At 38.0% G+C, this 288,358-nt stretch overlaps 1 protein-coding gene and 1 pseudogene across 3 annotated transcripts; both read right to left on the bottom strand.

Annotated features, from left to right (window-relative positions):
- Window positions 1–21,200: 21,200 nt before the first annotated feature.
- On the bottom strand, window positions 21,201–191,471 carry TBL1XR1 (TBL1X receptor 1). 3 transcript variants are annotated; one of them, XM_044251816.1, is made up of 16 exons: window positions 181,822–181,874; window positions 106,936–107,004; window positions 61,855–61,957; window positions 50,511–50,656; window positions 48,693–48,915; window positions 47,840–47,972; window positions 47,129–47,270; window positions 44,540–44,603; window positions 44,351–44,448; window positions 42,888–42,948; window positions 34,796–34,917; window positions 34,584–34,658; window positions 30,909–31,036; window positions 30,150–30,315; window positions 26,890–26,991; window positions 21,201–26,057 (listed from the first exon to the last, which is right to left on the bottom strand). In XM_044251816.1, exons 3-16 carry the CDS (start codon window positions 61,910–61,912, stop codon window positions 26,031–26,033), a joined length of 1,545 nt encoding a protein of 514 aa, XP_044107751.1. In that variant the 5' UTR covers window positions 61,913–61,957; window positions 106,936–107,004; window positions 181,822–181,874; the 3' UTR covers window positions 21,201–26,030. The 3 variants fall into 3 exon arrangements, with proteins under 3 accessions (XP_044107751.1, XP_044107753.1, XP_044107752.1); XM_044251818.1 differs by lacking the exons at window positions 61,855–61,957; window positions 181,822–181,874 and adding an exon at window positions 191,398–191,471; XM_044251817.1 differs by lacking the exons at window positions 106,936–107,004; window positions 181,822–181,874 and adding an exon at window positions 91,287–91,402.
- LOC122910855 lies at window positions 163,623–163,777 on the bottom strand (annotated as a pseudogene).
- Window positions 191,472–288,358: the final 96,887 nt, after the last annotated feature.

Below are 288,358 nucleotides of genomic sequence, written 5' to 3' on the forward strand. Positions count from 1 at the left end.
TTAGTAATATGCTAAGGGCTCTAATGGATAAAATAGTTAGCATGCAAAAATATATGGACAATGTAAGCAGAGACTATGGAAATTCTAAAAAAGAGCTAAAAAGAAATGCTGGAGATCAAAACAACTGTAACAGAAATGAGGAATGTTTTTGAGGGGTCTATTGGTAGACTAGACATAGCTAAGGAAAGAATTTCTGAGCTTGAGAATATCTCAGTAGAAACCACCAAAACTAAAAAGTGAAGAGAACAAAGACTGAAAAAAATCAAAACAGTGTATACAAGGACAACTACAAAACGTATAACATATGTTTAATAAAAGGGACAGAAGAAATATCTGAAAGAATATGTACTGAGATTCCCTCCAAATTAATGTCAGACAACAAACCTTCTCCAAGAAGCTCAGAGAATACTGGGAAAGATAAATGCCAAAATAAACAAACAAAAATAAAACAAAAAAACCTCAAACAAGAGCAAAAAAACAAAACAAATAAACCAAGGCCTATCATTTTCAAACAGCAGAATCACAAAGATTTTTTTAAAACGGAATAAGTCAGGTGCCTGGGTGGCTCAGTGGGTTAAAGCCTCTGCCTTCGGCTCAGGTCATGATCTCAGGGTCCTGGGATCGAGTCCCACATCGGGCTCTCCTCCTCTCTCTCTCTGCCTGCCTCTCTGCCTACCTGCAATCTCTATCTGTCAAATAAATAAATAAAATCTTTAAAAAAAAATGGAATAAGTCAGAGGGAAATAAAACACTTTATCAATGAACCAAAAAATTATATACAACTTCTCAGAAACCATGCAAGTAAGAAAAGAGTGGAGCTAAGTATTTAAACTGTTGAGAAAGAAAAAACAAGCAACTCAGTATTCTGTATCCTGTGAAATAATCCTTCAAAAGTGAAGTAGGAATAAAGGCTTTGCCAGACAAAAATGAAAGACTTTGTTGTCAATAGACTGCCTTGTACTTAATGTTAAGAGAAATTATTTAGACGGAAGGAAAATGATCTAGGTCAGAAAATAAAATCTACATGAAGAAAGGAAGAGCATCAGAGAAGGAATGAGTGAAGGTAAAATAAAAACTTACATTTTGAGAGAGGAAGCAAGATAGCAGAGTAGTAGGAGACTGAAATAGCATTAGGTGCCAGGAGTTCAGCAAGATAGTTATCAAATCATTCCAAACACCTACAAACTCAACAGGAGATAGAAGAGAAGAAGAGCAGCAATTCTAGGAACAGAAAATCAACCACTTTTGGGAAGGTAGGACTTTTGGAGAAGTAAACCCGAAGCAAATCCGTGGGGGCAAGGGGGCAGCTCCCAGCAAGAAGTGGAGCAACGGAGCACAAAATCAAAACTTTCAGAAGTCTGCTCCACTGAGGGACATCACTCCAGAGGCTAAGTGGGGGTGGAGACCTCACAGGGACAGTGTGGTCTTAGGGCCCACGGGGTCCCAGAAAGACCAAGGTGCCTGAGTGTGGCAGAGCTCCCAGGTATCAGACTAGGGAAGCTGGCTACAGAGATAGAACCAAGGAGTGAGCTCTCAGATCGGGGTTACCTTATACTGTGATTCAAGGCACAGTTGGGGCCTCTGCTCTTCAAACAGGGACCCCACAAGTGGAAGATCCAGGGAGACCCCCTCCTTCCTCCTCAGGGAGGAACAGCGCAGGAGTTTCAGGAAATCTGCTGGGTTTGGAGACTCCAAATGCGGCTGTGTGCCAGAGATAGATAGAAATGCTGGGTCACAGGTTGGATGAGCAAGGACTGTGGCCAGAGACCAGGGAGACAGGAGAGATTGACTGCTTTTCTCTGAGGGTGCACTGAGGAATGGGGCCCCCAGCTTTCAGCACCTCCAGGACAGATATTGGGAGGCCACCATTTTCATACCCATCTTCCAAAGCTCAATGGAAAGTGTTCAGGGAACAAAAGCTACCAAGAGCAAACCCAAGAAGATTACTTAGCCTGGCCCCTGGCAAGGGCAGTGCAATTCCACCTCGAGCAAAGACATTTAAGAATCACTGCAACAGGCCCCTCCCCAAGAAGATCAGCAAGAATATCCAGCCAAGACCAAGTTCACTGATCAACGAGAACTGTGGAACTACGGAGCTAGAGGAAAGCAACACATGGAATTCATGGCTTTCTCCCCATGATCTTTTAGTCTTGCAAAGTTAAATTTTTTTTCTTATTCTATTTTTTTAAATTTCCTCTTTCCTCCTTTAACGATTTTAACTATTTTATCTTATCAATAACTTTTAGAAACTCTTTTTAAATTTTCATTGTTATACTCATATTTTATCCCTTCGTTGTATTTTCCCTTTTTTTTGTATACATATAGGTTTTTTTCCTTAAAATTTTTGGATAATTTCTTCTAATAGATCAAAATATACCCTAAAACTAGCTCCAGCCTGATCACATTCTCTCCTTTTTTTTTCTTTTTCTAACCAACTTATCAATTCCTTTTTTAGAATCTTTTTAAATTCTCATCTTTACAGTCATATTTCATCCTTTCATTGTATTTACCCTTTAAACTTTAAACTTTTGGGAGGTAGTTTCTTCTAAGAGACCAGAATACACCCAAAATCAAGTAGGTGGCTTTGTTCTTTTCACCAATCTAAGATATATATATATACATATATATATGTATATATATATATGATATATACATTAAAGTTGTTTATCAACTGACCTTAAAATAGAAATTACCTTGGATTATTCAAGTGGAGATTTATATATATATATATATATATATATATATATACACACACACACACACACACACACACACACACATATATAATTTTTGTATTTTCTTTTTCCACTTTCTTCTCTCCCAAGTCTTGGGTCTCTTCTGATTTGGTTAGTATATATTTCTCTGAGGTCTTTGCCACCCTTCTAGTATTTTGCTCTCTCATTCATATATTCTTATCTGCATGAAATGACAAGACGGAAAGATGCACCACAAAAAAAAAAAAGAACAAGAGGCAGTACTGATGGCTAGGGACCTAATCAATATAGACATTGGTAATATGTCAGAACTAAAGTTCAGACTGACGATTATCAAGGTGCTAGCTGGGCTTGAAATAGGTGTGGAAGATATTAGAGAATTTCTTTCTGAAGAAATAAAATCCCTTTCTGGAGAAATAAAAGAACTAAAATCTAACCAAGTTGAAATAAAATAAGCTACTAGTGAGGTGCAATAAAAATTGGAGGCTCTTACTGCTAGGATAAATGAGGCAGAAGAGAGAATTAGTGATATAGAAGACCAAATGATGGAGAATAAAGAAGCTGAGCAAAAGAGAGATAAACAACTACTAGACCACAAGGGGAGAATTTGAGAGATAAGTGACACCATTAAGAAAAAACAATATTAGAATAATTGGGATCCCAGAAGAAGAAGAAAGAGAGAGGGGGGTAGAAGGTTTATTGGAGCAAATTATAATAGAGAATTTCCCTAATATGGCAAAGGGAGAAAGCATCAGAATCCAGGAGACACAGAGAACTCCTCTCAAAATCAATAAAAATAGGTCTATATCCCATCATCTAATAGTAAAACTTACAAGTCTCAGTGACAAAGAGAAAATCCTGAAAACAGCTCAAGACAAGAGGTCTGTAACATACAGTGGTAGACATATTAGACTGATAGCAGACTTATCCACAGAGACCTAGTAGGCTAGAAAGGACTGGCATGATATATTCAGAGCACTAAATAAGAAAAATATGCAGCCAAGAATATTATATCCATCTAGGCTGTCATTGAAAATAGAAGGAGAGATAAAAAGCTTCCAGGACAAACAAAAACTAAAAGAATTTGTAAACACCGAACCAGCCATACAGGAAATATTGAAAGGGGTCCTCTAAGCAAAGAGAGACCCTAAAAGTAATAGACCACAAAGGAACAGAGATAATATACAGTAACAGTCACCTTATAGGCAATACAATGGCACTAAGTTCATATCTTTCAATAGTTACCCTAAATGTAAATGGGCTAAATGCCCTAATCAAAAGATACAAGGTATCAGAATGGATAAAAAACAAGACCCATCAATATGCTGTTTACAAGAAACTCATTTTAGACCCAAAGACACCTCCAGTTTGAAAGTAAGGAGATGGAAAACAATATGCCATGCTAATGGACATTAAAAGAAAGCTAGGGTGGCAATCCTTATATCAGATTAATTAGATTTTAAGCCAAAAACTATAATAAGAGATGAGGAAGGACACTATATCATACTTCAAGGGTCTCTACAACAAGAAAATCTAACAATTTTAAATATCTATGCCCCTAACATGGGAACAGCCAGTTATATAAACCAATTAATAACAAAATCAAAGAAACACATTGACAATAATACAATAATAGTAGGCGACTTTAGCACTCCCCTCACTGAAATGGACAGATCATCCAAGCAAAAGATTAACAAGGAAATATAGGCTTTAAATAACACATTGGACCAGATGGAAGTCACAGATATATTCAGAACATTCCATCCCAAAGCAAGAGAATACACATTCTTCTCTAGTGCACATGGAACATTCTCCAGAATAGATCACATCCTGGGTCACAAATCAGGTCTCAACCGGTACCAAAAGATTGGGATCATTCTCTGCATATTTTCAGACCACAATGCTCTGAAGTTAGAACTCAATCACAAGATGAAAGTTGGAAAGAACTCAAGTACATGGAGGCTAAAGAGCATCTTACTAAAGAATGAATGAGTCAACCAGGAAATTAAAGAAGAATTGAAAAAATTCATGGAAACAAGTGAAAATGAAAACACAACTGTTCAAAATCTATGGGACACAGCAAAGGCGGTCCTGAGAGGAAAGTATATAGTGATACAAGCCTTTCTCAAGAAACAAGAAAGGTCTCAAGTACACAGCCTAACCCTACACCTAATGGAGCTGGAAAAAGAACAGCAAAAGAAGCCTCAACCCAGCAGGAGAAGATAAATCATAAAGATCAGAGCAGAAATCAATGAAATAGAAACCAACAGTAGAACAGATCAACAAAACTAGGAGCTGGTTCTTTGAAAGAATTAATACAATTGATAAACCCCTGGCCAGACTTATCAAAAAGAAAAGGGAAAGGACCCAAATTAACAACATCATGAATGAAAGAGGAGAGATCACAACCAACACCCAAAGAAATGCAAACATTTATAAGAACATATTATGAGCAACTCTATGCCAGCAGATTTGACAATCTGGAAGAAATAGATACATTCCTAGAGACAGATAAACTACCAAAACTGAACCAGGAAGAAATAGAAAATCTGAACAGACGGTAACCAGTAAGGAGATTGAAGCAGTCATCAAAAATCTCCCAACAAATAAGAACTCAGGGCCAGATGGCTTTCCTGGAGAATTCTACCAAACATTTTTTTTAAAAAAAGATTTTATTTATTTATTTCAGAGTGAGCACAGGCAGACAGAGTGGCAGGCAGAGGAAGAGGGAGAAGCAGGCTCCTGCTAAGCAAGGAGCCCTATGTGGGACTCAATCCCAAGACGCTGGGATCATGACCTGAGGTGAAGGCAGAGGCTTAACCAACTGAGCCACCCAGGTGTCCCTCTACCAAACATTTAAAGAAGAATTAATACCTATTCTCCTGAAACTGTTCCAAAAAATAGAAATGAAAGGAAAATTTCCAAACTCATTTTATGAGGCCAGCATTGATCCCAAAACCAGACAAAGACCCCATCAAAAAGTAGAATTATAGATCATTATCCCTGATGAACACAGATGCAAAAATTTTCACCATAAATACAAGTCAATAGGATCCAACAGAACATTAAAAGGATTATTCACCATAACCAAGTAGGATTTAATCCTGGGCTGCAAGGATGGTTCAACACCTGCCTATCAGTGTGATACAATACATTAATAAAAGAAAGAACAGGAAACATATGATACTCTCCATAGATGCTGAAAAAGCATTTGAGAAAGTACAACATCCTTTCTTGATCAAAACTCTTTATTTTATTTTTTTTTTTCAAAACTCTTTAAAGTGTAGGGATAGAGGGTATATACCTCAATATCATCAAAGCCATCTATGAAAAACCCACACAGAATATCATTCTCAATGGGGAAAACCTGAGAGCTTTTCCCCTAAGGTCAGGAACATGGCTAGGATGTCCACAATCACCACTGCTATTTGACATAGTACTAGAAGTCCTAGCCTCAGCAATCAGACAACAAATAGAAATAAAAGGCATCCGAATGGACAAAGAAGTCAAACTCCCACTCTTTGCAGATGATATCATACTTTATGTGCAAACCCTAGAGACTCCACTCCAAAACTGTCAGCACTCATACAGGAATTCACTAAAGTTTCAGGATACAAAATCAATGCTCAGAAATCAGTTGCATTTCTATACACTAACAGCAAGACAGAAGAAGGGGAAATTAAGGAGTCGATCCCATTTACAATTGCACCCAAAACCATAAGATACCAGGCATAAACCTAATCAAAGAGGCAAAAAATCTGTACTCAGAAAACTATATTCATGAAATTGAGGAAGACACAAAGAAATGGAAAAAATGGTCCATGCTCCTGGACTGGAAGAACAAATATTGTGAAAATGTCTATGCTACCTAAAGCAATCTACACATTTAATGCAATCCCTATCAAAATACCATCAATTTTTTTTCAAAGAAATGGAACAAATAATCCTAAAATTTATATGGAACCAGAAAAAGATCCCAAATAGCCAGAAGCATGTTGAAAAAGAATGCCAAAGTTGGTGGCATCACAATTCCAGACTTCAAACTCTATTACAAAGCTGTAGTCATCAAAACAGTATGGTACTGACACAAAAACAGACAAATAGATCAATGGAACAGAATAGACAGCCCAGAAATAGACCCTCAACTCTATGATCAGGTAATCTTCAACAAAGCAGGAAAGAATATCTAATGGAAAAAGACAGTCTCTTCAACAAATGGTGTTGGGTACATTGGACAGCCACATGCAGAAAAATGAAACTGGACCATTTCCTTACACCACACACGAAAATAGACTCAAAATGGATGAAGAACCTCAATGTAAGAAAGGAAACCATCAAAATCCTTGAGGAGAACACAGGCAGCAACCTCTTCAACCTCAGCCACAGCAACTTCTTCCTAGGAACATTGCCAAAGGCAAAGAAAGCAAGGGCAAAATGAACTATTCGGACTTCTTCAAGGTATAAAGCTTTTGCTTTTATTGCTCCCCATCACTCAGCATCAGGGAAATACAAATCAAGTACAAATACAAATCAAAACCACAGTGAGAGACCACCTCACACCAGTCAGAACGGCTAAAATTAACAAGGAAATGACAGATGTTGGTGAGGATGCAGAGAAAGGGGAACCCTCCCACACTGTTGGTGGGAATGTATGCGCATGCAGCCACTCTGGAAAACAGTATGGAGTTTCTTCAAAAAGTTGAAAATTGAGCTACCTTACAACCTAGCAACCACACTACTGGGTATTTATCCTAGATACAAATGTAGTGATCTGAAGGGGCACGTGCACCTGAATGTCTATAGCAGCAATGTTCCAATAGCCAAACTATGGGAAGAATCTAGATGCCCATCAACAGACGAATGGATAAAGAAGATGTGGTGTATATACATATACAGTGGAATACTATGCAGCCATCCAAATAAAAGTGAAATTGTGCCATTTGTAATGACATGGATGAACTAGAGGGTATTATGCTAAGCAAAATATCAGTCAGAGAAAGACAATTATCATATGATCTCCCTGATATGAGGAATTTGCGAGGGAAGGCAGGGGCTGTGAGGAGTAGGAAGGGTAAAAAATGGAACAAGATGCAACCACGGAGGGAAACAAACCATAAGAGACTCTTAATCTCAGGAAATAAACTGAGGGTTGTTGAGGGGTGGGGGGAAGCGATAGGGGTGGTTGGGTTATGGCAATTGGGAAGGTATGTGCTATGGTGAGTGCTGTGATTGTGTAAGTCTGATGCTTTACAGACCTGCACCCCTAAAGCAAATAATACATTATATGTTAATAAAAATAATCTTTTAAAAAAGAAAGAAACAGATGTTTCCATGTTCAGGTTCATGAAATGGTTCCATATTTCCAATGTTAATACGCATTTACTTTACACCTATATGTGTACATTTAAAGTGGATTTCCTGCATACGACATATGCATATTGCTCAAAAAAATGATACACTGGACTTTATCAAAATTAAAAACTTCTGCTTTAGGAAGACACTGTTCAAATTTTAAAAGTATCTAATGAAAGACTCCTATCCACAACATGAAAAACTACCAAAACTCAATTAAAAAGGAAACAAGCATCTTAGTTGAAAAATGAGCAAAAGTTTTGAACAGACCCTGCCATGGAAGACATATGGCTGGCAAATAAGCACATGAAAAGACACCCAGCTTCATTGGTCATTAGGGGAATGCAAATTACAACCACTGAGACACCACCACGCAGTTATTAGAATGGTGTTTAAAAAGCCTGACAGTTGGGGCCCCTGGGGGGGCTCAGTCAGTTGTGTCTGACCCTTGGTTTTGGCTCAGGTCATGCTCTCAGAGTCATGAGATCTGGCTTCATGCTAAACACAGAATCTGCTTGAGACTCTCTCTCCCTCTGCCCCTCCCCACCATGTGCTCTCTCTCTCTCTCTCATAAATAAATAAATCTTTTTAAAAAAGCGATAATTACAGATGGATGTGGAACAGGAACTCTCATTCCACTTGTGGTGATAACAAAAAAATGACACAACTGCTTTGCAAAACAAGTCTTCTTCCCACTCCTATTCTTTTACTCAAATGAACTGAAACTTTCTGTTCAGATAAAAACCTGTACAGCAGTGTTTATAGTAGCTTTATATATAATCGCCAAAAACTGAAAACAACCAAAATGCTTTTCAACAGTCAAGATAGATAAAAAGCTATGGTACATCTACACAATGGAATAGTAATTGGCAATAAAAAGGAACAAACTACTGATTGACCTAACAAAATGGATGAATCATAACTGCTTTTAAAAAGCTGAAAGAAGGAGGACTTCAAAGCCTACATCTATTATTTCCTTTAGATGACATCCCAGAAAAGGCAAAACTATAGGAATAGAAAACGGATCAGTGAGTGAGTGTGGAAGGAAGGGGAGGATTTGAGTACAAAGCAGCTGTACCTGGGAATTTTGAGGGTAATGGAACAGTTTCTTTGTGGCATTTGATGCCTGATATACAAATGACTCGGCATTTGTCAAATGCATATATTTTACACTACAAAGAGTGAGTTTTACTGCATGCAAATTAAAAAATAATTCAACTAGGGTGTCAGGATGAAATACAGGCTGACATTAAATCCATTATATTACAGATGAGTGACATAACATCACCAAAGGAGTTGGGGGTGGCGTGGGGAGGTGGTGGCGAAGGAACTTACCCAAGTAGCTATGGAACAGAAACCGTGGCTCTCACTGGCCCCTTCCACTGGAAGCGGGTTCCAGCAGCTCTCCCGTGATTTGGTGGACTTCTAGAGCTGGGTCTTTTATATTCCAGCTGCTCTTTTCACTATAAGTTTGTCCCATGACCTGGGTTAGGTGGAGGGTTGGGAGGGGGGTTTTGGGGCAGCTCCGGATCCTGAGAAGCAGTAGAGCGCCCCCCTCCCACCTCCCCCGCAGGGCCGTGCTCCCAATGGTTGGTTGTCATTGTTATGGCAAAGGGAACAGAAACCCTGCTCACCCCAGCCCTCCAGCCCAGATAGAGTCCCAGTGGCTACCCTCTCTTCACAGCCTGGCTGGGTTCCTTTTTATTCTAGTTGCCCTTAAACTGAGGCTTTTCTTCTGTACCCTAGAGCCCTTAGTCCTGGCCCCCATGGCAGTTCCCAGGCTGGATAGTGGGGTTCCCCTCCTGATGCCCATCGCCTGCACCGCACCTGCCCTTCTCTCCATCTTCTGTGGTGTAGGAGCTCTTCAGTCAGTCCTCTGCCCTTCTTCAGGAGGAGCTTCTCTATAAATAGGTATAAAACAGGTATAAAGTCAATAAGTGTAAATTTGGTGTGTCCCTGGAGGTGAGTTCAGGGTCTTTCAGGGCATCCTCTTGGAGGGAAAGCTGTACATAATGCTGGGAAACACTGCTCTGACTAGATTCTGTAAGGGTAAGGAACTGTACAAAAAGCCACTGTTTTATAGTCGATACATTTTGTTTTATATAGGGACACAGGTTAGTAATTGTGCAATTACTTTACATGTATACTAAGATGGAACAAGTAAGTAAATAAATTCTAGATAACCAGAGCTACATTACAAGAGAGAAGTAACATGTAGACAAGGGGGGAAGGCTAGAATGAGCCAAAGTGGTGCTGGATTAAAGTCAGAGATATCAGTGTGAACTCATGTTTATTTTAATATATATAAAGAAAGATAAAGATGTAAGCATACGTGGGTTAATACACATACATATATTTGTATGCGAACTCTAGCCAGTAAAGGGACCTAGAAGCAATGAACATACCTAAAGCCCAGGTCTTGTTTTCTAAATGCCATTTTCTCCAATAAAAGGAAACACAGCTCTTTGAAGAAACAGCTTTCTCTATAGCTGGGTCAGGGAAAATACTAGATATACTTGAAGTATCTTGAAGTGTCAAAAAGTGGCAAAGTGCTTTTTTAGGAGAAGGCGTGTTGAAAGTGCACAGAAGCAGAGATAAAAGACACCTCAATGGCCAAGTAAGGAATATGTGAGCAACAAAATAATGATAGCATTGGATTCTAACCCAAAGAACAGAATAAATATCTACAATTTGATAACAATTTCTCAGTAAAGGATTAATCTTGCCTGAGGAGAGCTTTGGTCTTTGCCACCAACTCCTGGAAGATAACTTCTAAGCCCTTGGGGGTCCTGCCTGATAAAAATGTCTGTTTACTGGGAGGCCTTGGGCCATGCTAGATAATCTATGCTAACAAAGTGATGGGACGGGTGTGGGGGGGGGTTGGGGTGGCTTTGGGCCAGACAGTATCAGCGCAGTCTTCGGAGGGGCTGGAAACTACAGTCAAAGACACGGGTAATCAACTCTCTATATGTGACCCAATGCCATGAAAACTGGACACCAAAGTTTGGGCAAATTTCCCCAGTTGGCAATACTCTGTCAGTGTTGCCACACGTCATTGCTGGGAGAAGAAAATGTTGTTGGCATGACTCTACTGGGAGAGTATAACTGGAAATTCTGCACTTGGTGTCTCCTGGACCCTGTCCTATGCTCCTCTTCTCCGTGGCTGATTTTAATTTGCTCTTGTAAACAATCGTGAGGGGGCATCTGGGTGGCCCGCTTTTGATTCCAGCTCAGGTCATGATCCAGGGTCCTGGGATAGAGTCCAGGAATAGCTCCACACTCAGTGCAGAGTCTGCTTGTCCCTTCCCCACCCCCTCTCTCCCACCCCACTCTGGCTCCTTCTCTCAAATAAATAAAATCTTTAAAAAATAAATTTAAAAAACCAACTGTGAGTATAATGGCTTTGCTGAACTCTGGAGCCCCTTTAGTGACTTATTGAGCCTGAAGTGTGTCTTGAGGACCCCCAAGCTTGCAGCTGATATCAAAAGTGAGGGTGGTCTTAAGGGATTACCACATTTTGCACTAATACAAATAAGTTATTAAACAAAGCAAACAACAAAGTATGAGAGAAGGGACAAATCTTCCTTGCAGAATTCCAAATAAAAATATGTAAGGGGAATGAGAACAGAAAAATCACTGCTAAAACACTACAGTAAGGAATGGATGCAGGCAAGATCTACCAATGAGTGTGAAAAGGAGGTAGCAACACTTAGAGAAGCAGGATACTTGCAAAACATCCTTCCAAATGGGTACTAGATACTGTAGTGGTTTCAGCTTATGTCCATAGATTATTTGATACTCTTCCCTCCAAGATGTGGGCTTAATTTCTCTCCTCCTTGAGCATGAACTGGAATTAGTAGTAATTCATTTCTAATGAATAGAATATGAGAATGAAAAGTAGTAACCAACCTTATAATGGAGAAAATTGGCAGACATTATCTTTACCAAATCATCGAAATTCGTATCACCATAGATCATGTTGATATGGTGTATCCCTTGCAATGATGTGATGATGAGATTAAAATTTTGCTGTATTCTCTCCCAAAAATAAATAATGCTACTCTGGTCATGAGAAAACACCAAATAAACCCAGCTTGAGAGGCACCCTATGTGGGACTTGACTAGAGTTCTTCATAAATGGCAAGGACAGGAAACAGGGAGACTGACAGGGCGTCACAGATTGGAGGAGACTGTTGTGAGTGGTGTGCTGGGCGGGATCCTGGAACCAAAAAAGGACATTGGTGGAAAAGCTGGTGAAATCTGAATAAATTCCAGTTTTGTTCAAGTATGATGCCAATGTTAATTTCTCAGTTTTGATAAGTGCAGCAAGTGTACTACTCCCTGGGGAAGCTCACTCATTGTACTATCTTCGTAACTCTTCTGTAAATTTAAAATTATCCAAAAGACAATTTTTTTTTTAAAGACTGACCATATCAAGTGGGTAAAGACGTGGAATAACTAGAACTCTCACACCTTGCTGGTTGAAATGTTTAAACAGTAAATAATATACCCGATTTTAAAAAGTTTGGCAGTTTCTTAGGAAAATAAACATACACATAACAGTATGTCTCGGCCATTGCATTCCTAGGCATTTACCAAAGGGAAATGAAAGAATCAGCCTTATACACAAATAAGTCTTCTATATGAATATTCATAGCAACATTATCAGTCATAATCAAAATGTGGAAACAACACAGACATTCAGGAAATTATTGGTTAAATAATTTATGGTATATCCCTACAATAGAATACTACTTAGCAATAAAAAAGAATGAAATATGGATATAAAATAATAATGCTGAGTGAAAAAAGCTAGGCTATCCCCACCCCTAAGAAGAATACATAATGACTCCATTTTTATAAAATACTAGAAAATGTAAACCAATGACCAGTGACAGAAAACAATTCAGTGATAGTCTGAGTGGTAGGGGCAGGACAGGGAGGGCTAAGAGCAAGGGACTTCTGAGAGGCAAGAGAGTGACAGGTAGGTTCATTTTGTAAGGTAATTGTTTCACAGGTGTGTACATAGGTCAGAACACATATGCTTGTCTAATTTAAATACATACTTTGTCAAGTAGAGCTCAAAAAAGCTGTTTTTAACAAGAATGACATGAAAAGATGTTTTAATATATTAACCGAAATCAAATCAAATCGCGTAAAAACAAGTGCTGTATAATCCCCTTTGAAACAGAACTTATTGATTTAGGTTCCAAATGCATAATCAAGTGACTAAAATACTGTGTAATTAACAGACACTGCTCTAAGAGAAAATGCCCAGGTGAGTCAGAGGAAGGGGAAAAAAGTGAGTATGCTACCCTAAAAACTCCACAATCTTAGGGACTTGATACAACATTTTCTCTTTCCTGTTCATGCTCCATACTCCATGTTGGTTGGCAGGACGTCCTCCCTGTTCCTAAACGAAGCGGCTTAAAGAATGACACTTAGCAGTACTTAGGAATACTGCTCCAAGCTAGATAAAGTTTACACCTCTGGTATTCTCTTTATTTACACCGCTCCCCCCACCCCCAGCATTTTGTACTTTAACATTTTCTAAAATGAGCATGTATTACTACCACAAGGGGAAACAAAATTACACAGAACAAAAGGTCTGTGTATGAAAGACAAATGTGACCAAACACTGAAAAGCAGAGTGCTCTTTTGACCTTGATTAATGTTTCAAAATTGAAGTCTAGTGAGATAATTGAAATAGAAGCCAAAAGAAAGTGAAATGCGAAATGCGAGGTCTTTAGAAACTCGGTTCTTAATATTGATGCGCTTTCTGATGTTTCTCTATAAATAATAGATCACAAAATGGATGTTTGGCACAGAGTTGCTTTTAAAAGTGCATTTTCCAATTCTTGACAATGCAAAAAAAAAAAAAAAGGATAATGTAGAAGAGACTAAGGACAAGACATAAACAAATGCTGATAAAGTAACACAGGGAGCTGATCACAGACAAGCACGTCACCATTATCATCCAACTGGCTTTCACGCAAAAAACAATGACATATTTTAATATATTCCATCCTAACAAAATACAATTGTGAATAAGTTTGTTCAATAAACCACTTCCACGTACATGTCTGTAATAGTAGTGCTTTGTAAATCTAATTACAACTGACTATTTTCAACAAATTATCCTTCAGACAATTTTTTTTTGGTGGGGGGAGGGGAGTCTGGCATGTTTGTAACAGAAAAAATAGTGATAGTAATAATCATGCCAGGTACAAAAGCCTAACTTAGACCAGTCACTGTGCTATGGATTTATAGGAATGCTAATCCTTAGAACCATCTTGAAAGCAAGGTATCTTATATGGATGTTGCTTACAGATAACAAAATTGGTGTTCAGATGTGAAGTAACTTGGTCAAGGTCACCAATCCACAGGAAGAATGTGGCGTGTTTCTCACTCTGGTATGTGGCCTTCTCTTGTTTCATAATGTACTCACCCGGAGGGACTTCCCACTCTTGTCAATGCCTTGAACCAAAAAGCTACTATTTTCCAGGCACTGTTCTAGACTCTGGATATGCAGAGAGAAGTCTAGTAGCTAGATTTGACTTTCAGGAACCCAACATAAGCAGCAGCACAGGAAGCAAGTGTCTAACCAGAGCTGTGGAGAGAACACTGAGAAAAGTGGAAGGGACAGCTGAGCCCCTGGGAGTGGAGGCAGGGGCAGAAGTGAGTCGGCACTGAGCAGGTGGGAGGCATGTCTTCCTGGAAGTCCTTGGCTTGGTGGAATCTAAAAATGATAATTAGACAAACGAGGAAGGAGAGAAGGGATTCCAGGAAGAGGCAGTTTATGTGAGTCAAGGGGAGACAAAAGTTTACAGGAGGTACCTGCCTTTGTTTCAAGCGTGGCCAGACTTGAATGATTGAATTCAAGTGATTGAATGCAGGTACATGCCTCCTGTGACTGAATGCAGGAGACAGAGCCTCCTCAGCCCCTTAAAGTCACAAGTGCTAATCAGAACATGGCTGTGTGCCAGACTTGAGCCAGGATTCCACAGCCCGCCTCCCCTGGGCACTGCCACACATTCTCACCAACAACTCGGAGTAACTGTAACGCTGTGACCTGTTCGGCAGGTCCTCTCATTGCAGCAGAGCTGCTCTCTCCCTGGAAGCCTCTGTGCCAGGCAGACACTCACTCCAGCTATCCTTGCCTTTAAGGTGGGCCACAATGGTTTCTTCCAGAAACATGGAAATCTTCCAGATACCGGAAACCAAGACTTCCTTACAAGCGTCACCCACACCCGTCCCAGGACTGTCCTGACTACAGGGCCCCATGTTCTCTAAGTCCTCGGGAGTGCTGATCCCCTAGGTAAATGTGCACCCTTCAGAGCTCCTTGGTGCTGTCTGTCTGGTCATCTCCTAAGACATCCACCTTCCCTGGGCCTACTGAGAATAGCAGAGAAGAGTCACAGGATGGCCCAACTGGTGCCGCTGGGGAGTCATGGTTACCGATTGCAGCTGAGCAAGGCTCCACAAAATATGAGCAAGAGACATATTCAAAATTATAGTAAGCTTCTTTTAAAGTCAAGGAAAATGTGAATGTGTGCCTACTGTGCTTACTAGGGTTTGCGATGTTCTAGGGCAGAGTCGGAAGTGACTAATACCTAGGCATATCACGACAAGTTACTGAGTTCAAGGGCAAAGAATCCTTGGAAATCCAGGTGTAAAAACATTACCTCTAAGGAGGCAAATCCATGATGGCCTTGGGCTTCAGCACGGTAGTGGTGACTGCTGGAAAATGGTGGGGCACCACCACAGTGGTTCTGTACTTTTAGTGGAAATTAGAAGCTTCTGGAGAGCACTGTGGACCCTCACTCCATATGCGTTCTGATTTAGTACACCTTGGGTGGACTACCATTTGTTCTGCTGGGAGATCTGGACTTACACTTTTAAGGCTGATCAATAGAGAGAGGAGAGAATGTGGTACAAGAACAATGTATCCAGTATTCGTTTTGTGTGTGTAAGACAGCACAAGTCTCAAACACACAAGGCTTCAAGAGAGAACTTGCTAGCCATAGGTGTGGATGAAGTCCATCCAACTAAAGGACAGGTCCAGATGTACTCAGCAGTGAAGAACCCCGGTCTCAAACGAAGAACTGAACTTACTGCAGAATGAAACTGAGCATAAATGGCTGTGGTTATAGAAGACAACAGAAAGTGAAAATCTCAGCATGAGGTTGGGGGATGGGGACTTCCACTCCTTCCATCATCCCAGCGTCCTCCAGCTGCATCACCACCAGGAAACAAAAATGGTTTTACTTTACCTCATGCCTTACTATCTGCTAAGCACGGTGTTAAAAACTATGCATCATCTCATTTCTTATAACCTGGGGCAGGTAATTGTTATTCCAACTTCAACAGAAGGGCACAGAGAGTGGGTACCTTTGCCATGCTCACCCAGTTGATTGTCAGAGCCCGAGATACTGTGACATCAAGATTGGCAGGATTACTGTTTTATGAGAACCCTTTAATAACGTAGCATTTTACTACTATTGCTTTAATCAGTAAGCTGTGTCTTGGTCTCTCCTGGGGACCTCTTCCTCCTTTCCTCTAACCCTACTACAACCAGCAAGTATACTTCGTTCAAAGAATTCAGGAGGGATGTGGGGGAGAAGTGGTACAAAATCTTGGACCCTAAAGTACTTTTTCTCAAACTTTGTGTGTACAGTTTACCTGGGGGGGATCCTGTTAAATTGCAGCTTCCGATTCATTAGGACCTTGTGTGGAACTTGAAATGACTTCCAAGTTTCCAGGTGAGATTGTGGGGCCATTTTGAGTAGCAAAGCCCTACACCACAACTCCAAACCAGCTTCTCTTTGACACCTAACTGGTTGGTAGGTGTAGCTCCTGCAGCTATTAATGAAGAGGTGCTTTGCTTCACATAGCTTCACATAGTTTCTTGTGTAAACACCTTTGAAAACCTGGCAGGGATGAGGTTTGAGAGACACACACAGGGACTGACACGAGTTTCAATTTGAGTTCCTGTAATTAACAGAAGTAACGTCTACCATTAAAAAGGGAAAATCATAACAAACCTCTTGCAGTGAGGAGGGATCAAGTGTTTTTATTTCTCTGCCTTTCATGGTAAGGATAGACAATGTTTAAAGTAATAAGTGGAGGTGAAAATACAGACTATTTAAAATTATAATTGCAATCATTACGAGTGACCTATAACAAGTAATTACAGGTGCAAAGTGGATCACAGGGAGGGCCATACTGGGTGTCCCAGGACAATACTGTAGGGGGCAACAGTCCGAACTATGAGGTACTCCCTGCCACTAAAAACACACTACCTTGAGGGGTGCCTGGATGGCTCAGTTGGTTGGGCATCTGCCTTCGACTGGGGTCATGATCCCAGGGTTCTGGGATCCAGTCCCACATCAGGCTCCCTGCTCAGCGGGAAGCCTGCTTTTTCCTCTGCTTGAAATCTGTCAAATAAAATCTTAAAACAAACAAACAAACAAAAAAAACCCACACACACGACCTTGAATAGCAGCAAGTTCAGGTGCTTCTTCAAACTAATTCCCTAATACTTCACAAGAGCAGAACCCATTTTTCTCTTGCTCACTGTTGTATAGCCAGTGGTCAACACACTTCCTGGGACATACTCTAGATATTCAACAAATATACAGATATGCTGAAGACTCAAGAGGGTAAAATGTATAAAAATGGCATTTTACGAAGTCCTAGAAACAAATAAATGTCTGCTATTCTGGCACATGGACTAGGAATTTGGCTCCCAAATATTAATATACACTGGTAGATGCCATTAAATACTGATAGATCCATGAAATCTATAATTGGATTTAATTTATGTATTTTGCTCTATGGCAGAAATGTTCCATTTTTAACAAAATCTTGGTCATACCTCTAGTAGTCAATAGCTAGTGAGATGGGTTTAAAAGATTAGTTTTCTGCTAACTCCAGTCACGTGAATGTTGTTTATGGGTCTCAATTATTCTCTTGAGCTCCTGTAGGCACACTGAGTAAATAGACAAACGACTTAAGGACCTTTCCCAAGAAATCTCCCTTGTTCCCTAGCGATTCCTTTTGAAAAAAAGACTCGGCAAATGCAGAAAATGGGTGGATGGTGAGTTTTAGAGTCTGTGTAAGTGCCTAGTAACCAGTGTGTGTCCATCAGAATCAACTGTTGAATCTTACAAATACATAATATTGGTTTAATGCACTGCTGTTTATAATAGGAAACAGTGAAGAAGTAAATCTACATTATAGGGGCCTAAATTATGGTGTATAATATAATGCAACCATTAAAAATCAAAATAATGGCATCCCATAGTGCACTTGCTACAACCAGGCACGATTCTCTAAGGGCTTGGGTGTGGTAAATTCATCTTTATAACCAATTTATCACATTTCACAGAAGGGAAGAGGAGTAAAATAGCTCCTTAGGTCAAACAGTTGCACAGTGGAGTTGGGATTCAGCCAAGGCCGTCTGGCAGAATTCATGCTCATAGAACCTCTGTGGTATACCCTACTTCTGCAGCATAGGGAAGGACCTACACGACAAAAGTCTCTGACGATTTCAGTGAAAAAGTTTTTGAAATCAGCAAAAAAATACAATTTCACTTGATTTTTTTTTTTTTTTTGAGTATTAAAAACGTTTGCAAGGACACAATATAAGTGGTTTCCACTGAGGAACCGGCTGGGAGCATAGAAATGGGAATTTATTATTTTTCAATGTCCTTACAAGCATGTGTTTTGTAATAAATATACAATATGCCAGTTACCCAACTCCTTTCTTCCCTAGCCTCCCCCTCTCCCCCATCATCTATGGCATACAAATAAGCACAAAAAATGCACACATCCCTATGTTACCATATTAGCCAGTAGGTTCAGGGCAGAGCCAAACACTTTATTTTAAAGAGTTTTAATGGACTCCTGGTTAATAATGCTGTAAAAAGTTTACTTACCTCTAATTTACTCTGGATTTATCATTAAGACATCATTTCCTTCAACACCACATCTGCACAACTTCATACTTCAGCTTATTTCCATACACTAAATTATTTCAACCACTTAAATTGAAATATTTTTAAAATATACTACATAGCTACAATTTTATGTGCTATTAAACTTCATTTGAATTATTTGATGACTCTAGGCTTTTATGATGGTATGTGTGCTAACTGTGCTATTCCTCATCCTCTACTGAGGTATGTTCTCCTCAGGTACCCACGCTGGAAAATCAGATAATTTGCATACACTACTTGACTGGGTTAATTGAGTCAAAAAGAGCTTATGTGGAAAAGGACCTGACAATGTGTAGATTTTTCTAAATCCTTTCATTTGAATGTATGAGATTCTGACACCTGATGTTTTTAATGTCTCAGACTAAATTCAGTGTGACTGGATTTTTAAAGCAAGAGTTTGACTACTTGAGGTATTCCCTCAGTCCTTGAATTTCTCTACAGTAGTCGGGCCCAGTGGCCCTCCAATTTTAGTATATATGTGCTGCCGAAGCAAGCACCCCGGTGGCCCTCCAAACTCTGTTTTTGATATTTCTGGTAGTGCAGCATCTCTTAAAGCAGCCCATTCTGGCACTGGATTAGTACAAACTTTAAAAAAAAGAAAAGAATTGTTATTATCTTTTTCTGCGTAGATTCCATCCCACTGGTCCTAGTTCTTAAAGTGTGAATTGTTTGCATAAGTGATCATACAAACCCAACAACCAAGAAACATTAATAATTGTCTTCTGTACTTTACTAAACACTTTGTGTTTAATATATTTTAAATTATAAATAAATTACAAGGAACTCCTAAAAAATTTAATACAAAAATATTACAAGTTAGGACAAATAAGCATTGAGATATGACATTTAAGAAGAAACATGCAGAAAAAGTAGCATAGGGTTAACATTTCATTGTTGACAGAGAGCTTTGGTACAGCAGAGAAAAGCACCATAAATCTACTGTCCATAGTGTCTTTTCCTCCACTGCATTTTGCAAATGAATATATTGGGTGAACAGTAAACTTTCATCTGCTACTATGTATAATAGGTGAGAAATTTGATCTATTTCAAAGTGTGAGAACTATGAAATTAAAAATAACCCCTTCTATGACTACTGAAACTGATTTGGTTTTACCTTAAATTTAGATGGATTATAATCCTTAGTAGTCCAACACTTTCTGAAAGTGTGAAATGCAGAGTATTATTCATCTATGCCATGCAATAAAAGTTAACCCTTTGAAAATGAAAGACTGGCAGCTCTAGCAACTGTAAAAACTTATCACTTAATAAAACATGACAAGTCTTTGCCTGTGTTAGTTTCTGCTTAAGGAAATGAAAGGGAAAGGCAGAAGACCTGAAGAATAAAAGTTTCTTAAAAAAAAAAAGGGGGGGGCTCAATGATTCTTTTAAAAAGTCTCTAACTCTCAAGAGCTGGGATTAATTAAAACCGGAAGGTGACTAGTATCGTTCTTCAAAGATACAAGGTTTGTTAGCAACATAAGCAACTAGCTAAGAAGAAAATTATTAAATTAGAATTGATTTATATGAAGAAAAAAATGTCACTAAGGAAGTTGAAAATCCTGCCCTAAAATCTTCAGCAACATATATACACACGGTTTTGTGCTTAACTTGCACACTAAGCAAATGAATCTGAGGTCTCTTTTAGTTTATGTGAAATGATGTCCTTTAAATACAGCATTATTTTCCAAAATAATTCCAAAGCGATTGTTACTTCTTAGCTGATTAAATGCTCTATTATTAATAAAAATAGTAAATAATCCCTTCATTTAAAAAATCTCATCTGTGAGAAGTAATAAAATAGTAAAATTTGTAATTTCATCTATGGGCTTCCTTTAAAGTATCTATCTTAGAAAACAACACACTTACGGAAAACAGTGGGTTTGGGTTCTGATGGCAGTTGTTGTAACTGATTCAACACCAATGTGGTAGAGAACAGACATGTTGTTATGTCATGAAGGCTAACTCAGAACAAAAAAAGTTTATTCTACAATAAACATTGGAGAAGTAAATGCAATTAAAATGTAAACAAGAAATTGTAAACAAGAAATAGCATCCCTCTCTCTTTACTTGACTAGTAAATAATCTATACAAACCACATAGATATCAAAGGTTTCATATATGTACACAGCCAACATAATATCAAAATATATTTTATTCTGGACCTCTTTCAGATCTGATTCAAATTACAGTTGTCAAAGCAATACAATGCAAAGGGAAACCGCAACAACAACAACAACAACAAAAATGTGCCTAGAAAGGATAAAAGGGTCATTGGGGACAAATCATTGTGATGTGGAACCAAAGTACATCATGAGTGTAATTAACATGGTCCAGGACAGCAGAGAACATCTGGATCAGTCTTCCTTGCACAAGAATCATGAAAACTGAACAAGAACGTTCTTTAACACGTACAAAAAACTGTCATGGGCTGGTTTACACTTTTACAACAGTTTTAAAGTTAACTGGATAACTAAAGAAATGGTGCAGACATTTTAATCCAGTGCTATAGGTAGGCTCACAGAATTAGACCCAAAGGATTTGCCAAAATCAAAATAAGAACATCATAGCTACAATGTCAAAGTCAGTTAAGAAGAAAATTGCTTCTGTATTTAGGGGTCACAGAGCCACAAAACGCAGTCTGTGTTTGCTTTTAATGAGATGGATAAGTAAGTACATTGGACTTAGATACAACATGCAGAATGTTTTCTTGAACTTATGCAGAAACTCCAAGAAAACATCGTAAAACAGCTTACTAGGAAAGAAAAAGATGCCCTAGTTATTCACCCTGCTTCAACACTGTCAACAGAAAGGCAGAAATAAAGAATGCTATTAATACTTGAGAACTACTGATATTAGACATCAAATTTCTAAATCAGTGTATTAAAAAAAGTGAACACTTCCTCATTTTTCTCTCATCTACATTTAACTAGAATCATGTTAAAAAAATTGATATTGAATGTGACACTTCAGAGCTACTACCGGAAGGAGTAATTCTTAACTTCCCTACTCTCCTTCCATCCCTGCTGATTCAGAAGGAAAAACAAAAACAAACAAACAAAAAACCAACCAGGGTCTCTTGTAGATTTGCTGCTATTCCCCAAAATGTTGGCATTTGCTGCCATGCCACAATGTTGGTCCACTGAAAGAGAATTTCCGTGGAAACAGTCAACAGTAATTCACCAAACGCAAGCACCACCCCTTAGCATGTGAGAGTAAATGCAGGTTCTATAGAAATGTACAATGTGCTTAAGATGAAAACGGTTTTGAAAAGAGTAAACAGCACTGCATTTTAGATTTATTTTTCCGCTTACCTAGTAAAATCTAACATTTTTGCTCACATAAGGACAATCATTTGTGAATCACAGGTGATTCCTTCAAACAGCAAAAATGCATACTCCTCTTCAGGCCTCTAAGCAATAATAGTTTACATTACTCTTAACAAAATCATTCTACATAAACAGATAGCTCCTTAAAAATAGTACTCTCTCATTAAATCTAATTTGACAGAAAGAAGTCTAAGGAAAAAAGGAGTGCTTTATAAGTGAAAAAGTACAAATCTTTGGCCTTTCTCTTGACATTTTTATATGTCAAAAAGCAAAAAACCTTCATGTAATTCAATCTAGTAATTACTTTTTGCACCATAATTTGTTTTTACACCACAAAAGGAGGCACTTTCAGTATCTGTAAAAGGTGTTTAATCCTAAAACATACTTACCTAGAGAATTATTAATTAAAACAGAATTCAATATACTCTAAAATCTATTAGGAAATTAAAAGTTACCACTTCTAAAAGTCGTTTGAAAGTCAATGATGGTACCTGATCAATGACAGAAATGGGGATTGGAACAGATACAAGAATGTATGCGATTCCTACATGGAGAAAAAAAAGAAGATATTCCTTTATGGAGTTTAAGAGTGACAGCTGCTCTTTCTTTATTCTACTTTAATCAATGAGTACTCTATTCATTCAAGTTTTCCTTTCTAATTTTCCTTTTAAGTTTCTTACAGTAGCTTGTACAACGATATACAATGAATACCATAAAACATCTACTGGAATCAGTTGATCTTTAGGAATAAGTTCTCAGGAAAAAAAGGAAGGAAAAACGAGCCAAGAACCTCAAATACAGAATTGTGCAGGCCGTGAAACTTGGTCTCTTACAATCAAGTTACTGCTCAAATTAGAGGCAATCTTACTTTTGTCTACTGGAGCAGCATCGTGGCACATCAGCAGGCAATGATGATGTTGAGAACAGCAGCAAAAACAAACGACTGTATGCTCATGAAGAACCCAAGCCTACAAAATGGATACCTTTCCAATAAGTTTATACTTAAAAGACCCAAGATTTTAGGATAATAAAGCTCTGTATTTATAATCTTTTATATGTCCTATTGTGGCTATTATGCTTAAGTAAAACAGCTAAAGATTAAAAAAAGAAAGAAAGAAAGAAAAGGTGACAATACCATCAAAAGGTAGCTGTCTACTCTGGCAGCTATACTGCAGAACTTCTTGACTATCTTTTAATCAGCTGGGGGGAAAACGTCAATAACTGTATGCAAATGAATAAATTGTCCATATCAAAATACAAAAGTACTATCAATAATCACCTCTGACTTTCAGATTTAAATTCAGTGCAATTGACAGATGCATCACTAAAGGAAAATGCAGCTTAACCTACTCAAAACATTTGTGTCTATTCCTGGGAGCACATTTAAAAATTATTGCACAGATTTTTAAATTTTTATTTATTTTTTTTAAACAATAACAGAGGTCAACCACAGGTATGGACCTCTAGCAATAAAAGCAGGATTTCAAGTGCCAGATACTCAGCATATTAGGTTTCCTACATAGGTCACAGGGTAATAGTTCTAAATATCTATAATGTGATCCAAAACCCTAAAAACAGCTGGCACAAAACCATCATGAATGACTGCCTCTCTGGATGGAAATTTTAAAAAATATTATTACAGTATCATAGTCCCCACTAACAACAACTGGGGTACATATAACAATGTATTGTGAAATTAAGTGTATTTACTCTCTTTACCAATAGCAAATGCTATCCTACCTTAGTAAAACCAAGACTTGCTTCAATCAATGCTGTTTTGTAAAAACAGCAAAACGACAAATGCTGAAAATCAAAGCTGCGTTTACTTGGGTTAAATCGGTTTCTATTTCAACTTAAAACACAGGTTAAAATTTTAGTAGTAAAGGCCTCAAAATAATTAGTGACAGAAATAGTGTTATAAATTTGCTAAGCTTAGTAATAACTCCTTAATTAAAATCTTTGAGATAAAAATTTGACAACCATTCTCTTCAAAATGGACACTTGTGGATACTTCCATTAATCATGACAAACCTGTTAGTCATACATATAAACACAGCCCCGTGGTGCTATCTATCATTTGCACATTCTGTGTATTTTAGCTTTTAGTTGCATGAACACAAGAAGAGGTTTGCTCTGATACCTTATCTTTCAGAAAATACTTGACATTATAAACAGAGTAAAAGACATGATATAGTAGTGATTACTAAGAAAAAAAAATAGCAGCTTAAATCTATCCATATTTGAAAAAAATGTAGTCACAAGTACCACGAACGCAGAATCAGAGCAGCAGGGAGCTTAGTGCAATTATACCTTTTTTTTTTTTTTTTTTAAATTCTGAATCACTGCTATTTAAAAACACCTTGAAGCAAGTCTTTTGTTTTAAAGATTGTTTTTAAACTAAGGTAGCAAACATTTTGCCATGTAATGGCAGTGTTATATGCCGTTATCTTGCTTTGTATAAAGAAAAACAACATGAGAGATTTTTAATACTGGAGTTTGGTTACATTACATATTTAAGCTTCTACATAGAATGATGGACACTTTGAGAAGCTAATCCTTATCCAGAAACATTTTAATCTCTTAAAAAACAAAGCAAAACAAACAAACAAACACAACAACAACAAAAAAAAACCCCAAACCTACTTTGCTCCTTTTCACAATAGTGCACATTTTAACCATAATTTAGTTATGGCTACAAAACATCAGAAGATTTTTTTTATGCATCTTCTCTATGGTATTAAAAAAAAATTGTGCCCTTCTAGTCTTTAATTGGCAGAAATATGTCCCAAAAAGAAACTATAGCATTTAAGCCACATCACCAAAAAAGAACAAAAAAACAAAAACAAAACAACAAAACAAAACAAACAAACAAAAAAAAAAAACAAAAAAAACAGAGCATAATATCCTTTCACTGATGTGTCTTACAGATTGACATGACCAAAAGTCATCTATTTTCATTCAACTTCCAATTCCCCCTTCCACAACATGCACCAATTGAATATATGCTCTGGGAGCCATAAAATGTACCAAACATCTATCTCTTCAAAAGAATGCATTAAAATATTTTTAAGAATTTTTTGTTTAAAAGGTGAAAAAAATATAAACAAGAAACTGATTCACTCCCTTACTTCATGCATCCATAAACTAAACCAAAAACAAAGTTTAAAAGCAAGAACAAACTACTGCTGCAAGTTTTTGTTAAGTCCATTTTCTCTGTACATACAAACTGCTCAACTACTGAAGGGAAAAAAGAATATAATCCATGGTGTCTTCTGATTCAAAGGGGAGAAACAAGGCTGTCATTAGTATCCAAAAACTGGTACACATATGGGCTGCTTTTATAACGCATATTTCTCTCTCTCTTCTGTTTTTCATATCCAAAACTTCTAAATGCTATTTTAGGGGCACAGCAGATTAGATTCCAGCACTTGGTGAACAGAATTCACAAGCTGTGACAAAATTCTGTCATCTTCAGGGTGCAATTTTGTTTATATACACTGTATGTATATATTTCTTTTAGATTTGGCTGTAGTGGACTGGCCATGGTTCAAGTGGGACTATAGCAGTACATGGGTCAGGGACAGTCATTTTGGCTATGTACACATTCATAGTCGGTCCATGGCTTCCAACTAGTAGCGCTATTTCCGAAGGTCTAATACACAAACCTGTAAGAAATTAAAATAATCAAAAGTGTGTTAAGAATTTCATTGTACATTTTTAGTGTAATGTTTACCTCCTAGTTCATGAATCTGGTAAAGCAACATTAATCACGGGACTGGGCACTTAACGAACAGAAATCAGACAAATTGTCTAAGAGGTGGAGAAAACAACTACAGGCTAACACTATAGAGAAAGAACCATGGCTAAAATTTTGAAGATCTACTCTCTGTTAATTAAAAAACAGAAAAGAATATGCTCAAGATAGACCATTTCCTATCTTTTGGGCCTAAGTGAAAGAGATCTCAGATTATATTAAGCTATACCTTCAAAAAACAGCTAATGGCTAATAGCCTCTTCATTTTCCCTTTGCTTTCAGAGCTTTGAAAGCCAAAACTATTATTTCTGTTAAGAGCTGGCCAACGTCATCCTGAAAGTCCTTCAGTATCACACGTTCCTCAGTGCAGGACTCAACTGCCTCTACGCGCCCCGCCCTGGGCCACCAACACTCTTCCACAAGGAAGACAAGGTAGAAATAGGCATTAAAAATTCAAATCTCTCTCAGAGCGGTATTCTTCTACATTCAATTTCATCAACAAAGGTTTCCATTAAAAATAACCATCCATTTCTTGGTTATGAAGATACGCTTTTGGCAAACCCAGCCTATATTTTATTCATATTATTTGAGTGAAATAAACAAAAATATACAACCTCCAGTAAAAAAGATCAGTGCCATAAAATGTATTTTGAAAAGAAGACTTGTAGTCACGACCATAATAAGCCACATTTATTTACTATGCTTACACACCCACCCCCTTGGAAACACTTCATTATACTTACTGAACCATCTGATGCACTGGCTCCAACTTTGTCTCCTGCTGCATTCCAGCAAACTTCAAAAATTCCACCTGTTCCCCTATAGCTGTGAACTAGAGCACCTGTCTAAAAAAATGAAAAACACATTCTTAAAAATGAGAACATATATTATTATAAATCCAAATTATTGAGGTAAAAATACTATTATGGCATTATTTCAAGCAATCAGATAGACTTTAGCTTTGACTCCAAAATAAATTTAAAGTTTTGAAATACTAGAAATGTGATGATCCTTCTATAAAATGATAACACTTGCCTGCTCTCAACAGATCACACACACACGCGCGCTCTCTCTCTCTCTCTCTGTTTCTCCAGTAGTGATAACCATTCTTAGCTATCTTTGGCCTCCTTGAGATACAGTTAACCATTGAGTAAACATTCAATGTATGACTTATCATAAATAAACTGTTGTTGCTGAAGGGTGGTACATAAGTACAGCTAACATGTAGAGACACAAAATGAAGTTTGAATTTCTTTGATAAAACATCCTAAAGAGAAAGTATAATAAACTAGTAAAGACAATTCCAGTGTTAAGTCTGTTAAATTACTGTATGTATATTTACTGAGAACCCCCTAAGATAGAGGTGATTAAAAAAAAGGGGGGGGGGCGCCTCAGTGGCTCAGTGGGTTAAAGCCTTTGCCTTCGGCTCAGGTCATGATCCCAGGGTCCTGGGATCGAGTCCCGCATCAGGCTCTCTGCTCAGCAGGGAGCCTGTTTCCCCCACTCTGTCTGCCTGCCTCTCTGCCTACTTGTGATCTCTGTCTGTCAAATAAATAAGTAAAATCTTTAATAAATAAATAAATAAAGGAAACCAAAATTATTCAGCCACCCACTGAATAATTAAACTTAGCAAAACAAACAAACAAACAAACAAAAAAACCAAACCATATTTTCCTAGGAAACCAGTCATTCAACAGGGCAAAGATCAGAGACTCTGCTGTGAGAATCTGGGAAACAAAAAATATGCTTCCAGTTTTCTGTCCAGCAGAAGTATGTCTCAGCTTTATGAAAACCTAAAAAAGTAAAACTAGAGGTAGCAGATCTACCTAAAAACAACATGGCAGCAAGTCATGTACCTGTAAATACCAGCCAATCCTAATTTAATTACTTAGCCAGAAGTCTCTTTTCCCTTGCTTTCCTCTTCTAGAAACCACAGGTGCATTGCTACAGCTGATCACATCAGAAAGGTTCAACTGTTTTCTTCCCCCTACCTAAATTTTTTTGCAATTTAAAAGATTAATGAAAGTGTGAGTCTAGTAGGTATTGAGTATATTTCCATGGTTAATCAGGAGAAAGGAGTGGCACCAACAAAATCTAAAATCAATGTATAGGAATTAAAATCTACAGGACAGTAAGCTTTGGTGCTTAAAAAAACCAACTTTCTTTACAAAGCACTTAGCAATTTCTAAGCTCAGAGTAGGATATAATTGAACTAAATATCATAGTCAACAAACTAGAGCTATAACATTAACGGAGACCAATGGATTAATACAACTGACCTGTGAAATGTATGGGTAACATATTATATGAGTGACAATCCAAATGAGGAAAGAAAAAAACTTGATTTATATTTGACAAAAAGACAGTGAGTGCACTAAAAATTCACTAGATATAAGTTTACTATTTTCAAACTTAAAAAAGTAAAATGATACTTTTTTTAAATAAATAAAATCTTAAAAAAACCCTATGCTAACAATGCAGGTATATACAAATGTCTATCAATGCAGTATAAGAGAATTTATTAAAAAAAAAACCACAGTAAGAACATGGTATATGAAAGAAGTGGCATTATGAGACAGCAAAGGGGTAAACAGTGTTTAGATAACTGGCTAGCCATTAGAAATGTAAAAATTAGATCTCTACCTCAAATCATACATGTAAAAATCAATACCAAGGGGATTAAAAATATAAATTAAAAAATAAAACAGTGAGAGCATAAAAGTGACAGAATCTTAATACCTTTATTCACAAAAAATGTCAGGAAGTATGGAAGAGAAGTTAATAAAAATAGTTACTTGCAGGGGATCAGGAAGAAAATGGGAGCTCTAAGACTTCCCAGTGTATACCTTTTTAGTGTTTAGGTGAGACCATCTGAATGTGTAACTTAATTAAAAATGATATCTGATGGGACGCCTGGGTGGCGCAGTTGGTTGGACGACTGCCTCCGGCTCAGGGCGTGATCCTGGAGTCCCGGGATCGAGTCCCACATCAGGCTCCCAGCTCCATGGGGAGTCTGCTTCGCTCTCTGACCTTCTCCTCGCTCATTCTCTCTCTCACTGTCTCTCTCTCTCAAATAAATAAAATAAAAAAAAAAAAAAAAATGATATCTGAGGGGCACCTGGGTGGCTCAGTGGGTTAAGCCGCTGCCTTCGGCTTGGGTCATGATCTCAGGGTCCTAGGATCGAGTCCCATTTCAGGCTCTCTGCTCAGTGGGGAGCCTGCTTCCCTCTCTCTCTCTGCCTGCCTCTCTACCTACTTGTGATGTCTCTCTATCAAATAAATAAATAAAATCTTAAAAAAAAAATGGTATCTGAAAATGATGACTTATGCACAACAGTCTGACCAAATATGATGATCAGCCACACAAAGAGAAAGATCTAGCTCACGGCAGTTGCATGCGGGTGTACTATGACCACCTAGGAAGTGGTCACTGATGAAGGAGTCAAGCGACTGCTATTAAAGAAAACAGTACGTGGAGCATAAACACTAAAAAGTTGAGAAAATGAAATACAGTAACTGGCTGTTTTCCCCATTTTTAGGAAAGGCTCTCTCTACACAATTGTTCCTACAAAGATAGTATAGTTTTAAGTCTATTCCTGATAAATCACTATTCAGCCATAAAATCTTGTCCTTTAGTACATTTTATGAACTGCTTGCTCATTTATAGCTCCTTTAAAGACAAGGTTTTTTTAAAAATAAAGAAACTACATCATTTATCTAAATATGTATCTTAAACTCTCACATTTCAGGTCAGCAAACTTAAAAAAAAACAAAACAAAACAAGAACCTAAATTTATTTCTAAATTCTGGTCTACATTAGGAAAATATAACTTCAATTGGCTTCAGTCTTTATTTGGCTGTAAATTCAAAAAAAGTACTCACTCAAAAACTAAGGATTGAGTGATGTCATGAAAGAAATGACAAAAGAAAAAAAAGAATTTGTACAGGCAAGTGCTTCTTGTAACTACGAAAGCAGGTGATGATTAAAATAACTGAGACATACCTGTGTGTTCCAGATGTGTACACATTTGTCAAAAGAACCACTTGCCAGGTACCTGCCATCAGGACTAAAAGCCACACTGTACACAGGCTCTTGGTGTTTTGTCAAAGTATGGATGCAAATTCCTCGGTCTACGTCCCATAATCTAACAGTAGAATCGAAGGATGCACTGACCAAGGAGGAAACAAAATGACTTTATAAGTAATGGAATATTCCCAAGCCCCACCCCCAATCAATAATATTCAGCCATTTCTAGTAGCTAGCTACAAGTTCCTTATGAGATGCAGATTGGGCTGTTAGGAAACAAGTGTTCTAGAAGCAAAACTATAGAGGAGATAAGGCAACTTAAGGGCATCTCCAAGCCTCCAAATTGAAAAAACAAAATGAGCCAATTTCACTATATTCCTTAGCTCTTTTAATTCTTCTGTATTGACTGATCCATGGTTTTGAATAATGTACTGACTACATTTTTAATTTTATTTTAATGCTTAAGAAACTTTATTATACTATGCCTCAATTACTTCAGTTTAAATCAATATTTGATAGAAGTAAATATTTGATAACTCGATATAAAAATCCATATGCCCTGAAATAAGAATAAAACTCCCAAGTTTAAATGCTCCCATCCAAAAAAATAATAATAATAATTTTTTTTTTGAAGGATACACTCCCATTTCATGGAATCTTTCCTAACTCTGTCATATTTATTAGAAGCTTTTTATGTGGAAGATTCATAAAAGGAGAGTAAAACATAAATATTACCTTGCTAACATAAGGTTGGCATTTGGATTATTTGTCCCTGGCCCTGTGGGACTCCATTTGATAGTATAAATTTCTTTATTATGTGCTTGCAAATCATGGACACAATTGTCTTGTTTCATACTCCATATCTGTGCAAAAAAGAAAAATGTACGCAATTGTATTTTCCCATACAAAAGATACATTTAAAATACTATTGTGCCAATATAAAATATAAACAGTACAACCAGAATGATGATTAGAGATCAAGGGACTATTTGCAAAGAAATTAAAATGTAGAACATGTTTAATATTTATCTCTCTTTTAATAAATGACAAATTAGCTCTAAGTCCTTTCCAAATGTTCACTATTCTGAGGCTTCAAGATTGAATTAGCTGTAGTTCTAAGATTGGCTTTGAGAGCCTAAGATGGTGCAAACTTCAACATTTATTAAGTCCCTTAGGTAATGATCCAAAATATTTAACGCATTAGTTTTAACACTGTCCCTTAAGTAACAGATATAGATTATAAATTCCTCTTAGGATTCAGAATCAGAAAGTATTTTGTAACAGAGAAGGGCAAATAGATGAGCAACTTGCAAATAATATATTCCTGTAAGAACACTAAAGCACAGGCAACAAAACCAAAACCAAAAAGGCAAATGGACTATATAAAATTAAAAAAGCTTCTGCACAGCAAAGGGACAATAAAGAGGCAACTTACAGAATGGGAGAAAACATATGCAAACCATGTATCTATAAATAAAGGGTTAATTCTGAAAATGTATGAGGAACTCTTATAATTCAACAGTAAAACCCCTAATAAACCAATTTGAAAACGGGCAAATGACTTGAACAGACCTTTCTTTCAAGAAGATATACAAATGGCCAGTAGGTATATGAAAAGACATTCAATGTCACTAGACATGAGGTAAAGGCAAATCAAAACTACAATGAGGTATCATTTCACATCTATTAGGATGGCCATTATAACATAAAAAAGACAATAAATGTTGAGAAGGACGTGGATAAATTAGAGCGCTTATACACTACTGGGGAAGCAAAATGATAGCTGCTATGAAAAACAGTATGGAGGATATTCAAAAAAATAAAAACAGAACTACCATATTATCCAGCAATCCCACCTCTGTGTATTTATCCAAAAGAACTGAAATCAGGGTCTTAACATATATTTGCACTCCCCATTCACTGCAGCATTAGTCACAAAAGATATGGAAACAACCCAAGTGTCCATCAATGGATGAATGAATAAAGAAAATACAGTATTACATATAATGGAGTATTTATCATTCAGCCTTAAAAAAAGGAATTCCTAACTATGCAACAACACGGATGAATTTTAAGGACAAATACTGCATGGTTCCATTTATATGAGGTATCCAGAAGAGTCAAGCTCACAGAAGCCAAGGGAAGACTGGCAGCTGCCAGAGGCTGAGGGGAAGAGGATCGGGGGACCAGCTAATCCACGTGTGTGAAATTTCAGCTCTATAGTCTATAATATCATGCCCATAGATAACAATACTGTGCTGTACACTTAAAAAATCGGATAAAAAGGTGTTTTCTTGGGCGCCTGGGTGGCTCAGTGGGTTAAGCCGCTGCCTTCGGCTCAGGTCATGATCTCAGGGTCCTGGGATCAAGTCCTGCATCGGGCTCTCTGCTCAGCAGGGAGCCTGCTTCCCTCTCTCTCTCTGCCTGCCTCTCCGTCTACTTGTGATTTCTCTCTGTCAAATAAATAAATAAATTCTTTTTTTTTTTTTAAAAAAAAAGTGTTTTCTTACCATAATAAAAGTTTAGAAAATGACTCACAAAGAACAAACTATGAAAAATAACAAAGCAATAATTAAAGTTAAAATGATGAGTACAGAATAATTAGCCTTGCTTGAGCTGAAAACATATGTGTATAGAGGTTTAAAATTCGTATTATTACTGAGCAAAAATTAAGAGAAACCAACTCTGGGGTATCTGCAGCAAAATCATTCAATAAAGATAAATCTTGCCAAACACAAACACACATCAAACCCAACTGACAACAACCAAAAAAAACCCCACAAAAATTAGGTGTGTTTCACATGTCTGCCTGTAATGTATCTAATAAGACATAATGAAACAAACCCATAATGTTTTGGGATCCTATACATTACTCCATGTAAGTAAGTCCCCAAAATATGTTTCAAAACTCATTTCATTTGACCTTTCGACAGTTATCACCTCCCTTGAAACATTCTTCTCTAAACACTCTCTTTCCATTGGTCATTCCTTCTCAGTTTCCTTTTGGAAGCTCGTTCTTCTTGAGCTGGTAACTGTTGGACGTTTCTTAAGATTTTCTATTTCTAAGGTTCCCTTCTTTTCTTGCTCTGTCCTCTCTCCCTATACAGCTTCATCTAAGTCCATGGCTTTGAATGACCACTCACCTGTCGAGAAGTCCCAAATGTTTACGCCAAGGGTAGAGTTCTTCTTGGAGCATCAGGCTCACCTAGCACCTCCATCTGCATTGTTCATTTTTTGCAAGACCTTCCGACTCATGCTCCATGTGCTCAGAACTGCTCCACTACACTATCTTATCGACCCATCTCGCTTCTGCTTTAAAATTCTGACCTTTGATTATTTTTAGGACAAAAAGCTAACACTTTCTAGCTCAAACTTAACCTAACTGCAAGTCAGTAGACTCTCCAGCCACGGACCTTCTTTCATTTCCACATATGTGCCATACTGTTTCAAAAGGTTTTCATTTTATGACTGTAATGCACTTGCATGCAAAGAAAACTCAGGAACAACAGCAATAAGTAAAGTCCTTTTACTAGCAGTGCTTGCAAGGGAGCCCAGGCTTCAGAAAACTATATAACTAAGAACACAGCAGGTATTTAAGGAAAAAACGCCACCAGGTTACCAAGGTTTTATTTCTGTTCACAGGAGGAAAAGCCGTTTTCCCTCATGATTCCTCCATCTGTAAGGGTCAGCACATCTGCAGCCGCTGGCATTGCAGAGTCAAGAATAAAATTATTTTCAGGAGAGTTACTATGTTGCAGGAAAGGGCTCAAAGCATCATTAATATTGGAGATTAGCATTAGGTTGTTCTTTATCTCAAAAATGCTTTTTTTTTTCTCTAAGTGTGATGTGCACAGGTGCAAGGTGTTAGTTTTGCTTTTAGTCACACTGACAAGAAAAACATAAATCCATGCTGAGTTGCTGCTGCTGGCATGTCAACGAGGCTCACTCACCAACTAAGCAATTCTCTGCTATAGATCAGGTTCTAGCAAGGATGATATCCATTCACACCACAAAATCAAATTTATACAATTCACAGAATTTCAGCAAAATCCACAAATGTTATAAAGACCTGTTACTTATTAGTCAAATTTTTACATGTGCAAATAAACTTTAATTGCACCAGTATATGATCTTCTAGAAGACAACTTACGACAGCAGGTTTCTTAGCACAATTCCTATCAAACAGTCTTATTTTTAAGTAAAATTTATTTGCGTTTTTTAAACATTTGAAATACTTCACAAAATAAAATTTTAAAAAATGATTAACTATTAAAAAGTATTAAAAAGTAAATCCTGACCCCCAGGGTTTAAGTGTTCAATGAACTCTAAGACAGACACTCTAAACAATCTAAAAATGGCCAGAGCAGCCATTCTTCGTGACACTGCTGGTCTCCCCACTATTCGAATTACCTTCAAAGTCATGTCATCAGAACAGGAGGCCAGAAGATTGCCAGTTGGGTCCCATTTGATAGCATTCACTTCATTCTAAAAATAACAGGAAATATTCACATTTTCATTTTTAGACCTGATTACTCTTTGGATATTAAACACACACACTTCAAAACCACTCTGTAATATTACTTATTCATCATCATCACTTTGGAGGGGGGGAGGCTACTCACCGTGTGTCCCTGGAATGTTTTAATAGGTCTGTCTTGTCCCAATTTACAGACATGAATGCACATATCTGTACTACAAGAAGCAAAGGTATTGTTGCTCTGCCAATCAACATCCAGTGCTGGTGCTGAAAAGGAGAAAGGGCCAGGTTTGTGTTCATTCCACATGTACTGGAATCTAGGAGCTTTAGTTTTGAACCATGCTTGGACATTAAGTATGCTAATAGGAATTTAAGCATTTTAGTTTATAATTTTTAAGTCAGTAATAGAACTTTGAAAAATGAACATATCTAAATCCCACAATATTAAATTTCAGTTTAGTTGTCTCTATATGAGACACAGCCTAACAGAAAGTAACACAGGAGATTAGGGTTTCTAGAGCTTGCTCTGTAAGTTACTAGCACTGCATTCTTGGTATTGCATTTATAAACCTTTAAAAGTGATGTCATACTTCCTTTTGTTTCTAAAATTCTCTTGACTGTTCCATGGACAAGGGGGCTTGGATCTACCACCCCTAACCGTGGGGCCCAAGCAAGTCATTTAACTTCTCATGCTATTTTCCTCATCTAAAAAAGGGGATAAAACTCTTGAGCTTAATACACAAGTATACTGTGAAGATCAAGTGAGATGATGTGTGTGAAACAGACTTTGTAAATTACAAGTTAGACAAATATTATGTTGAATAATTTCCAATCCACCCAACTTGATAATATTGCATATGATCGCAAATACATTTTCTTCTAACTGATTCTTGTCAAATACCTCTTAAAATCTGTATCATTGAATTTAAAAAGACATTCAAAAGCTGGCTGATTATTAATAGTTATTTTAGCTCCGATATGATTGGAGATTCTTTTCATTTCCCCCTGCTGCAAGGTACAAAAGTTCTCTATAATTAGTAATGCAGATTAACATAATGATAGCAAGTAACAGGGTTAAGCTATAGGAGCACACAAAAAAACCAAGGGATTTAGGGCAGTATGGACACTATGGCCCAATACCCAAGAGAAGTTTTTACATTTCATTTGGCTGGGGGTAAGGATCAAAAGATACATGATCAAAAGAAGACCTATGAATGTGAACCTCATATAAAACTCAGATTTTACTGTCCTTATAATAAGGTTTTATTAAAACCTAGACAAGTTCATTTGGTTACATATTATCATGGCTGCCTTGCACTACAAGGGCAGAGCACACTGGCTCCAACAGAGATTCTACAGCTTAGAAAGCCTAAAAATGTTATGTTCTGCCCTTTACAGAACAAGTTTACCATTCAGAGCAAACACAGACAAGGAGAAAAACAGGAAGTTATAGTGAAGCTCTATATTCCCATTAGAGATACAAAGCATTTAATAAAGTAGGTCAGAACTTGTGTCTACGGGAAAGAGAAAAGAAACACACTTCCTGACTGTTACATATCTATGCATAATAGTAACTGCTATTTTTACTTTGAGCATTATTACAAATAGGTATTCTGAGCACCATTAGACAAGTAAGCCAAGCAAGCAGAGTGAAGAGCAGGTTGTGTTCTACTACCATCTAAGGCAGTATGACTTCAGAGGTGTCTGTGCTCTCCCTCCTTTGCAGACCCGGTCTACCTGTGCTGTGTCCGAGTCCCAGTTTCTGAGTGTTTGGCGCTAACGGGCTCCCATGGTAAACTTCTTCAGAAATGCCTTGTTCTGCTGCCTCCAACAGTCCCCTGCCCACCCCCCCAAACGATGGCTAGTACCCAATGTCTGGTGGTATGTAGTTGGGTTTGGGAGGGAAAAGGGGGAGACTCAAAAAACCTAGCATGTGGTTCAAGATGAGAAAAACTTCGAGGTGTACTAAACACTCTGAAGCCCTGCCTGGATGAGGCCGAGCGGGGCCCTCTTCCCCATCCTGATCCCTACAGTTTCTCTTTTGTTTCTCCTGAGAGTGCTTCCTTAACAAATCATGTCACTCAAATGCTTGACTCAAGGTCTGCTTCTGGGAGAATCCAACTTAAACCAGCCAGTAAACAAAAACGCAGGCGGACTCTGATAAGCACTACATATAACTGCACTGCTGTCTGCGCACATCACATCATCTCAGATGCACATTTGTGGCTGTCCTGTTCATGGTCTGCTTGCCCTCAGGGCCGTTCTTGACCACACTCTGCTCTGGTGTGCTCTACACACAGTGGGTGGACTCTTGCAAATTACATATCCCAGGCTCCTGTGCCTACTGGTTTTCAGATGGATCCAGACAGTGGGAGACACTGTCAAGAGCCCAAGGTCAAAAGAAACAGAGAAGACAGGCAATTTTGCTCTCCTCTCTCTTTCAAGGCTGGGTGCCTGGCAACGGCTCCTCCAAATGCCTGTTCCTGCCAGGCAGTCTTGTTTCTCCAGTTCTAATTCCCACTGGGTAGCTGGATCCTGCCTTCTCTATAGTCTTAGGTTTTCTGCAGTTGTTACACTCTGGGTTACCTCATAGTCCTCTGGTTTTCACTCTTCTAACACCTCTGCAACTATTTCCTTGTACTAAATTCCCCTTCCTGGGGACGCCTGGGTGGCGCAGTTGGTTGGACGACTGCCTTCGGCTCAGGGCGTGATCCTGGAGTCCCGGGATCGAGTCCCACATCAGGCTCCCAGCTCCATGGGGAGTCTGCTTCGCTCTCTGACCTTCTCCTCGCTCATGCTCTCTCTCACTGTCTCTCTCAAATAAATAAATAAAATCTTTAAAAAAAAAAAAAAAATTCCCCTTCTTGGATTAGATTCTGTTTTCGTGACTGGAATCTGACTCAATGACTCAATACCTACTATATTTTCATTTTGACATTAAATACTGTTACATAAGATATCATTTCAAAAATAATTTTAACAAAATGTTTCTTTGATAAATAATTGGTTCTAGTCTTAAGTGGTGCTGGTGGGGAAGCCTGAAAAATCTAATAAACTTAGAAAACAGAAGTATAATAAAATGCTACGAAGAATGCCAAGAATCTGTCACAATGTATCAGGATATTAATTTGACGCAGAGCTGTCTGCAAAAATATGAGATGGGAGGCTAAGAAAGTGGCACTTAAACAAATACACCATTAGGTTCCAAATCAAACAAAAACTGTATGAGCACATAAAGCTAACTGGGGGAAGATGGGGAATGCTGCAACATGAGTTGTAGGATTTATGCTTTGTGATACACCTGGCTCATAAAATACAGTGGTTACAAAACTGGTGCAATCTAAGAACACCTACCTCCTTTTTGTTTACTCCTAAAATAAAAGGAGTCTAGGTGATGCAAATTCTTTAGAAAAGGAATACATCTCTATGGGATGCCTGGTTGGCTCAGAACAAGACTTTTTTTTTTTTTAAAGATTTTATTTATTTTGACAGAGAGAGAAATCACAAGTAGGGAGAGAGGCAGGCAGAGAGAGAAAGGAGGAAGCAGGCTCCCCAAGGAGCAGAGAGCCCGACGTGGGGCTTGATCCCAGGATCCTGGGACCACGACCTGAGCCAAAGGCACAGGCTTTAACCCACTGAGCCACCCAGGCGCCCCAGAACAAGACTCTTGATCTTGGGGTTCAAGTCCCATGATGGATACAGAGATTACTTAAAAAACTTTAAAAAAAGAAAGTAATGCATCTCACAACAAAATGCACTTTTATGTAAGTGGTATGTGAGAGGTGTGTTCGCTATTACTGATCTCATTTTATACATGATAAAAGAGACTAGGAAAAGTTAATTTGCCTAGGGCTACACGATCTTTTAAAATCTTGGAGCTAAGATCAAAATTTTTGTGTCCTGCAATTTTTGACGTATTTCTGTTACCTCCTCCATCCTTCATAGTTTAAAAAGGTAACAAGTGAACCGACCCTATGTAGTAAGGAGAGAAAGACATTTATTACTCATCTGCATTTTTTAAGAAACAGCTTTATTAAAATATAAATATATTATAAATATAATATAAAATTCATCCATTTAAAGTATATAATTCAATGGGCTTGGGCATATTTTATTATAAATTTTTAAATATTGTGGTCATATATAACCTAAAATGTCATTTTATTAAGTGTATGATCAGTGGTACTATGTTCACAAGGTTGTGCAACCATCACTATTTTCCCACTTGTTCATCACCCCAAGCAGAAACTCTGTAGCCATTAAGCAATAATGCCCCGTTTCCCCCTTCCCCCACTCCTGAGACCCTCTAACCTTTACTTTGTCTCTACAAATGTGTCTGTTCTAGATAATAAGTAAAATCGTACTATTCGTCTCTTTGTGTCTGCTTTATTTCCCTCAGCATAATGTGTCTAAAGGACATTTGCACAGACATTTCACTTAGCATAATGTGTATAATGCGCATAAATGTTGCAGCATATGTCAGAATTTCATTCCTCTTCATGGCTGAATAATCACTGTACGTGTAGACTACCTTTGGTTTATCCATCTGTCTGCTGATGGACATTGGGCTGTTTCCCCCTTTTGGCTACTGTGAATAATGTTCCTATGAACAATGACAAAGAATCTGTTCAAGTCCCTGCTTTCAAATCTTTTGGATATATACCTAGGTGTAGAATTGCTGGATGATGATATGGTAATTCTATGTTTAGCTTTTTGAGGAACTGTCCTGTTTCCCACAGTGAGTGAGTGCACCAGTACAAACCTACTAGCGAAGTATGAGGGGCCTAATTTCTCCAAATTCTTATGAACGTTATTAGTTCTTCTAGGCATACTAATGGGTATGAAATGGCCACTTACTGTAACTCAGCTGCAATCACGATTTATGCTTTATGCAAGAGAGTATATAGGAGACAATGTAGCACAGTAATTAAAATATGGTAATTTTTAAAGAGCATGACAGACTTCCATTTCTGGTCAAGATGGAGTAACAGGAACCAAATTTTCCTCCTGCCCAAACAACCAGAAAACTTACAAAATATATGAGAAACAGTTTAAGACAGTAGACACCAGGCAATAAAAGACAGAGGTTCCTGAGAAAATGGGAACCAACCATCAGTGTGCACCTTCTAACTACCCAAGCTTACTATCTGGGGGAAAAAAGTCCAGGTCTTGGCATAGGGAAGAAGAAACTCTCTAGGCAGAGTTCAATGAATTTTCTGAAGAGACAAAGCTGAGAATCTACAGAGACCTAGGCAGCTGGAATTATTAGGACACATTACTGGAAAAGAGAGTGTTACACAACAGAGATGTCACTTAGTAGTAATCAGAAGTAAATTTATAGCACTAAATATCCATATTATAGAAAAGCAGAAAGGTTTAAATCAGTGACCTCAACTTTCACATCAAGCAAATAGAAAAAAAAGAGCAAATTAGATTGACACTGAAAGCATGATACATAAAAGAACAAATAAATAATTTACAGAACTAATCAACAGTAATAGAACTCCTGATCTTTGAGGGAAACTATTGCTTTTTCTTTTCTTTGAAATAGAGTTGACACAGAGGGATGCTGTTAAAACAATGCAAAGGTGAGCCAGAGACTGTAAGACAGCATTCGTAAATACCTGATAAACTTGTATCCAGAATACAAGAACAACTCCCAACACTCAGTAGAAGAAAACAATAAATTAAAGATCCAAAGATCTAATCAGATACTTCACCAAGTAAGATCTATATATGGTAAATAGCACATGACAGGATGCTCAACATCGCTGAGTCATTAGGAAATGCAAATTAAACCACAATGGGATACCAATATCCACTTATTAGAGTGGCTCCAATTAATGACACTGACCGCTTATCAAGTGCTGGCAAGGATATGGAGGGACTAAAATATCCATTGCTGGTGAAAATGTAGGCTTTGGAAAAACAGTTCAGCAGTTTATTAACGTTAAACATATTATTTCCCATACAATGTAGGTATTCTATTCTTAGACATGTGCAGAGGACAAATGAAAGCACAAGTCTACACAAAGACTTGTACATGAACACAGACAGCAGTTTTATTTATAATAGCCCCCCCAAACTGGAAACAACCCAAATTTCCTTCAACAGGTGAATGGATAAACAAACTGGTATATCAACACGACAAATAACTATTTATCAATTAAAGCAAATGCAAAACAATTTTTCAGAGTGCAAGAAGCCAGACCAAAAAAAGGATGATTCCATTCACATGATGTAAACTAATTCCTAGTGTGGAAAGACCATGGGTAGTTGTCTAGGGAAGAAGGGGGAGATCACGAAGGGGCAGGAGGAAACTTCTGAAGTTCACAGGTATATTCATCGTCTGAAGTGTGGTGACAGTTTCCATGGTATGTACATGTCAAAATATATCAACTTGTACAATTTAAGTATATATAGCCTATTTTATGATAATTAGACCTCAATAAAGCTGTTTAAAAAAAAAAAAAACAAAAAGCATGGCAATAAAGAATATCCTGGGTAAAAAGCTTATTTACTTATAAAATGACTTTAATACCACTGACCTCATCAAGTTGCAGTCAGGACTAAATGGGATCCTGTATACAAAAAGCACCATCTCTAACACAAAGGTGGTTTACGTTTTATATTCGTCAGTAACAGTACCAGATGCTTAATTTATTTCAAATTTGCATTACTCCTAACAGTTAGGAGAAATTTTTGGATAGAAGAGCCAGTGGCCTAAGAGGACTAGAAACAAAGGTGGAAGTAAAACAGGTAAACAAAAACTGATGTGTAAACACCTGTTATTGTGATAGGCTTTAATGAAGCTGAACTGTTTAACATGATGGTTGCACACTTATGTTACCCAAACAATGCATAGTGGTCACTTCGTACCTTATCTGGCTTGTTTAGTCACACTATACAGAAAAAAGACAAAAAGCCAGAATGTCAGAAGCTGTTTCAGTTTTAAAGGTGGCGATGTGCCAATGGCTATGTGTGAAAAGGATGTTACCAATAATGTGAAAATAACCAGTTAAATTTCATCAGCCTTGTTATCAACTCTTTCCAACTATAACGAAACCTTTAAAGCAGCAGTGAACTCAGGCAGTCCTACTGCTCTAACTTAGCTGACTCCTGAGTGGCACAGGGGTTCAGGCCCTTCCACATGCAGCCAAAATTCCGCAGTGAATTGTTTATTCCCCCAAAACTTAACTACTAATAGCTTATTGTTGACTGGAAGCCTTACCATGAACAGAAACAGTCAATTAACATATATTTTGTATGTTATATGAATTTTATACTGTACTCATATAATAAAGCGATAGAAAATAATAAAAACGAAAATAAATTTATGGTATTACAGTTGTATTGATTGGAAAAAATTAAGCCACATATGTAAGTGGACCCACACAGTTCTAACCTGTGTTGTTCAAGGGTCAATTGTAGTTATTAGGCACCTTGTTCTAGTTTAATAATGATCATCAGGAAAACTTCCTGAGAACAGCATGAAGAGAGCAGGTACTAAAATCCAGCTGTCCCTACTCATCAGGTTGTATACCCTGGCGCATGCATGGTTCTATACCAAGAAGCACACTATTGGGAGGTGGGCTGAATTTTTGTATTTAAGTATCAAATTATCTTTTAAAAGAGAAACCCATTTAAGGCACCAAAGTTCCAACAATGCTGGGCAAGTCTAATTTTTAATTTCAGGTACATAGGAGGACTGACTTAGAAACATGAGTCCAAAATGAGAAACACCACCACCTAAACTCGTATGAGTTTATAAAGTTTATATAGTATTTCCATATATACATTATTTAGTTTTATCCTCATAACAAATAGGCATAATTATTATAACAAATAGGCATAATTATTATCCTTCATTTATAGATAGAGGAAATGAGGCTCAGAGAGGTTAAATGACTTGCTCCGTCTAAAAGGTTGCTAAGTGGGATGGAATTGCTATTCAAACTTAGACCTCCTGATTCAGAGATCTACGTTCTTACCATTAGATAATACCAACCTAATTGCACTAGGCTGCAAATGATTTTTTAATGGTACATTTCACAGAAAACGTTTGATGAGCCTCTGACAATTAACAATCTGAAAGTCATGGAACATCAACTCCTCAAAGGACTAGTAACAAGACTGATATTTGATATTTCAAGATTTTATATGAATTATGGCTTTTAAAAGTTTAATTAGAAAAACAGAAGAAAGCCCCCATTCTCATGTAAATTGTGAAGATTTACCTGAATGAAAGGGAAACTGTTGCTTGGCTTCACCAGTATGTGCATCCCAAATAATTGTAGTCTGAGATTGAAAAGAAAAACATATTAAGAGGTTAAAAGAAGCTCATCATAGGTGCATAAATTAGATGCCTAACTATGCTAAAGCAATAGGAAATGTCAGGGTGAATTTAACTTTAAACATTTACTCTATCCCCAATAGTACAACGAGGTTATATTCCATTCTTAGGAAAATGACTATTAAGTAGTTGCTTTTTTTCCCCTGGTGATTTTTCATCAGTCAACTTCCTTCAACTTCCTTCAACAACTATTATTAGTTGTCTATGGAACACCAGACATATTACACTGCTTAAGAAACTCAACTGCAGAGGTGCCTGGGAGGCTCAGTGGGTTAAGCTTCTACCTTCGACTCAGGTCATGATCTCAGGGTTCTGGGGATCCTGCTTCCCCCTCTCTCTCTGCCTGGCTACTTGTGATCTCTGTCAAATAAATAAATAAAATCTTTAAAAAAAAAAAAAAAGAAAGAAACTCAATTGCAATAATGTATTTAATGCAATTTTTTTTAAAGCTTTTTAACTATTAGGAGGCAAATTCTTGGATAATAAAGTCATCAGCCAATTTTCAATACTAAAGATTTTTAAAGCTCACATTTACATATATCGGCAGCTTGAATTTTGACAGTATTTAAATTAATGTCTTGTATATTATATCCAAGTATGACCCATAAATCTGCATGGATATATTCACAATTCCTTTAAACACTCCCACCACTAGTTTTGTAATTTTGGGGATGTAAAGTATTATACAGTGACAGTGGTTATTAATAGGACTTTTCCCTCCTATTCCTGGACTCCTTTATTTTTCTTCCCTTTTCTTCCTCTCCGATTTCATTTTTGAAAACTCACTCAGTTAACAAGCACACAAGCATACACTTTTCTGGATTAAAATTGTCTTATACCTGTATTCATTTTGGGAGCTAAGACAGAGGGGATGACCTAAGAAAACGAAAAAGCAAGAAGGCCTTATTTTCAATCTACCCCTATTTCCAGGTCTAGTTGGGTAGAAAAAACTGCAATGACCCTGCATTTTTCACATTTTCAATTAAGCAGCAGGAGTTCGGCTAACTGACCAGCTCTAAGATTTCTCAAGGAATCACTCCAGAGCCATTTCCAACGCTGAGATAAACTAGAAGCTAGGGAAAGGAAGCAGAATATGGGAGGTATGACATCCATTATTTGAGCAAAGAAGAGTGGTCACAAAGATAAAAGATAAATGGCATTGTGATGAGTAAACTGAAGAGGTAGCTGACAGAAAATCTAAGAGTATTTCTATTATCATCATGAATTCATACCTGAATTTCCCATATACGAATGTTTTCTTGCTTATATGAGCCGCAGAAGAAAACATTACTTTCAGTTATACTCTAACACACTAACCTTTATAAACTCAGTTTAAAGTTCTTTTACCTTGTCTACTCCAGCACTTAGGATGAAATTTCCTTTCTTATTCCACTTCAATGCGAATATAGGGCCTTTATGCTGCCCCAAGGTGCTAGCAAGGTTACCTAATATTCAAAAAGAAAAACATTAAAAATTCTTCAAGCTTTATAACTTCAATCAACAAAAAACATATAAAAAGAAAAATGCTTTACTTACCATCTTTAGTCCATATTCTGGCAAATCCATCGTATGAACCAGTGGCTAGAAGTGTACCTTCACTCTGTCAGAGAAACACACTTCCTTCAATTATATAATCCAGAAAGGGCATTTCATTGTTATTTGACTATTTCATGTTTAAACCCTAAGAAGAGTAGATCTTGACATTCTCTGCTTCAAAATCTGGGAATGGTATCAAAGACCTACAAAACACCCTTCCCTGCTATGAAGCTAAAATTTAATCAGCATCTAGTCAGTGTGGGAGCCTTATATCCAAGTCTCAAAAATGGCAGGAACTACTTTGGAGCAGGACAACCACCACCTTACACACATGCAAAGGTCTACGGTATTCTCACAGATGCACATGACTCAAGATGGGAGTAGGGGGGTCAACTAGGAAGCACACCCAAATCATAATCTTATAATGACTGAAAAGAATAAAAAGCAAAACTGGCTAAAACATTTTGTTATGATTAGACAATTTTATATGGTCCTCCCTTTAAATCTTTTACTGTCTCAATGAAGCTCATGTGTGAGCCAAATAATATTGCCGTTTCAGATGATCAGATATTTAAATATCACTGAATGTTTCTTTCCTTGGTTAATTCTTTCTCAATATGAAATCCATACCAATTAAAAAAAAAAAAAAAGCCATAAAAGAGTGTAGGCTGACTTTATAGTTAATGAAGTGAGTACAACTGCCCGGAACTACTTTACTGCTAGGAGAAATCCATACCAATTTCTCTAATCTTATATTCCCTTACTGTGTCTGGCCTGGATGAATGGTACAACAGAAGGACAGATCTATGGAAGTGCAAGTTACAGAATGTGTTAAAGAGACTACTGCTAGGATTAGTAAACACTACTGAAGACACAGAAAAAAATCCCGCCTTAGTGCTTTTTGTGATGCTCTTTGGAAAGGGAACTGAAAACAAGACTGCCCCCTTTCAAACCTCTCAAGCCATTTAGCTGTGCAGGTAAATGAAAAACAGATGCTGGTACAAGGGGTTATAGACTCAGTCCTGACAGAATCTGGTTCTATCTGAGGAAGAAGGAGCCACGCTGAAACCAACAACAAAAGATAATTTCCAGACGCAGCACAATGGGAAGATTCCTTTAAACTACTGGACCCCAAATGTCTTACTTCATGGACCACCACAGTAGGAAAAGAATACTTTAAAGATCAGATATCTCGTAGGCTCTTGCTTTGGTCATGGAAAAGAATCATTAATCAAGGATAATGTTTTCCCTTTTTAGTGGAAGATTCAAGTTCATAGTGAATAATGTATGTTTAAAAAGTCCACACTTCTAAAGACTGTAACTTGTAGTTGAGAATCACCAAGCTCAACAAACAAACATTTGTAAACATCCTTTTCAGTGTAACCTGTAAATCTCATTAAGTTAATATATGGTCTCTCAACCAAACAGCATATCAAGGTGATAATGCCTTAGACTTAAAAATTTAATAAGGTCCCATTAAGAAGATAATTCTTAGTCCTAACCCTACAACCAAACAATAAATATTGTGGGTGTGCGAAACCTCTTTCTCATTTTTGTAATTGTTATTTTCATTGGAGGGAAAGAGTGAATACACTGCTGGAAATTTTGTGAGGGGAACACTAAAAAAAAAAAAACAAACCCTATTTGTTTAAGAAGAAATTTCATAGACACTGAGAAATTCAGCTAGACATATCATTTTTAAAGACAGATCTCATTCACTGGAAAGAGACTTGGAAGATCCTTTGGAAAGCTGCACAGAAGTTATTGAAAAGAGGCCAGAGGAGGAAAGAGTGTTCACTTGCTGAGGAAAGAATGGTGAACCCCATGAAATGCTTGGGAATGCTGAAATCGTCTAAGATGCTTCTTAAACTTCACAAAGAGCAGGTAAAAAATGGATACAAAGTCACAAGGAAGGAAAAAGGCAACATGGAATAAAGGAAAAGATATGAGACCTTTAAAAATGCTAATTTTCCACATATTAATCATGGGAATGGAAACAAACTAAGCTGCTTATCACGTACTTGAAACTGAAAAGGTGAAGCTTTATAAAGAACAAGGAGCTCAAACCTGGTAAGTAAGAACAGTTAAGTTATCTCTGGAAGATGTGGAATGACAAAGAGAATGAGAGAAGTATGAGATTCCTATGGCTAGAACAGAGCTTGGAAGTAACCTAGACTAATGATCCCTAAAAGGTAGTCAGCGGTGAAGTTCTCATCAGTCCATACAAGATAAGAAAAACAAGAACATGCTTTTATTATGGAGATTTCTCCTACCCACCCCATCAAAGGACTTAGTATGTGCCTTTCATCTATTACCTCATTTATGCAAGTACCATTATAACACCTGTACTTTACATTGCAGACAAAGCAGAGAGTGGGCAACCACCAGATGGACAAAGGTTCAAATGCTAGAGGGCCAGTCTTTGCTTTTAACACCACATTTGAGAATGGCCAGTCCTAGTTCGTTGTTCTTATTAGTGAAACTCAAAAGCAGCTCAACAAATGGACAAACCCTCCTATCAGTCTGAGGTTCAGAGAAGTGACGCAGATTAGGAACTACATTCACCATGGACAATATAGTGATACTCACATTCCAATCTAGGGATGTCACATCCTTGTTGCTGGGGACATCTTGCCCTCCTTCTCGTATACAATGTCTAAGTACTAACTGTGTGGAGCCACTAGTGCTATTTTCACTAAGATTCCATATTCTTGCTGTTGAGTCTCCAGACCTACAAAGTATACAACATATTTTAAATCCTCACGATATTCTCAAGTATTCCAGAATCAAAGTGACATATTACATACTATTATTAATAAGGCAAATAAAAACTAGACTCTCAGAGAACTCCATTTCCAGTATTTTCCTTAGTCTCCATTATGGGGGCCCTAGGCGCTTCTGAAGAAGTAAGTTTACTTAAACCTTCTAAGATTACGGGGGCACCTACGTGGCGCAGTCAGTTAAGCGACTGACTCTTGGTTTCAGCTCAGGTCACCATCTCATGGGTCATGAGATCAAGCCCTGTGTTGGATCTATGCTCAGCACTGCGTCTGTGTGAGATTCTCCCCACTCTCTCTCTGCCCCTCCCTCTCCCACTTGTGCTCGCTCTGTGTCTAAAATAAATAAATCTTAAAAAAATAACTTCTAAGATTGTGTTATGAAGAATAAAGATCTGCAGAGGAAAAAGGACCACAAAGCAGCAAAAACCTGAAATGTAAGTAATGCTTTCATAAAATGTGTAATAGTTCAGTATGATATTTTTATAAAAAATACATTCTAGTTTCACTTTGAGAAACATACCCCGATGCCAAGAGATCACTAACGGGGTTCCAGGCACAGATGAAAACTTCAGATTCATGGCCCCGTAACACAACTGCTTTATTAGGAGGGATTTCAACATCCCCATCCACTTCCATCATATCAGTATGATTATCTGTGTCATGAGAAACAAGTAGAAAATGCCAGTTAGGTAATATTACAACATCTGGGGGTGTGGGGCGGGGGAAATTCTTAATCCGCACATACCTCCTTTATAATATACAGTGCAACTTTTTTTTTTTTTAAACTATGTCAGGTAATGGTGAAAATAACTGTACATGAGAAATAAATTCCCATCTTTAGTTTAATATGACCCTACTATTTTTAAAAGATGTACCTGAGTATGTGTTTGGGTGGTGGGAGGCAGTGAGAAAGACTGCAAAAAGGTTAGAGCCAAACAAGGCTAAACTGATAAAATGATCTGAATCAAATATAATCCATGTCAACACTGTTCTGACTTTCTGCCAGTAGGGGTTGCTGATATCATTCATATAACATGAGAGTTGCCTTTATATCTCCATGTCAGAGTTTTACTGTGTTAATGACTAGTATTACAAATTTTCCTTAGAAATCAAATACAAACAATAAAACTTATCTAACAGTAGAAAATGTTTCTAAAAATGTAAAGAAAATAAAATCCATGAAAGTAAGACTAGCTTTTTTTTGGTGGGGGGGGAGCTTCAGGAATAAAAATCTGAATTGTGATACAAGTTAGGGAAACAAGTTGGCATAAATGAAACAGATGATGTTACTTCAATCTGGAAGAGGAGACATCCACATAAAGAAAAATACTTTTTCTGCAAAGGCATTTTTAGAAATTCTTATTTCAGCTCACTTGCTATAGTATGTGCTCCATTCTCCTCCCCATTTGCTGTGTTTTCTCCATTTTTTGCAGACCCCTGCTGGTTTGTGGCAGCTGTGGAGGTGGCGGCAGCTGCCGCTTGCTGCTGTGCGAGCTTATCCCTGTAAGCTTGCTGTCTTGTCTGTACTACATCAGGCATTACGGCGTCTATCAGGGACAGAGACTCTATTGGCCGACCATCAAACAAGGTACCATCCTGGATGTGGAAAATTTGGAGAAAAGAACCATGAAAGAGAACACATTTAGAATGAAGCAACTGTGAAGAGCTGTTTCAATTTTCCTCCTCCTCACCTAGGTCATACTGTGAAATATTGCACAGAGAAAGTTAAAATATTGTAAGTAGTAATAAAATGTAGGCCCAGGTTATAAAAAGTTTATTAATTAGATTCCACAATTCTTCCAGGGAAAAGCAATGACCAATATGAAAGAGTTCATACAATGGTAGGAGGCTTGGTGCCACATTAGAATAAATACCTCTTTACAGCTAAAAACTTTTAAAACAGCTTTGTTGGACTCAAAAGTTTGTGATTTCATTCAAATACTGAAACAAGAAACAGACTTCAGATATCCTGCCATACAATCATCTCATTTTACTAATGCTGAGACAGAAGCACAATCAGGTGTAAAGACTTGCAGAAGTCACACAGCCCCAGTCAATGGCAATGAGGATCTCCTAACTGACGCTATTCCTAGCGTGACCTGAGGACCGAAAGCACTGCCATCACAGCCTGTAGCTTGTTGTAAATGGACAGTCAAACCTACGGAATGGAAATCTCGGAAGGGCTCAAGAATCCGTGTTTTAACAAGCTCTCCAGGGTAGTCGTATGCACACTACACTTAAGAAGTACCATCGTAACTCTGAGACTGGTGCGCTTTAATTTTATGGGGTAGATGTAATTTTCCAAAGCTCCTCTCATTGGTATTAGGAAGCTCACAATTAATAAAAAGTTCTCCAGGAGGCACAAGGAGACAGAACAAGTCAGAAATAGAAACTGGATAAATGAGCTAGGAATAAGCATTTGTAAGGCCTGATTCATGATAAACTGGTGGACAACCTACAGTGGGGTGATGGGGTGCTCTGAATTACAAAACCTGGCACATCTCTCTGAGCTCCACGTGTTATAAATCCTGACCATATATGAAAATTTTTAGCTAGACCAGGGTTTGCAAATTTTTCTGTGAAAGGCCAAACAGTAAATATCTTAGGTTTTGCAGAGCATAAGGTCTCTATCACAATTATTCAACTCTGCCACTGCAGCACCCAAGAAGCCAAAACAATTCATGTAAGTGAATGAGCGTGGCTGTATTCCAATGTAAAAACAGGCAAGCAGGCAGGATTTGGCTCATGGGTCATAGTTGGCGGACACCTGAATTTATCTATACATGGATCTTATTAGATAGGCAAAAATATCAAGAGTTGGCTTTAATTATAAACTGCCTTCCAAAATCAGGTCTAACAAAATAATCTGAGGTTTTGTAATTTTTCAGACTATCAATTATGTTCTCAGTATTGTTGTCTTAAAGAAACACAAAGCACAATGTTATTGTTTTATAGAAAATTATTTCTTATTATTTACTTATAAAACCCTAGAAAGGGAAATAAACTAGAACTAATGGTTCTTACAGTTCGAAGCCAACAGGCCTTGCCCGTTCAACCTGATTGTGACATAAGGAACACCAGTCTTTGATTCTGTTAACCTAGTGAAGCTGAAGTCAGATAATGAATGAACAAACAAGAGAGCAGATTTAAGGACAAATTTAAGAGTTTGTATTGAAATAAATTTTCCTTACCTCATTAATACTAACTTCTGCCTCTACATACTGTAGACCTTTCTGGATGATAGAAATCAATGCAGCAGGTGGGACAAGGGCACCATTTATGTTAGACTGACTGATATGGCTTTCTATACCAAAGGTAAACGCTGAATGAGAAAATCCTAAAAGCAAAGAAAAGGTATAAGAATTTATTTTCCTAGTGACAACATGTTATAGGACACAAATGAAGGACCTCTGAAATCTTTCAAATCACAATCCATCTAAAATCCCAGACTGTTAACTAAGGTCAAATATGTTTAAAAAACAAACAAACAAACAAACAAACAAACAAAAATACCCAAATCCAAGCATATTAACTTTTACATATTTTCCTTTTCACTTTAATTACACAAAATATCATATAAAGTCTCTAGTACATACAAAATTTAGCCATGGCACATCATTTTCCTCAAAGAATAGCATCAAACTTTAAAGCTGGGGGTTTGGAAATCATGTGAATCCATTGCTTCACTGAAGATAATTTAGGCCAAGTTAAATTAAGGTGACATTTATTATTCTGTACTGTATTTGAAGTTCTACATAAAAATTATCAAACACAGTATAAATCCAGTATTTTGCAGAATTTTTTAACTTAGGAAATAAAAAGCAAACTAAAGTTTATTTATAAAACAAAAATAATTTTTATGCTTAAATCTCACTGTATGTATGAGTTAAATGCAAAAAATTACTAATTTTTTGCCATAATTTTTTGCAACTTAGTAATAACCCATCTAAATGAAAGCTTTAGAAAACAAAAGGTAGCAAGTAAATACTGAAGTAGTTTCTATCAGCAATTCTTTATTTTAATTTGAAATACTTAAACCCAAAACACATAATAAAAATCTCTTTATGTCGGTCTTACTTTTTATGAAAGTTAAGTTCAAATTCAAAGGTAAAATTCTAGTAAAATGATAGATCCGTGTGTATTCTCTTTACTAAAACATCCATCAGAGGTTATCATTACACAGTACCTGTCGTTAATGTATTTTAAACAATTCAATCACATTATACATAGAATATGGAATGTTAAGAAATTTCCATACTAAGTAAACAGAATGAATATGGGCTTACTTGTGTCTTAAATGGATTAACCCAGGTAATAACTGTTACCTAGCCTATCCTAGTTTTTTAGTGCTAACTCTGTTTCTTGCTGCATTTTGTGCTTCCAGTTTCAGCCTTCTTGTGACACTTATGAACAGCCTAGAATAAAATACTATGGACTCACACAAAGCATGTGGCTAGGAAAGATTTTAATTGGTCAGTAGACAAAGTCCACCTAAGTTGGTTTTCCTCATGGCTCCTTCCCTCTTGGAAACACCTGGCCATTCTACTCCTGCAACCCATAGTGAGAAGTAAAAGGACGTTACTTTTAAGACTTAGATTGTAACTCATGATTTTGCCTACAGGCACGATAATTATTGAACATATTTATGGTTTTCAGCCCGCAGAGATGGCCAAAAGACATAGCAATGAAACTAAGAAATATACCAACGAAAAGGAGCATCATTCTGCATCATTGTCCCTATTCAACTACTTGAATTATGAGTAAATTCCAGATTGCCAGGGTAGAAGGCTAAGACTAAAGGTTAGGAAGGATGTGGAGAGATGGTAAAAGACAAAGCAGTGAAATCCATAAGCAGTGAGGCTGCAGAGTCCCATTTTCAATTATATGCCCTTCCCTAAATAAATCGATCATAAATGGCAGTCGATCATAAATGGGAAGAAAAGCTAAACAGCCAAGTGGCTCAGAGATTTACAGAGACTTCAAGAGAGACAGTACCATTTACGGAGGGTCTCCACTATGCACACATACATAGTTCTATTGTTTTATAATATGAGCTAACAGATGGGAAAACTGCCACTAATAGGATAAGGATTTATATTTTAAGTTTTTGTTTAAATTCCAGTTAGTTAACATACAGTGTAATATTAATTTCAGGTGTACAGTTTAGTGATTCAACATCATACAACACCTAGTGCTCATTAAAAATTCCCTCCTTCAGGGCGCCTGGGTGGCTCAGTGGGTTAAGCCGCTGCCTTCGGCTCGGGTCGTGATCTCAGGGTCCTGGGATCGAGTCCCGCATCGGGCTCTCTGCTCGGCGGGGAGCCTGCTTCCTCCTCTCTCTCTCTCTCTCTCTGCCTGCCTCTCTGCCTACTTGTGATCTCTCTCTGTCAAATAAATAAATACAATCTTTAAAAAACAAAAAAACAAAAACAAAAACAAAATTCCCTCCTTAATACCCATAACCAGTTTAATCCAGCCCCCCACCCACCCCTGCCTCCAGTAATCCTCAGTTTGTTCTCTACAGGTAAGAGTCTGTTCTTGGTTTGTCTCTTTCCCCCTATGTTCATCTGTTTTGTTTCTTCAATTTCACATATGAGTGAAATCATATGGTATTTGTCTTTCACTGACTTATTTCTCTCCATCCATGGTATTGCAAATGGCAAGATTTCATTTTTTTATGGCTGAGTAATATTCCTTTGTGTATATACACCACATTATCTTTAAGAGGATAAGGATTTAAATTCATTCAGAGACCATGGAGTTAACCACTACATTTCATTTCTCCTACTGAACAATTAAGTTGATATACGGTCAAGGATAAAGTGAAGACAGAGTAAGCTCCTATTTACTAACAGAAAACAAAGGATTACATCATTGTTCTATTTCAACTCAGGCTGTTAGGAAGTGGTGTCAATAGTGCATGAAACATTAAGACATCTTATTAGCAATGTTTTTCAGGTGTTTTGACTTTCATAAGCCTTACAAATTTTAGCAAAGTCCAGGACTTCTGAACCTTCTAATTCATGAATATAATTTAAATAATCAAAATTCATCACATTTAGAACCTGTTTAAATTAGACAGAGTTCAAGCTTATGTTCAAGAATATCCTAAGAGGGCGCCTGGGTGGCTCAGTGGGTTAAGCCGCTGCCTTCGGCTCAGGTCATGATCTCAGGGTCCTGGGATCGAGGCCCGCATCGGGCTCTCTGCTCAGCAGGGAGCCTGCTTCCTCCTCTCTCTCTGCCTGCCTCTCTGCCTGCTTGTGATCTCTGTCAAATAAATAAATAAAATCTTTAAAAAAAAAAAAAAGAATATCCTAAGAGTAGCAGGTGCAACAACATTGACTGGGGGCTAGCACGTTGTGTATCCTGAATTTTTCTATCAGACCAGGAGAGAAGCTATCCCAGGTGCTTATATCCATCTCCAGTTATCACAGATGTGCTTACAATGCTCTCAAATAGTAAGAAAACAACACTGAAAGGGTTATTAGCATTGTTTGGACACTTCACATTTAATGTCTACTCTAAAAAAGGTCCACAATTAAAAACACTCTGCCTTAGTAAATGTTGAATTCAACTGTAATTTTGCAATTTATAGTCCTAGCATTACATGGCAGCTTAAAATTATATTCAAAACTACTTTTCTTACTCCCCTCCCTAAAACTTCATTTTCCTTAGAAATCTGACCGCCTTCATTATACCTGAAAGTCATCCTAACTTTCAACCTGGCTCCTGGTACTTCACCAGTCACCAAATCATAATAATACTAGTTTAGCTTTCCTGTTCTGCTAGTGCTGGAATCTGGAGTCCAGTCCCCATCATCTGTTGTCTACAGTTACTACCCTAAGTTCCTCTTACCCCAGCCCAGTCCATTTGCCACACTACAGCCAGGGAATTATCTGTGAAACAAAACCAAACACATCACTCCTTACTTGGGCACTTTCACTGATCCCCGATCCCTTTGGCACCTCCTAATAAAGGCCATACTTCTAAGTACAATACACAGTTACCTTTGTAATCTGACCCTACTTATCTCTCCATATGCATCTCCCTACTCTTCTTCCCATTACACATTAAATTTAAGTGATTCTCAATTACATGTAGTACTTTAGTACTGTGAATATGCTATGCTATCTCACACTTTTATAGCTAATGTGTTCCTAAGTTCTTTCCTCCTATCTGAATGGAGGGGAAGTCCTTTTTTCACAACCCCAGAGGATGATCTTTCTCTGCTATGTTAATCCTACCGTTTGTTACATGTATGGTATTTACCACACTGAATGGTTATCTTGTATGTGTATGACGCTAGACTGGGCTACTTGAAGAAAGAGTTGATGTCTTTTCATTCTGGAAACCTAGAATGTTACCTAATTTAACTAATTCTCAAATATTTGTTAAATCAGGACGCAATTCTACTATAATATATTCTGGCACACCAGAAAACCTATGAATCAAATCAAACAAACAAACAAACAACATATGACTTAAATCTTCCTTCTAAAACTTGAACCAGGTTATGCCAAAGAATATCTCCATTTATCTGTAAATACATGTGCAGGAAACACTTTTTTAGGGACGCTTTTGATTCACATAGTACAGAAAGCAAAAAAGAGATTCACCTATAACATCTATGAGATGTTAAAGACTGGCTTGATTGCTTAAAATAGCATCCCTTTCTTCCAGGAATAAGAGCAAATCTGATGTAATAATACCTCCATAATCAAGTACTCTACAAATTTGCTAGTGTGATTAAGATTTGGGAGGTGGAAAAGAGATTCCGAAAGAAAGGCTAAAAACCATGAAGTTCAGTATACAGTAACTCAGGAATAAAGACAAGCAGTGGCAAGAGAGGTGTGGTGACTCGGGAGCCCATGAGACTACGCATGTTTCCCAAATAAAAAACATGGTCACAAAACCACTGCCTTCTGCACACTGCTTGTTTCAGGGAAGGCATTCCCTTGGGATGACAGCGACTGTGTTCTCAAAAAGGTTTTGGTTGTCCAGAGCAACCCAACTCACCTTTCCGACAGACTACAGGAATATGCAAATGGACCTACAGGGAGACTCAACAACACCAACAACACACAAAGCTGAACTATTATCATGACACAGTCCAGAAGGAAAATCTAATAACCCAAGATCCTACTGAAGCTTCAGGTAAAAAACAAAAACAAAAACCAACCCAGAAAATTACATCCCTGCTCCCATCACGACAAAACCTCCTTGTCCCCAAAATCCATTTGCAACTGTGTCCTGCAGACCCAGATTTTGGTTTATTCTGAAAAGTTCATACTTAACATGCTTAAAAGATTCTAGACAATGTGAAAAGGAGGAGGAGCAAAAAGTCCCACAGGGGATTTTGCATGTTGGGAGATTTAGACCCAGTACTTATTAAAAAAAAATAATGGACAACATGGAGAAGTAAAAACATTACAATACCAAACCCAAGTGTAATTGTTAATATTTTTATATTTCCTTTTTTTCTATATACACAGTTTTCCTCCATCACAATATAACACACAATATAACACATCACAATACAACACAATATAACACACAAGGGATGCTATCTTCTGTGCCCTAATTTTGTCCTTAAAAATATATATAACCATGAACATTCTACATGAATTATATTATCAAATATATATACTTTTATTATCATACTATTTGGCCAATGAATGCACTCAACTAGTAAATTACTCATCTCATCTATGGATAGCTTAGATTTTCTCAGTGTTTACTATTTAGGAATGTTACCTCAAATACCTACATGTATAGGCTTTTAACAGGTACTTATTTTTCTCTCCTTAGGATGGATTCCCTCAAAAGTTTGGGGGGGCACAGGCATTTTAAACGAAGTTTTTATAACTGCACAACTGCATTGCCCCCAAATTATACAAATCTATAGTGCCATCAGCAATTTATGTTTCCCTACACCCTTATTATGCTGGCTATCCTTGAACAAAATTAGCAAGAAGATTACTAGTAAGACTGAACAAGTTCTCTATTTGGTAATTACTAAACGACATCTATCTTTTAACAAGCATGTCAGCAGTAATGTGTAAATAGGAATTTTCCTTTATCAGCAAAAAAAAAAAAAATCATTCAGCTTATAAAAGAGAAAAACTGATTTGGAAGTATAAAATTTACTATGATTTTTGACAAATACTTGCTGTTTATTGTTAATTAGTCGTGTGTACAACAACTATATGTGACAAATCCATGTTACTGCGTATTTTATTTGATTATAAATCAAAATGTATATATACTTAACCTGCATTTCTGTAGCTGACCAATTACTCATAAAAATGTAAAGAAATACTAGATGTGGACATACACAATCCTGAACTCTCCTCAGTCCAGGGCTTCAGGGCTAGTGGCACTGAGACCCAGTTTAATCTGACTCCATTCAGTTCATTGTTCAAGTGTGTTTGTAAGTGGCACCAGCAGAAAGACACGGAGGAAGGAATGTTTATCTGGCCCCGTTACCTTTATCTCAATCAAGAGAAACTACACTGTCATCTGATTGCTGACATTTTCTTAGCCACTGTAGGTAGGGGTTAATACCAAATCATTAAATGAAAAAAATAAAAACAAAACAAAACACAACAAATAGGCTCCATGGTGTTACAGATCAGAATCTTATGTTATACATAAACATTCAGGTTAGTCTGTGCCTACTACAATTATGTGTAGATTTCTAAATTAAGTGTGTATGCTCTCATAAATAACAACATCTGAAGGAAGCACCGTCTCAGAAAAAGTGGGGTGATGCAAGGCCTACATTCAGAGAGACTGAATATCCATCCGCTGGAAACAGTTTGTGAACAGTGGAGAGAGCTGGGGATGGGAGACACAAGATGATCTTTCATGAACCAAATACTTTTAAGCTCACGTACATCATCACTTTTTCATAAACTGAGACTGGATGGCAAGATGAACATTAGTTCTAAAAACATGAGGATTTAAAAAAATGATGGCATTCAGAATCAAAATCTAGAAGACAGTTCAGTCATAAGGACGTACTGTTCCTGCATTTTCCAGTTAGTCTTCAACCATAAAATGCAACTGTTTCACAGCGTCCAATATTAAGTACACTATTCAACGAAATGCTACTGAGCTCTTATACATGTCAGAGATGATAGTTTTAGACAGAAAGGAGAATTCTCCCCCAAACCAAATACACAATTTAAAGCAAAATAAAATTACATCTTACACAAAGCAACAAGAAATAAGGTGGCACAAATTCACAAATAACTGCCAGTACAATTTCTCTAGAAAAAAATACTCAATAACTAAGAGAAGACTCAAAGGTGATGTAAGGGGTGGGGGAGGGAGGGAAATTTAAAACCACCTTACCTCTTTTAAAATTAACACTGTATCAAGTTCTGCTCCATACAACTTAGCAGTAACCCCTTAGTGCTTATTCTGCATATGGTTGCTAGATGTGAGTTATTAGGGCAATCAAATTATTAATGCCCTTGGGCAAATGCTAATTAAATGGAGCATACTGAATAATCAAGTCAATCATTACTTACAGTACTACACTGTCAAATACACTCACTCGATTTTCAAGTCATCTCAAAAGAGAAAAAAATTTTCTTTCCTAGAAAATTTTTGTTGCCTATGAAAGCCTACATCTATTTCAATGAAGTACAAAATGGTGATGACTAAAGTAACTGGCTAGAGACAAAATGGAGAAAAATTAAGTTACAACATTTAATAAGGACATCTTACAATAAATATACTTTCCTCTTAATTAGTTTTAATGAGTAGGGGAGGATGACTTATTTCAAACAGACCTATAAAAACATTTAAGGCTGAATATCATAATGTAACCCCTTTTGAACAAGCAACAACTTTTATGGATGAAGAAAAAAATCAAAAGTTCTGTTATTTGGCGAGAGGGACAGACTTCTAATAGATAATATCTTCTAGTGCTGATAATAGTCGTAACAGGATGGTCATCACATGGTATACAAGTATTTAAAACAATTTAAGGAGTTTTATTCTCTCTGGAGACAGATACCATAGTCCAGTCAAGTTAAACAGTATTTATAGGAACAAATATTAGAAGTTCTTGTTGGAAAACATTATTTCTAAATTATATATTTATCAAAAAAAAGAACAAACTTTCATAAGGTATTTTTTGGACTTTCTATCTGAGGGCTTTTAGAAAATGAGACAAGCAAGAAAAAATTTTACTTTCCTTAGAAGTGGCAGTCTTTAAAAACCAGTCTTGTGGGGGGCATCTGGGTGGCTCAGTGGGTTAAGCCTCTGCCTTTGGCTCAGGTCATGATCTCAGGGTCCTGGGATCAAGCCACACATCCGCTCTCGGCTCATCAGGGAGTTTGCTTCCCACTCTCTCTTCGGGGCGCCTATGTGGCTCAGTGGGTTAAAGCCTCTGCCTTTAGCTCAGGTCATGATCCCAGGGTCCTGGGATCAAGTCCCGCATAGGGCTCTCTGCTCAGCAGGGAGCCTGCTTCTCTGTCTCTCTCTCTGCCTACTTGTGATCTCTGTCTGTCAAATAAATAAATAAAATCTTTAAATTAAAAAAAAAAAAAAAGTCTTGTGAAGGTCTTTTCACAGGTATTTTCTTTGTCATGAGTACTTCTTTTCTTCCTATCTCCTAATCTAATTAAGTACTCCAAAATACACCACAATACACCCAGAAAAGGAATTACTCTATTCCAAAATCAAGTTACTTGCAAAATGGCCAATTTTATATATAATTAGAGATCAGAATCAAGAAGGAATAAGTCACCAAGTGCTGAGATGGCCAGATTCTGAGCTCTATCTGAAACCTGGTCTGAGCTGGCAGAACTATCAATTTCCTAAACTCTTTCCCATCTCCTACTTCTGGAAGTAACTTCAAATGAATGTCTCATGGTATCCTTTATGATATAAACATGCCCCATCATTCCTATAAAATCCTGCCTATAAATACAAATACACCACTTTTAGTGGCACCTCCCTAATCTTAGTAGGAGATATGCTCACACCCCAATCTCAATTTGTACACTTCATGCTTCCTACTTTATCTCAAATAGCTACCAAATATAATTTTTCTTTCAACATCCTGTGAACATGCTATATACCTGATGTCAACTTTCTTACCAAGTTCTAATTGTCCTAGAACTAATATGGACCAGTGGCTTTCAAACTTTTCAAACTTTATATACCCAAGAAACACCTGGGACATTTGTAAAATGCAGATTCCTGAACCACACTCGCCATTCTCTAAGTGATTCTGATGCAGGTAGTCAGAGGATCAACTAGAACTCTGGTATACACGGTTCTTAAAATTTATGGCAAGTTGCATTCCTAGAAAAACTAACATAAGTCAAATGTCATTAGTTGAACCTGATTTTCCCCCATGTAAATAGTAACGTAAATAGCAAGTTACACATTTAATAAAGGGACTGATGTTCACATTTTCAGAGATGTGGCTTAACATCGCACTTCATGATGGGTACACTATAAAATATAAACCTTTCTAAATACACAAAGCACAACTAAGAATACAGTAAAAAATTAAGGATTTACTATGTAAGTAAAAAATAAAGGACTTATTATGATAAGCAGCAGTGTACCACACAGTTTTTTTAAAAAATATAATTCTTGCTTTATTTTTATTTACTACAACATAGAACACTTTAAAACGTGGAATTTCAAAGGATTTTCTCTGAGAACATTAGTAACTTCAAGAAGACTTCTGATAATATTTAACCACTGGACAGTCTTACAAAAATTACTCCAGGGTATTATTTTACTGCCTCTTCTACTTGCTGTATTTTCTTTTCTTTTTTTCTTTTCTTTTCTTTTTTTTTTTTTGGTGGCAACATCACACAACAATTTATAGGCTTCTGTTTGCTAACAAAATCTGAGCATTTCTACCTTCACCTTGTCTCATTTCATCTCAGCATAGGCTGAACTACAGGATGCTGCTGAGTTATTCCAACTGTTTCCAGAAACAACAGTTTCTTGTGATTCAACCTAAGCAGTTGCCTTTACAATACACCTACAAGCAATTACATACATTTCTCATCTACTCTACTGGCCCTTCACAGCATGGTCTACTTTTGTGTCCGAGGTCTCAAAGCTCTGGCTCAAATGGCAGTCAGATTCAAAGGCAGAAAAAGCAGGAGTTCCTTTTAACCTAACAATTCTTTCAATTTTGGCCAAAGTTACCAAGTAACAATACTAAGGCATGTGCATCTGTCTTATATATGTTAATAATCACTAGGTCAGATCACTACTTTTTCCACTTTATTAATCATTTTAATCTTGCTCAAAATATTCAATGGATATCATTTTAGGATCTGCCTTCAATACCAGCTGACCAGCTGAAAAAGAAAAAAGAAAAACAAAACAAAACAAGATGCACTCATTTCAAAGCTTCAGAATAAATTATTCTGCCTTAGTTGGCTGCTTTTAGTTTCTCCTTTTCTGCCCTCATTAGCCATCATTTTCTCAGCTCTTTCAGGCCAGAGAGAAGCAGCGATGGTGCCTGCGACTAGGAAACCCCAGGGGACAGCAAAGCTCAGAACTGGAGCACAGCTGGCAAAAGCTCAGCAAACAGGGGCGTGTGCACTCCCTGCGTAGGAAAGGATAATGACTAAGCCCTATCAGAAGAATAACTATCATTTCAAAGTCAAAACTGAGGGCTCAGTTCCTACTTCCAGCTTTCTGACCTCCCTCAAATGAGCCAAACACAGTTACCCTTTTACACAAACACTATGCCTCAACTTACTACTACAACATTCCAACTTGTATGATTTCTAAAATTCAACCTCTCCAGCTTATTTTCAACTTCCAAGTGGTAAGAAGTCCTGCTAACAATCTGCGTGCACCAGTGCAGTCAATGTTCCCCAGGTCCTGTATCCCATCCACCCCACGTTTTCCCTCTTCTATTTTTACATTTTCTTGCTTAATCCATCCCACATTTTCCCTTGTAGTCTTCCTTCTGTTTTAAGATGTCTCTTCATCTGTTTAAAAATGAACAGATTTACTTAATATTTATTACAAATGACCTCCAATGATTTAATATATTGGTCACCCACCAATAAACACATCAGTAAGAATTCGGGTCAAGAATAAACTAAATCAATAGGGATAATGATTAAGAAAACATTCTGAAAAAATATGGTTAATTTAGTTATTGAAATGCTAACTGCAATTAGGATCAGTAACATTTAGCTGAGGATTCTGAACATACATTATCAAATTGATGCTATCTGAAAGTTTATATGTTCCTACTGACCGTGTGCAATCTCATAACAACTTATAAAAATGGTCTTTGAACACTGAAAGCCAAACCATTTGTTAACAAATATTTGCCTGAGATGATTCCAACATATTTGAAAGAGTCAGAGAGTTAAACCATGCAGTAACACATAGCTTTAAAATGGCAGTCCAGACATTAAGGAAACATACAAAGTTCAACAGTTTGGACTGATACAAATTTCAAATGCATAAAAGGTTATTTTGAGAATATTAAAATAATTTGAGGCCTATTTACTTTATGAAAGTACTCACCTGACTCTTGCAAGTATCTATATACCAAGAAGTTGACCTCATCACTGCTTATACTCATCTTTATTCCCACTTAAACCATGAGGTCACAACACAGGATATAACCCTAAAAATAAAACAAAGTTAATTAAGTATTTTCTCAATAAAATATTTTTAGACAAAACGTAAACAATGTTTTAAAAACCATTTGATTTTATTAAATGATGTAAAATGAAGGTTCTATATTGCCTAATAATAAACCCTAACAAATAAAGTTATTCCAATAGTTAGTAATAGATTATACAACCAAAACATGGCTGGTCTATTTTTCTGCAAGGTAACATATTTGCAAAAAGGATTCAAAATTTAGAAAAGGGCTTTAGCACTGTATTTTATATGACTGTATCAAATAGCATTAAAAAGTTGTTTCCCCTTTCTCCTTAACTGGAAAAAAAGAAAAAGAAAAAAAGAACAGCACATTTTAGGAATCAGAATATTATATATTTAGGAAAAGAATGATTTTAGACCACTGGGTAAGGGATGAGCCATCTACATTGGTTTTGTCTACATCATTTGAGAGGATTTGAGGTCTCTGTTCTCTCAACATCTAACCTGCAATGTTCAAGTTTCAGAAGGATCTGGCTACATTGTAAAGCAGAGAGGTAGGAATACAGTTTTCAAAACTTAAATGATATTCTCTTAACGGACATACTTAAATCTTGAATTCAGAGAGAGGAAAAAAGGAAACGGAGACCTAACTTAAATATGTTCTCATTATACTTATCTGTTCTCATGTCACAGAAATTATTTAAAAAAGAAGTCAGCAAACATCTTTTGTACAGAGTCCGACAGTAAATATGTTAGGCTTTGCCTCCCATACACAGTTTCTATTAAAACCACTCAACTCTACAGTTGTAGCACAAAAGCAGCAACAAACAAAATGTAGACAAATGAGTCAGGCCATGTTCCAATCAAATTTTATTTATGGATGCTGAAATCTAGATTTCATATGATAAAGTTGGACCATAAAATATTTCTCTTCAGACTTCTTTTCAAGCACTTAAAACAACAACAACAAAGCCACCTTTCTTAGCTTGTGGTCCTTATAAAAGACTAGTGGGCCAGATCTGACCCACAGACTGTGTACTTTTTTGGTCCCGTATTTTAAAAGGATAGACTGACATCTATTCAGTAAAGGGCTATCTAACACTACATCATCAGTCTCTTTATGATGCAGAGTTCACAGGATATTCTGAAGTCATAAATTAACAAACACCTGAGTAGGCTACTGTGTGAGGGAAACTGCTGCTGCCCTAAGTTGTGGAAATAGTAGTGACTAAGCACAACAAGCTTCTGTCACAGGAAAGAAGACCAACAAGAAAGTAATAACAATTTTCCAATGACACACACAGAGGAATTCCTGACCAAATTTAGTAGCCAGGAAATACATCTTGAAGAAAGTGTCACTGGTGTTTAGACCCGGAAGGATGGACTAGGAGAGGGAGGACATAAATACTTGTGGGAAGAAGGCAGGGAAGGGAAGGAATCCAGTGAGCAGTAATAGTTAGTGAAAAGGTTGGATGAAGAAAGAGAAAACAAAACATGAAAGTAAGCCTAACACAAACAAAACCCTGTTCTGCCGGGCCTTGACACCATTACTTAGAGAAAATATACTGACAGGTTTTAAGCAGGTGGCAGAATCACCAGATCGACACTGTATAAAGATCATCCTGGCTCTGACATGCAGAAGAGACTGGAAGGAAGATGGACTGGAGTAAAAGCTGAGGTAGTAGGAGGTTGCAGGGACCTAATTAATAAATGAAACCTGGGCTGTGGCACTGAAGCCAGGAAGAAGTTCAGGGGTTCCAAAGTGTGACCAGCTGGACAAATGAGGTGAAAGGAAGAACAAAAGGTTCTTTGAGGAAATCTGGATTCACAGTACTTCCACAGAAGAAGAGAAACCACAGACAAAGAGTCACAATTATCTTCATAGAAAGAAAAAGGTACTCTTCCAGAAAATTAACTCAGGAGGTACAATTAATAACCTGAATGTTTTGAATAACAAAAGTAAATACTCCTTTGATGATTTTGGCTCAGGACATCTTGTCTAGATGCTACTATGGTACATTAAGTGACTCGTGCCCTGGAGGGTGTCTTCCTCAGTTTTATCCTGATGCACAGTAATATGTAGCAATGTATCCGGCATTCAGAGTATATATTAAATAGTCAATTTCGAAAGCCTGTTAAACTGAATAATTTAAAAAAAAAAAAAAAAACTAGAGTGGCTCAGTTGCTTAAGGACTGACTCTTGATTTTGGCTCAGGTAATGATCTCAGGATCATGAGACTGAGCCGCACACATGTAGTTCCGCACTGGGCATGGAGCGTGCCTGGGATTCTCCCCCACCCCTGCACCCCATCGCTCTTGCATGTACATGTGCTTTCTCTCAAAAAACAAAACAAATCCAATCCCACACCGTTACAGAATTCTAAGAAATTAAATAATTTGACCCATCATGGATATCTGTTTGTAAGGGAAACAATTTAATAATAATAAATAATAATAATATAATATAATAATAAATAATAATAATAATAATAAATAATAAACAATCATTATTTCATTAACAGGATTTCCCAAAATGAGATGTGCTAGGGGGAATCCAAGAGAAACAAACTGATAAAAAAAAAAAACAAAAAACAAAAAACAAAAAAACCAGGGTATTATTTTCCTCTAATATATCATTCACTTCAACATTCAAACACTGGTGCTGAAGTACCTAAGATTCATGGGTTTTCAATAAAGCTTGGTTCTAATAAGCTAAGGTCATCAATGTCTCAACTTAAAGCGGTGATCAGTGATGCTTCAGCATTACCGAATATATTCCAGGGCAAAGAAAAATACAAACCAAAATGATATGTTATTGTCTATAAATGTTCCTATAATAACTACATGATGCTGGTAGATTTTAAAAGATCATCACAAAAAAATGCCCAAGAAGTAGAGCAGAAAAGTTCCTATCTGTTCAAACTGCTATCTATTTTTTTTTATTCCATTCACAGTGCTATAGTATAACTATTTCTGGAATCAAGAGTAGTATTTTTTAAGGGAAAGGGGTAAACTGTTCAAATTTAAAAGTATTGTTCCACCGGTAGTTCTACTTCAGCTAGCTCTTATATTCCTAGAAAGAACCTTATTGCTCCTTATGTGTGTTGTTAGGGCAGACAAATCTCTATGCTAAGAGTAGAAATAGACAGATAAAATAAAGTTCACCCAAGCCTTGCAGAGTTCAGTTAGTGAAGAGAAACTAAAAAAAAAAAAAAAAAAAAAAAATACCTGTAAGTTTAATGCAATCTGTACTAGAGGTTTTGGTCCCAATTGCAATAAAACTACACAGAGTCTACAAAGACTTGAGTTTATCCATTTTCAAAAACACTTAATTCTAGAGTATGGTTTGTATTAAACTAACCCTTTTAAAATTATAAGTTCAAAAAGACACCTGAAAAGAACAGGAGATTGGACTACAAAAAGAAAACATTAAGACACATTCTTGATACCAGCTATCACTCGCTTTCATAGTGTATACAAGAAGCCTTACCAACGCATCTCCTCCATTGTGTACAACTATCTTTAAACAAGATCACAGAACAGCAGCGAGACATTCATCATGCCTCTATCCTATACCATCTGGGTGTCAGGTCTGCAGAGATACAAATAAGACCTGGGGAGCCTGGGTGGCTCAGTGGATTAAGCCGCTGCCTTCGGCTCAGGTCATGATCTCGGGGTCCTGGGATCAAGCCCCACATCAGGCTTTCTGCTCAGCAGGGAGTCTGCTTCCCTTCCTCTCTCTCTGTCTGCCTCTCTGCCTACTTGTGATCTCTGTCAAATAAATAAATAAAATCTTAAAAAAATAAATAAATAAGTCCTGCCCTCAAGGAACTGATGGACTATTAAATGACCAAGACATTCGAAATGAATAATACTTCCAAAAGTCACAAAGTGACTTGGGATGGGGGGAGCAGAGGGAGAGAAAGAAATCTTAAGGAGGCTACATGCTCAGCAAGATGCCTGACGAATTCATGACCTGAGCCAAAACCAAGAGCTGGGTGCTTAACTGAGCCACCCACATGACCCCCTGACCCAAAGCAATTTTTTGGTATATTCTGCCTCATCATACTTATTTATCCTTAAATAGTAAATGAATTGAGTTCTAAAAATGGAAAAAAAAGTAAATGACTTTGTAGTTCTCCATCCTAACTCTCGAACAGCCTATAAACTCTTAAGAGCTTTTATCCACAACGCCTATCAGTTACAGGCAATTAATTAAGTCAGATCCATAGCTATAATTAGCCAAAAGTAAATATAAAAATTAGTCTTAACTAATATTTAGCCAAGTGTTTATATTAATAGTACACTCAATATTTTCAATGTTCACTATGAAATATTTTACTTCAAGACATTATAGACAGTAATTTAACACCTGTTACAAGAACAGGACTCTGAGACAATTTAGTTAGGATTCATTCAACTGAGAATGTACACACTTTCAGCATCACAAAACTGAGCTCAGCAAACACACACTGAACAGTAAGTGCTCACAAATTTAATCATCTCCCAGGACATAGACATACATTCTTTTCTGAGTCCACTGCTGGAGTAAGCCAGCACCCAACTATAAACCTGTATCACTTCATTTTAATTAAAAAGAATCAAAGGACAGGGAAAGTTATGGATAGAAATTAAACCAGAAAGATTTTAAGTGCCCTGCCTACCACACATTATTAAGAAGATCTGGAAACCCTCTGCATGATCCAAAATCAAACGTTTAATTGAAATTATTTTACCTTACACAATATGTAGTGGTGATGTATTATCTTATAACAGACATATTAGTCTAATTTTTGAGTTGCTCAACTATTTGGATGATCCTAAACCTTCATTCCTCTAAGACTGCCATCAGGATCTTTAACCTTAAAGTTACTTATTTCTTCTTGGTAGGTGTGCTTTAATTAAAACTCTCAGAATCAGGAAAAGTCTCTACAAGTAAGTAACTGGACGAAAGAGAATAAATAATTGGTTGTTTCTTTTAAACGGAAGTGTTGCTAACATGTCATGTTAGTTTCCAGTGCACAGCATGGTGCACAATCTACTATGCTCCCCACAAGTGCGGCTACCGTCTGTCACCATACGAAGCTACTCAACTCTGCTGTCTACACTCCTTATGCTGAACCCTCCTACCTCCCGACTTACTAATTCCATCAATGGAAGCCTGTGCTCCCCACTCTCCTTCACCTATTTTTCTGTCCCTCTTAACCCTCCTCCCATGGCTATTCTAATACTTACTGAATACCAACAGACTGGGCCCACTCAAGAGAACAAACCAATTTATGGCCCCTCTAGCTGAAACATTAGGAAAACATTCAATTTCACCAACAATAAACACAAGAACATTCTGACTATAACATAAATAAAGATTTTAAAATATTCAACATCACCAAAATTGTGACAAAACAAAAAATACATCTGTAAATACATCTACAAATATCTGCCACAGTTGTTTATTCAAGATGAAAAAGATCAACAATATTAAAAGCTACTAAAAGAACTTTGATGTTGAAAATAAGAATTGTTTTGGGACCTCTAAGTAGCTCAGTCGGTTAAGCATCTGATTCCTGGTTTCCGCTCAGGTCATGATCTCATGAGTCATGAGATGGAGACCCACAGTGGGCTCCATGCTCAGTGGGCAGTCTACTTTGAGACGTCCCTCCTCCAACACAGACACACACACACACGCTCCCTTTCTTACATAAATAAATATTTTTTTTAAAGAATTGTTTTAATTTGGCAAGTAACTGTCAATGCTACCTTGGGACACTCCGGATTACCTCTAAAAATAAATATGAATGACCCACAAATGTTCAAGGTAATTGTTATACTGGGGATGGTATGGTGCTGTTAGATCATCTAGAAAGAAGGATACCTTAGGCTTCTCTGGAACTCAGCAGGTGAGAACTGCTGAGTGACTATAACCAGCAAGATGGTGAAAACTGCAGCTTGCCTCTTGCAACGGTGTCCACTGCCACAGTCTGACAAAAGACACCAGTATTCCTGCTTTCCATCTGGAAGACTACTCCATTCATTCCCAGCCCTGTGGTTTAAATGACATGGACCTCCTGGTCCAAAGGAAGGCACTTACTTAATCACTTAGGTCAATCAGCATATTTTATATCTTCAGTTTAGGGCTGACACCCCACGCCCACATATACACATCACCTCCCTCTACCCCACCTCAATCACACCTGGTAAATGAAATGTAAAAGACTTTTGCTGGTTCTAGGAAAGACAACCTTCTCCTTTCAGAAAGGAGGGGGCAGATAACAAGGACACTATGTACATCACTGAGGCTAGAGCAGAGATGAGAGAAAAACAGAGGACACCAGGGAAGATAGACAAGAGAAACTATGTTACTAATGACATCAAATTATTAAGCAATTGCATTAAGTACTATCAGAAACCAATTATCATTCTAATTCAATTAAAGAAGTCAAAAATTAATTTTATTGTCTAACCCAATTTGAGACTTCTCAGTTGCAACAAAAAAAGGCAGATAAATAGAGGGAATTATCCAAGAGATTTTTTTAAAACAAGAAAATGACTAAAATTAGTGATAGATTATATTTGAGGAAATAAGAAAATGGGGGAGGGGTCACATTTTTTCAAATTGTTTCCAGACTAGAAAGTATGAAGAATTATCCATAGAAGTGGGGTGCCTAGAAAGCACAGCCCTCTGGGGAGTCACACTTTGTATGTGTTAAACTAGAGAAAAAACAGAGGACATTCTTGCAGAAATGCTCTGGAGTAGTTAAAATATTATAGCTCATCTTCTATGGAAAGTGGTACCTCTGATCCTGCTCCCCTATAGGAATGGATTTCTCCTAAGTTACTTCAATTATTTAGGGTGATAAACCAGTCCAAACAAACGTAGATGAGATACAGTTGTGGCAGTGGGGTAGTGAAAAGTGGAAAGTAACCACTACAGTAGTCATGCAGTTTTAACAAAACCTGAAAGGGGACAAATGCACTAAAGCACTACTCAGTCAAAACTGGAACACTTCCAATGCACCAGGCACCATAACAGGGGCTGGAGATGTGGCTAAACAAAGCTAAACCAAGTAGACCAGGGCCAGACCTGGCAACTTCACAGGTTGCCGTGAAGAAAACAATACTAGCTTGGGTAAGAAAAAAAAAAAAAAAAAAAATCATGAAAGTATGAACCTTAAGACTGAGAGAATAGGTAAGCAAAAGATGTAAAATGCAAGTGGCTTACAGGTTTCTTTCCGTAATAGGCACAGTGTTGGAAGAGTATTTTCCTTTAAATTCAAATGTCTAAAGTGTACCAAGTCCCCTCTGCTCCTGTGTATGTGCACACTCCTTCTCATTCGAGTGTTAAAGAAAATGAAGCAGAAGAATATTTGTGATTACTGAGGAATTCCTACATGCTATGTATGGGATGAAGCATTCTACACTTTATTTCATTTCCTCTTCAGTATTAACTTCCTCATTTTAATGTCATACAAGAATAGCATTTCTATATATAGGCATATGTATTTAGAAATGTTATTAAAATACTAAAATTTCCTCAGTACAAAAAAAAATAAATGGAAAATAGGATAGAATATATAATGTAAAATAATTTAATGACTACAAAGAATGAAAATTCTCAGCACTAGAAGGTCCTATGCAGGTGCTAACTTCAAGACGTAACATATATTGGCAAAGCCCCATGTACAGTGCGGGCTGTTGGCACTCAGCTTAAATCGATTACCAGCCACCCACAGAAGTTCCAGATGATGACAGTACGCCGCTCAACAACAGTCTCTAAACTCACACAGAATCATATATCAAAATTACTTTGGGTGTGAGTTCTCAATCTGCTATGGAGCAACGTAGATAGTTTATTTCAGTAAAGTAAAATCTTGCTGCCGTTATCACCGACTGAGTTACCTGAGGAAACTCTGGTCAAACTCTGGTCAAACCAAAACACACTGCAAAAATACATTATTATAAATAAAAGACAAAAACAAAAAACAAAGTGTGTGGGGGGTAAGGAAAGGAGACAGAGGGGAGAAATTAAATCAATCTACTTATTAGCAAAGTCATGGTGCTTTACTATCATCTTATGAGATGAAATGTCCGTACAATTCATATGTTGAAGACCTAACCCCTCTAATGTCTCAGAATGTGACTTTGTCTGGAGATTTGGTCTTTAAAGAGGTAAAATGAGGCCATTAGGGTGGACCCTAACCCAATAATGACAAGTGTCCTTAGATGAGGAGGGAGAACACCAAGGATGCATGTGCACAGAGGAAAGATCATGTGAGGTCGTAGTGAGAGAGAAGGTAGCTATCTGCAAGCCAAGGAGAGAGGCCTCGTAAAGTAATTTATCCTGCTGACACCTTGAGCTTTGACTTCCAACATCCAGAACTATGGGAAAATAAATGCCTGTCGTTTAAGTCACCAGTGGATTTTGTTATGGCAGACCTAGCAAACATATATATCCATCATCGCCAATTCTTATAAACTCTGATCATTCATCCGAAGCCTTTAAAATCATAGATGTTATAAAATTCACAGTTGCTAGGATCTGCCTTTTTTGAAAATTTGCCTCTATTTTCAGGAAACCATCCTGTTCAAAGACAATGAAATTAAAAGGATACATTAACATTTTATAATCATCTGCCCCGCAATGTCCCTTCTCCTTGAACTGGCCCCACCTTTGCACCATGAAACACTCTCAGGAATAGCACTGAAAAACGCATTACACTTAATTTCCTGCCTCATTAAAAATAATTACAACCTACAAGTGTTAGGCAATAACACTGTTGTATGTATAAAATACGGTAGAATGAGGGAAGATAACTTAAGATTTAGGTCATTGGTAATATAGCTTAAAATATGTATAAAATACATTCTCAACTTTTGCCTTGCTAAATTTTATCAGGTTTCACAAAATTTCATTAAACTAAATGAAGTCATGTTTACCAAATTACTTTTGTAAACTATAAAGTGCAACATTAAGATTTAGAAATAGATAATCTCAAGAAAAAAACACAAAGCTCTAAATGAAACACTTCAGCTTATGTTAATATTAACCAAACTAAAACAAAAACAAAACCCAGTACAACAAAATCAAATTATCTGGCTGATTTCTTAAGTATCAACAACAAACAACAGCATATACACGTGTTTCTATATTAACCATGAACTACAACTATGGCTTAATTGTCAAACACTCTAAGGATATCTTTCTAAAGCTTCCTGTGATATTAAGTCCAAAGAAGTATGTTTCCAAAGAACAAACAAAAATTCTACCACTGTTCACATTAAAATAAATGGTAAGTTTAAACTGTATTTTTAAAGACCCAATCTCGTGAGATAATTTTTATTCACACTATTAAAAAGGAGACAACACCCTTTTATAAACTTAAGTATAATCAACATACAGTGTTATGTTAGTTTCAGGTATACAATACAACTCAACAATTCTGAACATTACTCAGTGCTCATCCCCACAATTGTACTCTTAATCCTCTTCACCTATTTTACCCAACCGCCCCTCACCTCCCATCTGATAACCATCAGTTTGTTCTCTCTGTATTTAAGAATCTGTTTTGGGGGGCACCTGGGTGGCTCAGTCAGTTAAGCATCCTATTCCTGATTTCTGTTCAGGTCATGGTTTCAGGGTCATGAGATCAAGCCCCATGACTGAACTCCCACACAGTGGGGAGTCTCTCTGAGATTTCCTCCCCCTGCCCCTTCCTCTGCTTGTTTGTACTCTGTCTTTAAAATAAATAAATCTTCCCCCCCAAAAAATCTGTCTTTGTTTGCTCATTCGTTATGTTCTTAAATTCTACATATGAATGGAATCAGACATTGTCTTTCTCTGACCTATTTCACTTAGCATTATACCCTCTAGGTCCACCCATGTGGTTGCAAACAGCAAGGTCTCATTTGTTTAAGGCTGAGTAATAGTCTACCACCTCCTCTTCTTTATCCATTCATCTGTCAATGAACACTTGGACTGCTTCCATATCTTGGCTATTGTAAATAATGCTGCTATAACATAGGGGTGCATATATCTTTTCAAATTAGTGTTTCTGTTTGCCTTGAGCAAAACACCCATACTGGAATTACTGGATTATAAGATATTTCTTTTCTTTTTTTTTTGGAAGAAGGTTTACACTATTTTCCACAGTAGCTGCACCAATTTGCATTCCCACCAAAAAGGAGAAAACAACTTTTAAAAATAAGCTCTGTATTTCATTTGATTTATCTAAGGTGTTTTTTTGGGGGGGGATAGATATTTTTAGTAATTTGAATATAAAATGTCCATAAAAAATCTATGGCATCTTCAAGAGAAACAAGTGTAGTTTATATTTTTTAAAAAGGTGAACAAGATTGTTTGTGAAGAGAAATTAGCAGGCGATGGCATTTTACCTTCTAATTTTGGCACATAAGCATCTTCCAGTAATTTTTCTAAGAGTGTAAAGGCTAATTTCTTCTTCTTTTAATAGTTACAGGAAATATTTGTGCTGTGAACATTTTCTTTTTTCTTTTTGGTTCTTGTTGCTTCCTTTTATCATCAAATTAATGGTTACTGAAGTTCCAAAGCTGAAAAGTCTTAAGAAATTAAAGTATGGGGGCGCCTGGGTGGCTCAGGGGGTTAAAACCTCTGCCTTCAGTTCAGGTCATGATCTCAGTGTACTGGGATCAAGCCCTGCAGCGCACTGGGCTCTCGCTCAGCAGGGAGCCTGCTAGAGATCCTGCTTCCTCCTCTATCTCTGCCTGCCTCTCTGCCTACTTGTGATCTCTGTCTGTCAAATAAATAAATAAAATCTTAAAAAAAATTAGAGTATGGTGATAATAACTTAGAAGAGATAAACTAAATTACCTTTTTTTTTCTTTCTTGGTTTCACTGGAATCCAGAGCTCTCAGATAAAAAGATAATATGACCAAAAAATAAGATATTAGATACCTTATATAATTTTGGATAATAGATTTGAATCTTCTGGGATTCTGTTTCCTCATCTATAAAATGAGGAAACATTAGATGGTCTCTTTCACTTCTAAACTTCAATGTTTAAAGTCTGTCCAAGTACATAATACCCTATGCAGAGAGTTACCAGATCACACAGTGATTTTTAATAAAGCATTTTTAACAAATTTTAAAGACTGTCAGATCTCAGACAGACATCTCCAGAATTTGGGAAAGAGAAAACAAATTCATTTAAAAAACAGTTAAGTATTATGCATGATGCTTATTAGGATCAACTATCTTTTGTAACACTGACATATGTAAAGACTTGGGCAAATGGTGTACCAAACCAATTTCATTAGTAACTGAGATTTCTAACGTCAATCATTTATTCCAACTGCGATTTACACCAGGGGTCTAAAAACTATTGCTTGTGTGTCAAATCCAACCCATCACCCATTTTTGTACAACCCACAACATCTTGTGGTTTTTACAAAACACAGAATGGTTTTTACAGAACATTCTTTTTTAACAGAACATTTGCCATTGATTTGACAACAGGGAACACTAATTTTGAATCCCAATTAAGCAATATTAAGTCTAGGCAAAGCTCTCTAGACAGAGAATAGTAAAAAAGCATCTATTATGTGATGAGTCAACCCTGATTTAAGTTACACAGTCATTAAACAGGCCCATTTCTTTTTATACCTGAAAGGCCTCTGAAGAACGGCCTCAGAGTCCATCAGTGTGGACTTCAACTTGCCACACATATAAAAGAGAAGTGGTTTACACTGATGTCTTCTAACAACCCTTTAAAATACAAAATTACGTGCCTCCAAGATGGACTCAATAAACGTGTTTAATGATTAAATAAATTATAGCTAAGGTATACCGACACAGAAATGAAAAGGATAAAAAATTAAAACACTAAGTAACAGAAGATAGGCCATATATATTTTTTAAATTTTATTTTTAAGTAATCTCTACACCCGACATGGGTCTCAAACTCAAAACTCTAAGATCAAGAGTTGCACACTTTACCAACTGATCTAGCCAGGTGCCCTGACAGGCCTTATTTTTGGTACATCCTTTTCAGTTGTTGAACAGTAAATCAGTCATAGGACTTAAGGTAAACCATTATCAGTCTGGGAAAGAAGAGTCAGGTATGGAAATGAAAATCAAAAAGCCAGTCCCCTCTGACTAGCAAGAAAAGCTCTGAGTTTGTTTGAATGGAAACCAGTATAGGAAAGGTAATAAAATTTTCTCAATTGAAACAAACTGACTTACTATTCCAACTCTGGAACAGACATGCAATGAGAATATCAAAGACTGGAACATAGCTAAGGTTTAAAAGGACAACCACAAGAATGAATGCAAACTTTGCTTAAAACTGAGATATTATATAGGCAAATAAAGAGAAGAAGGTACTAGGTATAATGAATTCAGAATTAGAAATAAATACTACTTTTAATAGTATTTATGAAATAGTTTACCAAGAAGGACTAACCTTTGATTTTTAAAAGATGGGGGTGGGGGGTGAGGCGCCTGAGTGGCTCTGTGGGTTAAGCCTCTGCTTTCGGCTCTGTTCATGATCTCAGGGTCCTGGGATGGAGCCCCACATCGGGCTCTCTGCTCAGCAGGGAGCCTGCTTCCCCCTCTTTCTCTGCCTGCCTGTTTGCCTACTTGTGACCACTTTCTCTGTCAAATAAATAAATAAAATATTAAAAAAAAAAAAGATGGGGGGTGGACTAAGTAAATAAAACTAAGATCACTAAGTCCTAGGTGAATCAAAACAAGTGTTCATGGACAGACTGTATTTGGTAAATTATTTGGAAGAGCAAAAGTAAAAAATGTGCAGAAGATTGGTCTCTTAGCAAAAATTTATGAATAATATACATCAAATGTCCAAGTATGCGGAGGGGGTACAAGATGAGGTCAACACCCATCCTAACAGGCAATAAACGCTTGTTCAAATCAAGTGAAGACAACGGAAACCAAGTTTAATACTCAGATAACAAGCTGGTACACACCTGTACCAATACCACCCCCCCGCCCCCGCCATAGGCCGGCTACCAGTAAACCTACGAAGACAAAACGCAAAAGAAAATGGGAGTAGAAACTGATGACAAAAATGAATTGAGATAGGCTTTGAAGTTTTATTGAAAACTGGGGGAAATCCACCATGAAAATGTTTGAGGTCAATTTCACAGGGTGAAAGAAAACAGTTGGCAGTACTGTCCTGTAAGATTTTTTTTTTCCCAAAAACCAACAAACAAAAAAGCCCACATAGGAACAAATCAAGTGCATCACTCCATAACCACACTGAGGCCCTGCAGTGCCCATCCTTTGTTAAGTACTCGACCCAGTCAGGCTACAGACAAACTGCAAAGGCAGACTTTTAGTACCATCTTATTAAAAATATTTCTTTCCATTTCACTGTAAATGTACTTCAATGCTAATGCTGTTCAAAGTGCTCAAAACTAAAAATCAGATTTGCTATCTTTATCCTGCCCATAGAAAGATTGATTGGCTTTTTATTTAGTATACAAATTAAGTTCCAAAGTGTGGGGGCATCTAGGTGGCTCCGTCCTTAGGCATCTGTGTCCGGCTCAGGTCATGATCCTGTCATCCTGGGATGGAGCCCCACACTGGGCTCCCTGCTGGGCGGGAAGCCTGCTTCTCCCTCTCCCGCTCCCCCTGCTTGTGTTGCCTCTCACGCTGTGTCAAGTACATAAATAAAATCTTAAAAAAAAAAAAAAAAGTTTCAAAGTGAGGTAGGTAGATCCTCAGGGTTCCCAAGATTTTTTTAAGGGGTCCACAGGTCAAAATGATTTTTATAGTACTAAGACATTACCTGCCTTTTTCACAGAATTGACTTCCACCCTGATGTTATTACAAAGCAGTAGTGGGTAAACTGCTCATAGCCTAATGCAAAACCCACACAAATACACAAATCTTTCACTGAAGAATTTCATGAAAGCACCAAAAACACTTAAGTTTATTAAAATCTTAGCCCTCACATATACATCTGTTTAATATCGTGTAACAAAACATTAAGTACAAATAAAGCGCTTCTGCATACTAAAACGATGGTTGTCTCCAAGAAAAGCACTGTGCAATTAGTGAATTGCAAGCTGAACTAGCTACTTTTTTTTCATGGAACACCATTTTTACTTCAAAGAACAACTGACAAAGTATGGCTTTTCAGACTGAGAATTTGGCAGACATTTTCTTGCAAATAAACAAAGTGAAACTGTCACTTTAAAGAAAACAACTAGCAATATTTGCTGGCAAGAATAAAACCTAAGATTTTAGGAGAAAAATTAGGATTTGGAAAATTTATCAGCCACCATGAACTTAAGATTAAGAGCACCCCAATACTCAAAAACTTGTCTGATAAGATCAAGTTATTATATAGATCATGATGTTCAATAACTGTTTCTACTGCATAATGAACATATGTTAAGTATACACAACTCAGTAAACAAATATTTTCCCAAACACCAATACAAAATTATGCATGAGGAAATGAACTATTCTAAGTTCAAAACAGACCAATGGATTTTAATGTAATAATACAAAAAGTTCACGGATACAACTTCAGAACTTGCATTGCAACTAATCATTAAACTACCCACTTGAGACTTGGCAGTATCAAAGAAAATATTCAAATTCATTTGAAAAATAAATTTTATTTTCATTTGAAAAAGTACCAATTACACATCTTTATAAGGCCAGATTTTATTTTTCCTAGACTTTGCTTATAACATACCTCAACATGAATGCAGAAGCATATGTGAGAACATAGCTATAGTCTAGTAAACCAGGGATTAATAAAAATTTGCAAATATATAAATCAATGTGATCCTTCTCATGAATTCTTTGGAAGTTCTTGGAAAATACTTATTTTTCAGTAAATATATTCTTAGTGTTAACATGTTATAGATAGGTTTGTTATGTTAAAATGCACTGACAACATAAAATTTCATAGTTTTAATTTCTAATGCAGCAAATATTGACAGCTATAACACACATAAATAAAAGCTCTTTGGCATCATTAATGTAACAAGAACATAAATGAAGAATATATATCTGCTAGTACAAAAACTGATTCCTTCTTGGGAATATTACCACTAATCTTTTGGGGAAAAGACCTCTTAAGCCATGAGCATTTTTCAGATTTTAACAGGATATAAACCTTGTTTGAATTGTTATGTTCATGCTGGAATACACATAGCTATCTAGTAAATTCATACCTAATAAACAAAAAATATACTTAAAGAAGCCAGGAACAACCTCATGCAAAAGTTCTACTTTTGAGAAAACATGTGGAATCTACTAAATAAAATATGGAGGAATAAAAATGACCCATCTGAGACTACACCTCTGTAACAAAGCTGGTCTCTGTTTTGTAGCCTTTATTTCCCAAAAGGAATACATTCAAGACTAGGTAATGGCAGCTCCTCTATACCATATATATGAAATCAAATCATGTAAAACTTTGGCACTAAATTGTTCCAATCATATACTCAATCTATTGGCAACACGAGAAATAAAGAGGTGGCAAGCTGAGCAACAAGTCTGAAATTCTTTTTGGTCAGATTTCAGGTTATACCTGGTACAATTTCCACACCTGTTCCTCTGCATTCTGAGGACACAAAAGAAAAAACAGGAAATGCAGAGAACAGAGGAAATCTAGGGAGTAGAGACACATCTGTGTTTAATCATGGTAAATTAAGTATTCCACACACTATTACTCCTAACTAGATCAGGAACTGCTGTGAATACATTAAAAGAAATTCAAAGCATAATAGGGCTTCAGTTCTTTTTGAAGTCCTTGTAACACATGCCACTGTCACCCTTTTGGCAGGTAAAGAAGCTGAGGCCTAGGCAGAAGTGCTGCATAAAAACAGCTCTCTCTAAAATCTCCTATCATCCCTTTCCCTGGGACAAGTAACACTACACTCAGCACACCCAAACTTACCACTATTCTACCAATGAAACTCTGCTTTGACAACATCTTCCACCTTCCCCTGAACCCCATCTCTGACCCTTACATTCTAAAACCAACTGAGCTCACTGCTCTCCTCAAACAGAGCTTGTATTCTAGGTTTTCTACATGAATTACTCAATTCTCACCAACAAACACATTTCATCACTTCTAACCAGGTAGATGATACGCTTTCATTAACAACAGGTTAATGAATAATAATGATTTAATGTCTATTTCCCAAGGAACTTATATACAGCAAAGGCATAAATACATCTCCTTAAATTTCTCCAATTTGAATAATATACCAAGTGTCTTCGAAAAGAAAAAAAAATTTACTTATCAGTTCCAAAGTGTTTGATGTCTAATGTAAACTACAGAATTAAAATAAACACAAATAGTTTTACTTTGTTACAAAGTGGACATGCAGATGATCTAAAATGGGCTGTCCCCCCTTATCCTTGGGGAATGTATTCTAAGACGGCTAGCAGGTGCCTGAAACAGCAGAGGAATCCCATAGATACTATGTTTTCCCCTATGTATGCATACTTATGAGAGAGTCTGATTTATAAATTAGGCACAGTAAGGCATGCTTACTAACAATATGCTATACTAGGAGTTATGTATATGTGGTCTCTCTCTCCAAATATCTTATTGCAGTGTAATCACCCTTCTTCCAGCCATGATTGTGAGACGATCAAATGCCTCTGTGATGAGATGAAGTGAAGCGACTGACAGAGGCATTGTGACATAGTATGAGGCCTAGTACTAGAGAGTTTCTGACAACACTCAGAAGGATCATGTGCAGAAGGATCATGTGCTTGCTGGACTGCGGCTGACAGCAGGTAACTGAAATCATGGAAAGAGAAACTATAGAAATCTAGAAATAAGGACTAGCACATGGCCAAACAAAAAACAAAAAATATTCACAACTTAAAACTTTCCATGAAGAAATTATTAACCCAGAACACATCCACAGATATTGACTGTCATTTACTTTGTGAACTAAGAGTGTGAAAAAAAGTGATATAAAAGTGGGAGATCTGAAAAATAAAAAGCAGTGTTTGGGGAAGTGAATGTTTCCATGTCCTTCAATTTATCATTCCCAATACAATCTTGCAGGAGAATGGCCAATAATAACTTAAATAATTATACTACTTGTATACTTAATGAAATGCACGTCTACCTGAATACAGATGTAATTTTTCATTTACTTGCACTTAGGTAATACAAATATAGTTCAACTTCCAAATGCAGATGTGCACGACTTAGAAATTTCTAAAATTTGGTTTTAATACAAATGGACATCTTATAGCAACTTCATAAACAATCTTTTATATATGAAGATGAACATAATCACATGTCTAGCCAGGCTGGCAAGAACAAAGAATAAAACACAGCAATTTTTTAAAAATCATAAAAGACCAAGGCACAAATGAGTTTACAAAAAGGGATGGGAGGTAAAGGGCTAATAAAAGCTAAATGAACACAAATTTGTATGTCTGGAGGGGTGGGAGAATATCTAAACTAGACGGTTCCCCAGAGGTTCTTCAAAATGCAGCACGTTACATCCTCTGGGAAGCTTTTAAAAATCTTGAAGCCATGTCACATCACATGCTAATTACACCAGAATTTCAGGTGGTGGGAGTCAGACACAAGTTTTTTTTTTTTTTTTTAAAAGATTCTCAGGGAAATACAATGCACAGCAAAGTTTGGGAATCTTTCGTTTACCCAACTGAAAGCATTCTAATAATATGCAAAATATGATCACAAAGTACTTCTCAAAATCCTTATGTCCTTAATTTCCTAGAGCTGCCATTACAAAGCACCACAAATGTGGGTGCTTTACAACAGAAAAGCATTGTCTCATTTCTGGAGGCTAAAGTCTGAAATCAAGCTGTTGGCAGGGCCACGCTCCCACCAAAGCCTTGGTGGGGGAAGATCCTTCCTTGTCTCCTCCAGCTTCTGGTACCTCCTAGTGTTCTCTGGTTTGTGGCAACCTAACACAGTCTCTGCCTCCATCTCCACATGGCTATCTTCCCTCCGTGTTTGTGTCCAGGTCCAAATTTCCTTCTTATAAGGACACCAGTCACAATGGAATAGGGCCTACCCTAATGACCTTATCTTAGCTACATCTGCAAAGACCTTATTTCCAAATAAAGTCACAGTCACACAGGAACCAAGGGTTACAATTTCAACGTATCTTTTGGGGAACATAATTCAATCCGTAACACCTAACTTTTAAAACGAGAAAACTGACTGTTGTATGATTTAATGCAGAATTCCAGCTTTGAGAGAACAAACTCATAAATGCTACACCTTTTCAGAGTTTAAAAGGACAACAGATGTGACAGTACTCTAAACAGAGGATCCATCTTCTTATATCCCTTCAGGAGCTAGACTACTCCATTATTAAACAATAAGATTACAAAAATAAACTACCCTCATGCTAGTTTCTTCTTGCCCTGGCTGCCAAACTGCTATTTCAAGATACTATTTCAGCAAAGTCCAAAATTCTTTAGCCTGGCAATGAAGTCCCTTCCAAGACAGCGACCTACAGTTAGAGCTTCTACTCCTTCCCACTCTTACAACCAAGCCGGGCTGCACTGTGAAACTGTCACGCTTTCAATATTGCAATTTACAAGAAAAAATACATACATGTGGTCATTCAAATGACCAAATGTGTATTTCTCATACGTATTTGGTTTTAGTCCCACATTCCTGACTCAAGAGTTCCCCAAATCCTTGGAACTTCACAGGTGTTGAGAGTGGCAAAGGTGTCTCTTGGCATGCTGATGAGGTGACTTTGGGACCACACCTAAGGATGGGGGCTGGTTGCCAGGAGAACCAACCCTGTGATTAGAGGATTGGGATTTTTCAGTTCCACACCTACCAAGTTTTAGGGAAGGGGGAGGGCCTGGAGCTTGAATCAATCACCAATGACTTGATCAAGTCTGTGTGATGAAGCCTCCATAAGAACCCAAAACGACAGGGATCAGAGAACTTCCAGGTTGGTGACCACACGGAGACTGGGGGGTGGGGGGAGGGGGGTGGGGGGGTGGGGGCGGCATGCCTAGAGGACATGGAAGCACCACAGCCTTTCCCCTCACGTTGCCCTGATGCATCTCTTCCATCTGGCCGTTCCTGAGTTGTAATCTTTCATAATAAACCAATAATCTAAAATAATAATGTAAAATGTTTGGAGTTCTATGAGCTGCTCTAGCAAATTAACTGACCCCAAAGAGGAGGCCATGGGAATCTCTGATTTATCGCTGGTTGGTCAGAAGCACAGGTGACAACCTGGGCTTGTAAGTGGCATCCTGAGGGGGAGAGGACAAATCTTTCAAGACTGAACCTCTGGCAGATAGTGTCAACACTGAGCTGACTTCTCAGATAAGAGTAGGGGGGCAACCTATTCGTCACTGAGGACTGTTTGTTGGTGGGGTGGGAAACACCACCCTGCATTAAAAACTGAGTCTCAGAACATCAACAAAAGAGCCTTCCATAACAAAGTACCACAAACTGGGTGGCTTACAACAAAATGTATAGCCTCATAGTTCTGGAAGTCAGAGGTGCAAAATCAAGGTGTTGGCAGGGCAATGCTCCTGAAGGTGCTAAGGAAGGGTCTGTTGCAGGCCGTCCTCCTACTTCCCTGACTTATGGATGCATTACTGCAGCCACCTCACTAAGTCTCTCCAGGACTCTTCACATTCTTTCCCCCTGTGTCTGTATCCAAATTTCTGTTTTATATACTGGATTAGACCCTACCTAATGACCTCATTTAACTTAAAGAGACTGCACTTTAACCTTACAGAGAACTTATCTCTGTAAGTACCTATTTCCAAGTAGGCTTATATTCTGAGGTATTGGGAGTTTGGACTTCAGTTTATGAATTGTGGATGATACAATTCAACCCATAACAAATAAGCTGATAAAGCCCAGGATTAGTAAATACAGATGCCACCATCTGTACTTCAAAAGTGTAGATGACAGGTATAGATAAAGGTTAGAGGACAGGTACAGATAAAGGTTAACAAAAGCCTTTTCTCCCTGACCTTCAGTTATCTCCTCAGCATGCCCATAAGATAGATAAATCCTTTAGAACACAATTAAAATAGTAATTATGGTGACTATGAAGGCATCAACATGCAGGGATCAATTTAAGTGACATTATGTGGGTGAACATATTACTGTCCAGAATTCAAATCACTCTACTCTTTTCCTACAAGTGAGTTATTCATTCCGAGTGTGTCATGCTTTGGCCAATGGAAATTGAGCAGATGTGATACACCACACCACATCCAATCACAATTTTAAAGGTATTACAAGTATCTGCCAGTGCTCTTGCTCTCTTCTCCTGCCACAAGAATGAGCATGTCCTATATACTGGACCTGCTCTAAAAGCCTGGATCCCCAAGTGAGAAGACAGAGAACAAAGACACAGTCAACCAACATTATCCACATTTAAGATACACAGAAAATAAACACTTTTTAAAACTAGCAAAGTTATTTGTAGTCATAAAGAAAGCTAATATACTTTAAAGCAAAATTCTGACTACATGTAATCCCTACAGACAAATAAGAATTGCAAACAAACTTTAAACGGCTTTCAATAATCTTCAAACCAGCATTTTCAGAAAGGAAAAATAGACACAAATAGAGAAGCAGTAAAACCTGTTTTGTCTTCTTTCCACGATGAAGTGCTATAGAAGCTGGCTACATCTGGAGGACGTAGAACAATACACTAGGGAGGTAAGAAGTGAGAAGCTCAATGTGTCAAACTGTCCTAGAGAACAGTGTGTCTTGATGGCAAAAACATTATGATCATTTTACTTTTATTATGAAACTCGTATTTGATGGAACTGAATACAAAAAATTAAAATTAATATTTATAACACACTGATAAATATTCATTTTTTAAAAAGATTTTTTTATTTTATGACAGAGAGAGCAAAAGAGGGAACACAAGCAGGGGGAGCTGGAGAGGGAGAAGTAGACTCCTGCTGAGCAGGGAGCCCCATATAAGGCTTGATTTCAGGACCCCTGGGATCATGAACTAAGCCAAAGGCAGACAGACGCTTAATAACTGAGCCACCCAGGAGCCTAATACACATGTTTTCAGTAAAATTCACACAATACAATCAAGCTTTGAAACCCTATAATCATATGTATGATTAAAATATAACTAGAAACTCGTGATTTGTCTTTCTCTTACTAAAAATACACACTTCCTAGGCCTAAAACGACCTACAAGGAGTTAATAGCATCCTCCTAGTAAAAAGCATTCTACACTTGGATTACAGTCTTTATTTTTTTTTTTAAGATTTTATTTATTTATTTGACAGAGAGAAATCACAAGTAAACGGAGAGGCAGGCAGAGAGAGAGAGAGAAGGAAGCAGGCTCCCTGCTGAGCAGAGAGCCCGATGCGGGGCTCGATCCCAGGACCCTGAGATCATGACCTGAGCCGAAGGCAGCGGCTTAACCCACTGAGCCACCCAGGCGCCCCGGATTACAGTCTTTAAACACTCTCCACTAAAAGAAGTCAGAATTCCCTACAGGAATGGCCAATTGCAGGGCTAAAGCAGGAAGCTTAGAATATCTTGTCATGCAAGAAAGCAAGAAGACTACTACCAAAGACCACTCCTGTTAGGTCAAAAGGAGACAGAAATAAAGTAAATTAAACCACCTCAAAAATAAATTATAAAAAATAAAAATAAAATCCACATCACTGGTCACCTTGAGAGGTTACTAGAGTACCACCAATTCAGTATTCTGAAAATTGGTAACTAAAACATTCAGGTACATACTCTGCCTTTCTTGTGCAAGTTCTATTTCAGAATATCACAATACTTGATCAGGAGGAGTCCTTTACAGAATTCCAGCCAGTCAATGCAATAAATAAATAAATAAATAGATAGATAAATAAATAAATAAAAATAAAAATAGTAATATATATAGTTAGAAAATAGTCATTTCTATTCCTAAGAAAATAATGAATCTAAGCAACAATTTATTAACGATGCTAAACCCACTAGGGAAAAATCTGGTGCGCAACTGTGTCAAGGGTGGATTAGGCTAACAACTGAATCAACTAATCAATATCACCATCACTGAAAGTGACACAACCAGATGCTCTATGCCCCGTGCAGTGTCATGCAAATGGTCATGATCAAAGAACGCCAAGTGAATTTAATCCGGTCAACTATCACTTTACAGACATACAGGACAACAGTGAAATATGTTAGCAATATAAAGATGCAAAGACAAATTCAGAATATAGGAAATTCAACAAATGAATCACTTTCTCATACCAATAAGTGGAAGGGGCTTAAATGTAGCAAACCAAAAGCAGTATGTAGACTTTATTTGAATTCTGACAAAACTAACCATCTGAAAAGGTCAATTGGGAGACAAAAGAAAAAAAATTTAATTCTCTTTACCTCTTTCAGTTTCTCATAAGACTTGTATCTTTTGTGGACCACTGTAATACATGAAGCCTAACCTTTTCTCCATATTAATCAGAAGGATGGGGAAACTGTAACAATGAGGGCAGTGAGTACAGAGAAAATATAATGATTGTTATTTCAAACTCAGCATGTATCCTAGTAGTCTTCTAAGCCTTACTTTGTTTAAAGATTAAGATCCTCATTTCAATATAATATCTTGGGCTTGACTCTGTTCTGGAAAGCAGCTCCAGAGCCTATGCTCTCTAAGTTCATCTAGACGTATCAACAGTTTTCATCAGATCAATTCAGTGTTTCTCAAGTACAGGTCTTAAATAGCCTTCTTCCTTCAACATAAATGTATCCAAGGTGCTCAAGTAAGTAGTTTTAAAGAAACAAAATTCTAAGGCCATGCAATGGGTGTTTTTCTTCTCTGCTCTCAACCTCACTGTTTCTTAGAGAAGGAAAGCATGTAGAGGCAAAAGAGAAAACTATCTACACCTGTAGACAGCAACTTCAGAATCTGTTTCATTTACTACAAAAATATTAAGAAATAAGTAGTAAAGCTTTCTTATTAGAACAGCGAAACCCCTTGATTACCACATGGTAATCAGATATTTAACCTTTGTTTATTTATCAATTAATTATGTAACTAACCTCTTTTCCCCCACACAATTTTCTTGCACAGTTCTCTAAAACAAATGAAAGGAAAAAGAGATATTCTTTCAAAAATATATGAAGTTCTGCTTGGGCCAGGTGATCTCAAGAACACCTGACCTCAATTAAAATACCTAATGTTATAACTAGAATTATGGAGTATTAGAATATTACCTACTATTAATTTTATATTACTATATAATAATACTAGAATGTTAGAATTAGAATTGTTATAGTGAAAATGAATACATATTAAATTAGAAATAAGCATCTGAATCACTAAGCAGTACAAATGAAACTAATATAACATGTGTGCCAACTATAAAATTAAAAAAAAAAGGGCATTTGACGCGAGTTATATACATTTTTAAGACTAAAACTATTCCCACAAATCACACCTATTTTCACTCTACTACAAGATGTCTTGGCATTTTATAGATGCTCTACTTACCTAAAAGCTCAAAATATAAATTATAATAAGTATAACACATATCAGGAGGAAAAGTATTATTTTGGGGGGTCTGCTGATAAAAAATTAACTGCTAACTGATAACCTATAAAGAATTACAGGCTTTAGAGCTGAATGGAACAAGAGAATTTTTCCCTTCCTGTAACAGGTTGCCCAGATTGATGAAAAATCTCACAGCAATTACATGTATATAATCACTTTCTTTGAAAACAAAACAAAACAAAACTGATTTAAAAGACTGAAAGTGATGGCTATAGCATTGTATGAACATTATGGAAAACTGAACCCACTGAAATAGTGCCTTTGCAAAACAGAGATGAATACAAAACATCTGCTATCATTTCTAAAACTTCTATAGAGATTTGGATTAGGAGAGGAAGGGGGAGAAGATGAAATGAAGACCTCCACCCGTCTAGTCTGTGTCTGGTTTATCACCTGTCACTGGATTATCTTAAAAAAATTTTAATCTATTCATGGCCAGCAGGCAGGAGTATGAAATTATTTCCCTTTCATCTGGTTCTGTATTTAAAAAGCATAATGTGTTGAAATCCAAAACTGCTAGAAACTAAAAGAATGCTCCTTTTTTCCATTACGTGGTAGAAATGGGTTCACCTTTTTCTTGTCCCTGCTTATATTATTAGTGGTAAAAGAAACTGAGGTCAATACCTAAACAACAAGAGGGAAGTGGTCAGAGCTAACAGTAACAATGAGAGCATTCATTTCAAAATTCAGTTTTTTGTTGATATAGATCACTACTCTAAAGAAAAAATAAGCACTGGATCATACAATGTGCGGCATAGGCGAGATTTTTTCAAACAGTGGTGACTCAGAAGTACTCTAATGAATGACAACTTATGCTCATTAAAAAAAAATGCAAGGTACATGACAGCAGATACTTGATCCTTGTTATTCACTACTATACTTGTGCCTGGAATATAGCCCGATTCACAAAAAGACACTCAATTATTATTTGTTGCAAACAGTAAATAAAGCTCTTTCTTTCTACTTAGTCAATAGTGTTTTAAAAGACAAGAAAGACAATCTTCAATGGCATTCAATGTTCCTTCTCATCCATTCCCAATTTGATCTCCATTCCCTGCGCAATTTTAATAGCTTGTATCTCCATTTCTTTTTGGGCAAACTCTGAATATGAAAAAAGAAAAAGGCCCACCACACTCATTTCTAGCCCACCAGTGGTCCTTGCTTAGTATGGCATACCAAATTTACCCATGGCAGCCTTTTCAAAGTAATGTCATAAAGTTCTTGACAACCCTGAAAAGTCTTAAGTTTCAGAAAGCCAGAGGTACAGCCCAGCCATACATATTTTGACAAGTTTCTCAGGTCACACAAACCATGACTGTGGATCACATCACAAAATTCAAAGCTTCACTATCTTTGAATCCTGTAACTGCTAACACACACAGACCCCTCTCTTTTACTTTCACCTACTCCGTTTTTCTAACGGAACAGGAATTCGTGGCCATCTCAAATTACTCCTACTTCTCAGCATCCTTCAATCCATCATCATATTTCCTGGGCCAGATCTATTTTCCCTCCACTTTGATGCAAGTCTACTGATCTGACATACGAACAACAAATGCTGTGATCCTGACACTCACTTCAAATAGCCTTACCATTCCCATGCAAGCCCTGTCACTTATGTAAACCCCAAATTATAATGGTATCTAACATCATTCTGCCCTCCTTCTGAGCCATTTGGTAATCATTTTATTATGCCTTTAACACCCTGTTAAATTTTCCATCATGGATTTAAAAAAAAAAATTCAACTTTCCTCAAAGAACCCATCTCACCAAAAGCCTCTCAATCTCAGGTTGAGATCACTTCTCTGATAAAAAGTTATTAGTACTTCCTTGACTTTTTGTTTACCTCAAAATCTTTATTTATCCTATTGTTCTGTGCTGACTTTCTGAAGAAGTTAAAAAAAAAAAAAAAAGCTACAAACAAGAAAAGAAATTGTACCACAGAATTTGTTGGGTCTCCTGTGATATACTACCATATCATTAGCAAAAATTACTAGCCTTTCTTTGGGAATTTAATACAGAGGCTAACAGAAACAAGAGCTTTTTCTATGCCCCAATAATAAGCACCTTTAAATCCTTTAAATAGACAAAGTAATAAATATTCCATTTAAAAGAGCAAAAAAGCCTATTAAATATTTACCAAATTTATATGACTAAACAGTATTCTATTGAAAGACACAAAGATTGAGCAAAGGAAAAGAATGGATTGGTATGGTATTGTATTGCAACATGTGACTATCCATCTGAAAAGTGGGCACACATGTTTTACACAGACAAAAATAAATTCCAGATATATTTAATATTTGGATATTTTAAATAAATGTGTGTGTCCATGTACCTAACACATACATACTTCACATATACGCCTTAACAAAACATTGAGGCTACATGTCCAATATAGAGAACAGAAAAAGTCCTTTTTTTTTTTTCTTAAGATTTTATTTATTTATTTGACAGAGATCGATCACAAGTAGGCAGAGAGGCAGGCAGAGACAGAGAGAGAGAGGAGGAAGCAGGCTCCCTGCTGAGCAGAGAGCCCGATGCGGGACTCGATCCCAGGACCCTGAGATCATGACCTGAGCCGAAGGCAGCGGCTTAATCCACTGAGCCACCCAGGCACCCAGAAAAAGTCCTTTTTTAACCAAGACTAGAAACTCAAAAAACTATGCAAGAAAAGACAGCTATATCTGAGTACATAAAGATTTACTAGTTTATCAAAGAAATACGTATCAAAGTGACAATGAGTAAAATTACACACTGTAAAATTGGTAAATATTTAAAAGATCTAGAATGCCTATTTCAGACAGAAATGTGGGGAAGGCTATTTCCCTATATTTCAAGTGAAGATATGAAAAAGCCCTTTGGAAAACAATCTGTCAACCTCTGTTACAAGTGAAAATATTAGACTAAAGCATAAGAATTTGTTATTTTGTTGTTAAAATGGTCAGTCAACAAATATACATCCCTACAACCTAGAGAAATAAAATATAAGTTCCTAAGGACACTTGTTTTAGAAACATTGTTTTTTTAGTGGAAAAAAAGGGGAAACAAAGAAATAAAGTAAATGTTCATTAAAAGAGGAGTACCAAAATAAGACTATAGTATATTCATAATATTCATGTACTACACAATCATTAAAAGTAATAAACTGTTGGGGGAACAAAGGGAAAGAGTTTCCTTTTATGTATAAAATGTAAATAATCATATTTATGTATTTAAATACAATGTATAAAGGAAAATGTATTTTTGTAAAATTATTTTTGTTATTGCTAAAGTTCTACTTTTGACTTTTTGAATTTAAAACACTTTATTATCAATCACCGCCAAATCCGATGGGTTTTCATACTCCTTAATCTCCACTCCTGGCCATTTTCAGCATTTAAGAAAATCACAACTGTCTTTGAACTTTCCACAGCTGGCTTCCTGACTCGTCCTCTTTCCTCTCTTGAACCCATTTTTCTTCCTGCCCTAACATATGTACAGCCTTTTTAGCCTTCTGATCTTCTGTCTACTGTCCCAACTAAGGGTCTCAAACACTCTAAAGAATCAGAAAATACCTCTCCTATTATGTGCCACTCCACACATCCTGATCTCTCCCACTCAAGGAATTTAGTTTTAGCTGACCAATGCACACATCTATTTATATGCCTTCTTGGAATCTCGTAATTCAGTATTATCTGAGGCAACTTCTATCCTATACTCCCAAATCTGTTTCTCCTCTTGCCCATAATTATCACTGATTCTACCACTCACAACACCTGAAACTTTAGTATCCTGTTGGATGTAATTCTTAACCTCAGTTTTTACCTGGAACTTTATAGAATCCATCTCCTATTACTGTAAAGCACCACTTTCAGCCAGGCCTTTCTTTCTATAGTACCTGCCACCTGTATTACTACATTAGCCTCAGAGTCTCCTAGGTCTCTTCCTATTATCTTCTGACACCAAGGCATAAACCATAACGATTGATTATATATTTATTTACTGCTACTTAATAACTTCCATATTTCACTCCAAAGAGATTGGCCAGGCACTTAAGCTCCCCCTCTGTGATCTCAAGCATCTAGCCGTAGGACTTGAATCCACCCTACTCCTCATGAGCATATATTCAGGTGTAGCATTCTAAAACCCCTGCTTTTTCTTTAGCTCTTCGTTCCAACTGTAGGTGCTCAAATTCTTCTATTCTTCAAATGTCACCTCCTTATGCAGCCTATTCAAATACCAACATCACAGTTGGGTGTTTTGTTTTATTTTTCTGAAAACTTGGCAGTAGCAAAAGAGTATCAGACTAGAAATTAGAATGTTGATGGCTTCTTTCAAATGCTACTGCTTTTGACATCTGGACAACAAACCAAGTTCCAGAGTCCCCGTTTCTTGTTCTGTAAAATAGGAATAAAATTAACCTACACACCTCACAGGTAGGTAGGAATGTAAGGAAGATCAATTATAAGTGTTAATGCTGTCATTGTATCACCTTTTATTATGCATACTTGTTTTTCCACCACAAATTATAAATATTTTAAAAAACAGTCTACACTTTGTATCTAGCACCCATCACATAGTAGCTATTCAAATGTATTTTTTTTAATTTTATGTCATAAAACACAGCACTCCCATTCCAGCATGAGAAATACAATCCATGCACAATTTATATATACTCATGCACTGATTAAAAAAAAAAAATCCACATGGCATTTCTGGACCTCTGATTTAGTTCACCTGAAACCCAATTAGTTATCTGATGGGTGGGGACCCTTTAAAATGGCTGATAAATAACTAAATAATCAAAGAACCCCCCAAATTTTACAATATATAATATGTAAGTAATACAAAGTACCCGTGTGAGGTGACTGGTCATGGTGGTATACTATCCAATCCAACAAATTTATCCAGCATTCATAGTTGAGCATTAGTGTTTTAGTTTACCTTAGAATTGTAAATATTGACATCATGGCTATTTCAGTGACACAAGACAACAGATAAAAAAATGAATATACAAGAGAAACATAATAATTCATTAAGCTGAAAGATTCTGTTTTTTCCTCCTTATACAAAAGCAAAATTAATGATGGGCAGTGTTCATCAAAATTCAAAATAAAATGGAAAGGAGAAGGGAAACAACACTACAGAAATATGTAAATCATATACTACAAGAACTTGAAGTCCTTGAGTTACCCCTGAAAACCATGTTGTATCTTAAACCATGTAACATCTTACACCAGAAAACACAAAAGCTACCTAAAATTAGTAGGGTCTTGTCTGAAGGCCATAAGAACCAACGAGAACAGGCACTCCCTAGCGAAAAATTGAAGAATCTGAACATCAATACAAAAAATTATTAAAAATCTAAAACGCAAATATACTTATTTAAATCCATGAGTTCACAGGTTATATAACATGAATGGCTAGTATTTCTTGGCATTTTATTATTTCACAAAAAAACTCTTGTATCTAGTATCACATCTGCTCTTATATGTCATATCCACACTCTTGCACACACCTGTAATTCATTTTTAAATCTAAACTTACAAACTCTGTAAAAATCATCCAGTCATAAACTTTAAACTACTCTTGCTATAGTACCTGGTAAAGCTTCAATGGTAACTGATAAAAAACCTTACTAAGAGTCAGACTCTTAAAATAATAGCTGAATGCCAAGAACAAGTAGCACCAAAATAAGGTCACAAGTAACTGGGCCATATTATGGATTAAGACGGATATGGGTAAAAAAGGAAAGAATGAGTTAGACAGGAATGATGAACAGCAGTTGATGAGAAGCAAATTACTGTGTGTGTTCATTTAAAAAAAAAAAAGCTCACCCTGTATGTGATGTTGCTGAGTCCCATAAACAAACATCAGGCAGCATGATGTAATAGAAAGAGTCCTGGACTGAGCGAGGGGACCTCTGTTCTAGTCCAAGGCCTCAGTTCCTCATCTGTAAAATGAGGGTGCTGAATTAGAGATCTGAGAGGGCTCCTCTAGCTTCAACATTGAGGGAGTCTATGGACAAACTCAAGAAGCAGCAATAAAATGTAGGACTTTTGTTAACAGTGAAGTTTAACTGTTAACATTGGAAACAGTGAGTGGGAACAGAGATGAAAACAATGTTCATAAAATTTTGAACTTCAAACGGCAATTACTTAATAATTTTTAACTGCTAGAAAGGTTTTTACAATATACCAGCCTTAGCAGCATTATCATCTAAACGAGTGACCAAATTCTGACCTGAAAAACCCTATTCACCTTTGGTCTGCCAGACAGCCCAAGTAAACCTAGAAAACAGTGCAGAAAACACCTTTTGTCTAATAATTATGTTAAGTGATAAAGTGCCTCACAAGGGTCTCCAATTAACTAACTGAACAAAAAATAAAATGACAAGAAAAAATGATTAGAGTAAATTAAACAATTATTTAATTTTAATATGCAATAAAATAATTATGCTTGTGATATCCTTCTTTGTTAATGAGCATATATTCCCTATGCATAATAATTTTTTTTTTTTTGGTTAACTGGTAATTCTTTTCCCAATGACACTTAGAAACATTTAAAAAGTGTTAAGTTCTCTACAATGAAAGAAATCAAGCTTCTACCAGTAAATAATAAAAAGACTCTGGTGTCTCAAAAAATTGGTTGTTGTCTAACTGCAATTACCTAAATAACATTAATTACCTGGTCTGAGTAAATACTTCAGGGTCTAATAAACTGAATATTGAATCTAATAAACTGAATACTATGTTTTTAAGTTCATACATCAGCTGACATTCTACTATTTATTTATTTATTGCTTACAAGAATGCTATGGTTCTTACCTGGCAGACTTAAAACTCCAAAGATCTAAGAACTGATAAACCTATCTCCACAACCAACGTCTGTCACAAACCTACTCTTTTTAAGAATGTAATCTGTACCTTTTAAAGGCTAAAAATATACAACGAAACATTCAGTGAAAAAAAAAACTTAAAAAAAAAAACAACTTGTTTTTTAAAGCCTGTTTTATGCAAACTACCTAAAGTGATTATAAAATAACTTGGCATACAGGCAATTCTATTAATTATTCATTTGAGCATTTCACCTTGGCAATATATTGCCTAGTAAGTTATTCAGAATCACTAATAAAATTCTCTCTGGTTGGCAGAAACAAAGGCAAAAATAAAGCAGTCTTGATGGCAATGAAATTTGTTCTTGGTTAGTCTTAAAATGGTTGTGATATCTATGTATCTTTGAGATAAAAGAAAAATCTGTGGAACAAACTTTTTCTTTAAAATGAATTTATTTTCCATTTTAATTTAGGTATTTTGATTTATAATCCTAATGAGCTGATTAAAATAACCTTACACTTAATGGCAAACAACAGAAATCAGGATGGATATGCAAAGTATATTTAGGGTTCTATTTTAAGCATGAGCTGTTTCCAGAAATTTTTTCCATCTACCTAACCACCCCCATGACTTTTTTCAGAGAGACTTAAACACTTAGCTTATTTACTGACAAAAATACTACAAATAATAAAATTCTGTAAGCCATATTATTTTTAGCCAGTATTATACAGATGTAAAAACCAGCTCCTGCAAAATTTCAGGACCGAACTACTGACTTGGGTAAATTTTTCCTCTAGGAAGGGTTGGCACCAAGATCAGCAGGAGCTAAAGGAGAATTTGAAATTTAAATAACTAGTTGGTACATCACATGAAGCCCACTAGATTGTTCCTAACTAAATTTCTATTTGTAGAACATCAACACATTTGTAATTCTTTCCACCACTTATGTAAGTCATCACATGGTATAATCTGCTCGAAGACCAAAATACCTCATTCAGTTATCAATAATATAGAATTCTTGGAACACTATAAATGGCTAGAGCTGGGCACAACATAGCAGCACAAATGCTTTGAAAAAGTTATAATATCTAGAAATGGTAATTCTTTTTATTACTGCAATACAACTGGAGAGGAAAAAAAAAAAACAAAAGGCTAAAAATAAGTCCAACTCAGACTATTTTGGTTACTAAGAAAACATGAAGCCTTTATAACATCATGCAATTTCATATAACTTTTTATTTTCTAAAATACATTTAATAACTGCTTAGTTTTGTTGGAAATTCTTCTTTCAGGACTGGGGAAGAAAAAAGCTATCAATAAGAGAGAAACTGAGTTGATCAAATGAATGGCTAAAAACCTCACATCTCATTATTACAATTTGTAATTAATAATTTGTAATTATTAATACTGTTTTACTTTTCTCTCATCCTCACCTACTTAAAATTTATTCTGATATATACATTTTAAAAGTCTAGCCTATCAGAATAGATTTCCTAAGGGTATATAAGGATAAGAAATGAATTAGTATTTTATAAATGTTATAGTTAATATTGGGTATTATATTTTAATGGCACTACACCTATCTTTCCAAGTGTTTTAAAGAACCACAAAATTCTGGAACAATGATCATTTGCCTTTTAACCAAACAACTCATTAACATACTATGACCACATTCCTAAAATACAGGTTTTTAAAAACAAATTCTAAATAATACATTATATGTTAATAAAAATAATTTCAAAAACCAAATTCTAATTTAACCTGGCTAACAATTCTAGCATAAAAATTATGTAGCATTCTTCTTTTGATAAATGAATACAACATACTTAGAAAAAATGCATCCTAAGCCAAAATTCATAAATGACAACTGGTCAATTTAAAAAATGGAAAGAGATTCTAATACTTGTCTCTAATACTATTTTCAAAAACTTGTTCAAAATAAGCAACCCAAGGGATTCCATCTCTCATTAATCATACTTGACTCTAAGCATACTCTAATTATGTATCCATCCCCTCAGAATTTATGTATTATAAATGATCTTAATGAGCCTTTGCTATATCACTTTGAAGGAATCAAATTATTTGTGTGGGTATTGTCTTCTCACTTTTATTGTTCATTTTCATTTCTGTATCCTTCTGTATCCTAAGAAGTTCAGAGCTCAGTATACAGGCACAAAAATGACAGTCATAAACTTAATTTTTAGTATTTTCAAATAAAAAATATCAATTTTCATTAGATTACTAACAACCTATTAACAAATAGGAAATTGATTAAGGAAAATACTACCTACTATTATTTTTATAACATTTTATTGTGAAAAATTTTATACATGCAGAAAACACTTAAAAAACTGTACAGAAGTATTCACATGGCCACCACTAGGATTCAGAATTAACATTTCCTTTTGTCTTACCATTCTCTCAATTGATCTAACTACTGAAGCATTTCAAAGTAAGTTGCAGATCTGTATACTTTCCCTATATAAACTTCAGCTTCTCTTAACTATTTACAGTAAAGCACTTAATACAGTGTTTGTTTCAAAGGAAAAATTTACATAATATACAATGGATAGATATTAGGGTTACCATTCAAAGATATTCTCGAGTAACGCAAATCCCTAACAGGACACAGGGTATTACCATCACCCTAGAAAGTTCTCATATGCCCATTCCTGCTTAAACCCTGTCTCCAACACCCATGCATCCATTTTTCTTAGCCCAGCCAACTACTTTTTTTAAAAACATTAATTTTGCCTGCCCCACTCTAACACACAATAGGTAAATTTGCCTGCTTTTAGGACATGATAGAAATGGTATTATCATTATGCCCTAATTTTACATAAGGCTATGTTTACTCAGCATTCTGTTTCAGGAATTATTCCCAAGTTGCTGCCAGTACCAAGACTCCGTTCCTCTCTATTGCTCAGCAGTGTTGGGTTGTATGTACACAGCAGTTTATCTATTTTCTTGTTGACAGACATCTGAAATGTTTCCAGTGTAGGGGTCAGCCACATATTTGGCACAGTTTCTATACAGAATCTGGTATTCCACCATTGTGGTTCTTTCTTTTGCAGGATTTCCTCTCTTGTCCTCCTGCTGGACTCCCATCACTCTACAGCTGCTGTGGTATTTCTGAATTTGTTATGATTCCTCAAGCCAGTAAAGACAGCAAACAAGCCAGGAGAAGCCTGCCTGAAGCAAAACACCAGCAAAATGAGTGAAACTCACCCAAGGGCCATTCCTTCTTCTTCTTTTGTTGTTGTTGTTGTTGTTGTTGTTAAAGGAACTGCTTCAAGTCCAGTTCCTACTTTTGTTTGCTCTACAGTGTCCACATGTTTTTTCACATACTGTCCAAAGGCTGTATTCACAATCAGTGGGAGGATTTGTCCAGGAGGAGCCACTACTTCATTTTTAAAATTATAACTCCCTATTTTTCCACTTCAGAAAAACTATTCTTTCTTTCTTTTCCTCAAGGGCTTGACTAATCTAGTCCCTTTCAATCCAGAGACAAACTAAACCCAGAAAAGGTTTCTGGGAGTGGGAGATGTTGAGAGCTGGAGGAGGGAATACTGTGATTCTGCCCATGAACCAATGCAAGTTCCAAAGGCAACCGAAGACATGTATGTAGAACACACCCAAAGAAGCTAAGGTTTTGAGACCCTTGACATAAGCCACTCTTCAGATCCCACACTAACCCTGAGTGGTACATGCAAGGAGTAGGCCCATAGCAGCACAGCAAAACCTCTGAACACTGAACTGACATTGGAGACTGACACTGCCATGCCACACACAAGGAGAGCTAACCACGTGGATCACCTGCTTTACTTAAAAAACAAAACCCGCAACATTCATAAGATACAATCCAAAATTATTTAACATACACAGGATCAGGAAAATCTGACCAACTCACAAAAAAAAAAAAAAAAAAAAAAGACCAGAATGCGACACCAATCTTGAGATTATTCAGATGTGAGAATTAGCAAACAAAACGTTAAGGCAGCTATTTTAATCCATCCTCCACAAGGTAAAAGTATATTAACAGAAAAGACAGAAGCTCTCAGAAGTATAAAAAGAACCAAATGGAAACTTTACAAGTGGGAAAAATCTAGGGAAAAAAATGATTTGACAAGTACAAGCACAAAGGAACACCAACACTGAATAACTGATTTCCGAAGAAAGAAAATAACACAAACAGATAAGAAAAATATCTAATTTTAATAAAAGAAGAATTTCCCAAAAATCTGCATCTTTAGCACCAAACAGTAAACAAAACACAAAACCTAGACTAAAATGTTTTAAGTCTCATTATTCTATCTTCTCCTGAGATCCTGTGCAAGCTCTCATGATTCACCTCTGAAAAACATTCTGATTCTGTATGATTTGTAGGATACAGAATTTTAAAGAATGCTGGACCACCTGAAGTTCATTTGGTTCAAGTGTTGGTTCTGTAACTATAACAAATGATGAAATGGCATCAATTCTCTGAGCTCTAATTCCTTCTTTGTAAAATTTGGACCTACTTAGTGAGGACAACTTACTTAGCTTTATAATGCAGACCCGCTGTTAGAGAAGGCAGGTAGTTAGGCCCTAACAGAATACCTGGAGGTCAGCAGCGAGGGAGTCACAGCCAGCTGTGGGGAACATCAGACGCCTGCCTGGCCACACTCCACATGAAACCTGATCAAACCAGACAGGCCCACGATGGCGGATGCCACCACGGGGAAACCACTGACCCAATGACGAAGAAAATTCACAAAACCCTCCTCCCCACTCCAAGTAATGGATATTCTAACCCCTAGTTAACAACCTTCAATAAAGACAGAAACCCAACCCCACCCCGCCCGCCCCTGCCCTGGCCCCAGGGCATGCAGCCCACAAGCTCCAGCTTCCTCCCATCCCAGCTCTCAAATCTCCAGAGTGAGTTACTTTCACTTTTAATAAACTTTGTTTGTGTCATTCACCCCCTGTGTTGTGTTTCTGTCGCTGAATTCTTTCCTGTGACAAGACCAAGAACCTTTGGTGAGGGAACCTTAGGAACACAGGCTGGGTCCCCCCTCCTTCACCTGGCAACACCATGATCTAATTCTAGGAATGCTCTAAAGGTCATTCCTGTTTCCCCAGGCCTTAGCATTAGCCAAGTTCTTCACTGCTCTGATTACTTGTTTCTGGCAGATAAGGAGAACCCACAGGTCAGGAAGCTATGACTACCAAAGTCTAGGGCAACACTGTCAACACACATACAATGTAAGCCAATGCAAACTACATTATATAATCCTAAATTTCTAGTAGTCACATGAAAAATTTAAAGAGAAACAGGGGGCAATTATTCTAAGAATATATTTTACTTAACCCAGTATACAACCCAATAAAATACATATTTATATATATATATATGTATACATATTTAACCCAAATGGAATTTCTTATAATTAATATTTCAAAATCAAGATTATACCTTGTCTTCGAAATCTAGTATGTATTTTATATTTACAGCACACCTCAGCTATGACTAGTCGTATTTCAAGTATTCGATACCACACATCGCTAGTGGCTACACTATATACTGCAGGTCCAGCTATGGAGGTGGAAGGACAAGGGGAAAGGGACACAATGGCAAACAAGGGCCATGGTGTCTGGATGAGTCACAGAACACACACGCACACACACAACTACAGACTGATGGTGATAAAAAGGATAGTCCTACATGGCAAGAAGATCACAGAAAGTTTGTTTTTTGAAACAAATTTACATCTCTACGAGGAGCAGAGCCCACTTTAAGGGGGGAAAAAAGATCCATAAATGACTTCCATATCATTTCAAACTACCTGAATTTAAAGTATTTCTTTTTATGAAAGGTACTGTCTACTTCATCCTATACACAACTGTGGGGAAGAAATATCATGTAGGGAATATATTAAAAGGCATTATAAAACAAAATACTTCTCAATTAAATGATTTTAAAGATTTAGGGAAGGAAATATACATCAAAAGAAGACAATATTAACATCAAAGGTTTTATTGTGACTTAGTTTCTGAAATTTCGGCCAAAATATCAAATCCCTGCTTTGAATGAAAGCAACAAAAAGTCTTAAGTAAATTTACAAATACCGAAACCTCTCTATATTTTTAAAACAGATATAACTTCTTTTGTTTTGGACAGTATAACGATTTTATTCCTTAACTGTTTCTCATGCAAAAAAAAGGTGATCTTTGTGAGAACCTAGGCTCCCACCCTAGTTTCATCTTGCCACAGTTTCAATCTTCTCAGAATTGCAGACATACTCAGGAAAGGACTGTGGAAACAAGACCTGGTTCAGAGTGGACTTTACAATTTATTATCTATGTGATTATGAACAGGAATAATGGATTCCTCATCTATAAAACAGAGATATTAACAATCTCGCAAGGTTACAGAGAGATTTAAGCAAGATATTTACTAACACAGAACATTCACTACACCTTCTATTTCTGGTCTGACTTTTATGTACTTTATCATTTATCAAAAAACTTTTAAATCAATCAAAATGTTTTTCAGTGTCTCCTACACATTTAAATTATTTCTGTGTAATGTGTTCTAAATTCGCAAACCCTTATGTTCCTAAGTCATTTTTTAAAAATATCAGATTATAGGGGCGCCTGGGTGGTCAGTCTGGTAAGTGTCCGACTCCTGTTTTTGGCTCAGGTCAGGACCTCAGGGTCATTAGTTCAAGCCCTGCACCACTGGGCTCTGCACTGGGCTCGGCGCTGTTCGTGGAGTCTGTTTAAGAGTCCCTCTCTTCTGCAGTCTCCCTCTGCCTCTTCTCCACACTCTCTCACTCTTAAAGTATCAGATTATAATGAACTCAAAATGATCCCATTAAACATCTGAATAAAAATAAACATCAAATCAGACTGTCTTTTATATAATATAGTGAAATAAGAACTTTAGCATCTTTTTCTTTTTTAAAAAAAGATCTTCCTTAAAAAAAAAAAAAAAATCTTCCTTACAGGAGGAAAACAGCAATCAGAGGTTGGAAGAGAAAATAGTCAATGAGAAGGATCTCTATTCCAATGAACCAAGGGAAAACAATCCAAAGATATGACTGAAAGCATAAAAAGGGCCAACAAGGAGAAGAGAACAAACAGTACACCTATTAAAACCAAAAATTCCTGTCTTTTACATACCAAACTTTACTAAATTAATTTCTTTTGGGAGCAAAAAATTAAAAATTAAGAAACAACAACAACAAAACACATTACTATGCACTAGAAAGATACATGGATTGATGAAAGAAAGGAGCAGTGGAAATAAAAAGAGACTCCTAACGGTTTCAATACACCCAAGAAACTTGCAATGGCCTGTAGGCTTCAAATTTTATGGCTATCTTGCTAATATGAAAGCATGTGGCCCAACCGTGAATATGTTAGAACCTAGTAAGACTGAATTTAACATAGTCTGGGTAGTTTGAGAAGTTGGAAATACTTAGAAATAAGGACAAAAAACAATCAGAAATAGGACACTTTTTGTTTTAATGTTATTCCATCAACCACCCATCCTTCTACCTCTATGTGGGTTTTAAATTCTTGCTCTCACTCTATTCTGAGTCCCTTGAGGTAAGAAGAGAGCTAGGTTTTGTTTCTGACTGCAAGGTGCCTATATTAAGAATCTATGGAACTGACACCAAAATTATGTGAAGCATGAAGATAAATTTTTAAATAACAAAAACAACCCACCATAAAAAGTTCTACTACAACATTTAATATAAGACTTAAATCCACTTTCTTTGACTTTCAGATGATAGATAACCACAATCTTTCAGGTCCCATTTTAGTTATAGAAGCCTCAACATTATGTAACATCACCCAATGGTAAAAATACAGGAGATCAATTAAATATAACTCCAACATGTATATGCTCTCCTTTTCTGAGTTTATCTTTTTTTGTTGTTTTTAATAGAAGATAAACTAGACATTCTCAAAGAGACAACTGCTCAGACATATACAAAGGCATAAGCCCTTCTGAAAGAAATTGAGCCTGTGCGTATTTTCAGCTTCATCCATTAAGGGGGGGAAAAATACCCTAGAGACTAAGAGTTTTTCAATATATCCATTTTACTACTGATTTGAAAATTAGTTCTCTAGAGGCATAAATTCTCAACCAAAAGAAAGTACTTCACACAATGCCATCTATATGGTAATGCCATTCGTTCTTCACATTTAATAACGCCACTTCAAAATTACAGGACAGTGAGATGATAAATAACGACAATAAACTTCTCTACAACAAAAAGAACAAATGAATTTATAGATAATTTGATTAAAAAGTAGAAAGTAAAAGAGGGGCGCCTGGGGGGCTCAGTTGGTTAAGCATCTGCCTTTGGCTCAGGTCATGATCCCAGGGTCCTGGGATCGAGTCCCACACTGGGCTCCCTGCTCAGTGGGGAGTCTGCTTCTCCCTCTGCCTACTGCTTTCCCCCTGCTTGTACACTCTCTCTCACAAGTAACTAAACAAAATCTTTTAAATACAGAAAAAAATTTTTTTAAAAAAAGTAGACAGTAAAAGGGAACAGAGATCACTGCTTCTTGGGAGCTACTTGGGAGGGTCACAACACTTTGGGGCCTTATCTTCAATCTAGCAAGCCACAACTCTTATCACTTCTCAAGTTCTGGTTTTATCAGATAATCAAGTTCTGGGTGAACAGATGTTAACAAAACACACTAGAGCAACGTGAGAACAAGAAGAATGATCTACTGATTCACACTGAGAAACACAACTGCAGCCCGGAGTATTCACTAATGCACACGTGTTGGTGGCACCCGGTCCACATCTCGCCACTCAATTTCCTTAGGAACTAAGCAGGTTCTTTCCACAAACACCTGAGGGTCAGCTCTGGCCACAGGTTAGGTCAGGCAGGAGTCGCCAAGGAGCTGACGCCCTCCCCACCCCACAGCATAACTCCACCAACAGGGAATGAGAGTTTATAGACAAACCACTACAGCTTCATTGGCCCTGGAGTGCAACAACTCAGAGGCATTGTTCTATTCCATCTCCCAAGGTATACGATGCAAGCCCCAAAAGTCCACAACAGTAACCTACTCTTTAAGGCAGCTGTCCTGGCCTCTTTGTCTCTTACTTTCCCACCACTCCCCACTCCCACAGGAACTTTCTAGGTTCACTTTTCAAGTAAAACAGTTCTTTCAAGGGTCTCATTCCACTGAAATCAAATCTAAGACAATTGGTCAGCATGGTTATTTTTTCTTAGTAGGAAAATCTTACTGTTAAGCCAAATTAATTTTATGAAGTTGTGGGATAACTACAAAATCACAAAAAGAGAAAATAGGAGATCTAAAGAACTGGTCAAAAAAAAGACATTTTTTTGAAAATAAGGATATATCTTTCGAATAGTTCAAAGTAGAAGATACACAAACAGCTGTAAAACATATAAACTGATGCAAATTAGAACTACAGTGAGATACCATTTCTCACCTATCAGATTAAATACACACAGACACACACACACCCCCCCCAGAAAGTTCTGACTATACACTGTTTGCAAGTGAGTAAACAGGCAACCTCACACACTGCTGGAAGGAATTTAAGATGCCATAATGTCTAAGGGAATTTGGCAAATTGCCTTAAAAAAATGCGTATTTATGATCACACCTAAAACTCCCATTCTTGAAACAGATACGGTACATCCATGTAAAAGACGATCACACAACCATGAAAAGGAATGAGGACTGACTCCATACAGTACTATAAGATGATCTCCAATATGAGTATATACGTGGGTTTGCTAATTTTTTGAAACTAGCAATTACAGATAAAAATCAGTTACCTAGAAGGGGAGTAAGAAAATAAAAATGTACCTTATTATGAAGTAGCATAAATGTTTTATATATAGTTACAAAACAAAACTATCAAAATATTTAAATTCTAAATACTAAAAATAAAATGAAATAAAAGGACCTTACTATATAACATGAAATATTAAATTTCATATTTCAAATATGTTGTTTCATTTCATCTTATGAAATAAATGAACCTGACTATATAATAAGATGGCAGAAAAACTGTGGATTTTTCTTCCAAGTGGACTTACTCCAAGTACTATAAAAGTAACACTTTGACTGTAAACTTTCAGTGGGACTGTAAACTACAGGCCAAAATTTAGGAATCATATTAGTGCTACTGGTTTAAATATAGAAATACATATTAAGATAAAAATCAGTATTATATATAACTGTTCAATATGCATTTTATATATTTTAACTCACAGGTTTCACTTAGTCTGTATTTTATACTTTAATAATATACGCTATTTTCTATTACATTTATATTTAGTAATACATAATATTATAAATATATAGAAGAAAAAAGTTTATGTAAAAGTCAGCTTAAAAAGGCTCCTTGGCCACGACCATTTGAGCATCATAGTAAGAATAAACACTGCAATGCAATACATATAAAATATTTTAATCCACAGGCCCAATGATACTTAAAAAAAAAAAAAAAAAAAAAAGTCCTCATTGGTCTGCTTTCCCAAGACTCCTAGTAGGAAACAACTCAATAATTTGAAAAGTGGTAAATAAAGAAAAGAATCAAGTATTTTGTATGCCTTTCCTGTGCAAACTGTGCCACAGAGTAACCAAGTATCTGATGAGGAAAGTTTCTCTCTACAGAGATATTACAGGTCATAAATAATGCCTTGATATAATTAGGATATCAATATCTTGCATGTTGTCATTGAAATAAGAAATATGAACAGTGAGCAACAATGACCTAATATCACAGAGACAACTAAATACGTACATCTTCATGGAGTACTTAAGGACCTTCTTATGAAATATTCTGTCACCCTGACACCACAAAATAAAGAAAAACCTGAATTAGATTAAGCTCTTAAATATGACTGCTGATTTGCAAAAAAGCACAAGGGAAAGAGAGGCTTTTTACTACAGGGATGCAATTAACAAAACACAAAATGAGGCACTTCACATGGTAAATAAATTAAAAGGGAAAAAATGCAGTAAGTAGACAGAAGAGGAAGATGTACATACCAACCAAATGTAATTATATGGATTTTGTTGTGATTCTGTAGAAACAACTATTTATGAACAAATGAGGAGAACAAACTAAACGGCTATTTAGTAACATTAAGAAATTATTAGATATGATCTCATATCCATTAGAATGTTCACTGTCCAGAAAGAAAGGAAGGAGGGAAGGAAAGGGAGGGGAAGGGAAGGGGGGAAAGAAAGAAAGAAAAGGAACGCCACCGAAAATAGTAAGTGTTGGAAAGAATGTAGAGAAAAGAAAAATCAGAACTCTTGTGTACTTTTGGTGGGAATGGAGAATGGTACAGCCACTCTTGAAAACTGTTTGGAGGTCCCCATATGATCCAAGAGTTTCGTTTCTGGGTATATACCCAAAAGAAGTAAAAGAATCTTGAAGAGATATATGCACACACATGTTCACTACAGCATTATTCACAAAAGCCAAAGAGGGAAGCAACCTAAATGTTCAATAACGAATGAATAAAGAAAATACGGTATATGTATATAATGGAATATTCAGCCTTTAAAGAGAAGGAAATCCTGTCACATGCTGCATGCTACAAAACTCATGAACCTAGAGGATATTATGCTAAGTAAGCCAGTCACAAAAGACAAATACTGTGATTCCACTTATACTGTATAAAATAGTTAACATCAAACTCAAAACCAAAAATTAAATAAAATGGTTGTTGCCACCTACTGCCAAGAAGGGGAAATGGGAGGTTTTTGTTCAATGGGTATCAGTTTTGTAAGATGAAAAAATTCTAAAGAACTGCTGTACAATGAGAATATAGTTAACACTACACTTAAGTATACTAACTGCACACTTAAAAATACTTAAGATAACAACTTTTGTTTTTTACTACAATTTTTCCAAAGTACATTTGAATCCCTTTTCAAATAAAAAATAAATTATTGTCAATTTTTAAAGTGTGAAAATGGTATTGTGGTATATATTTTTAAGTAGTCCGTATCTTACATAGATACATATTAAAATATTTATGAATGAAATGTGGTACATGTATTGGCTCCAAAACAACTGGGGGAAGGCGGGGAACGGGTGAAAAGAGACATGGAACAACGGGGTTAAAGATGAAACAAACCTGGTGATTACTGCAGCTGGGTGAGAGTTCATTATGCTATTCTGTCTTCTTCAGTGTATATTTGAAAATGCGTTCAATAAAAAGTTAAAATACTAATACACACTTATTGGCCAATGGCTTCTATTAATCAATGAGATATTTACTGAAAAGAGTATGCAACATTTATTTAGGAAAGTAGCTGTAAATCATAAAGAAGTAAGGTGCAATTAGAGTTAAAATAGCTTGTGCCTAGGCAAGTGAAGAGTAAGCAAAAAAGAGTTATTATGAATCCCCCCATCCTTATTTGTATCACAAACAAAGTTGAGGTTGGGGGTGGTAGACAGAAGTTATACATTCCCACAAAACATTGCTTGATGGCATTTTCAGGGGAAAAAAATATAGGATACTATGTAGCACATGTTTCACTAAAAACCTGGGCAACTCTCAGGTTCATGAGAAAACTACCACCAAGAATCAATACCTATGATGTATTTGCACATCATGCAAATGTGTACAAATGGCTGTGGTGTCCTCAGACCACAAGCAAGTTTTTTTTGTAATCTTGGCCTTCTTCATCTCTAATGCTGACACTAATTTAGAACCAACATAAATGAACATAAATGTCTGTGATCATGACTTAAAAATTATTTCAGGACTTTTCAACAAAATTGGCAAAGGAGTTGGAAATAATCTGATTTGAAATACAAAGAGCTGTTGAAATACTAAGAGCTGTTCCAGAAAACATCACAATGTATAGTTTCTGTGAGGGGCACACTGAAAAATTCACTTGAAGATAAGCACTAAGAAGACAGAGCCCCGGGGAGCCTGGGTGGCTCAGTGGGTTAAGCCTCTGCCTTTTGGCTCAGGTCATGATCTCAGGGTCCTGCGATGGAGCCCCACCTCAGGCTCTCTGCTCAGCGGGGAGTCTGCTTCCCCCCCCCCCCGCCTGTCTGTCTACCTACTTGTGATCTCAAAGAAATAAAAAGTCTTTAAAAAAAAAAAAAAAGAGCCCCTTGCACACAGCACTAGAACCTCAGATACCCAATAGGCCTGCTTAATGGATTCTCAAGGGGGACATGCCATAAATTGTTAAGGCTCCAACAATCAAGAAAACCAACAGATTTCAAATGTGAACTTCAAACATAAAGCCAAGGGCAGGTAATACAAATGATGCCGCTGATTTACCACAGAGCTGCTTCTTGCATGAGAAACTGTAATGCTCCAAAGGAAACAGCAGATTTAACATTGGTTACTGAGTGACCCAAGCACCTTAAAGAACCCAGCAAGTGTCTCATAAATTAACGAAGAACCACAGATCCTTCATGCTAGGTAAGGCCGTACAAAAAAATTCTTATTTTCTTCAACATCTGCTATTAACTGCTGAGAGAGAGAAGCAACAGGGAGAGGAAATCTTCCTTTTAAGAACATACTAACAAGTTCATCTTTAAAATGAATCAGTTCCTAGGAATATGTCCACAGATAACTCATCTCATTCACTTATCCTGGTTCTAGTTAATTTTTAGCAGCTTTTATTTCAGACTGATGCATCTACTATTTCCCACCAAATTCTATGAACCTTTATCAGTTTCTATAGCTACCTGATTTAATGTTTACAATAAAAGTCCGATTAAGTAAAATAATTTAAAATTTTAGTAATGTACTATAGAAAATATTTTGAAATAGATCATTAATTCTAAAAAACCCAGAAAGTAAAAATTCATTCTTCTACATTTACTGAACTCTAAAATACATACCAATACCATTTAGATAAGGAATTACTTTTTGTATGGGAGAATCATTCTGATTTTACTTACCAGTAATGACATCACTTAATCGACAGTGAGAATAATCTTTAGAAATCTAGCCCGATTTTATCATCTCATTTTATAAGTTTCTGCCAAAATCCCAGACATACACAGAAAAGAAAGCAAATCTCAACTCCTACAGAATGGCTTTTCTGCTGTATAATATAGTTCACAGATTTTTATTACACAGAGAAAAAGGTTTCTAAAATGATGTTTTTAAATAGTAACAACGGCTCTCCTGAAAATCATTCACTCACTAAAAACAGGTAGACCTTTAGCCATTTAACTGCCCATTATCTCTAAATATCAAGATAAATACAACACGCACAAAGACTATTTTGTAAGATGATTGACAAAACACAAAGAGCTATTACTGATGCTATAACCTCAACATGAAAATTCTGTTCACAAAATATAGCCCACTTGTTAAAACAGTATCATTGCTATATAATACTTTTCATCCTGGCAACCATAGCCAAGAGGCTATAAAATCTACGGATAATGTAAATCTCCAAACTAAGAATTCACCCTTTTCTTTTTTAATTAAATAATAAAAATTACTTTAAGTCATTACACACATTTTTAAACCATTTCTTTACTCCAGAACATAGATGTATTTTGTCAAACTGTGAGAAACTTTAAAAATTCTTAATAGATGCTGACAAATAAGAGAATAATAAAAAGACTAATTAAAATACTAGCATTTGGAGTGGGAGGGATTCTTACCATTGGCAGTGCATTGATGTGGGGATGTGCAATTGAATATCCGGTACCGCCAATCACAAGTTTCTGATGCTGAGAAAAAGGAGAGTAAAATATTCAGTGTGCCCTAAAACAAGTTCAGCTTAAGAAATTTCACATACCAAATATTCATGTATCAAATTCTATTTATGTCTGTAAGGTCCCCATCACCAGTGATTATCCTTCTCTCCCTCCACAACTGTTATCAGGAGCAACAGCAGCAACTTTTGAGTAGTATGTGGCAGGCCCAGAATCTTTACAACATTCCTAGAAGGCTGACACAATGCACAAAATGAGAGTGGAAGAGATGAAACTGCACAAAGTGCAATTTTGTACACTTCACCCTGATTCAACTTAACTTGTGCAAATATTACTGCAATAGGGCCCAGGACAGTGTGTTCATAATCTATGATCATGAGTCATGAAGACTGGTATCGACTGGTCTACATATTCTGTTTAATAAAGACAAACGCATGGTTGGTTTCAAGTTCAGTCTCTTCAAAGTTTACGTTTGACAGACTTGACGCAGTCCCCTGAATTGCTAAGCCACAGCCTTCTGTGTCAACATACAAGCTGTTGTTCGCATACCCTGCCGAAGTGGCAGCTCTCAGGCGAACACGGACCACGGCAGATGCCACCATATGCTGGGCCCGAGCACAGCTTCATGCGAGAGGGCAAGCGGACTGTCACAGAAAGGACAGCAGGAGCTTTACCGCCAGTACCTCACTGGTGAATTAAGTCAGCAAACACTACAAAGATAACTAACCAAATACACGGAATAAATGGAGAAAGAATTTAATCCCTTGACATCTGCTCCTCTCTGATCTGATCTTTCACTGACTAGAACTCTAATCTGTGCTCGCTGCCAACTCCATGGCCATACTGAACTAGTGCACTGCTACTACAGAACTTCCAGGAAGTTATAATTTTAGGAATTAAAATAGTATTTATTAAACATGGCACAAACACACTGAAATTATAGATAGCTACGTGAACACACAATATCCTACCAGTCACCAGTGCTTCAGAACACTGTAGTGATGAGCACCAGGGTGTTTTGGCATGAGGCGCTGGAGAATTAGTCGGCACCCCCAGAGAGACATCATGATGGAGTCCAAACAAAAACTCAATTAGAGCTACCACTAGGCTCTGTCTACCTCTGGGTTATCTGTTATAAATACCAGTTGTTTTATCATAAAGATTTCATGAATTTTTGAGTTATAAGCTATATATGGCTACTTGTTATCTAAAAACTGGCAGGCTACAACATATCAGAGAAAAGTTTTGCATATATTCGTTCTATTTATTTATAAATAATTAACATGTGCTCCTAAATTACATACATCTTAAAACACAGAAAACAAAAGTTAAAAAGAAAAGATGTGTGCTCGTATGTCAAATATCCTTCTTGATAATCTCTTGTGATTTTAACCATCTTCTAAAAATGATTAGATAGTGGAAGGTGAAAAGCTCATTCTAGTAGTTTAAAGGACCAATGCTATCATTACATTGTTTCCTATTCACATTTCTTATATTCAGGTTTTTATGTATAAATCTTTAAATTATTAGTCTGTTTTGGGAGGTCTGGTAGAAACTAGATAATATAAGCCATAAATCAACATGATCAAACATAAGTAAACTTATAGAAGTAAGCTCAGACACATGGCAAATTCCCAGAAAAGGGGTGAAGAAGGGCTGGGAGGGTCCCTGCTACTCGGTGGAGCTCCCACTCTTCCCCCTCAGATAGGACTTTCTGACATCAGACTGAATAAAAGGTACAAATCTGAACCTCTGTGTTAAATATTAATAACATTTAATTTTTTTTAATTTAAAAATACAAAAAGAGACTAATAGAGCCCTGTACTCCAAAGGATACTTATTTTCACTACGAGGGTGTCTATACATACCACACAGAAACTCACACCTATCTATCTACCTTTGGAAAATCCTAAACTAGGTCATTCCAGTTGCTAGTCTTTCTTGTTCCTCCTCTGCTTGATTCTCTTAGTTTTCTCTTACTTTTCTGTGATTAAGGAGTCTTTCTGTCATCACTCTTGCAGAGGTCTCTAATTATCCTTTCTCTACTTTTATTTTCTTCATTGATTCATTTAGCTTTTCCTCTCCGACTATATCCCCTTAAGGGAGAGGGTCATAACAGCAATTTAATAAACATTTAAGTAGTTAAATAAATATCTGATTCTAAGATTTGAAGGGTAAATAAATTGATGGAAAAAAATATGTCAACCGGTACACCCATTTGCACATACAACACAATCTGAAAAACTAAGGAATTTCCTTTTTTAAAAAAAAACCTTATTTCTTTACTCCACAGAAAGACTGATTTTGTGAGTAGGAGGAGAGACAGAAGGAGAGAATCTCCAGCAGACTCCCTACTGGGCATGGAGCTGGACATGAGGATCAACCTCAAGACCAAGATCATGACCTGAGCTGAAACCAAGAGTCAGACACTTAACCAACTGAGCCTCCCAGGTGCCCCAAAACAGAGGGATTTCAAAAATATAGATATATGATATAATATGGTCTGATATTTCCTGGGCCATATTTTGGTCTCTACATTAGCTGTTTTCCTAGTCAACTCATTTAGCCAAGCCCTGGCCATTTTGTGCATTTATAAAGCATATCACACAATTCTTCAGCTTGTAAAATGAATTGTTTGAATTTTAAAAGATAGAATTATATATCCTACAAAAAGATTACAAAAATATAAGGTGTTTTTTAAGATAATCTGACAGAATATATATATTGAAACTATTTGTACTAAAGTAATTCAAGTTGTCCAAAAAAACCAAAATGTGTATCCATTACACTTGCCTTTATAATCACACTTGCCACACATCTCCTACTCTTCACCATAGAATGTCACCAATCTCTCCATTTTCTGCCACTTTGGCTGCCATGACGTAACTCATTCATAGCAGAAATTACCTTCTACTATCATTCTGGCCACAAACCTAGTCCATCTCTTTTGAGGCTCAGCCCAAATCCGCTTTCTCCCTTGATTATTCACCCCACTACCCCCTGAGACACATATGTGCCTCCTTTATTACACCTGTGTAGTGCCTCCCCTACCAGACCTCTTGAGACCAGGGACTTACTTGTTCATCCTGCTGTACCACAAAAGACCTAAGAATAGTGAACAGAAAATACACAGTTCTTAAGATCCATAAGTTGACTAAGTATTGTATTATTCATAATATAACATAGGAATAGGTACGAATGTATTTGAAAATAAAACACAACAGAAACTATTACAGCACAAATTAATTATATTGGTAAGGGACAACTTACAGTGGATTTTTGTTTTAAAAATGTTTAGGAAAGCCTGGCTATTACCAGTAATTTTAGTACCACTTCTAGGAAGTAGCAAATAAAGGCTGATATTTAGCCATTAAAAGAAAACTCAAAGAGCATGTGACCAGTCACATTATAAAATTAGTGTTAAAATCAGCAACTACTTTGTGTACTACATAAACTAAACCCATTTGCTTTACTTCTTGTAATGCAATAAATGTTTGTAGGCTTTGGTTTTGTATCCAAATACAAAGCTTTGCTCTTACAATCTATACTTCAGGACATTTTACCTGAAGTAGATGGAAGTATTAATTTCAGAATAGAATTTCAGCACAGAAATAGACACTAACTCAGCAGACATCTAAAATCTACCCCCTACACATAATTAGGAGAATTTTTTTTTAAGATGCAAAAATCTTTTTTAAAACAGCACAACAGTATATTCTGACTGATCTTCAAAATTATTACGCTTGAGGGGTGCCTGGGTGGCTCAGTGGGTTAAAGCCTCTGCCTTAGGCTCAGGTCATGATCCCAGCATCCTGGGATGGAGCCCCACATCAGGCTCTGTGCTCAGCAGGGAGCCTGCTTCTCCCTCTCTCTCTGCCTGCCTCTCTGCCTACTTGGGATCTCTGTCACATAAATAAATAAAATCATAAAAAATATTATTACGCTTGAGAAGTTAATGGATTATGGGTTCTTTCCCCAAGGAAAGGTACAAACAAAACAAAAATGTGCTTATAATTTAGTGTAGCAACATAATCTAATCTAGAACCTAGTAGCCAGAAACAAATTCAAGAAATTGTACCTCGTATCCTTAACAAATAGAAATTACAAGTGAATTTAAATTTGTGGAGAATTTGGGGAATCATTCCAGGAATTAAGAGAAAAACATAAGAATCCTAGCATAATTAATCTGCTAAGAAAATGATTATTAAATGAATTTCTTGGCAAAAGAAATGTCACAGATAAAGCCCAAATTAAATTGCTTAGCACATGACTGAAAACACAACAAAAAGTAATTACCTGCAACTGGAACAATAAAAATATATATATATTTGTAAAACAAAAACTTTCAACTGTATCTTCTCAATTCCACTAATCTGTTTCACTAAAGACTTTATTAGCTATTTTCCTCCATATGGCAATTTCTAGTAACATACTAAGCATTCATTCATCAAGGCCACTAAGCATCTGGATGTCTGCGCTCTCCTCTCCCCATTTTTATCTCCCACCCAATCATGTACACTGATAATATTCTGGGAATCCAGATGATGAAGCTAGTGGAAAGGGGGAAAGAGCCGTAACAGAAGAATATCTTAAGGAAACCAACCCTGAGGTCAGAATGAAAGGCAGAATGGTACAGATCAAACCAGCTCTGCCATCACTGGCTATGATTTTCCACTTCCTTTTGTTATTTAGGTGACTCAGGAAAAATGGATTCAAAAGCTATATATTATGATCCCATTTTCCTAAAAATTAGATATGCTCAATACCACAAAATCATATCAAAAACAACTTAAACATGCACTAGTGTCTAATCGTCCTATTATTACTTACGTCAGTTGGGTTAGTTTCATTGGTTGCATCATATGCAGCTGAATTCTGTATTAAATTTACATTTAAAAAATTACTGTGCAAGAATAAGACAGCTATCGGGGCACCTGGGTGGCTCAGTGGGTTAAACCGCTGCCTTCAGCTCAGGTCATGATCTCAGGGTCCTGGGATCGAGTCTCGCATCAGGCTCTCTGCTCAGCAGGGAGCCTGCTTCCCCCCCCTCTCTCTGCCTGCCTCTCTGTCTACTGTGATCTCTCTCTGTCAAATAAATAAATAAAATCTTTAAAAAAAAAAAAAAAAAAAAGAATAAGACAGCTATCAAGTACCCTGAAATCTGCCTGTCAGAGAGTAAGCAATCCAGTTAAAGACAATAAAAACACAAATTCAATTAGAGAAAGCCACAAAGTTTTTAAAATTAAAGTTTAGTTTGGGCAGTTTCAAGTGTTACTGAAAGTCCAATTTATTTTTCAGGCACGACCTCTACCCATCAAAAGCTTCCAGTTCACTAACTTTCAAAACGTGAAGAGAATGTGAACATGTGAAAAGGCTTAGATTCAAACTTGAGTTGTGATACTAGAAAGGTGATATAAAACATACGGATAAATACACACTATTGTTACTTGCTTTAAAAAGTGGACATATCAACAAAGAAACTATAATTTCCTTTTCCAAAAAAACTGCTACTAAATTAATTGTGCAACTTCTAATTTATGATGCCTTAAAAACATGACAGACCTGACACTGTTTTCTTCTTAACACAAAGCTGGTAACAGCTCAACTTTTTATTTTTTAAGTTTCAGAGAAAGAAACAAGTAGGGGGTGACAAAAGGCAATAGGAATAGTTCAGGATCTAAGAAGTAACAGAATGCATAAGAAAAATCAAACTTTGCCTGTGACCACATAGGTAGGTAGGTAAGTACCTCAGCACCTGGCGAGTTAGAAGAAAAAACTGATACAATTCTTACATCTTATTCGGTTTCTCACTCTTCCCAAAGGTTGAATATTTGATTCAAGATACCAAGAATCTGAACAGCTAAATCAGGACAACACAAAAATGATTCTGCTGAACAATACATTCCCAGCAGCAATGAAACAGTTCTGCCAGGGATGTTGGGTCTTTGATTAACAGAAAGATTGTTCCAGAATCTAACATAATTGTGACACAGCAGGTCCCTCACTGATATAACTGGCCTAGAGTAAAATCTGCACATCAGGTACATGAAAAGCTCCCCAGGTGATCCTAGATGGGGTTAAAAATCACTGGACTGGGAGCCTGGGTAGCTCAGTGGGTTAAGTCTCTGCTCAGGTCAGGATCTCAAGGCCCTGGGATCAAGGTTCGCATCGGGCTCTCTGCTCAGCAGGGAGCCTAATTCTCCCTCTCTCTGCCTACCTGTGATGTCTGTCAAAAAATAAATAAAATCTTAAAAAAAAAAAAAAAACACTGGACTTTGTGGCAAGAAAGGGCAGAATGGGGTTTTACTAGTCAGATTCTAGTAATCTATGGGTGGGATGAGGAGGTGGGGTAGAATGGAAGGATCAATTCTTTCAAATATTAGCACTGCAAAGTGACTACTTCTCAAAACTAGGGTGGGAACCATACTGTAATTTGATTTTAAGGTTAACAATAAGAAACAAAAAATAAATTCAACCTCTCTCCCTAAAAATGAATTAGGAAAGAAAGGACAATAGTGAAGACATCTTAGAAAGAGACCCAGAAAAAAGACTACAAGACAGAGAAGTTATCATTTAAAAAGCACAAAAGGAGCAATGCTGATACTTAAATTTAGATAAAGAGTTTCCAGAGTGAGACTCTTTATGTGACAGTACTGTAAGTAGTAGGTAGGAATTATAGAAAGTTAATTTTTTTCTGCTCAATATGAAGGAAAACTGTCACACAAATCAATTGAAATGTTCGAACAAAACCTATATATATCACTCAGCATGAACGTTACTACAGTGCCACATGGTAAGGGGTCACACATGTGCCCTGTCCAATTCCTTCCCACTAGGCTTTCAAGTGTATTATTAGGCCCATCAGTAGCTTCTGTAGCCACCTCTGTGCAAGTTAGACTCCAGGAGGACAAATTAAGAAGCGGGGGGGGGGGGGGGGAGGCTATACTACAGTAGAGGGGGTTAAAGAGCCTGTGCTGTGGAGCCACACAGATTGGGCTAGACTTTCAGGCTCAGAAATGCAGCATACTAGCCCATCAAAGGCAAGTTACTTAACCTCCTGGTACCTCAGTTTTCACATATGGAAAATAAATTGTTTTAAGAGTTGAATAACTTAATATTTGTAAAGTGCTAAACAGTGCCTGTTTTAAGATTCACATGCAATCATTTTTTAAATAATATATGTAAGTAAAGGGGTGCCTGGGTGGCTCAGTGTAGATTAAGCCTCTGCCTTCAGCTCAGGTCATGATCCCAGGGTCCTGGGATCAAGACCTGCATCAGGCTTTCTGCTCAGCAGGGAGCCTGCTTCCCAACCTCGCCCTGCCGCTCTGCCTACTTGTCATCTGTCAAATAAATAAATAAAATCTTAAAAAAAAAATACACACACACACACACACACACGTAAGAGGAGCCCCTCCCTCTGAAGTGACATAGTGCCACACCAGAGAAACATCGTAGCTGACATTGGTGGCCCAGATGTGAGCACCCACTTGCTCCCTTGGCTGCACACTTCTATGCGGGGTACAAACTGCCCATTCATAATCTGCTGTGCTATGTACTACTGTGACTGGAAAGTCCTGTTAATACATTAGATCTTTCAGGAGTTCATTTATAACGCATTACTCCTCAAAAAAAAAAAAAAAAAAGAAACAAACAAACAAATAAACAAACAAACATTGATAAAACATTTAGGTTAGAACAGATCTGGAGTGTGCCCAAACACGGCAGTTGTCCTGTGTGACCACAAAGTGACAATGAGCACACCTTACTAGTGTGATAACACCCAGTGACAAAATGAATACACCTGACCCTCTGTCTGAGTGAAACAGAGCCTCTCAATCACACCTGAAAACTTAATCTTCAGCTTCCACTTTGTAATAAAAAAGGATTTTTTTTTTAATTAAAAATATGCCAGCAGATAATTACTTAAATGAAAGCTGTCATTGTGAGGTGGCTGGGTGGCTCAGTCAGTTAAGCGTCTGACTCTAGACTGTGGGCTCAGCGCATGATCTCAGGGCCATGGGATAGAGCTCCACGTGGGCTCCTGTTGGGCTTGGAGCCTGCTGGAGATTCTCTCTCCTCTCCATCTGCCCCTCCCCCCTTCTCTCCCCCTCCAAAATAAATAAATAAAATGATATTGTCATTCTGAAGTCTTTTGAGCACAGAGAAAATAAATGTATGTACATTATATTAAACTAGCTATTAGGTTGAGAATTTTTAAATGTTGTTATTTCTATTTACTACTGAAGGATGTAAAAGTCAGTCTTATTTGTCTTTACTAAAAGTATTTCCTTACAGATTTTCACATTAAAAAAAACATAGAAACTGGCTGCTCTGAGCTTGTATTTCAAAGATTGTTATAATCTAGACAGTACCAATAAGTGTTTTGCCTTCAGTAAATCAAAACAAGCTCATTTAATTACAATGTTTCTATCAAAAAAAAAGTATCAGGAATACCATCCTTAAAGAAATCAGGGCTGGCTATCCTTTCTCTTAATGTAATTTACTCTAAACATATGACAAATGATCTATTTATAATTCTAAAATATGTTAAACTGTTATCTGATGTTGGTTTGCCAAACTGGTTTCCATTTAACTGTTTTCACCAAATTTAAAATGAAACATTTAAATAAGCAAATACAAGCCATGTTGTCTGCCTGATCCACTCAGGACACACAAATACAGAGAAAGGAATACAGATACACACACACACACACACACCCCTCTCTAGGGGTCATGAAAAGAAAGAAGACCACTTTTCTTAAGTAATTTCAATTTATTTATTTCAATACAGAACACAACTCTCCTCTCACTGCCCACCACTCAAGTTAAAATAAAGTACAGACTGCAACTAAATGAATACTGCAACGCTTAATCTAACTTTTTAGCCCTTCCTCAGCAATGGTCTAGAGGCTGGCAAACTTGGCCAGAAAGTTAAGTATTTTTGGTTTAGCAAGCCACATCGTCTCTGTCACAACTACTCAACTCCGCTATTATAATGCAAAAGCAGCCACAGAGGATACATGAAGGAATGGGTATCACTTTTTCCAGTGAAACTATTCATACACATAACACGCACAGGGCAACAAGCAATATACTATGTTGGCTACTGAAATAATTCCGAAAACTGTCCAAAAGTCTACCGATCCAGGATGAATCATAAATCTACTAGGTTAAATGACCTAAAGATATATTAAAAAAAAAAAAAAATCACACTAACCGACAAAGTAAAAAACAAATTATTCAAGCATTCTCTGCTCATACCATATAACCATTCTATGGGAAAGAAATTTCCTAAAGCATTCAAATATCTATGTGACACCATACAGGAACAATGAAGTTCAATTAAAAAAAGTATTAAAACTTGAGTAGTTCTCTGTGATCAATCTTCAGACACTTAAAGGACAGTAGAAGTAGAATGGAAGGAACAGCTACTCTTTCTATTTAAAAGTTCAGTTCTTTCATATCATATTCATATAACCATAAGCGTACCCTCATCTGTAAAATGAGGCTATTATATAAAACTATACAGAGACAGTGTATTTGATATCCTGACCAGTATGAACAGAGTTCAGTTTATTATAAAACAATGACAACTATGATTTAAAAATAAAAGTGCACCAACCCTATCAAGTCCCTAAAGATGTTTTCACAAATAATACTAATAAATACCAGCTAATTATAAATGCTTAGTTTAAAAGGACATGAAAGGGTTATGAATACTATAGTATTGAAAGAAAAAATTCAGGTTCTAAGCAAAAACAAACAAACAAAAAAACCCGTGTATGACTTACCAGGAGATCATAAAAATGGGAAGTATTTTTAAAAAGCAAACAAAGAAAGAAAACAATGAAGTCACAGAGTAACAGACTAATCCTGGAAATAAACCCTCTTCACTAGAGCAAATGGAAGCAGGAAAACATGTTGGCCGTAAGTTTTGCCCAAACCAGCTGATGTTCATCAAGGAGTAGGTGAGAAGAACTGAGAGCTATTATGCATATTTATAAATTGAGAGAAAATGAGCTTGTTATTTTAGTTTTTTGACATACTTTAGTGACAACTGGACACCAAAAATCACTTCTGTAATGTGAGCTACAATGTTATTGCAAAGATTTTTTTTTACATTTTTTAACAACTCTGTCATAATATAATTAATACGGGAAAGAAACAAACTGTATATTTGTAATTATTTTTTAAATCAACTTCATAAAACTACCTGTAGACAGAACTGCATTTATTTAATTCTTTTTAAGATTTTATTTATTTATTTGATGGAGGAGATCACCAGCAGGCAGAGAGGCAGGCAGAGAGAGAGGGGAAGGGAAGCAGGCTCCCTATTGAGCAGAGAGCCCGACTCGGCACTGGATCCCAGGACCCTGGGATCACGACCTGAGCCCAAGGCAGAGGTTTTAGCCCACTGAGCCACCCAGGTGCCCTAGACAGAACTGCATTTAAAACAAAATGTCAATTTTCTTATCTTTCCCCAGTTCTTTAACATGGAAGCAACTAAAGATTCCATCAACAAACGACCTACATACTAGAAATGAACTCTCTCCATTAGTGATGCTTTAGTTACTCAAGAAAACAAATCAAAAAGCCAAATTCTTCATCAGGAGATTAGAAAGCAACATAACTTAAAGCCTATGTTTTATCTCTCAGCCAAGTTTGATGGCACAACTGTCACTGTTGCTGTTGCTTTTACTGTTAAAAAGTTATCCCGCTATCGACCATAGAACCATAGTGGGAAGAAAGAGGAAATGAGAGGGTAGGAAAAGTTTTATCAACCTTTCTACTAGACTGTTAATTTTTAAAGTTAGCCCTTTACTAACAACAGAAGAAAACTTACTAGAATACATCAATAAATAATGATCTTTGCGCTAGCAGAATTTGAATTCCAGCATAATTTAGAATTAAGTGTTATGTAGAAGTTGACAAGCTATGAAAAAAGAACAAGTCCAAGTAGAGTAAGGGATTCAGGAGTTTTTTCATGAGGAGGAGGAGGTGGTGCCCCCAGGTTGTAGGAGTAAGTAGGATGCTCAGAACCAGTCTGCATATCAAGTGAGAGCTGTGAGATGCTCAAGAAGCTACGGTACGTTCTACATTCTGCATGCAGGCAGTCATGTATGAAGATGTGTCTTACCTTACTGTTGTCATATTACTGTCATTTTCCTGTTTGTTGGAAGCCATACCTGAAACATCTATATTTACCAAGTAAGTCATTTACGTTTCAATTACTCTAATTTTTTCTCTGAACTGTCCATTCTTGCCACGACCTCCTGTATATAACAGAGCTATAATTCTAGGATAAATATCAGGCATCATAAATGACAGGTTTATCTAAATACTTAGCATTATAGGGGCGCCTGGCTGGCCCAGTCAGTAGACCATGAGACTCCTGATCCTGGGGTCATGGGTCTGAGGCCTATGCTGGGCATGGAGATTACTTGGGAAAAAAAATCGTTAAATAAAAATAAAAAAATTAAAAATAAATCTTTAGCACTATAATAATATGGTGGTCATAAATGCTTTCAAATGAGAAAGAAGATATGCTAAATTTAAAAAACTTTTGTAGGGACACCTAGGTGGTTCAGTTGGTTAAGTGTCTACCTTTGTTCTGGATCAGATCATGATCTCAAGATCTTGGGATCGAGTCCCACGTCTGGCTCCCTGCTCAGAGGGGAGCCCGCCTCTCTCCCAGCTTGTGTGCACACACGCACACTAGCTCTCTGACAAGTAAAAAAAATAGTATCTTAAAAAAAAACAAAACACCACACGCAAAACTTTTATAATTGTTTAGACCAATTATTTTTCATACAAGCATTCTTGCCCAGTTAACATCAAAAAGCTTTGGACTTTTTCAAGACACAGGATACAAAAACAAAAACATATAGAAAAAAATGCCACTGAAATGAAAGTCTGGTCACTTAAGTTCTACTGCAGTTTAGACACAGGCTCAATTTTTAAATATCCAGCAAATATTTACATTGTGCCTGGTACTGTCTGTATTTATCTGCCATCACTACCTTAAAATGCCAAACTAAGTAAATGTAGCAAAACACAAATGTGGATACAGACCAAGACTTCCTCAAACTGGTCTCCCCCCAAACCCTGTGTTTAATATTCTTGAGTAGAACAAAAATAGACAGTGAGATTAATTTATGAAAATGCACAAAGCAAGACTATAAAGGTTAACTGAATTTGTTTCAATACCTTGTGTATTGTATTCACTGTAAATTCCTAGAAAAAGATTATCTCTGTAACTGTGCCTAACTGTGCCTCTTATCACACCTAAAACATAATTCTGGATTCCAACAAGTATTAAATGAGAAGTGGGTGGTGACTATCTGTGGAGACAGGAGAAGGGCAACAAAATCTTAACCTCTTCTTTTTAAGGAGGAATGTAAGCCAGAAACTGTTTCAAGGATACTATGAGGAGGACCACTTGGGTGGCTCTGTGGATTGAGTGACTGCCTTCAGGTCAGGTCATGATCTCAGGGTCTTGTGATCAAGACCCGCATCAGGCTCCCTGCTCAGTGGGAGCCTGCTTCTCCCTCTCCTTTACTCTTCTCCCTCCCCCTACTCATGTTCTCTCTCCCAAATAAAAAATAAAATAAAATCTTGGAAGAAAGAAAGAAGGAAAGAATGAACGAACGAACACTATGAGGAAAATACCTTTCCCACAAAGAGGATGAAAACCTGTTGTGACTATTGACTGGCCTCTTGATCTCAAATCGGGGCTAATGATAAAAAGAACTCTGATGACTTAGACTGGATTAGACAAACTCACAAAACCTAACGCCACTGAATTTACTCAGAAATGCAAGGATACAGGACAGGAAAAGACTATCCTGTAGCATGAGGCCAGACGTGTAGGCAGAATGTGAAATCCGGGAGCTACTGTCTCTGCACCTCTTCCTCCTACCACCTCTTCCCTACTCAGGTAGGAAGGGGCAAGGACTCAAAAAGTACATGGAAGCTACCTCTGCTTAAAATCTCCAAGCTCCACAGAGGGACCAATACCATTTTGAGTTTCATGGGCATAACTTCCTAGGGACCCAGCCCATCATAGGACATGCTCCACTGTAAGAATGCATCACACCTTCCCTCCACACAGGTACTCCCAGTCCAGATGCAGCTCACCAGTCAGCAGCCACACTGCCATAGCCCCATGTTGGCCTGGAATACTTCTGGACATTCCACTTTTAAGTGAACCACCGCTAAAAACTGAACCACAGTTATTTATCCACAAGAGAAAACATCTGGTGAACCCTTTCCTCACAACACACCTGGCTGTCAGTGGTCCTGGGCCTGTAACTTAGTTTCTGTGAGACTGATTCACCTCCTGTAAGTAATGACTGGGTTTGACTGAACTGAACTGAGAAATACGGCAACACAGACATAAAACCAAACTAACATACTACAAAAAAACTTACAAATAGCACAGAAAATCTCGTTTGATATTAAAACTAAACAAAGCTAAAGAAAAGCAGTTGAGTTCAAAAGGAAACTGAGGCCCAGAGGTTAAGAATTCTTCCCCAAAAATAACGAAATATGAAACTCTGCACTGCTTGCACACTTAGTATCATTTATATCTTATAACAACTGTATTGTGTCTGTTTTAAAAACTAGTTAACTATAAGGCTCAATGCAGTTTCTAAACCACAATCAACAATTAATAAGGGGTCAAGTAGGGACGCCTGGGTGGCTCAGTTGGTTAAGCAGCTGCCTTCGGCTCAGGTCATGATCTCAGCGTCTTGGGATCGAGTCCCACATCGGGCTCCTTGCTTGGCAGGGAGCCTGCTTCTCCCTCTGCCTCTGCCTGCCTCTCTGTCTGCCTGTGCTCGCTCTCTCTCCCTCTCTCTCTGACAAATAAATAAATAAAATCTTTAAAAAAAAAAAAAAATAAGGGGTCAAGTAAGTAGACATCAGATGCCAGGTTAAGTTCTTAACCACTCTCCTCTAAGCCTCCTGAGTCTCTTTTCAAAGCTTTTGCTTCCCAAAAGTTTCCTTGATTCCAACATGACAAAGATTTTTTTCATGGAAGCTATCATTTTATTAGGAGAAAGAGATGTAGCTGCATATTCTCTTACTGCCACTGGTAGGGTAAAATCAGTTCAGCAAGGATCATAGACACCCACCAGAAGACAGCTTAAGTCCGCCAACCAATAAATAATACATTTTGTCACCCATCCTTACCCAGCCCCCAAATACTCTGGACTTAGAATATTACATACAGGGGCGCCTGGGTGGCTCAGTGGGTTAAAGCCTCTGCCTTCGGCTCAGGTCATGATCCCAGGGTCCTGGGATCGAGTCCCGTGTCGGGCTCTCTGTTTCTCAGAGAGCCTGATTTCTCCTCTCTCTCTGCCTGCCTCTGCCTACTTGTGATCTCTGTCTGTCGAATAAATAAATAAAACCTTAAAAAAAAAAAAAGAATATTACATACAACTAACTAGGTACTTGAAATACCATGTGGATTTAATTGTTTAAAAACAGATACATGCAGGGGTGCCTGGGTGGCTCAGTCATTAAGTGTCTGCCACCTGCTCAGGTCATGGATCCAGGATCCTGGGATCCAGCCCAGCAATCTGGCTCCCTACTCTGCGGGGAGTATGCTACTCCCTTCTCCCACTCCCCCTGCTTGTGTTCCCTCTCTCCCTGTATCTGTCAAATAAATGAATCAATTTTTTTTTAAAAAGGCAGATATATACAGAAATCAGTAACTTCATCTGATTTGAGTTTGATTAAATTTATTTAAATTACCTATCAGTACTCATAAGAAAGCATGGAACTTTAAAATGCATAACATCCCTACTTTGGAAGTTAATCAAAAAGTCTTAGAAGATATAAAGCACCAAAGCTACTTCTGCAGCAAATACTGTGTTGCTTCTGGCTTAACATCACCCAAATCAAAAGCCTGAATGTCATCCTAGACTCTTCCCTCTATCTCCTTTTTGAGCCCTATCAATCATTAAATTTGCTCAATTCTTTTTCCTAAATCTCTCTACAATGCCTACTGGTTCCTTGAATCCCATCACCTGCAGTCCTCAATCTCCTCCCCTACAACTTTGATGAAATCTAAAGCTGAAGTATTTTAATAGGCATACACCTATTTTAATGCCTATTTTAATGCCATATTTTAATAGGCATACACTAATAGGATACACCCGAAATTTATAATGCAACAGCACTTGATTATCTGAAAATTCAGTTGTTGTTTTTTAAATTCTGAAGTGAAAGAGGCAATAGTGGGTCTCTTTGCTGTTTAATTATCTATTTATTTACATAACAACTATTTAGTGGCCTTCAGCTTCTCCACTAACATAATGGCAATTTTGTTCAAAGCACCAACATATCCACATCAACACCTTCTCAGCCTTTCTAGTGACTAGAGGTAGCCATGTCAAACAGTCCAGAGGGCAGTACTGCATGGAGCACTGGGTGCAGTGCATAAACAATTAATTTTGGAAAACTGAAAAAAAAATTAATAAAAAAAAAAGATCTAAACAGAAATAGGGGTGGGGACAGGGACTCCCAGCCATCCCAGCACAGGAGGCAGCAAGGAAAGCTTTTATTTTCCTGAGAACAGGTAATGGGTGCAGCACTTCTTCCCATTTAAACCTGATGCCTCCTGAAACAGCAGTCATTTTTCAACCAAGGCAATGGCAACCAAGGCCTGATTGAATTCTTCACACTAAAAACAAGAGGGGGTGGGGGGGACCACCCTGTAACTTCCTACCTCTGGATTTGTTTAAATTAGTATCTTCAGTTACTTGAATCCAACTGGACATTATTTTCCCCAGAGAGATCTCCAAAGTATTTCAAAGTTACTATGCATACACTTAATATACCTCCCACCCCAAACTGGTTCGTCTTCCTATATTCCTATATTCCTAATATATTCCTATATTCTCTACATCCTGGGCATGTAGATGTAGGCTCCATCCAGGGCTCCAACCTCCCAGCCACCCAAACTAGAAATATGGCCCTTTCTCCTCCCTTATATCCTAGGAACAGCTATAGCTAATCAATCATCAAACACCATTACCTTCTATCTCTAGACTGTTACTTCACAAGTACATGTTTAGTTCCCTGTGCCTTCATGACTTTGGATATACTACAACATCTGGCTAAATTTTAGATCCCCTATATCCCACCTAAGCTCTATCACCACTATAGATATTCATTTTATACATCCAACCCCCTTCACTAGAAGGTACAGATCTTCAAAGATGCCTTATTCAGCTTTACAACTCTAGATGCCTAGAAAAAAAGCATACATACATGATATAAATGTACCCCTCTCACAAAAGGGCTAGTGGTTAAAATGAAGACCTTATTTGTACAGTACTACAGAAATCAATGACAATAAAATTGTTCTATTGTTCTTCACTCCCTCACAAAATAATTTCAAGAAGAACGAAGTCAAATGTTAGTCTGACGCAAACCATATCTGAAATTCAGGATACTGGGAGAATAATTTTTGTTCCAAAGGTAAAGAATAAGAACTATGGCCAATTATTTAACAAGCACTCAGCTCTGAAATATTTTATAACCTAAACACATTATTGTAATGATCACATCTTGGTGAAACATTTTAATGCTGTACTACTGTTTACAATGCACAGTCAAATTTAAAAACAACAGTTACGCTTAAAAGACCTAAGTTTTGCTTTTTTAGGGTACACAGTTTGATTTTGACCCCACTATTTACTTTAGGCCAGAGGAAAGTGGGAAGGCAAAGGAGAACTGAATGAAGAGGAAGAAGTATCAGCAACTGAAGTTCACTGAGAAAGGCTTCAAGATTGCTATTTCTCGGGGCACCTGGGTGGCTCAGTGGGTTAAAGCCTCTGCTTTCGGCTCAGGTCATGGTCCCAGGGTTCTGGGATTGAGCCCCACATTGGGCTCTCTGCTCAGCAGGGAGCCTGCTTCCCTTCCTCTCTCTGCTTGCCTCTCTGCCTACTTGTGATCTATCTGTCAAATAAATAAATAAAATCTTTAAAAAAAATAAAAAGATTGCTATTTCTCCTTCACTGTTCTATAGACAAAAACTGGAAAGACTACTTCAAGAAATCAGCTTACAGTAAGCAGGGAGGATGCCTTTCATTATCAGATTCTGACCCTAGTCCTAGGAAGAAGGACAAGAAAGATAAATTTGCTCTACTGGTATTCTAACACGGGGTAAAATAACATCTGAAAGAATACAGATGTATGTCCCTTACACATTTACACGAGTTCTTCTGCATTTTCAGATCTTCTAGATTTACTGGTGGCTACTGTAAAATTACATCCCTACCTCATGCCTCCTCCTACTTTTACTTTTTGCTTCCCCCTCTCCAACAACCTGAATATTTCATACTCTTGCTCTCCTCTAACCATACCAAATATTCTACTCTTTCCCACATGCATTTAATAATGCTATGCCAGGACATTCATCTCCAAACTTAACAAAATGCAAAAGTCATACACAAATATCTAGTTTTTAACAATTACTCAACTACATTAGTGCATTTGCTTATTCAGTAAGTATTTACCTTGCTTTCCATTCCACAGCTTTATCCATTATTTACCAAATTCTAGAATTAAGGTGGAAGAAACCACACAAAGAACTACAACAGAACCAAATCCAAGAGTACTGACTTCACCACTTAACAAGCACCAGACATGAGGCTGCGTATTTAATCTCTCTTAACCTGTTTTCTCATCTGTAAAATGAGGATTTTAACACAATCTACTCAGAGGAATATTGTTATGAGAACTAAAGAAAATAATGCATATCAAGCATGTAATTGTACCTGAAATATAAGAAGCACTTAATTAATGGCAGTCATCATTTTACCAGATTTTGAGTATTATGGGACACAATGAGCTGCCCTTTAATAGAACCACAGACTTGATTAAATCAACTATCAATCGGTACATCCAATCTAAATGTCTAGAATGCTTTACTTTGTTTTCATGAATGTTAATTAACAGTTTATTTCATAAAATAAAAATGTGACTTTGTTTTTAAACAGACTGCTACCAGCAGTATGATATATCCAGTCTTGATTAAATACTAGATATAAAATAAGAAAAAAAGAGAATTACTGAATGGACACAAAAGCAAGAGTGGGTGAAGATTTTGGCCTCTAAAAAATAATACTCATTTTTTTTAAGATTTTTTTTTTTTAATGTATTTATTTGACAGAGAGAAATCACAAGTAGATGGAGAGGCAGGCAGAGAGAGAGAGAGAGCCCTGCTGAGCAGAGAGCCCAATGCAGGACTCGATCCCAGGACCCTGAGATCATGACCTGAGCCGAAGGCAGCGGCTTAACCCACTGAGTCACCCAGGCGCCCCAAAAATAATACTCATTTTTAAAGTTAACATCACAACCAATCATCTATAATGGGTATTGAATAATCAAATGTCTATGTTTTAAAAGAAGTATCAGTTTATTAATCCTGTACCCTGGCTTCCAAGTAGTAGCTGAGAAGCTATAAAACTACTGCCTAAACAGCAACACTGAATTCCTGGGAAGGATACTTTCGGTGACAGCAAATAATGAATGGGTAAATTTAATAAGGCTTTCATTAAGCTTTTTCCGTAATTACACCACATTTAAAAATAGTACCTTTATTTTGGTTTTGAATGTCATATAAATTAATGAATATCTGTGTAGCCTAAAATTATTTTCCTTCTAGATAGAATATCAAAAAAAATGTTTTAAAAGTAATAGGAAATAACTTGCAGTTTCCCATTTCAGGAAATTCCTTATAGGCAATGTAAGCTCTCAGTTCTCCCTAATGTTTGCTACCCTGGATAATTTAACATGCTCTATAAATCCTATTAATATTTATCTTCTCTAGTGTAGTAATAAAGATGTTAAGAATTTGAATCTGTCTAACTTCAAATTCCATAGGACAGTGACTAATTTTCTCATCTGAAAGAAGTCAGCAAGTCCCACCTGGAGCTTTAATAAATTCTACTTAATTTCCATGTTATTGATTGGGAGAAATATATAGCAAAACTAGTTATTTCATTCAAAGGGCAGAGAACCAGTATTGAAGAGTAGAATGGGTTCAGCATAAGATGAATTATCAACCAAGACCACTGAACATTCTAACCCCATCAATTTGCTATTTTTCATAGTGTGCAAAGTATAAGCGATCAGAAACTAGAAGGCTAAGGCCAATGAACTCTTACACATTTCCTACTATATAGTATATAAATTTTTAACCCCTCCCCCCCCACACTTATTTTATCCATATTCTCAGGCAGAAATTCAGGACATTCTTGTAGAACATTCAAGTGAGGACTACTGTTACACCACATTCTAAGAAACTGGTTCCATCCCAGGCAACATAGAAGGCCTGTTCTTTCAAAACTATTCAATCTTTTTACTCTCAAGTGTTCTTGAACATTCACCCATCCAGAGCCTATTTAAGGACCACAGCTTTTACACTATAAAGAGGAAAAGAACAGTGTAGTTAGAACCATACTATACACGCAAAAATAAACTTCTAGAATAACTTCAAATTCCAAGTACCCAAAGAATTCTCTGAGCGGAGAATGACTTGGCAGAGGCTAAATCTCCTTGAAGTCTAACTCTAGTCAGAGATGTATACCTAGACTGAAGTTAAGTCTGTAAGGAGGACACAGAGAAATACTAGACTTCTGGCAAAGAGATTCCAAAGCTTTTAATTTCCTAGTAAGAGCACTAGGGATGTCTTTGTTCCAATATTTGGTCTTTGACCCAGGTTTCTGACACAACACTCCAAAATGCTTTGGAATTTGCTGGAGAATTGGTTAAGAGTGACTTTTGTTATAAAGAAGTAACTTTTGGTGGGATCCTGTACACTTTGGGATGAGGGTTGATCACCAAAAAGACCAAGCCATGATTTAAAGCTCAGGAACTGTGAGCCCCACCCACCATCCTTCAGGAAGGGGAAGATTGGAGACTGAGTTCATGACTGATCATCCCCTATGTGATGAATCCTCCATAAAACTCTCAAAAGTATGGAATTTAGAGAGCTTCCGGACTGCTGAACGCATGGAGATACTGTGAGGGTAGAAGTGGCAGCTAGAGCAAGGGAGTACTGTGCTTCTTCCCCCATAACTTGCCCCAAGCACCCCTTCCACCTGAATGTTCATTCATTCATCGTACTATTTTACTATGAATTGGTAAATGTAGGTGGTTTCCGAGTTCTCGCAAATTATCAAATTATCAGGAGGGTGTCATGGGAACTCCAACTCATAGCCAGTCACTCAGAAGCCAACAGCCTGGGACTTGCAACTGGCATCTGAAGTAGAGCCCCTATGGGACTGAGCCCCTACCCTATGGGATCGGAGGCTAACTCATTGTAGAGTGTGTCAGAACTGAGTTGAATTGTAGGACTGGTGCTGTGGAGAACTGGTTGGTGGGAAAATTATTACCACACATGTGGTGATCAGAAGTGTCAGAAGTATTATGTGTGTGAATAAAGGAAAACACAGGAATGTTTTTCCTGACAGTTCCCAGTATTTCTCCTGCCCATTGAACCTCTTATTGCACTCTCATGTTTTATGCCAATCTAAACAATTTTCTCTCCCCGGGCATTACTTAAAGAATACATATTTCACTAAAACATTATCAAGGACACTTCATTTTTAAAGCTGAAGAGAAATAATAAATTGTGCCTAAAGCTAATAGATGAAGACATAATGTATAATGACAACCACCAAAAGAACCAAAACACAGGTATCTTAAGCACTGCTATCTCCTGAGAGTAGGACTAGTAAAGAAGCCCAATTTTTTTCTCATTTTATTATATGAATTCATTACTTCTGTGGTATTAAAAAAAAGTATTGAATTTTCTGATTTTCTAGGTCACCCAGGGCCAGGAAAAAAACTTCCTTTACGCGGATAACAAATTTTACCTTTTGCACATCGCCATCAATGGGTTTACCTTTGATAAGTTAGTAAAATTTACTATATCTTAAATCATGGGATTTAAGATTTAAATGGTTAAGCAGTTGTCTTCAGCTCAGGTCATAATCCCAGAGTCCTGGGATCGAGCCCCGCATCAAGCTCCCTGCTCAGTGGAAAGCCTGCTTCTCCCTCTCCCTCTGCCTGCCACTCTGCCTACTTGTGCGCACGCGCTCTCTCTCTCTCTGTGTCAAATAAATAAAATCTTTTTTTAAAAAATTGCTGGCTTTAGTCTTTATTTAAATTTTTAGTATTTTATTTATTTTTAGGAATTTATTTGAGAGAGAGCGAGTGCATGCACAAGCAGGGAGAGGGGCAAAGGGAGAAGCAGGCTCCCTATTGAGCAAGGACCCTGATGTAGGACTCAATCCCAGGACCCTGGGATCATGACCTGAGCCAAAGGCAGACGCTTAACCAACTGAGCCACCCAGGCACCCCTGGCGCTGTCATCCAAAGGCATGACTAAGACTCCTAGACAAAATTAAAATATAGCTTCTCATACTCACCCTCTCACTGACTGAAACAAAGCCCATCAACAAAAGGAGAAAAGGTTTAAGAATAAAAACTTCAGAAAAACTTTAAAGGACTTCATCTATAAATTCTCTTACTTAATAGGCCTACTTACATTTTATGCTTTGAAATACCATTACCTCTTCATTCAATACGATTACTATTTATTGAGTGCCTACCATATGCCAGGTATCATTACAAATGCTAAGGACAGAACAGTAAAGAAATCCCCTGAGGTTTATTAATCTAGTGGGGTAGGAGAGAAAAACAAAATGAGCACATTAAAATAAATGGGAACTGTCCTATCCCAATTTCTTGTTATAAAACCAAGAGATACTTATGTTTACCACTAAGAACAAGACTTCAAAAGCATTAGTTCAGAAAAACCTGGATTGCCAGGTTTTGGATGGGGGTGGGGGGGAAGCAGTTCTGTGGATCAAGAATATAACTACTCAGGGTGCCTAGGTGGCTCAGTGGGTTAAAACCTCTGCCTTCGGCTCAGGTCATGATCCCAGGGTCCTGGGATGGAGCCCTGCATCGGGCTCTCTGCTCAGCAGGAAGTGAGCTTCCTCCTCTCTCTCTGCCTGCCTCTCTGTCTACCTTGATCTCTCTGTCAAATAAATAAATAAAATCTTTTAAAAAAAATTAAAAAAAAAAAAGAATATAACTACTCTACCCAATTTAGTTTATTCCCAGAACCTGTTTCAAATATGGTCTCAACCCTGCTTATTTCTCCAAGGAATAGCTGGATTCATATGTAATCAGGACTTCCATGGATTTTATTTATACATAGGTAAATAAATATGGATCACTGACAGAAGTTATTAATCATGAGGCAGAGAGATGTACAGAGAACAGTTATTCATTTACTGTCTTTCTTTACTGCCACATGATAGGACTGTTGAAATTTACTCTGAATAAAAAGTGGTCATTTACCACATGGTGATACACAACTGGCCACCAATTTTGCCAATTGTTTTATTTATACTTCAACTTTCTTCCAAGATCAACTGCCATATTTGAGCGAGTGCGTCTATAGAAGCTCCAGAATCAACTAACAGGCAGAAACATTCCAAAGGTTCTTTCGGCCTATATACCCAATAATAGGCCTAACTGGCCTACTCGTCAACCTCACCCATTTTTCTTCAAGGTAATTTGATTACAGTCCTGTAACGGCCCTTTTTTCCCACTAAGTTTTGGTATTTCTTACATTAAATTTCTGGGAGAAGTCATTTTGAGGTAACTTTATCTCCAACAGAAAGCCCTTAAGCTCTCTACGAAACTAAGCAAAAACCATCACCCTCCCCCACCCCCAAAATTTTTGCACCAAGTGAATCTAGTTATATTCCAATATGTGTCTCACCAAACTTTATTACTGAAATAACTAAGAGGGTCATTTTTCTACTCCAACTCTAAATGCCACACATAATTATAAAGACCTTACTTAACAGAGCTCAGAGTGGAAAACCTTAATTTCTCATTACTCTCCAACATGTATCATTCCTTAACCTCTGATACCATAGGCTTAGTTCTTCTTTAATTTAGTATGCTTATCTAATGGTTTTCCCTTTCCTTCTCCTCCTATCAAGAGCCTACCCATTTTTCAAGACCCATCTCAGCTCCCTGCTGAAAGCCTTCCCTTACTACTCCCAACCTATCAGGGATGTCTCTCCTCTCTGAAAATTGCTGGTCATATGCCAAATACAGTCCAGACAGAAGAAACAAGGTACCCCATGTCATACAACTAGCCAACGGAAAAGGCTAGACTTTTTTTTTTATAATCCAGACCTTCCAACTCCAAAATTTTTGTTTTTACCAATCCCCCGCTCTTAACATTATTTCCTACACTAATCTGACTATATCCCCTCATACTCCAGAACTTCCACCGGATTCTTCATACCTACATGGTTTATCCAAAGTGAACCCATCTTTCAAATCACAGGTAAAGTGCAATCCTCTCCACTAAAAATTTTTTGACAGTTCTAACTCATACTGATTTTCCTCTTTTCTAAATTTACTATACTAAATAACACACAGTGTAGCATCCTTTTACTTGGCATACATTACCTCATTTACTTCTCCAACTTGAAATGTATTAGCCATATTTTACAAATGACAAGATGCTAAGTAATTTGCTCACCTTTATACAATCAGAATTCAGCTAAAATTTAAAACTACCTCCCCACCTTCAAAGTCCAAGTCCAAAGTCTTTAAATACAGCATACTCTAATTCTCTTTGTTTTTGTTTTTAACATACACAATGTAAACTATGTGGGAGATAACAGACAAGCAATTATTTTCCTATAACTAGAATTCAGACCTCACTCTTGATACTTGGCCCAAAATTATTTGAATTCTAACCTATAGCTTTTCCTTGTTATGTGACTCCATACCTTTCATTCCTTTAAAACCAGTTAACATAACCTAATTCTGCTCTGAGGAAACAAACTCAAACTGAAAAACATTTTTTAAAACTGTCAGTGTAGGGGCACCTGGGTGGCTCAGTGGGTTAAAGCCTCTGCCTTCGGCTCAGGTCCTGATGCCAAGGTCCTGGGATCAAGCCCCACGTCTGGCTCAGCTCTCTGCTCAGCAGGGAGCCCGCTTCACCACCACTTGCCTGCCTCTCTGCCTACTTGTGATCTCTGTCAAATAAACAAATAAAATCTTTAAAAAAAAAAAAAAAAGCTGTCAATGTAAAAGTAATAAAACACAAAGAAAGGCTAAGGAACTATGGCAAATTAAAGATTATTTAATGTGTGATCTTGGCTAGGATCCTGGATTAGGGCAAAACAACTACTAACAAGATCAATAGGACAACTAGCAAAATCTGAATATAGAATATATTAAATAATATGTTGTATTACTATTGTTATCAGTGGTTAAATGTCCCCTGAATTTGATCACTGCACTATTACATACAAGAATATCCTTGTTCTTAAGAGATATACACAAGTATTTAGAGGTAAATGATCATAATGTGTAAAACTTGTTCTTAAATGGCTCAACTAAAGTAATTACAAGATAAAAATAATGAGATGATTAATAATACAAAGCAGAATGCAAAAATATCAAAAATTGGCAAATCTATGTTAAAGGTATATGAGAGTTCAAATTTACAGAAAAGGTAAAAAATTATATATTGCTGAGAGGAATGGGTAGGCATATAGATCCGAGACTGGCAAACATTTTCTGTAAAGGGCCAAGAAGTAAATATTTTAGGCTATGGGGGCCATACAGTCTGTCTCTTCTACTCAATGTTGCCGTTGGAGAACAAAGACATTCTAGAAACAGTAATTCAATGAATGGGCTTGGTATGCTCCAAAACACTCTATTTACCAAAACCATTATCTTAGTTTGTGACTCTTGAGACAGATGAAAAAGACTGACAATTGATCATGATCTGATAAAATAAACCCTTTGCTGAAAAATCTTCCTATATGTCAGTCTTTCGTCTCTTCCAGGAAAAAAGTCCTAATTTGATTTTACACATCTTTCTTCTTTCAATCATTATTCTTTACTTCCAAACAATGTGCCCTTTTTTTCAACCAGACTAAATTCCTGTAGACTGCAGGCTACTGTGCTCTAACTTTCTCTTTAAACACTTAACTCCCTGAGGTAAGGGTTTTATCCGGTGATTAACATAAATTTGGTGTCCTAAGAGGACTGATTAGGCACTATCTTTCTTCACTAGCTCTGAATTCAAGTCTCTCTTTGACACTTGGCATAGAGGAAATGAACAAAATCCCTAAATTCCTACAACCCCTTACAAGACATAAGGAGGGCAAGCCCATTTTTCATAAAACTGCCATCACATCAGAATCACCTTTAAATTTTACAGGATTTTTTGTAAGTAAACAAGCAAAATCTATGGAAGTTGCAAGTAAGGAAGAGTCATAGCTCACCAGAAACCTAGAATGAGACAGTGATTAAAAGAATTACAAAAACCACCTCAGCGCCAATCCCCAGATGAAGAAATGAGGGTAATCCCAACATTCCAATTAATCTATGTAAAGTCAAAATTGTGAAGTATGCTGGAAACTAAAGCATTATTAATATGCTAAGTTTTATTCTATTAATAGAAGAGATACTTAAATTACAATACATCTGTGTCAACAAATTCACCAAAATTCTGTTTCTGGGTACAACTGTCAAGTTTATATATTCCATAATACCATGCCTAAGTGAAATATGACCTATTAGGTGCTACAGGGTACAATTGAAGTATTTCCTCCTCCTCCTCTAAAATAAGACATATAAAGACCCAGAACTGATATACAAGACCAATGTGATGAACACTGTAAGACTGTGTCAAAGCATCTAAAAATGCATGAAAAGAATGTTACTCCAGGCTGGATTAACAGAAGAGGCAAGATGACAGAACAGAGAAAACAGCATCAAAAAGTTCAGCACATCCCCTGAAAATCACCAAGTATTGACCCAAAGTCCTTAATATTGTGATGACATCTGTCTCTAACACAAATGTCAAATCTGGCTCTATACATGCTAAATGAACTCTTGTGCACTTGAAGAAAACAAGATCTCTGACCTAAGAGGTTAGAACCCAAATTAGAACCCAAAATACTGCAAGTTTATCAACAGGGAAGGTGGAAAGAGACCTTATAAACGTTAGCAGTCTTTAGGTGTTACATTAAAAAACAGGCAAAGGCAAAGGAAAAGGAAACCTGGATAGTAAGCTTTAATTTTTTTTTTTAAATGCATAGTAACTTCAGGGGAAAATTCATATACACTAAAAACAGTATTTTCACATTCTTAAGCACAAAAGAATACACAAATTAACATACTTTTCAAATTAAAGTCTTAAAAAGCCGCGATTATAGAAGACAACTTCATTTTAATAGATTTGTACCAATTGCTCATTAAGGCATACCTGTACCAACAACACAATAAGAAAAAAGCTTTTGTTTGAAGCCAAGCATTCCCAACCAAGATTCCAGGGTATGCCCAAAGTGAGATTTTGGAATAATCTTTAAAATAATAGGGTGCTTGCCTGGCTCAGTCAGTAGAGCATGTAACTCTTCATCTTAGGGTTGTGAGTTCAAGCTCCATGTTGCTCATGGAGCCTACTTAAAAAAGAAAAAAAAACAAAGAAAGAAAAAAGAAAAGGGAGGTAAAACCTCTGAAGTTGGGCAAACAAGATAAATGTTTAAAACATGGAACACATGAAGTTCAACTCTAAAGCTCATTCCAAAATCTCACTTCAAAGAAAGTGATTTTCTTTCATCTGATTTTTTCACATTCCCAATTCTGTTTTGAGCATATAATGTGAATCTTATCACTAAAAGGTCCTTAAATTATTTTGCCTAAAGGCCAGGTATTTAAATTATTTTGCCTCAATCGGCTTATATAATAATCAGGTTTCTTCCAAACCTTAGGACATATGCTTTAAATACACTTGTCATAAAATTATAAATACACACTAGCACACTTTCTCCTTTTAACAATATGTACTCTTCTAAGAGATCATTTACAAAGAACATTAACTCCTTGAATCAGGAAGGATAACTTACAGATCTTTCTGGAAAAATAAAAAGAAAGAAAGAAATCCCATTTATACTGTCACAATTTACAATGTCCTGCATCTATGAAAGCTTTCTTCATTCCACAATCTACAAATCACAACCAGGCCTAAAGTTAGTGTTAGACTAATACTCTTGCTACAGTGCCTCATCCCCACTGTTCATTATGTTTCCCAACAAGGTTGGAGATGTGTGCCCACACACAGATACACAAAAATACACCCTGCTCATGCATTAAGACTGATTTTCAGGATAATCCATGATAATGTTAGCTAACCAAAAACTGGAGTATCATTTAATCTTTTAATCCTTCTAGACAATAATCTATTTTCACTTACCCTCATTCTCCTACTTGACAGAAGTCTGGAAGAGGATGAACCCTTCACAACTGTGAAAGCAAACTACAACAGGAAAATAGAAAACCTTCAACAAACTTCATTCTACACAGAAATCCATTCTGTAATTTTAATGACAAAATGACCCATCATCATTCAACCTCTGCTTGAGCTCCTCTGATGTTGAGTGCTTCTAAGGATGCTAATTTTGCTAAATTATTAGACAGCTCTAATTGTTTCAAAGTTCACCTCTAGGATTCAAATGTGTTTACCTGAATGCATACTCAGAGCTTCTGGAGCTATATACCAAACCAGTCTGACTCTACTTTAAATGAAAATCTTTAGCTACTGGAAGGAGTTTCTCCTAGTCTCTCACCTCCAAGTGTTCTAGTTCCCATTTTTTAAAAAAAAAAAAATTGTGATGTAACAATTGCAAAAACCTGCTCCAGTTTGTGTCCATCTAACAATACGGCTCCTAAAACAGAACACAGTGCTTTATTCACAGCATCTTTTCAATAGTTAGTAAATTTATTCCTTTTTGGACAATGGGGTGGGATTAGTCAGTAATAATCTCTTCAAGTGCAAAAAAAATCTAGAAAGTATAGATAAAAATTCACAAAAAGCTATCACTATAAGAAATGGGTATTGTAACAACTGGATATCCACATGCAAAAGAATGAAAGTAGAACCCTACTTCATACCATACAAAAAAATTACCTCAAAATGGATCAAAGACCTAACTAAGTGACTCTGGACTAGGCAATGGTTGACAGAGCACCTAAAGCACAAGCAACAAAATTTAAAACCTTTTCACTCCAAAGAATAAAGAAAGTGAAAGCCCACAGAAGAAAATTTTTGTAAAACTTAATAATGGACCTGTGTTGAGAATATATGAAGAAATAGTACAGCTCAGTAATTAGAAGGCAAACAACCTAACTTTAAAATGGACCAAGATTCTGAATGGATATTCCACCAAAAACAATATACAAACGCCCAATAAGCACATGATAACACCTTCAATATCACTCGCCATCAGGAAACACAAATCAAAATCACAATAAGATACCACCTTCACCGGGTGCCTGGGTGGCTCAGTGGGTTAAAGCCTCTGCCTTCAGCTCAGGTCATGATCCCAGGGTCCTGGGATGGAGCCCCACATTGGGATCTCTGCTAAGCGGGGAGCCTCCTTCCTCCTCTCTCTCTGCCTGCCCTTCTGCCTACTTGCGACCTGTCTGTCAAATAAATAAATTAAAAATCTTTAATAAAAAAAAAAAAAGATACCACCTTCACATCCACTAAAAAGACTACTAAAACAGGAGGACAATAATAATGGTGGTTGAGGGGGTCTGACTCTTGATTCCAGCTCAGATCATGATCTCAGGGTCGGGGGATCAAGCCCCATGTTGGGTTCTGCACTCAGGAAGGAGTCTGCTTGTCGCTCTCCCTCTACTCCTTCTCATGCTCTAGCTCTCTAAAATAAATACATAAAATTTTAAAATAATAGTAATAATGATGATTGAGGATGTGGACAAACTGAAACCCTCAAACACTGCTGGTCAAAATGTAAAATGCAGCCACTTTGGGAAAGTCTGGCAGTTCTCAATTACTAGATTTTAAGTAGAAATCATGAATTTTTACAATTTCAGAACAGATTAGTATAAAACAGACAGGTGTCATTAAAAATTTCCATAAAAATAAAAAATTGTATCAGGACATGTCTCCTTCCTATATAGCCAATGACCACAATACCTCAGTTTTTATTAAATTCTGGGTGACAATAAAACAGCAAGTGTCCTTTATGTGCCAAGGAGATTTACTGGCAATTTGCTTCATAATCATCACTGACAATTAAAATAGCCCCCTAAATAATTTCCAGATTTTTTCAAGTAGAAAAATTACTCTTCAAACTGACAAAAATGTTATAATCAAAGTAAAGTAAGTTGGAGAGTATGGACTTTAAATCAAAATCACAAAAAGAGGAATTAACCATTAGTCGCTTCTAGAGAAAGATCACATACAAAAAAGTAAGCTCTACCGAATAAAGTAGATAGATTTTTTTCAAAAGGTAATAATGGGACTTTATAAACAAAACAAGGTTAGGCTTGCTAACGCAGATTGCTGGGTTCTTTTGGATCCAACTGTCAGGCCTGGGGTGGAGCCAAGGATCTGCACTTCTAACACGGTACAAAGAGCCGTTGATGCTGCCAGAGACCACACTCTGAGACCTACTCCACTGTACAATTCTGAGCCATACAGCAACATTCCTTTGAGAACAAAGCTGGTAACATTAATACTCCAAAAGTCAACTGTCCAACATCATTAAACAAAATGGGTTATGTAATACAATGAAGACATATCAGAGATGCTTCTTTACCTTTAGGACTTCCCTAGCATTGTCTGCTCCAATTGGTACATGCTACTGTTAACATGCCTGTAAGCTATCTTTCAAGCTCTTGATCTCTACTGCATCCATGAATCCTGCTTGCATTCTCCTGGCTGGAAACTACTGCTTACTCCTTTGAACTTAAGTCCTCACTTATACCTCCCAAAAGATGATGACTGTCAGCTATATTATTTGTTCGGCCATCTGTATCCAGACTTATCTCACCTATTAAAGTTTCCTGGTAGCCAACAATCATTTTTATATCCCTCAGAGCACTTAGCACAGGCTCTCCAAAAATTCTGAATAAAATTGTGTTCAGTAAATAATTAGAACCAACTTTCATTTCATCCCCCCCAAAAATGAAGAGGCAATAACCAAGCTTTTACAGAGAAATGAAGTCAAAATCAAATCCTTTGTAAATAACTATTCATGATGTTAAGTTATAATATATAACAATTTAGGTTCAGGTTTTTTAGGCATAAGAACACTGGATTGGGAGGTTGAAAACCTAGAGTCAATGGTAACTTACAATATAAGCCCTGAGTTCATCGATTAACTTAATTACTCTGCTCATAAAAAGCATTAATAATCCAAAATTAGGCTTTGTGTTTTAAACATCAATCTGCCAGGGGGACGCCTGGGTGGCGCAGTTGGTTGGACGACTGCCTTCGGCTCAGGGCGTGATCCTGGAGTCCCGGGATCGAGTCCCACATCAGGCTCCCAGCTCCATGGGGAGTCTGCTTCGCTCTCTGACCTTCTCCTCGCTCATGCTCTCTCTCACTGTCTCTCTCAAATAAATAAATAAAATCTTTAAAAAAAAAAAAAAAAACATCAATCTGCCATAGATTACAATCAGCATGGGACCTGCTGCCCAAGTATAATTATTTCTGTAACGTATTATTTACATTAAAATATGTGTTTCATGGCCTGTATTAAGCATGCTGCCACCTGACATATATAAAGATGTTCAATTTGTGTACACAGTTCTTACGAAATTCCTTGAAAACAACATGGCATCATTACCAAAGAATACAATCAAAGAATTCAGCAACATTGTAAAAATGCCTTAAATTTTTCAGCATCATGAGCTTTAATACTTCTATGGTATTTCTAAACAATTTCCACTGTATCAGCTTTCATCTGTGTGCACATCCTTTACACCATGTCTAGTACATAATAAATAGGTTCTAAAGAAATACACAAAACCATTCTTGTCCTTCATGATTTTGCACAGTCCACTTTGTGACACTCATGAAACTATTAAGATGCACATTTGGCAATTTGGGGAAGAAATGAGATCCAGAGCAGCAACAAGAACTCAAGTCCTAAGTACATGAAACACACCATTTCTGCAGTTCTACTTAATCAATGATGGGCTCCAAGGTCAGAACGGACAATAAAGAGATCATTTTCTGAAACATACCAAGTCCCTCTAAGGAGCTGGGGGGTTGGTTGTCTGCTTAAACATATACTGTCAATCCTCATTTTGTATGGTAATGTGGTTATAGAAATGACTATGTGAGATTAAAGCAAGTAAAATGGACTTAATCAGTGGGACCCATTCTGTGACCTTTAAAATTACCAAGACATTAAAAACTGTTACGTAAGAAATGTAGTTAAAATATACTTTATATTATATAAAATTATATATTTATATTATATAAAATTATATTTTAAAAAATATTTAGTATAATTTTAAAATTAAAACCACTATAATTTAAAGTGCTTTATCACTTTGTAAATAACTTATCAAGTAGTTTGACATTTGTCTTCTCTCACGGTGTAACTTCTAATACAGGGCACCTTCTATATTTTATACATATTAGGGAATTGTCATACTCCCTTCTGAGTTGGGACCAGCTTCTAACATTTTAGTCCTTGCCTTTCAAAGGTCATGAATATCTCTGAAAGAGTCCCATTAGAATGAGTTTTTGCCAGCATCACTTCCTCTGGAACATTATCCTCTTCATTACAAACCAGTTTCATCATTTGCCCATTAAGTTTGTTAAGTTCCTCTGACCGCATATCTAGAGTCTTTTGACCAGTGGTAATATTTTCTTCTTCTACCCCATTTATATTTGACTCAAATTTCACTGTCCGCATTATCATTTTTCATTTCTTCCTTACACTTGCATCTTCATTGACATTAAAGTGTGATTTAACAAAAGTTATTGGATGATCAGAAAACAGTAGGCTTACTGAGGAAAACAATATAATGGGAGAAAAAAATTTAATGGCCATAAAAAAAATATATATAGCTTTTAAAATCTTCATGTAGGGCACCTGGGTGGCTCAGCAGGTTAAGCATCTGCCTTCGGGTCAGGTCATGATCCCAGGGTCCTGGGATGGAGCCCCACATCAGGTTCCCTGCTCAATGGGGAGTCTGCTTCTACCTCTGCCTGCCACTCCCTCTGCTTGTGCGCTCTCTCTCTCAAATAAATAAGTAAAATTTTAAAAAATAAATTAAATAAATAAAAATCTTCATGTAGGAACCATTGTATGCCAACTCATGCCTTCAGAAAATAGGTACAACTCCCATCCAATGTAAAGGGTTAAATTCCTTTATATTACGAGACCCATAAGAAAATGATCATTCACCCTGTATAAATACAAAAAACAGATTACAGAAAATAAAATTTTCAAAACTTGAAACATGAAACATGATTCTCTCATAAGAGAAGTGCAAATTAAGATTTAACTGAGAACTTCTGATACAACTTGGATACAACGCTACGGGGCTCCTGGGTGGCTCAGTCTTTGGTTCAGGTCATAATCTCAGGGTCCTGGGTCCAGCCCAGGGAGCAGGGATCGGCAGAGAGACTGTTTCTTCCCCTACTCATGCTCGCTCTGTCAAATAAATGAATAAAATCTTTAAAAAATAAAAAGATACAATGCTAAGCAAAGAAGCCATACTTGTATGATTTCCAGGAAGTATGAAAATAATTGATGGTGTGAAGTCAGCATAACGGTTATCTTCTGAGAAGCTGGGAACAGAGTAATAACTGGGGTAGTAGTTATAGGTGTGTTTAATTTGTAAAATTCATCCAGCTGTATTTATACCTTTTTATGTATTATGTCCACTATCTTAAAAATACAAGATAGCATTTTTCATTTACCAGTTTGGTAAAGATAAAAAGTGCTTAAAAAATAAATAAATAAAAGTGCTAAAACATCTTGTGGTGTTATACTTAAAATACTGCTGCTACCCGAGTGTCCATTACTACTACCTCCATGGAGACAATCTGGCAGCCAAATGTTAAAATGCACATATCCTTTGATCCTAAAATCTCACTGTGGGGAATTTATTATTCGAAACATGCTTGCATACATACAAAATAACTTACGTATAATTACTCTTGCAGCATTCACAAAATTAGGGTTATAGTGATATATTATCCAGTCTCTTCAGGCACTGACATAGGGCATGATAACCATGATATACTGTTGGGCTAAAAGGAGAAGGGCGGGGGAGGCAGAAAACTACGTAGAATATGTAATATGGGGGGGTGCTGAAAGAAAATAGATTAGATTATAAATGTTTGTATGTAATAACATATCTCCGGAAGGATACACAAGACAATGTTAACACTGAATGCTCCAAGGAGAATAACCAAGTGGCCAGGGGGGCAGATAAGAGATTTTTCAATGTATATACTTTTGTAACATTTTAAACTTTGAGCTATGTAAGATGTTCAAGGGTTCAACATAAGAAGTTAAAAAATAATTACCTGAATGGGAAGCAAAACTAGAGATGTATAAAGAGATGAGTGGAACCTAGATTTATAAAAATGCTTACCATCTCTCAAAGAAGGACATTCTAGAAATGTTTTAAAAGGCTAAAATATTTGGGATTCAGATACACACTGCAAAATGAATTAAATTACTGTAGCTTATTGTTAGGTCAGAAACACAGGAGCAACAGAAAACTATGTTTCAGATGATATAAGAGCACAACATATCTGGCACATCAGTGCCATCATTTCAAGATATCTATTTGACTGACAAGAATTCAATAAAAGAGATAAGAAAGTTTTAAATATTTAAGTATAAAAGGAAACAGAGAAGACAAAGGACCAGAAGTTATGGTTAACATGGAATCAGCAAGTGGTAAAGGGCAAAACTTTGATTTTTTTTCTCATCTGTACTTCTACCGTATGTTGAAAAGTTTTATCTCCCTAGCATTCACTGTAAGGTACTTGCCATGTTCTCTTCCTATTATGTGGTATAATGAGAAAACTCTGGTTTTGGAGCTCTAAAAACCTAGGTCCACATCCACCTGTTCCATGTTATTACTGAGAACAGTCTTGAGCATACAGAGCCCTGAGGCTTGGCTTTTGACCCTCACATTATATTTCTTTAAAACAGGGATATTACTGTCTATCTTGTGTCCTCATAAGGATTACAAATGATGTATGTAAAAAACAAACAAAAACAACAACTTAGCGGTGCCTGGGTGGCTCAGTGGGTTAAGCATCCAACTCTTGATTTCAGCTGAGGTATCTTAGGGCAGTGAGCTCAAGCTCCACATCAGGATCCATGCTGGGCATGGAACCTGCTTAAGATTCTCTCTCTGCCCCTGCCCCTCTCCTGCCATGCATGAACCTGTGCCTTTTCTCCCTCTCTCAAAAAACAAAAACTTAGCACAGTGTTTGGTGAATCAAAAAAGGTAGCTTTAATTGCCTTACCTGCTTATAAAAATACTATAATTTTTTTTAATGGGAAACAGTTCAGAGAGAGAAAATTTTTTGTATGTATGTCCAACTCTCAAAGACACATGACACGGACACCTGGGTGGCTCAGTCTCAGTTAAGCATCTGCCTCCTGCTCAGATCATGATCTCAGGGTCCTAGGATGGAGCCCTGTATCAGGCTTCCTGCTCAGTAGGGAGCTTGCTTTTCCTTTTCCGTCTCCCTCTGCCCTACACTGCTGCCCATGTTCTCTCTCTCTCTCTCTCTCAAATAAAGAAATAAATAAAATCATACTTTAAAAAAAAAAAAGACACATGGCATAATACAAAAAAAAAAAATAAAAGGTAAACTATCTTAGCTGCCTAATCATAAAGATCCTTACAAGATACTCAAGAAATGAAGAAGGAATAGCAAGAAAGGGAACAGTCACTGTGTCCTGGCCTCAACACCACATAAAGTACCTGGCCCCTCCAAACCTAAAAGTTGAAAGAAAGAAAGAAAAAGAAAAGGAAGAAGACCTAAAACAGAAAAATACTTTGACATTCAGAATATCCATTGTTGAACCTTACACACATTAACAAAATCAGTGATATCTTCCAACACAGACAAGACCCCACTCTATTGGCATTTACATTCTAGTGGAAGAGAAAGAAACAAACACATAAACAAAAAGCACTCAGTAAACTCCAGCAGGCCTAGATCTGGCCCAGGAAACCACTGAAATAAAAGGAGTACCTTCATGACACCGACACCTAATCAAAGCACAATACATGCTGATTAATAATGATGCTTTGAAACCATGGGTCCAGTGAGTTTGGGGCTGTTTGTACCTGCTTGTCTGCACTGTTCGTTGTTAACAGTGAGACCGGGCTTGCACCCGGTTTTGCTGAGACACCCCCCCACACACACAGCCCACCCAGAGGACTATGTCAAAAGCCTATGTGACCAGCAGGACACAGGAAGTCCCAGGTGAGACTCCACTGTCAGCTCCTTGGTTTCATGGTGCTTCTTGCACATATCAATGATCCTGGTCTGCAAGAGAAAACACGGACAGTATGACTCTCCAGAGGGGAGACAAGCTGGAGTCCACACTTAACATCTCAGGTCCACACTAGGAGGTAACCTTTGGTTATGATGTGTCACCTTACATCAAGGCACTTGCTGTACCACACATCCTTTTTCAGCAATAAATTAGTCAGATATGCACTGTGTTTTAGGGTCCTGTGAGTCTCCTTTAGCAACCAAACCCTACCTCCCTGCTGCTGTTACCAGAATAAGTTTAAAAAAAAAAAAAAAAAACCCACAAAACTAAAGTAAGTAAATGCTATGGAAAAAATAAAACAGAATAATCTGATAGTGAAAAAATATACAGGCAATGGGATTAGAAAAGAGAGCCAAGAAAGAAGGAAGGTACATTATAAGCCGAGGTACAAATGAGAAGGATCCAAGCAAATGCCAACCAAAGATAAGAGAATTCCAAGCAAATATACAGGCTCTGAGGCCCAAACAAGTCTGACTGGATTAAAAGATAAAGTTTGGCTAGAGAGGAGTAAGCAAGGGACAAATAGCAAAAATTAAATCCGAGAAGTAGCTGGGACGATCAGAGAGGGCCTTAAAAATACAGACTTCAACTAATCTGATAGCTTTCCAACTGTCCTTGCTGCCTCTATCTCCTCACATAGCCATTCACCCTAACTCCAACCTTTATAATGCCTCTAAACATTCTAGAAGATAAAGTCATGTAATTTCACAGTTTAAATGAATCAAAAATCCCTGGGATGGCATCATCTTTAGTATCTCTCTCTTCTCACAACACATGATTACAAAATATGTGCCCTAAGCCCTAGTCTTATACTGTTCCGAAGTTCTGTTCACTTTTTTAAACCAGATGTGGGTCCCCTAATACACACTATGCAAGTTAATGATGAAGAACCAGACACACTGTCTTTCTGGAGTTTGACTAAAATGCAAACAGCCCTCCACAAATACAACATGCATTTACACCATACTGGGCATATGCTGGTTCTGGCTGCCAGTACCCAGCCTCCCTTCTGGAGCAGAACTCTAATTCTAGGAACCACATAGCTTCTATCACAGAGTTTTGGTTGAAATTTAAATCAGAGTGTCTTCTCCTCCTCTCGCCAAAGGACAGAAACATAACTCAAGCTAGACAAATCAGACTCCCTCCCAGATATCTGAATATAAAGAGAAAAACCATAAAGGAAAATAATTTGAACCGATTATTAACAACTGCCAAGTCAGCCCACTGATTCCTATGTCCTAGATGTCTTACTCACTTTTGTTTCGCTTCCTCTTTTTAGTTTCAGTATCTAGAGTCTGCTTCTGTTGCTTACAACCAAAAAACGAGGAGTCAAGAAACCAAGAGTGTGACAGAGGTCAGCAGACACTCCAGCAGAGGTCATAAAGCAAAGAAGAGTAGAACGTGACCGAGTGAGAGAGGGAAATGAGTTCTAGTAACAGAATACACTGGACTTGGAGACCTGGTCTTACTGCTCCTGCAGCAAACACAAGAGAATTCTGTCATATTTTATAAGATGTGCCAATTATCCATGAAGTCAGAAAATGAAATCAATTATGGTCAAAACAGAATGGTACTTCTCTGAAACACCTATCTCTGCAGCTTTAAATAACTCCTATTTTTCCTTATCTCCTTTAGGTATCCTTAAGGTAAAACCCATACAGCTAGAGGTAATTTGAGGGACTCTGTTCCCTGAAACTTCAAAAATAAAGGCATACCTGTACTTGCCCAACTCTAGTTTCCTCCATTAGATTACTATGCCTCTTACACACTCTATTAACATCCTTCTCACCAGTCAGGCAGTTATGTCTACATGTCTCCATATTAATAAAATGTTATCTACCTCCCTAAAGGCAAGAACATTTGAATTTCAGTGCATACTCAACAGGACAGGTGGTATATATAGTAAAACTAACAAAGATAATAAAAACCTTCTGATTTTTAAATATCTACTATTATCCCTAGCACTGCTAAGCACTTTGCATTTATTTTTAAACCTCATAATCAAGCTAACTAGATATTATTATTCCCATTTTACACTTCCAAAAACAGACTCCAAGAAGGAAATTATCCAAGACCATAAAGCTAGAACCACCTAGGTCTCCTGAATCCAAATCTCTCCATTTTCCCACTATTCTAACAGATGAGGATCTAAATCAGGGGTTTTTAAACTGCAGGTCACAACCTATGAGTGGATTATGAGATAAAGTTAGTGGACCATACCCTTCTTGCTAATGAAATAGGCAATGCAAGTGCATCACATGCACGGCAAACACTGTTCCATGAAACTCTTACCCCAGTACATACACGCATGTATAAGGCTGCAATGCAAATGCACACCTTACTGTGGACTACAGATCAAAAAAGTCTGAGAGCCACAGACAGAAGCACTGTCTTGATTACGGTTGTATGCACTAACCTATCTTCTCAATTTTTCATTAAAAGCCTAATGTTTAAAAGCATTTAAGCAGTAAAACCCTTCACCTAATACCCTCAAGACATTACAAAAGCAAAACACAACAAAAAGCAAGTAAGGTTTACAAGGTGGTAAGTGAAAGGGTATTTGGGACTAAGTACCATGCTTCTCCCCCTCCAGCAAAGTTTATGCTAAAAACTGCACTATACATCTATGTAAGATGGCAAAAAACAAAAATGAGTTAACTGTTCTTTCACTCTCTTCCCTCAGGCTTTTATTAAATCATTTTCAAAAATGTTTCTCAGCTTTGCTATGCTTCACTAGAGGTAACAACCCAATTTTATCATTTTCTGACCATTTTCATGAGTGACTGAATAAATATTATCCAATATATATTGTCTCCTAAAAAAAAGATGACTTCACTCACACATACAACCTTATGTAAAACAAACAAATCAACCTCTCAGAAGGTGATGACTTTGTTTCTTTAAGATTTTGTTTATTTATTTGACACAGAGAGATCAGAAGTAGGCAGAGAGGCAGGCAGGGATGGGGTGGGGAAGCAGGTTCCCCGCTGAGCAGAGAGCCCATGAGGAGCTCCATCCCAGGACCCTGAGACCATGACCTGAGCTGAAGGCAGAGGCTTAATCCTCTGAGCCACCCAGGCACCCCTGCATGCTTTCTTCTACAAGAAGCCATATGCCCAGAGAACAGCAGTGAGCATTATGGCGTAGACTAAAAATTAAAATGTTTTTTGCTACTGGGGCAAAAAAGATGACTTAATAATTCTTCTAAGGCACCAAAGAAGAAAAATGTGTTTGAGAACTAATCTACTTTTTTAAAGTCAGTCACAAATTAGTCAATTATAGCTCAAGGTAACAGACTGAATAAATCTTTCTCTCCTCCTTCCCAAGGTCCCCCCTGAAAGGGCAGGAAAAGATTTACATTAAAATGAAATGATAGCACTGTGGCAAAACAAGAAAAGGTATCACTGAACAATCATAAATTTTAAGGAAATCCGGGCAGATAGAAAGTAGGAAAGATGGATTAACAGGGGGGAAAAAAAAGGAGGAAATCATACAGGTAAGGACTACAAAATCTTTTCAAGGACACGTCAGAGAAGTTTCAAGTTACAATCAAACTCATCACAGCTACAAGGAGGAAACAACTGTGGTGCTTCATAAGGATGCTGCATTACTTTACTGTGGATAAATGACCCCTCTTCCTCTGACTTGTGATCAGACACATGGTGGTGGCAGCTTCTATCTTTAGAATAAAGCCGAAGAATTGATCTCTCTGATGTAGGCACTTCCACCTAGGTTAGTCTTACTGTTTAGAGTAGTCAGGCATGAGAGAAAAGCAGAGCAGCAAGACGGCAGGCACACCAGACCTCCAACACAAAAAGGGAAATGAAGGGAGTCAGGGAAGTAGGTGAAGAAAGAGGGAGAAAGAGATCAATTTCTTAATACCAGCCAAGTGAAATCTATCAAAGCACTCCCCACCTGCAGAGCTAAGGACACCATTATTATCCAAGCGACGCCTCACACCCCCACTCCTGGAAGGAGGCCTGGTCTGCTGGTCCACACCTAGTCCCAACATGACTGAACCTACCACACCAAAACTACCATTCAAGATAGAGGCCTGGAGAACTAAAGACTACAGCAGACACACCCAACTCCCAACACTAACCAAGATCTACTAAACATGTGGAGAAACCTCACAGCATGAAATGGAACAAAATAAACAGAACTGTTAACAGAGGAAACAGAAATCCAGGAGAAAATGGGCATGATTAAACACCACATTATTTATAATATAAGGTTGAAGCTATTTACCTTCCTTCCAAAGTAAAGCAAAGCAGAAACAAAACAGAAAAAAAAAGACAAGACAAAATCCCTACAAAAACAAAAAGGTAAAAGCTGTAAGAAAAAATTAAATATAAATTAAGATCTAGGGCATCCAAGATCCACTTACACAAAGCACCCAAAAGTGGAGAGGTGGAAGGAAATTAAATTTCAAAGGGGGGTGTTGGGTTGGTGGAAACGTGGTAAACCTTCCAAGAGATAAAGATTCAGTCATCAAAGTGAAAAGATTCGGGTGCCTGGGTAGGTCAGTGGGTTAAGCCTCTGCCTTCCCCTCAGGTCATGGTCTCAAAGTCCCAAGATCCAGCCTTGCATCAGGCTCTCTGCTCAGCGGGGAGCCTGCTTTCCCCCCTCTCTCTGCCTGCCTCTCTGCCTACTTGTTAGCTCTGTCAAATAAATAAATTAAATCTTCAAAAAAAAAAAAAAAGGTGAAAAGATTCAACAAAACAAAAACAACAAATGAAAAACGACCCATGACTAGACAGACTCGTGCTAGTGAAATTCCAGAATACCAAGAAAGCTGCCGAAGAGAAACAAGAAACATTCATCTTCTCATCAGAAATACTGGGTACTAGGAGACAGCAGAGCAGTGTCCTCCAAGTTCCAGGAAAAAAATTTTATTGAAACTAGGTTCCTATAACCCAGAGCTTCCCCACTATGTATGCTACAAATAAAGGGGTTACCAGAGACCTCTGCTGCAAGCAGCTTCACCCCACAAATAGTATCAATTTCTATACACATAACATAAAGGAAAAGCAAAGCACTGCTCTCACTAGTCAGATTTGCCATTGAGTCAAAATACTTCTTAGACACTGAAAAATTTAAATTTTACTTATATGAGAAAACAAGAGGACACTCTTCTCACTGACAGTGGGAGATCCTCCTTGAACAGAAGTGTAGTAACAGTATTATATTCTTTTCTCATTAATATCATACAGTAAATAACCACAAAAATTATAAATTCTGGGGCGCCTGGGTGGCTCAGTGGGTTAAGCCTCTGCCTTCGGCTCGGGTCATGATCCCAGGGTCCTGGGATCGAGCCCCGCATCAGGCTCTCTGCTTGGCAGGGGGCCTGCTTCCTCCTCTCTCTCTGCCTGCCTCTCTGCCTACCTGTGATCTCTGTCTGTCAAATAAATAAATAAAATCTTAAAAAAAAAAATTATAAATTCTTTTTCAGTTTCTAAGAACAACCTATAGCAAAAAAGGAGATACAGAATTAAGTAGTTGCAAAGTCTAATCTGTACTCTGTAGTAATACTTAAAAGGCTGTAAAGAGGAAGTATAAGGAAGAGTAAATGCACCAATTTCCTCAAAACTTTCATATTAGATGTGCCTCGTGGTTAACATATCAAGAAATAATACTCTAGTACGCTTTTTTTTTTTTAAGTTTTATTTATTTATTTGACAGAGATCACAAGTAGGCAGAGAAGCAGGCAGAGAGAGAAGGGGGAGAAGCAGGCTCCCTGCTGAGCAGAGAACCTGATGGGAGGACTGGATTCCAGAACCCTGAGATCATGACCTGAGGGGAAGGCAGAGGCTTTATCCCACTGAGCCACAAAGGCACCTAATACAATTTATTATTTAAAGTTACTACAGCAAACAACGTCTGCCACCAGGAAATAAGGATGGGAAGGAATAGGAAAATTAAAGGTAGAAAAGATATTCTTAGTTTTCTTCACATTATTCTGTACCGTTTTGGAGGTTTTCTACCATATGTATGCATTACTTTTAAATTTAAAATCTGATTTCTAAGGGCACCTAGGTGGCTCAGTGGGTTAAGCCTCTGCTTTTGGCTCAGGTCATGATCCCAGGATCCTGGGACGAGCCCTGCATTGGGCTCTCTGCTCAGCAGGGAGCATGCTTTCCCCTCTCTCTCTCTGCCTGCCTCTCTGCCTACTTCTAATCTGTCTATCAAATAAATAAATAAAATCTTTGAAAAAAGAAAAAAATAAATAAAATCTGATTTCTAAAAAGTATGGTAAAACAAATTAGAGTACTAGACAGTACTTAAGATATATATATATTTATGTAAAAAAGCTACAATATATAGAACAGTATGCACAGGATCCCAACTACTACTAAACTGTAAATGTAAATAAGTCGTATTAAATAGTTTTTACAGATTTTACGTGTACATCTTAACTGTGTACATATGAAAGAACCTATAAATAACAGTGGTCTCTGGTGAATGAGAGGAAGTCAAACTGAGAGCTGCTTTTTTTTTTTTGGAGAGAGAGAAAGAGAGAGGTAGAGAGAGTGAAAGTGTAGGGGAGGGAGAGAGGGAATCTTAAGCAGGCTTCACACCTAGCAGGAGCCAGGCACAGGCTCCATCTCCCAGCCCTGACACCATGAGCTGAGCTGCAATCAGGAGCCGGATGCTTAACCAACTGAGCCACCCGGACACCTCAAACTGACAATTCTAACCTGTTGCTTCACAATATACATCTGTTCTAGTTATTAGCACATTTATTTTTGCAATATATATGACATATAAAAGATAAAACAGTGTTGGAAAAAAAGCAGGGTCCCCAAGAGGTATTTGCACACTTGTGTCCACAGCAGCACTGTTCACAACAGCCAAATGGTGGAAGCAACCCAGATGTCCATTAAGGGATGAACAGATAAACAAACTGTGGTCTATATCTATAATGGAATATTATTTAGCCTTAGAAAGGAAACAGACACATGCTACAACACAGATAAACTGGCAGAATATAATGTTAAGTGAATGAAGCTAGTCAAGACAAATACTGTAAGGCCACTTATATGAGGTATCTAGAGTACTCCAAGTCACAGAAAGTAGAATAGTAGTTGCCAGGAACGAAGGGAGAGGGAAACAGGGAGTTGTTTAATGAATACAAAGATAAAGAGTTTTGGAGACGGGTTGTACAACCATATGAATATAGTTAACACAACTAAACTATTAGGTTAATATGTATTTTAACACAATTTAAAAAGAAGTTTTAAAAGTGAAAAATTTTAAATATAAATAAAGGATGAATTAAAATGAAAAACTGTGGCATCTAGGTGCACCTGGGTGGCTCAGTGGGTTAAGCCTCTGCCTTCTGCTCAGGTCATGATTCCAGGGTCCTGGGATGGAGCCCCACATCAGGGTCTCTGCTCAGCAGGGAGCCTGTTTCTTCCCCCACCCCTGCCCCACCTGCCTCTCTGCCTACTTGTGATCTCTGTCAAATATATAAATAAAATCTTAAAAAAAAAAAAAACACCTGTGGCATCTGGGGAGATAGTGTCAATCCTCATTACTCATTGATCTCACATATTTGTGAAATCTGCCTACTTGCTACAATTTATATGTGACCACAAAATTAGTATTTGTAGTGCCTTTGCAATCTTCAGACTTGTACAGAACAGCAAATAACTGGAGTTGCTTATTGTGTACATACCCAGCAAATAACATGGCATTCTGCTTTCTTGTTTCAGCTCTCATTCTATAACAAATGTCCTTTGTGTGGTACGTGTAGAGCCAAATTTCTATATTTTGTGTGTTTTTTGCTGGTGATTTTACTATTTACCATTTTTCAGCACCAAACATAGTGCTAAAGTTCTGTAGTGTCCCTGGCTATGTGACATACCTAATGGAGAAAATATGTGATGGATGGACTCCATTCATGTAGAAGTTATAATGCTGTTGGCCATTAAGGCAACATTAATGAATCAAAATACATATAAAATAAGAGGTCTGTGAGCAGAAACACACAAAACAAGGTTATTACTGACAAGCTGTTGAAAATGTTATGACCAGAAGCTCACAGGAACCTCATCCTGCATTTCCCTTAGGAACAATGGTTCATTATGTACTAAGTCAGTGTACACAACAACTTTATAAACCTAACTACCACAAATGAGAATCTACTATATTTATCTACAAACTTTTTGAAAAGGAGAAATATTATATACAAAAATATACTAATTTATGTCACTTCCAATTTACCCTTAATGTGATTTTTAAAATTTTAATGACCAATGAAGTTTTTTGGTTTTTTATAGTACATGAAGTGTAGGGGTAGGGGTATTTATTTCTAAGTGAAAAAATAAATGGCAGCCAATCTTTTGTGAATACTTATGATGTGGCAGACACTATACTAAGCACTTATCTGTAAGAAGTGCTTTAGCTCAGTGCATGCACACAGTAAAAGTTGAATAAAATATTGGCTAATATTATTTATACCATTAAATTCTGAAATCAAGTTCTGAAATCACTGAGGTGATGAGCAAACCTTCAAGGTAATGGGAATCTGAGAATGCTATGTAATCTAGTTGGGTTAGAAGGCAATAAGGAAACAATCATGTAAGATGGGACTCTGATAGTTTGTTCAGACTATGGTAAAATTAAATTACCAACTACAGTCATCTGTAATAAAGTGCCTTTAAAACAAAGCTTTGGGGACCAAGTGGAGACATCAGTAGAAAGCTATGAAAGACATGAGGTGGATACACAAGGACAGTGAAGTAGGGCATTGCTTCTAATTGGAGAGTTCAAAAACAGAAAGCAACATATTCACAGCATAAACTGTTGAGTCAAGGCACTGACAGACAACAAGGCAGTTACTGAGTGTGAAACAAAAGAATTTTTCTATCTCAGAGTAGGGATCAGCAAACTTTTTTCTATAAGGGGCCAGATCGGACATTAGGTTAAGGTCGTAATAAGATCTCTGTCTCAACTACCCAACTCTGTTACTGCTAAGTGAGAGCAACCATAAACTATCAGTAAACAAGCTAATGTGGCTGTGCTCCAGTAAATCCTCACACAGTATATGAAAACTTGAATTTCATATAATTTTCACTTATAGAACATTATCATCCTTTATATTTTATCAATCAATTAAAAATGTGAAAAATATTTTCAGCTTGTTGGTCAACAAAAACAAATGCAGGCCACATTTGGCCTGTAGGTTGTAGCTTGCCAACCCTGCTCTTCAGCTGTCCTGACCAAAATGCATTGTCTAATTTTGCTGATCGCTTAATTATAATATCAAGTGGTATCAAACAAGGTTAAAGAAACAGGAACCCAGTGGTTATCAAACTGGTTTGCAAGAATCGCAGAAAGTCCCTAAAATCATAATATTAGGACATCCCACCATTATCCTGTAAGATCTGTACTAGAGGTAGAAAAACTACAACCCGCACCCCTAATATGACCCACATGTTTTTGAAAATAAAGTTTTATGCAAACACAGACACGCCCACTTATGTATTCTCTATGGTTGCTTTAGCACTTCAATGGCTGTGTTGGGACAGTTTTTTCAGAGACTATAGCACACAAACTCTAAAACATTTCATATGCGGGCACCCATTGAAAAAGTTTGCTGATCCCCAACCTACACAAATAAACAACTCGAGGTATGGCACACGGAAGCTGACAGGCACATAAACCATCAAAACAGAAAATCACAGCCTCTCAAAGTTCCTAGACCCAGACCCTCTAGAATGAAGGTAAGGCAAAGTACTCTTCAAACACAAGTACTATTATTTTCCTCTTGGCTTTCCACAAAAGAGCAACAGCCACTTATCAGGGTACCCATGCACTTGGGAAAGGGAAATACTGTGACCTTTTGGGGACTATAAAATCTAATTCTTAAACTAATCCCTGAAGCCCTCTTAGCACCACTGTGATGTATGTGTCAGAATAAGGGATTATAGTATTCAAATAATATTATCAAGCCCATTTATCAGAGAGATCAATCCCCTCATCTTATTTCTCCAGGTGCTGAAAATGTAACTGAAGACAGTAGTTCCAGCTGACTACCAACTGACAAAACCCCACAATGATGCCATGACAGGTGGAATAGTGGGATAATACTGAATCAGGAAAGTTCAGACATAAACCCCTGGAGCACTCCTTCCAAACAAAATATTGCATTCCTGGAGAATTATCAAAGAATTACAAGAGGCAAGGGTTGCAATCCCTGCCAGATATTCATTTAATACAACTATTTGGCTAACAAAGGCCATACAACTGTTCATACAGAATAATTGTATTCTAAATGTAATGACTACGCGCACAGCTGGTAATTCAAATTTGATCTTGAGCACAGTAGCTGATACGCAGCCATAGTTCTGACAAATGGCTCCTCTATCTCTACAAAGAGAACTTCAGAAGCAATTTCCTTTCACTTGGGTGGGACAGCAGTACATATTCCCTACAAGGCCTGAAGGAAAGTTTCTAGTTTTTGTATGACCTTGTTTTACCACCCCACTACACATCACAGTGGTCCACTACCCTGATAAAATTAAGTCAGTAAGACCCTGAGAAATAGCAATACTCTAGATGTCTTAATAAGACATATATGCCAAAAAAACAATAAAAAAGCCCCGAGAAAAAATAGGGTCCTGCCACCACTACTTAGTTCTGGGAGCCAACAGAGTGTGGCAAGTCAGAATACTCCCTCCAAAATAAAAATTCTATACTTCCTGCAACAAAGAAAGTAGCAGAAAGCTCAGTGGAAACAACATATACCAATATACATGTATGTCTCTATTTTATGAGTGATCTGAAATCCAGCAGTTTTAAATATGGCCCAGAGGTAAAGAAAAATTCCCTAGCCAATCTAGGATGCAAAAACAAATAGCTCTGCCACATGACATAATGAACTGACTCCAAAGGTGCACCAAATGTCAAAAGATCAGTGCCACAAGGTGTTATTAGCAAACCCCTCCAGGACTACCAGAGCAGAAACCACTAAGAGTTTCTACGGCAAAACCGTACTTCTTCATCAAACCAAGATTGTCTTTTAAAAATAATTCTTGTACTTTTTATACTGGTAGACAATGAACATCGAGTCACAGGTAACTGTGAAACTTGAGCTGTCAGAAATAATTATCATCTGATCGACAAAGCCAAAAAGCTGACATGACAGAAATATTCCAACACGAAGTGGCTGTAGTGTATACAGAACAAGATTCAGGATGCTTGTGAAGCATAAGCAGATGATTCACATTCTCAGTGTGCCTACTCCTCATGATTTCTCCTTCAAACAAGGCCTACCTACTACACAGAGAGATGCTCTATGATTAGCTAATTCAGAGAGGAAAAAATATGAGCCTATGTTACACATGACTCTGCATTACATGCTGACTATCACCCAGAAATGCACATTTTCAATTACACTCCTGCCTCATCTGAAGGAGGTTTTAAGGAAAGTTTAAAAAAAGAAGAAGGAAGAAGAAGGAGAAGAAGAAAGAAGAAGAAGAAATCATCCTCCCACTAGGTAATAGATCTGATGGTCCACATTATCAAGAAAAGGAAACACCATAAGATTCATACGAATTCTTAAATGGGGAGTATTGATATGGCTAGATTTTCAGGTCAGGTCCTTACACAAAACAGGTGTGCAGAATAATTTAAGGAAGAGAAGTATGGATGCATGGACTGACCAAGTGTAAAATAGTTCTGTCCCATGTGAAGGCTCCCTGTTGTAAAGGAGACTTCCATAATCATGTGGAATCACACAAGACACAATAATCCATTTTTTGGAAGTCAGTCAAAATCTTTCCCCAGCAACCTCAATGCCTAATTAATGACCTCACAAAAAGTAAGTCAAATCACAGAACAGTCAATAAATAGTACCAGCTTGTATTTCTCAAGAAGACTGATGACTTAACTTACTGCCAATGTACTATCTCTAAGCTATGATGTAACATACAGTCCCTAAAAATCCTAATCATTTACAACAACAGTTTTTAAACGTTTGGGGCTTATAAGCCCTTTATACTCTTAAAAGAGTGAGGATCTCTGGACGCCTGGGTGGCTCAGTAGGTTAAGCTACTGCCTTCAGCTCAGGTCATGATCCCAGGATCCTGGGATCAAGTCCCACATCGGGCTCCTTCCTCAGTAGGGAGCCTGCTTCTCTCTCTGCCTCTGCCAGACACTCTGCCTGCTTGTGCGTGCGCACCTGCTCTCTCCCTCTCGCTCTCTCTGATAAATAAATAAATAAAATCTTTTTAAAAATTGAGTATCTCAAAAAACTGTGGTTTATATGAATTACAGCTTCATATACTATTTTAGAAATTAAAACAAAGAATCTTGTATTTATTAATTCATTTTAAAAAAATAAACCAATTACATATTAATGTAAATTTTTTATTTTAAAATCAACTATATTTTCCCAAAAAATAAAGTAATAGAATTCTAAAAGAAGCATATGGTTTTACAAATCTCTTTAAGGTCTGCCTTAAGAGAAGATATTGGATCATCCTACTTGCTTCTGCACCCAATCAGCCGCAATGTGTCATTTTGATTGAACTGTATGAAGGAAATCCAACCTCACTCTCAAAAGATATGCAACTGAAAAAGGAAGGAATATTTCATGGCTTTTTCAAGCAGTTATGAATAGTATCTGATTTTATACCAAAACTCAACAAGTGATAGTATCTTGAAAATTCACGGAGATGTGGAATCTTAAACCCCATCAATGAACTTTTCATATTTGTTACATTAAAATCCAATAGTTTGGCAATATGAATGAATTTTTTACTCATGCATAATTCTGTAATATCATTCATCAATCATAAATATTGGTCCACTGAGTTAGATAGATACATCTCCCAAATGCTGGCATTTTATTATATAGCACCAAGATTTTTTTTTAATTACATTCACAACTATTATTACCAAGCTCATCAGAAAAAGCCTAACTACCTGGAAACTGTCAAGCTTACATTACCTGGTAATTTTCCAAAATTCTGCTTTTCACTTGAAATTTCAGATTTTATTACTAGCAAGAGAAACTGCCAGTTCTTTTCCTTGATGTAAAGGGCTTGCTTTGTTCACTTGAGAAAACATCTGTCAAATGCTCATGTCAGAATTACATTAATGAATCACTGTTTCAAGTGAAAATGATATTCCATCACTTCAGTCCATAACTCAAATAACTGCACAAGTACTTTTCTCTGTGACAATCATCATACTTCAGCATACAGAAGGGCTTCTTGAAAAAAAAAAAAAAAAACAACTCGGGATCAAGATTTTTCTCAGTGACTTTTACTGCTTCATCAAAGACCGTAAATAAAACTTTTTTGTTTACTATAAAAATGTGGTGATAAAGAATACAGTTTGAAGCAACTGCGCTGATTTTTCCTAAGGCACCAGCAGTTTTCCCCACTATTACTTAACCATAATGCAAGATCAAGACAGTAAAAAAGGCACCTATTATTACTAAAATAGTTTTAACCCTTAACAGGTCTTGGGTTCAACAGCACTTTTACAACTGTTTTTCCAAGAACAAAAACATATTTCTCATTTTTGTTCTGTTGGCTTTGGGCTGGCTATAGAGATCTTCTCTACTCTGGGATCCTGGCAAAAGAATGAGCCTTTATCCGGCACCTATTTTTCTTGCAGCACAGGAAAATAAACAAAAATCAATTCACAAAACGTCTCCTAAAGCTTCTGCTTAGACATAACATATATCACTTCTCATCTTCCATTAACCAAAGCAAGTCCCATGGCGAAGCCTGGAGTCAGTGGGAAGAAGTACTCCTCCCACAGGTAGGAACTCTGCAAGAGAAGCCCACTAAGACAAGAAGCAAAATTTTTAGATAATACAATCTACCATAAGCAGTAACTGAGTCCCTCTCACCTCCACACCAAGAAGTACATTATTTCACAGTGGACAAAAGCCACCTACCTAGTAGCAGCAAGAGGGTAACACTTGGGATGCTCCCATCATGAAAGAACATATCTCCATGAAATAGACACTGGTTTACGTAAACAATCTCTTACTAGCTACACTGGAAACACATCCATTATTTATAACGTCCTGGTTTTGAGAGGAGAATAGGTTTTAGGCTCTAAATAACCAACTCACACACCAACTCAGGAAACAAACCTTTCATAAGTTATAGTTTTTAGGAAAGAGCATGTTATAGTTGTCTGAAGTTTAAGTACAACTGGAGGTACACATGCTAATGGAGGATAATTACCTGTCTACTGTTGTGGACAACCATCATATTCATCACTACTGAAAATTTGAACACACTTTTAATTGTGAATATTTCCATATTTTATGGTCTACCACTTAATGAATTAATGTAATTTCTAAATTACTAATACCATTTCTCATGTAAAAATTAGAATTTAAAATCCCCAAAAGACATAGTATATTAATCTATTTCTAAAATACATACCTCCAAGAAACTCTGACACAGAGGTAAGCAATGAGTCCATTGTTGCTCATGACCAAAGCAACAGACATACTGGGTTTCTGATGGTGGCAGCAGCAAACCAAGCATTTCCAACTGGTTACAACTTAAGAGCTGCTATCACTGGGAAAGCACCAGAGCCAACAGTAATAGCACCTGTAATCAAGCTGAGTATCTAGCATTTACTGCTCAGCATCAGCGACTTCCTAAAACCTAGCTCCATTGTACGTCTTTAGAAAGGTTCCCAGAAGTTCGGACTCAAGTCTGTATTTCTAGCATTCCCCCCCCCCGCCATGACTCTGGAAGCTACCTGATAATCTTTAAAAATTCCCTACTCTGCTTATAATAGCCAGGGTGGATTGTTGTTTATAATAAAGAAGTATAATCTGCAATACTTGTATTATTCTAATCTTATGTATAAGAAATCTAAGGCCTAAATGGCTACGTAATATGCTGATGACAAGTTTCTTAGATCTCAAAGCTTATGTTGCTAACTTCATATTCTACTAATTTTATAATTAATTACTGAAACAGCATAAAACAGCAATTGAAACAAACTTGTCATTCTTCTAAAAACTATGGCCCATGGGCCAAATCCAACCCCTTTTTTGTACAATCCACAAGCTAAAAATAATGTTTACATTTCTTAAATGGTTATGGAGGGAGGAGAATGAAAAAAATCACATGAACTTCAAATTTCGGTGTCTGGTGTCAGTAAAACGATATTGTCCATTTGCTTACATATTGTCTATGGTACCACAAATAAGCTGACTTGAGTGGTTACCTAAAATATTTACTACCTGACCCTTTACAGAATGAACAGTATGCCATCTTCTGCTCTAAAATTATTCTGAACAACTGAGGAAATGCCAATGTAGGCATATCTTCAAGCAGAAATACATGTACTTCTGTCGTCTCGGATTACCTACTTTGAGAACATGAGACCTGTAACAGTGCACAATTTACCACATAATTAAGGTTAAACCAGAAAGTCCCATTTTTTCCCTCTCACCTACCTCTACTATTGCAAGGGTAAACATCAGACTAGAAGTCAGTGTCACAAGGCTACTTTCAGGACAATCAGAATGCATGTAACCAAGAGTCAAATGTGCCTGACTATTCATCTCCTTAGAAAATGGAAAAAATTATAGAAATTTCTAATTTCTAAATTAGAAATTAATTAAATTCTTAATTAACAAACGCAGCAAAGCAGGTTTTTTTTTTTTAAAACTGAATTTTCTTTTTGAGGGGAGGGGGTTGAGAGAACATGGTTCAAGAATTCAGAAGAGGAAAAAATAGTCCAGTGTCAGGGTATAGTCCTCAAAGCAAAATGAGTCAAAAGAAGAGACCCACAGACAAATGACTGGATCATGCAGCTGTTAAGAAATGTTCATAGCAGGGTGCCTGCTCTGCTTACCAAAATTCAGGGCTTAAAGATCACTAAAATTGAAAACTGACCAGTCCCTGATTCTTTCTTCCTTTTTCAGCAACTACAGTTACCTAGCAAAAAGAAAATAATTTGACCCTTCAAAGTACTCAGATTCTGACACTTTTTCTCCTATCTAGTTCAATGTTTTTTGGGGTGGGGGGAATTCCTCTTTACTGGTAGTATTCCCAGCTCTATCTGATTATCTGCAACCTCCACAAGGCCTGGCTCTGTGTGGAAAAATATAGGTCATATAGGTCAAGTGCCATGAGGAAAGCAACCAAAAAGTAACTGTGTAGGGATTTTTCGACACAATCCCAGTTACAGTAGGCTGACAGTGGAATAGAGAAAGGTATTAATTAATGAGAAACAAAGTTTTACATTACCTTCACTTAAAAATTAGGATACAACATTGAAAGAACTTGTGAGAACCTCGATTTGATCTCCCCATGTAATACAAGTCCACCACCTATGAAAGACTCACTGATGTGAGTTGATTGAGCAGAACTTAACTCATTCTATTCTAGAAATAAGGTTACACATAATGTACTTGTTTCTAAGGTAGCTCAGAAAAAAAAAAAAAAACAGTAATAAAACAGGATCACAGAATCAGATGTGATGCTGATTTAAAGATGCTGTTCAACTCCCTTATTTTACAGATAATGCAGCTCTGGTGAAGAGAAAATTGGGTCACCTGCCCTATTTAATATCAATGCAGTGGGGCACCTGGGTGGCTCAACCAGTTAAGCATCCAACTCGTGATTTCTGCTAGGTTCTTGATCTTAGGGTCATGAGTTCAAGCCCTGCGTTGGGCTCCATGCTGGCATGGAGACTACTTAAAAAATAAATAAAAATAAGTAAAACCAAAGCAGGAAAGAGAGCCAGATCTTTGACGCTTAAAACCCTGTATTTTCAGACTACACCACCACCACTTATGAAATATTTTTATGTATGTATCTCAATATAGCTTAATTTTATCAGTGTGTCTTAAAAACCAGTCGTATCACATTCTCTCAGTTGGTGATGAAACCATCATAAATCACACATAAAGTAGTAAATAGGCTGAGTGTGAAACGAGGTCTACTCCAGAACACCTGTGATATATTCCCTGTATCAGGTATGGTGAAATCTCAGAGTAATTTTTCACCTCCTAAAGGTAAAAGGAATTTTCCCATTAGATACAATACTTTTTTGTCCCAAATGCTGCTAACTACAATTTGTTCAAAGTTGATTCAAATGGATAACAATATGAGGAAATTTCAGGATAAAATTACGATTACAGCAAATTAAAAGTTTATTTAGATTGCTCAATTAAATTGGCCTGGCTGTGTTGCAAAATTTCTTCCAAAAATGCTCCCAACAATCATCCTTCTTTTTCAGTCTACAAGACTTTTAAGTTGCTATACTCACAGATGATACAACTTAGTTCTCACTCCTAGACCACTATCCCTTCCCTCTTTGGTTTCTCCAGAGCCAAATGATTGACTACTTTGGCCCCATTCTACTCTAAGCTTTTGCAGAAAACTTAGAAGGCTTATCCGTATTTAATTTCCCTCACCTACTCAGGCAATGTTGATCCTGGTTCTGCATATTTCCATATTTTCCATGGCAATCTCTGTAGCCATCATTTACACAGAGAGCCTCTTCTGCATCTGACATCCCATCCCATTTACTTTCCTCTTGATTAGCCCTAATCAAACTATTATTGCTTCCATCTCCCTCTGTTCTTTTTCAGTTTTCCACACATCTTTCCTAGAAGTCTTTCCAGGTCCTGCTCTTTACAATTCCCAGTCTCACATTCCTATTCAGCTGATGCTACCCTGAAGAACCACAGTCCTTTAAGACTTGGTTTGCAACCAAATTATGTATCATTATTGTCTTTTATGGACCCGGAAAAAAAAGTAAACTGACCTGCCCAGTGCCTCTTATTTGGTTAATGGCAAATTCAACATATAATACAGTAAATTCATTCTCCACCAGCCAAAAATACATCTTACCTAGAATTAAACCAGCATGGTTTCAAAATTAATTTAGAGAATTATAAAAAAAAGAATAATTATTAAAAAAAGAAAAAACATTAATAAAAATTTAAAACTAATACATAATACAAATAAAAGCAGAAAAGTAAATGGAAATAGGAATGCAGCTGATGAACAAAAACATCTGTTTAAATCTTATGCTTTCTCAAAAGAGATACAAAAATGGCCAATAAGCACATGAAAAGATGCTCAATGTCATTAGGGATTTGTAAATCAAAAGCACAGTGAGATACCACCCTACACCTTTTAGAATAGCTTCTATCAAATGAACAAAAAAGAAATCTGTGCATCAAATTATACAATCAACAAAGTAAAAAGACATTATAGTGAAAAGAACAAAATATTTGCAACTCAAATCTGGTAGGAGATTAATATCAAAAAAAGAACTCCTACAACACAACAATATAAAAAAAAATAAGTAAAATTAAAAAAATCCTTTTTTTTTTTTTAAAGATTTTATTTATTTGTCAGAGAGAGAGAGAGCGCACAGGCAGAGAGAGTGGCAGACAGAGTCAGAGGGAGAAGCAGGCTCCCTGCGGAGCAAGGAGCCCGAAGTGGGACTCGATCCCAGGACGCTGGGATCATGACCTGAGCCGAAGGCAGCTGCTTAACCAACTGAGCCACCCAGATGTCCAAAAAAAAATCCTACTTTTAAATGGAGTAAGATTTGAAAAGACATTTCTCCTAGTAAGAGAAACAAATGACCAACAAGCATATGGGAAGATGTTCAATATCACTGACTATTATTAGGGAATTAACAAATCAAAACCACATTGTCTCACATCCATTAGGAAAGCTATTATCAAATAATTAATACCAATAACATTATTGGCCAAGAGGTGGAGAAAATGGAATCTCTGTGCAATACTGGTGAATACACAAAGTGGTACAGTCTTTATGGAAAACAGTACGGCAGCTCCACAAGAAATTTCAAGTAAAATTAACAGTATGATCCAAAAATTCCACTTAATGGGTGTGAAAGAACTGAGAGCAGAGACATAAAGACCTATCCACTCATGTTCATGGCAGCATTATTCATCATAGCCAAAAGCTGGAAGCACCCCAACTGTTTATCAAAAGATGAATGGATAAACAAAACAGTCTACCCATATAATGAAATACTATACAACCTTAAAAAGGGAACAAATTCTGATACACGCTACAACAAAGGTGAACCTTGATGAACATTATATTAAATGAAAGAAACCAGTCAAATACCATATAATGCCACTTATGAGACATCCAGAGTACTTAAATTCATAAAAATGGAAGCTAGAGGAGTGGCTGCCATGGACTAGGAGGGGGAAATAGGGAATTACTTAATGGATGCAACTTCAATTCAGCAGATAAAAAGAGTTCTAGAGATTGGTTGCACAACAACATAAATGTACTTATTAACACGATTAAAAGGTATACTTAAAAAACACACAGGGTGGCAGGTGGCGCCTGGGTGGCTCAGTGGGATAAAGCCTCTGCCCTCGGCTTAGGTCATGATCCCAGGGTCATGGGATCGAGCCCCGCATGGAGCTCTCTGCTCAGCAGGGAGTCTGCTTCCTTTCCTCTCTCTCTGCCTCCCTCTCTGCCTACTTGTGATCTCTGTCAAATAAATAAATAAAATCTTAAAACACACACACACACACACACACACACACACACGGTGATGGGTCACTCAGGTGGCTAAATCTGCGAAGCATCTGCCTTTGACTCGGGGTCCTGGGATCGAGGCTCACCTTAATCTCTCTTTTCCCTCTCTTCTCCCTCTCCTCCCACCTCATGCTCTCTCTCCCTATGTCTATCACCATCTGTCTTGCTCTCAAGTAAATAAAATCTTAAAAAAAAAAAGTACACATGGTAAATTTTAAGTTGTATTTTATCATAACAAAAATAATGTTTAAAAAAAAAGAAAATAACAAGTTTTGGTGAGAATATATATGAACTGGAACCCTTGCACTCTGAGAATGTAAAATGGTATACCCACTATGACAAATATACAGTAAGGCTGTTCCTCAAAATATTCAACAATGAACTACCATTTGACCCAGAAATTCTGGGTATATACCCAAAAGAATTGAAAACAGGGACATCTGTACACCGATGCCGGCAGCAGCATTATTTACAGTAACCAAATGGTGAAAACAAGACAAGTATTTATCATGAAATGAATGGATATACAAAATGTAGTATAAACACTGACATAAACACTGAGTATTATTTTGTCTTAAAAAGAAATGAAATATTTTTTCATTGGTGATCAGCAAACTTCCAGTTATAAGGTAAGTCTGGAGATGTAACACACAACATGAGGACTATAATTAACAATACTAAATTGTTTTTGTTTTGTTTTGTTTTTTTTTAAAGATTTTATTTATTTACTTGACAGACAGAGATCACAAGTAGGCAGAGAGGCAGGCAGAGAGAGAGGAGGAAGCAGGCTCCCCGCGGAGCAGAGAGCCCGATGTGGGGCTTGATCCCGAACCCCGGGATCATGACCTGAGCCGAAGGCAGAGGCTTTAACCACTGAGCCACCCAGGCGCCCCAACAATACTAAATTGTATATTTGAAAGCTGTTAAGAGAGTAGATCTTAAAAGTTCTTACCACAAGAAAAAAAAATTTGTAACTATGTGAAGCTATATAGCATATAATAATCATTTTATGATACAAACTTATTATGTCACAAATGTTAAACTAATGCAATGTTTATGTCAATTATATATCAACAAAGTTGGAAGAGTAATGTTATACTTACCTACTTTATACTTAAAATAACATAAACATTATACTAAGTAAAATAAATCAGGCACAAAAGAAAAATATGAAGTTTCCACTTACGTAAAGTACCTAAATAGACATTCTTAGACACAGAAAGTACAATAAAGGTTTACCTGGGGTAAAACGGGATTGAGGAATTATTCTTTAATGCATACAGAGTTTCTGTTTAGGATGACGAAAAAGTTCTGGAAACGAATAATGGTGATGATTCAGAACATCATGAATGTACTCAATGCCATGAGCTATACACTTAAAACCAGCTAAAATGGTAAAATTTTATATTCTATTTTACAAAAAAAAAAAAAAAAAGTTTTCTAGCTGAACAACCTAAATGTGCTAAAAGATTCAAAACTTCATAGCCACAACTACTAAACAGCACATCAACTCCTATTCCTAAACCCATAAAGACATTTCTATCCTAAGTACTTAAAGAAAAGAGACGGGTAGATAATGAACAGCATCATCAATAATATAAAACTTGTATGTAACAGGTGCTCAACACACATGAGTAGATCTCAAGACCGTCATAAAAATTTCTGAATAGAGATACAGGCTCACAGTTCCCCAAAAGGCCATGAAGCACCTTACAGGGCCATAGTGAACTCATAAGGACAACACAAAGTATTTTAAACTGATAAGAACAGATACTACACTTGATCTTAGCCAAAAGGCCGAGAAGCAAAGTATTTTAAATCTGAGAAGAAAACAGTGATACCCAGCATCTATCAGAAGCCACAATTCTGCAAGACTTAAATTTATTTTTAAAAGAAATTAGATTATTTATAATGGGGGTCATAGTGATCTATGTGAATAACAAAACAGTCAAACATTGAATTGGAGCTGCAGAAGTAAGATGGAAAAGAAAAATAAATCTTAAAAATTTTTTGAAATTCTATTAAAGTATAAATCCACAGATCTAAGAAACTCAAATAAACCCAAGTAAAATAAACAGAAAACTTCACAATTATATACAAAAAGCTATACATACTACTCTCAAACTGTTGAAAATCAGTGAAGAGAAAAACCATAAAAGCAATCAGGAAAACAACAAAAAAGAAACAAAGAACTGTTGCCTTCTCATCAAAAACTATGGGAGTAAGAAGATAATGTAAAGATTTCTTTAAACTGTTCAAGTAAAAAGAAAACAACACATTTTTCTATATTTGGTCAAAATATTCATCAAAAAATAAACAAGAAAACTAAAGCTGACAGAATTCCTTACCAACAGACCTGACTAGCAGAAATGCTGAAAAAAGTTCTCAAGCAGAAAGAAAAAACATATCAGAAGCAGGTAAACACTTTGATATACCCAAAAGAATGAAGAATGCCAGAACTGGTAAATATGCGTGCAAATATAAGGAACTTTTCATCTTTAACTTTCCTCTAAAATGTCTTTATCTGTTCAAGGCAAAAATAATATATCCTCGAGTTTGTAACACCTCTGGTAATAAAATGCAGAGCAATAATAATACAAAAAAAGGAGAAAAAACAGACTATCATAACAATATACATGAAGTGCTATAAATTTTACTTGAAGACACACAGTGAAAGTATGCAAAAAGTAAAATACAGGGTAGCCACTAAATAAGTTAATAAACAGAGGTATGGCTTATAAGCCAATAATGGAAATAAAATGAATTGCTAAAAATTACTAATTGACAAAAGAAAAACAGACAATAAAATAAAAAGATAGTATACTTAAATTCAACCACATTAGTAATTACATTAAATGTAAATGATCTAAATCCAATTAAAAAAACAAATTGTCAACCTAGGTTTTTTTTTTAAAGACCCAATTACAGGCTATTTAAAAGAAACCCACTTTAACTGTAACAATATACAGATTAAAGGTAAAAAGAAGAGAAAACACATACTATGCAAAAACTACATATAAGGAGGCTGAAGTGATTACAGTGATATCAAACAAGGTACTTTCATGAAAAGGACTAAAGAACATTTCATAATGAGAAAATGCTTAAGCCATCAGAAAGACATAAAAATCTTCAATGTCTACATCTAACACTCTTGGAAATATGAGATATGAAACCTGGGAGCACTTAAAGGAGAAACAAATAAATCAACTTGGATATTAACACTTTTCACTCTATAAATAATGAAAATATAAAAATCATAAAAATATAGAAGATCTGAACACCTAACCAACTTGACTTCAATTGGCATCTATGAAAAGCACCACGCAACAAAAATAGTACACAGTAAGTGCAAATAGAACATCTCCAAGATAGGCCATATACAGAGCTACTGAACAGATACAAATCTAAAAGATTTAAGTCACAGAGTATTTTCACTAACCACAAAGAAAAAACATGTACAACGTTCTCAAATATACAGAAATCAGGAAACACAGGCCTAAAATAACTAATGGGCCAAGGGCAGGCAATCACAAGGAAAACTAGAAATCATCACTAATTAAATGAAAATGAAAGGGGCTTATCAAAAATTGTGGGATGCAGCTAAAACAGCACTTAAAGAGAAATTTATAGCACTAAATACCCTATTACAAAAGAGCTAGCTTTTGATATCACGGATCTAAGCTTAAGAAGTTATAAAAAGATCAAATTAAACTCAGTAAGAGTTTAAGAAGAATATAAAGTAGAAATAAGAGCAAAAGAAAATAGACACAATATAGAGAAAAAGCTGTGAGACAAGTCTGTGAATAAATCAATGAAATTTATATACTTCTTCCTAAACTGATGAAGACACACTGCTAACCATGAGCAATGAAAATTTAACCAGATTCCACACTCATTAAAATAAGGGTCTTAAGCCAATTAAGTTCTGCAATTAAAAGAAAAAAATTTGAAAAGACAGATTACCAAAATGACTCAAGAGAGAAAATCTACACTGCTATATCTATAAAATATATTAAAAACCTTACAAAGAAAACTCTACGCCAAGATGACTTTTCTGGTGAATTCTATCAAACATTAAAAATATACCAAATCTATATAAATTCTGAAAAAATACAAAAGGCAAACATTTCTCATTTCCTGAAATTAGCATTACCCCAATACCAAAACCAAAGACAGTAGCAAAAACACAAAAACTGTAAGTCAATTCCTCATAACCAGACAAATCCTTAATAAAATATCAGGAAATTAAATCAACAATATATTAAAAGGATAATACATCATGACTCTGGAATGCAAGCAAGGATGATTTCAAATGTTAAAGTAATATAATCCATCATATTAACAATACAGAGGAGAAAATACATAAATGATCATATCAAAAGATGCAACAAAAATTTGACCAAAAAAAAAACTCAACACCCATTCACAATAAAAATTCTCAGCAAAGTCAAAACAGAAGAAAACATCCCCAATGTGACAGAGTATCTGAAAAACCTACAGCTAAGATAATTGATGACGAAAGAATGCTTTGCCCCTAAAACTGAAAACAAGGCATGAATGTCCTACATCACCAGCACCTAATGTAACCCTGTACTGGAGGCGCCTACTCAGTTGAAATTTTTTTTTTTTTTCAAAGGTGCAAAGATCATTCATGGTGAAAGGATAGTCTATTCAACAAATAGTACTGGACAACTGGGTATTCACATGGAAAAAGAAATGAATTTATCTCATCCCATAACAAAAATTAAATCCAAGTAATTCAATGTCTGATCACAGACCTAAAAGTAAAAGCTAAAATCCCCAAACTTCTAAAAGACAATACAGGATAAATTCAAAAGGCACAGGTCACGAAATAAAGAAATGTATAATCTAGGCTTGATCAAATTTAAAACTTCTACTCTACAAAAGAAGCACAAAAGAAAAAGCCAGCCATATACTGGAAAAAAATATTCTATGAAGTTGTGACAAAGGACTTGTATTCAAAATATATATATTTTTAAAAAAACACAATAATATGAAGATATACAACCCAAAATATGAGCAAAGTATTTGAACCATTCACAGAAGATACATGAATGTCCTCAACAAAATGAACAAACACAAGAAGATAATACTACAGTTCAATTAGAAGGGCTAAGAATAAAAAGGTAAGGGATTCCACGGTGGAGAAACTTTGGTGGGAATGTAAACTGGTACTTGGAAAACAAGTTTGGCAGTTTCTCATAAAATTCAACATACACTTACCACCTGACCTAGCAATCCCACTCCAAGGTAAAAAGAAGAAACATCATGTCCCTACAAAGACTGGAACACAAATACTCACAAATAACTTCGCTTCTAATAGCTCAAAACTGGAAACAATCCAAATGTCCATCAATAGGTGAGTAAATTTTAAAAAGCATATTTCCACAGTATGAGTTATGAAAAAGGAACTAATTACTAATATAGGAAACAGTACGATGAATCTTGAAAGGGGGGGGCACAAAAGAAAACAGCACAGAGTATTACTTTTTATTGCTTCTATAACAAATTACCAAACTTAGTAACTTAAAAACAACACAAATTTATTATCCCAAATGCTGACACAGGTCTCCATGGATGAAAATGTATGAGAGCAGGACCATATTCCACTTTGGAGGCTTACAAAAGGATCTTTTCTTTGACCCTTCTAAGAGGCAACCTTGGCTCCTGCACTTTCCTTCCTCCATCTTCAAAGCCTGCTTTTTTGCTAACTGGATCTCTCAGACTACAGTTTTTAGGGACTGGAAGGATGAGATTAGACCCACCCGGATAATCTCCCATCTCAAGGCCCTTAATCATTGGTTCTGTGGATTCAAGTATGGACATCTTTGAAAGGTTTTTATTTTGCCTACCATAAAATGGAATGGAATTCCATTTATACACAATCTAGAAGCAGCACAACTAATCTGTAGTGTTAGAAAGCGTATCAGTGGTTGCCTGGGATGGGAGTGAATAGTGTAAACGACTGCACCTGAGAACAAGGAAATGTTTCAGTAACAAATATGTGCCTTGGCTTGAATTGTGGTGGTTGTACAAACATAGACATACACACATACATATGTATATATGAATATATACATTTATCAAAACTCAGTGAATTAACCATTGCAAATGGGTTTATTTTATTTTATTTTAAGATTTTATTTATTTATTTGTCAGAGAGAGAGGGAGAGCGAGCAAACACAGGCAGACAGAGAGGCAGGCAGAGGCAGAGGGAGAAGCAGGCTCCCTGCCGAGCAAGGAGCCCGATGTGGGACTCGATCCCAGGACGCCGGGATCATGACCTGAGCCGAAGGCAGCTGCTTAACCAACTGAGCCACCCAGGCGTCCCTCAAATGGGTTTATTTTACTGTATGCAAAGTACACCTCAACCCAGCGTATATTAAAGTTATAAATAAAATCTTTATCAGGTGTTTTATTTTGGTTATGTACCCCTGCCCCCCACCAAAAAGCTTTAACAGGTTTGCCATAACTTCAATTCTCCAACCTTTCTCATATACCTTAAGTTCCCACCATGGCACTGTTCAGTAAAACATGCTAGGACTAGGGAAGAAATAATATTAACCACTGGAGAACTAAACACCTTTAATAGATTATTTATGAAGAAAAGCCTGTTGTAAATTCCAGTGCAAATATGGGAATTTGCAACAAGGCCACAACTCTCTGATAGTCACATATTCCTAAATTACATATTATACATTAATGACTAGGAATCCTGTGTGTTGCCATGATGTTGCTTCTAGGAGACAGTTCAGAAACAGCAAGAGGAGCTAAGAAGCTTACTAACCTGTGTGTGGAAGTTGATTAAGAAATCATCTGTAGCACTTTAAACACTTTGATCAACCACCACTACCTTCAAGAAAAGTGCACAACCACTAACAAACCTTAAGGTTGTATCAACTCCCCAGATTAATGTAACTTCCTGCAATAATACTAAATTAGTGTCATTCTTCTACACACAACTCAGTACAAATCATAAACACAAACATCCACCCTATGGGTCACACTAAAAGGACTTAAGGCCCCACCTCCAAAACTATAAAAGCTATAAAAAATACAATATGGTCTCTAAAATTATTAACATTCAAAAGCCTCAACGTAGACATACTCTGTTAGAACCTTAGCTCTCCTACTCTAAAATGTAAAAATAACAGGAAAAAATCTTTTTTAAGCCCTGTAATGACAAGGATGTTTTTCACTTATGTGGCACTGAGCTGGATTTTCTCAAAGGGAAAAGAATAGAAATCAGTCTCCACCCCAGGTTTAAAATGCTAGGCCTGATTCCCGCTACTGAGGAAAGTAAACAGCTCAGTTCCAAAACTGAATGAACAAGCTTCTTGAAATTATATCAATTCTCTAATGCTAAAAAGATTCCCTCCAAAATGGTAAGTAATTTACCACTCACAGTACAATTTAGAGCACCAATTTATGAAAATAAGGACCCTCTATTTTAAAATAGAGCACGTTCAATGCTGTTATGAGAAGTGCATGATTTATTAAGAAGAAAACTATATAAAGTCAATATATATAATTTACACATATATAAATGACAAATCTGATCAAAATAACTACTTGAAAACACAAACATAAAATTCTCATCCCCTTTTAGCAGCATGGATTCTTGTATCCATTCTCTCTTCTTTCTTAAAATAAGCATTTATAACACCCCTTCCAAGCACAAAAGTATATTAGTCCTTAACATTCTACTGGGAAAGGAGGAAAAAAAGGTCACCCACGTAAATGTACAATTATAATCAGCAGTAACTATTAAGAAAAAGTACCAGCTCCTATGACACCAAGAAAGCCCTCTCTAAGCAGGTAACACTCCTGCAGCCACCTTGGTGTAGAAGGCTTGGCTAAGACTGATGATGGCCATTCATGCTTTTACCACAAGTTGTGCTGGCCCCAAACTCAACTTGCTATGCTGCTGAGTTTCAAAGACACTACTTATACATCTACAAAAGGACTCACTATTTTCTTTGAGTAAAATTTAGCATGTTCATCTGTTAAAATTTTCAAAAAGCTTTATCAGTAGGTCAAGGTCATTGATACTACCCCCGGGTTCATATATCTAACCTCGTAATTGAGATCTCATTTAACTTAATGTTCAGTAGTGGTTAAAAGCCGGCTAGTGAGCCATATTTGCCAGTGATGCTGAGTATATTACTGAACAAGAGGAACAAAAGAGTCCTTTTCTCTAGGAGCTTAGACAAATAACATATAAATTAAAGAGCTGCTGGATGCCATGTTTTGTGGATTGGTGGACCACGTAAGAAATATCTGGTCTATAGAGAGAAAAGGGAATGAAATAATGTCCAACACAGACTCCACTGAGTCCCTAGTTCCCACTGTTTCCAATTCCAGGACATATCCCTGCACCAAGTTCATGAGATACTTTCTAATAACTTTTGCTTTTTCATCAACCTCTCAATTACGGGGCTTTACTGAAAACTCAAGAGCCCTAAATCAAACAAGTCTAAAGTCTACAACACTCTAGAATCCTTAATAAAGTTATAAATGTATAATTAAGTACTAAACAATCAAATCCAGTTAAATAACAATCTTATGTACATAAGTATACACAAACACGCCTAGGGATTTTTTGATAAATGTTTATTAAACACCATACTTTTCCATTTGTTATATTCTAAGTTATGATTTGCCGTTTTTCTGTTCTGCCTTCCTATTATCTCGATAACCCTGCCAGTTCTTGCCTTTCTCACTTTTCATATCGTTATTTTAGCTAGTCTATGTGCCCTTTTTCTTTTCCCCAAATCTCTTACTAGAGATTTCTACAAGCAGTAGGTAAACAGATTATTTCCTGCACTACATATTTTTATGTACCTAATGAACCTGTTAGGCTAATTCCGTTTTCAATTCACAAAATGCAAGTCAAAGACTCTGAATTCAGTAGTAAGAATGTATAATTCTACATAAAGGATTGTATGATGACCACCAGACCGATTCCCCCAAGAAACACTGGGCAAAGGCAGTAAATAGTTCAGCCACACACATAACAGTTTATTCTCCCCCTTTATGAACTGAATTTTATATATACACACACACACATACATGTGTAAAAACTACAGTCATTTAACAGGACAAATATTTTTATTTATTTAAATTAGGACAATAATTCAAACAGGTCAATCTAGGAAAAAAATGCATTTCTTGATTTCATACTGTATTCATTAACTAAAAAACAAAGTGTAAAATCAGACTTTGTGTTATAACTGGTATGGGCCAGCTAGCATCTTGTCATCTCTGTCCTTGCTTTTAAGTGTACAATCAGCAACAACATTTGTAGAATGGCAGTCAGCCATTCTACAGGATGGGGAGAAAAATCCTGAAACAATCGTTAGCCTCTCTTTTAAACCTTACATACCAAATCCAGCAAATTTTCCAGAAAAATCAAAAGACATACGGCAAACCACTAAAAAATGTATTTGCAAACCACTAAAAAAATGTATTTGCAGACACACTGGGAAAACCAGTAAAAAATATATTTGCAGATCATGTTGGGGGAAAAAAAAAACCCTCCAAGATGGACAATCACCCAGTTAAAGAACATGCATCAACAAATCAACGATCAACTCATGAAAAGGCATTCACCATCAGTTGTCACCAATAAAATTCAAATTACAATCACCATGAGAAACGACTGTACTCCCACCAGGATGGCTAAAACTGACAGAATGGACAAATACGAAGTGCCAGAAAAGATATGGAACAAGTGGAACTCTCAAACACTGCTAGCACAAGTACAAATTGGTACAAACTGAGGAACTGTTTGCCAGTATCTACTAAAGTTAAACTCTGTAACCCATCAATTCCATTTCTAATACACCAAAAAGATACAAGTACTTAAATCTTCCAAATTGCACATATACAGACACACACAGGAATATTAACTGCAGTTTTAATCAAAACAGCCCAAAGGTGGAAAAACCCAAAAGCGTCCTTCCACAAAAAGGTACGTAATAGTGCTATATCCATATTCATAGCAATGGAAAAGAAAACAAGTCTTGCTCGAGGCAACAAAGATGACGACTCCCCTCTCTACTAATCTATGCTCCGCAGTGGGTACAGTCCAGTAGAGTGGTCTCTTTTGGTGGGGAGAGCACGGGAGAGAGTACAATAGAGTCTGCGGGAGAGAGTACAGTGGAGTCTGAGGCATGGCAGGAAATATCCTGTAGCTTGATCTTGTTGGTAGTGATATGCACGTACACTACAACAAAAATTCATTTACAGTAAGAGAAAAGAAGAAAAGTGATTACCTGAAGTGCAAAGAGAAGAAAACTGAATGAAAGGGGGGTCTGAAGGCACTCCTTTCTGGGTGAGGTCATGTTCTAAATCTTGACCCGGATGAATTATATGGTCATATAAAGCTGCCAAAACTCACCAAAACTGTACATTTAAAATCTTATTTTTACGGGAAATAAATTACATCTCAAATAAAGTTTACAAAGTTATACACTTAAAATTTATGTACTTTACCTTACGTAACTATGCCACAATTAAAAATGGTGAGAGTCCAAAATACAACAGTCCACTAAAAGAAACGACTCAAATATATACAAGACACTCAACCTCACTCAAAATAAAAAACAAGGGGTGCCTGGCTGGCTCTGTCAGTGGAGCATGTGACTCTTAATGCTGGGCTTGTAAAAATCTACACCATATTGGGCATGCAGTTTACTTTAAAAAAAAAAAAAATTAGACACTAATATACCCCTTTTTTTTTTTAAGATTTTATTTATTTATCTGACAGAGAGAGAAGTTACAAGTAGCCAGAGAAGCAGAGAGGCAGACAGAGGCAGAGGGAGAAGCAGGCTCCCTGCTGAGCAGGGAGCCTGATTCGAGGCTTGATCCCAGGACCCTGAGATCATGACCTGAGCCGAACCCAGGCACCCTAAAATACCATCTTTACTATCGGTTTAGGGAAGAGCAAAACATTTGGCAACACTATACTATGTTGGCAAGAGTATAGGCAAAGACACTCCAGTTGGGAGCAGGAAGCCTCTGTGAAGTCCGTCTGGTAGTAGTTACCTACTTTCAAAGATACACATCCTTTGATCCAGCCGTTCCAATTCTAGTGATTTATCATCAGACACCCTTGCATGCATACACAATGATACATGCACCAAGGTTATTCACTGCAACACTATCATAGCAACAGACTAAAGCAACTTAAATATCCAACAACTGAGGGAACCAGTTAAAGTATGGTATATCCACAGAATAAAATACCTTACCACCACTAAAAAGAGGGAAGGCTCTGTAAGTGCTGATTTGAAATCCAAACATATTAGTGAAAAAAGAAGTTACAATAATGACTACATTTGTGTTTATAGCAATATCAAGGAGAGGACATAAAGTACACACTTACTGGCTTTTTTACATAGCATATAGTATGTCTCTGGAAAGACACAGAGGAAACTGGTAACACTGGCTGACTCCAGGGAAGTAACTGAATGGGGGGTCTTGGGGAACAAGAGGAGAAAGAATACTTTTGCTTAGATAACATGTTCACATTAATAGAAAGTCAAATCATTTTTGAAGGAGTTATCAGCTTCACTTCCTATATATGACTTGCTATACAGTTAGTTGTATAAATGTGCAAAATATCTAATGATCATAGATTCTCCAAAAAAAGTACCTCAATCTGATTATTTTGTTGTTACATTTATATTTTTTAAGATTTTGTTTATTTATTTGACAGAGATCACAAGTAGGCAGAGAGGCAGGCAGAGAGAAGGAAGCAAGCTTCCTGCTGAGCAGAGAGCCTGATGAGGGCTCAATCCCAGAACCCTGAGACCATGACCTGAGCCAAAGGCAGGGGCCCAACCCACTGAGCCATCCAGGTGCCCCTATTTTGCTGTTATATTTTTAATCCTTAGAAAGTATCAAGTCTGAATTCTTACAGATATTTTATTTACTTATTTGAGAGAGCAGAGCAAGCATGAGAGAACACAAGTGGGCAGGGAAGGGCAGAGGGAGAGCAAAGCCCGATGGAGGGCTGGATCCCAGGACTCCTGAGATCATGACCTGAGCCAAAGGCAGACATTTAACCGACTGAGCCACCCAGGCCCCCCTCAATAGTCTGAATTTAAGTTACTACAACTGAATAGGAAATATTAAGCACTACTTTGTCCAAATCTGAAAAAGGCATATACCTCTAAAAACACGTATCTATCTCCATAACCAATCATCTTAATCTAAGCAATCAGCTTATCTTTCTGTCCTCTAACCTTTCACAAAATTTGCTTTCCTTTACTATTTTAGTATTCTTGAACCCTAAGACTTAAATGCACACATTATTTATGTCCTTTTAACAAAATGAAAACTCCATTTCAGCTGTTAATGTAGTGATGGTGCTTACATTTTCTTTTAATTTTTAATTTCGTGTGTGGGTTTTTTTTTTTTTTTTTGAGATCATGCACACAAGTGGATGAGGGGTGGAGAGAGAGAGAAAGAGAGAATCTTAAGCAGGCTCCACGCTGAGCACAGAGTCCCACATGGGGCTCCATCTCAGCGTCCTGAGGATCATGACCTGAGCTGAAATCAACAGTGGAGCGCTTAACCAACTGAGCCACTCACATGCCCTTACGTTTTATTATTTTCTTGAATAATACTGATGAGTCAACAGAGAAAAATGGAGATTTATTTATCAATTCAGTATGTCCATATTTCATTAAGAACTGAATCTTATGGATACAAATTTTACAGATTTTAATTCTAGAGTTATATACTGTATAATCACCAGTCTAAAGAAAAAGTAATTATAACCACCTTGCAACCAAAAAAAAGCTAAATCTCCAAATCTTAAAACTATTCATACTTTTAAAAAAAAAAACCACTATTTTAACATGTTCAGATGAATAATTATTTTTTTTAAAAAATCAAATTCCCCTTTCAGTCATATTTCTCCATGGAACATCATTCAAGATTCAAAGCTAAAGAGACATACAATATATGCTTTAAAAAAAACTATCTGAAATAACTGTACCACACTGAAACATTCTGGAAACTAGGCACTGCATGTACACTAGGCAGCACCACCGTAAAACCAGTTGCTATTATAATCGGACCTCAACAGAGAAATGACACAGATTTCTAGTAATGGAGGGAGCATACAAATTTTCAGTTAATATACAGAACAAACTGCATATATGTCCACATAAATGCTTTCAAAAACTAATCCCACCCTTTGCTCACTAGTCAAAAAAACCCAGCAACTCTAAAAGACATAAGAAACCAAGATCAAGACAGCATATGAGCAGTGAACAAAAAGATCAGAAAGTGTAAATATCCAGTGGCCACCTCCTTAAATCCCTCCACCTATTATTCACTTTTCTTCATTCTCTGTATCACAGTCCAGAGAATACCAAGTGTGGTCCCCAAACCAGCAATATCAGCATCAGTAGTATCACCTGGGAATCTACTAAGAAAGTAAATTCTGAGGCTCCAACCCAAATCCAGTATATCAGAAACTTTGGGGGTAGAGCTGAACAATATTAAAATATGTGTTTAATAAGCTCTCCTGTTGATTCACCCTACATCTGAGAACTCTTGTCACAGTTCTTAGATAGGACTTTCACTTTTTACCTCTATCATAGCAATAGCCTCTTAGAAGTCAAGAGACACACCAAGGTGATGTCAAGAGGGTCTGATTACATCACCTTCCAACTCAAATTCCTTCAAAAGTCCCTCAACTTTCCAATGCCTTAGTTTACCTTCAGGACTTTCTGATATGGATCCTGCCACCACTTCTTCCCATCCCCTCCACCATCACCTCTCATAGCCAGGTGCTTACCTCTAATTCATAAATTAATCTAATTCATAAATTATTAACCCTAGTAGTCATTGTACTGCTATTACTCATCATGAAATGGCTTCCCTTCCTCCTACCTTTCCTCTACCTCCCCACTCAATCCCACATCCAACTAAGATATACTCATTTTCCAAGACTTGCTCCATTCTCTACTTGCTCCATTTTCTACCTGGCCCAAGAGAGTGTTAAGAACTCCTTCCCATATGCTCCTAAAAGCAACCTTTGCTTTCTTCGAGTTCTTATTATTTCCTGTTGACTTGTAGATCCTGGATTAAATCCTAAATAGGAAAAAAAAGGGGGGGGGAATTGGGGATATCCAAATAAAGTCTGTAGTTTAGTTAATTGTTATCAATGTTAATTTCTTACATTTGCTAGCCACACCAGTTCTGTAAGATGAGGAAGCTGAATGAAGGGTACACAGGAATTCTGCACTATCTTTGCAACTCTTCTATAAGTCTAAAGTTATTTCAAGATAGTTTTTTAAAAAGGAATATTTATGTAATTTTAATTAATTAAACAGTACTTAATTCAGATCAACTTCCTAAAGTTATCAAACTGAGGTTCAAAGTACTTATCTTAATGTAAAACCTTTAGAAAAGTTTTGAAAATACATAGTAATTAACCTAGAACTCCATAAAAATTACACTCACTAGAAACTTCATGAACTAGTTATTCTATACCAATCTATGTTTATAACTATTCTCAAATAAGCACCTAATTTAATTACTCCTTGGTTAAGGTGTCATGATGAGAAGGGAATTTCCCATTCCCATATGGCCATTTCTCCCCCCACCCCCTGCACCCCCCCAAGCCTGGTGTTGCCCTCCAGTTTCTGTCCATTAGCTATCTGGATTATCATATTAATTCCTCATCCCTACAGACCCCCATTCTTTATACCCCTGTTCTCCACAAGGAAAGAGAGCCAGAGAGAAGAAAATTTTGATGCTCAGCTCTTTTTAGTATCTCTCTCTTGAATTTTCAAATGCTTTCTTTCAGAATTCAGAAATGAGGACCTATCTGCAATACTCTCAAAATTATGTGGTGACATTCTCACCCATCATCACACTACCAGCACAACTTTCTCCCATTCAGAGCTAAGCCCCTTTCCTTCTCAAACCATCAGCTCATCCTTCACTGCACTACATCAACAGGGCTGGAACATAATCCTGCTGTTCTGCTTAAAATCCTTCATGAGTTTCCTGTCACAGAAGAATGTCCAAATCCCTTAACACAGCAAAGAAGTCACTTCATGATATGACCCCTGCTTACCTTTCCTGTTGGCTCTCATCACTCTACAATTCACCAACCATATGCCACACATAAACCAAACTCTCCCAGAAAAGACCAACATGTTTGGCATCTTTATGCTCTTCTGTTACACCACTCACACATCTGTTTTTCATTGTAAATTCTTTTAACATACACAGATTTTAAATTAGTAGTTAATGTGGGTACCACCTCACATATATTTTAGTTAAAAAATTATTTTTAACTAAACAGCACGTAAACAGCATGTTCTCATTGTACTTAGACATACTTTTAGTGCAATTTCTAAAATGTGTGGCACACAAAGATCAAACCTAAACTGCTAAAAAAAAAATATTACTGGCTATGATAGTCAATAATCATATAATTAAAAATAAGGTAATGAAAAAAAAAATTGTCATCAGTATGTTTGGTACCATTTCTTTTAGTTTTCCCAATGGTAAAATGGGAGGTAATAAATACATCAGAACTCAGAGATTAATGGATAAAATAGAAGTTCCTTCTTCAGATATCTAAAAAAAATATTTTCCCTGATAATAATCTGTTCAAAGTGGAGAAGATGTCAGAGAAATATTTCTTTAGGAAAAACCAGTTCAGATAATAATTAACCTGAAGAAATCAGCACTGCATTATTTCCCACTTAATTTGGCTGACAAACACAGACTTAATTTTTAATTATATATGCAATCATAGGGTCAAAGAACATTTGATCCAAAAGAGACCTTCAGAAACCCACATTCAGTACTTTAAAAATGAAGCAACTGAAGTTCACAAAATTAAACTCTTGGGTTACTTCTTTTCTACATGGCTAACAATTTTCTTATTTTAATGGACTGATGAAGTATTACTAAAAATAACTGCTCAGAATACACAACTAACTTTGCTATATGCTAGGTAGTTATATCTTCCTCAAGATCTAAAACGCCCCCTAAATATGTATAATTAACCTATTGATGCTTTTCTAACAGTTGCCATCAAATTTAGGCTTCCATTGGCTGCTAAAGTAGCAGAATGATGTTAAAAACAAAGCCAGAACAAATAGTATCAAATTTTTTACTATGTAACTCATATGTAACTCATTTTGAGAAGATAAATTCATTTGAACACTCATATTAGCCACAGAGTACATAAGATTACAGTTACTATCACATGAGGAACCTCAACTTCTCATTTTAAGTGATATCCATTTGAAAAGATTGACAATAAAGTATGTGCCAGTTCCAGTTAAAAGAGAAATTTAAGTGACAATCTATCACGGATTAATGGCACAACCTTCCCAAGTAGAAATGGGCACACATTTTGGTGTGGCAGATGGGGAAAAAAGGCTGTCTGCCCAGCAGCTCCCCAGTTTACTCAACTGTCATTCCCACTGCTCTACCCCCACCCCCACCCCCACCAGGTAACTTGGACACACCTACAGTTTCTATATGGCCTCTGGCCATGGTGGGCAACTTCCCAAACCAAACTAATCAGTAATTCAAGAATTTTCCAAATGATATAGAGACAGTCCCTCCTCTACAGCAGGGGAAAACAAAGGACAGAAAACTCTTGGCACTGACAAGTTACATTTTCTACCACGTGAAGAAAGTCAAAATCTTCTGTGAGAGAATGAAACTAACCTACCAAAACACACACAACACATTCTGTCAGCAGAAATTTCTGTTAACATTCAAATGGCTCTAGTCCTGTTGTGCCTAAAGCCTTACAGCCTCAATGCTCTTCCCCTAGTTGGGTTACTCAATCCACTTGGAGATTCCATGTGTCAATGAATCCCCCCTTTTGGCTTAAGCTAACTTGAATTGAGTTTCTACTGTACAACTAAGAGCTCGGATTCATACACCAATTTGGTGAAACTGGCCAAGATTAATCCATAACAGAATTATCACAGGTAAATGTAACTAAAGGCAAATTGTAAAATGGGTATCTAGTTGTCATCATAAACTTGAATATGTACTTTAACTTAAAAATCAAGTGTTACTTCTTAAAATCTAACATTTATTATAAAAGAAGCACATTTTCAAATTGGTTCATCAATTAACCATTTACTTGTTTTTTCCAGATTGATTCAAATACCATCTGTAAGTAGTTCCTCCAAGAAAAACATCCAGCACTCACATATGTCCCTGGGCTTCCAGATGGTAAATACCAATGTAATAAAGCCTCTTCTGACCCTCCCCTAAATGCTGACCTTTAATGAGTTATTTCCAGTATGCTGCTGTAAGGATGAACCAGGTTAAAGCTATCAGATGGTTACAAAAGCATTTCTGAGAGAACATATTTGCTCAAATATTTACACAACACCTACCAGGTCCTGTTTTATGTCCTGGAGTGACAAGACAGAACCCGTCCCTGTTCTTATAAAGTATAAGTTCCAGAGACGAGTAAAACAAACAAACAAAAACAATGATCAAGGCTATTTCAGAGAGGTAAGTGCTATGAGGAAACTGAAAATGACTAAGGACTGAGCAACTATTTCAGTGTGACCTCTCAGGTGGTAGCACTGGAATTGCAATCTGAAGGACATAAAAGAATTAGCCATATGACAATCTCAGGGCAAAGCCTGAGGCAGAGAGCAAAGCAATTAAGGCACTGAGACAGGAACAAGCTTGTTCAGTGGGAGTGCAGCTGGTATGGCCAGGCACAGTGAACAAGGGGAAGAAGGGTGATGTGAAACAAGGTAAGGACTGTGAGGTGGTCACAGGGCAGATTAGTGGTGGGGGTCCCTCACAGTCTAAGGAAGGACTTTCAGATTTTATAGTGAGTATGATGAAAAACCCATCAGATAAGGAATAGGGAAGAAAACTGACATTTACTGAGCACCTTTTACAGTGCCAAGCAAAACAGTATGTATAAATGTTTCCACTGGGTATTCTAGAAAACAATATATGCAATTTCTGTAAATTATGCCATGTGCATTTATCATATTCATCAAAGCTCATTAGTATGCTATTACACACGATAAAAAACAGGTAACTCTTCCTGTTAGTACCAGTTCTCACTTGCAGGAAGTTACCTCTATGTTGATTTGTCAGACCAAATGAACCAACCAATGTTATCTACTAGAACATACATGAGTCACATTAAGAAGAAAATGCAGTAAGGGCAAACAAGACTAGATGAAGTAAAGCAACTAGCTACTCATGAAAGTATATGACCCAAAAAAGGGAACAAACCAAGCAGAGGAGCACCAAACCAGAAAACATACCCACAATTCAAGAAGCAGAGGGTCTAAAGATACAAAAGATTAAGCTATCTATTTCAAAAAAGTACTTTCCTACAGACAAGGAGAAAAGAGTAACTAATACAAAATCTTCAAAGATAAATTCTGTTCTCATTTCATAATACCTTGCCTGTTTTAACAACATTCTGAGAAAAGTGAAAATAGTTATCTTTTAAATGTACCATCCCTGGTACTTTTTAGATCTGTTGATTTAAAAGCACCTGGCTGGCTTCCTGGGTTAAGCTTACGCCTCTTGATATGGCCTCAGGTCATGTTCTCAGGGTTGTGAGACTGAACCTGTCTGGGGGTCCACACTGTGTGGAGGCTGCTTGAGATTCTCTTCTCCCTCTGCCCCTCCCCCACTCAATGTGCATGACAGTCTCAAAACTTTTTTATTGATGAATTTTAAAACTTTGATTTACAAAGAGTTAATTAAAATATCACTGAAGGCTGTGCTAAGCACTGTATCAGATGCGAACAATAAAGATGGGTGAAAAACAACTGTCCTCAAAGAAGGCCCTACCTACTGAGACAGGAGTCAACAATTCAATCAAGGAGAGGTCTGTGCTAGAAACAGATGATTAGTGGTCACAGGCCAGGATGTCAATTTAAGACTCTCACAGAAGGAACCTTAATCTTCAATCAGATGGTTTAACTTCATTCAGCCAACGTGCTGTGGTATAGCAGTTTTTAAACTATATAAAATAATATACCCAAATTTCTTTAATGAAATATAAGATACTGAGTATGATGGTTATTCTTTTGGTAATAATTACTATTCTCTATTTTTTTTTTTTAAGATTTTTTTTAATGGAGAGAGAGCACGCACCCATACATGCATGCTTGCAGGAGCATGGGGAGGGGCACAGGGAGAGGGACAAGCAGATTCCTTTCCAAATGAGGAGCCAGAGGCAGAGCTCAACTCCAGGACCCTAAGATCTCGACCTAAACCAAAGAGAAATGTTTAACCGACGGAGCCACCCAGGTACCCCAATTACTGTTCTTTATGAGAAGCATTCATAGTTCTTAATCTGTTTGCACATTAACCCTCAAAAAATTTTCTTGTATTCCCTTTTATTATCAATCAAATTTCCTTATCCTTTGTATCTTACTCTACATACTTTACAAAACTGGAGGATCAGAACTTCAGAATCCTAACAGAGCCTCAGAATACTACCTAAAGAAATCAGCACCAATAAATGTACTATGTTCTATCATTCAAAATGAAAATTTGTTTCTAATTTTGATTACTGATTCTAAATCCATAAAGCTTAAGAGAATTATAATTTGACACTACTTTAAACCAGTATTCCCTAAACTTGGTAAAAAAAAAAAAAATCATTACCACATATAAAATAATAAAATCAAATTAGAACTTTGTAAAATCATGTTTTTAAATCAGAAACTACAGAAAGGTGTACCAGCTATTAAAGCAACTTACTTCAGTATTTTGGCACACATACATACCCTGTCATGTCATATACATGAAAGTGCAAATCAAAGTTTGCCTACCATGTAATATGTGTATTTGAAATCACTGATCCACACAAGCAGCATCCACTGGAGAGCCAGAGAGCAGTGTCTGATCAAAGCAAACAGAATTCTTTTTTAAGAAAGGTAGTAACATTTTTTTTCTTGAAATATCAAGATATGACCAAACTCAATACAAAATATTATACAAAACGACGTATGTATTAGAAACGAAACACAGTACACAGTCTCATTTTAAGTTTTATTTTCATTTAGGTAATCTCTACACCCAACATGGAGCCCAAACTCAGGAGCCAGACAGAGATCTGGAGTCACATGCTCCTCCAACTGACCTAGCCAGGCGTCCCCACATTCTCATTTTAGAGAATTAGAGCAACAAAAGTTTCATCATCAAATGCAGTCATAGCCCTCTGAATCGGGAATTCTAGCATCCAGTTCCCTGCAGTCACCACAGGAAGCCTCGACAAGTGTCACTTTGCTCCCTCTCTCGATAGCTATTGCTGCTATAGCTAACAAAGCTACCAAGTAGTAGCAAGCATTTACTGAGTGCTTCCTATTGCTGGGCCCTTATAACTGCTTTACATTCACATTTTAATGCTCACAACTGCTCTATAAGTATTAAATATTCTTTTTTTCCATTTTTCACAGTGGAAACCAAATGGATTGGTTACATAATTTTCCAAAGCCATGAAACTAATAAGTAGGGGTGACAAGCCAGGTATGCCAGGCTCCAGAGACTGAGCTGCTCACCACACTAAACATACTACAATTAAGAGGTTACTACCTAAGATCAGACACACACCCTACCTAGCCCCTTATCACTAAAGAGAGAGGCAAAACTCTGAGGGAAGCAGGTCACACTGAAACAGAATTAAAAGTACAAAACCAGGTAGAACCTTTCTCTTGAAATTTTCCAGCTTAAGTTGAAAATGATAAGCACAACTAGTAGGCACAATCTTTTACAGTACACTAAACAACCAATGAACAATTACAAGTAACACCAACTGCAACCTAAAATGGAATGAGAATTGAATTTATCTGTCTCCTTTGTGTCAACAATACATACATCTAAATTCACAAGTCATGGCAGGGTCTGTGCATATTACAATCTATGGTCCCACAAATTCCATTATACCTAAGACTATCAAAATTACTGAAAATCAACTAATGAATTATAAGAAACATAATTCTCACCAGATTTCCAAACCCTTGGCAAAACACCTTTGAAATCGGACAACATCTATATACTTCTGTACCAGTTATCTCCTTCTAATATTGCCACTGAATTAATTCCTAATTATCAACATTGGACAGGACTTGAAAATCACATCACTACCACTAAATACTTCAACTGCTCTGATCACCCAATCATGAAACATAACAGCTTCTAATCACTCAGTGGCTCTAATTTTGTCAACAAATCTGAAAAATAAAAAGAAGTGTTTGCGAAATGTATGCAATTCCAACTCTTTAAAAACTGGAAAACATGGGAAAAAATAAATTTTCCCTCTTTTGACTGTCCAAATTGAAAGCAATAGAAAGATTTAGAAGTCCTAACCAGATGCCTTGACTTTTCGAAATCAATACTTATTAAAAAATGGTAATATTCGCATTGCAAAATTCAGTTCAAAAGATTATCCATGAAAGTAAGTTTCTCCCACATCTGACCACATGATCGCCCCATCCCAACCCCACGCCCTAAAATCATTGTTACTAGTCTCCTGTGTACCTTTCTGGAGTCATCCTAAGCACATAAAACATAAACACGGAACTCATACACCCTCCCATCATGTTTATGTCCTTTCTACTCTTCTCATTTTATAAACTAAAATGGCAGCAGACTTCATCTTCTGCCTCTGTTTTTCTCACTTAAATGTATTTTTGAGATATATCCCATAATTACTAACAAGAAAGTCAAGAACATCAATTCTAAACAAATCTGTAAAGGAACAATTCACACAAAACATTTCTCACAGATGTTATCTGTTAGCAGGACAGAAGGAAGTCCAAGGTCAAAGAAGTAACCCCACCCCTCATGAGAGCGTGTTAGGTTTTACACAGAATAGGAAGACTATTTCCCTAACACAGTAACAAACTGCACTCCTAACCCCAGTCTATGATCTCACAAATGTTCATTTCTTATTAATGAAGACAGAGAAAGGTGATTTAAAGATAACTCATCACTTTAGTGGGCCAAAATTTAAGTACAGAGTATATCACATTTTTATATAAAAAGGTGCCAAAGAACACTACTACAGCTACAAATAGAAACTAAAAATTCACTCATGTATGATAAATTCTAGCCCATAAAAGAACAATTATACAGGGGGTAAAAAAAGACATTAAGAAAATTCATTCATTATCTATTTCCATACCTTATTTCAGAAACCCAAAGTAGATGACCCAATTGCCTTATACTGTGAGTTAATGACATCTGATAGCCAAAAAATAGAAATGGAACAAAATTAGTATACACTCTACCCAATTAGCCTGTTCAAATTAAGGAAAAAGCATAAAACACCTCTCACTAACCTATAAACTGTATTCTATTAGCAGTTGAAGGTAACTAGCAAAATATACTATTATTATAACTTCTCTGGAGGTGTTTGCTTATGCTAATGCCAAATGCTTTCTATTACTCTATGTAAGGCTATAGATTTTTAGCCTTTAAACACTCTAAGCAAATTTTCCATGTAGATCTTCCTCAAAAAAATTACATAAAATCAAATGACAGAATCTTGGAATTTTAAACAGTAATTGATTATATACCTATTGCTTGAATGAATTAGCTAACTTTACATCACACGTCACATGACCGTTCTTCATATGCATTTCTAGACACTAAATGATTTACCCATGTAACTACAGCTTTGCAAAAAATGGTAAAACTTCATTTGCTTAATGCCGGAATCCATGTTAAAATGCTACCCACCATTCAAGTAGATGCACAGTAACAATAAACAAACATCCACTTAACAACTGATTATCTCATTACAACAGCCTATCACACAATGTGCTAAAAAGGGCACAAGGAAAAAAAGTGAAAGAAAAGTACTGATAACACCTTTGATCCCAGACAAAATGAAGAAGATAAGAAGAAGTACACGGATATCTAATTCCTAAAAAAAGTAAAAATTCTTCACTGCTTTTGTTTTAAGGTAATTAAAAATTTTAAACATCTCACTGAAAATAAAAGTTGGAGAGTCCAGAGTACAATTTCATAGGAAGAAAAATTATTCTATTAAGATACTGAAATGACCATCTCTGACCTGCATTTTCCATGCTCTTTTCTGTTCTAAAAAAACTGAAAAAATTTACAATCACATAAGAGGAAAACAAGTGGCAAACTCCCCAGTTTAAACATTCAATTCCTATTCTTCCTCATTCACTCTTCAAATTATTCATTTCACATAAATCTTTTCCTTAATCTGGATACTCTTTCTATGTTTACTGAAATTTAATTGTTCCTCTTTCAACATGACCTTTACAATTTGATTGTATTAACTCTAAGTTAAGAATCTAAGCTCTCAGAAACCAGGGTAACAATCAACTCATTTTGTTTGACGCAAATAAAATTATGCTGAAAGCTCATACTTTAGAACTCCAAATATTAAAAATTTCAAAAGGATGTAATACCAACTTAGTCACTTTAGAATAAATTACCCAGGTTATGCAGAACTGATATACCACAGCCTTACCTACTGGAGAGAGATGGTTATGATGACTTTCTTTTGGTAGATTAAACCCATTTACACTATACAATATATACACTCTATCTGGAGTGTTAATACCCTCACAGTAATGACTCAAATGAGACTCCAATGTCAGAATGCTGTCAAACAAAGCTAAAAACACCATCTTACTTGACACACTACAGAGAAAATAATGAGCAAAAAAACCCAAAGAGATTAAAAAAAAAATAAAATCCAAAATCTTAAATTTCATTGTAACAAATACAACCAAACAAAGCCAACTTAGTGTGACAGGATTCCCAACCAGACTAGGTTCTTCACCAATGTCATGGCTACAATTACAGGATTAAGAGGACAAAACTAGCAACTTTTATTTCATTCTAAATTTTGATAAAGTTTTCTTTTCTCTTCCTCATCAACACTGGCATTAAAACTCCAATTAGCAGGTGCTACCACAGTATACCTAAATCGTGAAGGCCTAATTCAGAAAGAAACTTCTACAATATCAACACCAGCAGTACAGGATCCATCACTGCTTATTTTAACATAGTCCCCTATAGAAATAATCCAGTCTAATACACACAGATGGTATGGTACAAAAATCAAAAATTCTGCTAATACCGTAAGAAAAAAGGTCCTTTCCTTCAAAAAAACAGAACACATAGTTGGGGCTATGAATGAGACACAAACCCATGAAACAGTAAATAATTATGGAGTTTGTGATAGTCACTAAACAAAATGGAACCTCAGTAAAGAACTATCCTGAGTCAAGATGGCCAGAAAAAGCTTCAGCAAAGAAGTAGGACTGAAACTAGAATATAGAAAGGACAAAGGGAAGGAACAGCATAAGCAAAAGCAGAGGAGTAAGGAGTATGGAGAAACTGCAGTCTCTGATAGGCAGACCAGAATTACAATCAGGGAAGAGAAGGAAATAGAGCTGAATAGGTAGAATAGAGCTTTAAAAGCCCCACTGAAGCTTATGAACTCTATCCAGTTGGCAAAGGGAAGCCATAATGGGTTCTCCAGCAAAGAAACTGACATGATGAAACCAGTACTTCGGATAAATTATACTGCCGAGAAGTTACAGAAGACAGAATGGAGAATAAAGGCTGCACAGAGCAACCCGCTCAAAAATTAATGCAATAACGCAGACCTAAAGCCATTCATTCAGTCTTTCATTCATTCACAGTGAAGACCGTAAACTGCTAGTTTTAAGAAAACTGGCCTAAAAAGCAGGTACGTTGGGCCTAAATCCCTCTGTGCATGCCTTACTACCTGAGCCTAGGTTTCCTCCCTCTTCAAAACCTGGGTATCAGCCACTCAGATTGTCAAAGTCCTTGTCAAAGCAGCTGTGTAGTCCTGACACATAAATTATATTAGTAGTTAATATTACTAAATTAAAAATGGTTTTTAAAAATGGGAAGTGAAAATAAGACAAGGCTTACAGATACGTCAGAGCAACAGAACTTCCAAATAGAACTGACCTGACGGCAGCTGAAAATATAGAACAAGAACACAGATGAAAGGTTAAGGTTGGAGAAAACAACCTACTTAAAGTCATCACTCCAATCTACAAAGGAGACCCTAAGTGTACTGATGGGTCCAGCCCTGAAAAACAAAATTCCTTTATTTAAAGAGTGGAAAATGTTTCAAATGGTGCAAGATTTAAGAAGTCCAAGCCCAAGTGACAAAAGAACAGCCAAGAAAAGTCACCCAAAAAACCAAACACTGTACCTACACAATGTAACCTGATATTTGGTGTTAAAATCCAATCTAATTTTTCAAGGTAAGCCTTCAATCATAACTTCAAGAGTAAATACATTAAGCGAACTTTATTTCAAATATTTTACTCGGGAAATAAAACTGCCAAATGTATTCTATGAAATGTCCTCACTAAAATAAGTAACAAGCACACAAAATATAATACAAAGAAGCAAAACTCAAATCCAAACCCATCATCATTATCCGTAACAGCCTACATTTCCACGATGCCTGTGTGTCAAGAACTACTCTCCACACCTTACACACACAATTCTTTCACTCTTCTCAACTATACAAAGCTGACTGTCCCCACTACACAGAAGAGAAAACTGAGATAAAGAGGGAGTTACTCTCCCAAAGTTGCATAGCTAGTAAGGACTATGCAACGGAGTCTGAACCCAGGCAATTTGCCTCAAGGACCCCTGACAAACCACAAACCACTACGCTACTACACAAAAGCCTTAATGTGAGGTTCTTACACAAATTTTCAGGAAAACTAACTCAGAAGGATAGTTGGACATACTCTTATTTGCTTTTCCTTCTTAACTGCAGGTATAGAACCATATTTTATTATTTCTGAAGGCAGTACCTGGAGAGGCTACTTCACCACTGTCTGTCCTAAAATAGGAAATACAGCAGTTTGCAAGAAGACTGCGTTCTAGAGAGTAAACACAATAATGTTTGATTCCTAAGAATTTCATTTATCCACGCAATTATTTGACCCAGTCAGTAGAGCTGCCCAACTACAGAATTATAAACTTGATTAAAAACACTAATTTTTTGCAAGGATGTTGACAAAAACAGCTGGAAAATTTGGCAGTGTTGCAGTCATCTAGAAGGAGCACAGACGAGCATTCAGACAGACCTAGATATGAACCCTGACACATCATTTGATGGCTCTGTGGCCTTGGACAAGTGAATTAACTTTGCACCTCTCTATTTCATCATCTGCAGAGTCCAGTACTCCCTACTTCATGGGATTAGCCTGAAGTATGACACAGAAAGCACCTCACACCTTTCCTAGAGCATAACCCAAGTGAAGTCCCTTTCCTCTGGCTCTTGTTAACAGGGTAATTAATTGTACTCTTCTGGAGTCTAATCCCATAGGTGGTGTATAGTAAACCTCTCCAGCATCAGTGCTCTCACACAGCTTTCTTTTTTTTTTTTAAACTCAAGTTTCTGTTGGTGTCACAACAGGAGATACCACTATGGTGGTCTACAAACGGGACCACATTCTTACTAAACGATCCCTGGTCCTAACCCTTCTATACTATGGGGATTATAAATGTCTTAATGTTACGGATTTCCTTTTTTTTTGCATTTTTGTGACTTATACTGTAAATGTTTTTTATGAATGGAGTCCAATTCACGTGCACTAGAAAAATACAGTCCCGGATAGTGCCAGTATTTCTGGCATCTCTCTCCCCTGTCATTCACATTCCTCTTTTATATAAAAAACACAGGAACTAAATAAACCCAACAAATTATTTCTACTAACTTCATCAAAGTGCATCAAGTAAAAAATTCTTTATAGTAATACGGTTGGTTGGAATAACTTGTACAAGAATTCCTTCGTCAGCTACTCATTGACAAGGCTGTACTTACATTTCATTGCTATATATGAACAGATGTATTATTCAACAGGTTGTTGTTCCAAAGGTCCATTAGTCACATCTCTTTTTATCAGTAACCCCTATTTTTATACTAAGCTTTTGCCCTTTCTGCTTATTAGCTTGAAAGGCTCCCAGAAAATAGTTACTTCTTATTCTCTTGGTAGGCACATATTAAGGTAGTCATGATAAACCTTCATTGGATGTTGAGAACACAAGTAACAAAAAAATTTCCTGGCACATGTAAAAAGTTAAATGATTCTCACTTCTTTGAGGCAACCAATGCAAAAATACAAGCTCCACAAGGGGCCACATCATTTACCACATGGGTCTCCCATATTAGTAACAGAAGTTGATATAGAAGAAAAGCATTTTAAAAACTGATGGCGATCCTTGCAATAATTTTTAAGCCATTAACAAGTCCATTAATTAAGTTCCAGAAAAGAAAAACTTTTTCCACATACATATTGTTTTACTACTCCATACAGTGTAGTATTTTGCTCTATAGGTCTGAATCTTAACTACTCAAATAGCAAAAAAGAAAAGTGGTTATTTGTGGATTTAATAACTGTGTTATATACATCGCACAATGCATTACAGAAAACTGGAAAAAAATCATATTCTAAACAGGCAGGAAAACACGATTTCGGAGCAAAAAGTATAAACACACATCACATGCTTAACCACTCTCAGGCGTATTTTCTTTCCCCCACGCTTCCTCCACAGGTAAATGATAATTATGTCTACAACCCTCAGTGATGATCTCGGAAGCTTGCTTGCCATGAACTCCCATGATACAACACAACAGACAGAGTTTTCATGGAGACAAAGCTGCCCTATCTCCCCAGACTATAAACTTATTAAAACGGTGAGAACACACAGTCCCAGAAAATAGGATTACTTAAATACACCAATGTAGCACAGGTCTTATTTAACAAAAGTGAAAACGAACCACAATGGGAAAGCCAAAAAGTCACTTGCTGTATCTTCAATGTGTAACCAGGACATTTTTTATAATTTGCTTTAGTAAGTAGATGAAACCACCACCAGGGCCTTATATTATCCAATCTGATAAAGAAGCCTTTAGGAAAAAAGGAGGAGGCAAATGATTACTTAATTACATGAGGGGGGGCAATTCACACTAAAAATAACCCATCATTTCACCCACTACATTTTATTAACAAGCGTGTTTAAAACAGCATAAGGTTCTTGTTGGGAAAACAAGAAAACCAATAGTAAACTTCCTGAGCTGACTGTAAATGACATAGTTATTAAAACTCCTCACCTTGGTGCCTGCATAGTCCAAGATTTTAAGTATTAAGTAAACTCCAGACATTGAAAAAAATCTAATTTCTAATTAGGTAACAACATTTGTAATTTGTAATCACCAAATCATTTTAGAGAATGTTACTGGGTAAACTAGTAAAAGGAACATTCTTTTAAACACCATTACAACCCAAATTTTACATGAAACACACCATTTTCACAAGCTAAATTTAATCTCGGTTGCCACTGCAAAGTGATGCCTCTTTCAGCAAATTCGGAACTTCCAAAAATACTGAACATGTTAACACATGCATGGTTTCCCTCGAGCTGCCATTTAAGATTAATAATTTCACTTGAATAAAAGTCCGCTTCTGTTTAAAAAAAAAAAGACATCGGTTGCAAAGAGGAAGTTCCCGAGAAACCACCCTCACAACGTGGCCTTTACACTGTCAGAAAATAATGTGACTTTGTGCCACCCAAAACTTACCAGGAAGCTGGCAATAACTTTGCCAATTCTACACTTCTGAACCCAACTTCAAAGAGGCTCTAGCAAATACCTCCTTAAGACGATAAAAGGCACTAAGTTACAAATAAACACGTCCGGGAGTGCGGCCTCGCGGCCGCGCGCCCCTCCCCCGCCGGCGCCCCCGCCCGGGACGCGCGGCCCCAACAGCCGCCCGCAGCCCCCAGCACGCCGGCCCGGGTCGCCGCGCCTGCACCGGGGACGCGCCTGGGGAGGGGAGCAGATTTCCATGGCTAACAGAATAACATGCACCGAAAAGATCCCTCTCCTCTGCTAAAAATAGGCTATAAAAGAGTCGGCCTCATGATGGCTCCTTGATTCAATTTGCTGCAAATTCTTTCCTGAAAGCCTCCCCCCCACATACACACACACACACACACACAAAGGGGGTGTAAATGCACGAAGGGTGGAAGCAGGGGAGAAGGCCGAGGTGCACATTTTCGGGGACAACAACATAATAAGGGTGAGGATCCCCGGAGACCAGGAAAGGGTAGGGGGTGGGCAGGCACGTGAGCATTTCAAAAAAGCCTGAGAGAGGAAAAGGGGGGGATGGGGCACCCTAAATGCCTTCCCTGCCTTCCCCTCCCCCACCAAAACCCCAGCTCCCCAAAGGGCCAAGTTGAAAAATGCATGTTCCACTTGCGCCCATCCCCCCCGCGGCCCGGCGCCCCCCGGCCGCCTCCGCCCGCGCCCCCCGCCCGGCCCGCGGCCGCCCCCACCCCGGGGTCCGGCCCCCAGCGCTTACCTGGAAACGGTGGCCTCCGACGCCGCTCCCCCCTCCCGGGAATGGAGGCACAAGGAAATTCCCCTCCTCGCCGCCGCCGCCGCCGCCTCCAACCACCCCCAAAATAACCCCTCCGGGGGGTGAGAGGCAATTATAACCCCGGCGAGCGGAGGGCGCGGGGGATGGGCGCCAGGCGGGCGGGGGCGGGGAGCGCGGCGCGAGTCCCCAGGTGGCGAGCGGAGGTGCTCCCGCCGCGGGGGGAGGGGCGGGGGCGCACGCGGCCGGCGGCGGGGGGAGGCGGCGCGCGGGGGAAGGGCGCGAGCGGGGAGAGGAATTGAGGCAGAAGGTAAAAGCTGTTACTAAGGGAAAGAGCCAAACGGTTCGGAGCAGCCAACGGCTCAGACACTCAACACTGGGGAGAGAGGAATGGGGACCAGCCAGGCACAAATGAGCTCGCGAGGCCCGCGGCGGCGGCGGCCGCGCAGCAAAACAAACCCGAGCGGCCTGCGCCGGGCGGGCGCGCGGGGGAGGGGCCGGCGGGGGAGGGGCGCCGCGGCCGGGGGGTGGGGGGGCGGCGGCGCGGCAGGGGGAGCTGTGGGGGGGGGGAGATGGTGGGTGCCTCCGCCGGCCTCGCTCCTCTCGCTCCCTCCCGTCCTGGCGGTGTTGGGGGCTGGAACTGTGCGGCGCAGTCTTTTCAAAATAAAGACCCGCAGGCGCTGCGAGGCGCCGCCGGGGCACTGGCCGCCCCGCCCCCACCGCCGCGCGCGGCCGGGTGCGGGGCGGCTTGGGTGTTGGCCGCGCGGCCCGAGGCCGGGTGGGGGCGGGGAGGCTCGCGCCGCAGCCAGAGCAGAAACGCCGGTTAACTTTCCCGGGGAGGCCCGCGGGACTCCCGCGTGTTCGGGGGCAAGCCTGTCCTCATGGGCTCCCCGACTGCGCGGCGTGGCCGGCTGGGCGCACCACGCGGTGGGCATGTGCAGGGGGGCGCGACGCAGGCATCATATGGACATTTGTTTGTGAAAAGATCTGCACACACCTTTGTGTGCATAAATACATATGTTTCTCGGAAGCGTACCTGGAAGGGGGCTTTATCGGTAATAAGCGATTTTCAGAATGCAATCCAGAGCATGGGATCTGTAGAGAAAACACACGCACACAAGAAAAGGTTTTTGATACTAAACACAAAGCTGTAATTGAAGTGTTTATGCCCAAATGTACTGTGAATCAAACATATGGTGGTATTTATCGTCTGGTGGGTCTGTTTGAAAGGTTTGGTCGATCAGTTCTCATTTCACAAAAATAAAATAATGTAACTAAATGTTTACTAAATATATACCTCTACGGCAGCATTGACAGTAGAAGTTTATCCACTCTGTGTACTTTTTGCATGTGTGTACCACATCAAAGCGGTTTATAAAGTGTAACTTAGATGAGTGATAATGGGACAATATGATTAAGGAAAGGAGGGCAGCGGGTTGTTTTTAAAAAGGGAGGCGCCCTAGTTTTTAAAACATATGTGTTAATCTTTCTAAGGCCCTCATAAAGCAGGGGTTGGGGGTTTTAGACCTTTTCGTAATCCTAGGACCTTTTTAAGATTTGACCTGAAAGAAATCTTTTGTTGTTTTAGGTTTTGTGTGGGTTGTGTTTGTTTTTGTTTTTGTTTTTTTCAGTTATTGCTGTCTTCAAAATAAAATATCTTTTGCGGTCTTTTTTGGTAAAGGGGTTCTGTTTTGATACTTTGGTCGTAATATTTTAAATAGGTGTATTCGTTATTTTAAAGCATAGCCTTTTCCTCTCAGTATCAAAGACCTAAATTTTCACACCAAAAAGAAAAAAGTTCATTCCAAGTACCTTTTACATATGTGGATTCCTGGTGGCCTAAAACGCTCACTGATTAGACAGTGACTTCCTTTAGTGAAGGTCAAAGGTTCTTGCCCCTTGTGCCCTTGCTTGGGTAGGGTGGGAGGGTGGGTTGGGGGAAAGCAGCCAGAGATTTTTCCTGAGAGGGGGCGGGGCACAGAAGAAAGGGAGAGATATTGGAAATTCCCACCCAACCACCAGAGAGTTCAAAGCTCCACAGTTTGTCCTTAGAGCTGTTTTCATATATGAAAGAGAGAATGTTAGATTAAACAATGTCACCTGATGGGAATTTAGATAACTGAAGGTTTCCAAAACACTGTGTTGAGTATACAGGGAAACAGCACAAAGAAAGCAAGGTTTGCACTTTAGGAAGATTATAAGCTGAGGCTTATTTACTGCAGAACCAGCACCTTGGCAAAGACTGTTTCAGAAGTGATGAGTATAGTATCCTCTTTTTTTTTTAAGCTTTGATTAATGACACATGTATTTCACTAAACATAATCCTCTCTTCAATAACTAAACTCAGTATAATTAGAGTTCATTATCTGAGCCACCAAATGAAACAAATGTATAGTCCTAGCTTGTTTTTGAAGTGTCCCTTTGTGCCACCATGCATGGGTCATCTCTAGGCAATGGCTACTCTGAAGTCAAACCACTCTTCCAGGGAATAAAACCTCCCAGCCACACTGATTCTTAATAGAGTCAACTCCATACCTGGAGCCTGGTCTCCCTCGAAATGACCTCTGCCTTTCTGCCCACCTTCCTTCAGGTAACAGGTAATTGCTACAACCAATGTGGGACTTGTACTCACAACCCCAAGATCCAGAGTCTCAATCTCTTCCCCAAAAAAGCCAGCCCCACAGCCTGAAATTCTCATACTCTCCACCAAGCTGCTCCCTTTCCTAATGAAGTTATTATCACAATAATAAGAATCCATGTATTTTGTTTACATCTTTGTAGTTTACAGTGTATCTCTGTGCATAAATTACTTCATATAAATATCATAATAAAAATCACCAAAGGTGGGACCTGTGCCATGAACTAGTTCCAGTAAAGTACACCTCTCCTGCCATGCTAACAAGGCTTTACCTCAAAGCCTTTTTGAACAAAAAAAACAAAAACAAACAAAAAAAATGTGCTGAATGGAAAAAGCCATGATTCCCATCAGGAAGGAGTTTAATATGAAACCATATTTTGATCACTTTAAATTACATCCTGGCACCTATCTGAAATGACAGGGTGGCCTCAACATGAAATGTTCAGATAAGTGAGCAGCCATAAAAAAGGTCACATGTATTGTCACCCGCACCCTCTAATCATTCCAACATATCCAGTACACATGATCAGAGATCTCACCAAAATTCAAACAAGAACTAGGCACAAGAGTGAGGCAAAGACAAAGAAATAATCATTGTTACTAATTTTCAGTGCTTTGTCCTAATCTTAAAGCTATCCTTGTGCTTTGAAGATAAATGTTAGTATGTTGCTAAAAATGAGGAATTACGGTTACTAAGAAATTTTAAAAGCAAAGAGGCACATTATTAAGAAAGTTCCCTTGAACTCTTTAGCTAATTACTCAACAAAGAGAAACCTCGTACCAGTAACTGTTACCAGAAGTTACATATATATTATAAAATGACTAAACAAACCCTGACTTGTTTTATTTTAGTAATATCACCCCCGAGGGGGTGTGGTATGGCAAGATTGCCTAACCTTTGCAACTTTCCTTATCCAGGAAATAGAACATTTTTTAATTAAAGTGGCTTAATCCCAAGCCTACAAGATCTCATTACTATATATGTTTTTTAAAGCCACGATATATTAAGTTGTTTACATTAGTTGATCTATGTAATTAAAGCGTTCAGAACAAACTTAATAGCATAAAAAGATATTTGATACCAAAAATATTATCCTGGCAACTATAACTCTTTATATCTTTACTCACCCAGGAACTCAGTGGCTTTCTGTCTGCAGTATTTACCCCCAAACATCTTGCTGATAACCCTGTGATATGTTTCTGTTTCATTTTGACTCAGTTTGTGCAATTCTTCGTCTGTGGTATCAGCTTTTGCCATCCGGACTGATGCACATCTCAGCCACACATCTCAAGATCTCAACATACACGCTCCTTTTCTCCATCTGTGCTTAGCATGCGCCTTCTGACCTTTCCTCATCAGTGTGAACCTTGTCACAGTTTTCCATGACTCTGTGACCTGATTTCATTACAACAATGAACTTTACTTGGGAGTCTTCATTTAAATTACAAAAGCAACACACAACCGTCTTGCAAGTATTTATGCCTCTCAGATAATGGAAATAGCAGGTTGTATCCTGTCTTTGTGATTCAGTCAGAATAGAAACCCAACCACACACCGAGCTCTTTTCCATAGACCTCACTTGCTTATACTGACCAGCCCTGTGCTTCCTCAGGGCAGCATTCACCAAGATCCTGCATCATGTCAATGGTTTTGCTATTTTCATTCATGCAACCAACACTTATTGAATATTTAGTGTGCTAGACTCTGTTCCAGAAGCTATTTACAATGAACCAAACACAGCTCTTATCCTCATGGAATGTACATGCCAGTCCTGAGTCCAGCCAGTAAGGGTTGGAAGGACAGACAGATGTCCCAGAAACTTGTCTGGGTTAGGTTATAGCTTGACTTCTCTAACAAAGGTAATATAAAAATGGCTTAAGCATGATGAATGTTTCTTCTCTTATGTGGCCATTCAAATATAAGCATTCCAGAGCTGATAAGGTATCAGGGACCCAGATAGCTCTGCAATCTCCACATACATCTTCTACCTGCTGACCTAAAAATGCTTCCCCAGCTCCTGCCATCACATTCAGATTCCAGGCATTGAGCCAGAAAAAAAAAAAAAGGAGAAATAGAGAGCAGATGCCTCCTCTTCAGGGCTTGTCCTAGCAGTGGCACTTACCACTTCCACTCATACCCCATTAGCCAGAACCTGGGCATTTGACCATACCTACCCTAGCAAGTCAGGTAAATGACAGCTACCCAGCCTAAGCAAAATAAGGTGGGGAGAGAGTTGGGAGCGTATGTTCTTTTAGAAAGGGCTTTTAGAGAAGGCTGCTCAATTAAGGTGATGTGTGATCAGAAAACTTAGTGAAGCCAGAGAGCTGGGGAGTGGGCTGGGAGAAAGGGGTGCAAATACCAGAAGAAGGAGCATTCCAGGTAGGGAGACTATCAAGTACTAAGGAACAGAGGCAAAATCAAGAGTGCTATATTCCAGAAATAAAAATGATCCCAACTGACTGGCATGAAGAAAGCCAGAGTAGCAGGAAAAGGAGCCAGGGGTCTGACATGAAGGGCCTTTTACTACTCATGAGTTTGGAAAGCCACTGGAAGGTTTTGAGCAGAAATGAGACTTGACCCACCTTCTGTTTTAAAAGGACTACTAGGCATGGGACGCCTGGGTGGCTCAGTTGGTTGGACGACTGCCTTCGGCTCAGGGCGTGATCCTGGAGTCCCGGGATCGAATCCCACATCAGGCTCCCAGCTCCATGGGGAGTCTGCTTCGCTCTCTGACCTTCTCCTCGCTCATGCTCTCTCTCACTGTCTCTCTCTCTCAAATAAATAAATAAAATCTTTAAAAAAAAAAAAAAAAGGACTACTAGGCAGAAGATCCACCGCAACACTGCAACAGTGGAGGGGGTATGCGTAGTTAGGGGCCTGCAGAAACCCAGTTGGGGAATGGTAGCATGGGTGATGATGGCCTCAGCAGACTGGAAGTACAGGTACACACTGTGTACCTGTTAAACAAGAGAATCCAGATATATTTTGTGGCATGTCAGAGAAACAGAAGAGTCAAAGGCGATTCTAAGACTTGAGACCAAACAAGTAGAAGAATGAAGTTGCCGTTTACTGAGATGGAAAAGGCTAGGAGAAGAGAAAGCTTATGAGAAAAATCCAGAGGTTTATTTATTTTGGAGTTTGATATGGCTATCAGACATGCCAGTGAAAATGTTGAATAGGCAGCTAGATATACAAATCTAGTGTAGGTACCTCTAGAAGGGGTATTAGAGCTGGAAACACAATTTTGGGGTTTCTCAGTAATGATATTTGAAATCATAGGTCAAGATACCATTGACTAGAGGTTGAGTGTCAGTAAAGAAAAGTCCTCTACTGCCTTCGCTTGACTCCTACCTCGAATGTTTTCTCTTATCATCAGTACTCCTCTGCTCTTGATGGTGTCAGAAGCCCAAACATTTTCTCATAGGTGGGCATAAAGTGACATTCTCTTTGGGTGAGGGTGTTGATGGACACTGTGGATGTTAACTGGTACCATTTATTTAGCTTGTTGCCAAGCACTTGCATGTTTGTTGTCTCCAACTTTCTCAACAACTTGAAGCAGTAAATAATATTATCTTGGTTTGGTAAATGAGGAAATCAAGTAATCAGACCAAAGAGCTTATCTAACATGCTGCAAATGGCAAAATAAGGATTTGAACTCAAGGCTATCTGATTGCAGCATCTGTTGACCCATTGAATGAAATTAAGCAGTTCAAGCCAGAAAGTGCAAGCGTTCACTGAAAAGCCCTTCAGTGTGTGTGGAGAACAGAAAAATGCAAAGTGGGGAAAAGGAGAAACTGCTCGAGGGGAGGAACCATGTCTCAATCACCTTTATGTGACCCATCACTTCCTAGGTCAGAATCTCAAAAAATGTTTATTGAATAGAGATGTGGTTTTAATCAATCAATTAGATCCACTCTTTGATACTCTTAATGTATCTACTGATTTCACAGGAAAGATTTTTGTCCCACTTGTTCCCTACCTCTCATCATCATCACCCCTGCCACCACAGGGCAATTTGGGTCTGGAATGTTCCTGAAGACAAGTTTTGTGGGTGAAGAAGATAATATATAGTAATTTAATTTCATTTATTACAAATCTGAAAACCTACTTTTCCTTTAAGCTTTGAATTTCAAGTTGTATATCTAACTGTCCTTCTAAGGAAATATTTGCAATTTGGTTAATTAAATTCCCTTGAATTATTAAACTGCATTTAAACATTTAATGTATTCAATTTTCTTTTTAAAATATTACAGTGCTCAACAAACAAAAGAATCACAAGTAGTTAAGTAATGCTTATAAATATGATAAACTAATTATAAAATATGATGAATCTTAAGTTCTCTTGAACATTGCAAAAATGTTTACAGATTTAATAAAATCCTCATATCTTTTCACTTGAGATCACAAACCTAAATCAATTACAGATCCACGTAGATGTTTTGAATTGGCATCACAAGTACAACCTGTTAGGCATTCTAAAATGTCAAATTATCTTAAACATTACAAATGTTTAAAATACCAAATGCAAATATGAAGAAATTATTTCCAAACATAAAATAAAAATAATAGCAGGGTGCCTGCATGGCTCAGTCAGATAAGCGTCTGACTCTTCATTTCAGCCTCAGCTTATGATCTCAGGGTCAAGAGAAGGAGCTCTGCATTGGGCTCTGCACTCAGCGCAGAGGGTGGGGTAGGTTGGGGAGGGGGGGAGTCTGCTTGAGATTCATTCTCTCCCTCTGTCCTTCCCCTAATTCACGCACATTCACTCACATGCTCCCTCTCTCTCTAAAATAAGCAAATCTTTAAAAATAAAAAGAATAGTACTATGACTTGACTTCATCTCTTTACGTGATGCTTTCCTGAAGCTAAAAAAAATGATACAGTAAGTAAACAATGCTACTGGCCCAGGTGAGCTGGAATGCCTTTCCAGTGGGCTGAGTGGCATATTGTCCTGAGAGGTTCTGGCTCTGATGCAGACATCAGGGCAGTATTTCCCACAGTTGATGAGACATGCTGAACCCTCCTTAATGACCGCCAATGGGCAAACTACATTCTTGCTTTCAAATTGGTGGCTTTGCCATAGTTGATATCCACAGATGCTGGCTGCACTTAATGCTTCCAAAAGATTGGAATCTGTACCCCTGTGGGTACATTGCTGACACACAGAGCTGGAGTCAAACAGTTTATCTACTACTTCCTGTTATTCTGAATTGTTTTCACTCTTTTTTCTTTTCTGGCAGGACTACAGTTCTTATGAAAGTTAACTTTGCACACTCTCATGTCTGTGACTGACTCTGCAGTTCCAACCACACACACATACCCCCTTATTATAGCCACTGAAAAGTGAGCAGACTTCTCTTTAGGAAAAGAATGCCCAAAATGCCCTTTGAGAGGTACAGCCTTTTTTTTTCCCCCTTTTAAAAAATAGATACTATTATATCCTTATGTCAAGATTTCTCAGACTGGTGCCATTCATCATGGGCACATAGACTTTGCTTTTGGGAGTAAATATTTCCAGGATTAAAGAAGTTTGGGAAATCGCACATGTTAAATCCACCTTCTAGAGATTTGCAGTGTTTATTAGCATATTAAAGACTGATATAATTTGCATTATGAAAATCTTGTAAACCCAATAATTTTTTTTTCCTTTTTTAAATAGGCTCCACACCCTACCTCCAAACCCATGAGGGGTTTGAACTCATGACCTTGAAATCAAGACTCAAAATGAGATAAAAAGTCAGACACCTAACAGACTGAGCCACCCACTGGAGAATCTCTTTTTTAAACACATACCTTTTAAAACTTGCCAGAGCTCACATTCTGTGGAACACTGGTAAATTGTGTTCGGATTTAGTCAAATGTTTTTATTTTATTTCTTAAACTCTTATTTTTTGTTTTCGGGAGGTTAAAGCTCAAATATACAACCAAGTGAGCTTCCTAATATTTCCCTTCCCCTAAACTTATCCCATCCAGCCATAGACAGAACTGAACTGTTGCAGCCCTTCCCTACAGAGAAAAATGCTCACCCTTGAGAGAAACTGTCCTGTGGCAAGTCCCCACCAAAAAGAGAGGGGAAGTCACTGAGCACCTTGTTCTCACTTCCTTCCCACAATCTTGTAAGTCACCTGTCCTTTGGGGGAAAAGGCCTGCAGAGAACTTTCCCGTGAGGCAGGGGAGCTCCCTTGCCCTCTACAACCTTCTAATACTGCAATCCTCTTTGGGCAACAAACTGGGAAGACTGTACCACCCAGTAACAAGGCTGTTATTGGAAAAAGTGAAAGAAATTTGATTTTATAGCTATTTAATGACCGTATAACAGCCACAGGGCTAGTTTAGAAGCCCAAGGAACCTGGCTCTAGATGCAGCTCTACCTGCATTACTGTGTGATATTAGACAACACTTGAACCAACTCAGAAATTCAGCATCTTCGTTGATAAAATGAGGACCACATTAACAATATTGCTCGAGAGCAGATATTTAAAATATTTATTAACCTGCTCTACATGGCCATGCCAGGTCATTCTGCTGACTGGCAGCCTCACAGCTCACCTCTCCCACTCAGTCCACATTTAGGGGTGCCTACCACATGCCAGCCATTTCACAGGGCTGTTGTATGGACCTAATTAAATAATGTTTGTGAATCAAATGTTTGATCACCACCTCCGTACAGAAGCAAGGGATTTTTAGTTATTATCATCCTGCATACTAAAGGTATAAAGAATGAGGAAGGGGCACCTGGGTGGCTCAGTGGGTTGAGGCTTCTGCCTTCGGCTCAGGTCATGATCCCAGGGTCCTGGGATGGAGCCCTGCATCAGGCTCTCTGCTCAGCAGGGAGCCTGCTTCCTCCTCTCTTTCTGCCTCTCTGCCTACTTGTGATCTCTGTCAAATATATAAATAAAATCTTAAAAAAAAAAAAAAAGGAATAAGGAAGATGGGAAGCCTCTTAAACACATTTCACCTGTTAACAGTCTTGCCTACCCTCTGGAGGTAGCCCAGCTAAGTTTGGGAGCAGACAACACTTTGAGCAAGAGCCTGAGAAAGTGGAGACCTGAGCCAAGACCAGCCCAAGACACAGCTTAATCTCAGAATATCAAACAGTAGTAAGAGTTAGCACTTTATTGAGTACTTACCATGTGCTTAGGCCTTGTTTACTTTTACACAAATTAACTCATTTAATCCCAGTCACCGACAAATGAGTGAGGAACCATTATTATCCCCTGTCCACAGATGAGGAAACTGAATTACAGGCTGATTAAGTGACTTGCCTGAGGTTTCCTAGCTTGTAAATATCAGTTTTTGTTTTCATCTAGGTGGATGAGTTCATGCCCTTAACCACCCCTCCGTAGAGCAAACAGATCCGAGCCTGGCAGGGGAGCGGATTGCTATAGGGGTGGAACCAGAGAGCATTATGGGTCACGAGCTGATCTCAGAGGTCCTGGAAACCCTCTCTCGGGTTTTATAACTCAAGGAAGTCCCAAGGAGCAGACCTCTTCACTACTTTTGCAGAGAATATACAAGACCCTGGGTCTCCAGATGCTTTTGGCTGGTGGGAATGCTTACCTCCGGACATTGAAAATTGGGGTACAGGTATCCCTCACTTTTCAAAGTTAATGTTACATCTCTCTGCTTTTACAAAAGTCCTACATGCATAACCATTTTCGCTAGCCAAAAAAAATCCAGAGAGACTTTTTCCCTTTTACAGCAGAGGCAAAAAGCGAAAAGCCAGCATTCACCATTTGTTGGATAGCAAGTTGTTCTAGAGGAGTGCATGGCCTTAGCAGGAAGAGAGGCTCCACCAGGCTCCTTCCCTGGGAAATACACTCCTGGTCTCAGCGTCCAGCCGCCATGTCACAAGGTGTTGGCTTGTGTTGGTGAGCATCTGTGCTTTTCTCCATTTATTTTGTGCATCCATTAGCAAGATGTGCTCTAATGTATTGGAAAAAACCTAAGAGAGGTGGTTTTTTGGGTCTGGGAATGTTTGAAATTTTTTCCATAAAAATTGACGGTAATTGCCTCTTTGCCTGATGCCACTTTGGTTCATGAACGTTTCCGTAGAAATGCTCTACTTTGGGATAGCTAGCAGAGAAACCTGTACCCACAACCTGAGGAGGGCACCTCCAACCATAGCATGTAGTAGAATCTAAGAGAAGTAAGAAGGGGGACAAGGGGAGGAAGAAGTGGGGGAGCAACTCTTCCTCCAGCTGGGAAAGGACAGTCAGTTCCATGGGTTTGCCTTTGGGTGGGTGGGTTAGCTCTAATTGCTGAGTAAATAAACCTGGTCGGACCAAGTGCTTCCTTGTTGCTGTTGTTGTTTTCCGCCGTATCTTTAGACATTTATTGACCGTTCGTAGCTCCAGGCTGTGGCTGGATTTGGTTACGGGTTATATTTTGCCAACTCCTGCTCTAAAGAAATAAACTGTAAACCTCACTACTTTCCCTGAGTCCAACCCTGCCTTCTCCCGCGTTAGCCGTTCAGCCCGAATGAGGGCCCCAAGGAGCTGGAGAGACGCTTTGGTGAGGAACAGGCATATAGTTCTGACTCTGGTGATGCTTTGCAAAACCTGAAGTATGTTCCACGGAGAAGCTTCGGGACTAGCTCTTTCTGGCAGTCTGAAGGTTTGCTCTGGGGATTTTCACGCCATGCACAGCTGCTCACATGAGCAACTTGGCAAGAATTCTGTTTCATGCCACATTCCATTAGGGAACTTAGGCCCAAGACAGTATCACAGAGCATTGAAACTCAGTGTTACGCTATTTCAGGGAAAATGGAGGAGTCACCTTACTCAGTACCCCAAAATGGAAAATCTCAATGTATCTAGGAAGAGCCTGCCCACAGCAGGAAGAAACCATACTTTTTTTTTTTTTTTTTTTTAAGTGACCTCTATACCCAATGTGGGGCTTGAACACGCAATCCTGAGATCAAGAGTCTCTTGCTCTACTGACTTGCCAGCCGGGCACCCCAGGAAACTGTACTTTTTAGTAAACATGATTCTCGGTTATAATGTCTCCCTTAGAGAGCCTAGCTATACAATAAGGAAGTTCATCTATTAAAAACAAGCAACTTTATATATCTTGTTATAAGAGAGATAGTTCATTGTCCTAACATCTGCTCAAAGCTATCTGACAGAAAAGAGTCTTCTCACCTCACCTTGAACTTGAACTGAAAGTCAAATGACTCTTTGATAACAACAAAGCCTTGGTTTTAAGGCAGGGAGGTGGGGAGGGGAGGGTACTTACAACTCACTTTCTCACCTAAGAATTGAATAGGAATCCATGGTTTCCAAATAATTATTAGAACTTTCCAGTACATTTGACACGAATTACTGTGTCAGAGAGACCTCTTAAAATGGAATAGAGGGGAAGACTTTATGGTATGGGGCAATAAGTTTCAATAGGAACATGAAGGAAAAAAAATGAGAAGGAAAAAAAATGAGAGAACGGGTGCCAAACCAAATGCCCAGTAGGGCAGTTTTCTTTCACCACAGCTTAGAGGCCAGAGAAGAGCCACTGGCTGTGCAGAAAAGTTTTGGAAGCCATTTTACCCAACCTACAATTCCTCGCTTAACAGCAACTGTAGGAATTCCCTAATGAACTCATTGTATTTCCCCTTTTCTGGGCAGCCCATTAAGATCTCTCTGATAAGGATACCTGTGTTGACCAAGGCATGCCACCTAGACTACATATTAACCAAGAAACAGTAATAAGAGAATTGTCCCATAACAAATTTTAGGAACTTGATCCTTGGGGGTTTAAACTCATCAACAATGATCTACTTGGAGTGGTCTAGGTAAATTAATACTTGGAAGCTTTGAAATAAATTTTATCTTCAAGATCCCTTTAAATCCTATGAATTGATTAAATATACATAAACAGAGAGACAGTCTCTCTCATTGGCAATAAACTCCTAACTCCCTGCTTCCTTTCTGCTTCCCTCCAAAATGTTTGCACAAAGCAGCTTAAAAGTCTTGAATGTCCAAACTTCTCTGAAGCCCAACTACATTGAGTTTCTTCTGGTTCTAATATGGGCTATGCTCCTTCCCACCACAAATTTTCACAAATTTGGGGGATCCCCCATGTTGTATCTCCTCTCCTTATTTAACCCAGTACTACTACTGCTCCTCCAGATTTCAGTTTCAGATTTCACTTTCTTGGGAAAACTTTCCTGACTCCTGGACAAGAATCAAATCTCCCTATCATTCATACGGTCTCTTGACAACAGGTTTCTGCCTCATCACAGGGCTTATCACAATGGCCATGTTGTATGTTTCTGTCTGATTATTTGATTTACAGTCTGTCTCATCCACTAGACCATGATCTTCTCATGGTAAAGATTATGCTTGTTTTATATATTAATGTACAAGGCACAGGTAAGCATTCAAGGTGAGCTTTCATTATATACATCAGGAACAGCAGACCAATGCTTCATCTGGAGTCTTTTAGAATGCTCTCTACAAGTTTACTACTAACAAAATGGACATACACAAAAATTAACCAATGCATAAGAATGATGCCAAAGTAGTCAATCCAATTAAAAGAAACACAAAACAAGCTATTAGATAAACCTGGCATATTGTTCGGAAGGGTCAATTCATTCATGGGGTACTGTGGGGGACATTTTTATAGCATAACAAAGAGATATTATAGAATTGTAAGATAAAAGAAAATTTAAAGACCTTTGAGCTGGGGCAGAACCTTTAGGGTATGCTCTTCAGACTTACCCCACCCCCATTCTCAGCCAGCCTATAGAGGCACAAGTTCTACCATTAAGAATAGCATAGTGCAAATGTTGACAAGTGCATAAAAAAGAAGATTACAAAATACATCCTAAATATGGAAAAAGGATTCCTTTCTCTCTAATCTTATTAAAATGTGGGATTAGAATATTAGTAATAAGTAATATCCATGCCCACACCCTAGCAATTTCTTAAGCCTGAATCAGAATGTGGTAAAACATTGTTTTCTAAAGTGCAGAGTCTCAGATTTTAAATAGATATATATATTTATATTTATACTGCCATATATTTATATATATAAATGTATATATATTTATATAATATTTATATATACATTTATAAGGCATATATATTTATATATATTCACATATATATGAAATATATACATCTCCCTGATTTATAGAAGAAATATTCCCAGTACTATCACAGACAGATCAGCCTTGCATCTAGTAAACACTTTAAATAAGTTACCCAGCTTGATTTGATGTAAAACAGAGACCTAATAACATATAAGCAAAAGTGTATGTAAGGACCACTATACCAAAATATTTAATAAATGGTATTTCATTACTTTTCATGGGTGTGTGCCAGAGAAATTAGAAAATGCCAAGAAAAGCAGGACTGGTATTTAGGGATCTGGCCAGCTTTGGATTTAAATTCAAGTTTTTGACTTGAAGCCTCCTCAAAACTTGTGCTTTAAGAACGATGCTGATATCTGCAACAGACATCCAAATCAACACAAACACACACATTCGCACACACAAGTGAGGAAGGAAAAGAAGAATTTGGGGAACAGATTAGGGACTGTTTTCTTATATGTGGAGATTATTTTCTTTAATCGTGGTCCTGTGATTCAGCATTTATAAAATAAATCATTTATAATTTGAACACAGTAACATCAGGTTCCTGCAGAGCTATCGAAAATGACTTGTAGGAGCTAGTAAGGAATAGGGAATGGAACAAGTGTATGGGGCCTTTGTTCTATTCCAAGGGGTTGACAATCCTAGAAGGCTTATAACCCACTGTTTATGACTCATTCCCTTCCACCCACACTTCCTCTCCAGACTCTTAATGCCACTTTGGACTTCTTGTGTTATCTCAGGTTTTTAATTCCACTGCTTCCTACTGTTCTCGAATCAACTACATTCTCTGTTTATGGGGACCCTGAGAAAGACTGGCTAAGGCATGGTGGACCCGGACATTTATCACCCAAGCTGACCTGGTTTCTCCTTAGTGACTAATTATTTGGTCATCATGGATGTCACCAGTTCACTCTGCTGTCTTTGTGTGCCCCAACCCTGCCTGGTCTCAGCCACCTCAAAGCAAACTTCTAGCTAGGTATAAGCTATGTCTCCCCTCCAAACAATCAGAGCATGGCAGAATTTGAAATTTGTCTTAATTGTTCCTAATTTGAGTATTTCCTCAGATCTATCCAGTGGTACCTACTTCATCCAGGTGCATTTCATCCCAGGCCCCCAGAAGGAAAGCCAGGCCACCAACCTACCTTCCCCCTGCCTAGGTCCTTGGATCACAGCACTCCTGCCCTTCCAGCAGCCCATGATATGGTGGATGCCCTGATGTATATATATCTCAACCACTAGGCTGAAACTGACTTCTCAACTGGATCTTGCCAACCCATTTTCCTGGAGGCACAGCTTATATTGTGGCCCTTCCAGGACAGGTATCTCAGCACACCTACTTCCTCTGACCTGCACTGCCTAACTTCTGCCCTTTTCTTCCCTCTAACTCTGCCCTCCCACTTCCACTCCCAGATTGTCACTGAATTTGAAATTCCTCTGTTTGGTCATCAGCTTGGATTTTCAGTCCCGATTTGGGTCCCTCGCCTGAGTCCACTTTGGGCTGAGAGGATGCAATGTGCCCACTAACCTTTCCTTCACCTCCTGTCACTGTAGCCCTTTGCCTCCATGAGCCTTTCATTTATGTGCTCGCTCTCTTTCTCTCTCTTTCTCTCTTTCTGTCTTTCTCTCTCTCTGTCTCTGCAGAAGAAATATCCAGATCACCTGTAGCATGGTTAGGGTATGAGGATTTCCTTTCTATTAACAGGACTAACACGGATGTCCATGGGATAGTAATGGCAATTTTATCCTCACAGACAGCTCCAGGGAGGGAAGTAAAGAGCCAGGTAGCCAAAGGCAGACTTGCCTTCCACCACCATCCATAGAGGTCTCCCCACATTCTCAACTTTCTGACTTCTACCCATCCCAAATCCCTTTAATGCTGGGCAGTTCTCACAAGTATGAACAATGTCACTTCCTCTGAACAGGAAAGAAACCTAATCTCTTCTTCATGTGACTACCTTCCCCTCAAACACCTACCTAGGCTCCCTCACCCCATCTCCCAGGACAGTTCCTTGTCATGCGAGTGACTGGTTCCAGTACTATCAGGAGTGTCCAGAGTTTACTACACAACATTCCTAAATGCCACCTTTTTGGGAAGAATTTTCTAGCAAAGTCTAAGCCTTATTATACACTGAAATGAGTTATGGAAGAAGGTTTAGATTCTCACTCCCAGGAGGTCTTTAAGAGCAGGATGGATTCTCACTTGTCTAGGAAGATTATGTGGGATACTGCTTGTTAGCTAAGGGGATAGACCAGCTCATCATCAACAAATAATATTTATTAAGCTCTTGGGCATTTGTGATGCTGTACTAGACTCTGTGTATATTAAAAGATACTTTAAAAGACACAGCCCCTACCTACATTCAAAGTAGGTTTTAACCAGTGAAACAAAAAGTTCATATAGGGTATAAGTAATATAACAAAGATCAACAGTTCCTTAAATTTCAAAGCATGTAGGTTTCTTGTTTTCTTTCCATTTCTTATACTCCTTATAAGTGGGTTTGGGACGAGGCAGAGGCAGAGCGAGATTTTGCGGCAAGCAAATTTTCTAGCTCATATTTTCCAGGAGCTTGTGAATGATGCAGAATGTGAGCAGATATCAGAAGAATTAAGTGGGGCAGGAAACACAAAGTGGCCTCAGTTCTATCATGCAGAAAGCATGAGGCTGCTGGGTTTGATCTCAAAGGATTCTTCACTTTCTAATACCCTGGGATTCTAGGTCAAGGAGTAATTAGGGTCAAGGGGAAAAAAAGGAACTGCAAGGCAGTTAGAGGAGAGCAAATTGTTGAATATTTTCCATCAGAGCCATATAATAATATTGGCCAGAGGTCTCTTTGAGGTCAGATATTTAGCAGACCAATAAGGAGAGCGACAGGATCATAGGAATGGCCTCTGTCTAGAAGTGCACATTTCTGTGCAGCCATAGGACCATCCCACTCCCTTTAGCGAAGTGCCAAGGATGTGGCTGTTCATGCTGCAGTCTCAGATCTGTGCTGTTCAGAATACCCGGATCCCAGAAGGGCCCCATCGAATTCGCATTTATACATTCATTCCCATAAGTAAGTCTTTCTGGACTACCTCTTCTGTCCTTGTCATTCATGAGAGCAGGGCCACTGAGGAACTTGGGCAACTTACGCAGGTCCTTTGTGCTCCTTCTAAGTGGACCAGTTAGAATTAAATATACCTTCCTCTGCTGGGACCTCGCTGAGTGCTAAGCGGCAGGGTGTGGCCAGAGGGGCAGGCTAGGCTTTAACCCCCAGATACGCTGCTTGTGCTCAGCCCTACCTAGCAACACAGCAGCACTAAAGGTAATGAGAAGATTTTGAAATAATCTATATGCATCTCAGGACAAAGCAAATAACCAATTCAATGTGCCTTGTAATTTTTTTCTTAATTTCTCTGCATCTGGGGAAATGTGAATGAACCAGATTTTATTGTTACTTATTTCTGAACATAATTCTTTTCTACCACTGAAAGAGCAGCATGGACAACTGTTTCCTCAATTTTCAGGAGAGCTGGTATTATGTACCCTAAAAGCTGTTGTAATGTAATCTTTGTGTTCAGTTTATTGGATATTTTCCCCTTCCAGGAATATACAAGATCTAGGGTATCGTTAGTTAGATCTAGGGTATCATTAGTTATGTGACTCTTTCAATTCAGTGAAGATCTTTGGCTGAAACCACCTCTTGTTACTGGTATCTAACCAAAGCCTGTGAACCTTAAGACGTGTTTCCTAGAACACTCACGTCTAGTGACTTCATTGACTTTATTATTTATGTATAAAACATGTAAGCTGATACTACATAGGTAAATAAATGTGGAGTGTAAATTTAGTTTTCTAATAATTCAGTCAAGGATTAATTGCTATAATGAAGAAAGTGAATAATTAGATTATTTCACTGAAACCAGAAAAAGAAATCTATGTATACATATACATATATACATAATATATAAAATATGTTAATATATAATAATATATTAATAATATATATGTACATAATACATATATGTATATATACATTTCTTTTTCTGGTATACATATGTGTGTGTGTGTATATATATATATATATGCCTGAATTGGTCAGTAATCGGTCATCTTCAGTAGTGTTTGGTCAACCATTTCATCTAGCACATAATTCATTAAAAGTTTAAAATAAAACTTTCATGTTATAATTTTATGTACTTAACATTTTAAGCCTTCAATGCATTGCACAACTAAGTTATTTTCAACATTAAAGAGTTGATCTATTTTTTTAACATGGAAATTCTCTTACAATGCTAAGATAAAGCTTTTTTTTTTCTTTTTTAACATATTCTATCATTAAAGAGTTCTGTTTTAAGTGCTCCTGACAATTTAGGAGAAATATTTTTAAATTATGGAAGGATTGGTGATGGTCATTCGTTCAAGGAATGAGTTCTCCTACCAGAAGCTCTGCAGATATTCTGATTTCAAAGGTGGGACTAATTTTACTCCTTTGTAGTCAGTTGTTAAAAAGTTGTTAGTTTTAAGGGCCAAATCCACGCAAAGGAACTCTTGGTGTTCTTGAATATACATAAGAGAGAGCAGAAGAGAGTAAAGCTTCGTTTTGCCTTACTAGGCCCCTAGGATCAAGCTGATCCAATAAATGAGAGAGGAGTAGGACTGGGGCTAGTTTCCTCATGAGTTGCGTGACTTTGAACAATTTACTTAACCAGGATAAACATTTAGTCTATTTGTTAACTGAGGATAATATCTACCTTGCAGAACATATGTAAATATTTTAAATATTATATATAAATGATTAATCATACTGTTTTTCACAGTAGATGTTCAATAAATGGTACTTGTCTTGGAGTACTTGTCTTGTTTTCCTCGATCCACAGAATATAAATTCCTTGAGAATAAGAATTAGGGAGAGTTGAAATAGGAGTGTAGGGTGACCTGGGCCCTTTCTTCTCTGACTCCACATCCATTGTACAACTTGTTTCTCTCTCTCTCTTTAAAGATTTTATTTATTTGTCAGAGAATGAGAACATAAGCAGGGGAGTGGCAGGCAGAGGAAGAAGCAGACTCCTTGCTGAAAAGAGAGCCTGATGCAGGGCTTGATCCCAGGACCCCAGGATCATGATTTGAGCTGAAAGCAGACACTTAACTGACTGAGCCACCCAGGCGTCCCAACTATCTTTTTGGTTCAAATTAAATACAAAGTACCAGTTCATCTGATTGTTTTCTTTACCTTATCAGAGGGGAAATTCTCAGAAAAATAAATTACTAATTTATCAGAGTTTTGCTTTTAGCAGCGAGACCTCTAAAAGATACCCTGAGAGTTGAAACCCCTTTACTACTATCCTTTGCTCGTGCCCTTTTTATATTTCATTGAGGGAATGTGAAGCTACTCTTTATGTGGTTAAGGCAAATTAATTTTGCCTTATACTGGGCAAATATATTATTGAGATAGCACAGGCCTAAAGTATCAGCTCTCTCTGTTCTATTCCCTTCTGTAATTCTCCCTGAGACTCAGATTCCAGTGTTCCAAATCCTTGCACTCTTGTTCTCATCTAGCCCTAATGAGAAGACGAGACTATTCTTTCACTCAGGCGCACTTCTAAAGATGAAGGGTCTTTTCTTGCCTCGGGCCTAGGCTTACCCCACTTTTCCTTTGATTCAGTTAGGAATGATTCCCGTTGTAAGTAACAGACAACCCGCTTTTAAAAATAGAAGTCTTCTTTCCTCCTCTTTTCCCTTCTTCTTCTTTCTCCTCAACTCTGGAGAAATGAGCTCCAGCCCCCTTTCCTCCTCTTCCCCCTCCTCCACCCCTTCCTCCTCCTTCCTCTTCACTGCAAACAATCCAGGTCCATAATATTAGGGTCATTGTCTCTCTTGACTTGTCCTTCCTGCTACTTCCTTCAATCCTACAATGGCTGTCGTGGTTAGAGAAGCATCACACCTGATTTGGGGCCAAGAAGAAAACATGGAATGGTACCAGTCATGTCTGTCTTTCAGGCCAAGGAAACAAAAGCATTCCTAGAAACCCCAGGAAACCTCAGCTTAGATCTCATCGGCCAGGATGTGTCACATGGACATGTCTAGCAGTAAGAATACTAGGGAAGGTGAGTATTTAGCTTTTCCAGACACTAATGAAAATAGCAAGGTAGCTTAGAGTGACTCTTGGTCAGCCAAGCAACCGTATCCACCACAGCTTTCCACTATAAATGGTGGAGATTTGACATAACCAGCTTTGCCAGCATTTTCCTAGACCTAGACCATTGTTTTTTATTGTTCTTCTCAAGGCTAATGACAACCAGAAAGCATTGTGGATAGCAAAATCCGCTACCTACTATCATGGTTTTAGTCAACCTGTTTTCTAAACTTGCCAAATCAAAAGAATCACTTAGAATACATTCCTTAGTACACATTCCTTGGCATTTCCTTAGAAGAGTCTAATTTATTTGGTCTAGAGAGAAAGTCAGGAATTTTATTAAACTCACGTGTGTATACACACACACACACACACACACACACCCCAGTGGATTTAAAAATTTTTTTCTTTCTTTCTTATTTATTTATTTATTTATTTATAACTAAGGAGGGAGAGAGAGAGAGAATACAAGCAGGGGGAATAGCAGGCAGAGGGAGAGGGGAAAGCAGGTTCCCATTGAGCCAGGAGCCCAATGTGGGGCTCAACCAACCAGGACCCTGGGATTATGACCCGAGCAAAAGGCAGATGCCCAACTGACCGAACCATGCAGGTGCCCCAGGATTTTTTTCTTATCAAACAAATTTGAGGGCTGTTACTTCACAGGCTATTTCTGATTATTCTTGCTCTGGTCATAAATACTCAACTTCTTAGGACATCATCATGAACAGGGTTATATTAGAATAGTTCTATGTCCTCATATTCCTTCTTTTAAATGTTACTCTCATGTGTTCCTCTCAAAATGTTCTATTCCCAGATAAATTCCTTCTATCCCATCTCTTCTGTGTCCATGGCTTCATTGCAAAGACTTCTCTTTCTCTTTTAAATCCATCCCACTCAAACTGTGACCCTATCCTTCCTTTTTATTGCTTAACCCCGAATTTCCAATACAGGCCATTATGTCTTTTGCTTTACTTTGTTACTTCAGATACATCAATCAAACATATAAAATATTATCATCTTGCTACAAAAACCATGTGATCTCACTGAACATTTAAAAGAAAAAATCTTGGAGTGCTTGGGTAATTCAGTCAGTTAACTGTCTGTGTTTGCTTTGGTCATGATGTCAGGGTCCTGGGATCGATCCCCGCTTTGGGGTCCTTCCCTCTCCCTCTGCCTGCCACTCTGCCTACATGTGCTCTCTATCTCTCTGTCAAATAAGTAAGTAAGTAAGTAAATAAATAAATAAAATCTTTAAAAAAAAAAAAAAGGAAAAATTTTCAAGCTCCTGTGTTTACATGTAACCACATCTATATAATGGTTTTCGGAAGAGAGGAGTGTTGTCTGCATGAACAGTACACAAAAACTTGACACGGACAATAGGAGAAATGGTGTGAGATGAGGCTATTGTGGGCTGAAGTGTTATGGAAGGCATAGACTAGAAAGAAAATTTACTTTGGATCTTGAAAAACGGACTGAGTTTGGAAAGGTGGAGAAAAAAGTGTATAGAGAGAATTCTATGAAAGTGGGCCTTGCTCTTTTGTTCTTTCCTTATGATATATGCTGTACTTGACTTGTTGACCTCTTCCTACTACAACCTATGATCCTCAATTCGAGGGTGTTGGTGTTGGTGTTGTTGTTACTTTAACTTTTCAGTCTTCAGTGGGGCTTAGCATAGAGTAGCTACTCAGTAAACATTAGTTGACTGAAGAGGATGTGAATGAATGAGTGGTAAGATCAGTCTGATGGGGACAATGTTCCAATGGGGCTGGGATAGAAAATGCAGTTAGTTCGTTGTAAAACTTTTGGCTTTGAGAAAAGAAAGTCTGGAGTCTTCTTTAGGCAATGGGAGAGAGAGAGAGAGGAAACATCGTGGAATTCCTCAGCTCATCTTATTTTGTTTCCATATTTAGTGTATCTACCCCAAAGAAATTGGAAAAGGAGATAACTTGGCAGAAGCAAACATGAAAGGCTGGTTGGGAGACTCTGAGTTTCTTCAGTCAGCCAGGTGCACTTCCAGGGGACAGGGATGAGTCCGGTGGTATGCTGCTGCTGTGAACCCTAGAATGCTCCTGGGAACAACATTCTGTTTCTGGACCCCAAGACCATACCTCTCACATGTGGCCTTTATCTCCATTCTTGCCACTTTGATCCTAATCCACAGCCTCTCTAACCTTACTTGTGATTTCCTAAAATTGTCTCTTAAAAGGTTTCTCTACTTCAAGTCTCTACCTTCCTCTTTTCTTTCTACTCCCATAACACACTAAAAAAGTCTTTCTCTCACATCAATGATACTGCTGTCCTCAAGGACTGCTTTAATGATGTAACTTTCCCGGTTATGGTCTATAACAGATCTCTAGTAAATAGCCATTTACCCCATTCCATCTTTAGCTCTGGTTTTCTTTCCCTTTCCTTGCCCGTCTTCAACTTTCTCCAACCAGTATCAGTTTTCTCTGTATATATTCAATACTTTTATTCTAGTCAAACAGGGCTATTCATATTAATTTAGTAATACACAAAGGGGCTAGATATTGTCTATATGTATCTGGTTCCCCTTTATACTCTTGTATCTCCCCTGTTTTGCAGGGGCTAGAAACCTGGGGACAGCATATTTCATATTCCATTGCCAGTAGGGTTTCAGATATATGTTGGGCTCTGCCAAACAAATGTATTGGTGAGGAATTTAGAAGGCAGAAGACAGAAAGCAGCCTCCCTTGGCTTTTTCCTCTGTTGATGGTGATGGGCAGCCTTTGTCATTTCAGCCCCTGGGGCTCAAGAGTATGACGTCAACAGAGTTTCTGGCAGCCTCCAGACTTTAGGAGGCAGAAAATCTTTGATGCTCTGTGCAAGGTTATAGCAGGCACCAAGGAAGATACAGAGGGAGCAAAGAGTAAGAGTAAAAATGCAACGAGTAAAATGCTCTCACTCATACACTTCACATGCCTCAACTCTCCCCTTCTTTTTAATTTGAGATTGGAAGCAACATAGCAAAGGAACTTATAGGACACCAAGGTATTTTTGTTGTTGTTGTTGTTGTTGTTGTTTTGATGGACAAAATCTTAGAATTTTATTTTATTTATTTACTTTTTTAAAAAATTTCTTTTCAGCGTATCAGAATTTATTGTTTTTGCACCACACCCAGTGCTCCATGAAATACGTGCCCTCCTTAATACCCACCACCTGGCTCCCCCAACCTCCCACCCCCCCGCCCCTTCAAAACCCTCAGATTGTTTTTCAGAGTCCATAGTCTCTCATGGTTCACCTCAGCTTCCAATTTTCCTCAACTCCTTTCTCTTCTCCATCTCCCTATGTCCTCCATGTTATTTGTTATGCTCCATAAGTAAGTGAAACCATATGATAATTGACTTTCTCTGCTTGACTTATTTCACTCAGCATAATCTCTTCCAGTCCCATCCATGTTGCTGCAAAAGTTGGGTATTCATCCTTTCTGATGGAGGCCTAATACTCCATAATGTATATGGACCACATCTTCCTTATCCATTCATCCGTTGAAGGGCATCTTGGTTCTTTGACAATTTGGTGACTGTGCCATTGCTGCTATAAACATTGGGGTACAGATGGACTTTCTTTTCACTACATCTGTATCTTTGGGGTAAATACCCAGTAGTGCAATTGCAGGGTCATAGGGAAGCTCTATTTTTAATTTCTTAAGGAATCTCCACACTGTTCTCCAAAGTGGTTGCACCAACTTGCATTCCCACCGACAGTGTAAGAGGGTTCCCCTTTCTCACATCCTCTCCAACACACGTTGTTTCCTGTCTTGCTAATTTTGGCCATTCTAACTGGTGTAAGGTGGTATCTCAATGTGTTGTTTTTTTTTTTTAATTTTTTATTTCTTTTCAACGTAACAGTATTCATTCTTTTTGCACCATCTCAATGTGGTTATAATTTGAATCTCCCTGATGGCTAGTGATGATGAACATTTTTTCATGTGTCTGATAGCCATTTGTATGTCTTCATTGGAGAAGTGTCTGTTCATATCTTCTGCCCATTTTTTTATATGATTATTTGTTTTGTGTGTGTTGAGTTTGAGAAGTTCTTTATAGATCCTGGATATCAACCTTTTGTCTGTACTGTCATTTGCAAATATCTTCTCCCATTCCGTGGATTGCCTCTTTGTTTTGTTGACTGTTTCCTTTGCTGTGCAGAAGCTTTTGATCTTGATGAAGTCCCAAAAGTTCATTTTTGCTTTTGTTTCCTTTGCCTTTGGAGACATATCTTGAAAGAAGTTGCTGTGGCTGATATCGAAGAGGTTACTGCCTATGTTCTCATCTGTGATTCTGATGGATTCCTGTTTCATGTTGAGGTCTTTTATCCATTTCGAGTTAATCTTTGTGTATGGTGTTAGAGAATGGTCGAGTTCCATTCTTCTACATATAGCTGTCCAATTTTCCCAGCACCATTTATTGAAGAAACTGTCTTTTTTCCACTGTATATTTGTTCCTGTTTTGTCAAAGATTATTTGACCATAGAGTTGAGAGTCCATATCTGGGCTCTCTACTCTGTTCCACTGGTCTATGTGCCTGTTTTTATGCCAGTACCATGCTGTCTTGGTGATCACAGCTTTGTAGTAAAGCTTGAAATCAGGTAATGTGATGCCGCTAGTTTTATTTTTGTTTTTCAACCTTTCCTTAGCAATTCAGGTCTCTTCTGATTCCATACAAATTTTAGGATTATTTGCTCCACCTCTTTGAAAAATACCGGTGGAATTTTATCGGAATGGCATTAAAAGTATAGATTGCTCTAGGCAGTATAGACATTTTAACAATGTTTATTCTTCCGATCCAAGAGCATGGAATGGTCCTCCATTTTTTGTGTCTTCTTCAATTTCTTTCATAAGTGTTCTGTAGTTCCTTGAGTACAGATCCTTTACCTATTTGGTTAGGTTTATTCCCAGGTATCTTATGGTTCTTGGTGCTATAGTAAATGGAATCGATTCTCTAATTTCCCTTTCTGTATTTTCATTGTTAGTGTATAAGAAAGCCACTGATTTCTGTACATTGACTTTGTATCCTGCCACGTTACTGAATTGCTGTATGAGTTCTAGTAGTGTGGGGGTGGAGTCTTTTGGGTTTTCCATATAAAGTATCATGTCGTCTGGGAAGAGAGAGAGTTTGACTTCTTCATTGCCAATTTGGATACCTTATTTCTCTTTGCTGTCTGGTTGCTGTTGCTAGGATTTCTAATACTATGTTGAACTAGAGTGGTGAGAGTGGGCATCCTTGCCATGTTCCTGATCTCAACAGGAAGGCTGCAAGCTTTTTCCCATTGAGGATGATACTTGCTGTGGATCTTTCATAGATAGATTTGATGAAGTTCAGGAATGTTCCCTCTATCCCTATACTTTGAAGTATTTTAATCAGGAACAGATGCTGGATTTTGTCAAATGCTTTTTCTGCATCAATTGAGAGGACCATGTGGTTCTTCTCTCTTCTCTTATTGATTTGTTCTATCACATTGATTGATTGATTTGCAAATGTTGAACCATCCTTGTAACCCAGGGATGAATCCTACCTGGTCATGGTGGATAATTTTTTTAATGTGCTGTTGGATCCTGTTTGCTAGGATCTTGTTGAGAATCTTAGCATCCATACTCTTCAGTGATATTGGTCTGAAATTCTCCTTTTTGGTGTGGTCTTTGCCTGGTTCTGGTATCAAGGTAATGCTGGCTTCATAAAAAGAGTCTGGAAGTTTTCCTTCTGTTTCAATTTTTTGAAACAGCTTCAGAAGAAAAGACACCAAGGTATTTTTAAATGGTAAATAGTTGTTGACTAACAGACCAGGAATGCTTTTTTTTTTTTTTTTTAAATGCTACCAATCTTATCTATGAACCAGGACAGTTGGCATTTCAGTAAGGATAATAATATATTATAATTGGAGCTTAAGAGGGAGTTATAGTGCATGCTTTTTTTCTTTTAAAGATGTTATTTATTTGACACAGAGGGAGAGACAGTGAGAGAGGGAAAACAAGTAAGGGGAGTGGGAGAGGGAGGAATAGGCTTCCCGTGGAGCTGGGAGCCCTGCACAGGGCTTGATCCCAGAACCCTGGGATCATGACCTGAGCCGAGGGCAAATGTTTAATCGACTGAGCCTCCCAGGTGCTCCTGATTAAATGCTTTTAACATCATCTTAGGGTGATGTTTCTGTTCTGTTTTTCTCATTTGGTCTTCTATTAATGTTATAGGAATTTCAAATGTGTTACTTAATACACATTGATGTAAATAGGAAAATTAAAGGTGGATACTGTGGCTTCTTTATATACATATATGTGTGTGTGTGTGTGTATATATACACACACATTCATACTACGAAACATTTTAAAAAGTGTGTTGGATTTCAACGATGATTCTGCTTTAAAATGGAAAATAGAATTTTTCAGATATTTAGATAAAAAAATACACTCAGATGTATCTAGATATTTAAATAGGTCTTAGAGGGCTTTCAATAAATTATTCCCACATTTTTCTTTTTCTTAAAAGCTGAAGTTAGAATTTTTAATTTATTATTAAGTCTACAAAGAATATATGATATTTACAAAAATTTGAAGCTTACACACGAAGCAAAAGTCCCCCTGGAAGGTCTCTTCTCTGAGAGACAGGATGTGCGCTGACTGACCTTTGCCATCATATTGCTTTGAGCCTCTACTACCAACCACATTAGCCATTGTTACTTTTATTGTAACAGTGTTATTATGGTCAGTAACATTTTTCTGTTGGTAACTTTTTGAGTCTTTTATAACCTTGATTAAGTCTTTAATGCTTTGTAACTTGGTTCTGAAAGATGAAAAGTAATAAGCAGCACTTACATTATCTTGACTGTAAATATTGTTAACTGCAGAGATAAACAGTGTTAATGTACTTCCTTCTCTGCTGTTCCAATGTTACAATACTGGTGATGGAATACTACAATTGAATTCCCCCTATTCTAGTCTACCAATTGCTCAAATCATGCTTCATTTAAAAATATTAGCACCAGACCTTTTCTTATGGAGTTCTGTTTTATTCTTCCTGATTTTTTTTAAAGATTAATTATTTATTTGAGAGAGAGCAAGAGAGCACAAGTAGTGGGGGGGGTGGAGGAGAGGGAGAAGCAGACTCCCCACTGTGCAGGGAGCCTGACACAAGGCTCAATCCCGGGACCCTAAGATCATGACCCAAACCTAAGGCAGGTGCCTAACCGACTGAGCCACCCAGGTGCCCCTTTCCCTGGTGTTTCTAATTACCATTTTCTCTTTTTTACTGCGATGTGTGATAGTCTATGGCATAGATGCATTGTAATTTATCTCATGTTCCCTATTGTTGAACATTTAAATTGCTTTCACTTTTTTCCTGCTATGCATAATGCTTTTTAAAATTTTTTTTTAAATTTTTTATTTTTTAAAAACATATAATATATTTTTATCCCCAGGGGTACAGGTCTGTGAATCGCCAGGTTCACATACTTCACAACACTCACCATAGCAGATACCCTCCCCAATGTTGATAACCCGATGCCCCTCTCCCAAACCCCCTCCCCACAGCAACCCTCAGTTTATTTTGTGAGATTAAGAGTCACTTACGTTTTGTCTCCCTCCAAATCCCATCTTGTTTCATTTATTCTTCTCCTACCCCCTTAACCCCCCATGTTGCACCTCCACTTCCTCATATCAGGGAGATCATATGATAGTTGTCTTTCTCTGATTGACTTATTTCGCTAAGCATGATACCCTCTAGTTCCATCCAGGTCGTCGCAAATGGCAAGATTTCATTTCTTTTGATGGCTATGCATAATGCTTTAATGAACATTTTGCCCATGTAGTTTTGTGTACATACAAATTTGTGTAGAATAAAAATCTAGAAGTAGAACTGCCTGGTTAACGGAATATATATGTTAATAAGTACTGTCAGTGATCTTCAGAAAGGTACTGCCATCTACATTCCACCAACATTACACAGAAAGGCATAATTCTGTACAATGTTTCCAAGACCCTTCCTAACATGTTGATTTTTGCCAATCAGAGGAGTTTAAATTACCACACTGCTGTTTTAATTTGCTTTTTCTTAATTATTATTAAGGTAAAGTGTCTTTTCATAAGTTTAGTGGCACTTGGCATTTCCTCTTTGATGCAGTGGTGTTGCTGGTGTTTGTTTGTTTTACATTTAGAATTTTTTATACATTTGATTGTTAATTCTTTTTTCTGTTGGACAGGTTGAAAATATATTTTCCTGGTATATCAATTTTCTTTCAACTTTATTTGCGGTGTCTTCTGTCAAAGAGAAGTTTTAATTTTCATGTGGTTAAAAAATCAGTCTTTTCCTCTATAGAGTTTGTACTGTGTTTTTTTAAGATAGATTTTCCTAGCCTAAGGAAATACTCATATACTTTTGCATGTTTGCAAATACTTGTATAGCTTTTCTTTTTACATTTAGCACCTTAACCCATTGAAAATGTTTTGTTTGTATACAGCGAGGTAATTTCCTTCATTCTGTATGTGTGTATGACAAATTGTGTACAAATTCTCCAGCTCACAAGTGAAAGGAGATATGATAACATTCTTTCCTCCTGTGCCTTTTTAATTATGTCTTCCCACTTCTTATTTCTCTCCTACCCTTAAAGCCGCACTAAGTCAGTGTGACACATTTCAACAGGCTTTTCTAAGGTTATGAGCAATTCCAGCACCTACTAAATACCTATTCTTTTCTCTCTATGGAGGACATTATTGAGCCCACGTATATACAATTCTCTCCTGGGTACACAGAAGACTGGGTACCCAGTTATTGGATCCCATGTAGTTGGCTGGGGCTGTGTGACTGGTTCTGGCCAATGACTTTTGAGTGGGAGTGGCATAGCCTGAATCTGTCACCTCAGGCTAAAGTGTGAAGCCCTGCTTGACCTTGCAGCTTTTTTCCTGAGTCTTACCTTGGGATAGTGAGGCCTCATGGGAGCAGCCTGGGTATTGAGGCACTGCATGGAGGATAGGTACGTGGCTAACTTGCTCACCTTCCAGTAGACATCTTGTAAGTGAGATATAAAATCTTAGATGTTAAGCCACTGAGATATTTGGGCTTGTTTATTATGACATCGAAAGGCAAATGAGTAAAGAATGATCACATTTTTTCCCTCCCCCCAGTCAACCTCGATTCTGCTCTATTTTATTTTTTTAAAGCCAACAGTTTAAAATGTTGGCACTTTATCCTTTGAAACAAATCATTTGCAAAATACCTTGCAACTGATTTGAGAAATGCCGATATTATCTATTCATTATTTTGGTATATTTATTGAATATATACCCAGGACCAGGCTTTGTGAATAAAATGCCAGCACAAGAGACCTGGCCTCTCTCCTCATGGAGCATGGCCGTCATATCAAAAGAGGCTGTATGGGATGCTGTTAAGGGTATTGTTCTAGCATCAGGTGCCCTAAGTGAAAATCCTGGCTCTGCCTCTCATTAGTTGGGCCAGCTTAGGCAAGTTAATTAACCTCTTATTGCCTCATCTTCTCATCTAGAAATTAAGAGTAAATTAGTTAATTTATATAAAATATTTAGCACAGGATTTGACAAACAATAAGCACTCAATAAATACCAGATGTTATCACTTTGGGGACCATGAGCTGGGATTTCGCCCAGGTTCCTGTGGGTATACAAAGTCATACCCTCAGAATATGGAGTCGACCTCACCAAATTTCATCCCCAACCCAGCAGTGTGCCCTGTGCCCCAGCGTGCTGTACCTACCATCAGAAGACAAGCAAAAAATTCCCAAGGCAGTAAGAAACAGGGATTATGAAAAACACCTTGTGCTGTCATCCCTCTATTTTTAATGTTTAATTTTTAATGTTCCAGGGCATCTGACTTAACCAAAGATAAATGATCTATTTTTAGATGGCCTATAAAAAAGTGATAAGTCTAGTTTATGGACTCTGAAATCCTCAGCTTAAGAATATATTATGAGGGATGTCTGGCTGGCTCAGTCGGAAGAGCGCGCGACTCTTGATCTTGAGGTCATAAGTTCAAGCCCCATGGTGGGTATAGAGCTCACCTAAATAAAAACTTAAAATAAAGGGAATAAATTGTAAGAACATTGTGTGTTTAGCTTATGGATACATAGCGCACGTGTAGATGTATACTTGCAATTGTGTAGACCCACACACATTTCAATGTGGCACTTCCTACAGAGGGTGTTAGATTTGTCTTGAATCCCGAGCTGAACATTTATCTGTTACCCCAAACTGCGGAATTAGTACAGGAATCATGAAATCAGCAACTGGTCTTTCCTTCACACCCTGTCTTATAGAAGAAATAGCCACTTTTGACTTACTAGAGCTGCAGTCCACACAGAAAAGATAGTAATATATTACCCATGCACACATTTTTATTGCTAGACTGCACAACCTTATCTTCAATGGAGGTTTCAATATTTTCTCTGTAAATACACCCCACTTCCTTTGTACACCACTACAGCTAAATTATTAATAGACACAGAGAAGGCAAGGTCTTTGGTAGAACCGTAGATCTATTATTAGGTCAATTACAGAATCTCTCCTTTCCTCCAATAAAAAATGGCTATACGTTTGTATTATTATAACCCCTTCTACACCACCAATCAAATCCCTAAGGGAAAGGGAAACTAACATTTATTGTTATACTAACATTTATATGTTAGGAACTGTGGGAGAGTCATTACATAAATACAGACCTTCAACAACTACACAATTAATTTAAATATACACATATGCATAATTTTATTTTGGTTTTACAGGACACACACACTAAATAGCCCACAGAGAAGTGGAAAAAACCTACAGCCTTCTCACCATCCTTATTCTAGTTGGGCTGAAACTCAGTTCAACAGAATCACTGAACAGTTGCTTCCAAAGCCATAAAACTTCAGGATTTGTATGTGAGTGTGTTGTGTGTGCATGTTGATTATAATGAATATGTGATTGTTGTCAAAACATGTGAACTATGATGAGTAAACTTTAGAAAAATTTCCTCAATTTTACTACCACCGAGAAAACCACTCACGGAGAAAATCACTGCCAATATTTTTATGTATGTCCTTCAGATTTTTTTCTGTGTATGCATATATGTTGTGAATATATTTTCCTGTCCCAAGAATTCATCGATATTATCTTTGTTAAAGACACACATTTTCCCTTGTACCATATCAGGTACTATAACTTATGTACCAAATATCCTATTGTTGGTTAGTTAAAATGTTTCTAATTTTCCATTATCTTCATTAATCTTAATGGAATGGCTGAATCAAATCTTCCAGAGTAGATATTAGGGCTATTCAAGGGTCAAGCATGTAGCTGGTTCATCTGTTCTCAATGTTTAGCCTGTGGTAACTTCATTCCTCTCTTGCTCAAGCATAGTAATATCAAAAGAACATGGATGTGGATTTCAGTCTCATTTCCGGCTACTAGTTAGAATAATTATTATCCGTGGGTTAGAGATAACTGGATTTAAATCTCAATTTTAATTACTTAACTTTATGAAAACCATTTCAGATTCTTCAACATGGGAAACTGGACTAAGATGAAGGGCAACAGGTCAACTGATCATCTCAGTTACCTGAGAAATTTAATATGTATTTCCGAGTCTTGATTTAGAGCTTTCAGATCTACATTTCTAGGGCAAGACTTGGGAATCTGCGTTTTTAAGATTTTATTTATTTATTTGACAGACAGAGATCACAAGTAGGCAGAGAGGCAGGCAGAGAGAGGGAGAATCAGGCTCACGCCAAGCAGAGACCCTGATGTGGGAGTTGATCCCAAAACCCTGAGATCATGACCTGAGCCGAAGGCAGAGCCTTAACCTACTGAGCCACCCAGGTGTCCTGGGAATCTGCATTTTTAGAAACTTGCTGAGAATTTCCAATGCCTTGCAGCCTGGGACCTACTAAAACAGGTCATGTCTCAAGGCTTCTCCTCTACTAGTACTATTTCATCCTTTCCCCACCTCATCTCCTTAGGGTCCCACACAGTTTTCCTTGCAGCCAGATAGATTATCTGTAATAACACAAGGAAAACAGGGAAACAAAGTTAGTTAAAAAAAAAATGAAGTTCTCGAACCATTTTTAAAAAGCCGATTATGGGGCTCCTTAATGAAGTTAAGAAAATGAAGTTCTTGAACCATTTTTAAAAAGCAGATTAAGGGGACGCCTGGGTGGCGCAGTTGGTTAAACGACTGCCTCCGGCTCAGGGCGTGATCCTGGAGTCCCGGGATCGAGTCCCACATCGGGCTCCCAGCTCCATGGGGAGTCTGCTTCGCTCTCTGACCTTCTCCTCGCTCATTCTCTCTCTCACTGTCTCTCTCTCTCAAATAAATAAAATAAAATCTTAAAAAAAAAAAGCAGATTAAGGGGCTCAGTTAAGCATCTGCCCTCAGCTTAGGTCATGATCCCAAGGTCCTGGGTTCAAGGCCCTCCCCACCTCTCCACCCGCACCTTAAATAAAATAAAAACATAAAATCTTTTTTAAAAAGCAGCAGATTAAAACCTAGATAAAATAATCTCACTTCTGTTGCCTCTTATTAGTTTATCTATTATTTAAGTTATTAAAATGTTGGTTTAAATAAATTCTCCCCCAAATTCCATTTTATTCTTTTTCAAAGCCTGATTAAGGTTTTTCTTGGTGTTCAAAGAGACGTCATCTGACAAATGGCAAGTGGGCTGTTTAGATTATAATTGAAGAGTCGGAAGTCACTTGTGGTTCTGAAAATCTATGATTTTATTTCAGATAGTCTTATAGATGCTAGAAAAATACACACATTGTTGGCAGGTCCGACTCTCTAACTCTATGGGGAACATGTTAACATAAAAGGTATATTGAAATTCAGCTCTTTCTGGGAGAGGAAAACATAATATACTGATTCAAAGGTACAGTCAACCAATATTAATTTAGAACACATAGTTTATCTAAGATCTGTTTTCAGCTGTTTTTGAATATCAGTTCAATGGGGCTAATATAGAAGGCTGAGAAATCATATGTAGTATTTTCATTTTTCATCCTTAAATAAGGGCAGCTAAAATATTTCTAACTCACCTCAGTTTCATATTAATCTTTATATCTTCTACATAAAAGGAATAAAGCCAGTGAATCAGAGGAAAAACTTAGAGTTTATGTTATATTTTAAAAGTAAATAGTAATAGAATTTAACTTTTCTTTATGACCACAGTTAAAGGAAGATTATATCTATTAATATTTAAAGGACAAAAGAGAAAACAAGGATTTTGAGTCCTAAAAATGTATCATCTTAAGTGGAAAAAGCTTTATTATTTCAATTTATCAGTGAAGACATGTTTAATCATGAGATTCTAATAAAAATATGAGCATTCAGAGATCATATTATTATGATAGTACCTATATCATACTACTATGATATGATAGCATTTTCAGGGGATACTTACAATGAAAAGGAATTAACATTTTTTTTTATCAACTATCAGCCCTGTAATGGGTGATTATAAGTGCTCAATATTCCCTTCTGCACTCTGACTCTAATTTACATCATCTGATGCACTAAACCATTTGGCCCAGGATCAGCAATATGCTAAAATCAAACTGTTACAAGGTTGGAGTTGTTTTCTGCATTGCACTTTACTTAAAATGTACTGTCTCAGAACCGAAGCACCAAAGGTTACTATTACTGAGAGTCATTTATCTATAGCTTCAATAACAAAGCTAGTATTAAATATAAAACCATTCACAACACTGTTCAGCAAAGAAAGTATCATTAAAATAACTCCAGGGCTCCAATTTAAGCTCACATAACAAAAAGAAACCTTGAATTGGAATTGTCTTTATAGCCTCAATTTACTGTTTGAGGAGTTGGAGTGGAGAGTTGCAATTTAATTCATTCTCCGTGGGGAGAGAGAAGACTGTCATGAAGTTAAAAAGCTGTAGACCAAAGGTCCTCCTTTTGTGAGGGGAAATGGTTTTTAATTCCCCCAAAGCTCAGAGATCTTTGTTAGTGAGCAGAATGGAGCGGAACCATGCCAGCTTTGCTTCTCCCTCCCAGAATCCTGTGGGGTGTGAAAGAAGTAGCTTAGTTGTGAAGGTGTAATCACACACTCTGATTTATCATTATTTGTGTACTTTTCTTTTCCACAAGACTATACATCTCCTGTGAAGGTGATCATGTATTTTGGGGGTCTCTGTGAAAAGGATCTCGAAACGCAGAGGGTCCTCTTGCAGTGAGGATGACCTTAACGGGTGTGGCATTGCAAAGACGGGTGTGAAAGTTAGAGTTCAGAGGTGAATTTCATGAAATTAAAACTGCTGGAATCCATACTCCAGGGAGAAAAATTGGATATTCTCATATTTGGGGCAGTCAAAGGCAGAGCGTTAAGGAATAGAAAGGTTCTAGTGAGGTTGTGGATCATGTCTCGTTGTTTCCTGGGGTGGAGTGGAGCTAAAGAGAATATCACATAAAATGTCTGCTGTTCTCTTTGAAGCGCCATGGACTGTACAAGGTAACTATGCCTGTACTGTCTCGCTGTGCTTCCAGTGTGCGGTAAAGTTAACCGGATAATGAAAGTATTGTGAGAGAGGAATTTGCAGGGGGAGGAGGAGGGGGACATGGAGGAGAGCCTGCATTTCATGTTTAGTTGATGCTGCTGAGGATAAAGAAGCACTTGAGAAGTGGCCAGAGTAAGTTTTAATTCTGCAGAACCAAGAGATCAGTACCAGAGGTGAGTGTAACAGTCTACCTTCATAGGGTTGCCTTGTGGCTTAGTTGGTTAAGCTTCTCACCCTTGATGTGGGCTCAGGTCATGATCTCAGGGTTGTGAGATCGACCCCCAAGTCAGGTTCCATGCTGGGCATGAAGCCTGCCTAAAATTCTCACTGGAAAAAAAAAAAAAAAAAGAATATACCCGCACAGACGTCTGGGGATCTTGCAGAAGAACTTGAGACTTGAAGGGCATATCTGGATTACAATGGTTGTGGAAATCTTAGTTGGAACTGAATTCCATAAATGGATCCAAGTACCCAACCCATCCCTTGGGTATTCGTCAGAGTACACTGAATCAAATGACCCCCACATCTCAATGGTTTAACAGTAAAAATTTTATTTCTCACTCCCATAATAGTCTAATATGAGTCTATAACTTCATGTAAGCTATAGTTTTTTTTTTTTAAGATTTTTATTTATTTGACAGAGATCACAAGTAGGCAGAGAGGCAGGCAGAGAGAGAGGAAGAAGTAGGCTCCCCGCTGAGCAGAGAGGCCGATGTGGGGCTCGATTCCAGGACCCTGGGATCATGACCTGAGCCGAAGGCAGAGGCTTTAACCCACTGAGCCACCCAGGTGCCCCGTAAGCTATATTTTTTATATATAAAGCTATTCATCAAGCTTCTCAGTAATGAAAACCTATTGAAAAGACCCCTAGGCTTTTATCTTAAATTCACATAACAAAGAGAAAGGTTGGATTGGAATTGAAGAAGGTTCTTTGGTCCAAGAGGGTATCAGAGTCTTACAGAAGATTCTTAGATGTGTAAAGGAGAGTAGAACCATCATGGCTTGAAAGTACCACCCAACACTTTGTTCACGATCTACTGAAGAGAACTCTTCATTACCTTGCTTAGGTGCAATGGGCCTGGACCATGCAGGCCAGCACTGTGCAAAGTCCAAGCTCATAACCACCACTCCATGCTACCTCTTTTCTTGGAAGACTTTCCTTCCCCTTTTACCCCAGAATGTACATAGTAGGGGATTGTCTAAAATTTCCACAGGGCATAGCTCTTTTACTTCTAGTTGACAGGTACAGGTAATAGAGCCTCATAAGCATATGTTTCTGTCTTAACAGTTAAATTCCAGAAGCCCTCAATCCATGTTGGATTAGATTAAAACACAGAATTCCAGGCCCTAATAGCAGGCTGTTGGAAAAGATAGACAGGGGTGCCTGCATGGCTCAGTCTGTTAAGAAGTTAAGAGTCTGCCTTCAGCTCAGGTCATGATCCCAGGATTCTTGGATCCAGGCCCACATTGGGCTCCCTGCTCAGCAGGAAGCCTGCTTCTCTCTCCCCCCAGCTTATGCTCTCTCTCTCTGTCAAATAAATAAATAAAATCTTAAAAAAACAAAGATAGGCAGGACTGCCTTTTACCTTTACCTTATAAATTACATACCATGCATTTATTCATTTTATTCAATCAATATTTATTAAATCCCCTCATAAACCATGAGATACAATGGTGTGCAGAATAGGGCCCTTGCTCTCATGAGTCTTGTGGCCCATGAGCTATACTTGAGAAACTCTGATTCAAGATATAGTTGAATCAGATATGTTTACAAATAGATAATTCCAGTGGCATAAGTTCTAGGAAAAAGCCCAACAGTGTATACGTATAGAATGGGGATTGTGAGTGACTGAAGACTCATGCAAGGCCTTCTTTCCTAAGAAGGTAACATGTGAGTTCTGTCGGCTAAATAGGAATGAAATAAGTAGAGGGAGGCATGAGGGAGAAAAACATTTCGAGCAAAATGAATAACCTTTTGCTCTTCAAAGGTAAGGGTTTGGTGTTTTGGAGGCCACTGAAGAAGGCAAGCATGGCGGTGATTCAGAGAGCAAGGGAGGAGGAGGCATGAAGTTTAGAGAAGCAGAGAGAGGATCCCACAGAGGCTTGCAAGCCACATGGAGGGTTTAGTGTGTATCCTAAAAGCAGTGGGAAGCCAATGAAGGATTTTGAGCAGGGAAATAACATCATCAAATTTTCATTTTAGAAAGATCATTTTTGCAGACAGTTTTAGGGCTTCATAGCAGAAAATAGGTAGATCAGTTCAGGGACTAGTGTGTTCCTCTGTGGATAGCTACACTTACACGACTGACTGTCCCATCTGTGTGTGCGCTTGTCCTTGCCAGTGTCCCTTGAAACTCAAGATACAGTAAGACCTTTCCAGACGGACTTCAGATTTGCTTGTTTTGGCATGGCAAGCCTATCTCTGCTTAAGGTGAGGACAATTTAGGACTCCAAATAGAACTCATAAGAAGGTATTTCTCAGCTACATCTTCTTTCCCCCTTATAATTTAAGATTGATAACATGGAAGCAGGGGGTCTTATAGAGGACATCTAGATAAATAGATAATAAACAATTGAAAGATTGTATAAGTAGATCATTGAATATAATAATTATTTATGGTACCCAGGAGTGAAAGGAGAAAGTGTGTAAGAAATCATAAGTGAAATGGAGGCAATTCTAGAGCTCTTTGTTTGGGGGAAGGAGTAATATTTTTCAAACTGCGGTCTGGCAATCTCATCTGGAGTGTTTTTCTTTTTTCATTCATGTAATAGTTCGAGAATATCATGCCAGGATTGGTATGAGTGGCCCCTCAGAGTCAGGGATGCTTGCTTGTTCCTGCCTTGTGGGTTATCTTTCTCTAAGATTTTGACCTTAGTAAGGTTTGTGTGGTTTACTAGTAATTAGGTAGGTGAAGTGGGGAACTGAAGATGAAACCTGTTTCCTATAAGTGTACAACCCATAGGTCCTGCTCACACCTCATTAGCCAGAACCTGGACGCATAGCCAAGGGAGATGGGAAAATCTTTTCTGTTCCTCATGAAGGGAAGAACAAACATTAGGGACAGACAGCATTCTCACCCGCGGAGCTCTGGGAAAAATGAGACTACATTTGTAGAGTTTACTACCTATTGGGGGAGAAAAGACATTAAACAAATGGTTATACAAGTCCGTATTTAGTTATAGCTGTATCATGTAATTACTATAATTATAAGTAAAAGTACAGGTGCTGTTAGTATCATAAACAAAGGAGTCAAATCTAATCTGCTGGAGGGGTGAGGGGTGGGAGTGAGGGTCTAAGGTACACTTTTCTGAGGAAATAACCTGAAGACCAAGAAAGACCTGAAGGAAGATGAAGAATGAGGTAAGGGAAGAGCATTCCCCAGAAAAGATAATCAGGAAGGTACATGGTACATTCTAGAGACTCAGAGACTAAAGCTTAGAGAGATATAGGGGAGAAGGAAGGGCTCCCAGGAGACAGAAGTGGCTGGAGTAAAAGGAAAGAGGCTAGAGATGAGTGTGGAGAAGAAAGTCAGTGAAGGTTTTTACTAGAGGAGTAATTGATGAGATTTGCCATTTTCTTTTCTTTTCTTGTCTTGTCTTCCTTCTTTCTTCATTTATTTATTTTTTTGACAGAGAGAGAGAGAGAGCACAAACATGCAGAGCAGCAGGCAGAGGGAAAGGGAAAGGCAGGCTCCCCGCTGAGCAAGGAGCTCAACATTGGGCTCAATCCTAAGACTCTGGGGTCATGACCTGAGCTGAAGGCAGCCACCTAACCAACTGAGCCACCCAGGCCCAAGAGATATACCATTTTCAAAACCTTGTTCCAGCAGCAGAGTGAAAAATATATGGGACAGACCAGAAGCAGATGTAGAGAGACTAGATAGTAAATCAAGTGGAGATGGAAATCAGTGGAAAGATCTGAGGTATTGAGCAAAAGCCTTAGGAGGGTGACTTTTCTGAGTCCTTGTGTGTCTGAAAATATCTTTATTCTACCTTCATAAGTAGATGTTTGTTTGACTTCTAAAATTTAGACTACAACTCATTTCTTTTTCCTCAGAATACTAAAGACATGGTTGTCTTCTAACAATCAGTGTTGCCAATGTGAAATCTGATTCCAACTGATCTTTGTTCCTTTGTATGTTGTCTGGTGCCCAAAAGCTATTAGGATTTTCTTGTTTTCTTGAGAATCCTAAAGTTTCACCAGTATTTATGTTGGAATTGAAAAAAATTTTTTTCATCTGTCCTGATTTCTTCACAGCCAGTGATACTCATCGTGTGAAGCCTCTTGACATTTCTTCAGTTCTGGGAAATTGTATTTTCCTTCTATAAAAAATTCTTTTTCTTTATTTCTTCTTTATAGAACTTCTGTTGATGACTGCTAGAACTTTTCAGTTTTCTGAAATATCCTACTACTTTATAATATCTCAGATTGCCATGACCTTTTGGGCTAAGAAACATTGCTTTTGATCTTTTAGTATACTGATTTGATCTTCGACTGAGACTATAGTACATATTTATCCCACATATTGACCTTTTAATTTCAGAGATATACTTTTCTCATTTATAAAATAAAGTGGAGTTTTGTTTTGTTTTGTTTGGTCCTTTTTGGAGGAAGTAGGGGCAGAGGGAGAGAGAGAATTTTAAGCAGACTCCATAGACAGCACAGAAACTGATTGGGGGGGGGTGCTCCATCTCATGACCCTCAGATCATGATCTGAGCCAAAATCAAGAGTTGGACACTTAACCAACTGAGTCACCCAGGCACCCCAATGTTTTTATTTTTTAAAAATCAACTTAATAGAGGTATGATGTACATATAACAAAATAGTCAAATTTTAAGTAATTAGATGGGTTTTGACAAATGTATACACTCTTGTATAGAATATACTCCTCTCCAACCCAGATATAGAACATCTTCATCACTTCCAAGTTTCATGGTGCTTTGGTGTAGAAAATACACCCTGATTCTCCTTATACCAGGCAACCATTTATCTGCAATTTATCACTATAGTTATGCACGTTCTAGAACTTTATATAAATAGGATCATATAGGATTATATAAATAGAATCAATAAGTAGTCTTTTCTATTTGACTTTCTTTGCTAATTATAATGTCTGTGTGGTCCATCTATGTTGTTGTGTATAGCAGTAATTTCTTCTTTTTAGTCCTTAATAGTATTCCTTTGTATGGATATATCACAATTTATTTATCACCTTCCCAGTGGATGGGCATTTGGGTTGCTTCCCATTTGTGGACCTTATGAATGAAGCTATGAACATTCACTTGCAAGTCCTTGTGTGGACATGTGCTTTTATATCTCTTAGGTTAATACCAATGAGTGAAACTGCTAGGTTGTATGGTGAATATATGTTTAAGTTCATAAGAATGGTAGCTCCAAGTAGCTCTACTATTTTGCATTCCTACCAGCAATGTACAGGTGTTTCATTTGCTCTACATCCCCATCAACATTTGTTATTTTCAGACTTTCAAACTTTTGCTATTCTAATAGGCATGTATGTCATAGTTCAAACATGCATTTCTCAAATGTGTAATGATGTGGAGTATCTTTCTGTGTACTTTGGAGACATTCATGAGTCTGCCTTGAGATACCTGTTTAAATCTTTTTGCCCATTTTTTAATTGAGTCATTTGTCTTCTTACTGATTCATAAGGATTCTGGTTACAAGACCTTTATATGTGTTGCAGATAGGTTTTCCTTGTCTGTGGCTTTACTTTATTATTTCTTTGTATCTTTTGAAAAGTGCTATCTTTTGGAGAATAGAAAATTTTAATTTTCATGAAGTATTTATAATTGCATTTTACATTTTTTTCTTCTGTGGTTAGTGCTTTTGGTGTGTGATGCAATGAATTATTCAAGGTTCTTTCCCTCTGCCCCCCAGTTGGAAACATAGGTATCCAGTTGCTTCAGCAAATTTGCTGAAAAGAAATTTCTTTCCCTATTGAATTACTTAGGCACCTTTGTAAAAACCGAACTGTCCATATATGTTTAGGCCTATTTCTGGACTTTCAATTTTGTTTTATTAATCTATATGTCTGTCTTTATGCCAATATCATGTTTTTCTTTGTCTTAAAATCAGGTAGTGTATGTCCTCCAATTTTATTTTCCAAAATAGTTTTGATTTTTCTTGGCCTTCTGCATTTCCATATAAGTTTAGAATCAGTTTGCCAATTTATGCAAAAAGGCATTTTGATTGAGATTACTTTAAATTTATATATAACTTTGGAGAGAATTTACATCATAACTGCATTTAGTCTTGCAAACCATGAATATGGTATATATTTCTATTTATTTAGGGTTTCTTTAATTTCTCTTAGCAGTGTTTCATAATTTTCAAAATACAGGTTTTGTATAAACGTTGTTAAGTATCTTTTGTGTTTCAATGCTATCTTAAATGATATTATTTGCATTTCATTTTCCCATTATTTGTTGCTAATATATATAAATATAAGTGAATTTTGTATGTTGACCTTGCATATATTCCATCATGGCTATAAGTGGAACCTCTCTATCTGTAGTAGACTCAACCATGGTCACAAATTCTTTGCTATTCCTTCCAATCAGTGGTGGACTCTCATTCTCTACCTTTGAATCTGGTGTGGCCTTAGTTATGTGAGCCATTAAAATGTGGGCAGAAGTGATAGTCTTGGATTCCATAAGAAACCCTAGGTCCTAAGACTTTCACATGGGTTTCTTGGAATTGTTGTTCTGGGGAAGCCAGCCATCATGTAAGAAGTTTTACTACTCTGAGTCAACTTGTAGGTGTCTGGTTGAGAGATCCCACTAAGTCCATTCTTCCAGCCACCACCAGGCATTGAATAATTCTGTCTTTGAAACTTTAGTTGCCTTTCTCTGTCAGCTGCATATGATCAAGTGATATCAGTTGATGACACAAGGAATAGAAAAATCACCCCGACATTTGCTCAATTTCTTGATTCACAAATGATTTAATAAATCACTTTCTTATTGAATTTAATGAATTTACTGAATTCACAATTTTAAGAATTACTCTGATAATTGTGTTGAAGCTACTCCACTTTTTATTTTTCTTGCCTCTAAGCTTAGAGTATATCTGGAGTAGCTCTTATTTTTGCAGTGGAATTATATTACATTCATACTTAATTTTCCAGAATTCAATTACATTATAGGAGAAACATAAAGAAAACCAAAATTTTAAATATGGTAAGTGATTTTGCCTGTGATTCTGTTCTATCAGGTTTGTCCCAGATCATACAAATCTCATATGGGAGATGTATTTCTGTCGTTCTTTCCACCATATTTGGCATCCACACACCTCTTGTCCTGAAAGCATTCACTACAGTTATTGTGACAATAATGATTAGAGATACAGCTTTGTCCTTTGTAGCATGGATTCTAAATGTAAGGTGTTTAACCAAAGAAATATTCTGTTCCAACAAGGAAACATCACTTGTGCTGGGAGCGTCAGAGATATTTTGATTCTCAAGAGCTTAACAAGGATAATTTTTCATTTATTTTTTAAAAATAGGTAATTGTGCAGTTTTTATAAAGATGATTGTGTTGACTGGAAGACAACACAATTTCAGGTACACAACACAACTTCCTTAACTTGGAGTAGAAAAGATGTAAGTTGCTCTATCCGGGCAGTTCTGGGGGCAAAAGGCCCAATGGCAATCCCCCTGTTGGCGTGACAGCGTAGGTAGGAGACTGTCATTCACCCCAAGGTGTCTTGCTGCTGGTAGCACCCCCTGTTGACAAAGAGAACTCTTCAGGGTTTTTGCTTTTACTCAGAAGTTTTTACTCCCTTTTGATCACTCTCAACTGTTCTGGAGACTTTGGTTAAATTTCTAATGCTCACCAGATGCAAACTGACTCGTGACCACTCCAGCACATTCCAGACTGCTTACTTTAAGAATGGATGAATTGGAGATCAATTTCTTGGGCTGTTTTTCCAGGTGTTCCAAGCCCCTAGCAGACCTGGTTCTCCTGAAATGATTCCCAACATAATACATGCATAATGCATTACATTTAAATATACAAATGAGTGCAGGGAGAATAAAGCCTGCTTCAATGGTGATTTTGATTAGAAACAATTTTTATAAACTGCAAATTCACTTAAATACTTTTCTCCTGTTTGTGTTTTAGACTGGGTGGAGTTTTTGTTTATTTTGTTTGGGATTTACCAGCTCTTATTCCCCTCCAATTTCCCATCTGCTTTATTTCTTCCTCGAATTTCTGGTTAGGTGATGGTATAATTATTTTGGTAAATTAAAATTAATTTTTTTCCCCTTAGGCTAAGGGATTTGGGAAAGAGAGAATAGGTAATATCTGTTTCAGTCTGGCCTCTTGGTCTAAGTGTCATTTTTTGGTGTTGATGGTTTTGTCTGGACTCCTAATTTTGGGCTTTCCCGCAAGGGCTTTGGTGTGAGTGTCCCTCTCCTTTCTCTGCTTTGAATTTCTGCACTAGCTCCTGGTCTTCTGTTTAAGGCTGTTACTGACTACCCAGTGCCCCAGCATAGCAGAGGGGACTTAGGCAAGACCTCTTTTCTGTTCATCTCCCTAGGGCTTTGTTGGGGGTGGGTGGCTGCTGCCTCCAGTGTCCCCAAGGTACCACTCACCCTTGCTCCCTGCACAAGTCTCAGTTCAGTGCTTTGAACAGAATTCCATGCCCAGGTATGCTTCATAGCCTTTGTTTTGCTTTTTCTGTGTCTAGAGCTGCCTCTTCTACCACACAAACTCCTACTTTCAGTCACTGTCTCCTCATTTTCAGGTATCCATCCAAATCCACTTTCTCAGAAAGCTCTTCCCTGACCCAGCACCCACCATGGGTCTCCGGAGCATCCTATACATTGCCTTCACAGCACTGATTTAAATTTGTAACCATTTATTTATTTGTATTATGACTTGATTGCTCCATTTCCTGTTTGAGAAACCTACTTTCCTGTCTCTAGGATTACATCTGTTTTGCTTGTCATGGTCTTCTCAGCTGCTAGCCTAGTGCCTACATGAATTGCTCAATAGTCACTAAAGTGCCAGTAACTGTTCAGTAATATTTTTTGAATAAAGACACTGGAATGATGAGTGAGAGTGACAGTTTTTTCTTCTTGGATTTCTGACATCAGTGGTATGATAGTGCAAATATTTATATTTATAGCACACAACAATATGCCTATAGCTATATGTCTATAGCATAAAATAGCAACTTACATAGAAATTCGATAGTGACAATTTTAACATGGACATTAGCTTAAAGATTTCTTAAGTATATATTCTGTACTAGTAGGATTGCATTTAACAACCTTAACTCACCTACATGTTAGTGAGTCACTATTTATAAGGACATTACAACCTTTATTTCCATTTCCTAAGCTTCATTAAGGACATATAACATCAGTGCAAGTCATAGTTCTTTAGGCAAACAACATATGGTTACATTAAGGCAACTAATATTGATATATTAGACAATGAATTTGAATTAATTTGAACTTGCTTTATGAATTTGTAGAATAGAATATTCTCCCCCACATTATACAGGCACAATATAGTACACAGGGTCCACTTATATTATTAACTCATTTTATAATCTTAAAAATATGATGGTATTTTGGTTAGGGTTTTTAATAAAAAAACAAGTCTATTCTGACTAATTCAATCAGCAAAATGTATGAAGTAAATCATAGCATTAGAGTTACTACATGGCCCATCTGTTCAGTGTAATTCTAGTTTATCCTTGACATTATTAATAGCAGTTTCTTTCCCTCCCAAATGTATCTTAGTTCAAATGATAAACCATAGGGTTACCTACACAGGGTCATTGGAAGAGCCAGAAAAATAAATTAAGCTTCCAGGGACAATACCTTGAGGTACACCACAGAACTGGACTAATTGGGAGCTGTGGTTGTCAACACCATGAACTCCAGAGCCATGCCATAGATTGGTTCCATAGAGGGTCTCCATCTCTACCTCTACCTCTGGTGCCATTCACACCATCAAAAAAATGAATTCCCCATGCAGATTCTCTTTTCCCACATGGCAGAAACCAGATAGCATGGTTTGTGCTGTTTGTAAAGGAATCTGTAAAGAGGAGGTTTCTGGGATTCTACCTCGAAAGTAAGATTTATAAAATAAGAAACAATCCAAAACAAGACGAGTATTGAAAGTTTTTTGAGCAGTCAAGAAAAACAGCTGTCACCCCTTATCTGGACATATATCCATTTTCCAGACTTAAAACCACAATAGCAACAAAAACTATGTTCCCACCCAATAAGTTGATAATTTTTCTTATAAACAAAATCTTTGCCCTCTTCCCAGATGAGAAGACTCTAAGATTCTCTATTTAATACAATCTTTTTTAGATCTAATATATGTTAGATGGTTATATTTCCTCAATTTTTCCTTGATATTTTTAAATGTGGACTGAATTATAAAGTAAATATTATCAAAATATACTGAATAAAGCAAGGATAAAACAGAAAATCTGTTATGTTTTCTGTATATTGTCTTTAGTTGGGTCTGTATACCTTTCTTCATCAACAACTAACCATTCCATATTACTTTTATCTTTAGCTTAGTATTGGCTCAGTTAACTGGCATTCTTTACTTAAGAAATTTATTCCTTAGGGTTTGAGCTCCTGGTGGTTCTGCATCGACGAGGGCACTCTAGCTTTCCATTAATATTTGCTCATGCACACAGAAATACTAAGGAGCACCTTATGGAGATTCTTGTGTTAAAGAAATATTATTTTATGTTTACACCATGTAGCCATAATTATTACTTTTTAAACCTGCTTAACCCTGCAGCCGACATAGTAATCTTGTCTGCTCCATCAAGTGGTTTGAGACATTGTTGTTTCTTGGTGAAAGTATTCCTTCCTCGAGTACTAAGATCTTTAAGCTAATGTAGTTGAAAGTAACAAGGATGTGAAATAAAATTTTTGTTAGTGGGCCATTAAGGGAATAATGAGAAGTGCCACTCCCATTTTCACTTCTTGGTTCCTAAGCTCCTATGTTCTGGCCATGGCTGAAAAAACACTAAGCATTGGTTACTATTTTGTAGATACACTGTGTTTTACCAGAGGTCATCGCAACTTTGTAAGGTATCTCCCCATAGGTACCAAAACTAAATCTATAATAAGTCATTTCACTGGTTTATAAATTCAATTGCTTCTGGTTGGGAATCTTAATGCATTGTAAATGCATCAATCTAATGTCCTAATAATTTTGGTATAAAATAAGATCCCTAGTTGGAAGTGATATTATGTGAATTATAGTGACAGCAAGTGAGCATTTGGTAAGTCCACAGATGGTGTTGCTGGCAGAAGCTCGGTAGACAAGACAGACAAATCTATATCTAGAATGTATCAATTTCAGAGAGGACAGATTCCAACACTCACCATGTTGGAAGAGGCCCTATGTAATTAACCTGCCATCAGGTGGCTGGTTATTCCTTTTGGGGTATGGTACCATATGGCAGAGCTCATGTTTGTTCAATGTTGCTTTCAAACTGGGTACTCAGCAGAAGTAATATCCAGACATCTGGGGAAGAGGAAGTCTAAATTGTTAAGCTCATGCATAAGTGCTGAAACAATGACCACTTTTTTCCCATGAGCTATTTATGTGTATTTATTTATATTTATAATTTAAGAATTACTGCATGACTATTGAAAGAGGTTAGCAAATGCACATGGCAGGTCATCTTGTCCAACCATCTACTGAAAACTTTCTGTGTAAGTTATCAGTCTTTTTGTGTATTCACATGGAACACAAACTTTTTCAACTATAGAATAGTCTAAAAGTCTAGACTGGTTTTTACTGTAATCTTTGTTATCACTAATTCTCCAATCTTATTTTTCCCAAATCCCTGACTATCCAATGAAACTATTAGCTCTTGTTCATAAATTAATATAGACCTGTAGCTTATCTCCCTTTACAGATAAATGGATCATGATGTGTACTGTTTGAAGTTCTGCCCACTGAGATTATTTACTTTTCTACACTGACCATCATGACACCCCCAAGTGAGACTGGCATGATGTTGCAGTCAACATCTATAGGAGGGATTGAGCTGCATTAAAAGGGACAAGGAAATACTGCTACACAATGTGGCCCAGAAGACTATACAGAGGTTCCTATAGGGAGCTTCTTAGTATTGTTATGTCCAATGGAATCAATATAAACTGGATTATTTTTCTTCTCAGTCACCTGGTCATAGAGCTCTCTTAATGAAACAGAGGTGTAGTTTGAGAGAAGACCAGCAGCTTGGCAGGAGTAGATGCACTGAGAATATGAGTCAGCTACTCTTGCAACTTGTGTTGTTAGGACCTACTTGAGCCTGTTCAAATATAAACCATTTCCCAGGGGTGATGGAATGCTGCAAGGAATAGCTGACTAGAGCTCAGTAAATGAGATAATACACAGTTCATGGTGGGGTGCTTAATTTCCATAGTCACATGGTGTACTGCTTTCAAACATTCAGTCTCTACCAGGGTCCAATAGAAAGCCAAGGGTTTCTCAAAAGGAAAATGCTATAGTTACTGAAAAAGATACTGTACTTTGGAATTTGAGGAAATCTATTAAAAGTATAGATCTTCTAAAGAATGTTCTACTGCTCTGTACCACACTCAAAGCTTGAAGACTTTTAGATGACCAATTAATTATTAGGGAAGCCTAATTAAAGTCATGTGTATTTTCTACAAAATACAGGAGTTGAGCAAACACAGCTTCTCTTTTTTAGTGATAGGGGATATAAAGGGAGATACTTTTCTTTCATGATGAGAATGATATTTTGAGAAGTTCTGAGATCATTGGTCTGTGGAAATTTCACTGAAGTAATAGGTCTTTGTATATTTCATGTCTTCTAATTTTTTGATATGTATGTGTACATTAGGAACATGTCTAGAATACCTACTCTTTCTTTGCACTGGGTTACATTAGCATAAAGTTATCAATATATAGACCACTGTGATGTTCTGTGGACTAAATTATGGCACATTCAGTGAGTTCAATGCTCTTAGATAGCGAAGCCAGTGAAGGTATGTGTCTGTCCCTGCTAGGTAAAAATAAACTACACCTAGTGTTTTCTATTTATTGGGACAGAGAAAAAAGCATTGGCCAGATCAATAGTTGTGTTCCAGCCAGTATCCAGGGGCTGGATTGATTTTCTCTGCCAAATGATAGCATCCTTATGATGTGACAGCCCAACTAACTGTAAAATAATTCTTTGTCATTCTGCAAGATCCATCTCTCTTCTGCAAAGGCCAGATAGGTAAATTAGATAAGAGTATGATAATAGTCAAATGGTGGATTTTAGTCTCTATGATTACCCCAGGTGTGTGGTACTGCCTTTGATTCAACATTTTGGGAGTGTAGGTAACTTTAGGGACTTACATTTGGTAATTTCTACCATAATTTAAATTTTTGTCATGGGGGTCAAGGGCCAATATAAGGTTTTTGCCAGTTGCTGAGTATTTCTATTCAAATTCTATTTTAAGAACCAGGAAAATGGTAACAAGATGGTTTTGTGGAAGTCCCAGATCCCCTTTAAGAGTGACTAAGTAAAAAAAAAAATTAAAAAAGAGAGTGACTAAGTCTACCAAACTCACTTATCAACTGGCCCCCATTAGCTTATATTCTGATCAGTGGGACATAGTAAAAACTTGGATTTTCATTGATTGTAGCTCATAGCCAATGTTCAGTAATATCCAAAAGTATTTTTCTTTCTCTCGTCCTTGCAAAATGGCTGTAGATCCCACAGAAGAAGCCAGAAGAAAGATTTATACATCATTTACACGTGATGTTGTCTTAGGGTCTTTTCTCAAGGATTTTTGAGGCTCCCTCCTTTACTGGTGGGCTTCCAGGTCTGTGAAATGACTCAGATCTGGGCATTGGTTGTTGGTCTCAAACTCCATCATGGCAGATCATTTTATGCCTTTGTTCTTCAAAATACTGAAGCTTTTACTGTTCTGTCATTTACCTTTTTTTTTTTTTAATTTTATTTATTTTGAGAGAAAGAGAGAGAGCATGAGAGGGAGAAGGTCAGAGGCAATGGGAGAGAGGAAGCAGGTTCCCAGCTGAATGAAGAACCCAATATGGGGCTTGATCCCAGCACCCCAGGATCATGACCTGAGTTAAAGTCAACTGCCTAATCAACTGAACCACCCAGGTGCCCCATTTTTGTTTTCTTTTTATATCAAAAAGGATCTTAGTGGGTTGCTCTTATGTTTTTGTACTGGGGATCACTTGACCAATGAGTACTGTCAAAGATCACTTTCTCATGAATCAAATGATTATTGTGCTGGCCCAATTGTCTGTTACCATACCCATGTTCACTTTGTCTTTTGAAGTTAAGAACAGCTACTAAATCAACTAAAGATTTGCTAATCAGAAAGCCCATTTCCATGGCAGTGTCCCTTGTCCACAGAGAATAGCCCTTTTCAAAGGTGTTGGCTCTCACCAATGCATTTTTCAATAATTTGGTGGAAAGGGTTTCTTCTGGGCTCTTTTGAGGGCCACAGTGTGTGTGTGTGGTTTACAAATTATAAATATTCACCAACATTCTTATTCATCCCTAAATCTTTGTACTTCTTCTTCATAATGTCAGACAACTTCTTTTATATCTTCATTTAGAGAAGACCGTTATAGAACTCAGATTTCAGTGAACCAGTTGAACAAAACTTTAAATTCTAACTATTTGACCTAGCATATTGACTCTAGAATCTGTAATAAGTATAATCGTATCAGTCACCGGGACCAATCTAAATTTATGTTCATTGGCCTTGGTGTGGCTTCAGTTACTAGGGCCATGTAACAAGCTACTCCAAGCTCAGTGCCATAAAGTTTCTTGTTGTTGACCTCATGGATTCTGAACATTAGGAATTGAGACGGTGTGGTGGGGACAGGTCATATTTGTTCCACGATGGTCTGAGGCCTCAACTGGGAAGATTAAAGAGCTGGGGTATGGTGGGGAGCCAAGTGAAGATCTGCTTACTCACCTGTCTTGTGACTGATGCCAAGCCTCTGCTTGGGAACTCAACTGACGCTATGGGTTAAGAACTCCACATGTGGCCTCTTTGTGGGTTTCTTGGATTGCACACAGTATGATGTCTAGGGTAAGCATTCCAAAAAGAGGTCCAGGTGGAAACTATTGCTCTTTATGACCCAGCCTTGAAGCTGTATAACTTTATATAACTTCACATTTGCTATAAGCCCACTCAAATTCAAGGTGAAGGAACGAGAGAATTCAACTCTTAATGAAAGGAAAAACAAAGGGAAGCACATGGGATGGAATATACTGTTCTGCCATTATTAGAAAATCTGTCTATTTCAAACATGTTCAAAATCCATTCCCACATGTATTTGGCAGGTTTTGGCTGATTTAAATTAGCAAAATTGTGCTTGCTTGTATGTGTGTAATATTCATGGGTGTAAGCTTTCTCTTTTCTGGTTTGATTGATTTCTAATAATTAGACAATAGGCCATGAGGATTCTCAGAAGAGGAGAGTAAGGAGAAGTAGATTTTCCTTATACAATAATTGCCTCTATGGCATTACATGGAATCCAAGAAAGACAGGAACAACCTCTTTAGACAAATCAGAATTGGCTCCGTGAAATTAGGAAGTTTGAAGTGTGATGAATCATCAGACTCCTCCCATATCTCCCATTCTTAGGATTAGGGGTCTGAGGAGTGGTACTACTCTTTCCTAAATATCTTCATTTTCATACAAGAGGAGCGATAAGACTGAAATAAGCTGGTATAGTTCAACAGTACATAGGATACTCCTGTGTGTTATATTTTCTGTTACAACCTTTTCTGTTACAATCTTACAAGCCACATAAGACATTCTTTTTAAGATCATATACAGTTCTGTTATTATAACTTGATTCAGGCCATGGTAAAACTTTAAGCCTATGTGTATTAGAGTTCTTCAGAGAAACAGAACCAATAGAGGGAGAGAGAGAGAGAGAGAGAGATGTATATACATATAATGACTATATAGGTATACATTGACTAAATATCTAGGTATGATGGCCTAGCCAAGCTGGCACATAAAATTAGCCATCACACTGTCTTTTTGTCTCATCACTATTTGAAGCACCTGGACTGATCTTCACTCTTTTCTTCCATATTCCTGCCTATTCTTGTACACCTGCAATCACTTGATCTCTGCCAAAGTCCTGCCATTGATGGACTCCTCATGTATCCTTGACCAAGTGATAATTTAAGTAACTCCCTCTCCACTGCTGCCGTGGTCTGAATTCTCTGGATTCTGACTGTCACCGCATCTGCCATCAGCTATTACCTTGGTCAATGTTCTTATTTGCAAATAATAATTCACTCTGGCTAGCTTTAGTTGAAATAGGTTCAATAAAGGTTATTAAGTAGCTCGGTGGATAATCGAGAAAGCTAGAGAAAACTGCTAAGTTTCCATCAATAAAGCCCAGGGTCACACTAAAAAGCTAGCCTAATGAGGGGATTGTCATCTTTGTAACTCTTGGGCTCCAACCCCATGGATAGGTGTCAAAGTGTTACTGCTTACGGCATATATACAAAAGAATGAAATAGAAACAGTTAATCTTTTTAAAAGTGCTAGTTTGAAGGAATAGTCATCCTAAAGTTTTGAATACCTAATTTCAAAGCAGTGGTGACAGTGCAGTGTTGACAGTGATATTCCCAGATCAGGTTGAGAATGTAGGCATTGCTTCCCTCTTCAGATTTGTGCACTAAAAATGACCATAATGACTACTTCCTGGAAAAACAAAATGCTCCTGGTTGTTGTGGTAGGAAAGATTCTGCAATGGATCCAAGATTCTGTCCCCTGGTACACAGACCCTCCCAAATCCCCTCCTCTGGACGGTGGGTGGTGGTGACGGGGAATGTGAGGGAGTACCAATGCCTTGAATGGACCACAAGAGAGATGTGATCCTAGGTGGGTCTGACTTCATCAAATGATCTCTTTATAAAAAGTATAGCACCTGTAAAATATTCTCTTTCTGAGAATATTCTAAAGAGAAAATATTCTCTTTTGAAGACAAGCTAACTGCCCGGTGGTGAGAGAAGGAGGACACAAAGCTAAAACCTAAATACCTCTGGCTGAAAGCCAGCAAGAAAATAGGGACTTCAGTTTTCTATCACAAAGACCTGGGTTGTACCAACAACTTGAGTGCACTTAGAAGAGAGTTCTAGTCTCCAGATGAAAATGTGGCTTGACTGACATTTTAGTTTTAATCTTGCGAGACCCTGAGCAAATAACCTGCTATCCCTGCTGAACTTCTGATCTACTGAAAGTGACAAATGTTATTGCTTAAGTCACTAAGTGTGTGGTAATTTGTTATACAGCAATAGAAAACGAATGTAGTTGTGGTTAGGAGCTATCACTGAGAGAAATTTTAATCATGTAAAATACCTTTCCACATCTCTTCACTTTATTTTTTATTTTTTTAAAAAGATTTTACTTATTTATTTGACAGAGAGAGACACAGCAAGAGAGGGAACACAGCCAGGGCGGGTGGGAGAGGGAGAAGCAGGCTTCCCCCTGAGCAGGGAGCTCAGAGCAGGGAGCCTAATGTGGGGCTTGATCCCAAGACCCTGAGATCATGACCTGAGCCGAAGGCAGATGCTTAACTGACTGAGCCACCCAGGTGCCCTACCTCTCCACTTTATATTTGCTTTGGGAATGGAGACTTTCTCAGGGATATGGGACAAGAAGAGAGTAAACTCAACAATACATCATTGAACCATCAGAGAACTAGCTCTCTTCTTCAGGTATAGGATTCTTATGTTTTGAATGGTGATTTAGAAAAGAAAATCCAGATTTTAGGGTTAGTCTAAAGGCCTGCCTCTGGGTCCCAAGATCTAGTACATAGCTTGGCTATGATTGACACATTCTAAATGGAGGCCCTTGTCACTATTGTGATATACATCTATACATGTATATATAGGTATACCTATATATTAATACTTTCATACTTTTAAAGACTACAATTTAGAGGTTCCTACTACATATATGCATATTCCTGAGTACAAGAATTTTTCATGTTGAAAACCCCCAGACCTTCTGTACTTCCTATCAATTTCCAAAGGAAAAAAATCATACTGCATGTTTTTTTCCCCCCATGTCCAAATTTATTTTATTGAAATAAATGGAGGGTGGATGGTAGCATTAGTATTTTTGTCTTTCTTAATAACTGAATCATATTTTCAAATGATTGATCTGATTCACCAACAAATGATTTGATTTCCAATATTGTTGGAAAATACCTAATGGCTGTATAACAGAATGTTTAACCATGCTTTGTAGACCTATCCCAATTTTTAAGCTTCAAGATGTTGAAAACCTTTATATCCTCTGCTACTGTTTAATCACTTAGAACTTGACTGTGAGTAACAGAAACCAGAAAAACAGAAGCTTAAATAAATGAAGGTTTTTATTTCTTCAAATTATGTGATGTCTGGAGCTAGGCTTTACAGGGTTGGTACAGTAGTTGTCTGTTACCAATATAATCCCAATATAATCCAGGCCCCTTCTGTGCCTCCATTCAGCTCTCCTTACTGGATCCAGTTGCCTCCTGAGTCCAAGCTCCCTGAACCAGTTTTGGTATTGCATCTACTCTCTAAGAAGGAAGGAAGAAGAAGAGTAAGGGCAAAGGAAAATATGTGTTAGCTGTGTCTGCACTGCTGCTTTAAAATTTTTTTAAAAAAAGATTTTATTTATTTGAGGGTGCTTGGGTGGCTCAGTCACTCACCGTCTGCTTTTGGCTCAGATCATGATCCTGGGGTCCTGGGATCGAGCCCCACATCAGTCTCCCTGCTCAGCAGAAGGCCTGGTTCTCTCTCTCCCACTCCCCCTGCTTGTATTCCCTCTATCGCCATCTCTCTCTCTCTCTCTCTTTCTGTCAAATACATAAATAAAATCTTTAAAAAATTTTTTTTATTTGAGAGAGAGTGAGAGTGTGCACATGTGCAAGCATGGGTTGGGGAAAGGGACAGAGGTAGAGAGATAAGCAGTCTCCCCTCCCGCTGAGCAGGGATCCCAGGGCAGGGCTTGATCTCAGAACCCTAAGATCATGACCTGAGCCAAAGGCAGGTGCTTAACTGAGCTACCCAGGCACCCCTGTACTGCTGCTTTTAACGAGGTTTCCTCAAAGTCCCAATCAGTGACATCCATTTATTTCTCGTTGGTCAGAATACATGGCCACTCCTATCTGCAAGGGAATAGTGTTAAGATATTTAGTTAGTTTTTTAGTTAGTTAGTTTTTGGTCAAGCATTTCACTTTCCCAAATGGAAAAAGGTAAGAAAGGAGAAAATTTCGAATTATTGCCATATATAGCATAGGCAAAAATTAGTATTATTTAAAAAAGAAAAGCAGTTTGGACTGTTTGAATTGACAAGCAGCAAAACAAAATATTTCAACATTTCAATGGTAGAATTGGATACTATAAAACAATGTGACAATACAATACAATAGTATTGTCTTGATAAAAAGTTATAAAAATCTTTGGAATTATTCAAAGAAAACAGAGAGTTACAAATAAATTCCATTGGAAGAGCTGCCTCGTAACTAAAATGTTCAAAATCCATTGTATCTTTTGTGGAGTCTTTGTTAAGTGTCGATTCTCACTGAGTATAGATTTTTGGAAGTAATTAAATACTCATTTTTTTCTAAAGCAAAGATAAATATTAGTATTCTAATTCTTATGGGCATTTATATAGCAATAAACCAGATGTTCTATTAAAAAAAACTGGAGTGATAATAAATAAATTGTAAAACATGAAAACTTTCAACACTGAGATCTGTGCTCTGTTAAAACTTGAAGATGCAGGGTGACTGGGTGGCTCAGTTGTTTAGCATCTGCCTTTGGCTCAGGTATGACCTGAGGGTCCTGGGATCGAGCCCCACATGGGGTGCCCTGTTCAGTTAGGAGCCTGCTTCTCCCTTTCCCTCTGCCTGCTGCTCTCCATGCTTGTGCTCTATCTCTGTCAAATAAATAAATAAAAATAAAAAAACAAAAAACAAAAAACCCACACACACAACCAAACAACACCACCCCCCCAACCCCCAAAACAACAAAAAATCATGAAGATGTAATTTCTTGAACAAGAGAACAGTCAGGTAGATTTTTTTTTTTTTTTTTTTTTTCCCCACTGAGGAAGCAGATTAGTTTCTGTGGAGTGTAATTTGGGGGAAGGGAAATGGTGAGTGAAATTGTAAATAGTCACAGCTCATCAAAAACTAACACTCAGCATATCATCAACAACAACAACAAAATCTCTGTAAGATGGCATTTTCCACACCTACTAAGATATAGTTAGTCTACTAGTGAGCCTGTAAAAAGTGTCTGTGCCTTTGGCTTCCTTGTCTGCAAAATGGGAAAAACAATTGTACCTGCAGTTGTATCTATAGAGGTGTAAGGAAAAGGAGAGTCAGTATGTGAAAATCACATAGAATGTTGTTGGTACTTAGTAAATGCTACCTGAATTTGCTTATTAGTTATTAAAGCAAATACAAAAATGGGGTTAATAACATCTATTCTTTGGATGGAGTTAGCGTGGAGTTGTCAAATGATGATTTATTCTTCTGGTGAGGTTGAGGAATGGTGGTTTAAAATTAAATTTCTGCCTCCTGGTGGTTTTTTTTTGGTAATGATAAGGTCATTTCACTTTTACCCACTGTGGGTCTTAGCAGGATTGTTGGAAAAGAATTGAGGGAGGGAGTTACATTTACTGAGTCAGTAGAAATTAGCTCTCATTATTTAGATCTTCCATTTTCTCTACTTATTTGTAAAGCTTCTATTTTCCTTGTTGGTTATAAGTTTTCTGCCTTTAAGTTTCAAGATTAAATTCCCTGCTAACCCTGCCAAAGAGAAAGAAGTCATTGTTTCCAGAAGTGCTGTACACGTAAGCTCCTAGGTTAGAGGGAGGCCACTGTTACAGTAGATGTTGGTGATCATTAGACAACAATACCTTAACAGAAGCAAACTTATAATGAGGAAACTACAAAATAATGTAGTGGAATAGCTTTATCTTCTGTGTGCACCACAATCCTGTAATAAACAGGATATGGAGCCCTGGAGCCTAGCCCAAACTGTCTTCGTGTCCCCTGCTCATGAATAGGCGTGATAATCCTTAGAGTGTTGCTGTGGATTATTTATCTTATGAATTGTCCTGATGTGCATGCATATAGGTCTATGTGTGTGTGTGTGTGTGTGTGTTGGGGAGCAATACGGGTATGGTTGGTGTGTGTATGTTGGGTAAATATAATTTATGGAGAGAGGATCCTTATTCATATAGTGAGGGATTATGGAGGGAGATCTCTCTGAAGGCCTCAAGAGACAGAAACAAGACTAATAACTAGAGTTTGTCCATGAGGAAACCCCCAACATGAGTTTAATATCCTCCTTCCCTGGACTCTGGAAACAGAGATCCTGTTAAGTCTTCTGACCAGGCATATTTGGGAGATAGGATGTTCTCTCAGCAGTGGGGGCACACTTAGAATGTCAGGGTGGCTCTGTGTGCCAGAAGTGAGGGTCAGTGGTGGAATTAGGATGGGATGTGGGAGGAGATTAGAAACCACGTAGAAATGAAAACTGAATGGAGATGGGGGAGAAATCCAAACGGTAGCAGAACTACGTGAGTGCGTTCCCTCATTCTTCACCTTTGTCATTTCTCTTTCTCAGCCTCCTTTCCTCATATGTAAAACAAGGGCTCCCCTACCTTTAGAATTTTTTGGGAGGGGACCCTTAGGCTCATCACAATCTCCTCATCAACCAAAGCAAACGTGCTTCGATTTGCTTTACTCATCGGGCTTCTATAGTAGATTTCATTTTAAATAAATTGTTTGGTACCATCTTCCCAAAGCTTGAAAACTACTACACTGAAAGATTTCTAAGGTCCTTACAGCTCTAGGATCGTAAGGGCGTCCATAGTCGCAGTGCTCACAACACAGATCATTACTACACAAAAAGAGCACCAGGGGCCTTAGGAAGCAGGCCATATTTTGAGCCTAGTATATATTTTTTTTAATATTGACTCCTGCTGTTTGAGCCTGCTGGCGTCTTTCTTGTGGGCTGACATTTAACTGGAAAGGAAACAACTGTGGTATCTCCGTGAATAGAGCAACTCAACTCAAAGACAAAAATCTCCCCCAAAGACTGTTTATCATCGTGTGAATAAAATATAACTGGATAATTGTTGGAATATCCTCCCTTCACACTAGTTATATCAGAATCAAGTGGTTATCATCAAATGTAAGTCCTGTGGAGTGGCCTGGCCCAAGACGGCTGTGATTCAAGAACAGATGCAGCCAGCAGCAAGCCAGGTGCCTTGTGGCAGAGCCTGTCAGAGTTTAGAGATGCCACTTCCCCTATTTGGACAGTAAACACTAGTGCATCTTCCAAAACAGGTGTCTGTTTACAAATGCATAGAACTTCTGCCTCCAGACTCATGCGTCAGCCCAGGGGAAAAGACTGCTCATTAAATGCGGCAAAACTTGGATTCAACTCTGACTCTGTGCTCAGTGTGTAGTTTGGACAAATCACCTATCTAATCTAAAGTGGGGGATAATAATATCCACTTTGCAGCACTACGAGGATTAAATAAGTTAATGCATGTGAAAGCATTTTGTATATAGCACAAAGTCTTACAAATATAAAGGTGCATTTATCATAATGAATAATGGCACTGCATTCAAGCAAACAGCATTAGAAAAAAAAACACTATTACATTCATGAGCAGTACAAATACTTTCATGTGTAATCAGATGATATGCTTAACTAACACAACCATTTATTCATTCATTCACTCACTAGTTCCTGCTTGTGCAACACCAATCCCTATGAGAGAAAAGAAGTAAATGAGGAGGGGAGGGTTAGATTAAAAAAAAAAATACGTTTGGGGCTTAAGAGTCATATAGTTCAATGTCTGTCAAGCCAGTACTATGTTCCAGGGACTAAGCTTCTCTCTTTCGGGACATGCGTTGTTAAAACTCTGTGTCTCCAGTGGAAGGGCTCAGAGTCACAGAACACATATGCTGTAAGTCTGAAAGAACACATCCAGAATTGGTCCCCAACTTGGCCAATGGATGCTGACTGAATGCAGATTTTTATAAGAGATTTTAATTTTAAGGCCACTTTCCAAACTGCTCCCTGCTCTTCCCATTCCCCACTTAACCACACTCAGGCATATCTTGCCTGGATGCCCAAGGGTCTCCCAGGTGTCCTGAATAGACTGCACAGTAACTCTTCAGGGCTGGACGAGATCTGTCCTTTTGCAATAGGGTTAGTCTGACTAGACTCACAGTTGAGACTGGTGGAGCAATCATTCTCAGAGCCCTTGTGCCCTAAAACTGAAGGGGAAATGACCTTTTAAATAGAAAACAAAATAAAGTTGGTGTGCATATGTTCTTTTAAATTGATTCAGCATGTATATGGATGATTATATTGAGAAAATTCCGCAAGTTGACATAGCTCTAAGTATCAGGCGTATACGGATCTGAGCTGCCTGTTGGAGTTCGCTAAGCCACTGTGCCCTTTGGTGGACCTGAATCACCTTGGGTCATGGTACCCAGGTGCTAGTTTCCTACACATTGGTCCTTTAGCTCAGTGCTTTTACTTACATGTGGTTAATCCCAAACTTGCTTTTCTTGCTTTTATTAAATGTAAATAAAAACAGATGTAGGAGCGCCTGGGTGGCTCAGTCGGTTAAACGTCTGCTTTCCGCTCAGGTAATGATCCTGAACTCCTTGTTGGGCTCCCTGCTCAGCGGGGAGTCTGCTTCTCCCTCTTTCTCTACCCCTCCTCCACTCATGCGCTCTCTCTCATAAATAAATAAAATCTTAAAACAACAACAAAAACAACAGCTATAAGCTTGGCCTTGTGATCCCTTCTAGAAAGGCTGAAATTGGCTAGTAACTACTCGAGTTTTCTGGTCTGAGTGAAGCCCTTTCCCTTTTGAGGTCTCATTTCTCTCACAAAATGGTGACATGAAGATAAAAGCTTTTCCCTCTATAGAGTGTTTCTCTCTCCACCCTCTTTTCCTCTTTGTGAAGGGCTCTTAGGTCAGACAAGAGCATTGCACATATTTTGCAACCCCAAGAGATCAAGGGTAAAGGGTGGGGTTTCCTCCTTGGGGCACCCTCGAGCACCAGCAGCCTTCCCTCGGAGCCTCTATAGACGCTCCCTGAGGTCGCCTGACATTTTCTGTGCCTTTGACTTGGCTTGGGTTCTGCGTCAACTGCCGGGGGATGCACCTGGTTTGTGTTTTTCCTCCGTGTGTTGGGAAGGCTATCAGACAGCATGTGGTGTTGAAGTGGGCGCCCTGTGCCCTGTGATCGAATGATTCCTCAGGGCAAGGCCTTTCCCTCTTCCACAGACTTAGGATTTAAAGTCCTATGGCTCTGGACAGGTGTTGCCCTGGCCTGTGGCAATGCTGGTGTCTTTGTTCTAGGGTGTTCTGTAATCTCCCTTTGTTTATCTAGCTCTGTCTTTATAGCTCTTGGATGGAGACTAAATATATCTGTCCTTTGCTGTTTGCTCTTTAATGCCACAGTACTTGTAGAACATGGGTATTGTTTTCTTTAAATATATATATATGTATATATATATATATATATATATATATATATTAATAGGCTAGATAATAGATAGCCTTACAGTTGCATAAAGGTTATCTAAAAGGCTTTTGGAATTTGTTTAGGTCATGCATTTCTTGTGACTAAGCACCATCACAAATTATAAACCTCGTAATAATTCTAAGACGAAGGTTATCCTGAACAAACTGTGATCCCCACCTCCCTCATGTCATAATAATAACGAAAACTAACATTTGCCCAAGGCATAGTAGTTTGGGAAGTATTTCCCTGGAAATTACCCATTATGTTCCTCATACCATTATCAATGTCATTTTATGGGTAGAAACGTAAGGTTTGTAGAGGACAGAAGAGTTGCCCACGATCACTCGGGGGGTGCATGAGGAGCTAGGATGTGAGGCAGGCTTCTGACTCTAGAGTCACAGGGGCTACCCAGCCCATGCAAGTTTCCTACACTTCTCCAAGAAACCCAGGAGCCAACCAGGACTATGTGGTGATAAACGTACAAGGGTAGGCATCAGGGGACTGTGATTTTTATTTTATTTTATTGTATTTATTTTATTTTAGATTTTATTTATTTATTTGTCAGAGAGAAATTACAAGTAGGCAGAGAGGCAGGCAGAGAGAGAAAGGAGGAAGCAGGCTCCCTGCTGAGCAGAGAGCTCGATGCGGGACTCGATCCCAGGACCCTGAGATCATGACCTGAGCCGAAGGCAGCGGCTTAACCCACTGAGCCACCCAGGCGCCCTTATATTATTTTTAAAGAGAGAGAACACAAGTAGGGAGAGGGGCAGAAGGAGAGGGAGAAAGAGAATCTCAGGCACATACTGCTCTGCATGTGGAGCGTGACCTGGGGCTCAATCTCACAACCCTGAGGTCATGACCTGAGCTGAAATCCAGTTGGACACTCAACTGACTGTACCACCCACACATGCAGGGACTGTGATTTGGTTGTCATTTTGCTGCCTGTAGTTGTGTGATCCTGAAAATTTCTTAAAACTCATCGAGGCCTCAGTTTCCTCCTTTCTATTAGGAAGAGCTTGACCAGACCAATGTTTGTCAGTGGGATGGCTTCATGCAGGGTGTTTCCAAGGCTCTGCAAATGCCTGGCTGACAGCATGGAGGCAGAGGTTGATCTTTGACTATTTTTAACTCCTGTTTACAAATGTCTCGGTTCATGTCAATAGTATTTTAGTTCACCTGTTATTAATGTGAACTTAAAATATTGTTGGAGAAACCAGATTGATATGTAGAACCAACACTAGTTTTGCAAACTTCATCCCTCACCCCATTTGGAAGACAAAACAGTTAAAGTTGTAGAGGTCAAGGATGGATGGAGTTGGAAGATTTTTTTGGAGAAGGTTGTCAGATGGTGTTAGTATTCTTTCTCTATGGAGGGGGTAAAGGTGGGTGCTTTTCCTTCACCCCATGATCATTGAGCGGAGCTTCAGGGAGACCACTTGGCGTATTTGATCTGTGCCTCCTGTGGTTTGAAAAGACCCATGGATCCTGTCAGAGACTTAGTACCAGGGCTGATTAAAGCCCTTCATGTGGAGTGGAGGGTGGATTAGGACTTGGCTGCACTTGAATGAAAGACCAGAGGTTCATGCTTCTTGGGCACGAAAGGTAAGAAAGAGCAAGAGCTAGCTGGGAGTTGCCTTGGATTTTGTGTAAGAGAGCTACCTAGGATGGCAAGATGACCTCAGGAGAAGAGCCTGGAGGTAGGGATCAATGGAAGTCTCATTAGTCACCAGTCTAAAGACCTTTGTCACAGGAACCGTGAATGAAAGTCCGTAGAAGCGAGTCTCCTAAGAACTTATGACAGCAGTCCAGGAGAGAAAGAGGCAACTTTACATACTCCCTGGGTCCCACAGGCACCCGTGCCACACATCACAGCACCTGCTGAGTCAAACTTTCCCTGCCCCTTTGCCTCTCCACTTTCTCCTGACCCTTCATTCTGGAAGTGTCAGAAATTTCGTTAATTAGCTGGGGGCTAAAGAGATACAAAAAGGTGGGAAAGTTGGAAGCTAAAGAATCTGCCTGCCCAGTGTTCTTTCCCTACTTCTGGAGCTCAGCCTCAGGAGGAGGAAAAAACCATAAACGTTGAAAGGAGCTCAGAGTTTTGGTTGCACGGGACTCATCAGACTAATCACTGACCTGGAATTGTTTGGAGGAATACAGTGAGCAGAAGGCTTTCTGTTTTTCTTGGTTAACTCTGAGAAGGACCAGAGAGGGCTGGCTCTGTCTTGCATCGGAGGATAAGGAGCGCCAGCCCCAAAGCATGGCAGGCCACGCAGGGACAGTGGGGAGAAAGGCGTGAGGTTTTTTTCTGTTGCTTTTCATGGGCCCCAAATATTGAACGTAATGGTTAAATATATACACTAAAAATAATACTGTTTTTGTTTGTTTGTTTCTGATAAATCAATTTGAGAGTTTCTCTGCTGCAAAAGCTTGAGAATCAGTACATCTCAGTGACGTTGAAAGCCACTTCCAACACGGGCATCAACACCCATTAGTACAGAAAGGAAAAAAGTGGCAGAATGTTCTTTTTTTCCCTTTCCCCATTGTGTTTGCATCCATTTGGATCTTTTGGTGTGAAATAAAGGAACCGGAAGTGTTTTCTTCTTCATGAAGAGATGGTACAATGTTTGTCTGTTTGTTTGTTTGTTTGTTTAAAGATAGATTTATTTATTTATTTATTTGTTTGTTTGTTTGTTTATTTATTTATTTATGTGACAGAGATCTCAAGTAGGCAGAGAGGCAGGCAGAGAGAGAGGAGGAAGCAGGCTCCCCGCAGAGCAGAGAGCCCGATGCGGGGCTCGATCCCAGGACTCTGGGATCATGACCTGAGCCGAAGGCAGACGCTTTAACCCACCAAGCCACCCAGGTGCCCCGAGATGATACAATGTTGATCCCCCCACCTTCCAACACACAGACAATAGGAAAGCCTACATTTGGATTAAGGGGAGAGTGTAAGAGGAAATAAAGAAAAGGAGGGGAAGGAGGAACAAAAATAAGATTAAGGAGCAGAAGAGGAAAGAGGAAGTGGAAGGAAAGGTTACTCTGGGCCTGGAGCAGGCGTCTTGGCCAGAAGCGAAGGGAGCAGAGCCTCCTGAGGAAGAACCCGGCCTGCCTCTTCATTTCCCAGCTCCCATAGCTCCTCTGCCCCTCCTCCCACTCCCAGGGTCCAATAGGGAAGTCTCTCCTTGAATGGGCCTGCCCACAGTGACAAACGTGTCCCGTGGTCTCATACACTCGCTTGGGTACTCACCTACCACCATTTCAATGCCTTCCTCCTCTGACTTCTCTGGGGGTCCCGTGCTTCCCAAGCTTGTTCCTCATCTGGCTGGACAGTGTTCACAGGGTCACCTATGGCCAGAATGTAATGGAGTGCATTTTCTTACAGGGTTAGGTCTATGTGCTGCCAAACTTTATATGAGAGAAAACCTGGGTATATTAAAGTGTAGGAAGTAAAATGTGCATGAATGCTAAATCAAGTGCTTTCTGCACTTGATGGAACACAAGCTTGCCAAAAGTAACTGAGTTTTAGATCTTAGTGTGGACCTACAGGAGAAAGATTAGTTTGACTCGTACTTCATTGCAAGACCACAAGCCACAAAGAAGGGCTGTGGCTCAGCCTAAGTCTGGTGTAGCCTGTGGATACATGAACAGTAGCCAAGGACCTGGGCCCTAATGTATGCATATGGTGGCTTCTGTGACAAAAATGTATGTATGGAGGAGTTGTGAGAATAGAGGTAGGGAGGGGACAATTTCCTGAAAAAGATGTGCTGGGCAGAAAATCTTGTAGGTTTGTACTCCATGCTATGTACTGGTGGTATATCAGCGGAATCCTCAGGAGAATGACTATATATTACGGAAACTCTACAGGTCATTAGCTTCAAGGAGGCCACATCTTCCCCACTACAGAGAATGGAATCCATAGTCTCTCTGTTCAGACTGTGGGTCTGCATGGTAGGGGTTTTTTCTAGAGCTTCTGGTTTAAGGGTAAAACTGGTAAGAAAAGAGCTATGAGAAAATAACTATTTCCTTGTATGACAAGTGTCCATGAGACAAGGTTGAAGGTTTTGGCTGGACTTGCAATTCCACCTACTTAGTCTTCCTAGCAAGGTCTATCTGCAAATGTTTCAGCCAGTCTTCCAGGGGGAGGAAGAGAGAAAAACTTGGGGTGGGGGAATCCATAATTCTAGAAATTAAAAAGAGGGATTGCTGGGTGAGAACTTTTTTTTTTTTTTTTAAAGATTTTATTTATTTATTTGAGAGAGAGACAGTGAGAGAGAGCACGAGTGAGGAGAAGGTCAGAGGGAGAAGCAGACTCCCCATGGAGCTGGGAGCCCGATACGGGACTCGATCCTGGGACTCCAGGATCATGACCTGAGCTGAAGGCAGTCGTCCAACCAAATGAGCCACCCAGGCGCCCCGAGAACTTTTTGATTCCCAGGCAGGGATCAGGTGTGGCCAGACTGAGACAACTGTGCAAGAGCATATGATGCTGGGACCAGAGATCTGTCTTTGGGAACTTAGCAACTAGTGCTACTAGAGTTTTCTGTAATCATTTCCTTTTATTTTGGGCATATTTCAGCTGTGTTGGAGGAACCTTGTATCCCCTTACCCCCACATTCAAGCCCTCTGACTTTCTGTGTCCATTCTTTATGGGAGGAGCCTACTATCCATGGGGTTATCTAAGCAATGGCTCTGGAATAACAGTGAGAAAATTCCAAGGGTGAAGAGAAACTCCACTCTCGTGGTTGGTAAGGATGGTACTAGGAGGAAGCTATATTAGGTGTTTAGAAGCTGTGGTGGTTAATTTTATGTGACAACTTATATGGACCATGGTGCCAGATAGTTGGTAAAACATCATTCTGGAACATGTTTCTGTGAAGGTGTTTTTGGATGGGGTTAACATTTAAATTGGTGGACTTGAGTAAAGCAGATTATCCTCTGTAACATGGGTGGGCCTCATCCAATTGTTTGAAAGCACGAATAGAACAAAGACTAGTCTTCCCTGAACTAGAAGAAATTGTACCAGCAGACTGCCTTTGGACTCCTTCCTGGGTCTTTGGCCTGTCCTACAGGTTTTAGATTTATCAAGCCTCCACAATTACATGAGCCAAGGCCTTGAAATAAATCTCTTTCTCTATACACACACACACACACACACGTACACACATCCTATTAGATCTGTTTCTGTGGAGAACCCTAATTCATATGGAAGCTATTCTGACGACTAAACTTTACACAGACATTGCCTACTCAGAACTCTTCTTAAATCATGGAAGCTGTTGCGTAGCCTTCTACTCAGAGTATAACAAGAGAGAAGAAGTTTTGCAAAGATCAGTGACTGTTCATTATTTATTGAGAACCTCTTTCTGCCACGTCTTAAAACCCAGTGAATATGTAGGGATGGGAGAGAAAGGAGGTTTAGGTTAATAGAGCAACTTGGGCTGGGAGCATGGAGAGGTACATGGGGTTGTGGGAGGGAGTGGGAAAGAATAGCACATGTGTGGGAAGTATGAAGGGAATTATGGAACTCTTATATTGGAAAAGGGTTGTATGGCCTTGGTTGCCAGCCCAAGATGTTAGGCCTTTTCTTTGTAGGCAAGTATAATCCAGGAGGATTTCTGAATGATGGAGTGAAATATTTGGAGGAGAGGGAGATGGCAGTGCAACATTGAGTTATTTAGAAGGAAAAGACTGGGAATAAGGAATCCATTTGGAAAGTTATTATAATTATCTCCACATTAATTCCTTGATTCTTTAATTCACCAGACATTTATGGTTTCTGAAGAGCCCACCATTCTGGGGAGATATATATATGGTAGAAGAAATGTAAGCAAACGCTTGGGGAACTATTTCCTCAACTATTTCCCCGTCTTCTGTACTTAGGCCTGAGGCCGGGCCCACATCTGTTTCAACACAGAATTTAAAGTTCAAAGGTTTTTCAGGGTGTCTAAGAGACACCCTAAGACAGTGTTACAAAGTACTTTCGTCCTTTGTTCATACATTGTCTCATAGTAACAGAAAAAAAAAGTCCAAATGGAAGTGAGGAAAATAATTCCAGTAATTATGAACCTGATGTAAGTATTATCTTGTCAGCTCCTGAGGGAGAGAGAGTTTGTCTTCTAGACTAACTCAGGATTTGGCCCAGAGCTGGAGAGAATGCCCTTACACCTGGTAAACTCTGTGCCTGTGACTCGGATGGACTCCAGGAGCATAAAAGATTGGACTTGGACCTGCAGCCAGAAAACAGTATTTTCTTATCTTTAATCTCCACAAAGCATGTGTTTATTCTTCTCTCACAAAAGCCAAGCCTAAGGTACACTGCCTATTTTATTAAGGATTTATTCCTCTTTGGACAGCTGTGCGCCCTATAAACACCCTCCTACAAAGGAGACAGACAGAGGAGGAATGCACGCCCTCTGAGAGCTGGCCTGTGAAGCATTTCTGTGGCCCAGTGATGGAAGCGGAGTTACACCCTGGGGTGCCGTGGTTCAGTGAAGGGCTAGGAAGGGCGTTTGTGTTGAGCACTCATTCACCCAGAAAGTCTCAGCACTATCTCATGAACCTGGTTTCTGAGAGGTCAGGCAACCTGACTGCACTTTACAACTTGGTAAATGATATATTCTAAGGCCTCATAAAATTTAGTCCAGATACATGCTACAAAACTGATACCATGAAATGAAAGAATGAGCAAAGGTTTCCTTTTGATTTTGAGTTCAGAATGGGCCAAGTTATGCCAAGGAGGAACAAGGCTCTTCTGCTACTTTCCTTTGTTGCAACTGGCATGCCCAGCTCCTCTGGAAGCGTCCTCGGACTCCCACCCACGAATCACTACTTTAATAGGTATCAGGAAGTGGGAACAGCTATCTTTCTAGAGGTTTCTAGAGTGTACCCCTTGCTTTTTCCTCCAGTTTCTCCTTTCAGTTAAATAAATAATTAATTATCTTGAAAGTAGTCATAGCTACCATTTACTGAGGACCTAATATGTGCCAATGTATCTACAAATGTTGTGTTTAATTCTTCCCATCACGTATCATGTTCAGTAGTATTATTGCCTGAGAATCAGAAAGAAAAACTTGCCAAAGTCATATATCTAGAAAATGAGGGAGTCTACATACATCCCTAGGCCTACCTACTGCCACCGTCTACACTTACCCAAATTCTACTGTATTTAAGGCAATATCTAGGTCATTTTTACTTATTTACTGTAGAGGTACATGCAGGTCCTATAGTCATGCATGTTTTAAGTAGAAGGGGGTAAGAGTTCTAATTTTTTTCTTTCTAAACATTCTCCGGATCTTTCCATTGAGATAGAGCACAAGGAAAGGTACATGAGAAAATTTTGAGTCATCTTTTTTGAGCACTGTGTCAAATCTTAATAGCAAGACAGTAGCTAGGAAATGACTTGATATTTTTATAAATTAAGAATTTATTTTAAAAAGTAAAGAATCACAGTTAAGTCCTTGGCATATTAACTTCTAATATTTTCTTTTAAAGAGAAACTGTTTGACTCTTCTAAAAATAATTCAAACTATTTAGGAAAGCAAAAATGAAAAGTGAAAGTAAATCACCCAGAATCCATTGTCTAGAAATCGTTACAACTAGTACTGGACAGACATGTATTTTTCTATGTATGCACTCAAATAGATAGACTTTATATAAAGGTCACATCAGGAAGATGAATGGATAAAGAAGATGTGGTATATATACAAAATGGAATACTACTCAGCCATCAAAAAATGGTATCTTGCCATTTGCAATGACATGGATGAAACTAAGGGGTATTACGTTAAGTAAAATAAGTCAATCAGAGAAAGACAATTATCATATAATCTCACTCACACACAGAATTTAAGGAACAAAACAGAGGAGCATAGGGGAAGGAAGGGAAAAATAAAACAAGATGAAATCAAAGAGGGAGAACAGCCATAAGAGACTCTTAATCATAGGGAACAAACTGAGGGTTGCTGGAGAGGAGGTGGGTGGGGGATGGGGTAACTGGGTGATGGGCATTAAGGAGGAGACATGATATAATGAGCACTGGGTGTTATGTAACACTGATGACTCACTGAACTCTACCTCTGAAACTGGTAATACACTATATGTTAATTAATTGAATTTAAATGAATTTTAAAAAAAGATGACCTCACAATATAGGCATTATTTCTTAATGAGAAACTTTGAATTTTATAAATGAAAAATCAAATTGAATCCAACTGGAGGGATTTACTGATACTTAAGTAAATATTTCTTCTTCACAAGGGATATTTCCTAAGTACCTCTGTACAGGGATAAAAGAGGTTGTGAAGAACATTAAAAAGTACCCCCCTATTTTAGATGGTATAAAGGGCAAATGTTAACAATGTCATTCTTCCATGTCCCCTTTACCCATTTCACAAATGCTATTATATTATTATTTTCAAATTATCCAGGTTGAAAATGATTATATTTTGTAATTATTATTCCATTGTTTTAGTATGACTTCTTTGTTTAAATGGAAATATTGTTCCCCATCAGTCTTCATACTCTAATTTCTTTGATCTTTACTTTGATTCATCCCTTATCTGTTTGGATTTCATTGTTAAGTTTTTTTTTTTTTTTTCGAAAGGGGCACATCAGAACCATATTCCCTGATTCTTTCATGTTTGAAAAAAAATCTGTTGTTTTTGTACTAGAAAGGTATCATGACTGTATCCATGCTCTTGAGTCCTTTTCACTTGAATTTTGTGTCTATTTCTCTCATCTTCTGCTATTGCATGTTGTTATGAAGACCTATAAGATGAGGCCAATCTGATATATTTCACCTTTGGAGGTGTGTTGGTCAGAGTCTTTCAGAGAAGCAGAACTCATTGTGTGTGTGGGTGTATATACATCCTTTATGCAGGATATTTATATAGAGATTTATGAGAAAGAATTGGCTCCTGTGATCATGGAGTTGGAGAAGTCCCAGGATCTGTAATCAGAAAGATGGAGGTCCATGAGAACTGATGTGTAGTTCCAGTCAGAGATGAAGGCCTGAGAAGTTGGGGAGCTGATGGTGTGAAGTCCAGTCTAAAAGCCAGTGGACACGAGAAGAGCCCATGTTTCAGTCCCAGCCCATGTGCTGGAAAAGATGAATGTTTCAGCTCAGTGGCCAGGCAGGCATTCCCTCTCAGTTAGCTTTTTATTCTATTTAGGTCTTTAGTTGACTGGGTGAGAACCACCGTTCTCCCAATTCAACTGTTACTCTCATCCAGAAACACCCTCACAGACACAACCAGAGTCATGTTTAGTCAAATATTTAGACACACTGTGGTCTAGTCAAGTTGACACATAAAACTAACCATCACAGTGGGAATGTGATTTTCTGGACATCTAAGTTATCCTTTGTTTACCCTTGATGTTCAGTAGGGTTCAACCCTTGATTGGCCCAGGTAGTGTCTGTATTGAGCCTTCTATTTCAAATTTTCTTGGAACGAATTTGCGTGTCCAGTTTTTTCCTTCACTTGGGGTGTGCATATGGGGGATTTTTTTTTTTTTGCTTCTTTATCTTTCATCACACCTTATGCCTTATTTGTAATTTCTGTAACACAGAGGCACCAATGACCATTATTTGAGATTTTAGTAATTTTTCATCTACATTTATTAGTGTCATTCTAATTGAATTCATAGTTTGTCTTTTACAGTTTCATATTCACTGGTGTCTAGTCTTCCTTGCCATCTCTAGTTTATCAACTAGTCCTATGATGATAATGCTTTGATCAAGTCTTTCTTTTACCCTCATCTACTGTTTCATCATCTTTGTGCTCACACTTTATTGATTTCATATTCTCTTTAATTTATGATATGACGTAAAGCAAATGTTAATGCTGTCCTTCTAGGTTTTTTCCTATCCTTTTTTCCTTCCTCCTTCCCATTCTTCTATCTTTCCCTGTATTATGTTTTCAGGGGATTTAATTTCTTTCTTTCTTTCTATTTTTTAAAAATTTCTTTTTATTTGCTTTTTTAAAGATTGATTCATTGATTTTGTGTGTGAGAGAGAGAGGACAGAGGAATAAGGAGAGAGAGAAGCAGACTCCCTGCTGAGCAAAGAGTCCAACGTGGGACCCTAGGATCATGACCTGAGCCAGAGGCAGACACTTAACCACCTGAGCCACCCAGGTGCCTCATGGCATTTATATTCACCCCATACTTGCTTGTTCGGTTCTGTTGTCTCTAACCGTGTGGAAGACTTCTTAACTTCATTCCCAATGAATCCAATGTGATTTCTTCTCTTGAGGAAGGGTTTGAAGATGAGTACTTTTTCTTTTATTTGTTGGAAGCTAATCTAGCTTTGAAGGTCTGATCTTGGGGCAAGTAACTGAGTTAAATCAGCTCTTTCTTTCTTTTTCCTCAGAATCTTCTCTTTCTTTCCCTAGCCATTACATTTTGAAATATGACATCAGGTTATACCCTTTTCCTTGCTTGGTTGCCTAAAAGTGTTCTGAAATCTATATTTTGCTCAAATTTTATGTGTGAGAGGAGAGAAAGTCTTGCTTTTGTTTCCTTTCATATGTTGTTTGAAGACTTAACCCAGAAGTTGGAATGATAGGAGAGGGAATTAAATAAAGAAATCGACCTATATTTAAGTCAGAGCAATTATTGTTCTAAATTTAGGGAGCATCATCTCATTATGACATAGTAGACTATATGGCACAGGGAAGGAGACCCAAACTGAGCATCAGATAACCTTCAATTTTAGTCCATAGCTCCAGCAAGCACAGCTGAAACTGAGGAAAGCACCTCATCTTAGCCAGCTATAAAATGGGATGATATTGTCAACTGTGACTATTTCAGAAAGCTATTGTGTAGCTCAAATAAGGTAATTAAATAAAAAGGTTTTGTAAATAGCCAAGCGACATTTCATATAAGATGTTGTCATTGTTTTGTTGTTACAGTTACTGTTATTGAGCTTTTATTTGTAAAGATTGTTGTAAAGATGGTTAGACCAGAGTCCTCTGGAGCAGAATTCAACAGGGTCAGGTGGCTCACCTGCTTAAGCCAGGGAGTTTTTCCAGGCATTCCCTTCTCCCTGTTCTTCATCTGATAGGGAGAGGGAATGTGCAGGCTTTGAAGGATATTTTTAGCTTATTCTGTCTTCAATCTCTCATCTCCCCTGGGAGGTAAGAGGTTAGAGGTTTACCCGCCTGAAGGCAGGTGACTAAGTTATCTTATAGCTCTATGTTTTCATAAATATGCATAGGATGTCCAAGCAATCCTTATATTAAAGAGTTAATAGCATTAATTGATTTAATATTTACATGGTTCCTTTTGGTTTCAAGAGATTTGCACTGTTCTTAATTTTAAGATTCTTTTCAAAACATAGGCATGAGAAAGATGTTCTCTACTGGCTTGAAGGAGAAGAGCTATGAAAGCTTTGACCACAGAGACTTGAGTAATAAACCTTGTTTATAATAATACTAAGCCTGAATCATGCAAACCAAATGAGTTATTCACTTAGCAGTTTTATTGTGAAAACTGAGGTTTTATTTATTCAACTTCAACATTGCTGATTTTTTAAAAATTTCCTTCTTAAATACACATTTTTAAAAAGGCAGTCAGTACACAGGTCTAGGTTTCATACCCTCACACATTCTGGAAAGTCAAATAAGCTCATTGACATCATTGATTTTGCGTTCCACTTTGTTCATGCTTTCAAAATAATCTTGGTTTGGGTGGGAGCAATATTGGATTGAAGAGTTTTAAAAGAAACTCTTTATATGGTGATTATGATTTTTAATTTTAGTTTAAGAAGTAATAGTATTGCTTTTGCATTCATTTACTCTACTGTACTAATGAATCTATGTAATCTGTGTACTATTTCCTGTAACACTGGAACTCAATGGCAGTCAGAGAAATGGAGTCCCAAGACAACAAGCAGGGTGTCCATTATTTTAAGTACTGACTTGAGATGAAGGGTTGACGCTGGTCAAAACCCAAGACTGCTCTTGTCCTTGGAGAACGACTGCTTCACTGTCCATAGGTATGGCTCTGCTGCCATCCTAAGCCATACCTATGTTCATGAAATGGTTCTCTCAACCCAACATTTAAATACTTACCCTAGAAACACTATTCATCCACTGAAATTTATAACCCAGTTCTTTTTTTTTTTTAATTTTATTTATTTATTTGACAGAGAGAAATCACAAGTAGGCAGAGAGGCAGGCAGAGAGAGAGAGAGAGGGAAGCAGGCTTCCCCTTGAGCAGAGAGCCCGATGTGGGGCTCTATCCCAGGACCCCAGGATCATGACCTGAGCCGAAGGTAGAGGCTTTAACCCACTGAGCCACCCAGGCGCCCCTGTAACCCAGTTCTTCTGTACGTTTTGGCTGTGTTTGTTTTTAGGACTCATGCTATATTGAAATAGATCCATCACATTATTTGGAAGCATGTCCCTTATAGTTCTGTTTTCTTTACTACTTATTAGCATAATTATTTCAGACCTGAAACAGAGATTGAAAATGAAAACCTTGATTTCAGTATACTATAAGGAAGGTCATTATTACAGAACTATTATACCATTGTTTCACGTTTAGAAAAAAGAAAAAAGGGAGAAAGAGCCCTCTTTTAAAGAATTATATATTTCCTCAGCCTTTAGCTGATTTGGCAGGCATGCAGGGTGTGGTGTTTTTATTCACTGAAACTAATAAGTTGTTTTTATTTCAGATTCAGCCTATCTGAAGTTCATTGTCTGGGCTGTCCTTGTGTGTCATGGATCCAAAAAAGGCCAACACAGATTGAGAAAAACAAACACTAATGTGCATTAGCAGAAATGTCAGGTCAAATACTTAATACAGGCTTTCTTTCACCTTGGGTTAAAAGAAAAAAAAAAGATTTATGGTTTGGTTTGTCAAGATATATGCGTGTTATGCTTTTCTGACTCTTCACTCTTCTGCTTCAATAGTTGGTAGTTTGCACATGCTTCCCATGTTTTTCTATTCTCAGCAGCATGGTGGAGTTAATCGTGAGTGAAAACACCCAGCATTAATCACAGGGCGGTAGGTGTGTGTTCCCTCAGTCTTTCTGTCCTTGGGTCTCTGGTGTCCATCTCAGAAAGGACGCTTTCGGGGGGGGGGGTTGGCTCACGCACCCAGGTGCCTGTGGGATGGCTCTTCCCGGAGGACCGCTCAGGCGCATTCGCAGAGAGGACTCTGGGCTCTCCCACTCCTGCTTTAACCAGAGCAATGTTACTTTTATCTGCTTATTATATTCAGCTTAACCATAAGGTTGTATATATATACAAGGTTTTGCTGAGAGAAAAAAAAGAGCAAAACTTGAAACCCACTGTTATCTGTTTTTGGTTCCCTTTTTGCTGCCTTCTTTGAATTCATTGAGTCTTTTTACGACTTAATTTTATCTCTTTTATTGGCTTGTTAGCCATATCTCTGTTATGTTATTTAAGGGGTTTCTTTATGGGTAGCGTAGTATACATAACTTATCATCACCTCCCTTCAACTGCTGTTATTCTACTTCACAGAAAGTCTGCAAATCTTACCACAGTGTACCTCCCTTTCTTCCTTCTCAGGCTTTGTGCTTTGATGCCATTCACTTAAGGCCTCCAGATATTATCTACCCACAATACATTGTTATTATTTTTTGCCTTACACAGTCAGTTATCTTTTTAATAAAAATTTTATTTAATTATTAGAGAGAGAGAGCATGAGCAGGGAGAGAGGAGAGGGAAAGCAGACTCCCCACTGAGCAGGGAGCGAGATGCAGGGCTCAATCCCAGGACCTGAGATCATGACCTGAGCAGAAGGCAGACAGTTACTGAATGAGCCACCCAGGTGCCCCAGCGATCGGTTATCTCTTAAAGATACTTTAAAATCTGACAAAAATTTATTTATACTTCATAGTTTCTATTTCTGGTGCGCTTCATTTCTTTGTATTACCATATAGTGTCATTGTTTTTCTTGTTGAAGTACCTCTTTTAACATTTATGGTATTGCATGTCTGCTGATGACAAATTTTTGAAGCTTTTTTTTTTTTTGAGTTTGAAAAAGTCTTTATTTGCCTTCATTTTTTGAAAGATATTTTCACTGCTGAAGTATTCTAGGTTGACAATTTTTTTCTTTCAGCATTTTAAAGGCTATATGCCAGTATCTTCTAGATTGTGTTGTTTCCAATAAGAAATCTGCTTTCCAACAAGAAAATATATATACATTATTCTCTATGTAATGTGTCTTTTGTCACTGGCTTTTTTTTTTTGTTTTGTTTTAATTAGCATATAACATCACTGGCTGTTTTTAAGATTTTCTAATGATCACTGGTTTTAAGTAATATGATTGTAATGTGCCCTCGTGTAGTTTTATTCATGTGCCTTCTCAGTTTTTGGATCTGTAGGTAAATGATTTTCATCAAATTGGGGAAAATTGTAGTCACTATTACTTAAATTTTTTTCTGCCCCTCTCCCTTTCCTTTGGGAATTCCAATTGCAGGCATATTATATTTCTTGAAGGTACACCCACAGCTCACTGAAGCTCTTTTTAGTTTTCTCAGATTTTTAAAATCTCACTTTCATTTTGGACGGTTTCTTTTGTTATGTATTCAAATCCATCACTGTTTTCTTCTGCAATGTCTAATCTGCCATCAGTTCCATCCAGGACATTTTTCATCTCAGACACTTCGGTTTCTATCTCTAGCGATTCAGCTGGAGTCTTTATATATTCCATGTCTCTAGTTAACACATTTAATCTTCCCTATAGCTTCTTGAGCACATAAAATACAGTTATAATAACTGTTTTTAATATCCTTATTCTCTACATATATCATCTGTACAATCACCACGTGAATTTGTAGGTCAATTTTGATCAATTGTTCCAGTCATCCTGGGTCACTTTTTCCTGCTTCTCTTCTTGCCTTGTAAATTTTGGTTGGACGCTAGACATGTGATTTTTATCTTGTTGGATATTTTTATATTCCTATAAATATTCTTGAGCTCTGTTCTGGGTTGCGCCTAAATTTCTTGGAAACAGTAGCTCCTTTTGTGTCTGGCTTTAAAACTTCGTTAAGCAGAACCAAAGCAATGTTTAGTCTAGGACTTGTTTTTCGCCTTTACTGGGGCAACCCCCTTTTAAGTACTCCAACTGATGCCCTCATGAAGGATGAGGTTTTCTGGTTTCACTGATGGGAACAGGCAATTTTTTCATTCCACATGAGACTAGGGTATTGTTCCCTTTATTATTTTCAGTTTCATTTTTTTTTTTTTTTCTCACCTGGCCTCGGGTAGTTTCCACACCTATGTGCAGTGTTTAGTAAGTACTCAGCTAAAAACCCAGGGTTGCTCTTATAGATGCCCAGTTCTCTTCTGTCTGGTAACCTGCCCTGTGGATTCTAGATGCTTTGGCTTTCTCACACTCACAGCTCTGTCTCCAGCTCAGGGAGACAGTCAGGCTGTGCTTGATTTTCCCTTTCCTGTGCCAAACCTGGAAACTTTGTCTAGGCTCAAAGCGAGGGCTGTCCCTGAGCTAACCTTATTTGTTTCCCATCTCTCAAGAATTACCGTGCCTGGCGGCCTGATGACCAAGGTTTTGTGAACCATTGTTTCATATATTTGTTCAGTTGTTTCAGGAGGGAGAATGAATTCAGTTATTGTTCTTTCATGTTGACCAGAAAGAGAAGTCCAGTTAGAGTCCTTTAAAATATTCTTGGGGAGAAAGGATAACCCAAATAGGACAAAGCCATTGGTAATCTAATAGAATGCATATACAGATCTGAAGAAGGTTTCATGGGACTTGATGCCTAATTAAACAATGGTGGTGAGAGAAAATTTCCATCCCTCACAATCGTATGACTGTGTGGATAGCAACACCATTTTCTGAGTTTAGGAGTTCAGGAAAAGACATGGGTGGGTGTATCACTGAGGAAATGAGCTCCAGTTACCTACGTGATCTACAGGTAATCCAGATGGAGATGATGAGGTGGCAAGTAGAAATTTGGAGCTAGAGCTCAGGATAGAAAGAACATGGATAGAACTATAGCTTCTGGAGAAATCCTTGTAGAAATCCTAGTGCCCAATTGAAAAGGACTATTTATCTCAAGTTTTATGACTAGAAATTAAGTGTGGACCACTTCGCAATGGTTATAATCATTCCACTCTAAAAAAATGTATTAATATTAACACTGGGTTCTATTTTCTGTAGTTTACGTGTATGTCCATTTTCTTTTTCTCTGATAAATTTTAGACTGGCAAGAAACAAAAACTTCAACCCTAAGGAATATCTTATCATATCAGGTGGTATCTTCACCTCTGCTTTAGATTTTACTACAGTAAAAAAAGAAAAAGGGTGCCTGGGTGGCTCAGTGGGTTAAGCCTCTGCCTTCAGCTCAGGTCATGATCCCAGGGTCCTGCTTAGCAGGGGGCCTGCTTCCTCCTCTCTCTGTCTCTCTGCCTACTTGTGATCTCTCTCTGTCAAATTAAAAAAAAAAAAAAAGTAGGCTAAATGTTCTACTTCTCTTTGAGTTTCTATAGTTGCATGTTTGCATGCCAATAAGACATGTATCAAAAAATTTTAAGAATACTTTAAAAATGGCAGTTTGTTAGGTTCTTTGATATATAACGTAGCCCTTGAATTCACTGGAATAAAATGAATAAACAATGCTATTATTAAGGTAAGTCTTAATGGTATTTCAAAACTTGGCTCAAGTTGAAACTTTCAGTATTATAAATTTTACTTTCAGTATTATATATTTCATGTCTTTTAACTGTGTTTGGAACCTATGTCAAAGAGATGAGAAAACATAGGCTAAAACCTAGTCATCTTAAATCGCAGTGCAACAACTTACGTGGAAATTGGGTGTGCTGATTTAGACTATTTGAGACCTTGGATGCGTGTATTTCTATTATTAGGAGAAGAATGAAGAACGTGATATCATACCACTCTCAGGCCATATCAGTCAAGGATCATCTCATATCAGGTCTACCCTGGCCATTTGGAAAATGAGAATTTTCAAGATAGTTTAATATTTTTGAGGATGCAAAAAAAACAGAAGATAGGGAGAAGGTCAATAGCCCTAAATGCTAAGCAATATTCCTGCACTTCATTTACATGCCGTCCAACTGACCTTCATAAGGCCAACCTCCCTCTAAAGTCACAGTGGTCTTCATGCTAATTGGTGGGGGGTGGGTGTTTGAATGAGGACAGAAGCCTGTTTGTTGTTCCTCCAGCCATCACTGGAGCTTATTTTTAAAGGTTAATTATTAAACTTTAACTTTTCTTAGGGAATGCCCTTTTGTAAGCAAGTACATATCTACCATGTAAATTTAATAATTAAGCTGAAAATAAAACAAATCCACTCATGAAGAGCAGTTCAGTCTGATTTACAATGGAGCTGAAGTGTCAGGCTCAATGACAGAATTTCAGAGACTATCCAGTTTAGGAGGTTGTTTGTTGAATCCAAATCCTTTTAGTTTATTTCATTTTGGGGGTCCTTTTTTGTACTTCAGTACTATCAGCATATGGTTCATGCAACGATTAGATTTTGAGCAACATGGTTGAAAATAAAACTTAAATCTATTTCCTAATAACTTATTTTGTATTTGATTAAGAAAATTATGGGTTTATCTCCTATTTTTCATGAAAGTAGTATCAGGAAGTACTGCATTTGTGTGTGTCTATATGTGTGTGTGGGATGACTGAGCTACCTCTTTGATTGAAATTTTAACAGTTGAATCCACTTTGGATACAAGTCATTCTCAAATGTTCTCCATAGTTTCTTGTTCTTTATAACATCATCACAAACATGGAAAAGAAGAAGTTCCTGAATCTCCTATCATATAAAAGCTGATTCCATTTTTGTATTTTCTCAGACTTTGTGACATATATATGCAAAGTTGTAAAATAGGAATTACTTAAAAATACAGTTGCTGTAACTTAATTACCTCAGGATAGTTCAAGGTGTTTAATATGAACACTGTTCCAGTAGGGCTTCTGATGTTTATTCTGATAACATTATTACACTGGGAACACTGTAAACACTACAGGTTTAATTCTAATAAGATATTTGACGAGTTCCCCTGCATTTCCTATAACTTGGAGTTAGACATGGAGATTTGATTAGACTAATATTCAAATTTTAGGCAAGAATATTTCAGAGGTGGTGCTGTGTGCTCGATTTTGTACCACAGTAGGAAGCATGCAAAAACCTCATTGTCCTACTTTTCATGGCAGCAGGATTGATCGGTGGTTTAGATGTTGCAGTCTGGGCCATCCATTATGAAGTCTGCCACTATTTGTGTATCATTCCAATCCAGTGTTGAATTGGAATGGCCACCATTTTACTTAGGCTTTTTTTTTTTTTTTTTTAAATCTGTGGTTCATAAGTGGGCTAGTTATCTTGATTTCTTCTGTGTATTATCTTTGACAGGTACAGGCAACAGTTTGAAAGAATAGAGAATCCAGAGAGGATGGTACTTTGATGTCAGGCAGCCTGGTTACCATCTCAGAAGGCTCTAATCACCTGTCTGAGGTAGACACAGAACTCTAATGTCTGAGGGAGATGTGGGCAAGAATATGATTAGAACTAAAGCAGATGCTTGTTCTGAGAAAAGGGAATATAATTTGGAGAGATTTCCAGTGGTTGGGCAGCATTTCAGTCTCCCACTAGTCATTAGGGTCTTGATTCCCAGATCTACTTAGTTTCTGAAGGGAACAATGTAGGAAAGATGCCTCCAGCATGGCTATACCAGCCCTCCTCACATCCAGAAAAATAAAGGAGCATTTCTTTTCTCTAGACAACAGTCAATCGTTTTGAATGAGTGTTGTTTTCAAGACTTCAACTCTTCACCATTTATTTCTCACTATTTGCTTCTTGGAATTTTGTTTTGTTTTGTTTTTTCTTTGCTGGTAGATACTCTTACAAAATATTTCGGATGACTAGAAGACTGATGGACAGAAAAAACATTATATTTTGCCCAAATGTGTGAGTTTGTGCATATAAGCACGTACTTGGGGGTGTCTTAGCAGTTGATAGTCTAAGTCTCCGAGGGAGGGAGAAGGAGGATGGCTTTCAGAGATAAGGTCTTTGGGATATGAGGCACATCAAGTCGGCAGGAAGTTCTTCCCACTGTTTTCCTCCTTCCTTCACCATGTTCTTCACCTGGGGCCTCCAGATTGTTTGTCGTCCCTTATCTTGTTGCTAAAATCCTGAAACTTTGGGAAATGTGCTTTAAGAATGTTTTAAACCAACTTCTGCTGAAAATTTCATTCTGAATAGCCAGGCATTTCATTACTGAGGTTAATGTAAGACATAGTTTCTGAGCATGCCTCCTTTGTTCAATCAGGACGACAAGCATTCATTGAACCTTTTTGTGCCAGGCACTGGCTAATGCTGGGCACACACCAAGGGGAGTAAGATGTGTTTCCTGCCTTCTAGCAAAGAGACAGATCTAAGTAAATAATTACAACCAATGTGAACATCGGTGTACAAAGAAGGAGAAATTAATCCTCCCTGGAGGAGGTGATGTTTCTATTGGGTTTCACAGATTCTTTTCATTCTCTCTAATCTTACATTTCCACTCTCTGTGGGGCAATTTATTCTGTACCTGTGGTTTGGATCAAGGAGAAGATTTAGGCAGAGCACTTCTAGAAAGCCTCCAAAAAACAATAGCACCCTTCCTCAATATTCTTGTGCTGTTTCCTCTCCTACCTCATCTACAGGGTATGGCCAAAATGACTGTTCTTGTAATCAACAGCAGTTCACATTCTGAATGGTGCCATTATCCCCTTCTTTGCATATAAAAATATTTTTTAAGTGGCTGAATTTTTTTTCCCTCTTTATTCTTTTTCTAGTAGCCTGACGATGATTCAAGCTCATGTGACATGTAACATGTCTCAAATTAGAGGCCAGGACCCCTTTAAAATTAGAACCTGGTGGGGACAGGCTAACAGGAGGCCCAGGTGGACAAATGCATTATCTTGTATGTGCTTGTTGCCCGTCTGTGGAAGCTGGCACGACACTAAACCCAAGTCCTGTTCTCCCAGCGCAAAGGTTTTTAAGTTGTCATCTCCACCTGTGTGGGACAAACCAAATGAGGGAAAGAAAAGCATATTTCTGGAAGTTTCACCCTTGCTTGTTTATCTACAATAGGAATTCTGATACCTTGTGGTAGTTGGAGCCCTCACTTTATGCTAGAGTCTCTCTTCCTCCTCAGCTTACAAAGGAATGCCCAAATGGAAAACTACTTCATGTTCTTATGTACAGGTGGGTTACAGAAATAAAATGAAAATCAAAGGAGGAACACATTATTGTTCTGCTCACTGTCTCATTTTGAAACTACCTCACTTGTATAGAACATTTAGGAAGCCTGTAAATGTCACATTCTCAGGGAAGATTGTTTTTCTTTCAGTCCTTTAAAAGATTTCTTCCCCTGGCACACACGTTTACTTAAGTCCTCATTCCCATTCTGATAGTTGCTAGAACTAGGAAGTTCTTGAGTCAGCCTGATGATTGACCCACATGACCCCTCCAACAGCAGGAAGTGGATCACTATGTTTTTGTAGCACATGAGCTGAGAAGTAGAAAACATTCTGTGTAATGGGCACATGCTGAGGCTGCAATTTCGGAAAAAGTCATTGTTTTGACTTCCTGACCCTCATATCTAAATAATGTGTTTCATCTCTGCTCTTCACACTCCGGGAGGGGTTATATATCCTGTTTCTGTGTTTGGGGAAAGAAGCCCAGAAGCCAGGCAAAACACCTCTTGGTAGACTGATATATAGTTATGTGACCCCAGGGGATACTGAAGTTTCATACCATCTACAGAGAGAAACCGCTTGGATACTGTGGGACGTTTAACATTCTTTAAAACTCAGGATAATAAAAGGTGTTCGTAAACATTAAATATTTTTATTTTGGCTACGTGTCTTAAGATATTTTATTAATCTACTTCTAAGATATAGGCCAGTATCTTTCAAAGTCCAGCCAGGAAAACAGAAACCGCATGAGGTATTTTAAACAGAGGGGATTCAATACAAGGAATAGCCTGAGAGAACAAAACAAAATAAAACACAGGATGGTGAGCCAATCCAGAAATTAGTCAGCTGGAAGCAGCTACCACCCTTCAGATGGGAGGACAAAAAGGAGAAGGCAGAGAGAGCAGAACCAGGGAGCTGGGCTGAAAAGCTGTTGCCTCAGAGGGGGATGTGGGAGGAACGCCCTGCCTACCTGCACTGAGCAAGCTGACAGGGAGCCATGCAGTCATACTCAGACTCCGGAGGGCATCGGTCGGCTGCCTCCAGTTCGGAGGGGGATTCTCTTGGCTAATGCTGGGGAAGCTGGGACTTCTGAGAGGGCACTCCCTGGCTGGCATCCAGGCTCCGAAGAGGGTTCTTCGTGGCTGTCATGGGTGCCCAAAGGCAGTGTGTCGTCTATCTGTGCTGGAGAGATGTGACCACTGTAAGAGGCAGGACACAAATCTCTTCTTCCTTCTAGTCTTCCTACCCGCCTCACATCTAGCTCCTCCTGTCTTTTGTGGACATAATAAATGACTAACAGTTGACTTAGAGAATCCCCTCAATTCTAAACCCAGTCTTCCCCGCCTGTGCTGTGTAGCAACCGATGGAGGTCAACAGACTCTATCACTCCTACCCAGTACACTAACTCCTCCCTGTGTCCATTGGTTCGGTAGCATGGAGAAACCCAAGTTGCCAGATAGCAATCTTTTTTTTTTTTTTTTAATTTTATTTATTTGACAGACAGAGATCACAAGTAGGCAGTGAGGCAGGCAGAGAGAGAGGAGGAAGCAGGCTCCCGCTGAGCAGAGAGCCCAATACGGAGCTCGATCCCAGGACCTTGAGATCATGACCTGAGCTGAAGGCAGAGGCTTGAACCCACTGAGCTACCCAGGCGCCCCGCCAGATAGCAATCTTAATTGCCAATTCAATAGAAAAAATTGTCGCTCTTCCTTTTGAAACCAAGCTCTGTAACAAGTGCCCCTTACACAGATTTGTGGGAATAGGAAAATTCAGTAAGTGAATTATTAGGGATAACAGAGGAACTGGGGTCAATTTTACCTCTTTGTTTCCAGATCCACAGATTCTGACAATGGGAGAATAACACTATGTTTTGGTCATTGGTTTGGAGCATATGTTGCATAATATTCCATTGTATGTATGGACCACATCTTCCTTTTTTTTTTTTAAAGATTTTATTTATTTATTTGACAGACAGAAATCACAAGTAGGCAGAGAAGCAGGCAGAGAGAGAGGAGCAGAGAGCCCAAAGTGGGGCTCGATCCTAGGACCCTGGGATCATGACCTGAGCCAAAGGCAGAAGCTTTAACCCACTGAGCCACCCAGGCGCCCCAGGACCACATCTTCTTTATAACTTTTGTCTGTTGAAGGGCATCTTGGCTCTTTCCATAGTTCGGCTGTTGTGGACATTGCTGCTATGAACATTGGGGTGCATGTGTCCTTTCTTTTCACTACTTCTGTATCTTTGGGGTAAATACACAATAGTACAATTGCTGAATAACTACCATTCACATCAACATGGATGGAACTGGAGGAGATTATGCTAGGTGAAATAAGTCAAGTAGGGAAAGACAATTGTCCTATGGTTTCATTTATATGTGGAACTGTACAGAACAGCATGGAGGACATTAGGAAAAGGAAGGGAAAAATGAAGGGGGGGAATAGAGAGGAAACAAACCATGAGAGATTATGGACTCTGGGAAACAAACTGAGGGTTTCAGAGAGGAGGGGATGGGAGGATGGGTGAGCCTGGTGATGGATATTAAGGAGGGCACGGATTTCATGGAGCTTTGGGTGTTATACACAAACAATGAATCATGGAACACTACATCAAAAACGAATGATGTACTTAGGGTAACTAACATAACATAATAAAATAATTAAAAAAAGAAAAAAAGCATATGCTGCATCCTGTAGGATAGTGATTCTACCTCATAGGATGTTCTTCTCAACCATGAATTTTTTAGGAGACCATGCGACGTTTCTCAAACCCACTACTTCTAGGTATTCGAGGTAAGACAAGTGAGTTCCATGGGCATGAACTCACTGTTATAACTTTTTCTTTTCTTTCTTTCTTTTTTTTTTTTTTGCTGTGAAATGAGTTGCTGAGTCTGAAGCAGTTTGTATGGGATACCAGAAAGGTGAATAAGGTAATCCATAAGAACACAGATGATATGTTCACAGAAGTATTGCAAGCAGAGATGACAAATCCATAACCAAAACAACTGTCTATTCCAGTGAAGACAATTGTGGCCCCTCCATTATGGAAGGGGTTCAGTATAGCGGGTGGCTGAATTATCCTCCTTCCCCATCAGATGGTGCCATAGTAGGAGCTGGCATTGGATCCTGCTGCTGGCAGCTTGAGCACTGAGTAGTGGTGGTAACCAGATCACAACTGATGATGGGAAGACCAAGTGGTTGGATCCAAATGCAGCCTCCATTCTGGCTGCTGCGTCTTATGTACATGAGTTTATTGGCCAAGTACCTGGGTGTTTGGGGAAAGAAACGGATAGACAGGCTCTCTTTTCTACCTGATTATTGAGAGCTTTGTCTGCAACATGTCTTTGGGAACATTCACATAATTAAAATTCATACAAATGTGCCCATGCTTGGTGCCGGTTTGAGAGGTCCATCTATATACTGCTTTGCAGACCATCTTCTGATCCTTTCTTTCTAAATCTCTGATGATCCAGCCGAACCATTAGTTATTACCCACAAAGCAGTGTAGGTCCGCCCATATCTGGGGCCGTCTTTCAGTCCCGTCAAAGTGGACAGCGAGACATATTGCTTAACATTCTGCCTACTGAGAGGACTTTACTTTTTTGGTTTGGACTTGTGCTTTTTTGTTTGGTTTGGTTTGGACTTGTGCTTTTTTGGTTTGCGTACTCTGTGTGGTTAGCATACTCCTGCTTGTGGCTACAGAGCTCTATTCCTAGTTTACCAGTATATTGAAGAAGAAACATCTGTAAACCAGAACACTTCTCAGTCATTTGTTCACAGGGATATCTCCATAAAAATCTAGCCCTGGATGAAAGGAAGATAGATACGCAGTAGAAGAATGTACACAGGAGCCTGAGTCATCAGCACACATGGCTTTATTGTTCCTTTGAGACCTGCCTGAGCGTGATATCGCACATACCGTTTCTATCTGAGGATGAGTGTTGCTATGCATACCTAATTGTGTGGTCTAATGAATCAGATAATACCCAGTCAATTATGGGCAGCTTGTCACAAGGTCAGAGATTCATTCTCTGCAAGGTCCAGGAGAAAGGCAAGGACTGTTTTTCAAAAGGAGAATAGCTCTCTGGAAAAGAGGGCACCACTTTCCTTCAAATCCTCAGGGTATGCCCCATGGTCAGCTTTGGGGGGTTTGCCATGGGCTCCATATAGCATCCCTATTTACCATAGAGACATCCAGTGGTACTGGATCTACTGAGACATAAAGCCCATGTAGTAGAAAGATTAGTTTACACTGGATTAGTCGACAGGCTACATGCTGGACTAGTTGAACCTCTCTTTACCTTGTCATCATTCAATTCTGGCCACATAAGGGTTAAACATTGAATTGATTAGAGAAGCACACTGGAAAGATGCTATATGTTGCCTCCAAATTATGGAGGCCCACCAAATGGTGAAAATTGATTTTGGTTATAGTTGGCGCAAGGTGTAGAAAATTGTTGTTCACTTTGGAGGGAATATCCCAGGATGGTCCAGAATATTGGATTCCTAGAAATCTCATCTAGGTGACTGGGTCCTGAATTCCATAGGTTGTAACTTTTAGGCTCTGATGAACATGTATCTTGGGTAACTAATGGATGTGCTACCTATTGTTCATCAGAATCAAAAGTCAAGATGTCCTCTGTGCAATTGACCAGTTTAATCTCTTGTGGGATTAAGTTCCTTGCAGACTAGATTATGCCAAGAGACTTGATACGGCCCTAAGACAAAAATGATGAAGGTATTTTATGGTAGTTCATTTGACATTTTAAACGGATATGGAGGAAAAAGCATTTATTAGAATAACAGCTGCCCAAATATAGGACTATCATATAGAAGGTTAGAATTGGGACTGGCAGATAATGGGAAAATAATTGGAATAAAGTTCTTCACAATTAATAGAATGTGGGTTATGTGGCATCTAATATGGTGGTTGGGAACAGCTGTGGAAGAAACTTTTAAAAAACATGTCAAGATGGGATTACTGGGTCTTCATTTAAAAAGGACATCATATTGAAGTGGTGGGGGGGGTGGGAGGTTGGGGTACCAGGTGGTGGGTATTATAGAGGGCACGGCTTGCATGGAGCACTGGGTGTGGTGAAAAAATAATGAATACTGTTTTTCTGAAAATAAATAAATTGGAAAAAAAATATATTAAACTAAAAAAAAAAAAGGACATCATATGACTTTTGTACCATTCTTTGCTCATTATAAAACACTGTCACATCTTTTAAGAATTATTTGGAAGATACATGAATTAATAATGGGAAACAAACTCTGTAAATGGTGCAAGGTCACGGCTGTTTACTTGAGTTCTTATAGTAGACATGTAAAACAGGCTAAGGTGTATTCTCTGTGGACAGGTGAAGACAGTGAGGTGTTCCGTGTTCAGGTAACTTGCCTGAGTTCTCACAGTTGATCAGTAACAGCTACATTGATTGATATACTGATACAGGTGATATTATTAGGGAGGTGTGCACATGTTTACATAACGGAAATGTTAATTTACATACTTTGGTCTTTTTTTTTTCTCTCTTCTTTTCTCCCTTCGTAATTCCTATCTTAAGAGGAATAGAAGAGACTTTTTTTTTTTAAAAGATTTTATTTATCTATTTGACAGACAGAGATCACAAGCAGGCAGAGAGGCAGGCAGAGAGAGAGCGGGAAGCAGGCTCCCTGTTGAGCAGAGAGCCCGATGCGGGACTCGATCCCAGGACCCTGAGATCATGACCTGAGCCGAAGGCAGCGGCTTAACCCACTGAGCCACCCAGGCGCCCTAGAAGAGACTTTTTTAAGACTGGAAAAGAATGGTGGTCGTTAGTTTGTTCTTCATGGAACAGAGATGCACACCCAGCTTCCTTGAAGCAGCCTGGGCAAGAGCTTGGAGAGGAATAGCTATGTGGTATAGCTAGAGAGTCTGGATATTAGGCTCTGGGCCTTTTCAGCTTTGGCAGAGCTCTGTGCCAAACTTGGCAGGCACCGCAGAGCTGTCTGAACTTGACGGACCGTGAGCGCTTGGACAATGAGCGCATGGGTGGTGATTGGTCTGGGTTGAGGACAAGAGGGCTTCATCCAAGTGATGTGATCTAGGTAAGTTCCCAGCGGCTTTTGTACAGCACAGCGAGGCCCTCAAGATGAGGACTTACACTCAGATGTATTTTGATTTTGGAACAAGATGAAGTATTGCGGCATCTCTCATAAAATCTTGTATGTGGAGTAAAAGTCACACCTCCTACTTGGGTATTTATTTTGGGGCACAGAAGGGAAAAGCAGGGCAGTGGTGATGATGGGACTGTGGTCTTGGGTATTAGAGAGCTTGAGAATTTGCCTTCTCTCACCAAGGGCCTGAAGGGAAAAGAATGGCTTTATGCGCACCTTAGTATCACCATCAACCCAACAAGTTTTCAGTTTATTACTGGTATGTGCCAGTGGCTGATTCACTCAGCTGTTTGGAAGAGAGTGCTAATGAGGCCAAGGTCAAGGCTCTCATTTTCATACAGTCAAATACTCTCAGTGAGAGAGAAGTTCAGCTCCAGTCACCACAGATTAAATCCCTAACGCACACAACTGCCTTACAAATATGTGTGCTGGGTAACGGGAGGCCAGGTGAGAAGGTGTGAGTGAGTCAGCAAGAAGCCTTGCCATCTCCAAGGGCAGAAACTCCGTGTTCTATAGATATGCCTGTAATCTGTGTGAGTGCTTCTGAAGGAGAGAACACGCTGCTGCCATCTGAACTAATTCACACAAAAGAAATACATCAAACCAAGTGCCTCTAGTTTCTGAATAGAATCTGATATGGAAAAGGCTCTATTATCAATGGGTTTAGTGCCATCTCTTATCGGCACTAAACATTTTACCCTGAAAATGTGCATATTGTGGTATGATTTACAGAAATGCTATGGATTTTAAGAAGCATGTTTACAATTCTGAAGGTGAGGATTCTAAGTTTACATTTTAAATAAAAATCCTGAAAAGGAAACCATAATTAGAACATGTGCAATGTTCCTAAGGTGTTTTTTTTTTCTATTATTGTAGTACAATTTATACACAATGCAGTGGCCATAAGGGTTCAGTTCAATGAGTTCGGACAATTGTATGTACCCGTGTAATCACCACTCAATATAAGATGTAAAATCTTTCCATCATCCCAGAAAATCCCCTTCTGCTCTTTCTCAGTCATTTCCTCCTCCAGCCTCCTGGGCAACCACTGTTCTATCACCAGAGATTAGTTTTGCCTTTTCTTGACCTTCATACAGATGCAGTCAATCAGTATGTACTTTTTTACACCTGGCATTTTTTCACTCGATGTTTTTGGGGTCCATGCACATTCCTACATATATCAGAAGCTTATTCATTTTTATATGGTATGAAGATACTACAATCTGTTTGTCCATCATCCTGCTGGGGGATATTTGGGTTGTTTCTTGTTTCCAACTTTCACAACTAAGGCTGATCTAAACACTTTCCTCAAATTATTAAAATTTATGTTTAAATTCTCATTTTTCAGGCTAAATCTCTCAGAGCAGTAAAAGTTCTTCAACAGTAACTCCTATCAACGGTTGCCTAGTTCTCACTTTGCTTTGATTTTCTGCAATTGTTATTAACATTGAGGAGTTTTGGTGTTAAATTGTCAGAAGTGACTGATAAGGGATAGGTACGTATTGAGCAGGACCAAATGAAGGCACAGGTTCCCTGCAGCCAGGTATGCATCAGCTTCCTGGGCCATGCCCAGTTACACCCGAGTGAATATGTTTTGCATTGTACTTTCCAAAGTCTTCCCTGTTTGCCAACATGAGTTCGTTTGGTACTTTGTTATTTGTTTGCTTATTCTAAAAGAATCCACCAAGCCCCTATTATATGTTTGTTGGGCTTGTCCTGGGCTCTGCGTCCACTGTGGTGAGGGTTACCTTTGTGTCAGAACCAGGGCAAGGCTTGGTGTGTCTGGCCAATAGAAGAAAACTAAATGCATACTTTGGAGAATTGACCTGAATACAAATAAACTATTGAGGTAGAAGTATAGAGAGAGTTTTGTGAAAACATCAAGATTTATAAATATATGTTCCTGTTTTTACCCAGAGCCCACTTGATCATATTCTAATGAGGTCTCCTTTGTTTGACTGTAATTTCCCCCCATTTCAGGGGGCAGAACAGAGGCTGTTTCCTATTGGTCCTGATATCTCAGTGCATGGCCTGGCTCTCAGAAGGGAGTGACTAGCTCTGTCACTAACTGTGTTTGAAGAAAAAAAAAAAAAAGGGACATCTTAGTGGGACCTTGAAGAGAATACTGGGGTGGTGGCGAATGGTGTGGGGATGGTATTCCAAATAAGAGATAGTTTGATCAGTGGAGGTCCTTAGGGTACTAATTGTTTTCTCCCTTGAAAATTTTCTCATTTAATATTTCTGAATCAGCATCATGATTTTGAATCCCTTTTAGCAATCCAGTCTTTAATTAAGTTTTTAAAAATCCTTAGTACATACACATCTACATAACAAAATGACGGTGAGCCAAGATTTTTTTTTTTTTTTTACAAAAGAGTATGTTCTTGTCATTTCTTTAAACAATTATTCTGCTGAATGCCTTACATGCAAAAGAATATGACAAAAACAAAATAGTTGCCTAACATTTCCACAAAGACTTTTATCCTGAATAGAATGAATAAAGGGGATTGTTATTATTATGACTTTTAGCCATCCCAGGTAGAAGAATGATCTATTTTTCAAATAATTTAAAAAATTAAAGTTTCTTCTTCATAATTGATAATCAAATCCAGCCCATGTAATTTATTGTAGAAGAATATGCATCTCATTGGTTTAAAGAAACTATTATTAACAAAGAAATTGGATTCTCTTTATTTCACATTTATCATTGAAGTGGAAACTGTACATAAGGATTCAAGAAGAGTATTTTAGCATTACTTTTTTTCCCTTTATGCATACAGACTTTGAGTAAATTGCATAGGAAACTTCTCTGATTGAATGTTGGAGGTCATCTTTTGGTAAGCATGGCATACAATGAGCCTAGACATTATGAATTGTAAGATGTGAATTACAGGAGCTTTGAAGATAGAAATAATTCTCCTCGGCAGTGCGTTGAACAAAGAAGCAGAGTGGAAATGTCATCATTTATGTTTTATTTTGGACAGGATCATCTCTTCAATTCCTTCATTTCCTACTTTGCTTTAGCAGATTTTGACATAAAAGAAATCTCATATTCTTTTTAGATATAATGCGAAGTCTAATATTTTAGAATTCAGAATAAAACTTTCTTTCCTTGCCTTTAAGATCTTAAAGCATTTAAGAAGCATTAATTAAGTTTTGCGAAGCATCTGTAAGATGATTTGGTCAATTCAAAAACATAGTCATAAAGTCTGTACTCAACCTTCAATGACTGTATCTCCCAGTGGAGAAAAGCACAGATAATACAAACCACAGATCATACCCAAACCACTTCTACTCAATGAACAATGGCAAAGATACTTTTAAAAATGCGGCTAATCAAAATCACTTACATTTGATTTTAGAATGCATTATATAACTTTTTTCATAAAACCACATGAAAATATACTATCATAATTATGCTTTACTTAAACAAAATCTACAATGAATTCATTTTCCTCGTATATATGCTGATTACTGGAAGAAAGAAGTACCTGTGTGTCAGAAGTGGTCTGGAGATGTGTATTTTTGCCTGTCTGAGATCTGCAAAGTGAAATCACCTACATGAGGTTGCATTTCATATTAGAGATGAGAGAGCTCTCCTCCTGGATAAACTTTACTAGCATAAGCCCCACTCATTTGACAGGCAAAAATGAGGCTCACTGTAGCAACAAATCACTTGCTAGGGTTAGTTAATGTTATTATTTACAGTAAAGGAGATGCCTCGGGGAAGGGAGAGAAGGAGAGGGAAAGTAACTTAAATTTTCCACAGTTGAAGAGTGTTTAAGCAAATTATGGCCCATCAGGCTCCTATCATTCAACTACCATTAAAACATTGTAACTAGATGGCAACAGCGTCCACTGAAATGCCTCTTCTTCTAGGCTTGTGTCCTTCTCTATTTCCCATATCTGAGTTGGGTGCCCCTCTTGGATTCTGCCTTTAAGACTGATTATACTTGTGGTGTTTATACGCTTCATTGTATTATCTTGGAAAGATTTTGTGCTCTTTTGAAAGCTGAGACCATGGCAACCTTGTTTATCATTTCATTTTGAGATCCTACCCAAGTGGCTGACCCATGCTTATCATTCACTAAATTCTAATTTCAGTTAAATAGAATGTTATTAATACAAAAAAGAAAAATCGAGAAAAAAATGTATTCACAGCTACAAACAGAGTCACGTATTCTCATGCTCTCTCCTTTCCTATACCCACCCCCTTCCATATTGAGCCCTCACTCTTTCCCAGCTGGTTTCTTTGCTTGTTATCCAAGAGCCAGAGTGGATGACTTAGAGTGGCAAGATGCTGGGCTGTCACAGATAATGTACAAAGTGTACACGGCATCTAGAAGTGGGAGCTTTGACAGAGAAGCAGCTTTTTGAAATAACTTAAAAAATAAACCACTGAACTTTCAGCTTTCAGAAAAGAATCCATAAATGTGCTCAACAGATAGTCTTACCCCACAGCTGAGCCTCACCCCAATCCTAAGCAAACCAAACTCCTCAGTGACCTGTAGACAGTGACACAGGTGACAAGGTTAGTGGTGGAGCCAGGGACCAGGTTTCCTGGTGTTTACAACAGTGTCTTCTGAGTATCCTCCTGTTTAGGTCAGCTCGGGCTGCCATCACGAAATACCATAGACTGGGTGGCTTATACAACGGGCATTTATTCTCACAGTTCTCACAGTTCTGGAGGCTGGGAAGTCCAAGATTAGGGTGCTGGCAGAGTCAGTGTCTGGTGAGGGCCCACTTCCTGGTTGCAGACAGATACAGTTTCACTGTGTCCTCACACATTGGGGAGGAGTTCCTGGGGGAGGGACAGAGAGGGAATGCTCTGGGCTGGTGTCTTCTTCTAAGAGCACCAACCCCATTATGGGGGCTCCACTTTCAAGATCATCTAATTACTTCCCAAGGTGCATCTCCAAATACCCATCACCCTGGGTAGGGGGACCGGTTAGGGCTTCCACATATGAACTTGGGAGGGACACAAATATTCAGTCCATGGTGCCCATGCCCTCTTATAGGAAGAGTAGAAAGGAGGGACCTTTGAGGCACCAGCCCTGGGCTGCCTCAGGATTCTCCTTTCCATGAACAGATCTATTCTGTTATCACAAATTTAGGACTAGTTTTGCTTTTAAAATTTTTTCTTTTGAAAAAGAATGGAATTTTCCTATACATTGGGGCCCTTGCTAAGAGCCCAAGTGTCAGAATCTTATACTGAGTTCTGATGAGGTCATCATGGTCTGATGGAGCTGAGTGGGGTGTCACAGTGAAGGGCAGCATCTGGGGGAGGTGGTCCACCCCAGGTTCTAGGAGGAGGTCTGGTTCTAGAGCAAGAATTCCTCAGAAGTGGACAGAACCCAGGAATAGAGAGACACTTGGACAGTGGGCAATATCGAAATGTCTGGGAAGGCGGGCAGTTGACATCTGTTTTCCCTTTGGCAAACACTATGCATTTTTGTCTTGTTTTATCATTGTTCCCTTATCCTCAGGCTTAGCACAGTGTTTGGTACATAATAACCAGGCATGTATATATTTCTTGACTGTATAAGTGAATTAATTTGAGCTCATTGCATTCATTCTCAGAGGGGCTGGGCTAGCTGGTAGAGTAGGCACACAGTGCTTCGTTGATGACAAAGGCAAACATCACAGTTATTAAACGAAGATGGGTTGGGGCCAGAAAAGTAAGTCTTCAATGCTGAGACTCAGAATCCAGGGCCAAAGTTCTTTGTCTCTCCTGCCTAGGGTAATGTGAGGTCCTGGGGCTTTGGATTAGGACTGAGCGTATGTCCCCACAGGCGTTCTCAGCAGCGTGGAGTGGTCTTGCGGTTATGTTGTCTGAAGCAATGCATGGCTGACACATTATGTTTTGAACATATTTGATTTAATTCATCTTTTTTAAGCTCTGAAGGTGATTGTAGATCTCTCACAGAGTTGAGCACATGCAAAATTGTTTTTCTTCCCTTCTCTACCTACATTCTTTGATCCAGCTTGAATTATGATATCTGTCATCAAGGAAACACCGGTGATGGTCTGAGAACATACCACCACCAACTTCATTTCTACCTCTCCAAACAACCTTAGTGTACGTTTGGACTGCCACACACACACACACAAACACACACGCTCACTGATGGAAACCTACAGGTTTGCACACAGACCCCAGAGCACATTGGGAAAACAATCTCAGGGTTTTCCCCTCTTCTTTGAACGAGACTTCCTAAAAGAGTGGTTTCTGTTCCTATTGTAGAAAGTTGGGGAAGAAAGGCCTCATAGGATCTCCTTGCAATTCCCCTGTCCAGAGAGGACTTGTGGACATTAGTCATATCAGCCCTGGCAGCCAGCGACACTGTTCTGTGGACCCTCATGCTTAGCTGGCACTTGACAATGGCGCTTCCCCCTCTCATTCACAGGAAGGGCGGCACCATCTCCCAGTCAAGTCCTTTCTCCAATAAACGACACTGCCCAGGGCTCAACCTTGTGAGATAAAACTGTGGTGGGGCTAATAATAGAAACCACAAATCCTGCCTGCCAATCCTGCATTCTAACCTCTAATCCACTTGTAGCAAGGACAAATGTTTTCAGGAAAATAAAATGACGCTGTGGAGAACACGCCTGACAGGACTGCTCCTATTGTCAGATCTTCCCCACAAAAGCCTAGAAATAGGGGCTGTATTTCCCCTTCCAGACCTTTGTTACCATATATCTAGTTTCAAGCCTCCTTTAATTGCTCATGAAACCCGAGTTACAAAAGCTGTGAAAAAAAAAAGAAAGAAAAGACAACCCAGGCAGGAGGGGGAAAGAGACCTAAAACACCATCACTGTCGCAAGTTACGTAATGATGGGAATGTGTCTTCTGTGTCTCAGTATAATGCAAATAGCCTAATGGAAAGTTCAGCATTAGATGAATAGGACGCTCACGTTTGTCTGATGGAAAGTTGGCTAAGTGGGCCAATTCCTTAATTCAGTGACTGGATTTGAGGGTCCAAGTCAGCCTGCTCAGTGGAGAGTATCCTCAGAAAACCTGCATGGGAGTTCCAGCTTGCCCTGTGTATCTGGTTCAAAGGGACAAACCATTTCATGTTCCAGGCCTTAGAGCTCTCATTCTAAGACAGCAGGAGTGTAGCAGCCCTGTTTGCCCTGCACGGGAGTGTTTTGACGCTCAGGGAGAGAGAATGTATAGGAAATGCTGTATCAACTGTAAATCCATCTGTAACTAAGGGGAGTTATTATCACTGGACACAAATCCATTTATTGTTCCTGATTGGCTGTACACATAATTCAGATTCCCCAGAAAATAGCTCAGCCTTCATTTCCAGCTGTGTGGTATGCAGCTTCTAAACATTTCTCCTGAAACCTTGCCTCTGAAAACCTTTAGTGTGGAGGGTCTGCACAGATCTTTGGCCCTTGGTGAACTGTTCCATCCCCAGGCAGCTGCTGGGCAGCAATTCCTAATTCGATGTGTGTTTTAACCAGCCTTCCTGCATCTTGGCCACTAAAATGTTTTCACAGAGATGCACACCAGAGTGGAGTCAGACATGAACTTTGGTGAGATGAGTTCTGGGAGGAATCTGGTTTAACAAATGATATATGTAAACAGGACTCAGGAAGCTGTGGCTACAGACTTCTCTTACGAAGCTTTAAGTCGCTGGGTTTTGAAACGCCATGTTTGCTTTACCGTGTGCTGAATGTCAGTGAAACAGCAATGTACATGGAGAGTTCTCAGCTGGTAATGTGATAACATCCAAAATATTATTCTTGTTCGGTATCCTTCTGGAATTCTCATGGCATTAATGAAACTAAGGAGAAACAATCTCTTGCTTTTGGGGAGGGTGAATGTGTTCTCAGCTTGGGTTTTGGGGGAGTTCAGCCTACTCTAACTGCATGACAATAGATTTATTATTGAAGAAATAAAGAAAGATGTCAGACAAAATCAGCAAATGATCATTGGCAAATAGTCATTTACTCTTCTTTTTTTCTTCAGGAAATCTGTTTTGTAGTTTTTTGTGTATCTTTCCAATATTTTTAAGGAAATATAAATAAATACCAATGCATACTCATATTTTCCCCATTTACCTTACAAAGTTAAGTCACCCGCTCTTTTATGTTAGACATGTATGCTTGTGTTTACAGATTAATAAAACACAGCTATGAGAGGTGTTAGATGTTTTAGGACTTCACTTTTACTAACCAGGACCATGTCAATGTGAGAGTCCTACTGGTTCCAAAGCATGCCTTGCTCTAGTAGTCCCTAGTCATTTTCTCCTCAGTTCCCATAGGCTACCAGACAATACACATTTGCCTTCACTCTGGGCTGTAGCGAAAATAAAATCAGAAGAGAAAGAAGAAGATATGAAGTGGAACAATGTGGTTGGGAAATTCCCATGCCTTTACCCTTAAAAAAAAAGAAATTAAGAAAGAAAGAGAGAAACTCTCTTGTAAGTAAGGCCAAAGAGAATATTAAATGCATACACCATGAGTCAAAGAAAATAGTATTAACATTTATTCATCAAAGTGGATCATTGGTGTTGGCTGAAAATGTGAAATTTCAGGGGCTGTGTTCTCTGTCAGTGCATTTGTCTCAAACCACAAGTGTCTGAGTTCTTATTGCTTAAGTGCCCAGTTTCTAAGGTGTTTTTTTTTTCTTTTTTCTTTTGTTTTTGGCCCCTGAGTAAATATCCAAAGAATGGATTTGTTAACAAAGAATAAGACTAGCCAATAGGTGAAGAAAAATAAGAAAAATCTTCCATAATTCAAGAAAGGACTAAATTTTTTTTTTTAAAAGTCTTTTCTTTTTCTAAGCAGATTTAATTTAGAAGTCTGAACCAAGAAAAATTACAACATCATGCTTTGGCCAGCTTGCCTCAGAGAATAGCTTGTGTGACCAATGGAAGTCATGGGGGAAGGGAAATTCGGAGTGTAATGCGGAACTTCTCTGTCATTTTAGGGTTTCACAATACACACAGGAAACATTTGTAGCTGGCCCTCCGTTAGCCCGAAAGATTAGCTAATCCCCTGTTTCACCATAAAATGTCTTTTCAGCACAAGGTCCTGAACTTCAAGTGGTCTGGCCGACTCATAGCCCTCCTGGGTTATGGTGGAGAGATGCTTGACACTGTTCATGCTGACTTAGGCAATCAGGAAACTGGGATGGTTTGGGGAGATGTGGTCCATTGACATGAGCCTCTCCGTAGCCCACCAGTGGAGCAAGCTGATTCCCATGTCCAGTGTGCCCTGGAAATTCCACAGCAGGGTTCTTATGGCAGTATTGGATTCCTGGAGCCAAGAGATGGATTAACTGCCTAGGTGCCCCAGTGAGATTCCAACTCAGATTAACACATTGTATCGATACAACCTTTATGTCTATATAGTGGAGCTGTGACCTCCGGTTGTACACAGAGGAAGGATAAGCAGCAACCTTTTACTGTGTTGGTTTCTAAATACCTTTACTACTAGCCTGCTTTATCACATGTAAGTTTCCCAATAGTTTCTTTTCTTTTTCCTTGACATAATCATGTATTTCTAAAATGTTTGGGGGAATTTTGAGATTATACTTTTAATAATGTGTATAAAGAATTCATCACAGATTTATTGTGCTACAGGAGGTTTTAGAGAGTATCTAGTCCAATGGTCCAGTGCCTTTTATTTTACAGATAGAAACATGAGAAGCCCAGAGAGGTTAAGTGCATTATTCAAGGTCACTCAGCTAGCCAGCCTCAGTAGATTTGCAGTGTGAGCACACGGGTCATTCTTAAACCATTCCCACAGGTCCCATGTTTTCACAGCTCCTCATTAAGCAAAGGCCCTAACTAAACAGCAATTTTGTCACACATTCCACATCAGGCACTTTTCACCTCTAAGATGTGGGGATTCCACCAAGAATGCCATTGGCCTAAGATCAGCTTTGAGGGTCAGCTGCTCACAGAGTTTCCTGTTCACTGAGGCAGTGTGACAGCTGGGGAGTATCTATCACATTTGTCTTTCCGAATAACCCTGAGAGTGAAGCTGGAATTTGGCATAGATTCTAAATTGCAACTATGACCAAATTCATGTTGTTTTCCCCATCTTGTATTATAAGGTTCTATCTCTATATGTAAAATACAAAACTAGAAAATAAATAATAGGAACAATTAGGGTGAAGGGAAAGTTGTTGTGTGTTTGACAAAAAAAAAAATGATAAAGATAGGTAAAGTCTGTACACAGAAATGAATATGATAAAGTCTTTGTTTAGTGTGTGGAAGAGTGTATCAACGTTGGCTCTCAGTTGCTTAGTAGACTTAGCAAAGTGGGATAGAAGAGCAATTTTAAGATTCTGAATATTCATAAGATTAAAAAAAAAATCAATTCAAGAGAAGCATAGCTTTTACTCATACTAAGACCAGAGAGAATATTTTCCCCTTAAAACCATCCTTTGGGGAGATACAACAGTGTTTTTCATGCCATGATTTCTCACTGTATTCCTCAGTGCAAGCCAAAGGCACAACACCTAATGCAAATCAGAAAACGTGTTTCCAGGGTATTGAGTGTGGGAACAAATAATGGATCTAAATATACACAGCACCGTTTAGAAAGCAGTAGATCCCATGTCCTTCAGGAAATCTTCTGTATCTACTGTTCCTAAAAACCGTTTTGTAAAAATAACTGTTGGGCAGCGAAGAAAGAAGGAACTACATAGTGAATCCAGTGAAGATTCTGGTTCCTGAGGCAAAGGCTACTGGTGCTCCCCAATACCCATGCTCTTGGCTTCTTCAGGGGCCAAACCAGAGCATATTTCTGTCATCTTTGCACCCTGGTGGGACCATGTGACTGGACTGTTTCAATGCAGTGTGAGCAGGCCTGGCCCACCCCTCCCCCTCCTCTCCCTCTTCCCCTTATACCGTCTCAGAGTTGTTGGAGGGAGAAAGTGCTAGGCTTGGGACTTGGCATGTGGCAAGCATAGCATTCACATGAACTGTTAATGTTGCTGCTCTTTAGAAATCGGTACTTTTATGTTCAGCTTCTGTGGGGAAGGCCCGAGGCAGGACAGGCTGCGTCGAACTTCTAGCAGGAAAGCATCTCAGGGTGACCAGGTGCTCCTTCCCGCCACTGTACCTTCCTCCCCTGCCTTCCCGTGTCAGTCCCAGCGACAGCCAGTTCCACCTTCCAACTTTGAACCAGGTTGCCCCAATCTGGGATCGGCTGGGTCCCTCTGAGACTTTTGAATCATGTTCATTTATGAACCTCCCGGGAAAAGAGGCTGAAATAACAATGACCATAATTCCTGATAGTAAATACAGGCTTTTGAGTGTACGAGGTTTTGTTTGTTTTATTTTTGCCACTCAGAAAGTCTCTGATGATTCTATCAGAGCATCTTCTGATGTGAGAAAGTCTTACAATATTCCTTGAGAAGGCATGTTTCTGGAGAGATGATTTCACAAAAATAGACATTTTCGTATCGAAACAGGAAATAACTCCGTTTCTGAAGAACTGCGTACTAGGTAAATCTTTCTTTAGGAATTTGGTGTCTTTTTTTCTTTGCTCCTGACCAGAAACATAAAGGTAGCCAGAGTCTTGGCTAATAATAACACCTCGATGTGTACAGACCTGGCCTTCCTCAACAGCTTGCTGAGTTATTTCTGT

The sequence above is a fragment of the Neovison vison genome, chromosome 6 (assembly GCF_020171115.1).
Source record: "Neovison vison isolate M4711 chromosome 6, ASM_NN_V1, whole genome shotgun sequence".
In the NCBI taxonomy this organism is placed as follows: domain Eukaryota; kingdom Metazoa; phylum Chordata; class Mammalia; order Carnivora; family Mustelidae; genus Neogale; species Neogale vison.

What these genes read in the sequence shown, in the direction of transcription:
- TBL1XR1 (XM_044251816.1), bottom strand. Translation starts at nt 61,912, where the DNA reads ATGAGTATAAGCAGTGATGAGGTCAACTTCTTGGTATATAGATACTTG. An exon ending in AGTGATCTCTTGGCATCGGG is followed by an intron (nt 47,271 to 47,839) that starts GTATGTTTCTCA and finishes TATACTTTGTAG; the next exon opens with GTCTGGAGACTCAACAGCAA. An exon ending in TAAGTGCTGGAGTAGACAAG is followed by an intron (nt 42,949 to 44,350) that starts GTAAAAGAACTT and finishes TTTCAATCTCAG; the next exon opens with ACTACAATTATTTGGGATGC.